Here is a 288,358-nt window from a genome sequence, read left to right as displayed (position 1 = left end):
GAGCCTCACAGTTAATCAAGCCTAACACCTTGTACCTCACCTCATGTGCTTGCTGCAAAGACAAACCTCCTGAAAGACTCAGCTCCGCAATGGATTAGAGCAGAGGTCTCCAACCTTTTCTGTAGAAGGAGGTACTTCTGATCAGTGAAAATCATTGTGAGCTACTGAAGGCCAAGCAACTCGTGCATTGTTACCAGATACCCCCACGCCCAGCTCCATTGGTTTTAAGCCTAATGTCCATTGAGCTAAATACTATGGTTTGAACAAAATACTTTGACAGGGGCACTGATACAGGACTGTCATGTGGGTCAGTGAGAATGTGGTCTTCTGAGATGTACGAACATGTGTGCATGTGAATGGAATATATGTGTATGGGTGTCACAAAATCTGTGCCATATGTACTTGTTACTCAGGACATACCTTTTGCCATATGTGGCATCGTAACATGTATACTCACAAGAAACGGACCCATCTTAGGTCCCGTCAAGCTGCACAGCCAAACCTCGTTTTGAATCCAATGAATCAAATTCATCTATTTTTTCTTATTTTCTCCTCTTTTTTCACCATTCTTTTTCATTCACTTTTAACTCATATTGTTCAATCCATTATATTCAATCTCTAAGTATCATCGCCGTTCAAAAAAGCGCAGGAGTCCTCAATCGGTTCCACATGCCATAGTTTTATTCCAACAACCCAATGCATTTCGGGAATGGGATCCCTTCGTCAGGGGTATCTATAATTACAAGTAAACATATCAATTTAAAATGTCTTCAATTGTATCATAAAACATTTTCTGAGTTTTGTCTCAATATAAAATCATTTCTAATCACTTGTACACAAAATTTGTATAACAAATAAACTATGCTTAAAGCGCTGCTAATTGTGCCTACAAGGTACACTCCAACTTGGTGCATTCTATTCTTATCCCCACTTCGTATTTCACACAAGCATTATGATGCATCAGTTTCAAACTGCAATATTCCTTCCCCGGTTTTTTAAGTGTAAAGAGGATAGTAATACTGACAAACTTTGAACACTGACGAACTTCTCTAGGCTTACCTTGGCATGCTCATCCCTCTAGTTTCTTAAAAACGTAGTATTAAACTGCCATATCCATTATTGCAATGCGTGTCAAGTCTCATATGGAAAAACATTGCAGCGCCGCCAGTAACCCGTGCTCAGTGCCGAGTATAATGTAAGAAACTTACTCCCGTGCGTTCCCGCCCTTATTCACCATCCCCCAGTAAATCAATTACACCTGAGTGTTCCTATTTTCAAAAACTAAACATAAACAGCGGACCATAATATCTCTGCTCTCCCCGTTGTTTCACTACATATCCCAAGCTGCAACGTGAACCATACCTTTCCCCATGATATTGTGCGTCTAAGCATCGTTATATCCTCACATGTTATATTGCGAATGAAGACCTATAAACCTGTCTGATCAAAACATTGCCACTTAACTCTGTTTACTTAGTATTCCCAATAAAAGTGTGTCCCCAGACATTAACGTTCAGCCGGTGAAACCCATCTCCTGCATCTTTCACGATATTTCACGTGATCGTTGATTTTATCTTCATTTATGATGATTTATTTGTGATGACTGAGCGTCTATTTTTTCTTTTTGCAATTTATCCTTGGGTGCAATCTCATGTGAGACGATATGTTCATGAAAATTGAAGAATGAGATGCACACCAGTCTTACTCCATAAGGCCATGTTTATACTCCATTCATTTTATAAGAACCTTCATTTTTTTAGAAGCGTGCAAAGCTTGCCCCGCGCTTCGTCTCGTTGCGCTGCAACATAACAACTCACAAGAAACGGACCCATCTTAGGTCCTGTCAAGCTGCACAGCCAAACCTCGTTTTGAATCCAATGAATCAAATTCATCTATTTTTTCTTATTTTCTCCTCTTTTTTCACCATTCTTTTTCATTCACTTTTAACTCATATTGTTCAATCCATTATATTCAATCTCTAAGTATCATCGCCGTTCAAAAAAGCGCAGGAGTCCTCAATCGGTTCCACATGCCATAGTTTTATTCCAACAACCCAATGCATTTCGGGAATGGGATCCCTTCGTCAGGGGTATCTATAATTACAAGTAAACATATCAATTTAAAATGTCTTCAATTGTATCATAAAACATTTTCTGAGTTTTGTCTCAATATAAAATCATTTCTAATCACTTGTACACAAAATTTGTATAACAAATAAACTATGCTTAAAGCGCTGCTAATTGTGCCTACAAGGTACACTCCAACTTGGTGCATTCTATTCTTATCCCCACTTCGTATTTCACACAAGCATTATGATGCATCAGTTGCAAACTGCAATATTCCTTCCCCGGTTTTTTAAGTGTAAAGAGGATAGTAATACTGACAAACTTTGAACACTGACGAACTTCTCTAGGCTTACCTTGGCATGCTCATCCCTCTAGTTTCTTAAAAACGTAGTATTAAACTGCCATATCCATTATTGCAATGCGTGTCAAGTCTCATATGGAAAAACATTTCAGCGCCGCCAGTAACCCGTGCTCAGTGCCGAGTATAATGTTAGAAACTTACTCCCGTGCGTTCCCGCCCTTATTCACCATCCCCCAGTAAATCAATTACACCTGAGTGTTCCTATTTTCAAAAACTAAACATAAACAGCGGACCATAACATCTCTGCTCTCCCCGTTGTTTCACTACATATCCCAAGCTGCAATGTGAACGTAACATGTATACCATAAACATACAACCATTTTTTTAAATGAGAGAAATTTAAAGTGCAAAAATTTTCATAATATGGAACATTTTTCTGCACTTTAAATTTTTCCTATTTAAAAAAATGACTGTCTTTTTCAGTTATAATTATGGCGGAGTGTTCTACTGGCCACCGGGAGAAGAGGCCTACTATTTGTAAATGCAACACTTTGAAAAACAAATTGAGAAAAGGAAAATGAAAAGTTAACTTTTTCATTAAGGTCAATTTTCATTCGATTTAAAAGCAGAAAAATCATGTTGTTCCCACCTCCAATGTTAAGTTGGCAAGATTTTAGTTAAATACCTTAATGCTTCAATTCTTCACCTCTGTGCCTCACAATGGGTCATAAATCTGACTCCAGCACTGCTCATTATTAGGCTTTGGATCTGCAGCCTGATGATAATGTAAAATAAACACAGTCTCCCCTTAACTTTCAAGTGAAAAATTTGAACCTATGCTTATTAAATATGAATTCACGGCTGTGAGCTACTGTGAAGGTGTCTCAGAGCTACTGGTAGCTCGCGATTGACTGGTTGGACCATAAGTAACTGGGGAGGTGTTGTGACTCAGCGCAGGTCTGCCACCGCTAGAATGGCATGCAACTGGTGAATACGGTTTGAGATGTACAAATTAGAGGTACAAGGCTGTCACAAGGGCCCAGCAGTCTACACCAAGAGCACACACACACACAAGAATCTGTGACTGCATCAAGCCATGAGCTGGAGCTGATGAAGTCATGCTTCATTTTTGATGGTTGCTCTTATTGTTTTGTAATTACACTTATATAGAGCTTAGTATTTCTGACAAGGCGTGGAAGCACTTTACAGGAAGTAGCACACTACTCCGAAACACAAGTTTAGTGGTTATTAAGTTTAGTTTTGTGCTCTCAAGGAAATCATTTCATTCATTTACTCAATCTGCTTTGTGGTAGATTGAATGAATAAGTTTTATGTGTAATCATTAGCGTGAGCGTATGCTAATGGTTGGCAGGTTAAATAGATAGACTAGGAAAGATTCAAAGAAGTAGAAGCTGTCATATATGAAATTCGGTGTTGGGCAATTTGCAGAAATACAGTAGTAGAAAAAAAGGCAGACAGATATGCCCCTGTGAGTTGACTACACTCAGAGACAGGAAGATAAGCAAGGGTCATTCGAAAGAAAGAGAGGGAACAATCGAACATTTTAAGCCAAGGTTAGTTTTTCATGCAGTTTTAGAAATATTGAGGGAGGAAGCTTTTTGAGATGGTCACCCAATACTTTTTGTTTTTTGCTGAACCTTATATTTTTGATGCCATTAGACCTTTGAGCACTCTTGCCCTTCTAACCAGTTGTAAAGTGCCTGTGCACCCCCCTTTTAACACGGTCAAATTGGCATGGTTTGGTGTACTTACCTCTAATACTCTAAAATATGGTACTAAATGTATCAGGGCCGGTAAGTTAAATGTTGTGCCAACCAATATAGTTACAGTGTAAAACATGGCTTCAGGTCTAGTATTGTAGGTTGACAGTGACAGTAAAAACACTGCAATTCAACCTTTTCAAAATAAACCCTTTTGAAAGGTCAAAACATACATTTTAAATAATAATAAGTCACCTCTCTGTAGGCCATGTAGATCTCAAGGCTGGGTGTGTGGTATTTAAAAGTACGACATGTCAAATTTAATGTTAACGTGTCCTTACTGTGACTATCCCCAAAAGCTATTTTTGACTGTGGTAGGCCTAGCTTTCCTATGTAGAAAACCGGAGTACATCTTAAACTCTTAATACTGCAGTTTGGAAATGGAACTTGCTAGAAAAATAATTAAACAACAATTTTTTAATAGTTATTAAAATCCAATTTCATGTTGAAATAGATTTTTTTATGTTACCTTTTCCCCTGCCTAGGGCTCCAGGTCACTAATTTGCTCTCAAACTTCTTCCAGCCAGCAATTAGAATGTGAGTAGGTGAGATAAAGATGTGAAATGCCTGCCAGGAGCAAAGAATATGCTGAGCTGAAGGGACAGAGATTACTTCTCTGAACTTGACAGAACATGCAGGGTAGGAACTGTGAGCATCCTTTTCGACATTACAGTGTCAAATCCTTTTTGAGTTTCAAATCCTACTTGATTTTGCATATAACACTTTAGGTGCACTTGAAAGGCAGAGAACAGGATGTAAGACAACTATTCTGTATTAGCTATCTGGTTGCTGAAGGACCTTGCTTTGTCCCTAGAGATTTTTGTCTCTAGGATTTATATATAACACTCAGACACACGTAAAAGGATGGGAACAGGATGACAATAAAATCCTTGTGTATTTACTGTCTGGTTGCTGATGAACCCTGTTTTTTTCTACCAAACATCTATTCTGGGTTTATTCAATTTACAGTGGATTTCCCCAAACTGAATTTTAGTGGTAGACACCGGAGAACAGTAGGATTACCATATTACACCCCCCACACAGATCGTAAGCCTTCAGAGAACCTGCTCTCTGTGCCACGAGTAAAGGATTAAATGAATGTACTTGCTCTCTCTTGTACTCAGGACCAAGAAGGTAACTCCAAGGGTCATAAAACTGATATCCTGTTCAAGGTACCGGGTTACAACAAGCTTCAGGAAGCCATTCCTGCAGCGGCCAAGCTGGCTAGTAGCAACTGGACCTGGATTGGATGCTGCTAGTGGCCTCTGCCTCACACCCAGTGAGTCTTTAAGCGTCTCCCCATAGGTCCCGGGGAGGTTAGAATTGCACTCCTGTGGTGGATTGGGACTTAAAGGACTGAGGTCAGGAGGTAAAATCTTTGACGCAGACAAACCTAGTTGGTGTATCGAACCTACGTTCCATCGCAGTCACTGTCAAATTGCGTTTCGGCCCTAGTCTACTGTGACCATTGATTATCATTAGCACATTCTGCGACTTGGTGCTATTCCTACTTAAAACGTTGAAAATTCCTATCACTGGTTTCCTTAGTGGAGGTTTGTTATTATGGTGGTTTTTTTGCATATAATGTTTACTCTATTTTTAGTTTGAGCCTAGGCAGCGCATGCGCTGTCTCTCGAGACATGCTATATTCACTTTCTGTTCTTGCAGCCCGCCACCAGCTTTGATTGGCTTTTATCAGTGTCCTTTAAAAAACGTTGCCTCTAAGTGGATAATAGATCCTGCTTGTCCCACCTTTTTCTCAATTGTTAACTCCCATAGAGTATTGCCACAGGACTTGTTCTCTTCCACTTGGGCCAATTTTATTGTTTGTCTTTGGAACTTTTTTTTTACATTCACCCGAACACTTCCGACTTAGCGTGGCAGCTGATTCACAGCCGCCATGCCTCAATGTACTCAAGCACTTCCCTCAAGTGTTTGTTGTGGCTGTTTCACGGACACAAGATTCATGCGATGTTCTTTTAAATTATGCTTTTTGTGGACTAAGCACTTAGCGCGGAACCTGATTCATTTTTATTATTTACATCAAGCACTTCTTAGAAGTGCCTGCCCCTTTAAATACTGGCGTTAGATCTCCACCTTGTTTCCATGCAGCCCCTTTAATTTACAGCCAAGTGATCTGACTAGAGTTGCGCTGAGCAGGGATGCTTCTTCTGTGAATGCCCTCACTGTTGGTGTTGACTTTAACAGTGCTTATTCTAAATATATATTAAGCCTAGCTTTTCACCTCTCCTCTTCTTCACAGCACAGAGACCCAGGGTAGAGGCAGAGGAGTGTGTAACCAGAGCCTTTAGACTGTGCTGTCAGTAACCCAGCTTCTCTCCCTATCTGAATTACAAACGCCTTCATTTAAAGCTTCCAAAATCTAATTTGAAGGAAAGTATGTCGAAGTCTCCCCATAACATCGTTAAATTAAGCAGGAGATTGAAAATGTCCGCCGTTACTGACAGCATGGGCATCTCAATGTAGCATTTCTTTTGCATAAAATGATTATTTTAACCCCTATACCTTTTTGTAAAATGTAATTTCTTAAGTTTCTGCCTTTTTGAGCGGAATGCTCCACGGCAGAGAAGTCCCATTGGCCTGCGTTTGTACTGAAGCGGTCCGCTCCACCATGTGGCCACCAACGGGCCTGCAGATGTTGCCCTGGACTGTCCAACCGTTGAGGGAAATCACTAGTTGACATATCCAGTACCGGAAGTGGAAACCACTCAAGGCGGCATCCCATACATCGAGGGTTTAGATGTTTCGGTAGAACAGTGGTGGAGTGAGGACAGGCAGGCCACAAGGGACTGTTCAGTGACAATCGTTCTGTGCATTACTTTACACAAACTCTCACTCCAAAGACCGAGTGGTGTTACTCATTGGATGGCAAGTAGAATTCATTTTAAGGTTCATGCGCAGGATGCAGTGATGTATTGCAGGTATGACACTGGTAACATGGCCAGGGTTGCTTGAAAGACCTGTGTGTAATCTTGGGCCACAGACTTGATTGAACAAATAGTTACTTTGGAGGATTTATGTGTCTGTTGCAGAGAATTACATACAATTTGTAGGTCACAGGTTTTTATTTAATGTAATAGAACTCAGTGGGGTGATGGTTTTGTTGTAGATGTCCTCATTTAGCCTCTATGTCCCAATTTTCACTCAGGGAAAATGGGTCAGTTACTTTATGTCCCAATAACACATTTCTGCATGTGCCCTCTCCTCCCCCTTCCCTCCAGACATAGATTATGATGCCTTTCAGGTGGCTTTAACTCCCTCTTTAGTCACTTAGGTTTATCAGTGAGTCAGTTGGATAGTCATAAACTCTGTCCAACATTTTAAATATCTTGTGTGCTATTTAAATAATTACAGATCAGCATACTTAATATTCTACAAAGCACACATTCTTACCAACAGAGCTCTTGGATCCAACTTCATCTATTGGAACTTCTGAAGTAACACACAGAGTCCCCAGGTATGTTCTTCAACTTAGAGACAAGGCTCCTGCTAGTCCCTTGACCTCCAACCACTCCCAACCAAACACTCAACTGGATCAAAAGGAATTGGTGATTTTCCTCAAAGGGAACCGTGTCGTATGGACTGCACCTCCCCTTGTATTTTCTCTGGACATTCCGCTCCCCTAGTGCACTAAGGCAGCAACATATGGCCGACTAAAACACTGCATTTAATCAAATGCTTCAAATGAAGTGTAATGCAGTGAGTCTCCTGTCAGGGCAGCTAAAGGGTGGTGTGACTTGTGCCACCGCACCTGGCACTTACTTCGGGAGGCGCCATATTTTCAAGTACATTATGATTTTAAAAGCACCTTCTGCCACGTTCCTCACTTCCAGCAATTTTCAGGCAGCAAGAATTTGAAAAATGGCAAGAAAGTTGCGCAGGTAGGGTTAATATGCCTGTTGCAAAGAATGTGTACCATGCAGATCACAAAGTGCATATAATGTAGCGAGTTCAGTGGGTTACTGACTTAGTCAGGGAGATCCTTTTCATACTTGCAGTTTATAGGTTAAAATCCTAATATAAATATTAACAGTCGTTAGAGAGCTGCAGCCACTGTGTTATGTTTTAAATTCTGAGTTTATGCTTCTCCAGACCAAGCACTTTAAAACTATACTGTCTACCAGTATGGATGATATGTGACCCCTACACCTTGTAGTCCTCTATCTTATGTAACATTTCCAATAGACTGATGTACACACATATGAATCATTGTCTCTGTATAATGTGTGTGTGTGATGTAAAGTGCTCTGACACCCTACACTGATATGAGTGGTGCTATAAAACAAAAGAAATGCATTTGAGAGAGAGTAATTATGGAGGCTTAGGGGGCACTTTTAAAGGGTAGTTGTAAAGGAAACCGCAGAGAAAGAGGTCATTGGAAGGTGCAAAAAACATTCTCACACTGGGCGCCACCAGCTATAAAACCTGTCGAGTGCTGTGAAACCAAGGCTGGGTAGACAACTAAATAATACTTTCTGCCAATGTATCCACTGCCTGAAAGGAATGCAAATGTGTGCAATTAGTTAATTTGCAAACGTTTAGAGTAATCTGCAAACGTAAAGGACGAGCCCCAAACTGGCTTTAATTGGTCGAATCACTTGAAGCTTTGTGATGACAAAGATTCATTATTTTTCAATTGTAGAAAAAGAGTTAACAACTGAGCTGTGAATTGCATGCTTTCAATTGAAATTGTATTTATATAGCACTTACCGTCCCTGACTAGGTGTTGAAGGGACAGTTTTGTAAAACAAAATAGCATTATGTACAGTCGGGGTATTTCTAAAATCTATATTTTGGAAGCACCATTTTATCTTTAAACTTTTTGTGCATTTTGTAACAGTATATATTATACAGTGTGTAAAGCAAGTTTTAAATAATAACATATATATTTCACAAAGGCTCTGACCTCGCAGCAATAAAAATACATGTCGCTATTCTCCACTACACCAACCAAGATGTAATTCTGTTTCCTGAGGCAAGCATATATTCCCGAGTCAAACTGCATGACCCAGTGTGTAGTAATTGTATAGCTCTTCAATCCCTGATGGCACAGCACCCAAGGTAATATGATGCATGGCTAAACACATATAAGGTTCCAAATGCAAGATCAATTGTCAATGCCAATGCTTGTTCTATTTCAGTTTGGGATTTTTAATATTTTGCATTTTTACTTTATTGTTGCTCTGGTATACTGCCTAAATACTGTACACATCAGCCTAAGTTATGCCTGTGAGCTCTGTGCCACTGCTACCAGTGCGATGAGCTCAGGTTAATTTGTGACTTTAACAGTTCACACTGACAAGGGTTGTGATTATTCCTTAAGATGGGTAGTCACCTACCCCAATTAATTATCAATTTCTTACAGCATGCAATCAGTAGAGGGAGATGTTATTTTTCTTTTGTTACTTCCTCTGTTGCAATGCACAACATCACTGCCTTCACAAAATAGAGGACCATTCTATGTTTATGAAGGTTCTTAAAATGAACCTGTTGTATTTTCGTCTGATATTGTAAGTCAGTTCACTGCCAGGACACCTTTACAACAACTCAATTCAACTCATATCTTGCATGTGTAGGATTTCAATATATTTAATGGGTGCCCTTAGGCTATAAGCACGGGGCGGGTGACCACTTTGGAAGAAATTGGGCAGAAAAGATGAGTTGTGGGTGTAATCCCTTGGTGATGCAGCACTATCGCCTGAGGTATATCAAAGGTGTCTTCCGCCTGAAATGTGGATAGACTCACAGATAGATCAACAATATAAAGCCTAACCATATAATTTCTATCTACCCAGAGGTATATCTAAGCAAATGACTTTATGATCAGTTGGTCATCGTGCATTTGAAGACAGATGTCAAATTTTCTTAAATGTATGTCTTATGTATTTTTGCACCAGGATGGTGTCTATAAAGAGGCAGTACACCAGCACTCCCCTTGTGTAGGCATTGCATTGCCGTGTTCCTGCCTCTTCAACAAGAATTGTTTGGCAACATATGTTCTTTGGAACCTTATTCTGTTTTCAAACTAAGCCTGTGTGTGTCAAAATCAGCATAACTCTGATTGTGTAAGATAGGTCACCAATGCAGAACAACTGCACAATGAGAACACTACTTTGTGCACAACTTGTTCCAGTGTTACAATGACAAACTGGTAACCATGTAATGTTATGTTATGACTATTTGTAGAGCTCACAGCTCACCTGGGTGGGTATCTTGATGCTGAAAATCAGGAGCAGTGTGTGCTGATCCTGGGTCGGGACTAGATAAAGATCCATATCTTTAGTCTCATGTAAAAATCAGGAACCAAGGAGGTGGACATAATGTGCAGAGGTAGGTTCCTCCAGGCTTAGGGAGCTAGGTAGGAGAAGGCATGGGCACTGTATTTAGTTCTGTTTATGCAGGGAATGCGTGTGATTAGGATTCTGGCTGAACGGAGATATTGGGTGGGTATGTGGAAGTTAATGCGATTGTTGAGGGAGGTGTGGCCTGTGTTGTGCAAGGCTTTGTGTGTGTGGATAAAATGTTTGAATAGTGCCCATTGTCAGATAGGGAGCCAGTGGACGTCTTTGAGTGGCAAGGTGATGTGAGTGCAGGCAGGGGATGTCTGGTGAGTATGGCAGCTGAGTTCTCTGTGGTCTTCTGATCTGTTGGCTTTAATTCCTAGAGTGTGTCTCCATGGTCCAACTTATTGGTGATGAGGGCCTGGGTCACAGTTCTGCAGGTGTTGAAGTGAAGCCACTTGAAAATAATCTTCTTGAACATCATGAGTGTGTGGAAACAGGTGGCGGAGACTGCGTTCACTTGGCCTGGTGAGCTAGTTGTCGACTACTATTCCGAGGATTTTTGCATGGGTGGTTGGATAGGGTACTGGTCCGAGATCAGCAGGCCACCGGGGGGAGTCCATAGTGAAATGTCTTTGCCAAAGATTACTACTTCCGTATTCTCTGTGTTGAGCTTGAGGCAGTTGGTTTTCATCCATCTAGTGACTTCAAACAACCAGGGGTAGAAGTTGATCTGGGTGTTCGATGTTTTGTCAGAGAGGGAGAGGATGAGCTGGGTGTCATCTCCATAGGATATAATGTTAATTCTGTGTTGTCTGCTTAGTGCATCATTCGTGCTCCTTCAGCATTGTTTGTGTCTATGCCCAGGCCAAGCTAATTGGTATAATTGGTATAGACATATGGGAACAACCATTATAAAGAATATGGTCATTCTTCTGAAACGAATTTTGGAGAATGTGTAACAAATATTGCATTTTATAATGCACCTTGCTTCTTAAGGATTTCAAAGAACATTGGTATTTTAGTGGGCTTGATACTTTATATGCTGGGGCCTTAGGCCAGAATTGAGAGCATAGTTGTTATTATTACATATGGTGTTTGGAGGCACTCTTTCTTTTCAAGACATATCCCATCAGCCACACATTCTTGAGGTTAAAGGAATACTTGGATTGTAAAACATCATTTTTTGCAACATTATTAAAAGGGAACTGCCTTTCTCTCCAGTTCCGTAGGCCTGGTGGCTTCCTGCATAGTTGTAGCTCGTCATCTAATATGAGAACTGTTCAATGTTGGGTGCTAAGAACAACCGTTTTATTTAGGATAGCACAAATCCGCGCAGAGTAATTAACAGGCGGTTATATTGTCAACTGATTGGCACTAACTATTCAATCTCAGGAGGAATGAAAGATGGATTAGTAATCAAACCCAAGACTTGCCAGTCACACATCCTGAAATCAAGTGTGTTAATGCACTAGAAACAATATTATGAGACGATTACAAGTGTGTGGCCTTAAACAAGGTTATGTTGCAACACCCAATAAGCAGACTGAATATGACCCTTAGGTCAACAGTCAGACAGGAGTGTGTTTCTGAAGATGAAATTAAAAATACTTCATGAGCTGGTTGTCATTTCACAGAAGAGATTTTCAGAGAATTGGCAAAGAGTCGTTGTCTTAAAATAACTTTGTGAAAACTGGTTTTAAATTGCTTTGTACTGTATTCAATAGAATTTTTTTTTCACTCAATCCCCTTTTTAAAGATTTCTGTTAGTAGCCTATAAACCTAGGCAAATCCACTAAAACATGTGTGTTGTAATTGTATCAGGTTTGACTAATGTTTAAACTGCACAATTTATCACTAGTTTATTGTATTGGCTCTAAGGAAAACCCTGATCCATTTCTGGAAGTACCATAGCTGTTTTACTATGGCGTGAATGCCTTTTTCCAATATTCAGACTGAAGATAAGCTAGCATGAAATGCTTTAGCTGAATGATAGAGCAAACAAGCCATCTTGACACAAAGGACGGCTGTGTACAGTGTGCCTAATAAACTGATTCTTATCACAATCTCCTTCCTGTGCAATGACTCATGCCCTAATAACAGGAAAGTAGCAGATGCAATCGTAAACCTACTAAGCCTCCAAGATGGACCTCATATGCACCACACCCCTTACCATAAAAATAATCTGGGGAAACAAACATTTCCTTAGAAGACTTATGACAGTTTTTGATTTTTCTTAAATGTTTGTAGATCCATTCACTATGGTTTTTCGCACATAAAGCCCTTTCGCTCCCAACTTTAAATGAGGTTGAATTTAATTTAAAAAGACAAATTTACTAGAGGTCCTGCTGCATAATGTTATCCTTTCTCCTGATCTCTCCTGACAGTGAGTTCCCTATGTTCCGTGGTGCAAAATCTCATTGTACAATTCAGAAGGTGAGGGTCCAGTTCAGAAAGCTTTTGCACTGAAAAGTCCAACATAAATGGGACAAATGGGCCTTTTCTGATTTTAAAACGACTTTTGTGATTCCCGAATACTTTCTCATGGAATACATCTTCTCCCAGGGGCAGGGAGTGGGCGTTCCACTGTGGTAATCCCCTTCCCGTAAAGTTTAAAAACACCATCGAAATTACTTGAGTGTCAATATTCGTGAACCTTTTTTTCGCCCATTCCCATCCTGGAGATGATTTGCTTCTCCCGCCTGCATGAGTAAACCTGTTTTCAGGGTGAGAATGATAAGGGAACGCTCCTAAAAATCCAGCGCGGTGGGGGGTAAAAGAGAGGTTTCTATACCAGGAAGAACTGTTTCCCCATGGCGAAAAAACAATTTGAAGTGCCTTTTCATTTGTGAGATGTGTGGCATGCCTACCAGTAAATTATGTACATTGCACACTTGTTAGTGATGTTAAATTATGCAAAATATACATTTTCAAAAGGTTTTCCAATAGTACTGCCTGGAAACTGCACATTTCTTGGAAACTTTGGCGCAATCCCAAACAGTTGGAAATTTTCTTCAGATTCAGGAAAAAATATATAATATAGAAAAAACCCAATACCTGAATCATGAGTATGGAAGTGGCTGAAGCGGCTAGAAAAAGGCTGATGACTTCTTTAATTGAAAGGAGAAACTCCAACAACTTCCAGCAGCCAGTCCACTCAGCAACTGTCTGACAGCTTCTCTTTAAGATTCTAACTGGGAGATGCCAACAAAGAGAATCTATGTTTTTAAGCACAGAGCACTACCACGTTCTCTTTAATAACTCACTAAGATTGAAAGTTACTTTTATATTTGTTTATATATAATATTCTGGCACAATTTCTCATGTTGCTTATTGTAATCAAAGGTTTGTATTTTATTTTTTTGTATTCTCACTTTTTTATATTGCCTATTTGCAATTGTTATCGCTCTGTTATAGTCTACATGTGTCAGGAACAAGTTATGATCTTACAGCCTGATTCATCAACGGACCGTTTTACGAGCCCCTAATAGCGATTCATAGCGAATCGCTATTAAGGACTCGCAAAACGGTATTCATGTAGGAATTGCTAAATAAATAGCGATTCCTACACATTCCTTATTTGCGAGTAGCAAATTGCTAATCGCAAATAAGGAATAACTCCCCATTAATTCCTATGGGCCAAAAGGCCCATAGGAATGAATGGGGAGTATTCCTTATTTGCGATTAGCAATTTGCTACTCGCAAATAAGATAGCGATTTAAAGGGTGCCAGGGGTGTCCAAAGGACACCCTGTAGCACCCCTTAAATGCAAATTGAAACTGGTGTTGCGCACACACATGTCCAAAGGACATGTGTGTGTGCAACATGCAACTTAGAAAAATGCTTTTAAAAGCATTTTTCTAAGTTTTTGCTATTTACCGAGAGGTCTGACCTCTCGGTAAATAGCGGCCCGAAATTGCGAATTAGCAATTTAAAAATGGTTGATGAATTGCATTTAAGGAATCTCAAATAGAGATTCCTTAAATGTAATTCCTCGCAATTTAGCGAATTTGCAATTACCGATTTTTACATTTGGGATGATGAATCCTAAATGCAAAAATTGCGCTCGCAATGGGCCAGATTCTCAGAATCTGGCCCTTTGCGAGCGCAATTCGGCTTGATGAATCAGGCTGAAAGTGTTTAAAAATGCTAATTATGAAGTAAGTTGATGTAGCACATGTACTAGCAATTTTCTTTGCTGTTTCAACTAAAATTGGAGGTCTTCTTTTTATTATGAGTGTCTATTTATATTTGTATTTGGTAAGCACAAAGCACTAGCACTTTTTTCTTATTTCATTTCAACTAAGGATTTAGGGTTTCTTTTCATGATTATTCAGCTGCCTAAATGCATTTTTAAGGTAAACGCACAATTTTCAACTGCTAGTATGAAAAGAAATATCTTTAGGAGGGGGATAAGAAATGGACACAGATTATGAGCTCTCTAATTTAGAATAAGCACTAAGCACATCCACTTATTTCATAGGCACTTTATTATCTTGATAAAGTGATGTGATCTGGATCATGCCAAAAATACAGTCACTCTATGGTATGTTATGAATCTTTTCTAAAAAAACATATTGGGCCACGTGCATCAAAGGAAAAACCGGTCGCACACGGGCACCCTTTGCGACCGGTATTTTTGCATTTGGAATGCATCATCCCAAATGCAAAAATCACAATGTAAGAAATCGCAAAATTTTGATTACTTAAATTGCGCTTGCATTTAAGGAATCACAATTTGCGATTCCTTAAATGCAATGCAATGAAGTAAAAAGAATTGTGATTTCGCAATTAAGAATCACAATTTACCATCAAAGGAAAGGTGATGGTAAATTGTGATTTCTTTGAAAAAAGCACCAAAGTGGACTATTTAAAGTCCCATGTTACACACACATGCCCCAAAGTGTGTGCGTAACATGGGTGCACATATCAATTACAGGGGTGCAACAGGGTGTCCTTTTGACACCCTTGCACCCTTGAAATTGCATGCGCAATATTCCATTCATTCCTATGGGCCTGTAGGCCCGTAGGAATGAATTGGAATACATTCCTTAGTTGCGACTCACAAATTGTGAGTCGCAGTTAAGGAATTTGTAGGCATCGCTATTTTTTTACCAATTCCTACATGCATAGGCTTTTGCGATTCCTTATTAGCGAATCCTTATTTTTCGCTAATAAGGAAACGCAAATTACATATTTGATGCATGTGCCTGAATCTATTATGCTGGTTATACCTGCTCAATAATACTAAAGAGTAAAACAACAGAAAAGGTTTGTTTTATAATGAAACCTATGGAACAGAGTCTCTAAAGAGAAACTAAAATAACACTTTACTACACACCTCCCCAAAAAAACAGAAAAAAAGATCCCCACACAAATGACAGGCACAACAAACCAATGCATGCATACACTCTAATAGGTCAATCTGAATTTTGGACCACTACTCTATTAATATTCCAAATCTGTCCATCATCCAATTTTATTGCAGTTTGAAACAATAAAATTACTTTATAAGGTCTACTCTACTTCAAGAACTAGCATGAATTTCTTGGCAATTTAACTCTCACAATATCTCCGACCTTGACAGTAAATGTTTTAACACCTTTAAACTGGTCATACCACTCATTTCTTGTAAACCATATTCTTTTGAACCTCCCTTCTTGACCAGATATCCCTGGCTATAGAATTCTTTACCATAAGTACCAACCCACGGTGAGCACAATATTGTACATGGCTTCCACTTCTTAAAAAAGTTTAAAGAGACTAACCCTGTGGTAGAGTGAGGAGTAAATCTGTATTCCTCCACTTTAATTATTACCATTGCCATCCATCCAACCCCCCTGTGATTGGCAATTTGTATGGTTTCCTTCAGAATTCTATTAAATCTTTCCACCATTCCATTTGTTTTGGGATGTATAAGGTGCAATTCCTATGGACCGTGCCCCTGTCTGCCAAACATCTTTCCATCTCATTAGAGGTTAACTGAACCCCATTGTCCATAAGCATACTCTTCAGAATCCCTTCACTCTCGAAAACATATAATGAAAATATAATGACTGAAGAAGTGGTGATATCACTTACTACTTTCACCTCAGGTCATCTGGAGAGCATGTCCATCAGCACCAACAAATAATTAGAAGAACTTCCTAAGTTCAAAGGTCCAACAATATCCAATACAATTTCATCACAAACCTCAGTGGTAATGTCACGACAAACCACCCTGGGCTTCTGCGCTTTGCGGCTTAATCTAAATTCACAAACATCTCTGACCAATCTTTCTACCTGGATATCCATTCCTGGCCACCAGTATATCACACTCATTCTCTCCTTGGTCTTGTTTATACTCTTGTGACCTTCAGGTGTAAGTCACATTAAAATATTCTTTACACCCTGAGGGGGGGCCAATCTGTTACCCCCTTGGTAAAAGAATGTTAACTATTGACAACTCTCCAACAACCTTCTCAATTCCTGGAACACATGCATCACAAAACAAAGATGAATTCTCTGACAAAACAAGATCACACACCTTCGACAAAGTATCATCTTTCTCAATCTCATCCAACCTCTTTTCTTCAGTGACACATCCATCAGTGATAACACAAACTTGAACTCCTCTTCCTTCCACCAACCATCTTCATCTTGTTGTCCACTACAAGTCTCATCAAGTAAACAAGACAAACAATGAGCTAGCTCATTCTCAATGCATGATAAGTACAAAACAACAAAGTGGTAGCTCTGCTAAACCTTCAACCACTTACATATTCTGGATAAAATGCAGTCTAAACCGTCCCTCCAAAAATCTCTTGAAGAGGCTTTTGATCAAACTGTGCTGCAAAATTTAAACCCCACAAGAACTATTTAAATGTACTTATTGCCCAGTACACAGCAAGAGACTCTTTCAATGGTGGAATACCTTATATCCGCACCATTCAAGGATCTAGTGGGAAATGCTATTGTGACGTCGACACCCTCTTGATTTTGCTATAACACTGTGCCTAGACCCTTATTACTGGCATCAGTCACTATCCAGATAGGCCGACTAGGTATAAAAGTCTTCAAAAATTGTGCAGAGGGCTGTGCTTGAATAAAAATGCTTTTTAACGAGTTCTCTATGCAGTGTATGACTTAAGTTAGCATTGGCTGCACCATTTTGAATTCAGACGTAATTTTGAGCCATGATCGAAATGAACTTCTTTCTTACTCTGTCTGCCTCAGCAGAAAGCAGCTGCAACATTTTCTTCTGTTTTTCGCCAGTGTTGAGCTTTGCTGTACTAATGAATAGACAGTTTTTTTCTTCCATTCCGTCATCACATACCTTTTTCACTAGATAGGCCTGTTCCCAACCTTAGAGCTGCGGGTGTAGGCAAAGTAACCTTGATGCTGAGATGGCATGAACCCGGTCCTGGGATTGCAACTCATCCTTCTGTATCCCCTTTGTTCACCAAGATACCAACTGGAAATTTCCAGTCTGGGCATGTCTTTAGTGGTCCTGAAGATGTACATTATCTGTTACCATGTTGGCAGAAGTCAGTCCCTCTGCAGCAATCTGATGAGTCTAGTCAGACCGGACTCCACTTAAGTGTACTTCTAATAAATATCTTTGGTTTGTATTCTCTACTGTCTGACCAACTCTTCATTTGTGAAGAAGGCTGAGAAGTGGTCGCGAGTGACCCAGGTGGCCCTAATAGGGTCACTTCCTTCGTTTGGCCCCTGAACAGGGACTCCATTGGGTGACCCAGCCTTGCCCACGGACGGGTGAGGAGGTCGGGCCACGTCTGGTCAGACGGGCGAACCGGGGATCCCTGCACAAGAGAGTCTTGAACTTGCAGCTTCCCCGTCTGTCTGACCAGGCAGTGCCTCGTCCAGTGATTATCCCAACTGGGGTCCTGATCGGCGAAACCTTTGGATCTGACCGTTTGGTCCGAAGAGTCGGTAGTGGAGAATAAACTTGTTTGACCTGTGTGCACCAGGTGAGTTTGCTTTGGTTCTTTGTGGATATGGCACCATTCTGATTTGCATTTGACATGGTCTGAGGACCGTCTTTGGACAAGCGTTTGAATTTGTTTGAGTTCTTTATGAACATGGTACCATTTTGGTTTGTATTTGATGGGGGTCTGAGGACCAACTTTGGTAAAGATATTTGCAAATATTTGCTCGGCATCAATAGTGAACTTGTTTTCTTTTCAACAAATGCTGTGTTTTAGTAAAATATTTTGCTTGGGCTGTCGTTGTGATGTTGATGCTCAATTGGAAAAAAGTTAACCAGCGCCTCCAGAAGGCACTCCAAATTTTGACATGTACGTAAAACAATGCCTTGGCCCTATTATGTTTAGTACGTTATGGCACAAATAAGCGAGGGACAATGCTGAGTAGCAGTTGCCATTGACGGGCACTTCAGATGAACAGAAAATTAATTTTCTACAGGAAAAATTGTTTGCGAAAAGGAGTAGGCAGTCGATGTTTGATTCCATCAGAACATGTAAAAAGGAGGCTAAACAGAGACGTATGAACGCAGAGAAAGAGGCCCGGAAGGGGAGAATGCAGACAGTGGCTCAGAGAGCTGTAGCGCATGATAGAGAGAAAATAGAAAAAAGAATAGTGTGCTGACAGGAGATTTCCATTACAATGTGAAAAGTCTAATGTTGCCCGAGAAGAAAATGACACACTTGTGGAAAAATTGTTAGATACTCGACCTCCACCTCCATATTCCTTGCAGAAAATATACCCTGCTATACCATAGCCTGTCATCCGTTTCTTCTGTCTCTGCTGCTTCTGTTTCTTCTACTATTTATCAAGCTATTTTGGCCACAGCGCCTCCTGCCCTTTCTTTGCCTTCTGCAGCTACTATGACTGCCATCCTCCCTGCTACGTCTGTTGTTTTGGCATCTCTCTCGCAAGCCCTCACACCTACGACACAATCACCAGCAACGTTGGTGCCTGTTACTTCTGTTGCTACTCCCACCTTGTTCTTCCATCCCTGACGTTATTAAGTGGTGGAACGCCTGTACTTGGATTAGGGGACTGAGACTGGGCAACAGCTAGGGAGCGATTGGGGCAGACATTGATACGATCAGATGTGGGAGATTAAGAGAAAAAGGTGGTAGCCAATCAGGCCACCCAGTGGGCCCGTAACCCCATTTACGGTGTAGATGTGTGGAGTGTAATGAAAGATTATGAGCCATTTGTGCAGCAGCATGCTCTTAAGCACATGTCGGCTACTTTGATTGGACTGTGGGAACAGTGTTTCAATGATGTAGCACCCCAGATTATTTATGATATTAGGGATCACGTATATGCTGCTAATATTGCACCTGGTGAGTGTGGTGCCCTAGCATGAGCTGAGCCCCTCTGCAGCTTTCGGAACCATCTCCTTATAGCTGTTCTATGATATAGCCATTTCGAAAAAAGTACACACCCAGGCAGACTTAGGCTACAAAGAACTGGCTAAATCCCAATATATTAGTGTAAAACACATTCTGATAAATACACAAAAAGAACAAATAAAACAATAGACTGTAATGATATCAAAAAATATACTTTTAATTTCAATATTTTTTTAAAACATTATAAAATAAAGGGTCAGTGAATATCCCTTGATTATATATAGTGCATATATTTATGAATCTGATACATTGATCATAAATGACAATTCCGTAATATACTGATAAAATTAGAACAGAATGGAAATAAATAAAACTCAATTTCAGGGTTATTTCGTCAGAATTTTTTGTGGTAGACTCGGGCTGTGTCAACGCGTTTCGACAATTTCTTGTCTTCGTCAGGACTTATTAGTATATGCAGCCACTTTTTTTCTTCTAAATAAAATAAAACAAATTTTTAGGTAAATATTTGGCCAGCACTTTCTAGATTACAATCAACAACTGTTAAAAAACTGTAAAAAGGCCATCAAATTACAAAAGTACATTACAGTCCATTGACAATTCAAAGATATCATACATCTGCTCTAAAAGAGTCAAGAATAAATTCATTTTCTTTAGCCAGACTTTTGTTTGCATAAACATGATGGTACTGAATCGTAGAAACCAGAAGAGCGTATTTAGTTTACCAATAAACAAGGGCATCCCTCTATCTCTTATATAGACTACAACGATCAACATTAACTTAAGATGAAAAAAACATGGGTTCATGGCATAGAGAGATTGTTTTTTATATAATAAAACGTTATCTGCATATGTTATCTAGCCGTTTGTTATCTAGCCGTTTAGGATTCATTTTTCTTATACAAGGTCAGTGATCCTTGGGGGAATTATTTCCCTAAACTCTCTTGAATTACATTCAGTAACCAAACAGAGCATGATATAATATGTATTCACCATGTTTTGTTGCAGCTATTCAGAACACAGGAGTTAGGAGTGAGGCACCTCCTCTATATAAGGTTTGGTAGGTATGTGATATCTGTTTGATAAAAAGATAAATCATATTCGAGTGTTAATTTCTTGATATACATTTTAATTATAGTAGTTAAAAAATATTTTCAGAATTTAGTCCCTGATGTTCTACTTATTAGAGGTGTTACCTGATAAATCAGTATTCACTGCAGACTTCTCACTCCCCCTCTGTTAACTTCTCATTAGCCTTCAGCCAAAGGAATTCCAAGAATCGATTTTTAAAAAAACGTGGGCAAAAGGACCGTCCACTTTTTCGTTACCAGTGGGGAAGTTCCTGTATAAATGCAACATGGATAGACTCAGACCTACTTATTCTGGAGACATATTCATTTACTTGTTTTAGATGGCGATAACTATTCATGGTTTACCTTGTTCTTTAGATATAATCCTTCTAACTCAGATAGTGTGTGTCTGAAGGATAAGTATCCATCAAAGGCTGTGATCTTAGGGGGCGAGGTTCAGCTCCGTATGATTAGTCGCGGTCAAAATTAAAACTGCTGTTCGCTATAATCTCCTTACGCCGTTCTAAACAAAAGAGGGCAAGAGCGACAGTAATTATTTCTCTATTCATAAGATCCGGTCGATGCTTAGTCTAATTAGGCACAGTCCTTTCAACCCGGTCCCTAGCTAGTATGTTTACCTGTCGGGTTCAATCCGATTGATAGAAAACGGAGACGGGGGCGTTTTTCTTCTTATCTGCTTTCCTGTATTTTATCACGGTGCAGAGTATCCGCCGTGATACCAAAAGCGCTTTGCCGGATGATCGTTACGTTCAGGCGTTTGCTCTAAACTTTTAGGGGAGATATAAAAAAGAAGAGAATACTATCCTTAGTGATCCGCTTATTCAGTCACTCAGCTAGGGATTTTACCAACGCGGCTTCCAATTCAGATGCCGCATGATAGTTTCCACCAGGTCAAAACTTGGCGCAGGGTTGAGTAGGCTCTTACCGTGTTTCAGGACAGCAGAGTTCAGCGCGTCTCCTTCCGTCAGGGCTTCAGCAAGTAAGTAAAAGGTTACAAGAAGTCCTTCCTCTGCTTCCTATTTATATAATCGCAAATGAGGAGGCGGGTTTAAAACTTAAAGGGCTACTGCCTAATTCACACAAAATGGGCTAATGCCTATACTGGAGGAGGGCGGATCTCAGTATTTAAACGCATATATCCCAATTAAGTGACCATCAGTCACATATTTCAGATAGTGGATTTTTAAAATTAAGTAAGGGGGGACGCGCTTCATAATAGTTAACTGTATTCTTATATTATTGCGTTCTCCCAGGGTAGATCTTGGTTCAGGCCCCGGTCAAACGTCCCAAGAGTGAAGATCCAAAAGACCTCACGTTTCTTTCGAATTTGATTGCCACCCTGGTTGTCTTGTAAATTTATTTTCTCCAAGACGCGCCATCTAATGTCCTCCGGTTTATGCTTGTACTCCACGAAGTGACTCACTAGTGGGGCTGTCAGTCGTCTTGTTTTCACTGCTGACCTATGTTCGGTGAGTCTTGTTTTGATCATGCGTGATGTTTCCCCGACATAGCCCAAGTTACAGGGGCATATGATCAGATATATCACATTTTTCGTGTTACAGTTACATAGTTCCTTCGCTCGAATGGTTACCCCATTAAATTGCAAACTGTCACCAGTTACAATACTCTCACATGAGGGGCAAGACCCACACCGTGAGGTACCTTTCACTGCGTTTTCTCCAGTAATTGATTTTTGGATAAACGTGGTACCTTGTGTCTTGTGCTTATGTCGAGAATGAACTATCTGATCCTTCAGATTCCGATTACGCCTGTGTGCATACATAGGTTTCTGTATTTTCTCTTGCTCATCTGAGGAATTTAATAGATGCCAATTAGAGTTGATTATTTGCCTTATTGTCGAATCCAATGTTGAGTGTTTCGTTATGCACACTAACTTTGGATCAGTTTTTTGTTTCTGGGAATTCAGTAAAGTGTCCCGGTCATAAAACCGGGCTCTTTTGTAGGCTGTCCTTACTAAACGGTGCGGGTATCCTCTCTGTATGAATTTTTCTTTCATTTTCACTGCTTGGGTATCGAAATCTTTGATATTCGTGCAGTTCCGTCTGACTCTCAAAAATTGAGAGAACGGTATACTGTCCCTCTGACACCGCGGATGGTAACTGCTAAAGTGTAAGAGTGAGTTTCGAGCAGTGGGCTTAGAGTATAAGTCTACCTCCAAGGAGCCCCCATTGTTTTGTATATAGATGTCCAAAAATTCGACTTTCGACTCATCTATATGTGCAGTGAAGTGCAGGTTATCATCAGTGAGGTTTAACCAGAGGAGGAACTCCCTCAGAGTCTGTTCCCCATCGGTCCACACAAAGAAGATGTCGTCTATGTAACGGGACCAATGGGAAACAGACTCGAAAAATGGTGCCATTTCATTATAAATGAATTTACTCTAAAAAAGAATCATGTATATATTTGCTATAGAGGGCGCCATAGAAGCACCCATGCTTACGCCCTTGGTTTGTAAGAATAGGTCACTGCCGAATTCAAAGAAATTTTCTTTTAGAACCATAGTAAGACATTCCTTAATGAATTCCTTACAGCAAGGGATCTGATGTAAATCTATAAACCATGAGGTAGCTTCAATGGCTTCTTTCTGAGGTATGTTGCTATACAATGACTCTATGTCTAGGGTCACAAGTAGATCTCTACCCTCATTGAATGGCAGATTCTCCACTTTTTTAATGATGTCGCCTGTATCTTTCACGTATGATGGTGACAAAGAGATATAAGGTCGTAGAACTTGGTCTAGATACTTGGAGATTGCTTCCAACGGAGTCCCAATTGTAGAAACAATTGGCCTGTAGGGTGGATTTTTTTGATCCTTGTGGATCTTGGGTAGTCCATATACGCAGGAAGTTTTCCTTTCAGACTTATTCAAGTATTCGAATTCCTTTTTATTAATGATCCCTTTAGTCAAAGCTTTTGTCGTTAGTTTGTCTATGGTTTTGACTATTCTTTCCGTCGGGTTTGAATAAATTTTTTTGTAGAAAGTTGTGTCATTAAGCATCTTCAGCATATTCTCCTCATATATGGTACAGTCCAAAAGGACTATCCCTCCACCCTTATCACTACTCTTTACTACAATCGTGTTGTCGTTTTTCAATCTCTCAAGGGAGTTGTGCTCATCCTTTGATATATTGTATTTAGGTTTAGGGATAAACTTGAGAGCCTGTTCTAATCTTTTAATGACAACCTTCTCAAACACAGCTACTTCGGGACCCAATTGTTGTAGGGTTGGGGTGAAGGTGGAAGGCAGAGATACAATATTGTTGCTTATATTGTCTAATTCCAAGGAGTCGTTCATCATGAAAAACTTTTTTAATCTAATTTTTCGTAAAAAGGAGTGAATATCGCGATAAAGCTCAAAAATGTTTACTTGGGCATGAGGGACAAAAGTTAAGCCTTTAGTGAGAAGAGACACGTCCGAAGGTTCAAGGACATGGGCGGATAAGTTGAAAATTGGGATTACATCCCGTTCCGCCAGTATTGTTTGTTCCGTGTCTCCAAGTATCTCTGAGGTTCCGGGGTGTATTGAGCTGACTGATAGTTGCCTCTCGAGTGGTTTTGGAACCTTACTCTTTGGCGATTCCCCCTCCCCCCTCGGTGACCTAAAAAAGGTCGGCGGTTATTTCTCTGTCCATTTCTGGGGTCAAATGGTCTGTCGTCCTGATAGCCCATAGTCCCTTCTTCCTCTGAGTCTATATCAGACCCTGATGAATTAGAGAAGTTTTGGACCTTGTGTTGGTAGGAATGTGTTTGGGCGCCTGATGTCGGATCACAATTAAAGAAACCTTCCACAATATAGGGGTAAGTTTTTTCAACTGAGTAAAATCTTTTATCCTTCACGAACTTGTCTTCCTTCCTTTTTTTTAAATAATCAGAAAAAGATAATATATCCTTTTTAATAGAGTCTAGCTGTTTATCTGCTTCATCCAGGGTAGTGGATTTTTTAAGTTTGTCTTCAAGGATCTCTATTTCCTTCCTAATATCAGCTGCTAGTTCTTTTGATGTGGAAATAATTAAAATCATCAGATCTCTTGAGCAGCGACTCGCTATCATACTCCACTTTATTAGGAAGGACTTGATGTCTACAAAAAGTCCTGGGATAATCCGAATCCTTAGACCCATGGGGATTACGCCGTTTTTAAGGTAGTTCAGCATAAACTCCCCATGGGCTTCTATCCTGACCAGCTTTTTCCGAAGATTCAAAAGATTACTATACTCACTATGGTTTTGTTGGTTACCTATTTGATTCTCTCCAAAATTGACATTGGTCCCTACTAGAGTTGCAAAGTCCTCGTCCGAGAACCCGAAGGTTTGTAGGTTCGCCATTCTATGATAGCTATTATTTAAGGTGTCTATTGATCAATTGGCAGGGAGGATTTGCTAGATCGTTATTTTTCCTAGTAAACGAGAGGGCAAAATAAGGTGTCGCAAGGATATATTCAGGTATAATTTTTAGCGTGCTCTCTGGAAGGTTTCTGCGATTCTATACACAAGGGAAGGGGATGAACAAGAAAGGAGACAGCCCCGCACGGATCAACCGTGGGTAAAATTAGGTAAATATCAGGGACCCCCTGTTAAGGATCGACTCCTGGGTCAGGGAAACAACAATTTCGAAAAAAGTACACACCCAGGCAGACTTAGGCTACAAAGAACTGGCTAAATCCCAATATATTAGTGTAAAACACATTCTGATAAATACACAAAAAGAACAAATAAAACAATAGACTGTAATGATATCAAAAAATATACTTTTAATTTCAATCTTTTTTTAAAACATTATAAAATAAAGGGTCAGTGAATATCCCTTGATTATATATAGTGCATATATTTATGAATCTGATACATTGATCATAAATGACAATTCCGTAATATACTGATAAAATTAGAACAGAATGGAAATAAATAAAACTCAGTTTCAGGGTTATTTCGTCAGAATTTTTTGTGGTAGACTCGGGCTGTGTCAACGCGTTTCGACAATTTCTTGTCTTCGTCAGGACTTATTAGTATATGCAGCCACTTTTTTTCTTCATGTTTTGTTGCAGCTATTCAGAACACAGGAGTTAGGAGTGAGGCACCTCCTCTATATAAGGTTTGGTAGGTATGTGATATCTGATAAATCAGTATTCACTGCAGACTTCTCACTCCCCCTCTGTTAACTTCTCATTAGCCTTCAGCCAAAGGAATTCCAAGAATCGATTTTTAAAAAAACGTGGGCAAAAGGACCGTCCACTTTTTCGTTACCAGTGGGGAAGTTCCTTGTTCTTTAGATATAATCCTTCTAACTCAGATAGTGTGTGTCTGAAGGATAAGTATCCATCAAAGGCTGTGATCTTAGGGGGCGAGGTTCAGCTCCGTATGATTAGTCGCGGTCAAAATTAAAACTGCTGTTCGCTATAATCTCCTTACGCTGTTCTGTCGGGTTCAATCCGATTGATAGAAAACGGAGACGGGGGCGTTTTTCTTCTTATCTGCTTTCCTGTATTTTATCACGGTGCAGAGTATCCGCCGTGATACCAAAAGCGCTTTGCCGGATGATCGTTACGTTCAGGCGTTTGCTCTAAACGTGTTTCAGGACAGCAGAGTTCAGCGCGTCTCCTTCCGTCAGGGCTTCAGCAAGTAAGTAAAAGGTTACTATAAGATATAGCCATACCATATACTCTTAAGTGCATTATAATCCTCGCGGTTAATGCTAACTTTGGTTTGGCTTTATCAAAACATGTCGTGTAAGGTGTCAAACACTTTGGAATACTACCCCCCCCCCGCCAATTCTGGCGGCGGGGGTAGCATTCCACCCTTCTAGAGGGAAAAGACATGTATGCTACTGCTTTACCCGGTTAAAGTTAAATAGAGCCTTAGCATCACAAAATGGATGACGTTCTATTCCGACTAGAAGACTGAAGACATCTCCCTTGTGGTCAAGGAGTGACCACCCTGTGCAAACAGGCACCACCAGTAACTTGTTGGTCTGCTTTGTTGATGCTCCCGCCGGAACCCAAAGACTCAGCGACACAGAAACTGGACTCTCAGACTTCTCTGACTCCAACCCACATCCACAGCAATGCTGAGACCCGTGGTGGACATGAGAGACCTGGGACTGGACACCCTGGACATTCTGCATTTTGCTAACTGCATCGACTCCTGAGATAACTCGCAGTTGTGCATTGGGGTACCAGAAGCCCCAGACCCAAGCGCCATTTGCACTGAAGCTCAACCCTCCACACTCCACGAGTGCTGTGTGGGGCCCACTCTTGCATTTCAGCTCAACACATCTTCCCTGTTGCTAGGCCGCTCACTAGTGAGCCCCCTGAAGACAAACCTTTGAAACCAAATTGCTTTCCTGGTTGCTCCAGGCTTGCTCCAGTTTCCCTGCAAAGGAGAAGCTCCCCAGACTTGCTGGTCTGACTCGAAGCCAATCTTCACTTCCTGCGTGGATTGCGTTTGCCAAGGCTTGTGGGCTCCAATCCGGATACCGACACCACAGTCAACTAGATTCTTTGTGGGACAGCTCGAATCCAGCTCCTGGTTGTCGTCAACACCTCCTGGACCTCGTGTCTGCAGAGACGAGCTTCCCCTCTTCACCTGAGATCATCGCGACATCGCCTGGTTCCTTCTGGTTACTTCCTGGTCACTGGCTAGTGACCCAGACTCTGTCCTCTCTGCTTTCAGGTTCTTCAGTTCTTTGATCCACCCTTGTATCCACCCGGACACTCTTCCTCTGGCCGCAGAGACAAGCTTCCCCTCTTCACCTGAGATCATCACGACATCGCCTGGTTCCTTGCTGGTTCCTTCCGGGTCACTGGCTAGTGACCCAGACTCTCTCCCCTCTGCTTTCAGGTTCTTCAGTTCTTCGATCCACCCTTGGATTCATCCGGACACTCTTCCTCTGGCCGTCTGCAGTACTTCTTTTGCAGATCTCCATTGAAAGCATCGACGAAACCCGACATCAAAGGACACCTATGCACCCGGCTTCCCTGGGTGAGGTAACTCGAGTACTCAGGTGCTCCCGTGGGTATTGACTCTCCAAGTGTCCTTGTCTGAAGGGGTATTGTCGTAGCCCATCCGGAAGTGCCCTTAAAAGTAACTTTGTAACTTCTTCGTTCTCCATTATAAGTCATTGGTAACTCATGACTGTGTTTAGACACTGCACGTGTCTCCTGTGGGTCTCCTACTCCCTAACCTTTGGTTGTTTAGTGTAGCCCCATCGATTCCCTAGGCCCTAGGCCTATTCACTATTTCTGAAGTGGTCCTTATACTACTTAGTTCGTATATGGTTTGTGAGGCCCTTAGGGCATAACTGTATTTGTGCAACTTATCTTATGCTAATTTAGTAGCTTGTGATGTACTCGATCTCTGACCTCATAAAGAGTGCAGAGGGGTTGTGTTAGAAATAAATACATATATATTTGATATATACCTTTTGTGGTGTCCTTGGTATTCAAGGGATTATAATTGGTAAAACAGCTTGCTTCACATGCTCTCTGAAGTCTTAGCCTATGACTGCTGGTCCATGCTACCACTAGGATAGCTTGTCTATAAGGTTGACTTTACAACCACCATCAATAAGGGTCGTTTAGACTGGTGCAAGGTTCCCACTAGAATGGTGGACATCATATGCCAGGCTAACTTCTCACATTGGTGTGCAGCAGCTGGGATAAGAGCTTGCTGTTGTTTTACCATATAATCTTAAAATATCATTTGAAAGATCACATTAAGGTACCTGTAGGTACATATAAATCACGTTCTTATTATACTTTAAGTTCTACTGAACTTAGCAATTGTAGAGGAAAGGGTTTAGCACACCCTGACTGCAACTCCTAGAGAGGTTCTAGTAGGAAACCATTTAGTGTAGGTAGGTGCTCACACCACACCTCACTAGAAAATGTCCTTGGAAGCAGGCCAGAGTGGACCTCTTCAAGAAGACACTGAGATGGTGCCATCTAAGTATGACTCATTTACTTTTAATGAACATAGAAGCCTGTGTGCAGTCAGAAAGTTGAGACAAGGACAGAGTCCCACTTTCACTCAGTTGGTATATCTCTTAATGGCTCATGATACAGAGAATGCATCAGACATAGATAACCAAGGTAGCAGAGAGGGGGGCCATCCATCCACAGAAGTGAATGTTGGGGAAGATCCAGCACTATCTGATGAGGAGGTGGATGCTGACCAGGGTGAGGTAATGAACCTATCCTGGGCAACACAGGACTATCTGGAGGTGGAGAGGGCCTTGGTGGACCCCCTCCTAACCTTCCAAGTAGGCCTAACAGGAGACACATAAGGCACAGGTCACTGTTCAGTGGCTCTGAGCCTTCTGATGACTCAGTAGGGTCTGATGCCTCTGCTCTAAGGAGGATGACTTTCCCAAAGAGGAGAGAGCACCAAGCTAGGATGAAGGAAGTAAATCTTAGGATCAAGAGGCAAGAAATTGCCCTTGCAAATGAGACCCTGGCTCTTGAAAGAGAGAACAAGTTAAGTGGGTTAGAAACCACTGGTGCAGCAATATTCCTAGAGATAGGGAAAGGTCTCATGACCATAGAAACCTAAATAAGATTGTCCGTCCTTACAAGAGTGGGGATGACATCCACAAGTGGATAACTGCTTTGGAGAGGGCCTGCAAAGTACAGCAGGTACCCCAGAGTCAGTAGGCCGCAATCTTATGGCTCTCCTTTTCAGATAAAGGAAGAGACAAGCTCCTCACAGTTAGTGATGAGGATGCTAACAACTACACTGTCCTGAAGAGTGCTCTGATAGATGGGTTTGGCTTAACCACTGAGCAGTATAGGTTGTTGTTCAGAGACATCCAGAAGACACAGACTCAGGACTGGAGTGACTTTGTAGATTGTGCTACTAAGACTCTGGAGGGCTGGTTACTGGGCAGTAAGGTAAATGACTATACAGGATTGTATAATTTGATTATGAGAGAACAGATTCTTAATAATTGTCAGAACCAGTTATTGCATCAACACCTGATTGACTCTGATCTGACCTCTCCCCAAGAATTTGGAAAGAAGGCAGACAAATGGGTCAGAACCAGGGTGACGCAGAAGGTACAGAACCAAGGTGGTGATCAGAAGAAACAAGACCAAGGCCTCGATTCTGATCCGGTAAAAAGCGCTCCGAATTGCCGTTCGGAGCGTTTTTCCCCGTACGAATCGTAGCCGTAAGCGTCCCTGTACGAATCAGCAAGTACGATCACGACCCAAAGCGTCACTCCGTACGCCTCGTAAACAACTCCATACAAATCGAAAGTCCATACGAATTGCTGTAGGCTGACGCTCCACGCTACGTCCGAACGTAAATAGACCCCGTCTTCCGAACCAGGAAGTACGATCCGTGTTGAACACACTCCGTACGGCTCTTTTTCTACAAGAGCTCAAAACTACCGTAAAACCACAGTCCGGCACGAACCTCACCCCGGTACGTGACAAGCAGAACATGAACGCCATCATCCGTCTCATCCCAATCCTGTACGGCCACCACCTCGTACTTAGAAACCGACGACGGCGCAGAAGGTGAGTACAACGAAGTCCAACATACCTGTACGTGGTGCCACACGCGCACATCTCCATTGCACGACTGTAATGTCTGGGTACGTTGCGCCACACACTCCCGCACAACACCAATGTAATACGATGACGTGCTGCACCTACGTCATCGCCCTCGGAGTACGGTACGTCACCGCACAACACCAGTGTAATACGGAGACGTGCCTCACCTACGTCATCGCCCTCGGGGTACGGTACGTCACCCCACAACACCAGTGTAATACGTAGACGTGCCGCACCTACGTCATCACCCTCGGGGTACGGTACGTCACCGCATAACACCAGTGTAATACGGAGACGTGCCGCACCTACGTCATCGCCCTCGGAGTACGGTACGTCACGGCACAACACCAGTGTAATACGAAGACGTGCCGCACCTACGTCATCGCCCTCGGGGTACGGTACGTCACCGCACAACACCAGTGTAATACGGAGACGTGCCGCACCTACGTCATCGCCCTCGGGGTACGGTACGTCACCGCACAACACCAGTGTAATAGGGAGACGTGCCGCACCTACGTCATCGCCCTCGAGGTACGGTACGTCACCGCACAACACCAGTGTAATACGGAGACGTGCCGCACCTACGTCATCGCCCTCGGAGTACGGTACGTCACCGCACAACACCAGTGTAATACGGAGACGTGCCGCACCTACGTCATACACCTCGGGGTACGGTACGTCACCGCACAACCCCAGTGGAATTCGATGTGTGGGACTTACGTCTGCTATGTCAGTGTAAGTGTAAGAGGTGTGTAGAAAACACACACAGCAGTGCCCAGCATTAGAGTTTGTGTGTGGCTAAGACCCCCACCACTGCCCAGCAGTGCCCAGCATTAGAGTGTGTGTGTGCCTATGACCCCCACCACTGCCCAGCAGTGCCCACCAGTGCCCAGCATCAGTGTTTGTGTGTAGCTAAGACCCCCACCACTGCCCAGCAGTGCACACCAGTGCCCAGCATCAGTGTGTGTGTGTGGCTAAGACCCCCACCACTGCCCACCAGTGCCCAGCATTAGAGTGTGTGTGTGGCTAAGACCCCCACCACTGCCCACCAGTGCCCACCAGTGCCCAGCATCAGTGTGTGTGTGTGTGTGGCTAAGACCCCCACCACTGCCCACCAGTGCCCAGCATCAGTGTGTGTGTGTGGCTAAGACCCCCACCACTGCCCACCAGTGCCCACCAGTGCCCAGCATCAGTGTGTGTGTGTGTGGCTAAGACCCCCACCACTGCACACCAGTGCCCAGCATTAGAGTGTGTGTGTGTGGCTAAGACCCCCACCACTGCCCACCAGTGCCCACCAGTGCCCAGCATCAGTGTGTGTGTGTGGCTAAGATCCCCACCACTGCCCACCAGTGCCCAGCATCAGTGTGTGTGTGTGGCTAAGACCCCCACCACTGCCCACCAGTGCCCAGCATCAGTGTGTGTGTGGCTAAGACCCCCACCACTGCCCACCAGTGCCCAGCATTAGAGTGTGTGTGTGGCTAAGACCCCCACCACTGCCCACCACTGCCCATCATTAGAGTGTGTGTGTGGCTAAGACCCCCATCACTGCCCACCAGTCCCCACCAGTGCCCAGCATCAGTGTGTGTGTGTGGCTAAGACCCCCACCACTGCCCACCAGTGCCCACCAGTGCCCAGCATCAGTGTGTGTGGCTAAGACCCCCACCACTGCCCACCAGTGCCCAGCATCAGTGTGTGTGTGTGTGTGTGGCTAAGACCCCCACCACTGCCCAGCAGTGCCCACCAGTGCCCAGCATCAGTGTGTGTGTGGCTAAGACCCCCACCACTGCCCACCAGTGCCCAGCATTAGAGTGTGTTTGTGGATAAGACCCCCACCACTGCCCACCACTGCCCAGCATCAGTGTGTGTGTGTGGCTAAGACCGCCACCACTGCCCACCAGTGCCCAGCATTAGAGTGTGTGTGTGGCTAAGACCCCCACCAGTGCCCGCCGGTGGCCAGCCGTTAAATCAGAAACATACCATTGTTAACCTCATTACCATCAGGAGATAGACACATGTTAACATTCCCAAATGTGAACATCACACCAGCTCCCAGGCCCACAGCAGTCACAGACATCACCACACAAACTAAAGTTCAGAAAAAGAAATAAATAGCTTTATTCAGCTTGTTCTAATTTGAAAAAGCAAATAAGAGTCCTTGCTCATAAAAGGCCAATGGCCAGTCCAAAAAAGTCTGATCAACAGTTTGTGCCTCCATGGGTGTGCTCACACCCAAACTTGCCTGCACATGGAGATTAATCCGCACTGGAAACTATGGGGGCACCATCTGTGGAATCCTCTGGCACCGCAGAGACAGTAGAGGGAATGACAGGTGGAGTGGGCTCAGGTGTAGTGGATCCATCCACACTGGTTGGTGCATCGCCGAAAGTTGCTTCAAATACCTGGCTGCACACCTCAGCCAGTGCGGAAAAACTACCACCTGAACCCGGGGACACATTGGGGGTGGAGGTAGAGGGCTGTGAGTCTGTTCTTCTGGGTGTGTGGATGCATGTGTGAGCTGTCTCCCTTCTCCCTGTGGGTGTGCCTACATCCCCTTGAGATTGTGTGCGTGGAGCTTTGACTTTTTTCTGGTGTGTGGGTGTGCCGGGTGTGTCTGACCTGTGGCGTCTGCGTGTATGTTGTGTAGGTATGTGAGAGGCAGAGTTGGATGGGTCTGAAGGATGTGGGGGGACAGATGCTGCTGGGTGTACAGAGCTGCCGTCAGTGTTGACTCTATGGCAGCCACACTCCGACGTAGATCAGACATGGCTGATGACATGCCCTCCATGAACGACACCAACTGTGTAATGAGTTGTTTATGTCCATGGAGGACTGTCAACATGGATGTCTGACCTACTGCAATCTGCCGGAGTAGGTCCACAGACTCAGCACCGAGGGCAGCAGGGGACACAGGGGCAGGGGCTGCGGTGCCGGGAACAAAGGAGACACAGGGGCTAGCACGGACCCTAGGGACACTAACGACTGGGAGGGTGGAGGTGGTACTGGAGGAGGGGAGGCCAGACAAAGATGAAGAAGTGACCATTGCTGCATATTCCCCCTCCTCCTGAGAGTCTGACTCTGAGTCGTCTGCATGGTAGGATGTGTCAGTCACATGTCGTCCGGCCTGCAGACTCTCCTCACCCTCCGTGCCACTGCCTCCCTCTGACTCCTCAAAGCATGTGGCACTGTCGATGTGTCCCTCTGCCTGGTCCGCGCCTGTGTCTCCTCCAGATTCGGATGATGATGCTGTTGGCAAGGAGATTAAGAAAAACATATCAGTCACCTGTACACATCAGACATATCATCTAGAAATCATTTGGGCACATTTCTAAACATGGCATGCATTATGAGTCACATGACACTGAACTCTGCACAATGCTAAGTCTAGTCTCGGCCAATTTTGAGAGACACAACGCTCAATGTATAGTAGGATACAAGCAACAGGCAAGGCTAAAACGTGTATGAGAGACACAATGATGATCCACTGCCTGACAACAGGATAGCTGATGATGCATCACAGTTCATTTTCCAACCCTGCCACCCAATCCCAGACCTGGTCATGTTTGATTTGCTTTAGCCTTGTGCCACATGGGAAAAGTCCTGTCTGAACTGCCATGTGATGCCATCCTGGGCCCTGAACCAAGTGTACCATCACCTCACACTGGCATCACAGCTGGCTACACCCAAAGCCACATTGTGTGGCTGCCCATCAATAATATTTCCAACCAACATGCAGCACATTAGGAGAATATGCACACACGCACTACCCAGTGTGAGTATGCATAAGCCCAAAAAATTGCACATGTACATTGTGCACCTGTAGCTAACACATGACAATTAGAAAATGTACCATGGACAAAGGCCACTGAGGCTGACTCGTGCAGAAAACACATGTTGAGACTCAAGATCATTGGCAAAATATGAAGAAGGGCTTACACAGTGCACATGTCGTGCTACATGTAAGGTATCAACAAGTGTCACAGACCCTCCTCCAACATGATGATGTGCAAAGGAAGATGCATACTGAGACATTGCACCCTAGGAGTACATGTGAAAAACAATCATCAGCCAAAGCGCAGGTCAAAAGTGGAGTCGGGCAAGGCATGTAAAGAAGCATCTGCAGAAACTGGGAGGTTCTAATGCCAATGCATAAAGTGCCTGTCTGACCACACCACTCAAACTATGGGAGTGTTAGCAAGCCTTGGAGCACTGCAGGTAGCATGTGACACACATGACAACAAACAGACATGTACCTACCCCCTACTTGCTGTTGTCCCTCCTGCAACTGCCTATGTGGAGAAGTGTGGCTCACTGGTTAGAAGCGGCAGACCCTGAAGCAGAGGTCGGCCCGGGACCAGGGTTCAATTCCCGACGCGGCAGGGTCTTGGGTCAATGTCCGGGGACTCGATAATTCTCGCTTAGGTGCCTACGCTAACCATGGGTCCCACTCTGCAACTCTGGGCAATAGCTTGCTTAATCTCCACAACGGCCCCAGCAACGCCGGGGATGCCTGGCTTCACCTTGGGGTGCCCTTTCACAGGGAAAGCCAGGACGGGTTCTCCAGCGGTATACAGCACCAGGACGCCACGTAACGAGGTAACAGTGCGCTTTACAAGTATACATACATTACATTACATTACACATTACATTATGGAGGTCTGGGAACACCACTTCCAGGACCCGGAGCATGTGGGGGGTGAGGTGGCGGGTACCGCCATGCCGGCGTGGAGCTTCCAGCTCCAGCTGTACTCTGGCGATGCGGCGGGTCCAGCACCGGAAGTCCTGCCATCTCTTCTTGATGTTTCTGAGCCTCCTGCGAGGGCCCCCCTCACTCCTGACAGCCCTGGGGATGTCCAGCCAGATTTCACCCTTCTCATAGGCAGATACCATGGCACTCACAGAGCAATATATGCTGCATCTGGGTGCACTGCAGCACGTGACATGCTGTCCCACACCCCACTACAACAAAGTACTCTCTTGAAACAACACTGTACATCCTGGCACTCACTCCCAACAACATAGCATCTATCCACTATACATACACAGTGGCTATAATGTCACACACACAACAGGTGCACACTCCAAGGTAGTGCACACATCACTCACCTGATCCTCTGGCCTCCCATACAGCTTGCTGTAGTTTGGCAGGAGGGCATCCAGCAGGGCCTTGTTCTCACCATCAGTTAATGCATGTGCCCTCTCCATGCTCAGCTAATCAGGGTCCAGAGGATACAGAGACAGCAGCTGTGGTTACCACTCCAATGTTGTGCAGGCAAGTGCCCTCCCACAGCCAAATGCTGCCTTATATCTGTGCTGCACAGGGTCTGTGAGTCCACCATAGTTAGCATCCTATGTTCCATCCAATCACATCACACAGAAGGCCATGACACACATATGCATGGTTTGAAAACTGAGCAAGAGCTGAACAACAACTTTTGCAACATTGTATACTTTTGCCCAACTGAATTTTCTAGAACACCTGTAGGAGGCTCAAAACTCTCTGTATCCATGACAACCTGGTTGCATTCTGATCATTCCACTGGTCCCCTAGATGTTCCCTATGTATTTATTTGAATACCCACACAAGTACTGTGCCATTGACATTGCAAATGCAACTCATTCAATGATTTAACGAGGCGTACACACGCACCTGAGTAATGTCTGCAACATATTGAGAGGCACATCAACACTGGAATGGCACACCATTCAGTACAGGGAACTGTCACATGATGACAGCAACATGCACACTGTCACAGAGGTCGAATTGACGCACAGCATGACCCTGTGTGACCACGTCATGTGTGTGCCACGTGCCACATTGTGCATGCTGTTTGCATATGAAATGAACTGGTCAGTATTATATTCCTCACCTTAGAATATCCTCAAGTGTCATCCTGGATATAGTATTTGCCGCTTAGCAGTACACTTGTGTGTCGGTAGGCATCTCCTGCGGCTCTGCGTGTGTCATTGGCGTTGTGTACGCCGTGATGACGTTGTCTGAGTACTCATACGTTGCCTCTGCGTGCTCATGTCAGGTCCTCTTTTTTTACACCACCCGCGCTGTTCCCGTATAAATGTAATCTTACTCTATTTGTAACCCAAATCATAGTATGATCACTCCAGACCATTTCACTTGGATTGTCTGACTCTGGACGGTGCCAATAGGGATGTCCATTTCATAGCCTGTGAGGATTGCGAACGACTCGTGTCGTTGACTGACCCTCACCGTCGGTGTCTCCACTGTTTTTGCGTCAAGCACGACAACAAGAGCTGCTCCGACTGCCGGGAGCAGACATATGAAGCCAGGTGTGAGTGGTCCCACAAGCCGCTCAGACTCCAGCAGTTGGCCCTGCACCACAATAGCTCATGGTCTGGACGTAGGACGAGTGCCTGGGCGTGGGTGTTGAGACATCAGAGCCCCGGGATTTGACATCAGTCCTCCAGGGCTAATTCGACAGGTAACCCCAAAAAGTCAAAGAGACGTCATCGCACTTAAAATTCACCACAATGCACGTGCAATGCTGCATGTGATTCGGGTGACACCGGCCACGCGGCTCCGTCAGATTAGCAGCCGTCGTAGCCTGCACCACGACCTCCGGTCCCTGCCCAGCATGCGACGCAGGAGGACTAAGTGCGCTTCCTCATGGCCATGATGTCCCTCACTCCACCAACGGCCTACGTGACAGCATCTGGCCCAGCGGACCCGTCTGGGGGCACTAGCGTGTCTGCTGCGTTGCCCCTGACACCATCACTCGCTTTGGGTCTGACGCAGGCGGCGCATTCGTCCCGGCACCGCTGGGACAGACAGGATCTGATTGTTGATCCTGGTCCTCGCTGGTCCACCTCACAACCTCACCGGCAACAGTCCCCCAGGTGTCAGCCTTGGCGCCGTCCTCGGGTGGTGCTGTCCCCGATACCACACACTATACGGCTCCGGTGTGGGAACTGCGCGGCAGAACACCGCTGTTAATGCTGAATGGGGAGTTAAACTTCAACGAGCCGGGCACAGATTATGACAACAATGATTATCTGGGAATGGGTGATAAGGAGTATTGGGAGGGTTATGAAGACCCAATGACACGTGAGTGTCCGTCCCAAGACGACAGGACAGGTGGACTGGGGGATGCGAGTGGTCTGGATACCTCGCCAGACACTGGTGATGTCTCTACTCCAAACGTGTCTTTGGATGAGCGGCCAACGTACAGTGTTGTGTTGACGCGGGCGGCCAAAGCCTTGCCCCTTCTTCTCCCCTTTGCGGACGTGAGGACCAACCCCCTCACTGAGGTCCTTAAACTGCAGTCAAGCTCCGCTGAGCCTCTGCAGCCGTTTAATTCGGAATTTACTGAATCCATATTGGCCAGCATGTACAGGCACGCAGCAGGTTTTGCTGTAGATAGGCACATTGCCAGACGCCCACACCCCTCCATGGACAAACCATGTTTCCTGTCCTCTCACCCTACCCCAGAGAGCATGGCCATCCAGGCCTCCAAATCACTGACCACATTCCCGTTTGCTCCCCTGGACAGGGTATCCAAGAGGTATGAGCAGTACGGAAATATGATATCATCCTCCCAGAGTCTGGGACTGAGGACTTCCAACATCACATGCCTCTTTGTCCGCTCCACACACTCTCTGTGGGACACGGTTGTGGAACTGCTGCCAGAGTGTGCGTTGTAGGTACGGGCAATACTTGGCCAAGCCCTTGTAGAATGCCTATCAGCGACACGGTATTTGATCCGGTGTGGGCTGGATAGCACCGACTCACTGTGCAGATCGATGGCATCCACCTATGTATTCAAAGTTAGGAATATGCTACAAACTACTGTACCTTACCGATGTTTAGTTACAAAAGGTAAGTAAATAGTTCATACTGTTCAGTATATCTGCTGTAGGAGCATCTATGTTGGGTCCTTGTCGTGATGACAGGGTTTGTAATGTACGCACACCATGCCACTTGTGCTTATGAACCGCTCATATGTGTGATGGCATCACAGACCATTTGTCTCAAATCAAACATTTATGCTGTATGATGATGTCCATGTAATAGTTTGTGAAATTTTACACCGCAATATGAATATGTCAGATCTGTGCAAATGATGGCACATGTGATGTGTGTGTGTGTATTGCTGTCAGCTGTCTGGATGTGCAGACAACCTCCTAATGCCATTCTTATGACGTGTGTCACTGGCATGATACATTGTCATGCTCACTCAGACCTTTCCATTAGATCCTTTGTATGCATGTCATATCCATACCACAGACCACAGGTCTTTTACTTTTCACGGAGGAGTGGCTGGCAGCTGGCACATGTTCCCTCAGTGTGTCTCCCAGGCCACACTCAAAATTGTCTACATTAGTTAAAGCAGTGTTACTTGTGCCATGTACATTGTTATTGTCTTAGTCAGACAGTTCAACAAATATACTCTAAATTTTGTTTTGCAGGGCACCCCCTCTGGAAAGGCCGTTGCCAGACTTGGAAGCCATGAGGGAACGTAATTGCATTCGGCGTTACCGCTTCACCAGACAATTGATCAAGGACCTGACGGACAGGCTGGAGGTGCACCTGCAACCCCGACATAGGTATCCAACTGCGCTGACACCCAAGGTAAAGGTGATGGCAGCCCTACATTTCTTTGCCACAGGTACGTTCCAATTTACCATAGCTGATGTGGGAGGGATGTCTCAGACAATGTTAAGCCGTGTATTGACGGATGTATTGGCAGCTATGTTGCTCCACCTTGATGAGTTCATTACATTCCCTACTCCAGAAGAGTTGACAGATGTCAAGGGGGAATTCTATGCCCTGGGACGCATGCCACATGTAATTGGTGCAATTGATGGTACACATGTTACTCTGGTGCCACCACAGGCTCAGGAGCAAGCGTATCGCAACAGGAAACACTACCACTCGATAAATGCCCTGATGGTGTGTCTTGCCAACATGATTATCTCACATGTTTCTGCACGTTTTCCAGGATCGTGCCACGATGCTTTCATCATGAGGCGTAGCAGGGTACCACAGATGATGCTGCAGCTGCACAACCACCGGGCATGTCTTGTTGGTGAGTAAACACTGTCAGCTATGTATGTCAGTATGTCACAACTTCATGAACTGCATCATATTACACACTCATTTCCATGATGTCAATTTGCAGGAGACACAGGATATCCAAACATGCCGTGGCTAATGACTCCGCTACGCAACCCCAGGACAGCTGCAGACCAGCGGTACAACAATGCTCATGGGAAGACCAGGCGGGTGATCGAGCGAACATTTGGACTCCTGAAGAGCCGGTTCAGGTGCCTGGACAAGACAGGCGGAGCCCTCCAATACAGCCCACGCAAGGTGTGTGACATCTTCACCGTGTGCTGCATGCTACACAACATGGCAGTGGAGAAGGCCGTGCCACTCTACCTTGATCCTGATGAGCTGGAACATCCGCCCATTGAGGATGAAGGCCTTGCCCAGGATGCCAGTGACGAGGAGGGTGAAGATGATATCCGAAGTCACCTCATCCACAACTTCTTTTCATAATGGTGAGTCACAGTTGCATTTTGGTAATAAATGTACTATAGAGTTGCATTGTTAGCATGCTGTGTATGCAACTGACTGTATGCAATGTCACTTGGATGTTTGTTGTGCTGTGTCACATAAGTGCAGATGTAATGAGACACACGTATGTGCTATGTGTGTACTTGGAATGTACAGGTGTACTAGTACATCAGGCTATTCAACAGGACAATGTCAGAATGACATCATACGGAATTTGACCCCTTGTGTGCCTCTCATCCCCAGCTCGCCCTGCCTGTTGTCGGTTGGTGTCATCGTGGTCAGCCTGCTATTGCTCATTATGATTGCAACGTCAGCCGAATCAACGGAGCCTGCATGGACATGTTGAAAATTCTATTTGGGTAAGGACTCATATGATGCTGTTTAGCATTGGTATGGTTTCTAATGTGTGGTACATGTTCATGCGCATGTTGTTAGACCATGCATACATGCAACAACATCATGTTTCTCATTACATGTAGGCCCACTCCCATGACAGGATAGTCACCCCATCTGACAGTCATCTGTTGTAGTTATAGGCTCTGGTGAATGCATCAATGTGTGTAGACATTGACACTGCAACATTGCATATACCATGGTTTGACATTGTGTTAGAGGTCACAACCACGGACTCTGTGGTGGATTGCAGCCTCACTGTGTGCATTAGAATGTGTCTGGTTCCTCTCATCCACCTTGTGGCACAGTCCAGTTAGTTTACCACAAAACCATGTCGTGTAGGTGTTGCCCAGTGTATGTTCCACATGTTAGGACAACTGTCCTGTGATTCTGTTCGCATGGATGCATTGCCCATTGTTGCAGTATGTCATGTCACTGTCATGTCGTTACCTCAGTGCAGGTTGAGAATACAGCTACGCCAGCCTTCACAGTGAGTAGCAGTTCTGTCTAAAATCACATGATGCCATGTATGTTTTGCTTTAGACATGAGAATGTTGTGATGATGCATATGTGAAATATTTTGTTGCACCAGTGCAGTGCGGTCATTCACATGATTCTCTTGTCCCGTGCAGCATTTCTGTGCGACGGTAGGGTATCATTATGTTGGTTGGATCAACATCACTTGCTATTGAGTCATTTTCAAACTGCTTGTCATGTTTAGCATAGTGATGCAAAGTTGATAGAGCAAAAGACAGCCTACAGAGTGCCTTCATTGCATGTAGGTCATTAGCTTCCTCATCATATGTGATTCTTACAGCTGTTGTGGGTGATGTCAAGTTAGCCTACATGGCCCTTACGAGTACACATTATCAAATACAGCTATTTCAATTTGCGTAAGTAGCATTGCCTTTTGTTTTAATTTGTTTGTTTTTGTCCACATCATCAGAGACAGTGAATTAGTATTTGTACACATAGAACTCATTGTATGGTAGATGACCTGTGAGCGTTGCACAAGACTCAAATAGATGACAGACTGACCTAGGTTGTATGTGTCCGTGTCACAGCATTGGATCTCATGTGTGCAGAATCAGTGAATTGGCTACAGCCGTTACACTTCACAAGTGTGACTGGTACAGTGTATCTCATGTGGTATTTTTAGTGTCAGTGACATGAGAAACTACTCCTAATGGGTCTTTGCCTCTGTTTCAGGTCTCCCTCCCTGCAGTTTCGATCCTCTCCTTCCCTCGCCTGATCACCCTTTTGTGTTTGTCATTTATACTCAGACCAAGGGGCTATTTATAGGTGGAACCCTTTGAGCATCACACCACTCTGATGAAGAAAGGTACGGCCATTCCCTGGCAGGGTTGTAGCGATTAGTTATGCTGCATTACAGGTGACATCATTCATTTACTTATTTATTTGTGTTCTTGCCAATGCCAATGACCATGTATGTTGGATAATGCTCCATGGCCTCACAAGGTAAATCATCATGTTGTGCATGACGTGTGATTTCTAAGGAATATTGTGCCTCCTTGATGTCAACGCATATGTCCTTCTATTGTGCATGTATACTATATGGCATGAAGTAAGCTTATGCTTATTATGTGTTTACGTGTACAGTGACTACATGCATGGTGTTGATTAAGGCTAAAATACTATACTGTGTGTGAGGTAGATGGCTGTGTAGCTGCTGGTTAGCTTGGAACACACTAGCTGTACTCTACACCTGCTGACGCTGTGTGTCATGTGCCCCACTTGTCCCTAAGGGGCCTCATCCCGTGACCGTGATCTTTGGTGATCACTGTGCCATATTATTTGCTGTGACCCTGAGGGAAGCAGACCCTCATGCATTCACATGCACATGTCACTTTGTGCCTTGCCAATGCCCTTGTGGTATGTGCTTGTTTTGTTAGTTGTCACATCCCTCATGCCGTCATGTCTTCACTCATTCCTGGTGCTGCATACACAGCCACAATGCAGCGCACACTATCCAGGACCACACACGCCTACTGGATACCACTCCTTCCATCCATTTGTAGAGCATGCTCCAGCCACCCTACACACAGAGAACACCAGACAATCATCCTCCTGGTATCACGATGCCTCAAACTCAGCCCTTACAGCTTCTATGCCTGTGTGTGTAACACATACTGGCAAGACTTTGCTGAGCCACATGACATTGTGTCTACGTACCACCAGGTCATGTGCCTTGTACAGCCCATACACACCTTCCATAGGCACCATATTGTACAGTGTTACCTTGTCAACACCACAGCAGGAAAAGTTGGCTTCCTTACAGTCACGTGGCAGTACACGACCTGGTCACACCACTAAAACATAGCCGTTACAGTCAGTCAAGTGGCCACAGGGGACACACACCATGACCACGTCTCTTGGGTGTGGGGTGATTTGGCCGTTCTGGTGTAGATAATTGTCAGACATGGGTAGTTGTTCTGGATGTGTTGCACCCATCACAGGAGTATAGTACTTGTAGCTCCATAGGGGGAGGTCACCTCATCAGGTGAGCTTGGGTAGAGTGCTACAGCACATTTTCCACAGTCTGTCCTGCCACCCTTGTCCTGTGCCCCATTCATCACATCCACAGTACAGCATCATGCTGATGATAGTTCACATACCTGACGACACAGATGTTGGTACTCCCTACGTGGACAACTAGTTTTGTCACACTGATCTATACACCTCAAAGTGACTCTCCTGCGCCTGGCTGTTATTGCAGTTTTGTGATCCATAAACCCCTTCAGCATTTACTATTCCTCACAGGTGTGTCTTTACATCCCTGTATCTAGTTGTTAGGAATTTGTGAACATTGTGTGTCCTCACCCGGACTCAGATCCAAGTGTGTGGATGGCTGCAGTTTGTTGGATAGCCTTGTATTTCATACATTTGCAGACACATATTATTTTATACTGTGGGTACAAGATAAGTCACCAAATGCGTATGATGTTTAGGATATTTATTGTGTGATCTTGTGCAGGAAACGTGAATAGGTGCTGTACAGAGAGGGGTGGAATCCAAAGTTCACTGCTGGAGATGAGATGCCTTACACTTTCAGTCAACAGAGTCCAGGCAACAGTGCTTGGCATCATTGGGCAGACTGTGACCAGCAAGTCTATGTGGGAGAGTCTCATAGGTGATGCTGTTGCACCCAAGGGCACTATGCCAGGTCCGGTGTCCTGGGAGTAGTGCATGGCCCACTGCCACTCAACGTCTTAGCCGTGGATGACCCACCTTCCTTGGGGGACCCTCAGGTGCAGGCCTGGACGATGCATGGGACGCTACGTCAGACAGTTCCTCCTCCTCCTCATCCCTCCCTGTGGCTGGTGTTGCACTTTGCCTAGATGTAGCTGGCCTGGTGACACAGGGAGGGTGCTGCATGTTGGCAGCAATCTGACGTAGCGATTGGCACATTTCCCGATGCACCATCAAGAGCTGAGCCAGACTTGCCTCCACCCGTCCATAATGTAGGTCTTGCCTGGCTATTTGCTCTGCCTGCTGCTGTTTCACCTGGTTGAGGGCCTCCGCAAGCTGGCTTACCTCCCTGGTGTCCCGCCGGTATGCCTCCAGGATGTTATGCAGTTCAGGCATACCGGGCCCTGCAGCTGACTGGCCAGAATCTCGCCTCCGCCTTGCGCCACTCCCACCACCCCGACTCACACGAGCACAGCCTGCGCTTGTGGGCACATCCGATCGACGGGCCCCCCGAGTGCTGGCAGGGTGGAGGTTGTCTGCCACCTCAGGGGTGTCCGACAAAGGGTGTCCCTCATTTTCAGACAGGCTCTCTGGTGGATCATGGGCAGGGCTCTGACCTGTCTGCTGGGATGTGGTGGGAATGGTTCCGGTGGTTGGCAGAGATGTAGCTGGTACAGTTGCAGCAGGGGTTTGGCATCCAGAGGAGCCAGGTTGGTTGGGGTCATCCACGGTGCGTTGAGTGGCGTCGCTGTCGGTGGGTTCTGGGTCCTGCTGAGCCTGGGCCTGGGATCCTTCTCCCCCCTGGTTGGGGGGGGCTCCACACGTTGCCCTGTGTGTGGGAGAGACAGACACTGTTAACGTGCTATCAAGTGACATCTTAATTAGTTATCCATTATCACCATCACAGTTCCACAAGCTTTACATTGATGTCATTGTTCAGTTGTGTATGTAGCGGTAGTACATTGACATGTACTCTGGAGTGATTTCCTTCTTCCATTCTCTTGACAATGACTGATACAGCCATTGCAGTGTCTTGTCTTGGCGACACAACACATATACAGCAGTGCTCAGGTTCACGCAACATCCAGGATACGGTGTTAATCCTTATGTCAGCGTCAAGCATGCACAGAGTTTAGATGCGGTAATTGCAAACACAACAGTGATGGACAGAATGTGGATCAATGTCACACATTCACCCCAGTCCAAACATCTGGGCCCAAATCCATCGTTTTTCCACTCCACACCACCCTGGGTTAGACAATGGCGATATGCAAATCAGCGCTGACCCTGTGCCCCATGGGAACAGTCCAGTCCGAACTACAAAAGCCATGTCCTTCCCAGAACGGAAACAAGCATCCGAGGACCGGCCCGGTTTCAAAGTAACACCTCTCATCAGCCCGGCTAGCTTGCCTCCAGTGGTGTGGAGTGCCTGGGACTCACGTCTGAGCATCCCCAGAACACTTAGAGCGGTAATTGCAAACACAACAGTGATGGACAGAATGTGGATCAATGTCACACATTCACCCCAGTCCAAAGATCTGGGCCCAAATCCATCGTTTTTCCACTCCACACCACCCTGGGTTAGACAATGGCGATATGCAAATCAGCGCTGACCCTGTGCCCCATGGGAACAGTCCAGTCCAAACTACAAAAGCCATGTCCTTCCCAGAACGGAAACAAGCATCCGAGGACCGGCCCGGTTTCGAGGTAACACCTCTCATCAGCCCGGCTAGCTTGCCTCCAGTGGTGTGGAGTGCCTGGGACTCACGTCTGAGCATCCCCAGTACACTTAGAGCGGTAATTGCAAACACAACAGTGATGGACAGAATGTGGATCAATGTCACACATTCACCCCAGTCCAAAGATCTGGGCCCAAATCCATCGTTTTTCCACTCCACACAACCCTGGGTTAGACAATGGCGATATGCAAATCAGCGCTGACCCTGTCCCCCATGGGAACAGTCCAGTCCGAACTACAAAAGCCATGTCCTTCCCAGAACGGAAACAAGCATCCGAGGACCGGCCCGGTTTCGAGGTAACACCTCTCATCAGCCCGGCTAGCTTGCCTCCAGTGGTGTGGAGTGCCTGGGACTCACGTCTGAGCATCCCCAGTACACTTAGAGCGGTAATTGCAAACACAACAGTGATGGACAGAATGTGGATCAATGTCACACATTCACCCCAGTCCAAAGATCTGGGCCCAAATCCATTGTTTTTCCACTCCACACCACCCTGGGTTAGACAATGGCGATATGCAAATCAGCGTTGACCCTATGCCCAATGGGAACAGTCCAGTCCGAACTACAAAAGCCATGTCCTTCCCAGAACGGAAACAAGCATCCGAGGACCGGCCCGGTTTCGAGGTAACACCTCTCATCAGCCCGGCTAGCTTGCCTCCAGTGGTGTGGAGTGCCTGGGACTCACGTCTGAGCATCCCCAGTACACTTAGAGCGGTAATTGCAAACACAACAGTGATGGACAGAATGTGGATCAATGTCACACATTCACCCCAGTCCAAAGATATGGGCCCAAATCCATCGTTTTTCCACTCCACACCACCCTGGGTTAGACAATGGCGATATGCAAATCAGCGCTGACCCTGTGCCCCATGGGAACAGTCCAGTCCGAACTACAAAAGCCATGTCCTTCCCAGAACGGAAACAAGCATCCGAGGACCGGCCCGGTTTTGAGGTAACACCTCTCATCAGCCCGGCTAGCTTGCCTCCAGTGGTGTGGAGTGCCTGGGACTCACGTCTGAGCATCCCCAGTACACTTAGAGCGGTAATTGCAAACACAACAGTGATGGACAGAATGTGGATCAATGTCACACATTCACCCCAGTCCAAAGATCTGGGCCCAAATCCATCGTTTTTCCACTCCACACCACCCTGGGTTAGACAATGGCGATAGGCAAATCAGCGCTGACCCTGTGCCCCACGGGAACAGTCCAGTCCGAACTACAAAAGCCATGTCCTTCCCAGAACGGAAACAAGCATGCGAGGACCGGCCCGGTTTCGAGGTAACACCTCTCATCAGCCCGGCTAGCTTGCCTCCAGTGGTGTGGAGTGCCTGGGACTCACGTCTGAGCATCCCCAGTACACTTAGAGCGGTAATTGCAAACACAACAGTGATGGACAGAATGTGGATCAATGTCACACATTCACCCCAGTCCAAAGATCTGGGCCCAAATCCATCGTTTTTCCACTCCACACCACCCTGGGTTAGACAATGGCGATATGCAAATCAGCGCTGACCCTGTGCCCCATGGGAACAGTCCAGTCCGAACTACAAAAGCCATGTCCTTCCCAGAACGGAAACAAGCATCCGAGGACCGGCCCGGTTTCGAGGTAACACCTCTCATCAGCCCGGCTAGCTTGCCTCCAGTGGTGTGGAGTGCCTGGGACTCACGTCTGAGCATCCCCAGTACACTTAGAGCGGTAATTGCAAACACAACAGTGATGGACAGAATGTGGATCAATGTCACACATTCACCCCAGTCCAAAGATCTGGGCCCAAATCCATCGTTTTTCCACTCCACACCACCCTGGGTTAGACAATGGCGATATGCAAATCGGCGCTGACCCTGTGTCCCATGGGAACAGTCCAGTCCGAACTACAAAAGCCATGTCCTTCCCAGAACGGAAACAAGCATCCGAGGACCGGCCCGGTTTCGAGGTAACACCTCTCATCAGCCCGGCTAGCTTGCCTCCAGTGGTGTGGAGTGCCTGGGACTCACGTCTGAGCATCCCCAGTACACTTAGAGCGGTAATTGCAAACACAACAGTGATGGACAGAATGTGGATCAATGTCACACATTCACCCCAGTCCAAAGATCTGGGCCCAAATCTATCGTTTTTTCACTCCACACCACTCTGGGTTAGACAATGGCGATATGCAAATCAGCGCTGATCCTGTGCCCCATGGGAACAGTCCAGTCCGAACTACAAAAGCCATGTCCTTCCCAGAACGGAAACAAGCATCCGAGGACCGGCCCGGTTTCGAGGTAACACCTCTCATCAGCCCGGCTAGCTTGCCTCCAGTGGTGTGGAGTGCCTGGGACTCACGTCTGAGCATCCCCAGTACACTTAGAGCGGTAATTGCAAACACAACAGTGATGGACAGAATGTGGATCAATGTCACACATTCACCCCAGTCCAAAGATCTGGGCCCAAATCCATCGTTTTTCCACTCCACACCACCCTGGGTTAGACAATGGCGATATGCAAATCAGCGCTGACCCTGTGCCCCATGGGAACAGTCCAGTCCGAACTACAAAAGCCATGTCCTTCCCAGAACGGAAACAAGCATCCGAGGACCGGCCCGGTTTCGAGGTAACACCTCTCATCAGCCCGGCTAGCTTGCCTCCAGTGGTGTGGAGTGCCTGGGACTCACGTCTGAGCATCCCCAGTACACTTAGAGCGGTAATTGCAAACACAACAGTGATGGACAGAATGTGGATCAATGTCACACATTCACCCCAGTCCAAAGATCTGGGCCCAAATCCATCGTTTTTCCACTCCACACCACCCTGGGTTAGACAATGGCGATATGCAAATCAGCGCTGACCCTGTGCCCCATGGGAACAGTCCAGTCCGAACTACAAAAGCCATGTCCTTCCCAGAACGGAAACAAGCATCCGAGGACCGGCCCGGTTTCGAGGTAACACCTCTCATCAGCCCGGCTAGCTTGCCTCCAGTGGTGTGGAGTGCCTGGGACTCACGTCTGAGCATCCCCAGTACACTTAGAGCGGTAATTGCAAACACAACAGTGATGGACAGAATGTGGATCAATGTCACACATTCACCCCAGTCCAAAGATCTGGGCCCAAATCCATCGTTTTTCCACTCCACACCACCCTGGGTTAGACAATGGCGATATGCAAATCAGCGCTGACCCTGTGCCCCATGGGAACAGTCCAGTCCGAACTACAAAAGCCATGTCCTTCCCAGAACGGAAACAAGCATCTGAGGACTGGCCCGTGTTTGCAGTTACCGCTCTAAGTGTACTGGGGATGCTCAGACGTGAGTCCCAGGCACTCCACACCACTGGAATCAAGCTAGCCGGGCTGAAGAGAGGTGTTACCTCGAAACCGGGCCAGTCCTCGGATGCTTGTTTCCGTTCTGGGAAGGACATGGCTTTTGTAGTTCGGACTGGACTGTTCCCATGGGGCACAGGGTCAGCGCTGATTTGCATATCGCCATTGTCTAACCCAGGGTGGTGTGGAGTGGAAAAACGATGGATTTGGGCCCAGATCTTTGGACTGGGGTGAATGTGTGACATTGATCCACATTCTGTCCATCATTGTTGTGTTTGCAGTTACCGCTCTAAGTGTACTGGGGATGCTCAGACGTGAGTCCCAGGCACTCCACACCACTGGAATCAAGCTAGCCGGGCTGAAGAGAGGTGTTACCTCGAAACCGGGCTGGTCCTCGGATGCTTGTTTCCGTTCTGGGAAGGACATGGCTTTTGTAGTTCGGACTGGACTGTTCCCATGGGGCACAGGGTCAGCGCTGATTTGCATATCGCCATTGTCTAACCCAGGGTGGTGTGGAGTGGAAAAACGATGGATTTGGGCCCAGATCTTTGGACTGGGGTGAATGTGTGACATTGATCCACATTCTGTCCATCATTGTTGTGTTTGCAGTTACCGCTCTAAGTGTACTGGGGATGCTCAGACGTGAGTACCAGGCACTCCACACCACTGGAATCAAGCTAGCCGGCTGAAGAGAGGTGTTACCTCGAAACCGGGCCGGTCCTCGGATGCTTGTTTCCGTTCTGGGAAGGACATGGCTTTTGTAGTTCGGACTGGACTGTTCCCATGGGGCACAGGGTCAGCGCTGATTTGCATATCGCCATTGTCTAACCCAGGGTGGTGTGGAGTGGAAAAACGATGGATTTGGGCCCAGATCTTTGGACTGGGGTGAATGTGTGACATTGATCCACATTCTGTCCATCATTGTTGTGTTTGCAGTTACCGCTCTAAGTGTACTGGGGATGCTCAGACGTGAGTCCCAGGCACTCCACACCACTGGAATCAAGCTAGCCGGGCTGAAGAGAGGTGTTACCTCGAAACCGGGCCGGTCCTCGGATGCTTGTTTCCGTTCTGGGAAGGACATGGCTTTTGTAGTTCGGACTGGACTGTTCCCATGGGGCACAGGGTCAGCGCTGATTTGCATATCGCCATTGTCTAACCCAGGGTGGTGTGGAGTGGAAAAATGATGGATTTGGGCCCAGATCTTTGGACTGGGGTGAATGTGTGACATTGATCCACATTCTGTCCATCATTGTTGTGTTTGCAGTTACCGCTCTAAGTGTACTGGGGATGCTCAGACGTGAGTCCCAGGCACTCCACACCACTGGAATCAAGCTAGCCGGGCTGAAGAGAGGTGTTACCTCGAAACCGGGCTGGTCCTCGGATGCTTGTTTCCGTTCTGGGAAGGACATGGCTTTTGTAGTTCGGACTGGACTGTTCCCATGGGGCACAGGGTCAGCGCTGATTTGCATATCGCCATTGTCTAACCCAGGGTGGTGTGGAGTGGAAAAACGATGGATTTGGGCCCAGATCTTTGGACTGGGGTGAATGTGTGACATTGATCCACATTCTGTCCATCATTGTTGTGTTTGCAGTTACCGCTCTAAGTGTACTGGGGATGCTCAGACGTGAGTCCCAGGCACTCCACACCACTGGAATCAAGCTAGCCGGGCTGAAGAGAGGTGTTACCTCGAAACCGGGCCGGTCCTCGGATGCTTGTTTCCGTTCTGGGAAGGACATGGCTTTTGTAGTTCGGACTGGACTGTTCCCATGGGGCACAGGGTCAGCGCTGATTTGCATATCGCCATTGTCTAACCCAGGGTGGTGTGGAGTGGAAAAACGATGGATTTGGGCCCAGATCTTTGGACTGGGGTGAATGTGTGACATTGATCCACATTCTGTCCATCATTGTTGTGTTTGCAGTTACCGCTCTAAGTGTACTGGGGATGCTCAGACGTGAGTCCCAGGCACTCCACACCACTGGAATCAAGCTAGCCAGGCTGAAGAGAGGTGTTACCTCGAAACCGGGCCGGTCCTCGGATGCTTGTTTCCGTTCTGGGAAGGACATGGCTTTTGTAGTTCGGACTGGACTGTTCCCATGGGGCACAGGGTCAGCGCTGATTTGCATATCGCCATTGTCTAACCCAGGGTGGTGTGGAGTGGAAAAACGATGGATTTGGGCCCAGATCTTTGGACTGGGGTGAATGTGTGACATTGATCCACATTCTGTCCATCATTGTTGTGTTTGCAGTTACCGCTCTAAGTGTACTGGGGATGCTCAGACGTGAGTCCCAGGCACTCCACACCACTGGAATCAAGCTAGCCGGGCTGAAGAGAGGTGTTACCTCGAAACCGGGCCGTTCCTCGGATGCTTGTTTCCGTTCTGGGAAGGACATGGCTTTTGTAGTTCGGACTGGACTGTTCCCATGGGGCACAGGGTCAGCGCTGATTTGCATATCGCCATTGTCTAACCCAGGGTGGTGTGGAGTGGAAAAACGATGGATTTGGGCCCAGATCTTTGGACTGGGGTGAATGTGTGACATTGATCCACATTCTGTCCATCATTGTTGTGTTTGCAGTTACCGCTCTAAGTGTACTGGGGATGCTCAGACGTGAGTCCCAGGCACTCCACACCACTGGAATCAAGCTAGCCGGGCTGAAGAGAGGTGTTACCTCGAAACCGGGCCGGTCCTCGGATGCTTGTTTCCGTTCTGGGAAGGACATGGCTTTTGTAGTTCGGACTGGACTGTTCCCATGGGGCACAGGGTCAGCGCTGATTTGCATATCGCCATTGTCTAACCCAGGGTGGTGTGGAGTGAAAAAACGATGGATTTGGGCCCAGATCTTTGGACTGGGGTGAATGTGTGACATTGATCCACATTCTGTCCATCATTGTTGTGTTTGCAGTTACCGCTCTAAGTGTACTGGGGATGCTCAGACGTGAGTCCCAGGCACTCCACACCACTGGAATCAAGCTAGCTGGGCTGAAGAGAGGTGTTACCTCGAAACCGGGCCGGTCCTCGGATGCTTGTTTCCGTTCTGGGAAGGACATGGCTTTTGTAGTTCGGACTGGACTGTTCCCATGGGGCACAGGGTCAGCGCTGATTTGCATATCGCCATTGTCTAACCCAGGGTGGTGTGGAGTGGAAAAACGATGGATTTGGGCCCAGATCTTTGGACTGGGGTGAATGTGTGACATTGATCCACATTCTGTCCATCATTGTTGTGTTTGCAGTTACCGCTCTAAGTGTACTGGGGATGCTCAGACGTGAGTCCCAGGCACTCCACACCACTGGAATCAAGCTAGCCGGGCTGAAGAGAGGTGTTACCTCGAAACCGGGCCGGTCCTCGGATGCTTGTTTCCGTTCTGGGAAGGACATGGCTTTTGTAGTTCGGACTGGACTGTTCCCATGGGGCACAGGGTCAGCGCTGATTTTCATATCGCCATTGTCTAACCCAGGGTGGTGTGGAGTGGAAAAACGATGGATTTGGGCCCAAATCTTTGGACTGGGGTGAATGTGTGATATTGATCCACATTCTGTCCATCATTGTTGTGTTTGCAGTTACCGCTCTAAGTGTACTGGGGATGCTCAGACATGAGTCCCAGGCACTCCACACCACTGGAATCAAGCTAGCCGGGCTGAAGAGAGGTGTTACCTCGAAACCGGGCCGGTCCTCGGATGCTTGTTTCCGTTCTGGGAAGGACATGGCTTTTGTAGTTCGGACTGGACTGTTCCCATGGGGCACAGGGTCAGCGCTGATTTGCATATCGCCATTGTCTAACCCAGGGTGGTGTGGAGTGGAAAAACGATGGATTTGGGCCCAGATCTTTGGACTGGGGTGAATGTGTGACATTGATCCACATTCTGTCCATCATTGTTGTGTTTGCAGTTACCGCTCTAAGTGTACTGGGGATGCTCAGACGTGAGTCCCAGGCACTCCACACCACTGGAATCAAGCTAGCCGGGCTGAAGAGAGGTGTTACCTCGAAACCGGGCCGGTCCTCGGATGCTTGTTTCCGTTCTGGGAAGGACATGGCTTTTGTAGTTCGGACTGGACTGTTCCCATGGGGCACAGGGTCAGCGCTGATTTGCATATCGCCATTGTCTAACCCAGGGTGGTGTGGAGTGGAAAAACGATGGATTTGGGCCCAGATCTTTGGACTGGGGTGAATGTGTGACATTGATCCACATTCTGTCCATCATTGTTGTGTTTGCAGTTACCGCTCTAAGTGTACTGGGGATGCTCAGACGTGAGTCCCAGGCACTCCACACCACTGGAATCAAGCTAGCCGGGCTGAAGAGAGGTGTTACCTCGAAACCGGGCCGGTCCTCGGATGCTTGTTTCCGTTCTGGGAAGGACATGGCTTTTGTAGTTCGGACTGGACTGTTCCCATGGGGCACAGGGTCAGCGCTGATTTGCATATCGCCATTGTCTAACCCAGGGTGGTGTGGAGTGGAAAAACGATGGATTTGGGCCCAGATCTTTGGACTGGGGTGAATGTGTGACATTGATCCACATTCTGTCCATCCTTGTTGTGTTTGCAGTTACCGCTCTAAGTGTACTGGGGATGCTCAGACGTGAGTCCCAGGCACTCCACACCACTGGAATCAAGCTAGCCGGGCTGAAGAGAAGTGTTACCTCGAAACCGGGCCGGTCCTCGGATGCTTGTTTCCGTTCTGGGAGGGACATGGCTTTTGTAGTTTGAACTGGACTGTTCCCATGGGGCACAGGGTCAGCGCTGATTTGCATATCGCCATTGTCTAACCCAGGGTGGTGTGGAGTGGAAAAACGATGGATTTGGGCCCAGATCTTTGGACTGGGGTGAATGTGTGACATTGATCCACATTCTGTCCATCATTGTTGTGTTTGCAGTTACCGCTCTAAGTGTACTGGGGATGCTCAGACGTGAGTCCCAGGCACTCCACACCACTGGAATCAAGCTAGCCGGGCTGAAGAGAGGTGTTACCTCGAAACCGGGCCGGTCCTCGGATGCTTGTTTCCGTTTTGGGAAGGACATGGCTTTTGTAGTTCGGACTGGACTGTTCCCATGGGGCACAGGGTCAGCGCTGATTTGCATATCGCCATTGTCTAACCCAGGGTGGTGTGGAGTGGAAAAACGTTGGATTTGGGCCCAGATCTTTGGACTGGGGTGAATGTGTGACATTGATCCACATTCTGTCCATCATTGTTGTGTTTGCAGAGTTTAGATGCAGCATGTTCATGTAAGAGACAGTGCATTGTCTGTTCTACTATTATGAAGTGAGAACTGTGTCCTTTGAGCCAGGTAAACTCGAAAAGTACACCACCAATCACAACACCCAATACAGCGTTGGAAAGGGGAGGTCCAGTAGATGGACATAGGCTATTTGAATTGACACCATATACACTCAAAAGGGGGGGCGCCATCAGTTGTAAAGTAGTCCCTTCTGGCCGTTAGATGTGGCCGTTAACTTTCAGAGAGGCAAGTTGTGGGCGTTAGATGGTGAGGAGAACATTGAGATGCGAGGAGATGTCACTGTGCAAAACCAAACACACCATTGGCACTCACAGTGCAGAGTATTTCAAACGCGCAATAATCACAGTGCAGCATGTTGCAAACATGAAATATTCACTCACACACAAATCTTTGGATAGGCAGAATCATTGAGCTGGCCATTACCGTTGTACGCTGACATCGGGACGGGGCGCGGCTTGCATTCACAGGCATCCAATCACGCCACATAACTCGCATAACACATGCAAGCATTGCAATGAATATTTTAGTAACGATTTCATCATTGGACACGCTCCTGTGTGTCACAGGGGGAAGACCTCAAGCAAAAGAGGTGCCGCTTACACGGCGTTTCAGGGCTTAGGCGAGTCTGCGTTCTGCCAGACTGAAGCTGCAATATTTATTGCACAGAGATATCATACATCAAAAAACAGGCTTTTGCATGGCCCCTAAGCAAGTCATCTTTCAACACAGTAATTGCATCCTAAACCGAAGAACAAAGCTACAGATTCACTAGCCGTATCTGTTTTACCACTGTGACACTCCCACTTATTGGGGCGCTAAGGAGAAAACTTGACTTCAGGGCTTAAAGAAATTTTTCACTCGGCAACATCAACATGTGAAATGAAATGAAATGAATGAAATGAAATGAAAATGTTTTTTATAAAGCGCAAATAGTTGCCCGTAGGCGTCCCAGCGCTGTGACTAAGAGGTGCTCTTATGTGCTACATAAAATATTGTCTTGTCAGAAGCATCAACATTCTCACGGGGGAGGGGGCGAGGACAAAGTAGGAAACACAAGTGTCATTAAGTAGAGTGACCTTTGGCCAACAAGATTACACAATTTAGTTTTCTAACCGGGACAAAGTTGGGACGGGCTGCTAGTTTTATTGCATGTACTCCTCTACATTGGATAGGTGTTGCTGTTCCATGATGGCCAAACAAAGCCAACACCCCTGGACCTGTACACCCACTTCTAGATCATGGCTTTGGAACGTGGCACTTCTCTAAGACGCATCACCTTGTCAATACCCATGTCCATGTTGATACTTAAGTGCATCCACAACGTTCATGAGGTGGGGCACGTGCGTTGTGTGAGAGGCACAATGGACTGGAACATCTGTTATGTGCATGTAAAAGTTGTATGCGTATTCATATGAGTGAGTGTTTAGTTGTGGTACATGACAATTGGGACAGTGTTGCACTCCATTGCCTGTCCCGAGGGGTTGAGTTTCTGTAAGGGGGGTGTATGACAGGCCATGCTAGTAGTTTGCGTGTGATTATCGGGCGTCCATCCTTCATTATTTTGCTGTCCCCTCATGTAGCATGCTGGCATAATCGTGGTTGTGTGTTCCTGCACAGGATGTGTGACCTTGTCCTGTTGTTTGTGTTTGCAATGTTCACAGGAGGGACTTGTGCTGCCTACACCTGTGCCCATTGTGTACTACAGAGCATTCCAAACTGTTTGTCCTGACACAGTACAGTGTCGCCTGCAAATGGTGGTTGTGTTGCAGGCACTTAGTAGATGACTGCTGATAATTAGGAGACATCTCTAAACATTCTGCTCTATGGTCTTTGTAAGGCCTGTGCAGTGCTTGGGGGCAACAGTGTGTGTGGCCAGGGAGCTGGGGTGAGGTGACAGAGGGAGGAACACTGAGGGATGGATAAAGAGGGAGGGACGGACACAGAGGGAGGGAGGGAGACAGAGGGAGGGAGACAGAGGGAGGGAGGGAGACAGGGGGAGAGGGCGACAGAGGGAGAGGGCGACAGAGGGAGGGAGGGCGACAGAGGGAGGGAGGGAGACAGAGGGAGGGAGGGAGACAGAGGGAGGGAGGGAGACAGAGGGAGGGAGGGGGAGACAGAGGGAGAGGGCAACAGAGGGAGCGAGGGAGACGGAGGGAGGGAGACAGGGAGGGAGGGAGAGGGAGGGAGGGAGGGAGAGGGAGACAGAGGGAGAGAGCAACAGAGGGAGCGAGGGAGACGGAGGGAGGGAGACAGGGAGGGAGGGAGACAGAGGGAGAGGGAGAGGGAGACAGAGGGATGGAGGGAGAGGGAGAGGGAGGGAGGGAGGGAGGGAGAAAGAGGGAGGGAGGGAGACAGAGGGAGGGAGTGAGGGGGATGGGGGGAGGGAGAGGGAGGGAGACAAAGGGAGAGGGCGACAGAGGGAGGGAGGGAGACAGAGGGAGGGAGACAGAGGGTGGGAGGGAGACAGAGGGAGGGAGAGGGAGGGAGGGAGGGAGGGAGAGGGAGACAGAGGGAGAGGGTGACAGAGGGAGGGAGGGAGAGGGAGACAGAGGGAGAGGGAGACAGAGGGATGGAGGGAGAGGGAGGGAGGGAGGGAGAAAGAGGGAGGGAGAAAGAGGGAGGGAGACAGAGGGAGAGGGCGACAGAGTGAGGAAGGGAGACAGAGGAAGGGAGACAGACAGAGGGAGGGAGGGAGAGGGAGGGAGAGGGAGACAGAGGGAGAGGGCGACAGAGGGAGGGAGGGAGAGGAGAGGGAGACAGAGGGAGAGGGAGACAGAGGGATGGAGGGAGAGGGAGAGAGGGAGGGAGGGAGAAAGAGGGAGGGAGAAAGAGGGAGGGAGACAGAGGGAGAGGTTGTTTGTGCTTGCTTGCTTGCTACACTGCCTTACTGTGTTACAAAATGATGCATCTCTGGAAGGTGTGTGTGCAAAATGAAATAGTTTATAAGCTGTGGTCTACTATCTTGTGTGATATTTCCCTATCCCTGTGCTTTGGGCATGGTACTTGGGTGTGTCCCTAGGACATATGGGATGAGAGCAGCCTCCTACGCTCCACCTTCCACCCTTTGTGCCTCCCCCTTGCAACTAACCCCATTCTGTTGTGTCCTGGTGGGACTCATGGCCACCCACCCCATGCTGCTGGGCACTGTTGTTGGTCTACCCATGTAACTTGTGTTTTTTTTACACTCACCAGACTCAACGGCTCCTTCGATTCCATGTACTCCCACCGTTGGCAGCAGGGCCATCACTTTCTCCTCCCAGGGATGGTATACAGGAGGTCTGCGGGGACCACCACCTCCAGTGTAGTGTGCATTGGCGTAGTCCTGGTCCATTTTCTTCTTGACCATCCTCCGCAGATCATACCACCGGCTCTGGCATTCCCCCTTGGTGCGCCGGATGGGTGCAACAGCATTGACCCGGTCTACGATCCTCTCCCACAGGCGTGTTTTTTCTACCATGCTGGTCTGTCTGACCAATGCGCCAAACAGCTGTGGCTCGACTCTGATGACTTCATCTGTAAGTATCTCATTCTCCGGGTTAGTGAACTTTGGATTCTTGGGTGTGCTCATGGTGTGGGGTGTATGTGATAGAGGGGGTGATGGTGTGTATGGATGAGGGTGTGTGGGTCTGATTGTGAAGGGGGTGGTGTGGGTGTAGATGAGATAGTGTGTATGTGTGAAGGTGTGTGGCTGCAATTGTTTGTGTGCTCTCTGTGTCTTCGCAATAATGGGTATGTTGCAAAGGATGATGGGTTGTATGTGTGGACCCTTTTATTGGTCAAATAGTGGGTGTGGCTTATTTTGAATTGGTGGGGTGTGTGTTATATGGGGTGGGTGTTAGTGTTGGCCTCTGTTTGCCAGTTTGGCTGTGACCAGGACATTGATTCTCAATGTTGTGTACACAGGAGACATGTTCAGTGTTGTCGTGTGACTCGTTTGCAAGGTCCTTGTGCTGGTTTGGGTGTTGGCGTTATGTGTGCGTGTCGTACTTGTGCGTGCGATCGAGTTGTACGGGCCGTTGGCGGGTGGGGGGCTTCGCGTAGGCTTGTTGGGGGGGTGTGCGTGACGTACTTGTGCGTGCGATCGAGTTGTACGGGCCGTTGGCGGGTGGGGGGGTTCGCGTAGGCTTGTTGGGGGGGTGTGCATGTCGTACTTGTGCGTGCGATCGGGTTGTACTGGCAGTTGGCGGGTGGGGGCTTCGCATATGGCTTGTTGGGGGGTGTGCATGGCGTACGTATGCGCGCGATCGAGTTGTACGGGCCGTTGGCGGGGTTGTTGTAGCCTTGTTGGGGGTGTGTGCGTGTCGTACTTGTGCGTGCGATCGACGTGTACGGACCGTTGGCTGGTGGGGGGGTTCGCGTAGGCTTGAGCGAGGGGTGTGCGTGTGGCATGTGTTGATGCCGCTTGATGTGAGGCGAATATTCCCATACGAATCATTCTTCATGCGCGAAAACTTTGGGCCGTACGAATCGCGGCCAGCCTTCCCGTTCAGGATCGTACTAGTGTGTTTGTACGGCCTGGTTACGAATCGTACGGTAGGATTCACGAGGCTTATTCGTACGGGTCAACGACTGTGGTTCGTACGGTTTGCTGATATTCGTACGGAAATCGACGGAAATGGATCGGAATTCGGAGGTCGGACGGTAGTTTCCCATTCGTACGGATTCGGCTACGAATACGAATCGTATGGCGGATTTTTTTACCGGATCGGAATCGGCCCCCAAAAGGGTGGGGAGAAAGCAAAAGACAAGAAGTCTTCGCCAGGTCCCCAAAAAGCTTCTAATGATGGGGGTTCTAAGAAATCCAAAAGGAAAGAAGGTCCAAAGAAACCATGGTGCAACTTTTGTAAGGTTAATACTCACTGGTTTAGTGATTGCACCAAAAAGGAGGCAGCTCCAGCCACCATTGCCCCTAAGGCAACTGTTCCCCCTAGTACAGCTAATAGTGGTGGTTCTCAACAGAAGGGTGTAGTAGGGTTGACCCTGGGAACTGAGGTGGATTCTGGCCTAGTCAGAATACCAACTCAAGCTGTTCTTGTCTGTGATGTAGACATGGCTATGTCCTCTACTGTGAGCCCCAGTAACTTGGGCAAGTACAGACAGACTCCTTTATTTAATAACAAAGTGGCTTAGGCCTACAGGGACACATGTGCCAGTATCACCATGGTGACGCCCAACTTTGTTGACCCTGGACAGTTCATACTAGGTGAAAATTACCTAGTGACCAATGCAAGCAATGTCACTACCGGAGCACTGACATAATATCGAGTAGCAAAAATATCGTTGACAAAATATCGACAGACAGAATATCGAGTTTGTATCTACAAACAGGTAAGTACAAAAATATCGAGTACAAAATATCCTTTACAAAAATATAGTTTATAAAAATATCGACTTTATTAAAAACAGTGTTAAATTAAATTAATATTAAAAATGAATTACTAAAATATACTTAAAAATACTTAAATTAACTTATAATAATTAAATAATTAATGAAAGTTATAAAAAAAAATTACAATCATATTTGTTAAAACATATATATATAGTAACATAATATAATTAAATAATATCCAATATTATTACCGTACGATAGCGGAAGTGTAAAAATTACTATTCCCACTCCAGTGGGTGCAACAGTAGGGAAAGCGTTGGATAGCGTAGGGGTAAAAATTACTATTTCAACTCCAAAGAGTGCAACAGTAGGGAAAGAGTTGGATAGCGTAGGGGTAAAAATTACTATTCCCACTCCAGTGGGTGCAACAGTAGGGAAAGCGTTGGATAGCGTAGGGGTAAAAATTACTATTCCCACTCCAGTGGGTGCAACAGTAGGGAAAGCGTTGGATAGCTTAGGGGTAAAAATTACTATTGCCACTCCAGAGAGTGCAACAGTAGAGAAAGTAAATACTTCATATATTATTTAAAAATATATAAATTAATATCTATAAAAAATGTATTAAAAGTAATTACCAATTTAATATAATATAATAATTAATCAATTAAAATTACAAATTAAAATTTATTATTACAATTAATTACCTATTAATACAAATTATTTACAAATTAACAATTATTAATTTAACATTTAAAAATTAATTAACAATTAATTCAAATTAAATACAATTAAATAAATCGATTTATTTAATTAATTATAAATAAATTACTTCCCACCCTATCCCCCTATAAACTCACAACCCACTACAGAAAATAAATTAGTAAAATAAACATAATTAGCAATTAATCAATTAAATAAAATTAATTGGCAATTCAAATTTAATTAATTACCCATAAAAAATTAATTAACAATTAATTCTAAATAAATACCTATAAATAATTTTACATATTTAATTCATTATAAATAAATTACTTCCCACCCAATTCCCCTATAAACCCACAATCCGCTACAGAAAAAAATTAGTAAAATTAACATAATGAGCAATTAATCAATTAATTAAAATGAATTGCCTATTAAAATTTAATTAATGACCAAATATAAATTAATTAACAATTAATTAAAAATGAATACCAATAAATACATTTACATATTTTATTAATTATAATTAAATTACTTCCCACCCTATTCCCCTATACACCCACAACCCGCTACAGAAAATAAATTAGAACAATTAACATAATTAGCAATTAATCAATTAATTAAAATTAATTGCCAATTAAATTTTAATTAATTACCAAATATAAATTAATTAACAATAAATTTATAATAAATACCAATAAATAAATTTACATATTTAATTAATTATAATTAAATTACTTCCCACCCTATTCCCCTATAAACCCACAACCCGCTACAGAATTAAATTACGCAAAAATTAAAAAAACACAATTCATTAACTAAAATTAATTATAACATAAATACACACTTTTCACACATATAATAACATAAAAAACACTATAAAAAATTCGATATTATTAAAAATTCGATAATTTTAATAACCTATATTATATACTTCGATATTTTAACTTTCTATATTTTTAACATTCGATATTACATTACTTACCTTAAAAACGATATTTTTGATGTCTATATTCTGTCCATTCGATATTTTGTCCATTCTATATTTTAAACTCATTATTATGTTCATTCGATATTTTGTAGTCGATATTTTGACTGTTTACCCTCACTACCACCCATAGTATGGCAATTGTTAATTTCTCCTGGGGAGGGGTAACTGGCCTCAAAAGAGTTGTTGTTAGTTCAGACCTCCCTGTAGAATGTTTGCTTGGCAATGACCTAGATTCTTCAGTCTGGTCTGAAGCGGAGTATAGGACTCATGCAGAGATGTTAGGTATATCAGCACATGTCCTTCCTGTGACCAGGTCACAGGCCAAAAAGTGCCACACTGAAAAGGCCCTAGATCCTGAAACTATGGATCAGTTGCCTACCAGGAGGAGAAGTAGTAGGGTTAAGGCAGTGCCTTCCCCCTTGCCTCAGAATGAGGATCAGCCTTCCAAGGAAGCTGATTGTGAGACCCAAGAAGGAACTGTCCTAGAAGAGCTTGAGCCTGATCAGGTTGAGTTTCTTGGGAAAGGGGGACCTTCAAGGGCAGATCTGATACAGGCGCAGTTGGACTGCCCTTCTCTTTAACCCCTCAGACAGCAAGCTGCTGCTGAGGCTGCTGGGAATACTAATGGAACCCATTGAGTGTATTGGGATGAAGGGCTCCTGTATCTCACCGCACTCAACACCGGCCGCATCCCAGGATGTCATCGAGCCGCCCCGAAGCACACTCACGGACCCTTCAGCTGCCACGCCTGCAAGTTCACCTGCATCCGGACCTTCCCTGCACCCGCCAAGCCGAACACCAGCAGCAACCACCTCAAGTGCATCCTGCTCAACACCCGCTCCGTCCACAGACACGCCGTAGAACTCTGGAACCTCCTCGACACCACCGCCCCTGACGTTGCCTTCCTCACCGAGACCTGGATGAACGCCTCCTCTGCCCCCGACATCGCCATCGCCATCCCAGAGGGCTACAAGATCATCCGGAGGGACCGCACCGCCAACCAGACGGGAGGAGGCATCGCCATCATCCACAGAGACACCATCCGCATCACGACCAACACCGACGACACCCTCACCACCGCTGAACACCTGCACTTCCAGATCCACACCAACCCGAAGACCACCCTCAGAGGCACCCTGATCTACCGACCCCCGGGTCCACGCACACGATTCAGCGAGGACATCGCCGACTTCGTCAGCCCGCATGCCCTCCCCTCCGCCGACTACATCCTCCTGGGGGACCTCAACTTCCACCTGGAGAACAACAGCGACCGCAACACCATCAGCCTGCTCGACAACCTCGCCAACCTCGGACTCAAGCAACTGGTGACCACCCCCACCCACCTCGCCAGACACACACTCGACGCCGTCTTCTCATCCAGCAAAGACGTCACCTTCAGCCACACAACAGGACTCCACTGGACGGACCACAGCTGCGTCCACTTCAGCTTCAAAAGAACGACGATCCACCAACACCAGCAACAGGCTGCCCGAAGAAGCTGGAACAAGATCACAGCCGACCAGCTCACCGCTTCCTTGAGCCAGCACCCCCCCGCCAGCTCAGCGAACCCCAGCCAGGCCGCCGACAACCTCACGAAGTGGATCAACAACAGCGCGGACGAACTCGCCCCTCTGAGAACCCCGCCCAGCAGACCCTGCAGCAGAAAAACACCATGGTTCACCGACGAACTCAAGAGCTCCAAGAAGAACTGTCGAGCCCTCGAGAAAGTCTGGAGAAGGGAACCAACGACGGACAACATGACCACCCTCAAGCTCGCCACCCGGAAACACCACCAACTGATCCGCGCCACCAAGAAAAATACATACAAGGACCGGCTGGACAACAACGCACACGACAGCAAGGAACTCTTCAACATCGTGAAAGAGCTCTCCAACCCCAACGCCGGAAACAATGACATCACCCCGTCGCAGGACCTCTGCAACTCCCTCGCATCCTACTTCCACAACAAGATCGCGGACATACACAACAGCTTCAGCAACCAACCAACGCAAGCCACAACCGCAACAACGCCGCCCACCACCACCCTCCGCACCTGGACTCCGATCAGCACCGAAGACACCATCCGCACAATGAACTCCATCCATTACGGATCTCCGACTGACCCCTGCCCTCACCACGTCTTCAACAAGGCCGACGCTGTCATCGCACCCCACCTGCGGGACATCATCAACACCTCCTTCGACACCGCCACCTTCCCTGAGAGCTGGAAGCACGCCGAACTCAGCGCTCTTCTCAAGAAACCCACAGCAGACCCCACCGACCTCAAGAACTACCGTCCCATCTCGCTCCTCCCGTTCCCGGCCAAAGTCATCGAGAAGACCGTCAACAAACAGCTGGCCGCCTTCCTCGAGACGAACGGATCCCTCGACCCCTCACAGTCTGGCTTCCGAGCGAACCACAGCACTGAGACCGCCCTCATCGCAGCCACCGATGACATACGAACCCTGATGGACGACGGAGAGACAGCGGCCCTCATCCTCCTGGACCTCTCCGCGGCTTTCGACACTGTCTGCCACCGCACTCTAATACAGCGCCTCGGCAACATCGGAATCCAGGACAAGGCACTGGAATGGATCGTCTCCTTTCTCGCCGGAAGAACACAAAGAGTCCGCCTACCACCGTACAAGTCAGAGGCCACCAAAGTCATCTGCGGCGTCCCTCAAGGATCCTCACTGAGCCCCACCCTCTTCAACGTCTACATGAGCCCCCTCGCGGCCATCGCACGCCAACACAACCTCAACATAATCTCCTACGCCGACGACACCCAGCTGATCCTCTCCCTGACCAACGACCCCGCCACCGCCAGAGCCAACCTACACGAAGGGATGAGAGAGGTAGCCGAATGGATGACGACCAGCCGCCTGAAACTGAACTCGGACAAGACGGAGGTCCTCATCCTGGGCTCCGCGCCCTCCGCCTGGGACGACTCCTGGTGGCCCCCCGCCCTGGGCACCGCACCCAAACCGACGGACCACGCACGCAACCTGGGCTTCATCCTGGACTCCTCCCTCTCCATGACCAGACAAGTAAACGCCGTCTCCTCGTCTTGCTTCAACATCCTGCGCATGCTACGCAAGATCTTCCGGTGGATCCCCACCGAGACGAGGAAGACGGTCACCCAGGCCCTCGTCACCAGCCGACTGGACTACGGCAACGCCCTCTACGCCGGAACCACCGCCAAGCTCCAGAAGAGACTCCAGCGGATCCAGAACGCCTCGGCCAGACTCATCCTCGACATCCCCCGACGCAGCCACATCTCCGGACACCTGAGAGATCTGCATTGGCTCCCGGTCAACAAGAGAATCACCTTCCGTCTCCTCACCCACGCACACAAAGCCCTACACAACCAAGGCCCGAGCTACCTCAACAACCGGATCAACTTCTACACCCCCAAGCGCCTCCTCAGATCAACCAGCCACGCCCTCGCCGCCGTCCCCCGCATCCGAAGAGCGACAACAGGAGGAAGGTCCTTCTCCTACCTGGCCGCCAAGACCTGGAACTCACTCCCAACCGACCTGCGCCTGACCCAAGACCACCTCTCCTTCAGGAAGAAGCTCAAGACCTGGCTGTTCGAGCAGTAACGGCACCCCCCCCCCATACCAGCGCCTTGAGACCCTACGGGTGAGTAGTGCGCTCTACAAATGACCTGATTGATTGATTGACTGTATTCAGAGGCTAGAGACCCCAAGCCTGTTGCTTCCAGGAGGTTGGTCATACCTTTGGCATTCAGGGGCTTCCTTCTAACATTAGCCCATGACATTCCCCTACCAGGACATCTTGGCCAGAACAAGACTTGGGACAGGCTTGTCCCTCACTTTCACTGGCCCCACATGTCAGAAGATACCAAGGAGTTTTGTCGCTCCTGTGTCACCTGCCAAGCCACTGGTAAATCAGGTGGCACCACAAATGCCCCCCTAATACCACTACCTGTGGTGGGGGTTCCCTTTGAAAGAGTTGGGATAGACATTGTTGGACCAATGGATCTCCAAACAGCATCTGGGCACAGGTTTATTCTGGTGGTAGTGGATCATGTCACCAGATACCCAAAAGCTATTTCCCTAAGGACCACAACAGCACCTGTTGTGGCAAGAGCCCTCCTGGGAGTTTTCTCAAGTGTGGGTTTTCCGAAGGAGGTTGTGTCAGACAGAGGTGCAAACTTTATGTCTGGATATTTGACTGCTATGTGGAAGGAGTGTGGAGTGAACTACAAGTTCACCACACCCTATCATCCACAGTGCAATGGTCTGGTGGAGAGATTCAACAAGACCTTAAAGGGCATGATTAAGGGTTTACCTGAAAAGCTTAGGCAAAGATGGGACATCCTACTGCCCTGCCTTTTGTTTACTTACAGAGAGGTCCCACAGAAGGGGGTTGGCTACATCCCTTTTGAACTTCTGTTTGGGCACCCTGTAAGAGAACCCCTTTGTCTGGTGAAGGGAGGATGGGAGTTACCTCTCGAAGCTCCAAAACAAGACATTGTAGATTATGTACTTGATCTCCGCTCCAGGATGGCTGAGTATATGAAAAAGGCAGCCAAAAACCTTGAGGCTAGCCAGGAACTCCAAAAAGCCTGGCATGACCGAAAGGCTGTGCTGACTGTTTACCAGCCAGGGCAGAAAGAGTGGGTGTTGGAGCCAGTGGCCCTAGAAGCACTCCAAGACAAATGGTCTGGACCCCACATGTGAGAAGTTGGCCTGATGTATGATGTTCACTATTCTAGTGAGCACCTTGTATCAGTCCAAACAATCCCTTATGGTGGTGGTTGTAAAGTCAACCTTCTAGACAAGCTATCCTAATGGTAGCATGGACTAAGCAGTCTTAGGCTTAACTCAAGAGGGCATGTGAAGCCAGCTGTTTTACCATATGCAGTCCTGTAATATCAAATGAAAGGACACCACACAAGTTATATATATTATAAAAATATATGTATTTATTACTAGAATAATCCTCTGTACTCTTTATGAGTCCAGAGGCACAAGCGTTTAAACAAAAACACAGTTAAACATACACAAGTTGCACAATTATGTATAGGGCCGGTGGCCACTCAAACCATATACTAAATAAGTGGTATAAGAACCACTTCTCGAACAATGGTAAGGCCTAGGGCCTTGGGAATCGCTGGGACTACACTGGACTAACAGCAGTTAGGACGGGAGTAGCCCACGGGATTTGGGTGCAGCGCTAAAAGCACACGCATGCACCAATGCAAAGTCAATGGTGCGTAAAAGTTACAAAGTTACTGTTTTGGAAGTCTTCCGACTGGAATAGAATTATGCCACTTTAAACTAGGACACTAGAGGTATAAACCACTACAGGAGCACCGGTGTTAGATCGTTACCTCACCCACAGGAAGCGGGTGCATAGGTGCCAAAGTGTGTCGGGTTTCGTCGTGGAGTTCTATGGAGCCTGGAGATGAAGATGCTGCAGGCGGCCAGGAGTAAGAGTCCGGTTGGATCCAAGGGTGGATCGAAGACGTAGAGTACCTGAAAGCAGAGGGGACAGAGTCTGGGTCACTAGCCAGTGACCAGGATGGAGCCAGGAAGGAACCAGGCGATGTCGGGCGCAATCAGGTGGTTGATGGGAAGCTTGACTCTGCTGCCACGTGGACTCTGGGGCATCGAGGATGACTAGGAGTGGGTCATGAGCTGTACCACAAAGGCTCTCGCTGTCAGCAGTGTCGGTTTCCGGATCAGAGTCAACAGGCCTTGGCAAAGGCAACCCAAGCAGCATTGGAAGATCGCTTCTTACTCGGACTAGCAAGGTCAGAGTGATGGCTCCTTTTCAGGGGAGCGAGGGCCAGTCTGGAGCAACCAGACTAGCAGAGTAGTTTTAAAGATTCGTCGTCGTAGAGGACACTAGCCAACGGGCAATTGACCGGACAGACGTGTCAAGCAGGAAAATGCAAAAGGGCCCCACGAAGCACTCGGTGAGTGTGGAGGGGTGGTCTTCGGTGCACGAGCTGCTCGGGGATGGGGCTTTTCAAACCCCAATGCACAGCTTCGAGGGTACCTCGGGGGCTGCACGGTCAGCACTTTGCAGTCTTTTCAAGATGGCCGGTTCAGCGTCTCACGTCGCATCCATGGGTCTCAGCTTTGCTGTGGCTGTGGATCGGGCTGTTGGATGTCTGGGAATCTGGATTTTGTTGATCTCTGTTGCTCGAGCTCCGGCAGGAGCTGCAACAAAGCAAACTGTTGGGTGCTGGATGGTGCCTGTTTGCACAGGGTGGTCACTCCTTGACCACAAGAGAGATTGTTCAGTCTTCCACGTCGAGTGGGATGTCGAAGGGTCCAGAGTTCTGTATCAAAGTTTCAGTCAGGATAAATCTAATGTCTTGGGACACAGCTCCTACTTTTATTCCAAATCAAGGGGCTGGATTACCTGCTAGGTCCCTCCTATGGGTGGGACCCAGGAAGGGGGTGGTTACACCCCTTTCCCTTTGTCCAGTTTCACGCCAGAGCTGGGGCTGGAGTGCCCCAGGACCGGTTTCAACTGGGCTATGCATGGGACACCTTGTGTGCCCCAGGCAGTGTCTAGTTTCACTCGCCCTGCCTGCCTCAATCCACTATCTCCTGTCTGGGGTCGTGTAGTACCTCCCTGTGACAGGAAACTCTTTGTCCAAGCCTCCCCTGGCAGGTTTCGGTCAGCAGCAGGAGGCCAGACTTGTGTCGGTGGCAGCAGCATCCATTTTGTGATGCTGGGGCTCTGGTTAGTTTTAACCGCGTTTACTGTTACCCACATGTCTCAGCCCTCTAGAAGGGTGGAATGCTACCCCCATCGCCAGAACTGGCGAGGGGGTAGTATTCCAAAGTGTATGACACCTTACACGACATGTTTTGATAAAGCCAAACCAAAGTTAGCAATAACCGCGAGGATTATAATGCACTTAAGAGTATATGGTATGGCAGTATCCCAGAACAGCTATAAGGAAATGGTTCCGAAAGCTGCAGACAGGCTCAGCTCATGCTAGAGCACCATCTCACATAAAACCAAGCACTCTGCCTCCAGGATTGTTAAGGCCTGCCATAGGAGTGACTTATAGGTATATATGTGTCCAGATATAGGTTTAGATATTGGTATACTATATCTAAGCAAGGGGTGATTACACGACCTTGCCCCAGCTGAGTGATCAGCCAGTTGTGTCAGTTTGGATGGCCAGCCAGGGGTGGCAAAAGATATGCTGCAGCCCCTGGTAGGCCTTGGATGCACCTATGCCCTGGGTACCTATAGTACACTGTACAGGGGCTCATAAGGTGACCCAATATCCAATTAGTTATGTACCTAGGGTACATGGAGTCCATTTTAAAGGGAGAGCAGATAGCCTGGGGCCCTGATTAGCAGGGTCGCAGGCCAACTAAGTCGAAAACCAGCTAAACACAAGGCAAAACATCTGGGGTAACCATAGTCAGGTATCCACCCTCCTACACCATACTATTGTTTAACAGAAGGGAGAGGTAACCTATCTGGTTGATCTTGGAACTCCCAGGAGCCCCCACAGGGTACTTCATGACAACAGATTGAAACCATATGTTGACATGGCAGACATGGGCTTGCTCATGGCTACAGATGAGGGACAGGAGGAGGAGAGTGACCCTTTCCCAGACCTGCTTTCTCAGAACCCTGATGATGGATCAGTTGATGGTGTAGCCTTGGCAGGCAGCCTCACTGATCAGCAGCAGAGGGTCTGCAGACAAGTTCTGCAGACCTACAGACATATGTTTTCACTGACTCCAAATCAGACTAGCTGGTGCACCCATGAGGTGGACACTGGTGACAGTCTGCTTGTAAAGAGTAAAATCTACAGACAACCTGATCATGTCAGGGACTGTATCAGGACAGAGGTCCAAAAGATGTTGGAGTTGATAGTCATTGAGCCCTCAGAGAGCCCTTGGGCCAGTCCTGTAGTCCTTGTGCCTAAACCTCATACCCAAGATGGTAAGAGAGAGAGATGAGGTTTTGCGTGGATTACAGAGGCCTCAATGCTGTCACTAGGACAGATGCCCACCCAATACCAAGAGCAGATGAGCTCATTGACAGATTGACTTCTGCCAAGTTTTTGAGTACATTTGACTTGACAGCTGGCTACTGGCAGATCAGACTAGCTGATGATGCAAAAGCCAAAACAGCATTTGCAACCCCTAGAGGTCATTATCAATTTGTGGTAATGCCCTTTGGTCTGAAGAATGCACCTGCCACATTCCAAAGGTTGGTGAACCAAGTCCTCTCAGGTCTGGATGACTACTGTGCAGCTTATCTTGATGATATTGCTGTCTTTGGCTCCACTTGGGAAGATCACCTGATCCACCTAAAGAATGTTTTGGAGGCCCTGCAAAAGCAGGCTGTTGTAATGTGCTTATTACTGATGCGGTCTCCCCACTGTGGTTCTCTGCCTTTCTGCTCAGCCTGTGATGAGGTCACATGGAATGTTGGGTTGGGGTGTATTTGGGAGAGTTTCAGTTGGTGTGATGGGCTGAGCAGAGAGGACCCTGCTCCTGGTGGGGCATTACCATGCATTCCTGTAATTGAGAACCTGTAAGATTACCACAAGAATAAATCTACTAATACCATCTACAAGACATGTCTGAGCTTCCATACTTCGTTTTAACACAGGCCTAACTATCAAGGCTACTAAGTGCCAGATAGGGCAGAGCAAGGTTGTGTACCTGGGCCACCTGGTAGGTGGAGGTCAGGTTCAACCATTGGAGTTCAAGATCCAGACCATAAAGGACTGGACTGCTCCCACCACCCAAATACATATATATTTGATATATTCCTGGTGTGGTGTCCTTTCATTTGGTATTCAAGGGATTATAATTGGTAAAACAGTTTGCTTCACATGCTCTCTGAAGTTTTAGCCTAAGACTGCTGGTCCATGCTACCACTAGGATAACTTGTCTATAAGGTTGACTTTACAACCACCATCAATAAAGGTCGTTTAGGCTGGTGCAAGGTGCCCACTAGAAAGTGTACACGATATGCCAGGCTAACTTCTCACACCTGTTTCCTACTTCAGTTTATCCCTCACTATTTAGCAAGAAATGTCACACACGTATCCCTATTTCAAACATGTTTTTTTGCGAAATGCTTTGTACTTCAAATTGGTGAAGATTACACATGAGTTGTTTCAGCATTTCCTCGAAACACCTCTGATGTGTGTTCTTCAAACTGACTTTTAAGGCAATGCCTCTGAGTAAATATTATGCATTTCCTTTATCTGTGTAATCTCAACAGCAGAATATTGATGAAATAACAAATGATGAAGTAACAGAAAAAAAAATCAAAATATATCACTAGCTGTTCAATTAAGGAATGTTCCTCTTTTTTCCTTCATTCTAGTTAGATATGCATATATCTGGTGTGTTTTTTATTTGTCATCCTTATTTACTGATAATATTATTGATTTCGGGATTTTAAACAACGTTGCTATCATTTCACAGTTACTACATAACACAAAGGATGTGATTACAGGCGAACTGTTAAATTGTCGTCCCAAGAGAGTAAAATTGTTAAACAAACCTGCTTGATTTTAACAAGGGAATAAAAGGCCTGGTATTTATAGCGTTGCATTAAGGTCCAGAATCTGCATGGTATTTTCCCAACAGTTGCAATAGGCAATAATTATATCACTCAATAAATTCCATACACCACCTTGGTTTTGGATTTTATCACCTAAGGCACTCATTATCAGGCCCATACCGTTTTGTCAGCCAGAATTCCAAACAAGTTTTACAGTGCAAAAATTGTAAATTATACGCTAATAAAGGATAATAAGGAAAAATCACCATTTAAACTTCAAAATTTAAAGTCAAAATGGCAGATCCCACATAATGTCAGCACTGGCTTGCCCATTTGCCATTAAAACACTAGCTGGTCAACCCAAACCACTGTATAAAAAAAAAGATGAACCAGAATGTAGCACAATTGTTACCTCTGGCTCAGATTAATTCAGCGTTCTACTTGTCATTTTTTAGGTCCAGGGCTGTCTCTTCTAGATATACCGTATTGAGTCTGTGGGCTTACACCCCGCCCTTTGCCTTTTTATTTGTCCCTTCGATTGTCATTCAAAAATGATTGCTTGCTAGTGGCTAATCCTTCCTCTTTGTCCCCCCTTGTAGTACTTTGTATCCTCCCCAAAGATCAGCACCTAATTACTGGTATCTTTCCACTTCTGTGCTCATCTGTTCATTTTGGGCACTACTTTTTCCTTTATTTCCTGCTCATGTTTGTGCAAGCATCACTTTTTTTTGGTTCCTTGTGCTTTACTGCTTTTCTGGACTTTGTATGGCAGCTTGTTTCCCTTTATGCTCTTGTGGCAGCAAATAGACATTGTGCTTCTTCTTTTTATTTCAATATTTATTAATGTTGGAAAATGGCAATATAGCATGTTAGCACGTTTAAAAGCTTTATCCCCACCTTCTCCCTCCTGTCTATGTTTGCTCCGTCTGCAAATCACTTCCTTCCTCGTCACTGCTTTATACCCCTATTGGACTTTGATGTCCTGCGATTCCTAGTTATCAGTGTTTAAAAATGGCCGGCCCCTGAGATCCACTCCAAGTCTCTATGCGGACACATTTACAGAGTTGGAGCCGTTTGATGTCAACCCCACTCGACACCCAGCTGTGGGCACCAGAACGGGCTTCATGTTGAAGATCCTAACAGTCATATTTCCAAGAGAAAGGGTAATGCTCCAAACTTCTCCCAGATGCATGTTCACAGTGCTGGCACAACTGCTTAATAACAACGTGCGCCTCTTACGGCAGATGGTGCCTTTTTGGAGCCGTGAATTCCAGTGGCATAGACCACAACAGTTCGTGACTGCATCCGATTCCCGGGGCATACCCTGGGATTTAGTGAATTACACATACTGGACTTTTGAGCATGGTATCAACATTTGTAGTTTCTTCGAAATCCTATTAAAAAAATTATTGTTTATGTGCACTGATAAGAAGTAGCTATAGTAGTCACTATAATAAGGAAACAATGGGAGACGGCTGGAAAAAGGGCTCTTGTCACATAAGTCTATATTAAATGTAGTAAAAAAGCTGAACCTACAGCTGCTGCTGTGGGTTTGCTGCACAGGAAGAAAACGTCAGCTGTTCTGCACAATATCACATGGTATCTTCAGCGAAATGAAGACACAGGATGATAGATGAGGATTGTATCTCGGATATCAACAAGCTTTGGGCAGAGGTACTGGAGGGTGGAAATCCTACGAAAGTTTAGCTTGACTCATTTTCAATCTCACGAGCTGTGGTGAAACCCACTGCATTGAATCGTAACCATCTTTTTATTACCTATTTTATACTATATTTTTACTACCTATAGTCTATTGATCTCCAGCCAAGTTGTCAAAAGCTACCGGAAATCAATATGTATACCCAAGATGTATGCTCTCTTCGGCTGATGACATTCACATGTTTATGATGTGTCCGAGGTTTGTATGTTACTGAACTGAGATATGTAACGTTCAGTGATTAAGCATTCTTCGAGGAAGTTACATGCTAGTGTTCAGTGCTGTGTGGGTGGTTGCAGGACTGTGCAAGTGTGAGAGACTGGGGTGTTGGGTGCTCTTGGTGCGATGAACATTGGGTGTGGGTAGGAGCATGAAAACGTACAAGAAACTCAGAAGAATGCTTCCTCTTCTCTTGTGTAGTGTGACGAGGCAGCTGCGTGTGGAGCAGCAGTCTGGGCTGAAGGCAAGGAGGGTCGCAGCATGGTAGCGATAGGAGGGTGGAGGACCAGGGTTCCAGGAGCTGGGCATAGTCCAGGCACGTATGGGGGCAGAAAGGCTTGGCTTTGGCGTGACTTCGACACTCCTTCTGCACGCATCAGCTGCGCACCCACTCTGTACCAGCCATTCATGGGAGAGGGTAGTGATGTCACTAACTGTGCAGATGGATAATATTGAATTCAGTCATATCACTTCCTTTTCAGATGGATGGTGGGAAATCCAGTGATGTCACTTCCCATGTAGATGATGGAGAACCCATTGACATTACTTGTGCACAAGGAGAGTGGAGAAAGCAGCTGCCTTCTTGAGTCACATCTCTGACTCCAGGCACAGAAAGAGCGCATGCAAATGAGTTTGAGTTTGAGTTTGAGTTTGAGTTTGAGTTTAAAATTATTTATTAAGCGCACGATCACCAGCGGTTTCATGGCGCTATAACTGGCAAAGTAACAGGGTAGGAACAGTAAGTACTAAACTGAAGGAATTGGAACTGCATAGGGACTAATTAAAGACTTTAGAAAACAAATGAGCTTTAAGCTGTTTCCTGAATTGCGGATAAAGAGTCGAGGCTCTATGTTCTGGAGGCAGGGAGTTCCAGAGAAGTGGAGCAAGGGTCGCAAATTTCGAACCTCCCCATTTCTTCCTCCGAAACCGCGGGACTGTAAGAAGGGATTTGGTGGATGAGCGTAGTTCCCTGGTAGGAACATAAGGTATAATCTCAGATGAGATGAAGATCGGAGCCGTGCCCAGTCGAGCTTGGAAGGTGAGGGAAGCGAGCTTGAACTGGACACGCTCACGGACTGGAAGCCAATGCAGAGATTTGAGGAGGGGGGTGACATGGTGAAACTTTGGCAATTTAAACACCAGGCGTGCCGCCTGGTTCTGGATCTGCTGCAACCGCCTTAGACTATATGCAGGTATACTAGCATATAGGGCGTTGCCGTAATCCAGGCGGGAGATGACCATTGCCAAAGTAATCAGTTTCAAAGCATCAAAAGAAAAGAAACGGGACACCTTGCGTATAGTGCGCAGTGACAGAAAAGAAGAGGACACCACAGAACTAACCTGGGAGTGAAGGGTGAGCTGGGGATTGAGTTTAATGCCTAATGTTTTTACTGAGGTGGAGGGAACAGGTGGGATACCTAAGGAATGGGGCCAAAACAAAGAGGACCAGGGACTGGATGAACCACCCATCAACACCAGCTCGGTCTTGTCTGGGTTGAGTTTAAGATGGTTGTGGTTCATCCAGTCTCGGATGTGGATCATAGTAGATTGAAAGTTAGAGACAGAAGCAGGGGAAGAAGACAGATTAAAGACAAGTTGGAGGTCATCCGCGTAATTATACACGGAGACCTCCATCTGTTGTAATGAAAAAATAAGAGGGGCAATGTAAAGGTTGAACAGAAGGGGTGAAAGGGAGGAACCTTGGGGGACCCCGCACTGAACTTTCCGGAAGTCCGCAGTAAAATCACCCAGGCGCACCGCCTGGGTGCGGTCCCTCAGGAAGGAGGATAACCATACCAGGGCAGTGCCCCCGATCCCCGCCGCCCTGACACGGGAAAGTAAGATGGTGTGATCAACCGTGTCAAAGGCGGCTGAGAGGTCGAGGAGGACTAGAGCCGGGGTCTGGTTGGTATCCATTCCCTCCCTGAGGTTGTCAAGGACCGAAAGTACTACGGACTCCGTAGAGTGTGCGGGGCGGAAACCGGCCTGACGGGGAGCTAAGACCCCATGCATCTCCACAAAAGAGCTCAGAGTGCAGGTGACATGGCGCTCGAGTACTTTTGCCAAGAATGGCAAGAGGGAGATGGGACGATAGTTGGCGGGGACCGAGGGATCCGCGCCCGGTTTCTTAAGGATAGGGACAATGATCGCTGTTTTCAATGGGGGGGGTACAACGCCCTGAGAGAGCGAGCTGTTGAGGAAATGAAGGGGGGGGTCAGGGCAGGAGGAGAAAATGTGGCGGAGAATATGGGAAGGACAAGGGTCTAGGGGGGAACCAGATTTAACTAAAGGGATAATTGAAGACAGGGATTCCTTGGTCAAAAGAGGAAGGGCACCAAGTTGTCCCTTAGGGGAGGGGCACTGGGGGTCCACAAAATTAGACGAAGGAGGAGGGATGTTGGCTTTGATAATAGCGATTTTTTGGATAAAGAAATTGTTAAGGGAATGACAAAGTTCCAGAGAGGGGGTGGGCTTCAAGGTGGTTCTATCGGAGAATGCCAGGTTGTGCACAATCGAGAAAATTTCCCTCGATTGGTTCTCCGCGGCGAGGACTTTTGAGGAGAAATAAGTTGTTTTTGCCGCCAAGATGGCCTGTTTGTACTGGGTCAAGATGTTAGTAAACTCCAATCGGAGTAGGGGGCAATAGTTTCTCCTCCAGGCACGCTCCGCTCTGGTACCGTTAATTTGAAGGTCTTAAGGTTCTCATTGAACCACAGGTTTGCATCCTTCTCCCGCTTAGAAGTGACCCGCTTCAGAGGAGCGATAGAATCGCAGCCTGAGGTGAGCCATTGGTCGATGGACGTGACCTGGGCGAGAGTGGACAGACCTTGGAGGGGGGGGTAGGATACAGTGAGTAGAGCTGATAAATAGTCGGAGTCTACTCGCCCCCAGGCCCGGACCCAGACATTTTTAGGAAGTGGGGGCTTAACCGTGGAATGGATGGGAAGGGTAAACGAGATCAGGTAATGGTCCGACCACGTACAGGGAGAGATGGATATGGACTTTACAGGGCAATTCAGAGACCAGATCTGGTCTAAGGTATGTCCTTTGACGTGGGTAGGGGCATGGATATGAGATGTGAAATTTAGAGATTGGAGGGTTTCTGAAAATTCCTTTGAGGAAGGGCATTCTGCAAGGTCAGAAGGCCAGAAATTAAAGTCACCCAAGAGCAGGATGGAAGAATTATTAATCGCAATTGTAGCTAATACTTCCAGAAAGCTAGGGAGAAACAGTAAGGGTGATTGGGGAGGGCGATAAATGAGTACGCAAGTGAGAGGAGGGGTAGTAGAGGTGGTACGGATGGCCAGGTACTCCGTGGTGGCAATATCCGGCAAAGAGAGGATTGAAAAGGGACGTCGGCTCGAGCGATGACCGCTACTCCTCCCCCTGCCTTACCATTAGAGCGATCTGAGCGTAAAGCATAGTATGGAGCTGGTAAGGTGGCTAAGAGAGCGGGGAAGGAGTCATCGCAGAACCAGGTTTCTGTAAGAAACAGAATATCTGGTGAGTGGAGGTCCAGTAGCACCGACAGTTCGTGCGAGTGGGCTACAGCGGACCGGGTGTTCAGATAATAAGCCGAAAGGGTTGTAGTGGGTCCGGATTAACAGCACCTCCGGAGGATTTAGGGGGAATGTGGTGAGGGACAGGAGAGGCGTGAGTGGGAGACAGACCAAGGAAAGAGATACGGGAATATGTGGCGGCAGCTAGCGGCCATGAGCCCTGGAGACTAAGCAATTTCGCCGGGGAATAGATGATAGTTTGGGCAGAATGGCATTCCCCTCGCCCCGGCTGGCCGCGGATGGGCGCAGACGGGCTTGACTTGTGCGCGACTTCGGCGCGAAGTCGGCGCTCCCGCTGCGCTCGTCCGCTGCGCTTGTTCCAGGTCGTCATTTATGTCTGGTTGCCGTGAACCACTAGACCGCTGACCTGCACGGTGGGGAGGCAGGGCGGAAGTGGTGCAGGACCAGGCAGGAAGTGTCGCTCATGGACTGACCCTCCGCTCAAACGGCACACAGCCGGGGCAGAACGGGTTCAAGAGCGAAGATAAGCAGGTAAGTTACCAATAATTGTAATCAAAATGCGGGCACGATACTTATAATCAGCATCAAACAATTTTTAAAAGCACACAGGGAGCGCGATGTTTGCAATGAACATAGCGCAATTATAAAACATACAGAGTGCACAACTCAACTATCAGTCAGCTGGGTTGTGCCGATTTTAAAAGTAAGTATCTTCAAATGTAAGAGCGCGCCAAAAGCCTGCCCTCCGCTGTAGTCAGCCGTAGTTATCTGATCGCGGGAGGGAACAGGAAGGAGATATACAGAAACAGATTCTGCAGCCACTAGACCGCTGACCTGCACGGTGGGGAGGCAGGGCGGAAGTGGTGCAGGACCTGGCAGGAAGTGTCGCTCATGGACTGACCCTCCGCTCAAACGGCACACAGCCGGGGCGGAACGGGGTCAAGAGCGAAGATAAGCAGGTAAGTTACCAATAATTTTAATCAAAATGCGGGCACGATACTTATAATCAGCATCAAACAATTTTTAAAAGAACACAGGGAGCGCGATGTTTGCAATCAACATAGCGCAATTATAAAACATACAGAGTGCACAACTCAACTATCAGTCAGCTGGGTTGTGCCGATTTTAAAAGTAAGTATCTTCAAATGTAAGAGCGCGCCAAAAGCCTGCCCTCCGCTGTAGTCAGCCGTAGTTATCTGATCGCGGGAGGGAACAGGAAGGAGATATACAGAAACAGATTCTGCAGCCACTAGACCGCTGACCTGCACGGTGGGGAGGCAGGGCGGAAGTGGTGCAGGACCAGGCAGGAAGTGTCGTTCATGGACTGACCCTCCGCTCAAACGGCACACAGCCGGGGCGGAACGGGGTCAAGAGCGAAGATAAGCAGGTAAGTTACCAATAATTTTAATCAAAATGCGGGCACGATACTTATAATCAGCATCAAACAATTTTTAAAAGCACACAGGGAGCGCGATGTTTGCAATCAACATAGCGCAATTATAAAACATACAGAGTGCACAACTCAACTATCAGTCAGCTGGGTTGTGCCGATTTTAAAAGTAAGTATCTTCAAATGTAAGAGCGCGCCAAAAGCCTGCCCTTCGCTGTAGTCAGCCGTAGTTATCAAATGGCCAAATGGTTATCGTAGGTAGCAAATGGCCTTGTGGTAGACAGTGAATGTTTTTCGCTTTTGTACATAGATTTTTTAGAACATGTATACTGAAGTACTTAAATTTCACAAACCCCCAAAGGATTATACTTACAATTACTAAATACCATTCATCAATAATCAGTCGATTGGCAGTGTAGAAAGTTCAAGCGATTATTAAACAAATAATACTCTGCCAGAGGAGCTCCCAACGACCTCACACCCCGAGGACCGCAGAGACTGCTGGCACATTGTCAGGTCTACACATATATACTATCACAATTTGCAACCCTTACCTAAGATGGAAAAGTACAAGTTGGTACAGGAGGTGGCAAGGGATATGCCCATATATGGCACACAAAGCGTCTATCTGAGCTCAGTATAGCAAGGTCACGCTGGTCGATTCCCTTCTGGTAGTTTCGGTGAGAGTCCGCACGAATGTGCTTATCTGGCCGCCCCCTCCTACAACCTTGACGGGGCCCAAAAGCAGAAGCAGCTGCTCGCTACATGTGTCTAGCTATTTCTCATGAGAACGGGGAGATGCGAAAATGCAGAGCCAAGGAGGTTTTTACAATCAGTGCTATGGGTTGACTAAACAAAGATGACGCCGGTCCTGTTGACTGACGCTAACCTATTTACAAGGAGAGCGGAGTAAAATGAATATAAAAGGGATGACAGAATGTAACGAAAAGTGTGTCTTATGCCATAGGGGCATTCTCAGCATGTTAATTAGTTGCATTACGCTGAACACTGACGGAGAAACTACAATCTATTTCCCCGTGCGAGGCCTAATCTAATTCTAGTTCCTCAAACCCTACTTTTAGCATGATGAAGCTAATAACAGAGGTCACTAATCGTTGAAGAGATCTTCGTCCAGTCTCATAAGTTCACGGACCTCCTGCTGGAGCATCTGGGCTTTGGTGGGGGTTGCTGAAGGGGTGACTGCCGCTGTTAATCTAGAGGCATAATATGAACAGCACGCAGGACCGCACTGCAGACAGAGACAGCAGACAAAAAGGATACCTGCCGCTCCACCCAAAATCAGTAATATCTTCCAACCCCAAGTACCCAGGAGACCCCAGAACCACCCAGACAGGGACCAAGACCCATTATCTACATGCATCTCTGCTGCTATGCGATGGAGCTTCTGAATGGCCAAATGAACAGTAGGGGCGGAGTCTGGAATGTAAACACAGCAAGAGCTGCCGATCACCCGGCATGCTCCGCCTCGATCGGCCAAGATAACGCCCAAAACCATACGGTTCTGAAGCGCCACGAGTCTGGTCGCCTGAAGCTCAACCGTTAGATTGGCCATGATATCAGTGGTGATGTTAATGACATTTTCTACTATTCTAGACAACCGTCTTATTTCTCTGCTGTTAAAGATCGGTCCCCAGAATGGGACCAAGCCTTTGCTGAAGTCTGTGAACTGCTCCAGGGAGGTGTCGGTCTGATCAACTTCAGTGGCTATGAGCTGCCTACGTGGCCTATTGGGCACCGCTCTCGTTGAGTGCAACTGGTGTGTTCTATGATAATCAGACGGTGCTATATATACAGGTGGGTACAGGAAGGACAGATAACAGTGCCCGGCCCAACCCCGGGGTAACCAAGTGTAAGCATTTTCCCCACCTACGAAATACACATTGGGTGGCATCAACAGAGGTAGACTGCTAAGTATATTCATCTGATAGGTATAATTACAAACGCTGTCACCAACTTGCACATGCCCCATTCCCTGCACACAGAAATCAGAGGAAGTATTCAGAATAGGAATGGGTACAATGCAGTCGCTTGTAACATTTCGATCAACAAAAAGCTGGAAATATTGGGTGGAATTAAATTGATTAAAATCATAGAGTTCATCCTGCAACCAAGTACTATTCCGAACCTCCATATACCTGTTCATACAAGCCTGAGGATCTAAAGATCCCCGTCCCCCATTGCCTTGTGGGTCAATTCCCTGATGTGCCGTAATGTACGCTAAAATCATATTATAGTCTATTTCAGTGTAAACAAACTGTTTGTAATTTTCTATATAATGGTTGTACATGGCGAAAAACAGTTTGAACCAAGCTTCACAACTCCCTAAATAGGAGAGAGGTAGCGAGAGGAACAGATCATGATTGTGTACAACAGAAGGCAGAAGGCCACAAACCCAGCAGTCAGTGGTGTTGGTGGTGCTGTGCGTTTGGTGCAGCATTTCTACAAATACATTTTTCGCATAGGTCTGGCGATGTCGTTTTTTGTGGGGTGCTAAAGTATACATAACATGCTCAGGGGTGCAACAGTCGACATCATCATTGATTGCATTGGGTGTTTATATTCTAAGTATATAAAATCCCCCATAAAGATGGCTAAAATTACTGCAATTGTAACTACAAAAGCTATTTTTACACACATGGTCCAACTGGAAAACATTGGTTCGTAAAAAGGCAAATACCTATGAGCAAAAGGCAATTCTTCCTCAAGTAAAAGAAGACCAAAAGGGTACATTCCTAGCTAAAAGTCCAAAGTAACTAAGTGGGGCCAGAACAACCTTCCTGCCAGAGGGTGCTTCTCCCTGTGTCCTTCAAAGCCTCACAGGCAGACTTGTAATCCGAGTACAAATCCAACGACGTCCCACGATACAGATCTTCTGAAAGGATTTTGCTCAAACAACCTGGCCGGGGACAAGAACAGAGTCTTTCTTTCTGAACAGAGCACAATATCAATGTTCCAGCTCTCAACTAGTTCAGTCCAGTGTCTCGCTCAGTACCCCAGATTAGGAACTAGCAAACCCTACTTTTATCCAAGTCTTTCCTTATCTCCTAACAGGGTCATCTGAGGTACTGTGATGTTTTCTGGGCCGCAGGTTGTAACGGACATGACCGGGCACTTCCTGATCAGGGAATAACAAAGGGGAAGGTGTAATACCTTCGGCAGAACTGCTACCAAGCAAATCAACATGGACAGGGCCAGGGGCAATTGCAGATTCTCCAGAGACTGCCCCGTCCGGCCCTATCTCTCCTTGAGCTCCGATTTCACGAGCGTCGGAGAATGGTACAAACGCAACAGCTCTCTCACCTTCCTGAGTCAGGATTCCTTCAGGATGTCGCTGATCATAAGGAAGTGGAAGAGGAACTCTTTTCAGGTGTGACACATGGATTCAGTGTCGTTTCCCATCCACTTTCACTGCCGTCCGTGTAGCCAGCAATATCTGATGTGGCTCAGACCATCTCGGAGCCAAGCTGGAGTCTCGATCGTATTTCTTGACCAACACCCACTGGCCGGGTTCCAGGCGATGTCCGGGGCCCTCTGGCAGGGGTTGCAGTACAGATGCTACCTGCTGATGAATAGAACGAAGGTCTTTAGTCAAAGTATACAGGTAATCGATCAACATAGGGTATTCAACATCAGTAAATGATCTCAGCCTAGGCATGCCCCACACACTAGCGGGTCGCCCAAAAACTATCTCGTAAGGAGATAAGCCAGAGCGTGAATGTGGGGTGACCCGCAGGGACATAAGAGCTAATGGGAGGGTGTCAGGCCATTTTAAACCAGTGCTCTCTTGAATTTTTGCCATCTTTAACTTCAAAATTCCATTATATTTTTCGACCAGCCCTGCTGACTGGGGGTGTCTAGCTGCATGGAATTTCTGTTTTATCTGGAGCCCATTGCATATACTCTGCACAAGGGCCCCATGGAAATGCCCGCCGTTATCAGACCAGATCAAGCGGGGCAATCCGAAGCGTGGGATGAACTCTTTTATAAGCGCCTTTGCGGTGGCTAGGGCAGTATTTTCTTTCGTAGGGTACGCCTCAACCCATTTGCTGAAGGCGCATACCACCACTAGTACATACTTTAAGTTATTGATGCGCTTCATATGGATGTAGTCCATCTGGAGCACCTCAAATGGCAATGTCGGGGGGGCAAAGTTCCCACTCAGAACTGGTTCTCCTTTCCCCGGGTTATGTTGCAAACAAACCATGCAATATTGGACCAGACGTGCAGCTGTTCTTTGTATACTGGAGTTATTCCAAACGGGATCCAACAAGGCACAAATGTCTTTAGCTCCAACATGAGCTGGTCCGTGGGCCATAGTGACAACAGCCTGTACCATTGCATTGGGCAGCAACCATCTCTGTTTATCTGTCAAATCTACCCAACAGTTATTCTCATCCATTCGTCCTACTTCCTGTTCCCACCTGTCTAACTCCGCTGTGGTTGCTTCTTTCTCAATTTCTTGCACACTCTTAATAGTATTATTAAACAAGTCGGACTCCCCTACCCATCTGGCAGAGGAGCTTACATACATTGAGGACACCATTGACTGGGCTGTTTGTTTAGCTACCTGATCTGCAAACGCATTGCCCTCTCCCACTTCATCCACCACTGTTTTATGTGCACTACATTTTACGATTGCTACTTTCTTGGGGAGAGTCAATGCTTCAAGTAATCGTAATACCAAGGGTCCATTCTGTATTTTTTGACCATGTGAGGTGAGAAACCCCCGCTCCCTCCATAACCTCCCAAAACTATGGGCCACGCCGAAGGCGTATTGGCTGTCCGTGAATATGTTGACCTCAAATCCCTCACTTAGCTCACAGGCCCGTAGTAAAGCCATCAACTCAGCAGCTTGGGCTGATCGATGGGGTATTCGGAATGTTTCAACTACTGTTTTTAGAGTGGTAATTGCATATGCAGCTGTCGTTGTGCCATCTGCTAATTTAAAACAAGAACCGTCCACATACAATTCCCCTTGGGGTTCAGATAAGGGAATGTCTGTGAGATCGATTCTTCCCTTAGTTTCCTCTTCTGTCCTGAAGATACAATCATGGACATCATTCGCCTGTTCCTCCGAAGGGAGAGGTAACAGTGTAGCCGGATTTAATGTGGCACAACGCTTAATGGTCACATGTGGAGCAAACAAAATCAATTCATAACCCGTGAGGCGCGCGCTTGTCAGATGCTGTGTTTTTGTTTTATTTAATAATGCATCCACAGCATGCGGCACCATCACGGTCAAATTAGAATTTAGAACAAGCCCTTCTGATTGCCTGATGGCCGCCGCCACAGCCGCCGTGGCCCTCAGGCAACTGGGAAGTGCTCTAGCCACATTATCCAATGTGGCTGAAAAATAGGCACACGGTCTGTGCTTACCACCAAAACCTTGTGTCAACACTGAAAGGGAGCAGCCGTCGACCTCGTGCACATATAGTACAAAAGGTTTACGGTAGTCAGGAGTACCAAGGACAGGAGCAGAACACAGAGCAGATTTCAGAGAAGCAAAGGCAGACTGACATTCATCAGTCCAAGGGAGGGGTTCATGCACATCTTTAGTGGTTAAGTGTAGCAGAGGTTTAGCAAGAAGGGAAAAATTAGGAATCCATTGACGACAATAAGAGGTAATGCCAAGAAAAGCACGGACTTCACGCTGAGTACAAGGCACAGGCATGTTAGAGATGGTAGTAATTCGTTCAGGTGATAGACGCTTACCCTCCTTCGATAGTAAGTGGCCTAGGTAGGTCACTTCCTGTCGACAATATTGGAACTTGGACAAGGAAACTTTATTACCTCTGTCCGCCAGATGGTGTAGTAATTTAACTGTGGCATCTTTACAACCCTCTTCAGTGTCAGACGCGATCAATAAATCATCAACGTATTGCAAGAGCACGCTACCATCAGGCAAGGACAGGTCAGCCAAGACCGCCTTAAGGGCTTGGCTATAGATGCTGGGGCTTTCGGTATAACCTTGAGGAGCGCGACAAAATCTGAAGCTTCGGCCAGATAATGAGAATCCGAAGATCTGTCTGCTATCCGGATCAATAGGAATGCTAAAGAAAGCGTTCTTTAAATCGATCATGGAGAAATACTTAGCAGTGGGAGGTATCATAGTAAGGATGGTAGTGATGTCAGACACCACTGGAAATTGGGGCACCACTATCTTGTTAACTTCCCTTAAATCAATCACGAAACGATATACATCAACATTCTCAGATGTCCCTGTCTCAGGAGCTTTTTTCAAAATAGGCAGAATAGGGCTATTACAAATGTTCGAAGCCGTTTCTTCCACCACCCCTTTATCAATTAAATCCTGTATGGTGGACAGCAATGCTCGCTCTCCCGCTGGGGAGATCTTACACTGGGGTATGCGAGGTAATCTAGCACCGGGTTTCAATGTAATCCGGACAGGAGGGATATCTAACTTCCCGACATCCGCATCTCCTGTCACCCATAAACTGGGCGATATGTCCGCAAATTCAGGTGGCAATGGGTCATTTTTAGCAAAACATTGTCTCGTACTTACATCGGGATTTTGAATAGTCAAATAAACACCATTGGGAGAGCAATGTATTTTAGCATTCAATCTTTTCAACATATCCAAACCCAAAAGATTCTCTCCGCAACTGGAAGTTAAAAGGAATGGAGAGTCCATAGTGAACGGGCCAATCGTGAAAGGGAGAGGCTGAGAGACGGGGCTGATTACAGGAACTCCTGCAAATCCCACTGAAACATTATTTTGCCTGGACAGAGCGGCCCCTGGGACCAACGAGCGAGCGACCGAACTATTCATTGCCCCTGTGTCAATCAAGAACTTATCGGTGGTCCCCATCAACTCCCCTGTCACATAGGGTCCCTGCTGATTGACCGGTATCGACACTTGGCCCCCACTCTGTCCTTGGCTGTCCTATACATCTCCGAATTTATCCTGATCCTCAACACCATAGTCTTCATTGTAGTATTGCCTACCTTGGGGTTTATCGAAATGATTTCGCCCGTGGTCTCCTTGCCCCGCTTCCTCTCTATGCATCTCACTACGGTCCGTGCCGCCGCGTCCTCTACCCCTTCCTCGGACAGCTCCGTTCTGTGCTAACAGCCACGGACACTGATCTTTCCAATGGCCTTTCGCTCTACAATATGCGCACTGATTGGGTCCCCATCGGGAGGGCTGACCTCCTCCTCCCCCTCTGGAGACCGGCCCGCTGGACCCGGGCCCTCTGGCGCCCCTCCCTGTGCCTCGACCCCTCTTAACCTGCTGCAACAACACTCGAGTTTTGAGATCCTTAGTCTTCTTTTCATCTTTATCCTTACTCTCATTTTCCCTGTGTTCGTAATACTGAGCCATGCTTAATATGATAGAAGGGGAGAACGTAGTCCAGATGCTTTCGGCAGCTTGCAGTCGGGTCGAAATCTCAGGTATAAGATTGGTCACAAATCTATTCACAAATAATCGTATTCCACCCTCGCTAGCGAGGTCCTGACCACTAAAATCGATGAAAGTTCCCTCCAATCTGGTAAAGAAATCGGAGACACTTTCATCTTTCTTTTGCCTACAAACAGTCAGTTTATCCCAATCCACCTTTCGTGGAGGGATCAAGTTGTGCATATAAGCTATAATCTTTGCTGGTAAGGCAATTATTTCAGCCTTCGGCTTATCTCCCGGCTTACGATCTTTATCCCACGCCTTAAGGTCATCCCAGGTACCCCCCAACTCGGCCGCGTGGGGAGTATCATGGACCTGCCGCCATATATCTACGGGAACCAATAATCTGAAAAACAACTCAATATCTGCTAGAGTCATGACAGCGGAAGACGCTGCCTCTGTTAATTCCTTATAGTAGGCAGTGGGATTCTTACGGGGGTCGGGAAGTTGTGCTTTTAAAGCCAACACTTCACTTCGTTTCCATGGGGTGTACACCCATTGTTTCTTGAAACCTGGCTTCTACTCGGTCTTGTGTTATTGCATTCTGATCATTGTGCAGTTCAGGAATTTCGGGATGATAAATGGGATGTACCTCCCTCATGGGGTGCTGGGAACCTAATTCAGGGAACCGTGAAAAAAGTCTACCTCGATAACCCTCTAGAGTGTCAACATTCTTATAAACTTCTTCTGGGCTTAACTCAAATCTATGGGCACGATCCTTAATGTCGTACAGAATTTGTGGGGCTAATCCTCTCTCCCCAAAACACTGTTCCCAGATTTCAATAAGGAATCAGGACATGTGTTGCAAGGCAGTCTGTTGCATCACCGGTTCAAAGTCTTTCATTATACTCCATATGTCGTTTAAGGTGTATATGTCTTTATACATCCATCTAACTGCTTGGTCAGCTATTGCTTCCTTTTCTCTGTAGCCTACACACCCTCTCGTAAATAACCGCCTAATACGCGAGCCCTCCTGATCCCCAAATCGAAGCCCTACCCCTGCACTCGGGTGTCGTGCTTGCTGACTGGGAAGTTCCCACAGGGCTAGGCATGGTTAATATCGTTGGGGAGACACCGCCGCCCCCAAGGGGTGGCGCGTGTCTGGGATCAGGGTGGCTAAATTCCTGGCAGAGGGAGCAACGGTACCCGGTACATCGGTGTGAGCCCGGAGCAGGGCTCCCTCTTGAGCCGACGCCACAGGGGCCGTGGGCGCCGGGAGAGGCACCGTTGGATATATTCACTGTGGCGCATATGGCGGAGGGGGGCGAACATCCAACAGATCCTCTATCTCGTCCTCCGCTTCCTTACGGACAACATAGCCCTTATCTACCTCCAACCGAAATTGCCTATCTAGGTACTCAATGTTCTGCTCGGTCTGGTTTTTGTCATGCACTATGGCTTTCTGAGTAATGGTCTGTCCTTGCTTCATTTTTACTAGTTTCTCGGCCCTAATTCTTCTGCGGGTGGCCTCTTTCTGCCAGGTCCTTAGGGTATCGAACATGGACTGTCTACTGCGTTTTGCGAACAGAGGTTCCTGCCAATAATTAATCTTTTTCTCATCGAAGGACCCGGTCAATGGCCACTGTAGCTCTACGTTATCCTTGGTGTACTTGTGCCATAGACGATTAAACACCAAGGGTCCAATCCCGTGCTTACAGTACAAGTCATGGCTTGGCGTACCTTCCGGAGGGGCTGGCTGACTTTCATCTAATCTGGTACTATTCGGGCTGGTACAGCCAAAACATAATTTACTGAAGCAAGGCATGGTTTGACTACGGTTCTAATTGTAGCTGTAGAGAAGGAAAAAGGGCAAGTTATTATTTTACAATACTCTCATACATTCATGGCCATGTTCAACTATTCACTCAATCACTCATTCATACCCTAAGAATCATACAATTAAACGAACACAGAACACAGATGGAAATACAGACAAAACAAACCAATATGAACCAATGCTAGCCCAAATCAAAAGACGGAGCCCGTCGACTCTCTTCTGTGGAGAACCGGTATGTTCCAAAGTCAAAAGAACCAAAGATCAAAACAGCCTCACCATAGGGGCTGCCTAGAGATAGCCACACAGGTTTTTCACAACCACAGACCGACCTACCGACCATCCAACGGCCTCCTTGGTTCACCTCCCGGACTATGCTGGCTTAGCCCGCTTTTTCAAGCACCGCTCCAGATCTGTCCGAGTGCTACCCAAGTCTGACCATTAGCATTTCAGAGGGCGGTCCGGCCAGGTGTGAACGTTTCACAATTCACACTTAGGCGTGTTAGTCACATCTCTATCAAATACAAAATAGAGGCGTCCGCCCGTGCAGTCTCACTACTGCTCCGTCAGACCCCCTTCCAAAATACCGCGATCTCCGTGGTCTATGACCACCCAATTCCAAAACCAAATGCAGAAGGATATCCGACATGGAACGAGACAAAACACTCACCTGGTGCACTCAGGTCCGATTGCAAATTTCTCCACTGCCAATCGATCTGTTCTTCCAGGTTTCACCAGTAGGACTCCGGCGTGGGGCCACTAGCAGCCAAGGCTCTTCCCTATCGGAAAAGCGGAGCAACCCTTTTTCTTTGGTCAGTCCACCCCCCCGACCGAGAATACCCCTCGTAATGTCCCGTTATTTTCCAGATACGGAGGGACGACCCCAACGCGGAGTCGCCAACTGAAGTACCTAAATTTCACAAACCCCCAAAGGATTATACTAACAATTACTAAATACCATTCATCAATAATCAGTCGATTGGCAGTGTAGAAAGTTCAAGCGTTTATTAAACAAATAATACTCTGCCAGAGAAGCTCCCAACGACCTCACAGCCCGAGGACCGCAGAGAGACTGCTGGCACTTTGTCAGGTCTACACATATATACTATCACAATTTGCAACCGTTACCTAAGATGGAAAAGTACAAGTTGGTACAGGAGGTGGCAAGGGATATGCCCATATATGGCACACAAAGCGTCTATCTGAGCTCAGTATAGCAAGGTCACACTGGTCGACTCCCTTCTGGTAGTTTCGGTGAGAGTCCGCACGGTGCTTGTAAGAATGTGCTTATCTGGCCGGCCCCCTCCTACAACCTTGACGGGGCCCAAAAGCAGAAGCAGCTGCTTGCTACATGTGTCTAGCTATTTCTCATGAGAACGAGGAGATGCGAAAATGCAGATGCAAAATGCAGAGCCAAGGAGGTTTTTACAATTAGTACTATGGGTTGACTACACAAAGATGGAGCCGGTCCTGTTGACCGACGCTAACCTATTTACAAGGAGAGCGGAGTAAAATGAATATAAAAGGGATGACAGAATGTAACGAAAAGGGTGTCTTATGCCATAGGGGCGTTCTCAGCATGTTAATTAGTTGCATCGCGCTGAACACTGACGGAGAAACTACAATCTATTTCCCCGTGCGAGGCCTAATCTAATTCTAGTTCCTCAATACTGATAGTGGCAAGCTTTAAAAACTAAAACCACTAAGTGGGCCTTTAAGTATATGAGGAATTCCTAAACAATTCCAATGTCGCATATCATAGGAAATAAGATATATAATGAGATTTACCTTGTGCCAAGTTTCCAATCAGGAGACTTATGGAGAGTATGACTATTCTCATGTTTACTTTAGAGAGGGTTGCTGTTTTAAAATGCACTTTTGTTCACAATAGCACAATAAAGTGACGATTAACAGAACAGTTAGAGGCAACATACAGGCGGCTAAATTCACCCACTTTTCAGGTTGCAGCCTACCAGGCAGCATAGCTGTTTGGTTTGCTAAAGACATCTTGGGGACTTTCAGAAAGTTGACCTAGGAATGTTATGTTATATGGTTACTTGTAACACGCACTGTTAGTCGAGACTGTCCTGTCGCGAGAGAGGATTCAGATGTCAGCTAAAAATAAAAAGCCGATGGTCTACAAGGTTTGCCTAAATAAATGAGTTTTCAGATGTTTTTTTAAATCTGTGAGGTTTGACGTATGCCTGAGAGCATCGGGAAGGTTGTTCCACATCTGAGCAGCTCTGACCATCAAAGATTGTCCCCCTAGACAAACTCTCTTAAATCTGGGGATGACCAAATGTCTCAAGGTGGCCGATCGCAGTTGGCGAGGAGGATGGTAGAAGGCAAATCTAACCCTTAGGTAGGCTGGACATGGGCCATTAGGGCTTTAAAAGCCAGAGTCAGGATCTTAAAGCGTACTCTGAGAGCGACAGGAAGCCAATGTAACTCTGAGAGCTGCTTATGTACGCTGAATCTCCTAGGAATGTTAAAAAGGAGCCTTACTGCCGCATTCTGGACCACCTGCAATTTGTGAAGCAAATAATCAGGCGCGCCTATGTAGAGGGCGTTGGCGTAGTCCAGACGCGAGAGAATAAGGGCTCTGGCCACTGTTTCTTTTGCCTCTTGGGGAAGAAGAGGAAAAAACCTCCGGAGAGTGGTTAGGGTTCCAAAGCACGTTCCCGCCAGACGCGTGATTTGTTCCCGGAAGCATAGGTCAGCTCCGAACCAGATCCCTAGGTTCTTTGCAACCCCACAGTCCCCAATGGGGCACGGCAGTCCCATCGGCCAGATGGATTCCTTAAAGTCCGTCGGAAAGTGGCCGTACAGAAGTATCTCTGACTTGTCCTCATTACATTTAAGACAGGCCTGGGCAAGCCAGGCAAATACTGAGGACAAGCACCGTCGGACACCATCTGTACAAAGGTTGTTCTTATCCCAAGTGAAGAGAAGTTGGGTGTCGTCGGCATAAGCCATTATTTTCGCACCCAAGCTCTCAGCCAAGCAGACAAGGGGGGTCAAGTAGACATTAAAAAGCAGGGGACTCAAAGTCGACCCTTGTGGAACTCCTGTGACTACCCTGCTGTTCGATGAATGGTAGGGGGGAAGCCATACTTGTTGGAACCTATCTGTTAGAAAAGATTTAACCCAGCTGAGGGCCGAGCCCGTGATGCCAATGTCCTCCAGCCTCGAAAGAACCTGGACGTGGGGAACCGTGTCTGCTGCCCCCGTCCAGACATTCCCTAATGGCTTCTGTGACCTCCACGAGCGCGGTCTCGGTGCTAAAAGAGGTGCGGAACCCGGACTGGGCAGGATGTAGAGCCCCCGAAGATTCCACAAACTTCTCCAGCTGTCGAAAAGCAGTCTTTTCACAGACCTTGGATAGAGCCGGGAGCAAGGAAATGGGCCTATAGTTGGAAATAATCAGAGGGTCCGCAGAAGGTTTTTTGATCAGTGGGAGGATTTTTGCTTGTTTCCAATGGGGCGGTACAATACCTGTTTCTAGGGACTTGTTAACCAAATCGGTTACTGTAGGAGCAATAACCTCCGCCACACCGCTCAAAACTCTGGCAGGGCAGGGGTCAACAGGCGACCCAGACTTCAGAGATTTAAGAATGGCCAGAACGTCCTTCTCTTCAGCTTTTCTAAAAGAGACCATCACGTCCTTTGATTTTATGCAGTTAGATAAGATAGAAAGTTGGAGAGAATCAGCTTGGTCTCGGGCCCCCTGAATAGATAGGGTGGATCCAGAATCCATAGGTTTAAGACTCTCTTGAATTTTTTTTATTTTTTCTATAAAATAAGTGGACAGTTTCTCACACCAGCCCTCCGATATAGGGGCCGACTGCGATTCTGCCACTGGAGACGTAAAGCTTTTAACAATAGAGAACATTTCTCTACTGTTGTTTTTAGCCTTGTGAATCCTGTCTGCAAAGTGATCTCCCTTAGCCTTCTTAATTGCAGCATAGTAACCTTTTTGCACTGCACGAAGTTCCGCCTTAGCTACAGGGCAGTATTCTCGCCTCCAGATTCTTTCCCGCTCCTTACAACCTATTTTTAAGATTTTGAGATGTTCCGTATACCAAGGAGAGGAAGGGGAGGCTTTAGGCCGCTTAGTACCTTTAGGCTGTGGTAGCAGGCTAACCGAGGATCTAATCCATGTCGAGAAGTTCTCAACCGCATCCTCCAGAGTGTCAGACTTTGCTGGAAGAGTATGGGTTAGAGATGCTGCTAGAGCTGGAATACAAATTTTTTGGGGAAAGGGGACCTGGGGCTCTTTGGCTAGGGCACGAGCCCGGTCCACCTCCCACGAAAAGCCTACCAAGGAATGGTCCGACCACGTAACTGGTTGAGGAGTATCAACTGTAATATTAAAATTGGAATAGACAAGATCAAGGCAATGTCCTCCAAGGTGAGTAATATCCTGACTCTGTGTCCTAAGATGAGCTAGGGAACATATTTCACCCAAATCCCTGACCCCTGGGGCTATGGGCACATCCATATGTATATTGAAATCCCCCAAGAGCAGGAACCTGGGGAACCTCAACGCTCTCTGGGCAACTAACTCCTCCAAAGATTTAATAAAGGAGCCCAGGGGACCCGGGGGGCGGTAAATCAACAGCCCACCCAAGGTGAAATGCGGAGAGAGAGCAATCGAAAATTCCAGTGCTTCCCCGTTTTCGATGACACCTGAGCATTCCTTTATCAGAGACCATTTGTCCCTATAAATTACAGCTAGTCCTCCCCCTTTGCCCAAACTAGGATCTAACCTAGTTATCTTGAAGCCCCTGGGTATAGTTAGTTCAATCATTGGAGCAGAAAAGGTGTGCAGCCATGTCTCTGTGACGAATAGGAGGTCAAGGGAGTTATCTATGATCAACTCGCGAACCTCCTCTGTATGCTTTACTAGAGAGCGTGCATTAATGAGAGCAGCGCGAATACTGGGGTCAAACGCACCGTTAGCCGGGAGGATGGGGGTGAAGGGAGATCTACTAAGGTGAAACTGACAACTAGGACACACTCTATCAATGGGATAAGAAACCTCCCATGCCATACAGTTGCCACACGAGTTTTTATTGAGGGCATAAAGTTGCTCTCGGCTGTATGTGATAGGGGAACCTAAGTGATGGAGCCCTAATCGAGTAGCACCTCTGGCCCTGTGAGCTGCCGGGGCGCGGACGGGCGCAGACGGGCTTACCTTAGGCGCACCATCGGCGCGCCAACGACGCGCCCGCTGCGCTCCCGGAAGCACATTTGCTTCCTCCCCAAAAGCGCTAGACCGCTAACTCCGGCCAGGCTTCAGGAACAACACAGCCCAAGATGGCGCCTCACCCTCCACTCAAACAGCACTGTCAGCTGCGGTGGAACGGGGCGAGGGAGGCCGCAGGAGGACCGAGAATGTGTAAAAGATGCAGTAAAAAATGCAAGTATTAAAACCAGTGCTCAGACAAAGTAAGTGACAATTTTTTAAAACGAGTTAGGCGCCAGCATCTAAATCATGCCTGCGCTCACTGAGTGACCTGACAAGCTTTAGATGAAAATTGCGAGCGCTTAGGTGAGAGATCAGCTCGCACTAACACAGAATCCCCCCAGCAAACCTCAGGCGCTGCCACCGACCTGAAAGTTCACCGAGAGCCCTGCGCTGCTTGTCTTCTTATGCCCTGCCTCCCCAAAAGCGCTAGACCGCTAACTCCGGCCAGGCTTCAGGAACAACACAGCCCAAGATGGCGCCTCGCCCTCCACTCAAACAGCACTGTCAGCTGCGGTGGAACGGGGCGAGGGAGGCCGCAGGAGGAGCGAGAATGTGTAAAAGATGCAGTAAAAAATGCAAGTATTAAAACCAGTGCTCAGACAAAGTAAGTGACAATTTTTTAAAACGAGTTAGGCGCCAGCATCTAAATTATGCCTGCGCTCACTGAGTGACCTGACAAGCTTTAGATGAAAATTGCGAGCGCTTAGGTGAGAGATCAGCTCGTACTAAGACAGAATCCCCCCAGCAAACCTCAGGCGCTGCCACCGACCTAAAAGTTCACCTGATTGAAAACATAAATATGTGGGAATGGTTACCATTGCCAGCAATTGTTTCATGACTTTAACCATGAATTTATCTCTGCGAACAATGACTCGCTTGCTTTTGAAAAGCAGCAAAGAAATCCTGCGGGGGACTTTTATTTCATCCTTTTTTGTGGTGTTTAAACACTGCAGGTTAAACGTTACGCAGCCCATCTACGGATAGTTTTCCTCCATTGTAATATCAAAGCTTCCTGCTGGAAACAATGGGCGGCATGAGTCTCAGTGTACGATCATATTAACGAAGCAGCGTGGTGGAACTGCGCTTCTAACAAAATTGTTTACATCGTGAAACAGTTTTTTATGAAGACAAACTCACATTTTATCCAAACATTTGAAGACAGATTTGTACCAGTTGCGAGGTAAAGGAGGTCATGTGACTTGTAAAACAATCTATATAAACAATAATACCTCAAATGCAGGCCGCCCGACACGGAGCCGCAGGTGACCCTCATAAGAGGGCGGGCACCGTAGTGCCACAGGAGGGCCGGCGCACCAGCCCTCAGGGGTCCAGCGGCCGCCGGAGGCCGCTGCCATGGACGCGACGTCATCGCGCTTTATTGGGGGGCGTGGGGGGACAAGGTATTTATGTCTCCTCCACGCCTCCGAGCAGTCTCTTTTGTTCGCGCTGCCCTCGATGTTGTGGGTGTGTCATGTACATCAACGGAACACGGTCGTATCTTGCAACACCAACATTATGTAGTCAATCTAGTTCGTTGTACAAGTGGAGTTGTTAGGCACGAAAACGTACCAATTTTATGGCCATGCCGCTATGTCTCGCGTTGCTGATTAGATTATAATGATGGTAGCGGGGCTGGGTTGCACAGTAGGTCTGTGGTGGGAGATCAGCAATGGTACGTGTTTTTCTCTTGTCCATAAAGGGGGTACCACTCCATTGTTTTGGACAATTTTGGGAAGCTAAACGATTATGTGTCCGCTTAGTGCGATTGGGCGGGACGTGCGGGGGGAGCTGGATGTGTGGAGATCTGTCAGCAGTCCAGGCACGTTGGGAGGGGGGGGCACTGGGCAGCTTCGGGGGCCGTAGGGTGTTCCCGAGGGGCCGTTCGGTGCCTTGCCAACTGGAGCTGGGGCTAACCAGCATTTTCTGCCATTCCCCGAGCCCTCCTATACCCTCCGACTGATGGCCATATGTGCAGGAGGCGGCTGCCTTTTATTACCGGGCACCTCGTTCAGCACAGCTGCTGCGAAGTGGGTCTGCATGGGCTGCCCCTAGTCCTCCAGGATCGGAGAGTGGCCAGCGGGTTGGGCAGCCATGTTGACCACGAGGGTCAGTTGAAAGGGCCTGCGGCCATTCACTTAGGTCAGAGAGTGGCCAGCGGTCTGGGCCGCCATTTTGACCACGAGGGTCGGTTGAAAGGGCCTGCGGCCATTCACTTAGGTCGGAGAATGGCCAGCGGTCTGGGCCGCCATTTTGACCACGAGGGTCAGTTGCCACGCCCTGCGGCCATTCGATTAGGGTCGTGTCCGGCCCGCCCAAGGGGAGGGGCGGTGAGAGCGGCCATTTTGGTCCTCGCCACTTCTGGCCGTTATTGGATGGGCGGGGGCGGCGGCTGTGTAGCTAGCAGTGTGGGTCGAAGTCTGCATATTGTAAAACTGATAGTGTAGGTCATGTATCAGTTCTGTTCCTATTGTGAAGCGCTGTGACACCTTCGGGTAAAGTCCGCGCTATATAAAAATGCATAAATAAATATCTATCGGAGCGGCTACTTATCCCCTGCAGCGTTAGTAGCACCGCGCAACACCGGGATTGACGCGCGGATCCTCAAAGTGCCGAGGTTTTCCTACCGCCGGGGCTCGGTTACCCCCATCTGCATCGGCGATCTGTTCGTTCTCTGGGGTAGGGCTTCCGCGAAGCCGCTGCGGTTGTTTGCTCGGCCGAACCAGAGGCCCCAGATTGTTCACCTCTGACCAGGCGAGGCACTTCCAGGATTCCAGGCTACCCCCTCCCGGGGCGCACGAGCCGCCCTGCAGCCTGCCCTGGATTTCCCCCTGCCGGTCTCCTCACGGTTCAGGAGTTTCGGGGCTGCAATTGTAATTGGCTCACTTTAACGATATTAGCCTCAATCTTTTGACGGCACTGAGCGCGGCAACGCAATGTTACGCTGTACATACCACCTAATAGAACGATGCAGCAACGTGAAATGGCGCAGGCAAAGAAAACTAAATATTATTTAATGCAATACCACACCGTGTACAATCATGATCATACATCACCTGTGTATTCGAAGTGAAGGATCAAGATTTCTACATTTGCACAAAAGCAGCGACACTTCAGTTACTATGATAAATCATAATATAATTACAAATATTTATTGGGATCGCGTTCCTGTGCGAGGGTGGCGGTTACGGGCACGGCACGGGGAAGCAGCTGAGCATGCACTGGCACGTGCCGAGCTAGGTTGAGCGTGCAAGGGGTGTTACATGCGTGTTCAGCCGGCAGTTAGAGGAGGCTGAGTCATTTCACGTTTGAGCCCTATCCCGCTGGCACTGGGCGCGCAGCGAGGAGTGCAGCGGTCAGCAAGGAGGTCTAGCGGGTCAGCTGCGACTTGCCAGGCATCGGTGTTGCTCCGCCCTCGCCCCCCCCCCACGGCTACTTCGGCGCCCGTACCATCAGGCACTGGGAACGGGTTTCCCCTGGGGCGCGTAGCCATGGGAAAGCTATGGAGGGTTTATGGCTTTTGAGGTATGCGAAGAAACTTACAAGGGGTGATATTGAATTCATGTATGTGGCACTAACATCCATATCTTGCAGGACGAAATGCACACGGCTGGGGAAGCCGGGAGTGGAAGGAGCAGAAACACGGCGTCAAGGCACTTAAAAGCTGGAATGCGCGCAACAAACCAAGGAGACCTAGAGTTGACAGGGAAGGGACGTTGTAACACTGTTGTTTATTTTTCAGACTGCAAGTAAAAAATCATCAGCGGACGATCAAATGAAAGGGGACAGGTGGATGCGTGTGGTCCAGTGACAGGTACACCGGTAGAACAAGCTGCTGGGGGTTGCCGGGGAGGCAATAGGGGAAAGGAGAGCTGGTCAGTTGTGGCCTATAGAAATTGTCTATTACAAGTACTCCTACTAACGTCCGCCTTTTCCCTCCATAGCCCCTTCTCACGCTCACTCTCCGAGTCCTCCGTGCCGCTCGAATCTTTCTTTCCGCTTGTTGCATCACTGGGATATTTCAAGTGGTTACAGTATGGCGCCATGTCAGTGGTAGTAATGCTTCGTAGGTATCGCAAGTGGCTTTTATAGGGGCATGAGGAGAACGCTAGGATGGCCTAACACGTAGCGGTGTGCACTCCCTTTTCTACCTTTTACTTATATTGTACAGTGTGGTTTTGCACTGGGAGGAGTAAGCCCCTTTCCTCGAGGGGGTTTCGGTATCACCGAAAGGCACTTTCCCATGGCTTGCGAACGTGTCATCCGCTTCCCATGCTGGAGCTTAGGGATCCTAGTGGGGCTAACCGCAGCAGGAGACTACGGGGTCGGGCGTGATCTGTGTAGCGCCCCCCTAGGTGCAGCGGCACTAGTGCACCCCCCCCCCCCCAGGTGCAGGCACATCATTTGGATGTACTGGGAGCAATTTTCTTAAGAACTTGTGCCCACTTGCCGGATGGCCACTCGCGTGTCATTTGCAGGTTCTCTCTCATGCAGTCATTAAGTTACTGGTTTTCCAGGCACTAGATAGTGCAGAACAGGTAGAGTAACAGGATATGGCGGGCGGGTCAGGTGCATGTGTGGGAGATCGGCGCAGTCGATTGGCTGGTGGGTGCTTTCCCCGGAAGTTGGGATACTCTGTACAAACATCAGCTTGGCCCGTTGTGGTGCCTAGGAGGGCATGTGTCGTAAACTAAGTGGTTCCGATCTATTGCATTGTGTGAAGACTTCCCTGGTTTCTAGTTGCATTAGAATTATGTGGCCTGCTGACGAAGCCGTTCCTAGCTACTTGGGCACGGAACAAACTGAATTGCACGCGTACATGTGTCAGGGCTGTAATTAGCAGTTGGGCATCAGTAGATTAGTATTGTGCCCGACCTTGTCCTGATTAATGGCTGTGACTCCCGATTGTATTTGGAGGCTATAGTCTTGCTTGCGGTAGCTGGAATAAGGCGTGTTGGTCACATACTGTATGCGATCTCTGAGGAGGATCTTGGTGATTTTGTTCTGGTCCAAAGCCGAAGTGAGCTGCGGGCGCAGGGCCAGACTCAGTAGGTGACTGCAGCGCGGCAAAGGGCTTCTAAGGGCACAGCTACAATATGGTGCAAGAGAAGGAGTCCATGAGGACCACCCCTCGCGAGGAGGGCTAGCAGGGGTCACTCAGGGTACCTAGCTATTAGCTTCCAGTGTTTTGAGCCTTTAACCAGCAGGCAAAGTTTGAGGGAAGCTGCTGAGTTGCCTGAGATTGTTGCTCGTCCCGGTGCTAGGATGGTGACGCTTAAGGGTAAGGTTCTAATTATTAGTGGCGTTTGGATACGTCGACAGGTTGCCCTTTCTCGTGTAACACAGCGATAAAGTTGCGAGTTGTGGAGTGTTGAACTTGATTGTTCGTGGAACAGCAGGAATGTGGCCCGATTGACCTAGTGAGTTTTGTCGTCCAGAGTAGTCCTTTATCCTAGTTTGGAGTCCCTCTAGGGTGCGGAGCCACTATACACATTTCGGTTCTTTGTAACATGCTATTTTGTTCCAGCTCCCTGGAAAGCAAAATACTTTATTGCTTTCGACAGGATGCACCAGGAAGCCTCGAAATGTGGCAGGGTAAATATTTCACCGTTAGTTTATGGGGCTTGCCTTTATAACAGGTAGGAAAGGTAGGTACATGTATTATTGGGACAAATTGTCTCATACACATGTTTCTAGCAGGTAACGTGCAGGCCTCCACTGGATAGGGATAGTAGGAGTGCTTATCGTAATTTGTTACGGTTACATCGGTAATATCGGTTTGTTTAATTTCCCATCCACAGATTAGTTTGACATTTATTGGCACGCGTCACCCAGTTGGGTTGTGTCTTAGCAGGTAGGCCTGCAATGGTTTTGGCGAGGTTTTACTTGTAGGGCCCAGAGGGGACAGGTATAACAGTCGTCATGCAAACTGCAGGGGAAGAACAAATGTCACTTTTGTGCTCTGTACCTTGGACAGGTCACACATAGCGGTTGATCCCGGGTAGCCTGATTAAGGGTGGCTAGTTCGTGCGGGACCATGCAAGGAAGTTCTATTGTGGCCGCTATTCTTGTTCAACCAAGCAGCATTGACTGGCACTTTGACTTCCAAAGTAGCGTATATACGGCATTGTTTCACACAGGCATACGTCTTGCACGGGAATTTCTGACATATGCAGCCTTATCCTTGACATTTTAGAGTCTTTTGTTAGTAATTTGGTGTATTTACTGATTTGGGTCGGACTCAGCTGCATGTTCCATTGCTGGCACGAAAGTGTTATTCTGGTCCTTTGATGTCACTCTTAGTACACGGTATTGATGGAAAGGTCACACATAGCAGTTGACACCTAGGTAGCTATGTAGGGGGGCGACTTTTCTTGTTTTGCTGCAAGAAAGCTGTTACTGTGGCTTAGTTTGACTCTACTATGAGACGGCCGGGTTTGTATGTTATCGCTCCATTTCCACGTAAGGATAGGGAGGCGTTGTCTTAGCGGCCTATCACCAAGCACTTCTCAGCACTTTGTGCCCGAGCAAGCTGGGTAGCCCAGGTAGGCGATTGCTTTAGCTGTCTGTTGGTGAAGGGTCCGCAAGGGACAGGAATTTCCTCAGTCTAAGTCCCTCATCAGGGGTTGACTCGCAGGGAGGGCCCATGGCTAGGTGCTTGGATAAGCTTTTAAATCAGACAGCATCAATTTAGTTGTTATTCTGGTAAGATAGTCGGGCTTCCGTTGGCAGTGTTCACTTACCAGGTAGTAAGAGGAGGAAGTTTTTAGTTCCCTGATTTCCACAGGATGCATATACTGTTGGATAGGATGCTGGCTAAGTCATAGGGTACAACTTAGGCCAGGCACAGGGGGACGCCTTGGCATGTGTCTACCACGAAGGGAGTCCCTACACAGTGTTATAAGGGATGTGGCCTGCCCGAATATCGCACTGGGCTCATACGCTTGATGGAGAGGCTTGCGTCCAGCGGGGGGCTGCTCAACTAAGGTATTATGTGAGGGGGGCAGGCAGGGACAAAGAATTGATCCTCGGGATCTGTCTTGTCAGTCTTTTGACTGAATGGCATTCCCACGGCCGAAGTCAGGGTCAGGTTGCATTCTGGTAGTTCCCCCTCCTACCGGGCTGGCACTCTGGGACACCCGTGCTCATGTCACTCTTCCCATGGCACGACAGTCACTACTAGGTGTGAACGGCCAGTTACAGGCCTTAACAGGACCGGACCAGCCACTCTCTTTTCTGGTCACCTTCAAGTAATGCAGGTAACATACTCTGACTGGGGGTGCGGGGCCCTATGCCATTAACATAAGCTGCGAGGGGGCATCGGGCTGTCAAATGTCCTCATGGGACGGAGAGGGGCATTAGGGGCCTAGTGCAGGACGCAGTATTGGCGGGGACATATATGGGTCCCGGCGGAGCCCCCAAAGGGATCTCAGTGAAGCAGGTGACACAAAACCGGATAGCCCGACACCGTTCTGGTGTATGCATCTAGAGTCACGCGGGTGGTTAACAGGGAACGGGATTCTGGGTCCGGTCATAGGGTAAGCTAGCAGGGTAGACTGCACTAGTTGGCCCTTCATGGAGGTTTTCATTACCTATCCACAGGCAACACAGCCTCTTTCCCTCCACCAGGCTGTGTCGCCGGGGAGCTTCGGACAAGTATAGGTAATTTGTCGGGGCTCTGGGGCTAGCAGGCACGTTAGAGGAAGAAGACAAGGGGAATTGGCCACGCGTTGGTGTCGGATGAGCTCGGTGGTCTGATTCTTATCCCGAGCTCCAGTGGCATGGATGACCTGTCTGGGACAGTGAGGCAGCTGGCTCGCACGAGGTTTGCTGCGCCATGGGTCAATATTTTGGGCAGAGATCGGGCTTTCTGCATGTGGGCCACAAGCCAAACTCCCTTGGTGTTGCTGGGTGGTAGCAGGCACCGGGTCTACTGTGTCCGGTCACTGGGTCAGCAAGCAGGAGGCCTGCACTTGTGGGCCCTTCATGGAAGTTGTCAGGACTCTTTCCCTCCACCTTGTTGTGACACCAGGCTGTGTCGCCGTGCAGCTTTGGAGAAGTATTGGTAATTTGTCTATGCTCTGGGGCTAGCAGGCACTTTCGAAGAACACTAGGGGAATTGCCCACACGTTAGTGACAGATGTGCTCGGGGGTCCGATTTCTTATCCCGAGCTCCAGTGGCATTTTGCCCTGATGGACCAGTAAGGCAGCTGGCTCGCAGGAGGGTTGCTGCGCCATGAGTGAATATCTTGGGCTGAGATTGGATTTGGTGTGTGTTTAATAAATAGTTACATACAAAACTTCTCTTTATGTACCAGGAACAACGGTCTGGGTGCTGGGACACGAGGGGGTTTCCAGGTTGGCCCAGTGGGCAGAAAGGAGAAAGAGGAAGCATGGGTTTAACAGAACTCGGTTTCCTTGGCATGGAGTCACTGGCTTACGCTGGAGCGGGGTGCTTGGTTTGCTAACACGTGAATTACAAGGGAACGCTCAGCCCACAGACGTGCTCATCCTGCACGTGGGAGGGAACGACCTACCTTGCCTGGGGAAAAGATTTCTCGTAAGGGACATGAAAGTAAACATCATCAAAATCAGCAATCTATTGGGTCCTTGTGATATTTGGTGGTCCGAAATCACACCACGCCGGTGTTGGTTAGGTGCTTGCTCTGGGCAAGCAGTGGAAGGGGCGCGGAGAAAAGTAAACTGCGCTAGGCGTAAATTCGCGGAGCTGATGGGCTTCGGTTTTATTCGCCATGGGGAACTCCATGCCAAAGCCCCTGGTTGCATTGCCGAAGAAGGCGTCCACCTGTCAAATCGAGGCATGGACTTATTTCTTCTGGACATTCAGGAGGCACTAAGCTCTTCAGGCTGCATATAGGAGGTAGATATGGTGGGGGGCCCTGCCTGTGACGGTCGCCACATACAGGGCTGTGGAGGAGTTACATGAGGATCCAGAGGCGAAAGATACTTAGGAGTACCCTATGCAGAAGCACAAAGGGTGCTGAGGCCTATTATCCCTGGGAGATCCGTGCGGTGGACCCTGGGGGTGCGACGGCGCCCCGTTATCCTACGGGCGGTTGGTTACCTGGACAACCGGGGGTTGCTTGAATGCTCCGCCCCTCGTAGGGGGGGGGCGTGAGCTAGAGGGTGGACCAATGGTTCACCGGACAGGTGAGGGGCTACCCTCTCACCATCAACCACTAAGCACCGTGTGGCCAAGGCCGCGGGCTACTTGGCCTATCAGGTGGCAAGCTGCGAGGGGCGGCTTGCCTTGGATCATCTGTAAGTTAACCCACCATGTCTTAGCAATGATATGCTAATAAACCTGCGACTACTTTTTCCCAACAACAAGTTGTCTTGTCCAATTATTTTGATGGGGTTCTTGTAGTTTGGGGGGATGGTGTGCGCGCCGATATTGGCACTATGCAGACCGCCCGACACGGAGCCGCAGGTGACCCTCATAAGAGGGCGGGCACCGTAGTGCTACAGGAGGGCCGGCGCACCAGCCCTCAGGGGTCCAGCGGCCGCCGGAGGCCGCTGCCATGGACGCGACGTCATCGCGCTTTATTGGGGGGCGTGGGGGGACAAGGTATTTATGTCTCCTCCACGCCTCCGAGCAGTCTCTTTTGTTCGCGCTGCCCTCGATGTTGCCCTCCCTGCCGCTTGCCCTACATCTCGGGTGGCGGGGGGGGTTGCTATGATTTAATGAATTGTTATTTGTGTTGCAGGAGGAGTTACATGATGATCCAGAGGCGAAAGATACTTAGGAGTACCCTATGCAGAAGCACAAAGGGTGCTGAGGCCTATTATCCCTGGGAGATCCGTGCGGTGGACCCTGGGGGTGCGACGGCGCCCCGTTATCCTAAGGGCGGTTGGTTACCTGGACAACCGGGGGTTGGTTGAACGCTCCGCCCCTCGTAGGGGGGGGGGCGTGAGCTAGAGGGTGGACCAATGGTTCACCGGACAGGTGAGGGGCTACCCTCTCACCATCAACCGCTAAGCACCGTGTGGCCAAGGCCGCGGGCTACTTGGCCTATCAGGTGGCAAGCTGCGAGGGGCGGCTTGCCTTGGATCATCTGTAAGTTTACCCACCATGTCTTAGCAATGATATGCTAATAAACCTGCGACTACTTTTTCCCAACAACAAGTTGTCTTGTCCAATTATTTTGATGGGGTTCTTGTAGTTTGGGGGGATGGTGTGCGCGCCGATATTGGCACTATGTCTCTCAAGCGGTTTTACGCAATTTTGTATCAAGCAAAAGGAAGGCCAGCTCAATGTGGGGCAATTCTATAAAGCACCTTACTTGTTCATAATCAACTCTGAAGAGATTCTTCGGTACGATCTCCGTGTATCATGGTGACCACGCCTTGCATTCCTCCCGTTCATTACCGCTGGTTGTGTGGTTTGTAACTCACATTTTCTTGCTTTCTAGTTGCTGGCTTTATTTGCTTTAAGCTCTCCAGGGTCAGTTTGTAACTCCCGTTGCTTAAACGGTGTTTACTGTATCCTTTCACGAACAAGCTTTCTGCAAACAGGCTTTTAAATCTTGTTCATATCTTGTCACGTTTGCTGTGCATTTAAAGACCTAGGTCATATGTCAGGTGATGTCTTCCGTGGGAACTTGTTAGCTTTTCTTTCTCTGACTTTAAAGTGAGAGGATTTATGTGACTATCTTGCTGGATACTAGGGGTAGAAAAAAAGTTTTTTAGTAGCACATGACAACCTATAAATGAACTGTGTAAGTATTTCAGCTGGTGTACAACATGTCTAAAACATATTGGCAAAGCCAATAGCTCTTTCATAGGGGAGACCTATTGGCTTTGACAATGCTTCTTTTTTATGAGGGGACAGCATGCCATTTTGCATATAGGGCTGCCAACTTTGGAAAGATGGAACCAGGTTTGAGTCCCAGTGCCCACTCAACATCCTGTAATTCTAGGCAAATTAAGTAATCTCCCCTTGTCTAGAATGAATGTGGCCTTGTGTAGTGTAAGAAACTAGTTACTTACCTGTACACTATAGCTCTCTAGTATTATCTTTCATAGATTCACATGCTTGTATCTTCCCCGTCGTCATGGTGGGAGTCTCACGGTAACAGAATGACCAAAGTAGTATCATAGAGATGAAAGAACTGCATAGAAAAAAAAACCATAGAGAATGAAATATTTGGTAACCAGACCTCCTTATTGTTTGGTCCAAAATTCAGCCAATCAGTAGCAAACCCTGACATCACACTCCCCAGCAGAAAACCCCTACCACAGATTTCTGGCCCCAAGTAAGAGACATGGATATACTCAGAGGAAAAAGGTTCTGCCTGAGAAACGGGGAGGTGGGCGGGCGCTTGTGAATCAATGAAAGATAATACTGGAGAACTATAGTGTACAGGTAAGTAACTAGTTTCTTCTCCAGTATTGAATCTTTCATAGATTGACATGCTTGTATCAGAGTAGCAAGTAGTACCCAAAAATCATAGCGTTTCCAGGATAGAACCTTAGCATTCTGGTTCTGCTCCTAAACATCGTGATGTCATAACCATTTGACACCATCCACCATCACTGGATAATCACGTATAACAGCATTTAAAGTTAGAGCATAAAACAAACATTGTTCATCAGTCTGTGTATTCTTTAAATTATTCTCTTGAAGACATATGAATATATACACATTTGTATACTCAGAAAATAGCTGAATAGAAAAAAAGGGTACCTTATTGAAATAGACGCCGAAGAACGGCTTGCCCCACCGCCGTATCCTCCTTCCACGCAGTATCTAGACAGTAATGTCTAGTAAAAGAGTGTACGCTCTTCCAGGTTGCTGCTCTGCAGATGTCTGGAAGCGACACTCCTGCAAATAAGGCCGTTGAAGTTGCCATCTTTCTAGTAGAATGCGCTTGTACTTTGGAGCGCAGTGGATTACCTGCTTTTTCATGACATTTGACAATAGCCGATGTAATCCATCTTGAAATACTTGATCTGGATAGAGGCAGTCCTTTTCTCTGTCCCTCAAAATGTATAAACAGTTGTTTAGACTTCCTGAATGGTTCTGTCCTGTTGATATAGAATTTTAAACATCTTTTAATGTCTAGTGAGTTAAGGGCCCTCTCTGCATCTGTTGAAGGATTTCCAAAGAAAATAGGTAATATTACCGGTTCATTGAGATGAAATATTGTGGGGACTTTAGGAATTAATTTAGGGTTTGTCCTTAAGACCACCCTGTCTGACGAAACTGAAGAAAGGGTTCTGCTATTGAGAAGGCCTGTATTTCGCTTACCCTTCTTGCAGATGTGAGGGCCTAGAGCAATGCTGTCTTCCAAGATATGAACTGCAGGTCTGCCTTATGTATTGGCTCGAAAGGAGGCTTCATAAGTTGCGATAGTACTGTATTAAGGTGCCAGGGGATCGGAGGGTGTTGGATCGGAGGGAACGCCCTGAAAAGACCTTTGATGAATTCCTTGATCACTCTATGCGACCAGAGAGAAGGTTGATTTGGGACTCTCCTATATCTCGAAATTGCCGCTAAGTGCACCTTCAATGACGCATGTGAAAGACCGGCTTTCGACTAGGAAAGAAGATATGGCAAGATTTGCTCTGGAGAAACCTTGAAAGGATGTAGCTCCTGAGATGCGCACCATTGACAGAACCTTTTCCATTTTGCCACATATGTTTTATTTGTAGAGACTGCTCGAGATTGAGATAATATGTCCCTGCAATCCTGGGGAATGTTTAGAGATTTGAACTCATACTCGTGTGGTTCCATGCTGAAAAGTGCAGCGATATCAAATTTGGGGGGAGAATTTGTCCTTTGTTCATGGAGATCAGGTCCTGCGTTATCGGAAACTGTATCCTGTTGCACACAGAAAGTTGGAGAAGCTCTGAAAACCAAGCTTTCCTCGGCCAAGCTGGAGCTATTAAAATCACATGGCATGGCTCCGATCTCATTTTGCAAAGTTTTTTGCAATCGGGGGAAATTGAGGAAACGCGTAGGCAAACATTCCCGTCCATTTCAGATGCAGCGCATTTCCTAAAGATCCCATCTGTGGATATCTGCTGGCAAACTGGTCGCACTTTGAGTTGTCCTGGGTTGCGAACAAATGTAATGTTGGCGTGCCCCACCCCTGAAAGACTCTTTGTAGCTGTGCATGATCTATTTCCCACTCGTGGGATACTCTGGCTGTTCTGCTCAGAACATCTGCCCTTGTGTTGTGTATTCCTTGGATGTGTTGAACCTGAATAGAGATGTTGTGACATATGAGCCATCTCCAGATTTTTTTAGCTTGGGACGAGAGTGGTTTCGATCTTGTCCCTCCCTGTTTTAGAAGGTAGAACATTGTTGTTGTACTGTCGGTTTTTATCAGCACCGTAGAGGAAAAGTAAATTTTGCCATGTTCTGTGTCCCTACGTGTCCTCCATCTTATGTTATGTGTGCATGATTAAATATGCATATGTATCCCCATGTTTGATTAAAGACGCAATTACAGTTGTGTCCATCACTAGTATTCCAGTCTCCAGTTCTCGTGAAAGCTACGAGTATCAGGCCTATGTAAAGTTACGTTGCCACGTTTCTCAGTGTGCACGTTATTTCATTGTAAAGTCCCCGTTTCTAGGCCTCAAAAGGGCCCGGACACCAGATTCAGCTCCTGTCTTCTGAGTCCTCGCTGAGGAGCGATACAGCCCCCACCTGTATCCTCAACCCTTCACTTACTTCCTGCCTCACAGTGCCCGGCTCAGCCTGGCTTTGCCTCTGAGTCTGCCAAGAGTATGTTATGATTCTAGTTATCAGTCCAGCCCTCCTTCTCTGCATTCCTAAGCTACTGAATCGCATCAATAGTTTCCGTCATTGTCTAGCCTTTACGTCTCCATGTAAGAGAAAATATTGCATTTAATGGTCATTTAATATTCTTCATCACGCACTACATGTAGAATAATGCATGCTCCAGTCTTAGAGTCCGTTAGCCTTTACCCCGACAACTTTTGGATTCTATCAACATGTTCTCTAAACATCAGATACTAGATTACTGTTTAGGTACATGTCGCCCTGACTCTCCAGACTTCAGTCTCTGCTCCTAGCACAGAGTTCATAGCCCCCAGCTTCTCCTAGTAACACGTCATTGTCAGTTTACGCGCACCATTAGGTTAGAGGTCCCGGCTCCTTAGGTAGTCCCCTCCATGTTTCCGCCCCATTTATGACATATTCTGTTACGTTTACATCACATGTCTATGTATACGCCCCTGTTACACCCATTTTCACCCTTATCTTTCGCGACTGCTATTGACCACACCCACTGCTCCGCCTACTGTAATTCATTGTAATGTAACTGTTTTAGTATATATATTTGTGCACTGTTATTAAATGTTACGCCGATTCTGATCCTGCCCCCGGCAGCGCTGCCATCCTGTTCCCGTGCAGGTTGTCCTGTTCCTGTCCTTTATGCTGTATTAAAACCTGCAAACTCCTACTACCTCGAATCTTGACTCTTATTTATTGAGCTATCTGTTATTGCTATGTCCAGTAAAACCTAGATCCGGTATTATTTATTTATATACCACATAATGGCGCCCGAATAGGGACTTGCCCTTTCCCCACGCGCCGGTGAAGCCACGCCAGCCCCCTGACCCTCTGCAGCCGTGACGGAACCATACCGTGCACGTGCAGATATTTCTGCTTCAAGTATCCCTCAGGCCCACGGAGGAGACGGAGGTGGCGGTCCAGCATCCAGACGAGGCGGTGGAGGAACGCGGCGAGTCCCGACCAGAGCCCAAGCCGAGAGTCCAAGGTCCGAGGTATCCGGAGGCCCACCCGTAACAGAAGTCCGAAGTTCGTCCGTCCGGCGTCGAAGCAGTCCAGTCCAGTCCGAGGCCTTCCGTTCTTGCTGCCCGGTGAGTACCATTGCTGGGGTAGTATCTAGACAGGGTCAGTCTAATTGACTCTGGTCCGTGGGTTGGTGGTACACAGACCCAAAACGAAGTGTCCACTTCGGTGGATGCGGGTCCTGACGTGTCTCTTTATGAGACCGGTAAGTTTCGTACTGTTTTAGCAGTGCATCTAGTTTCTGTTCTAGTCAGTTCTGTTCTCGAGAAAATTCATGTATTCTGTTTTCAGTATTCCAGGTAGTATTCTGTTCGAACTGTTATTTTAAATGTTCTTCATGTATTTTTAATGTCGTGGTATGAAAGTGGTGTAGTTATCGTGTTCGTTGTGTATTGTATTGTGTCTAGATTACAGTTCAGTCATGCCTTTATTTTCTAAATTACGTCAGTTAAAAACCAGAAAAGGTCTGCTAGAAGCAGCAGTTCCTGTCCCGCCTAGGGACAGTCCAGGTCATTTTATGTATCAGAAGCATGGCATAAGTGCCATATTATATCTAGATTTATGGGTAGAGTATACCAAAGAGTTAGAGGAAAAGTATAGATGGCCCGTATCAGGTACGTGGGATGCCGAGTGCATCATGAGAGTAGAAGAAGCATTATGGAAAAAGAAAGCCAGACAGTCACAGAAGGATGCCATCGAGTTATGGCGCAAGGAATCCCATAAAAGAACCGAAAAAGAAATCAGAAAGTCAGAACTAAGTAGAGAATCTTTGGAACGAGCCCAAGAAAGGGAACTAATCGAGATAGGTGAACGAGTTAAAACAGAACAGTCAGACAGACAGAGGAATGCCCTCATCAAGGGTATGTATCCTCTTCTTGCCGAGGGCTTGCCAAAAGCGACCCCGGAGGCATCCAGTAATTTTCCGCCACCACTAGTTCCGACTAAGCTACGTCACAAACCGACCGCAGCTGATATTTTCATCTCGTCCTATTTGGACGACACAGTCCCGGAATATGCAAATCCTGTTCCGCCAGTCCCTGTAAATCAGGCAATTCCTGCTCCCCCAGACACCGGGGCACCTCTTGCAGTACCTGCTACGGTACCCCCGGTCCAGCCTACATTACAATTTCCCGCCACGCTAGTACGAAGAGTATCAGTCGACGATTCCAGTTTAGGGGCCGCAGGAGGAGGTCCTCCTGGTACCCCGCCACCACACCAACGTAGAACGTTGGCCGAGTTACATGAATGTGCGTTACAGCGTACGCCCAAATTTAAGTCCGTTGCAGAAATCCGACGAGCTCTTACTGAATGCCGCTATGATCCAGTTGCAGGTGATGATAGTACAGTAATATATTCCATCCGTGTAAGACGGGTGACCGGGTATTTGGACACCCTACCAGATATGAAAGGAGATCTAGACAGAATATATCGTTTCATCCGTACAGGGGAGGATCCAGAAAGTATTGGCGAAGCCATGTCTCAAAGGAAAGCTGAGATCCAGCTCATGATATTAAAGTTTCTGATTAATTGTCTAATAAGAGAACAAGATTCCCCGACTAAAGATCCGGCCGAAATGAAAATCCTGACAAGGTGGAGTGATAATATAGCCGAGGGTAAACACAAGACTATCAGTAGTATAGAGAGTATGTACAAGAAAATTCGTAAGGAAATACTAAAGTTACACGAACAACGTAAAGCAGCACAAGTAAGCGAGAAAGAAAATGACTCTACTGAAGAGGTAGACGACGAGAATCCCACTAGAATAGCGTATGTAGGAAAATCTAGATTTCCAGATCGCCATTTGCGCCTAGAACACAAGTCAGTTTTACATCATCCAGCACCAGAACAAGGTTCTCTGGAACAAGTATTTCAAGCTACCGATCACATTCTGAAATCACGAATCGGTTACAGTGAGTTAAGTACTATGCATGAACAAGAACTAGCCCGATCAGCAGTCCGATGGATTACTGATTCTACCACTTTTCCAGACGAAATAGTGGCACAAATGTTTCTGAAATTGCCCCCAGCCGAGCAACGACTGGTGGGTATGTATATGATCCAGCACCTCATTACTCTGTATGAGGGTCAACATTCTGATCCAGGTCCGTTACACGATGTCCTGAACGAGTTACTCCAATATAGATGGAAAGGTTTAGGTACCGATTTAATTAGTGTCATTCTAGAACAGCGCCACAAATATAGAACGTTTTTAAACCCGCATTTCGTTCATGTCTCACCTCCAGAAAGTAAACCGTTTTACATAGACAGACAGAATCCGTTACGAGAAGTACACCCAGTTAGGACAACAGATGGTGAAATGCAACGAGTGTTTGTTTACACTCCGATTACAAAGATGGAACTCTTAGAGATGAAGAAATTAATTCCCTGTCATGACAAAGATCCAGCAGGGTTCCACCGAGAATTAAAAGACATGCTCCGTATGGGAGAATACACGTATCCAGATATTATTAAAATGTTAAAAGTCCTGTTGCCCGCAGGGGTATACGAGAAACTCAAGGAAAAAGATTGGGAGGTGGGAGAGAAAAAGATCGATTGGGCAGTTCTAGAAGCCGAAGACAAGATACGAGTACCAGGTACCGGTCTAGGAGAAAAATGTAAAGAATTACCAGAACTGTTAATACAAGTTTTGCCAAGATTATTAGCCACTAAAAAGGAAGACTGGGATGCAATCTCAGCCTGTAAACAGAAACAAGACGAAGACACTAGTGATTTTTATTCTAGATTCGAGAAATGCTTTAGTATCAACAGTGGCCTCAAGACAAGTAGCGAGTCATACCCTCATCTTTTTGTTACTAAATTAGTCGAGAATTCAAGTCCACAAGTTAAGAATCGAGTTTTGAAAGTCGAAAGTACCTGGCAAGCTAATACCCCGTCCCAGATGTTACAGATGCTTCAATACCACCAGAATAGAATCAGAGAAGAGCAAGATCACGAAAGGAAACGTATGAAAGACACGAAAATGAAAGTACTGGTTGCACAATCTATTCCACAAGACAGTCAGAAGAGGGGTACGAATCAAGCCAGTCATTCTGCAGTTCCCGTTAAAGGGACCTGCAATTATTGTAAACAGCCAGGTCATTTTATAAACGAGTGTGCAGTTCTGAAACACAACATAGCTACTGGTAAGACTAAAGAAAGACCACGTCCGCCTAGACAAGAACAAGTTTCACAGACTTCTCAGCCACAGAATGCACAACAGACAGTTCCAGCACCGCAGCCTATTGCTGCAACACAGCATGTTACACAGCAGATGTACCAGTATGCGCAGTCTGAGTATCCAGAGTATCAGCCATATTCATGAAACAGCCTAGAGAGGGAGGTAGGCTTGCCTCTCATCGAGATACCTGTAGATCAAGAGGGTCCCTATGTTCATAGTCAAGTATTAGGGAAAGACAGAAAGTTTTTGATTGATACAGGGGCAAGTAGGACCACCATCAGTCACGCCGAAGTTCCAGGGGCTCCGCTCTCAGGCTCAAGAAATGTTTCCCTTGGATTTTCAGGAAAGCCTATTGTAAATGAGATATCTCAGCCAGTTACTCTAGAAGTAGGTCCATTGTCCCGTACTACTGATCTGTTACTTACGAAGTCATGCCCAGAAAATTTATTAGGCATTAAAACACTGAAAGAATTAGGTGCAGTTATTTGCTGTTCCCCAGAGGGAATACGACTGTTCCTACGTGACTTCAAGGGTCACTATGTATTACGAGATTTTGATCCGAGATTGTCCAATGTTCCGCAGTATTTATGGGCACAAGGTCCAACTGATGTTGGTTATATGCAAATCACACCGCATCGTGTGACTCTCAAGCCAGGTGTAGTGTTACCACGAATCAGACAGTACAGATTGCCACCTGAGGCTGTAGCAGCCTTATCCAAAATTATTGACGAGCTCATGGCTCATGGAGTAGTTGTAGAAACTGACTCCAATGTATGTAATTCTCCGATCATTCCAGTCATGAAACGTACTGATCCAAATGCACCCCCGGTATATCGATTAGTGATTGACCTCCGAGAGCTTAACAAATGTATTATTCCCCAGTACCCAGTTGTCCCAGATATCTCTTCCCTATTGACAGCCATTGATTCTGAAGCCTCATTTTTTTCAGTCATAGACCTCAAGAACGCATTTTTTAGTGTCCCCATTCATCCAGACAGCCAGTTCCTTTTCGGTTTTTGTTTAAATGGAAGGAGCTATATGTTTACACGAGCTCCTCAAGGTTTCACAGAAAGTCCTAGTATTTACAGTCAAGCACTTAAGAGACAACTAGACAATATTCACATGCCAACTGACACTGCCCTGCTCCAGTATGTCGATGATCTACTGATCACAGCCCGTTCTGAACGTGCTTGCGAGCGAGCATCCCTTACAGTCTTGTATTTCCTTGCCGAGATGGGGCACAAGGTGTCCCCTTCTAAGCTTCAATTCTGTGTCCAGCAAGTGATCTACTTAGGCCACTTACTGTCCAAGAGGGGTAGGCAGTTGACACCCGACCGTATCCAGTTAATAGCGAGTCTTCCTCAGCCCAAGACACAGAAGGAGGTACGTGCTTTTATTGGCCTCACTTCTTACTGCAGACAATGGATTCCTCAGTATGCATTTCTAGCTAAGCCACTGATACAGTTAACGACACAGGAGGCAGCCGTATCGACTGTTCTCCCTTGGACATCTGAACATACACTTAGTTACAATGAATTAAAGAAAGCTCTATGCCAAGCTCCAGTTCTAGCTACACCGAACTACAGTAAGCCTTTTTCACTTTTCGTCACTGAACGTGAAGGTACAGCATTATCTGTTCTCACACAAGATCAAGCAGGACAATACAAGCCCTGTGCTTATTTTTCGAGCACATTAGATCCTGTAGCCCAGGCTCTGCCTGCGTGCCTCAAGTCAGTTGCAGCCACAGCACTAGCTATCAGACAAAGTGATTCCATAGTATTAGGACATTCCTTGACAGTACAAGTCCCACACTCCGTGGAAGTTCTTTTAAACCGAACACAGACTCAGCACTTGACAATTGCACGTTTAACAGGTTATGAATTGACACTGTTCCAGCCACACATAGAAATCAGACGCTGCAACGTTCTAAATCCTGCCATACTGTTACCGTCAGTTAATTCAAATTCTGCCACACACGACTGTGTGGAAGTAGTTAACACTATGACAAAGCCAAGACAAGACTTGACAGATATTCCATTACCAGATCCCGACCTGACACTTTATGTGGATGGTTCATGTATGAGAACAAGTACAGGAGAACTAGTAGCCGCGTATGCAGTGACTACTGACACTGAAGTTATTGAAACACACCGTATTGACACCCTGTCTGCTCAAGCAGCAGAGCTAGTTGCTCTGACACAAGCCTGCATACACGCCAAGAACCTGAAAGTTAATGTTTACACAGATTCACGTTATGCATTTGGAGTCGTACACGACTTTGGAGTGCTCTGGCAGGAGAGAGGTTTCATGACTTCTCATGGAACCAAGATTCAGCATGGTCTCCTTATTCAAGCTCTGTTAGATGCCATACACTTACCGACATCTATTGCTATCATGAAATGCAAAGCACATACGAAAGTTACTGACACTATTTCTCAAGGTAATGATCTAGCAGATCGCACAGCCAAGCTTACAGCACAGACGCCAGACATTCCAGTTAATAAGACACCGACATACACTCCAGATCTGACTACCTGTATGACAGTTAAGGACCCCACTCAAGATGTCATAGATATCCAGTTACATGCTACTCCCGAGGAAATCAAGAAATGGTCCGAACAAGGAGGGGTCCAGACAGATCAGGGATGGGTGACGAAGGGTAAAGCCACATGGTTTCTCCCCGACTCTATGGTTCAAGTCATTATCAATACCGCACATAGTCCAGCACATTTAGGAGAAAAAGCTATGTTAGATAGTATCCAGAACATTTGGTTCAACAAGCATTTACGAGCTGCAGCCAAGCAGAAAGTCCGTACCTGTATGATATGTTGTCAGTTTAATCCAGGTAAAAGTGTTCCGGTGGAACAAGGTGGATTCCAGCCTCCAGACCACCCTTTTGAGGTCCTCCAAATGGATTATATTCAGATGGAGCGATGTCGAGGTTTCAAGTATGTCCTTGTAGTTGTATGCGCTTTGTCCAGGTGGACAGAAGCATATCCAGTCCCAGATTACACAGCCGCGACCACTGCCAAGCAGCTGGTTCATGAATTCTTCCCCCGCTACGGACTCCCTAGGGTCGTATATTCTGACAACGGCCAACCATTCTCATCCGAGCTTATGAAACATATTTCCCTGTTGTTAGGGTACCAGTGGAAGTTCCATTGTGTACGCCATCCAGAAGCAGCCGGTCTCGTAGAGAGACATAATCAGACCCTGAAAATCCGAATTGCAAAAGTATGTAAAGAGAAAGGTGTGGACTGGCTGGTAGCTCTGCCAGTTGCCTTGTTTTATATGCGCATGGTCGCACATTCCAGATCAGGTCTGTCCCCTTATGAGGTCGTATTCGGCCGCCCCCCTAACATGTGGGGTACACCTAGACCTCGAAGTATTACCGATGTTTCAAGTAATATGCTGACAGATTACCTAGCTTCCTTGATGTCTGCCCTCAACTCTTGTCGTTCACAGGTTGCTGCCGCATTTCCAGACAATACCGAGGTGGCACCGCATGAAATCGTTCCCGGATCCATGGTTCTTGTCCGGAATTTTGATCGTTCAAGTCCGCTGGAGCCTCGCTGGAAGGAACCCCGACAGGTCCTCCTGGCCACCCGTACTGCCGTCAAGCTGGAAGGCAGGAAGGGCTGGGTCCACCTTTCACATGTGAAAAGATTTTTTGGACTACAGCCTGTTTCAAAGAACATTTCCGAGGATTCTAAAAACTGCCAAAGTACTATTCTTAAGGACTGTCCCGCAAAAGACATTGCTACGAACCCTTCCCTGTTAGAGAAAACTCCGCAACAGGAGTATAAGCTTAAACTAAGGTCTAGTAAAATAAGTCAGCCAGTTTGATTGTCTAAGTCCTCCCCTAGGTGAAACGGTTAGACCGGTTTCTGACATGTATATAATAGACCCCCACAGAGAGAGAGTTAGTGAGAACTCTAGAAGTTGCACTATTATTTTATGTTTTCTGCTATATTTTAGCATTATGATTTCCTGCACCAGTTATGCATTTTATTTGTGTTTTTCAGTTTCTCATGTAAATAAGTCTGCTAATGTTACAGTAGAGCACACGTTTAGTGATCTGCCTCCTCATGAACTTTCTTATCGTTTTGCTATGCGTAATAACTCCTTTATCCGCATGTTACATTATTCACACCAGACCAGCAATGCCACTAATTGTTGGGTGTGTGGTCGACTCCCCCCTTTCCAGACACCGAAGGGAGTTCTGCCACTCTTTCCTTATCCATTTTCACATAATGGTTCGTGTGGAGCATGGTCCACGTTAACGTCATCCTCAACAGATATGTCTTTACTGAACAGTACATGTTTCCCAGACAAGCAAGGTCTTCCCCACAGAACAGGGTTAGATCTAGAAAATGAAGTTTATAATCTAGGTAATTATTCTTCGAATTTCATGGTCCTGAATGTTCAGTCTGATTCTACTCCAGACTTACCTGCCATGTCAGTATTACCAGTCAAAGGTGAATTATGTGTCCGAAATAATGGTTCCGTACATGTAGGCCATAGTGATTGTACTACTATTATCAAGTATAGTGACAGTGGGAAATCTATTTTCAAAGCTTCACGTCATTCTTATTTTGTTTGTGGTCAGACCGCATATGTTCGTCTGCCCCTTGATTGGGATGGTACATGTTACATTGCCTTCCTACTGCCACCAGTTTTCCTAGCCCCACCTGACTATCATAGGAATTCCCACCTAGTACATACTAGACACAAGAGAAATTTCCCGATTGTCGATTATACTGAAACTGCTCTAGAACAATACATAGATATCAATAAAGGTGTCTTCCCCTACTTAGGTACTGTCGTGAATAGTAAACTGATACGTAGATTAACCAGAACACTTGAAGCAGTAGTGATTGAGACTACTTCTGCTCTAGGTAACTTAACCGAAGAACAATCCTTTATGAGAATTGTCGTGCTCCAGAATCGTCTCGTCCTTGACGTCATACTGGCCGATAGGGGCGGGGCATGTAGAGTCATCGGATCTAGTTGCTGCATTTTCATTCCTAATAACGCACCGTCTGTTTATTCAGCTATTACCAGACTCCATAAAATTGCCCATATGTTACACCAAGATCCAGGCACCTGGACATGGTCCGGTTGGTTCTGGAATATAATTTCCGCCTGGGGATGGAAAGTATTGTCATTTCTGGGTATTGCAGTAGCGATCATATTCAGTTGCTGCCTCTGTTTACAATGTGGCCCTGCGATTTGCGGCATTTGTGCTACATCTTGTATTCCTAGTCCCAAGTCCCGTCCTAAATCCCGTTCCAAGAAAATTCGAGACGAGCAAATGATACTGTATGAAATGATAGATGGTATCATGAATATTGATGTTTCCTGATGGAAACGTAGTGACAAGGAGGGAATGTGGAAAAGTAAATTTTGCCATGTTCTGTGTCCCTACGTGTCCTCCATCTTATGTTATGTGTGCATGATTAAATATGCATATGTATCCCCATGTTTGATTAAAGACGCAATTACAGTTGTGTCCATCACTAGTATGCCAGTCTCCAGTTCTCGTGAAAGCTACGAGTATCAGGCCTATGTAAAGTTACGTTGCCACGTTTCTCAGTGTGCACGTTATTTCATTGTAAAGTCCCCGTTTCTAGGCCTCAAAAGGGCCCGGACACCAGATTCAGCTCCTGTCTTCTGAGTCCTCGCTGAGGAGCGATACAGCCCCCACCTGTATCCTCAACCCTTCACTTACTTCCTGCCTCACAGTGCCCGGCTCAGCCTGGCTTTGCCTCTGAGTCTGCCAAGAGTATGTTATGATTCTAGTTATCAGTCCAGCCCTCCTTCTCTGCATTCCTAAGCTACTGAATCGCATCAATAGTTTCCGTCATTGTCTAGCCTTTACGTCTCCATGTAAGAGAAAATATTGCATTTAATGGTCATTTAATATTCTTCATCACGCATTACATGTAGAATAATGCATGCTCCAGTCTTAGAGTCCGTTAGCCTTTACCCCGATAACTTTTGGATTCTATCAACATGTTCTCTAAACATCAGATACTAGATTACTGCTTAGGTACATGTCGCCCTGACTCTCCAGACTTCAGTCTCTGCTCCTAGCACAGAGTTCATAGCCCCCAGCTTCTCCTAGTAACACGTCATTGTCAGTTTACGCGCACCATTAGGTTAGAGGTCCCGGCTCCTTAGGTAGCCCCCTCCATGTTTCCGCCCCATTTATGACATATTCTGTTACGTTTACATCACATGTCTATGTATACGCCCCTGTTACACCCATTTTCACCCTTATCTTTCGCGACTGCTATTGACCACACCCACTGCTCCGCCTACTGTAATTCATTGTAATGTAACTGTTTTAGTATATATATTTGTGCACTGTTATTAAATGTTACGCCGATTCTGATCCTGCCCCCGGCAGCGCTGCCATCCTGTTCCCGTGCAGGTTGTCCTGTTCCTGTCCTTTATGCTGTATTAAAACCTGCAAACTCCTACTACCTCGAATCTTGACTCTTATTTATTGAGCTATCTGTTATTGCTATGTCCAGTAAAACCTAGATCCGGTATTATTTATTTATATACCACACTAGGAAAGAAGATATGGCAAGATTTGCTCTGGAGAAACCTTGAAAGGATGTAGCTCCGGAGATGCGCACCATTGACAGAACCTTTTCCATTTTGCCACATATGTTTTATTTGTAGAGACTGCTCGAGATTGAGATAATATGTCCCTGCAATCCTGGGGAATGTTTAGAGATTTGAACTCATACTCGTGTGGTTCCATGCTGAAAAGTGCAGCGATATCAAATTTGGGGGGAGAATTTGTCCTTTGTTCATGGAGATCAGGTCCTGCGTTATCGGAAACTGTATCCTGTTGCACACAGAAAGTTGGAGAAGCTCTGAAAACCAAGCTTTCCTCGGCCAAGCTGGAGCTATTAAAATCACATGGCATGGCTCCGATCTCATTTTGCAAAGTTTTTTGCAATCGGGGGAAATTGAGGAAACGCGTAGGCAAACATTCCCGTCCATTTCAGATGCAGCGCATTTCCTAAAGATCCCATCTGTGGATATCTGCTGGCAAACTGGTCGCACTTTGAGTTGTCCTGGGTTGCGAACAAATGTAATGTTGGCGTGCCCCACCCCTGAAAGACTCTTTGTAGCTGTGCATGATCTATTTCCCACTCGTGGGATACTCTGGCTGTTCTGCTCAGAACATCTGCCCTTGTGTTGTGTATTCCTTGGATGTGTTGAACCTGAATAGAGATGTTGTGACATATGAGCCATCTCCAGATTTTTTTAGCTTGGGACGAGAGTGGTTTCGATCTTGTCCCTCCCTGTTTTAGAAGGTAGAACATTGTTGTTGTACTGTCGGTTTTTATCAGCACCGTAGAGCCGCCTATCCTGGGAAGAAAAGCCTTTAGACCCAGGAACACCGCTTTCAATTCCAGCATGTTGATGTGTAAACGTGCCTCCTGCTCGGACCAGTGACCTTGGATTTCTAGTTCCTGAAGATGCGCCCCCCAACCTTGCAGCGAAGCATCTGACGTCATTATATAACAGTGACGTTAGGGTTCGAAAGTTAAGCCTTGTACTAGGTTCTCTCATAGCTTCCACCATGGCAGAGCGTTCTTCATTTGAGGAGATATGGTGATCCGATCCTCGAATGACCCCTGAGACTGAATCCACTGATCGTCTAGTAGTCCCTGTAAAGGCCTCATCTGTAGGCGGCAATTTGGAACCAGTGGGATACAGGAAGACATCATTCCCAACAAGGATTTGTATATTCTTACTGAAGTGTACTTTTTTGACTGCAGGGTTGGGGCCAGATTTAATATTTTCCGAATCCGCTCCTTCGACGGATATGCTTTCGCTTCCTTTGTGCAAATTAAAGCCCCTATAAATTGAAGCGATTGAGAGGGCACTATTGATGATTTTTCCAGGTTGACCCGCAGACCCAGGCATTGAAAGAGATCCATGCAGCAGATTAATGAGATCTGAGCTTTCCTGTAAGATGGACCTTTTACGAGCCAGTCGTCCAGGTAGGGGAAAATTTGATGCCCCTGCAATCGTAGGTGAGCTGCGACTGGGGCCGTGCATTTTGTAAAGACCCGTGGTGCCGATTTTAGGCCGAAGGGCAACACCTTGAACAGAAAGTGGCACCCCTCCACTACAAAACACAGATACTTTGTGTGTTTCCGATTAATTGGAAGAGGGAAATATGCATCCATAAGATCCAGTGATGCCATGTAATCTTTTTGTTGTATGAGCAAGAGGATCTCCTGCAGTGACAGCATACGAAAGGGAATGTTCTTGATGTATTCGTTCAAATCCCTCAGATCCAATACCTGTCTCCATTTTGAAGTCTGTTTTTTCTTTATCAGAAAAAAGTGCGAGTAAAATCCTTTTCCTCTCTGTTGAAAAGGAACTTCCTCTATAGCCCCCTTCTGAATAAGCGATAGAACTTCCGCTCTTAGAGCTGAGAGGTGTTGTTCATGTTTGAACACTGGGGGATGTGTGTTGGAATTTGAACAAACTCTAGGGTATGGCCCTTGTGTATTACATCCAATACCCATTTGTCTGATGTTATTGTTATCCAAATCTTCGAGAAGAGAGACAGATAATGGTCGTTGTCGGGAATAAACCAGTTGGAGGGCGCCCTGGGTAAGCCATTGCCGTCTATTAGATTGTTGTCCTTTGCCTCTAGCCATTGTTTTACCTCTAGACTGTTGTTGAAAAGAGGTATTTGAGGATCGATATTGTTGGTTAGATGGATATTGCCAATAATGTTGCTGGTTGTAAGGCTGGTATCTGTTCGACTGATACGATGACCTTTGACCAAATTGCCCTCTAGCTCCTCTTCTCTGAAAGGATTGAAATCTTCCCTGCTGAAGGGACCCCAGCGCCCGCGCCGTGTCCATGTCTGCTTTAATGCCTTGGAGTGCGTCGTCTATGTGTTTCCCGAAAAGATTTTCCCCATCAAAGGGCATGTCAACTATTTTGGCCTGAACCTCAGGCCTACAATAGGTAGCTTTCAGCCAACCTTGCCGTCTAAGCGCCACTGCTCCAGCCATCTGGCGAAGAGTCATTGAAGATATATCCATGGCAGCATCAATAGATTCCGAGGCCGCTTTTGCTCCATCCTGCAGAATAGCCGCTGCTTCTTCTTTTTTATCATCTGGTAGATGGGCCAATAGTGGTGCTATATCTGACCACATCTGCCTGTTGTAACGGCTAAGGAGAGCCATAGCATTTGCCTCCTTGATGGTAGAGGCTGCCATCACTGCTAATCTCTTTCCCGCTCCGTCCATTCTTCTTCCTTCTTTATCCGGCGGAGCCATAGATGTGGAGACCGGGTTTTTAGAGTTTCTCTGCGCTGCCTGCATCACTACCGATTCTGGTCGTGGATGTCCTATCAAACACGCAGGCGAAGTTTCTAGTGCTCGATATTTCTTCTCAATCCTTGGAACCGACACTGCCACTGAAGCTGGAGTCTTCAAAATTTTAAGACCCTCATCCCATATATGCTGTATGATTGGGATCGATCTGATTGACCTTCTTGAGTCCTCCTTAAAGTCATATAAGAAACATTCTGTTTCTTGAACCGGCATTTCAAGTTCAAATCTTTTAGCAGCCTTTCCGATAATATCATGAAAACCTCCAATGTCTTGAGGAGGCGAGTTTGCTGGTGAAGGAGATTGGGAAGGGGTTGTTGGTAAAATGTACTCATCCTATTCTACTCCAGCCGGAGTGTCCTGAATAAGCTCACCCTCCTCCGGTTGATCGTCTCCATCGCTTTCGGCCAAGTCATCTCTTATTGTGACTATCGGCAGAGAACGCACTCTTTGTACTGCAGGAAAAGACTGTTTTACCGGTGCTTGAGGCTGAACTACTGGAGCCGGTGGATTAGGGGTATTAGCCCCAGGGAAGCGACGTAAGTAATCATTAATCATAAGACGTAAGTCCCTTACTAGCAATGCAGGAATTGATATAGATTCTTCCCTCCCTTCAGGTTGTTGTTCTTCCTCTTCCTCCTCGTAGTCACAATGTTCCTGAAAAGATTTGCATCTTATGGACTTGGTCTGAGAAGCATCTTCAAAGGAGTAAACTTCCTTCTTATCCGTGTCCTGACTCTTGATTTGCAACTGGGAGGGACTATACCGCACTCCTGAAGATTCCTCATCTGAAGATTCCTCATCTGAAGATTCCTCATCTGAAGATTCCTGCATTTCCAGTAAGTTTGATGGAGGAAGTGGAGATATCTTTGTCCATGTTATAAATTCAGAAGATTTCCTTATCAGCGACGGGCTCGTCTATGAGTGAAAAGATCTGATAGAGATCATGGTCCTTGACTTCGGAGATTTAAAAGCCTTCGTCGATGAAGTTTCTGTCGACGAGGCTCTCGGCGACGAGCTCGTCGTCGGGATTTGAATAATCGTCGATGATGTCGTCGACGGGATAGCCGTCGACGGGATAGCCATTGACGGGGTCGTCGTCGACGTCGTTGCTTGTCTCGTAGACAGAGATGTAGCCTTTCCTGTTGACGGAGTGTTCGTCGTTGACGAAACAGTCTTGGTACCTGTCGACCCTGCCGTCGTCGTCGAGATGGTTGTTGTCGACGATGTTGTCGTCGACGGTGTCGTCTTCGTTTTGACAGAAACCACAGACTGGGTCACCACAGCGCTGTATGAAGGAGCAGAAGACACTGCCCTATGTCCAGAGGACTTCTTCAGAGGAGTTTGAGGAAGAGAAGAAGCTTCTTTTCCCTTGGATTTTGGCTTTTTGGGATCCACAGAATCTTCTGAAGTGGAAGATTTCCTCTTTTTAGAAGCCTGGCTAGTGGATTCCTCCTCTGACTCAGAATCTGAGGTGGCCTTCTTCTTCTGAAGCCACAACAGAAGACGTGCCTCACGATCCCTTAATGTCTTCGCAGAAAAGGTTCTGCAGTGCTTGCAATCTTTTGCTATATGTTTGGGGTGAAGGCAGTATAAGCAGTCCTTGTGAGGATCTTCTGACACCTTTTTTTGAATGGAGTCCCCTGTTACAACTTAAAAAAAGATTTGATTTTTTGTCTGTTATGCACCTATACAATTAGAGATTGGGTTGATGTTCTAACCCCCTGGTGCTTTTCGTTTGGGACTACCACTTTGTTGTGCACTCCATTGCAAATTAAGAGGAGGCATTTACCTAAATTGGTGTATATATATTCTTATATATTCTTTGAATTCAGGGTACAGATAAATGTTTGTTGATATTGTAAATGTTTTGTATATTTGTATATGATGTTTATGTGATATTTTGTATATAGATTGTTGATTGTTGTGCCTCCCTAGATGTCTGCTCATATGTGTTCTTATGAATTAACCTACATATGTTTCCAATGTATATTTTGTAATTCACAAGATAATTAGATGTTTCTTGTTTGAAAATTAAAAAAGGATTGATCCCTTCAGTACCTTTTGTTGCTATTTTTTCATCCTTGGATGTCTCCTGCTCAGGTACGGGAGGGTTAAGTGGGCAGAACCCCTAACCATTTTTTTCTGATCTTCTGAAAAGAGCCTGGCTTTCCCACAGGATCTACAAGGCCTGAATAGCCTCTTCCTAGAGCTTTCAACCATTATAAGGTATAACATGGGTACTCATAAACTTTCTCTCGGGGGCCAAATTTACAGTGTGGTTTGTGTCCGAGGGCCGCACCGGTGGGGGCGGGGTCAGTAGGGGTGGGGGCGGGGCTAGAGTAACAAAAAAAACCTGGTACCATGAGGTTGATCACTGGTCCCTGCAGCGGACGCCTTAGTCCACTGAGCCACCAGACCCAGCATACACACTTCTCTCTCTGTTGTTCTTTTTCACCCTCTCTCCCTCCCTCTTCCTCCATCTCTCTACCTCTCTCTCCCTCTGCCTCTCTGTCTGCCTCTGTCTCACTCACTCTGACTGTCTCACTCCCTCTTACTCCCTCTCTCCCTCTGTCTCACTCACTCTGACTGCCTCACTCCCTCTCTCCCTCTGTCTCACTCACTCTGACTGTCTCACTCTCTGTCTCCCTCTCTCTCTGTTTCCCTCTCCCTATTACCCTCTCTCCCTCTATCTGTTTCCCTCTCCCTCACTCTATTTCCCTCTCCCTCTCTCTCCTTCCCTCTCTCTTTACTTCCCTCTCCCTCCTTCCCTCGGTCTCCCTCTCTCTCCTTCCCCCTCTCTCTCCTTCCCCCTCCCTCACTCTGACGTCTCCCTCCCTCACTCTGTCTCCCTCCCTCGCTCTGCCTCCCTCCCTCCCTTCCTCGCTCTGTCTCCCTCCCTCCCTCGCTCTGTCTCCCTCCCTCGATCTGTCTCCCTCCCTCACTCTGTCTCCTTCCCTCTACCTCGTTCCTCTATCGCCCTCCCCTCCATCACTCTCCCTTCCTCCTCTGTCTCCCTTCCTCTCCTTCGCTCTCCCTTGCTCTCCCTCTGTCTCCCTCCCTCGCTCTCCCTCGCTCTCCCTCGCTCTCCTTCTCTCTCCTCGCTCTGCCTCTGTCTGCCTCCCTTGCTCTCCCTTGCTCTCCCCCACTCTCCCTCTGTCTGCCTCTGTCTCCCTCCCTCGCTCTCCCTCTGTCTCCCTCGCACTTCCTCTGTCTGTTTCTGTCTCCCTTCTTCCCTCTCCCTCTGTCTGCCTCTGTCTGCCTCCCTTGCTCTCCCTCGCTCTCCCTTGCTCTCCCTCACTCTCCCTCTGTCTGCCTCTGTCTCCCTCCCTCGCTCTCCCTCTGTCTGCCTCTGTCTCCCTCCCTCGGCCTCTGTCTCCCTCCCTCGCTCTCCCTCCCTCTCCCTCTGTCTCCCTTCCTCGCTCTCCCTCTGTCTCCCTCCCTCGCTCTTCCTCCCTCGGCCTGTCTCCCTCCCCCGCTCTCCCTCGCTCTGCCGCGTACTCCCACGCTCTCCCACGCTCTCCCTCACTCTCCCTCTGTCTGCCTCCCCCTGGCTCTCTCTCTGTCTCCCTCCCTCGCTCTCCCTCTGTCTCCCTCCCTCGCTCTCCCTCTGTCTGCCTCTGTCTCTCCCCCCATCTACCTCCTCCCTCTCCCCCTGTCACCCTCTTCATCTCACCGTGCCTGTGTGTGCCCTGGCTGAGACAGCTTCCATACACACACACAACCGCACCCGAGCACTTCACAGGTCTTTAAAAGAGCATTCACATGTTAATGAGGCTTTGTTCACCTCTTAGGTCCCTGCAGCTCCACTCTGACTATGGCGGGAATCGTCCGCCTCCACAGAGCAGCAGAGTCTCTTGAGTCGCGCTGCCGCAGGGGTGTTTGCTGACACACTTTAAAATATATATATATTAAAACACGGGTACGAAGGCTTGCCGGGCCGCTGTTGGCCCGCGGGCCGTACTATGAGTACACGTGAGGTATAAGATGGATCACAATACCTTAATCTAGAAGAAATTCAGCAGTTGAAAAGGTCAAAAGTTCACACAGGAACAAACTGAGCAGAGCTCAGGGAGACTCCTTTCTCACACGAAGGCGGTTGGAAATCTGAGGAAGGAGTGTTCTGCTGGGGAGTGTGATGTCAGGGCTTGCTACTGATTGGCTGAGTTTTGGACCAAACAATAAGGAGGTCTGGTTACCAAATATTTCATTCTCCATGGGGTTTTCTATGCAGTTCTTTTATCTCTATGATACTGCTTTGGTCATTCTGTTACCGTGAGACTCCCACCATGACGATGGGGAAGATACAAGCATGTGAATCTATGAAAGATTCAATACTGGAGAACTGATTCTCATGTAAAGCGATCGATCCAATACCTTTGGGTCGAGTTTGCGCTATATAAAACTGGAAAGAAAAATATGCAGAATGAACACTTATTGGGAATTTCTTACATTGAGAGGTACAGTGTCAAAATTGTCCCATAGAGAGCCCAAAAAAATTTTGTACAGCAATTTCCGAACTGATATTTATAGAAAAACTAAAGGAATATGCAAATCCACTTTTAGCTGGTCTAATGTGTGAAATGTATTTTTAGGTTATATTCGAATAAAAAACATTTGTGAGAAAATCATTGTCTCTGTTTAAATTATCAGCCAAAAGCGTACATCTGACCGGCCTGCGTGTGGATCACCGTATTAATCCAATATCCACCTGTGTGTTACATTTTCAAAAAAGAGTTCTATTTTCGTATACTTTAGGAACATTGTAGTGGTGCATTCAGTAAGTTCAATGAAGTCCAGCTCCACACGTGTTACCCAATGTACAAAGACGGTGAAGACCTTCTGAAGTAATCATCTGTGTTATTGGTGCCTTGACAACTTTAGCCTCTGAAAGCACTACATATGCAATCATTTTTTCAATTGTTTACCATTACTTTCAAAAACAAAAAATGAAATATCAACTTCTAAGAGGATCAAAGGACATGAAGCAGTTTGAATTCAAGAGCATGCGATCAGCGCAAGCGTCAAGAAAGGCTGTGCATGTTCAGATATGTATTTATGTATATATGTGGTATTTACATCACTCAAATCTTGCTTGAAGGCAGCAGAACCATGTATAATTAATCTATGACTAGATGATGATGTTTATCATTAAGATAATTTGTCATACATCTGCAAACAAGGACTGTCCTGATAGGCTTGTTTTACGAACTAAAGAAATTGTATTTCCCTTTGCTGAACATGAGCATATATAGGAAAGTTAAATATTATTTAATTGAGACAAAAAAGTTGCATACATAACTCACATTCTAATTGCTGCTGCAGTTCAAATTTGTCTACGATTTTTGATCTGGGTGAGTGATTGAATGTAGCAGCTAGATCACTGGTGTGTTTGTTGTTATGTGGGGAGTGAGAGTAAACTGGGTGCATGTGGCCTTGTTGGGTTGGGGTAACTGACTGAGATGTGCACCCTATTATCAGGAGAGTGATCTAATCGTCAGCTAGGGCAGGGCCAGCTGCTCGCGTGCTTGATGTGAGCTAGTGCTTAATTTGTGCTGATGGTTGCAGGTGTGGTTCACTGGCTCTCGCTTTTGTTGACTGGCACTTACTTTTTACCCCATTAGACTTTGAGCCAGAGTAGGAGAGAGAAAAACATGAAAGCGGGAAAGGAGGAAGACTAAAAAGACAGAAAAACAGTACAAATGTAGAAAACGGGAATGAAAAAGAACATGCAACAGTGAAATGAAGAGGCAGGGAGTGTATGGTGGGGGTGAAAACGGTCTCTGGTGGAAAGAAGACTATCACCCCTGGTATTCAGCCACCCGGACATTCTCAGGGATGGCTATGGGCTTCTGAGAAAATATTTGGGCAATGGCACTTATAAATTTCCAAATTAACTGCTGGCGTGAGGCGATTGGCCACGTGGAGGGTTGGGTTTGGCTGAAGTTTGCCTAGGTTAAGAGTGCCAGGCTGGCATTTGGAGACTTCAAGTCGGAAGGCGCGCAAAGGATAACTCTGGGGTGATGTCTACCCAAACTACAAATTAAGAATGGGAGAGAAGTCCTCTACATGGGCACCCAACAAGACCCAAACTTTGGGAAGAAGCTAAGATTTTGAGTGGGTCTGGAAGAGCCATCTTCAAGCCTCAGTCACAATTACTCATGAGCTCTCCCTTCACTGTTGAGGGTTTTATTTTAAAAATACATACTCACAATTGCTTCAAAAACCTTCTTGGTTTCTCACTAAGCGGTTTATTAAAATTTGCTTTAAAATTTACCACTTTCCAATCTTCAGAATGTTCTCGGGTGGAGATTCCCCTTCCAACCTTCCTTATGACCTGTGCCTAAATTGAGCCAGTGGTTTCCGGTGCTCTACGGCACTGAATTGTCAACAATGGCACTTATGACAGTCTGACACTGTTTGTCTGGTTTAGAGATGAGCACAACTATTATTTATTAACTTAATATAGGTTAAAAATAACTAATACCTGCCCCCCACCCCTCAAACCTTTCTTATAATAGTTGGGGGGTTGGAATAGTCTGAATTGTCACAAGGAATGTGAGGGTTTGTAGTTGTGTTGGTACGGTCATTGGCATGCCGGCAGGAGCAATGTGTGGTGCAAGCAGCAGTGGCTTCCTGACGAGGGCCCTGTCGCATACTTTTTTTTTTTACAGATTAAGCAGTGATTATATCATTCGAGCTCGCTCGCTTTGCTCACTACGTAAAACTGTCTCTACCTTTTACGCCCCACCTCTTTGAAAATTCACCAGTTGCCACTGCTGTAGTGGGATAGTGAGCAAAAAACTATGGAGAATAAAGTGGTCTAAAGTCGTTACCAGTGGATGAAATTCGTTCTACTTGGTTGCATGTGTCACAAAATTATCCACACTCATTTAGAATAGTTACGGCTCCAAATAAAATCTGGTAATTTTTCTGTAGCAATAATAATTACATTTTACAGGTTTAGCCCCTCAAAACGGGTCCATTTTATGCAGATCTCAGTGCTTTTTTTTCCCACCAAAAACAACATGTTTGTATTTACTGAGCCTCTCCCATGGTATGAATTGACTGGATTGCTCAGGTTATGCACACAAGGTAAATTTCAGGAGTGCAGACTTTATTGCATCTAATAATTACCGACTGTAGTAAACTTTGTCCAACTCATTGTTTCCATCCCTTCTTTTTTTTTAGGTTAGAAAGCTTTATTAAATAAGAAATACAATGTAAAACATCAGTACATAAGAAAAATGGCAGCAAAAAGAATTAAGAACTGAGAAAATAGGACAATTTAAACAACAATCCCAAAGGGGGTAAATAGACTGTACTAAGGGAATAAGCTTTTAAATGAGATTTTGTTTTAAGAGAGAAAATAGAGGGGGGAGAGAGAAAAGGAAGAAAAAAAAGAAAAGAAAAGAAAAGAGGAAGAAAAAGGAAGAATCCATTCCTTCTTTAAAGGGGATTTTCACAGTGATTAGAATTACCTGACCCTATTCTAATCCAGATAAACCAAAACCGGTTTGGCATTGCGTCAGTTCCTGTTCAGTAGGGACTTGGGCTGCCAGTTCTGGCTGGTCTGTTCCTATTTTTGCAGGATCAGTCCTGATTTGCATACAGCTGGTTCTTATTTAAGGTGGTGCAATGCGCAAAAATAGACTGAAACGCAGCCTGAGTAATTAACGATATCCCAAAAAACATTGGTTCAGGCGGGGTGGGGGGGGGAGGCATTAGAAGCAGCAACAAGTTCTGAATTTCAACAAACAGATACATTGTCAATGTAATTTAAAATTGGTAAACCCACAATAGAAAAGAATTTGAGCCGAATAAAGACCACACAAATTCAAAATTATAAACACTTATGGTGTTTTACAGTCAGTCCAAAAGTAAAATATTATAATGGCGCGGTGTGGTTACTGTGACGGCGCTGTGACAACTGTGATAAATGAGGTGCTGGTCATTTTGTATACAAACAAAAGGAAGATATTTCAAAACACACAATAGGCTGGTCACATCGCCCACACTAATATATCCAATAACTCTGTGTGCAACACAAAACAGTACTGGTTGTGTACAATACTAAAGAACATTGTTGCCCATATTGCAGAAGATTGTCAATGTTTCGACCCCTATGGTGTATTTAAACAAGGCATCATCGGGACATTGTCAGAAGACACTTAAATAGGCAACCTAAAACCGACCATATGTAAAACTACAGGGTATAGAAGCCAAGAGGCATGTAGGGTGGGGTGTAAGTGATCCAGGGACACCTGAGCTAGAAAGATTTTCCATAAGGCATCAACCAGTCCCAAGCAACCCAATGGAATGATTGGAGAAAAACTGCAATCAGTTATCCAGAACAAAATCGGAAGCAGAAAAAAAAGATATATATCCAGAGCAGGGAGTTGTATCCTGCATGCAGCAAAAAACAATTATACACCTGGAAACCAAAACATAGAGCAGCGTGGTGAATTAATCCCACATCAGTCAGGGAAAGCAGTAACCAAGGGCCAGGGAAATAGTGAGTAGGAACAATTACGGGCCGTAGTAACTAAACTACACACACAAATAGATGGATTGCACAACCCCTTTCCTTAGCAGGCAGGCTAGCTATCATAAAATGACAATTATGCCTGACTCATTTATCTTTTTATGAATATACCGATTTGTCTGAAGCAGACATTCTTCAAAGCCTTGAAATCTGAACTCAGTAGACTGATTTGGGCTGAGGGGAACAAGTTCAGTTTCACTAGTTCCCACTAGCTAAAGGAGGCATGGCGGTACTGGAACTGGAACATTATGGGTTCCATTACGATGTTGGGCGGATCGCCACCGCCATGGTGGTGGTGGCGATCCGCCCGACATTAATGCCCACCCGCCACCCATTTCCCCCTCCCGCCATATTACTATGGCAGGGGGACCGCGGCAGACGTAAACACAGTCTGCCGCTTTTCCGCCCCAGTCGCCTTGCGGCCGGGGCGGAAAATGTTTAATATGGTGGCGGTGTCTAATAGACACCGCCTGCCATATTAGATGGGCCTGCAGACATGCCCACGGAAAGGCATGCGGAGACTCCCTGCGGGGGCCCGTTGCGGGCCCCCTAGGACTCCGGGCGGTGGGGGGTACCTATGGTATCCCCCCGCATTTCAAAGTGCAACATGACAGGCACCGCGCGGTGCCTGCCATGTTGTGCTTTGAAATGCACATCGTACATTTTTACCATTGCGGCGGGCGACGCTTTCTGCACCGCCCGCCGCACTGGGATGCACTGGTATGGCGGGCGGACTAAGTCCGCCCGCCATCCTAATGGACCCCTAAGTCTTATCCGCACAGGATTTCTTTGCTATCCATTGATACTTTCCCCAACCACTCACATCACATATGATTTCTGTATGGCACCAGGCAAACTAGTTTCTTGTTTGTTTACCTGACTACCTTATCCAGATTCTGTAGATACTGTGGTTACCACTAACAGGGCTTGGCATAGAGGGTGCTCTGTGTTGGGGTGTAGATACTATATCCACCAAATATACCACTTTTTGACCACCCAGATATCCCCATAACTTCAGAAAAGGCTGTTAAGGAATCCCTTATTAAACATGGTGTAACTACAATAGGACATATGTTTGTTGAAGGCACCTTTATAACTCGAGGTCAGTTTAGAAATAGAGGGAATACTACTATAAAGGCGATGTTCACATATATCAGATCCCACAACGCAATGCAAGCTTACTTTACAGGGTTTCCTCAGGAACCCAAATAGTTTCTCCCTCTCATTAAACTCCTGAATGTTGCATTCACAAGGGGCTGTGTATCACAAATCTACAAGTTGACAACTGGTGAATGTCCAATAGGTTACATTCCAGCTATGGCACTATTGGAAAAAGACTTTGGAGAGTTATGGGAGGCACGTAAATGGTCCTACTGTTGTTCCTAGCTTCAAACTATCTCCATGAAGTATGACCAGAAACTTCCACGCTTTAAATGTATCCATAGACTATACCTTAGGCCTGCCAAACTACACAAATTTGACAGTTCCAGACTTCACAAGTGCCCCCGCTGTCATGATCCCTAAGCTGATTCCTACATCTTGCAAAGATGTGCAGACATACTTTTTTGGCACACTATACTAAATATATATCCAGGGCTCTTGAATATGAGATAGCACACATGCCAGAAAGGACGGTATTGAAATTTGCTGCCAGAGTACCAAGGCCTATAAGACGCCTTGCTGCAATACTGGTATTACTTGCTAAGAGAGCGATAGCTTTGCATTGCATGTAAGGCCCCATACCTACATTAGATAGCCTTGTCAGTAGTGTTTCTGTCTGTAATATCAATGCTTAAACATTCATCAATTAACAGCTTGTAAAATCTAGCCTTATATATGGGCACCACTTTTGAAGTTCTTAGAATTTCAACATGGTGAGCACCTGAATACCCATCATCAGATGAATCTGTCTAATATACCTTCTGTCACTGTGAATGGAGTTGGAGAGGGCATCCAGCGGGATGCAACTCTAGACTATACATTCCTCACTAGGCCCAGTACATATATATATATTTGTTTATTTTTAGGTCGAGTCTGTCCCATTCCGCAGAAATGGATAGGGTCGAATTTTAGTGTTGCATCAGGAAAGCTAAACCAGCCGGCGGATTTCCACAAGTGCATGTGATTGTGAACGCGCATCCGCCTGCTGGTTTAGCTTTCCTGATGCAACTCTAGGGATCCGCTCCGCCCCCTGCTGCACATGCTTTCCAATCCGTCTGCCTCGAGCACGTCCACTTCAAAGCCATCTGTTGCTCGGCCTCACTTCCCCCTAATTACATCCCTTTTCACGGCGCGAGGCCGTGCTTCAAAGGGATCCGCAGTCCCGCCCCTAAAAGCTTCTTTCCTGACTCCACTCTCTTCCCCTCCTCTTTACTTTCCTGGTTTCTTTCCGTTCTCTCTTTGTCCCCCCTTACCCCCTCCTCTCTCTTTCTCTTTCTCTCTCTCTCGCTCTTTCTCCCTCATTTCTCTCCAACTCTAGTTTATCTCATGTTTCTTGTCAGGTTGTTTGTTCGGTATTTTTCTGATGTTTTCCTACCTCAGTATATCTGGATTGTAATTTCTCTCTTTTCACATTGCAATTTACTTTTTTTCTGCTTTCCTGATTTACTCCTAAGGGATTTCAATGTTCAGAAATACTCATCATTTTTGCTTTACGTGTGTGATCTTTTTGACTCCTTTGTCATAAACATTTCCCCAAATTAATCTTATGATGATGTAGTGAGTGAAAACAGAAAAAAAGTCATTCTGGGCACAGCGAGGCATACAAACTTCTCCAGCTGCCTGTTCTACCATTCGCAATGGCCCGATAGCGACACATGATTCACTCCCAGCAACCATGTGACCATTGTTTACAAGGTTGCAGGGAGCGATGCCGCCGGCATTGATTGAAAGCGTGGAGGGCTGCAGGGGGCATGAGCAGCTGCTAAGCATGCTGCTAGACGAGGGAGCCGCGGGGCAGGGATGGCACACGGACTCATCGGCAGCCAGGCCAGCTCCGGGGGGCCAGTAATCCACGTTTTTTCAACATGATTTACAATTGTTATACTTATTTTTTGTGCAGTTTCTATTCCTCAATTACCTTTCTTTATTACAATTGAAATGTAGCCTTTGTTGTTGGCCAGGACTTTTGTGACCTATTACTGCTTGCTGTAGCTGTTTTTAAACGCCTGCCTCTAAGCTGAAGTTTCTCCTCGTACAGTGAAGGCTTTGCACTGCCAATGCATCCTCTTCCCTTAGGCCAAAGAAGGGCAGCGGCTGCTCTGCGATGACTCACTCTTTTATGCACTACTAAGCCTCTCCAGCATGTGAAATTTCCTGCTGGTGCTACCCCCTAATTACATTTTCATTCTTGTTTGCTTTTCCTTAAACCTAGGTCTCTTACACACCACTGTCCCTAAGTGGATGTGCCCCTGGTCTCACTCCTTTGCCTTGTGATTCCAAATGTGTTTAACTCTCTTTCAAACTAGATTCAGCCTTTGCAGCAACCATTTATTCTTCTTATTGTTTTCTTATTGTTTTCCATTAATTGTTTCTTCAGGCCTTGCCAGTCAGTGATTTACTCCGATTTATTGCCTGAATCGGTAAACCATGGATATTCTGATATAATTGGAATTTATCTGTGTGTGTGTCTTCATTACCCTATCATTTTTGCTTACCCAGAAACCCCATTAGCTTCACAAATTGGCTATGGTATTCCTTTATTTCATACTTGAGGTACGTCTCCTTCATAACTGGACCCAACTCCAATAGTTCGCACACCCCCGAATACTTTCACTCATGCCTTCTTTCTCATTTTATAGGGTTGCTAATTTTAAAATGTTGTTGGCACCATCCTGATAATGACCCCCTATAAATCATAATGTTAGGATCAACACATCAACATCTTAATTTGGACTGGTTTAACTTCCACCTCTTTATTTCATCTGGAGGCATATAACTGAATTGGGAATCCATTATATGCCCTTGTAGTCACTTTGACTGCCACTGCTGTTTTAAATGAGCTGCACTTGTAGTACAATAGCACCATTTCTTGCATATTTGACTCACGCCATGACTGTGACTGAGTAACACTTTGTAGATCATATGGGCCAAACTTGTTTCACCCTGAATAATTAAACAGCTTGCTACTTGTTTTTAAATGCGTCCATGGTACAATTCTAACTAGTATTTTTGTAATACCTACGTTTAAACAGCATCATAATACCCCGTAACTATATCAGTTTTAAACTTCATGCAAACACCATAACTGTTAAAGCAGGAGAAAACATACAAACAGCACATTTGTTTCATTTTATTAGTAGCTCCTTCAGCCTCTTTCTTCCCCGTCCCACGTCTGACCATTCCCCAGTCTCTCTTCTCTCGACTCTTTCTTCCAGATTCTCCTCCCTTCCTGTGTATCCTCTGCCTGCATTCCACAGTCTCTCGCTAACCGTTTGCTTTCAAGATCTCAATTACCCTTCCTCATATCGCAGTCTGCCCTTTTTCCATAGGTCTTTCTTCTCTGTGTGCCCGCTCTGCCTCCTCAGTTACCTCCTCTGTTTCACTGTCAGTCTTTCTTTTGCGACCTTCTCTCCCTCCCTCTTTCCTTTCAGTCTACACACTATTTACTTCACCCTCATTTCTCTTTCGCTATGTGCCTCTCTTATCTCTCTCCCTTCCTATCTTTCCTATTACTCTGCCTTGAACCTCGCTCCATCCTGTCTCACTTCCTCTGCCTCTTTCTAATGTCACTCTCCATTTCATCCCCTTCGAATTCTGGAGTTTTGCGCTTCTTTCTCCAAGTCGCCTCCTCGTAACCTCTATTTAATTTTTTTTTCATTTTTTCTTTCTCTCTATTTCATCTCTCTTGGTCTCATTTTTAGGTCGAGCAGACTACTCTCAATGCGTGAGCATTGAGAGTCTGCTACAGACCTAATGTGGCCCGTATTCAGGAGAGTGGACAGCTACCAGACGCGCGCTTTGACGAGGTCAGATTTCACCTCGGGAGCGAGCGTCTGGTAGCTGCGCATGCGCGAATCAAATCCCTTGCTCACACACACACAGGCAGCCCCCACCCCTCTGCATGCACGCACACACACAGGCGCGCGCATGCACACGCAGGCATACGACACACATACAGTCACACATACAGGCACACTATCCCCTACCTCGCATTCTCTCTCAATCACACAGTCACGCATGCGCACACACATTCCCACACGCACACACGCGCGCACACACTCCCCCTCCCCCACCACTCCCAGGCATACACACAGGCACGCACGCACGCACTTCACTTCAGCCCTGGGCCCCACTCACCGACTGCGCTCTTCCGGCGGGCTCCTCTCGCGCTCCGCGCCTCACGGCGCGTCTCGTCTCCTCTTCACAATCGGGGCTCCCTCAGGTCCGAGGAGCCCCACAACAGACGCCACACTCCTCCTTCTCCCCGGCCCCCTCCTGGGGACCCGGGCTGATTCGGACAGGCAGGGCGCTCCATGCGCCGGCAGCTCGCGGACCTCGGGAGGCGGGACTTCCGGTCGGCCGCAACCGGATTGGCCGGCCGGCCAAGAGCTTCCGGGTCGCCGCGGGACTTGTTTGTTTAATGAGTTTCTCTCGCTGCAGGCACGACATGGGCTACTTCAGCTGGTTTCACTTTGTGCTGGCGAATCCATTGCTTCGCCTCCTGTTCTGGTGCGGATACCGGCCCGGTGCGTTGGTTAGGTCACAAGGACCGATCTAGGATGGTTTGGAGGGTGACGGCGCACACTTTCATCATTATTTTTAAATTACTGCAGGGGCGCCGTGCTTTGTATTAGCACTGCGCCTGCTTTTATAAAAAAAAATTCTCTCCTCGGAAACGTGCCTTTGTGCCGCCATTCACATGTTAAATTATATACACGGGTGCCGTACTTTTTATTTTAGCACAGCGTCCGCTTTCAGCATTATTTTTAAATTACTGCACAGGCGCCGTGCTTTGTATTAGCACAGCGCCCGCTTTTATATTTTTTACACATTGTGCTCACGAACCCATCGCCTCTCCTCGTTCCTGTTGCTATGCGGGCTCTGATCAGCTGTTTGATTGTCCTAAGCTACTCTTCGAATGCCCAGCTGCTCATCCCCAGGATCCACTCATTTGCTCCACACTTCAGCGCAGTTTGAAAAAGCCAATCAGGAGGGCACTGTGGGTGGAGCTGCCATGCTTTGCCTGGAGGCTCTTCACAGAGCAACGATTGAAACTACAGTCATCATCCCGCTGCAGCTTCAGTGTGGGTCTACCTGTAGGCCATTTCAGAGGGTGAATGTACAGGGTCCGAAGCTACAGAAGTCCTATATTGTGATATTAAAGTCCACAGCTGAATTTGGTAAACTGATTCAATAATGATATACTTTGATATACAAAAATGAAGTGCAGAAATCTTGTGCCACTGTTATAAAATAAATCATTTATTTTCCAGTACAAGCACATTTAATATTTCCCTTCAAAAACAAGAAAACATAAAAATAATACTTTGGTAAAAGGATTTGCTATTTTGTATAGGCACACTTGTGCTCTGTTTCCTATAACAGTTACATTTCATTGGAAAGATGTCCGCCAAATGTTAATATACATGTGTCATCCTAGTCCTCTTACTGTGTATATTATAACGCATGCTGTGCTGTCAATCGGAGTGCCGCTCACTGAAAAAAAGTCCCAGGAATGTATAGAATAACACTTCGCTTTAGTCTTTACTGGCCGAGGGTGGAACTTTCTAAACGTTTCTTTGACTGTGGAGACATTTTATTAGGAAGTGATTCATCAGTTCCTACTTGTTGGGTCTCGCTGGTAATGCATCCAAAGGATGCATGTGTCCAGCTGGCTGGGTCTCGCTGGTAATGCATCCAAAGGATGCATGTGTCCAGCTGGAGACGTATAGTTATCAGTCTGGGGGTAAGCAGGGACAAGAAAGTGGTCTGCGCTTTTTTCCTGGATTTGTGTGCGCGAACGCGCACGTTCCGTCCTGCGCCGCGCCGTGCACTTCCCTCCCATACTCCCAGCAAGCCAGCCTAACGCGCATGCATGCACACAGACACACACACGCGCGCACACGGACTTACACAGACACGCAGGCACCCAGACAGGCACCCAGACAGGCAACCCCCTCCTCCTCCCCCACAGTCACACACGCATACACACAGACTCCAAGACACACGCACGCACGCATACACAGCCCGCCGCCGCGCGCGCACACACATGCCCCCCCCGCCCTCGCAGGCCAGCAACAAAGCGAAGCCCCACTCACCGGCTTCCTTGGTGCAGCGGCTCTCACCGGCAGCAGGACTCTTCCTCCCTTCTTCGGCACCGGGGCGCAGAGTAGGCTCCTGCCTGCTCCGGTGCTCCAAACAATCGCGGCTCTTCCGTGGGAGGCGGGGTAGGCTCCCGCCCTCCTACTTCCTGTTTCCGGTTGTCCCGCCCGGCCTGCCTGACTTCCTGGTCGCAGGCCGGCGGCGCGAGCTCTGGACGGACTGCAGCACGCGAAGATTTCCCTGCCCTCGCAGTTGTTGTAAGGTAAGAGAATACTGCAACGAATGCTTAACTTGTTTAAATCGGGGGCTCTAACATGTGTATCCTTGTGTGTTTCAGTTGCCATTGCTTCTGCTTACAGGTTTCAGAAAATCATGAGTTACGTGCCAATGCCAAGCGCGCTTTTCCTGTTTGGTCATTTCTTCAGTAGGCTTATGGTGTTTATTTTGATTTTGATTTTACTGTGCAGTGTTGGAACCTTTTTTCGAAATTAAGATATAAAAAAAGACTATTATGGTGAGACGTTTCAGGAGGCTTGCGAATTCTCAGCAGTCATTGAAGAGAGTTTAGGAAAAGAATTGTGGCCTTTTAGAGTAATGAGAATTAGCTTCAAGGAAGAAGTTGATCCAACTAAGTGTTCGTCCTTCACGAAGTTTGGCATTCATTTTCACCCATTATGAAGTTTGGCATTAATTATTCATTCAATGTTGTCTCTGCTAATTAGCTCAGGGACCTCCGCTCCGTAACATTTTGTGAACCCACAGATTCGCAAGCAGAGGACGGGGAATAGCGATTCGATTGAAGTGCACCGGTTTTCATAAGCACTTTGTCCACCTTGCACGCCTGATGCCCATCTGCTGAAGTAGGAGTCCAAGCACAATCGGCCCTTTCTATGCCCCAGCACCACATGACTACTCTGGTTCAGCGCGTGAGTCTCGAGCCTTCGTCAAATCCACCAGTCAGAACGGAAGCGTATAACCCCCTCACTAATGGCCGCATTTCCTCATTCCGGGTAAAATGTGCTCACCACGCGCACATCTAATGAACGCATTCGAGCGTCTGGCAAATACTCTTACTGAAATCATCAATCAGCGATTTAAGCCGACGAGCTCATTTGGTACAGCAGAGACCCAGTTAAAGCTGTTACTTAAAGCAGTCATTTCAAAGCGCCTTCCCCCCCTGCCATATGCTCGCCCTCAATTTATGAATGGCGATAACATATCAAATGCAGTTAAGGAGCTTTTCCGTTTGCATGAATTCTGAGGGCTTGGTGTTTCGTATCTCCAGCGACCATGTAAATACAAAACATATTGCTTTACAAATGCTATAGGTATCATATTTGCGAAAGTTATAACTATTGGCATTGTAAATGACAAAGCTATTAATTTAGCTATTTAAAAAAAAAAACATAAATAAAAACTTTGCCATTTACAATACCAATAGCTCAAACTTTCCTAATGCGAGACCTATTGCATTGCAAATGCTTGTTATTTTACTCTTTCTGTTCCGGCCCACTTACGACTGACTCTTTAACATCCCGCCTCACACTGCTGCATGCCTCACACTGCTGCACGCCTCACACTGCTCCTCGCCTCACACTGCTGCACGCCACACACTGCTGCACGCCACACACTGCTGCACGCTACACACTGCTGCACGCCACACACTGCTGCATGCCTCACACTGCTGCACACCTCACACTGCTGCACACTGATGCATTACTCACACTGCTGCATGCTGCACACTTCCCCACGCCGCACACTGCTGCACGCCTCACACTGCTGCACACTGCTGCATTACTCACACTGCTGCACGCCACACACTGCTGCACTCCTCACACTGCTGCATGCCACACACTGCTGCACAATAATTTCAAAAGGGGGTGGTGATGGACAGAGTATCTGAGTCAATCAGAACACTCCTACCCAGTCAACAGATCAGGGCTTGATCCATCACCGTTTTTTAGCACACTGCTGCACGCCACACACTGCTGAATGCCACACACTGCTGCACGCCTCACAACACCACCACATCACTCAGGGACACCACCATATCACTCTAGGACACCACCACATCACTTTAGGACACCACCACATCACTCAGGGACACCACCACATCACTCAGGGACACCACCACATCACTCAGGGACACCACCAAATCACACAGGGACACCACCAAATCACACAGGGACACCACCACATCGCACAGGGGCACCACCACATCACTCAGGGGCACCACCACATCACTCAGGGGCACCACCACATCACTCGGGGACACCACCACATCACTCGGGGACACCACCACGTCACTCGGGGACACCACCACGTCACTCGGGGACACCACCATGTCACTCAGGGACACCACCACATCACTCGGGGCACCACTCGGGTGCACCACCATATCACTCGGGGACACCACCACATCACTCGGGGACACCACCGCATCACTCGGGGGCACCACATCACTCAGGCACACCACTCAGGGGCACCACCACATCACTCGGGGACACCACCACATCACTCAGGGACACCACCACATCACTCGGGGGCACCACCACATCACTCTGGGGCACCACTCAGGGGCACCACCACATCACTCGGGGACACCACCACATCACTCGGAGACACCACCACATCACTCGTGGACACCACCACATCACTCAGGGGCACCACTCAGGGGCACCACCACATCACTCGGGGACACCACCACATCACTCGGGGACACCACCACATCACTCGGGGACACCACCACATCACTCGGGGGCACCACCACATCACTCTGGGGCACCACTCAGGGGCACCACCACATCACTCGGGGACACCACCACATCACTCGGAGACACCACCACATCACTCATGGACACCACATCACTCAGGGGCACCACTCAGGGACACCACCACATCACTCGGGGACACCACAACATCACTCAGGGGCACCACCACATCGCTCAGGGTCACCACTCAGGGGCACCACCTCATCACTTAGGGACACCACCACATCACTCGGGAACACCACCCCATCACTCTGGGACACCACCACATCACTCTGGGACACCACCACTTCACTCAGGGGCACCACTCAGGGGCACCAACACTTCACTTGGGGACACCACCACATCACTCTGGGACACCACCACATCACTCTGGGACACCACCACATCACTCTGGGACACCACCACATCACTCAGGGACACCACCAAATCACACAGGGACACCACCACATCACACAGGGGCACCCCCACATCACACAGGGACACCACCAAATCACACAGGGACACCACCAAATCACACAGGGACACCACCACATCACACAGGGGCACCACCACATCACTCAGGGGCACCACTCAGGGGCACCACCACATCACTCAGGGGCACCACATCACTCAGGGGCACCACTCAGGGGCACCACCATATCACTCGGGGACACCACCACATCACTCGGGGACACCACCACATCACTCGGAGACACCACCACATCACTCGTGGACACCACCACATCACTCAGGGACACCACTCAGGGGCACCACCACATCACTCGGGGACACCACCACATCACTCGGAGACACCACCACATCACTCGTGGACACCACCACATCACTCAGGGACACCACTCAGGGGCACCACCACATCACTCAGGGACACCACCACATTACTCTGGGACACCACAACATCACTCAGGGGCACCACCACATCACTCAGGGTCACCACTCTGGGGCACCACCTCATCACTCAGGGACACCACCACATCACTCGGGGACACCACCACATCACTGGGGAACACCACCACATCACTCTGGGACACCACCACATCACTCTGGGACACCACCACATCACTCAGGGACACCACTCAGGGGCACCAACACTTCACTCGGGGACACCACCACATCCCTCTGGGACACCACCACATCACTCTGGGACACCACCACATCACTCTAATACACACCACATCACTCTAATACACCACCACATCACTCAGCCCAACCACAGCATCACTCAGCACCACAACAGCACTGTCCTTGCTTGCTACCAACAAACATTGCCGTAGCCAATAGGGCTTGCATTAGGAAAGTGTAAGCTATTGGCTTTGTGAATAACAATGCTATTAATTTATATATTTTCAAAGCCAACACATATTAAAAAAAAATGTCATTTACAATACCAATAGCTCACACTTTTCTAATGCGAGACCTATTGCATTGCAAATGCTTGTTATTTTTAGGGAGGATGGGCTCTGATTGCAATATTCGTACGCATACATGTTGCTATGTCACAAATATTGTTGCCATATGTTGTAGGGAAAGAAAATAATTTTAAATAATTATTACCCTCAGAATTGCAGTTATTCCGATCTTTCTCGGGGCTGTTTCTCCCTTCCGTGCTCCTTTCCCGTTACCTAGCAACCTTATGTTATGAACAGAAAATGGCCGCTCTCACGTAGGGAATGGACGTGAATACGTCAGAACGTGGCGGAATGAGTCATAAGTCAGAGCAGGGGTTTTTTCTCCTCATAGAGACAACAATGGCAGCGTTCTTCCCAGGAACAGCGTCTCGTGGAAAGCGTTTGGTCCTTTTTAAATGTAGCATGAACGTAGCTGTTGACTCGCGGTAAGCGTTACATTACAGTTTTAAAAGTCGCACCGGACTAGACCATGTGGATTTATTTAACAAATCATCCGTCCTTTGTCCGCATATAAGAGGATGGCAGTCTCGATTCACGAATGAGTATACAAGATAAAAAAATATAAACACTATTCACTCCGTGTTCGTTGCGTTCTTCAGCAATACACACCGGTTTCTCTCCGTGTGGATTGATTTAACAACTCGGCCGTCCTTTGTCCGCATATAGGAGGATAGCAGTCACGATTCACGAACGAGTGTACAAGATAAAAAAAAATGTTTTTTTTTAACACTACTCACTCCGTGATCGTTGCTTTCTTTAGCAATACACACCGGTTTTTCTCCTTTAGTTTTACGAAAACCAAGTATGCTGAACACAGTCCTCGACTAATTCCATTTGGGGAGTACAGCACAGTAATAGCACTAGGAAAGCAAACTCTTCTTTTCCATTAACCCTTACGAATTCACGCGTGGTTCTCCTCACCAGCTGGTCACAAAACCTTCGGTAGCTTCTTCCAGAAATGCTAGCCAGACATCGCCAAAATGTTGTAGGGAAAGAAGTTATAATGTCCATACAGGAATACCAATGGAAAGATATATTTATTATAAGCTACAGGCAACAGCTGGTGTCCCTCTCCAGGTTAGCAGGCAACTGACACACCAGGTAAAGAGAGAGAACACAAGAGTAAAGAAAGATCTAAAAAGAATGAACAGGTTAAAGGGACAGTGTCAAAACAATATGAATCATGAAGACAAGATACAACAGCATACTTTGCAAAAGTGATGGAACCTTGAATGTTTTACGTATATTGAAAGTACAAAGTGAAATGAGAACTTCTTTAAAAAGCCACCTGTTACAAATATATTTGCATATCTAACAACCGTCTGGTCTTCATTAAGAGATTGTTAGGCCACTTGAAATCATATCATGAATTTGATGGCTATTTTATATGTGATTGCCTCAAATTTAGAACGAAATGATGAATAAAATTAGAAATAGCTCTGAGGTGCACATGTTTTATATATTTATGGGTGCAAAGTTCACACCAGACAATTGCTGGCGCTAACTGGTGTTTTTTTCATGTAAAGGGAATTAATATTACTGCACTTTTTATGAAAAAATACCACTTTTCGATAGGTAGAAAAATTGGGTTTCATGCATGGAACCTAATTACTGTACATTTAGCATGGTTTTGTTTTTGTCATCATCATTAGCTTTATTTGTTTTTTCCAACCATGAAAGCACAAATGACAATACATAAAATACAATATAAATATATAAAAAATACACAAACATGCGCAAAACATATAAAATCCACCAAGTTAAAATAAATAAAATCATACACAATAAAACATTCTGATAGAATAAAACAGGAAGGATAAAATCATTTAATCCAATAAGTACATCCACCATAATTGCATCTAAATAACCCAGAGAGTTTAATTTACAGCTTGACTAAAAAAGAAGAAAGCAAACTTATGCCTCACTATTTTCAGACATCAAGCCAGAGGTGGTCATGGACTTAGCTCTTATGACTCAGCCCCACTGAAGATATTAGGCAACAGCACAAACTACCACTTGTCTCCGTGCGTAAAACTCTGAGCACCTGGAGAAAATGTCCACCGCCGAGCTGTGTACATAGCCCCAGATAATCCAGGAACGCCTAGGCCAGGGGCAAAAGTAAAGAAAATGTGAAGGGTCTCTTCTGCCAACCGGCATATCGGGCTGATGGTGCTACTAACAGCATTGTTTTTGGGTTTTTTCACCCCCCCCATCGATCTCGAAACGAGGACCTGGAGGTATATGACTGGCAATATACCTCAGGTGCTTAATGCTCTTGCTACAGATATGTGTGTAACCTGATAGTTACAGATTTGAACAACTTTAAAATATCTTTGAAAGTTAATGTGTGATATGCATGCATGTGCTTTGTATAGTTATATTAATAATGAATGTGCATATAATACCTAACAAAAACTGGAGTACATATATCATGTAATAATACATATAAAGTGCAACCCGTCACGATGGTGCAAATGAGCAGTAGATTTCAAATCAATGGGTGTTTAAGTTGCCACACCTTGTTGGTTCCATGCTTATATCTGCAGCAGGTGCATAACCCAGTAATTCATTTACCTGGGTAGGAACTTGGTGAGAAGCAAGCTACACATGTGTAAGCATAAAAAAAACAAAGTTTCATGATTATAACACACTGACGGCCCAAACAGCCAAAATTCATAATTGACAACGCTAAGTTGGAAGTAGTTGATAGCTACAAATTCTTGGGGATATACTTGGACCGAAGGTTTTCATTCGTCACACATTATGAAACAATCGAAAAGAAGGGAACCGCTTTACTGTTTGCATTCTGCAGCATACTAAAACAGTTAAAAGGCCCATCGTTTACTCCACTTTTGGCAGTTATCAAAGCAAAACTACTTCCGACTATTGCACATGGAAGTGTGGTCCATCATGGAAACAGTGCACTAATACTAGACAAAATACAAACAAGAGTGTACAAAAGAGTATTTTGTTTGCTATGTGATGCCTCACCAGCACAGGTATGCCTAGAGTTTGGATTACAACAACAACTACTCCACAAAAGGTATGAGACAATTACATTTTGGTACAAAATATGGCTTAATCGTGACCTAGTAATCAACTTGGCACTCTATGAAGCCCTGCAAAACGTTTCATTGAAAATAACCAAGATGGTAGATTACTGGCTACGGAAACTACCCTGGACATCATTCCAGTTGATTATGAAAAAAGCGGCAAAATCGCATTCACTAATCGAAGACTAAGCAATTTTAAGTCGACGTGCGCACCCATGGATGGTCTTACAAGCTTATATGAGGTCTGAGCCAGCAGCATACCTGGGCCTCACTTTCCCGCCTCATCTGAAAACTAAGTATTAGGAGTTGCGTATGGGGAAGCTGCCATCCAATGCTGATCAACCAATTTGGAGTCCCCCCGGCCCAAAAGATTGTAATCTATGCGGAGCATCAGTACAAGACTTTATACATTTGATATGTATCTGTCCGGTGTTAGAGTGCTGCTGCTGGGATTTGCTCAGGAGGAAGTTTAATGAAAGAGGTATCCGCACCTGCAGATCGGCAATATTAAAAATCCTGGACTCAAAGGACTCACAATTAATCTGTCAAATAATTAAATTGTTAACCTATTTTGAGAATTTAACGAAAGAATAATATAGGCTAAAACTGTAACTCAGCAATTCTTGCGGATTTTTCTTCATAAAAAAGCCTATCCTGTAAATTGAAATCAAATTTTAAATGAGGTATTAATCGTTTATATTTGTTTTTTCTATAATAGCATGTGAAGGTAATATATTTTATGCTTTGGAACATTGTAATGGTTTTAATTAACTACACAATAAAGAATTTCAATTTCAGCCTAGGACAGGCATAATCAGGGCAAGGGCAAAAGAAAAGAAAATGTGAAGGGTCTCTTCTCCCAACTGGCATATCGGTCTGATGGTGCTACTAACAGCATTGTTTTTGGTCCCCCCGCCCCTCAATCTCGAAACGAGGACCTGGAGGTATATTAGTGGCAATATACCTCATGTGCTTAATGCTCTTGCTACAGATATGTGTGTAACCTGATAGTTACAGATTTGAACAACTTTGAAATATCTTTGAAAGTTAATGTGTGATATGCATGCAGGTGCTTTGTATAATTATATTAATAATGAATGTGCATATAACGCCTAACAGAAACTGGATTCCATCTATCATGTAATAACACATTAATTGCAACCCGTCACGATGGTGCAAACGTGCAGTAGATTTCAAATCAATGGGTGTTTATGTTGCCACACCTTGTTGGTTCCATGCTTATATCTGCAGCAGGTACATAACCCAGTAATCAATTCACCTGGGTAGGAACTTGGTGAGAAGCAAGCTACACGTGTGTTTCTGTAAAAATGCTGCAGCACTGCACTACTCTGCTGCATTGATACATGACCTACTATTTACACGCAGAACTCTGCAGCGGGCATATTATATTACTTACAATGTGCTTTAAATAGCCATGTATTTATTCTTGTCCTCTGGATTTAAATCAGATGCATCATATATGTCCGGAAATAATAGTTTCAAATTCTGCTGTCTCCTATTATTCTTCAGATATCAAAACATGTATTTTGTTCAGAAATGAATGGGTTATCCGTTTTCGAGAGCATGTGAAGCTCAAAGCCTTGCATGTGTGTTTACATTTTGACAGTGTGCACATCTGCCTCTCTTCACTAACCCCAACAGGTAAGGTGGGTGAGTTTCCATCTCCCAGCTGTCTGACTTCTCAATAGTAGTACAGGGTGAAGAACGGCAAAATGCTTTCTAAATCAGGAAACATAAACATATAAAATACAGCCAACACTTATAAATATGTGTGGCCACAAACGTCCTCTTTTCTTGCTGCTTGGAAGTTAAGTTTCTATCGAAACGGTGTGCTTTGCATTTATAATTCTACTACTCTGTACTTAAATCGTATGCTTACTGTAGAGTTTGTCTGTGTTCTGTAGTGATTGGCATTTGTTTGGTTCGAATATTTTGTATTGTTTTAGCAGAGTAAGCAGTGTTGCCTTGGCACTGGTATTCTTTACTAGTTCAGGATACTTTGTTTCCCTGCTGGAGGCAGGAGGTTAAAAGATCATGTCTACCTTGAAGTTGCTTCTTTATATCCCTTTGTTCCAGAGACAATATAAACTGTTAATTCATTTACTTAGCACATGATGTGCTACCGAGGGAGCTTTTTCTGTAAAGGAATTTTTACACTGGTACATTTGTAGCATATCTCTCCTCAGAAAAGTGGGAGGAGTGCTGGGCCGGTATTTGTGGATATAAAGCATTCTTTTTCCTAACACAAATGTTTGAATGCTAACTCTTGACGTGAATAATTTGCTTGATATGTGCAATTGTTTATGTTTTTTGAGCAGAGAAATGTGGATTTTTTTTAATATTTGTATTATATTTGTGATTATCCTTAAACCACAAATATACTATATGTTGGTAAGGGTTCAACTCCTTGTGGGCTGATATAATTGACACCAGCAGTGATATGTCTCAAGCTGGAGAGCTGGAGGTTTTACAAGGAATACTGTGAGGTTTTTTTGGAGACATCCTTGTTAAATCAATATAGAAAATGACTTTTAAAAAAGTGGCCACTGATATTGGCAGCTCACTTACAACTGCCATATCAAAGTTTTGAACACCAGAACACCAACAGGATGGAGTAATTCCCTGCAGTCGCAGTGGAAAAAATACTCCCCTTTTTCCTCCACCAGGTACACCTTGCACAGAAACAGTGCAAGCTTCCCTTCCATCACTCACAGGACATATACAGTTAAGGCATCAGTGACATGTAAGTTAGGCAGATTTCTGATGCTTACCTCACTGGGCGGAACGCATAGGTGGATGAGTGAGTGAATAAGCAATTCTGACGCTGTTCTTAGGTGATGTTCCATGTCAGCATCATCAACACCTTGCTGTTACCAGACGTAGACCTGTTGATTATTTTCAATCCTTTTTTTTCAGTGCTTAATTTGATGCGGTGGTTGCCGGTGGGGGCAATCAGCACTCATTTTTGGGACCCGGCACATATTTTTCTTCTCATCTCACATTTCCCAAGAGGAAGAGAGGGGAACATATTCAAAGTGGAAAGACAAGGGAAGAGAGAGAGACGGAAAACTGTTACAAAGGCCCAAAGCAAACCCCGTCAAGAGTAAGATACATGGGTCCAGAAGGTTTAGTAGTGGGTTAAAGTGGCCTCGGTGCTTTTAGTACGACGCAACCTTCGAATTTGGCACTCCTATATTCAATTGCACCAGCAGCAGGCTTCTGAGCAGAGAACTGGGCAAAGGCACGCTTTCATTTACACTCACTGATTGTAATTTGGAGTAGCCCAGTCACATCCTAAGTAACTCCATATTAACTATCCACTCCAAAATGGGTTTCAAGAAGCCCAACGGGAAAGGGGGCATTTCCATACCCAAGGTCTGAGGTAAACCGAGGCTCTCAAATATGTAGTTCATCTTTTCCGAGATTTGTATAATAGTTTAGAAGTTTGTCATTTTTTAATCCACTCTTTAGAGTCAGGCCTACAAGTCCCAGACTGTAAACCTCAGCCTGTCATCTGGAGAATTCTGGGTAAACGAAGGTAGGGCTATTATTCCAAGCGTGTATAGTTTCTTGCGTAAAGCAGGGGAGTGTCTGTGTGTACACGAGGCTTTCCCACAAGCTCCTGCCCTGCCCCTGAGGGAGTGTAAGTGTGTATAGGGGGGGCTGCTGTGGGCGGGTCCCACGGCCTGCTGTAAGAGGCTCTGGCTGAGCAGGAAGTGCTGCACAGATCCGTCGGAGCAGGCAGGGCAGCAGGAGCGCAGCCCTCGGCCTCAGCAGCGGCCCCGCCCTCCTTCCGCCTCTCCCCGAGACTGCTCCTGCTGCCGCGTCGAGATTAGAAGGGATCCGAGAGAGCGGAGGACAGCTGCTGCCGAGACAGAAACACCCGCCGCCGAGGGTTCCCCAGAAAAGACTGAGGTACACCATCCGTCACTCAGCCTGCTAGACTCTCTCTGCGGGAGAGTCCATTTCTCAAAGTTGTGGGGGGCGGGGTAGTTAGGTGGAAGTTGTCATGTTTTGATTATTTTTTTTCGGATCTTCCTTCAGTGTCTTGCGTGTTATACTAATGCTGATGGTTATAGTCCGAGTCCCAGAGTTGGCTGCTTTCGGTTGTTGGCGAGGGTGGTGATAGGTTATTTAACACCCTCCCCTTTGGCCTTACCCCACCTGTCAGACCTCCGCGGCCAACTTCTCTCCGCTCCCCTGGCAGCGCCATGTTTGCAAAACAGGGTTTAGATTTAGACTGCTTGGTGCCAGAGTGAAAGTAATAGACTGTGTTCTTCATAATGTAAATCCTCTTCTTCTTTTTTTTTTTTTTGTGACCCAAGAACCCTTGAGCTGGGAGCAAACGTGTAACCCGTCCAACGTCCATTTCAGGAGGCTGCAGGACGAATTGATTCCCCTCCCCCACTCCGCCTTCCCCGCAGCTCTCAAGTTCACCCCCGACAAAAAGAATTCTTAAAGGCTCTCCCTTCAGAAGCTTAAAACTCCCGAGTCCATCGTAATAAAGACAGACTGACAAACAGATACCTTCCCTAGGGGCTGCTTAATTGCAACTTTCCTTCAAATCTGCCATCTTCAGGCCCCCGACTGGTATTTCCGACCCGCTCAGTGATTATCTTCATTATGTATTTTTACTGAAGCGCCTAAATGTTGTAGCGCTTAAAACCCCGTACATAATTGGACGAAACTAAGGCAGGTTAAAGTCTTCTACCTGCACAGGAGTCGAGTCGTTCGTTAGAAACTTTCCTCAGGGCTACAGAGGGAGCGCCGCTTGTGGAGCTGTTGGGTGTGACCTGGGCTGACCATCCGAGAGCAGCCACGCCCACTGTGTAAACACCTTAATGTCTTTCACAAGATCCGCTTAGTCGCAAGAGGGCTTTTCTACCTAATGATTAGGAAACTCGGTCATGGTGATTGCCACAGGCCTCGTTTCAAAATACTGTGTTTTTCAAGTGTAGTTTTAGTTCATGTGGGCAGCTGTAGGGAAGTGGCTCCTGTGAGGATAGGTCAAAGGTCATGAAAGAGGAGGCGACGCCAAGGAATTCTGGACTGACAGGCATTTCACTGGCACCTTAAGAAGGCTATTTCGGGCGCTTCCTTTGCAGGGAATTTTAGTTCCCTATTCTTTCCTGCTATTGGTATTGCATGTTTAACGAATAGAATGGTTTCAGTTCCCCTAACTTGAACATTGCGTGGCACTTTAATGTTTAAGGGCCTTTGCCTAATCTATTGTGAAAGGGAGTGGATTAACTGCATGTAGTATACATTGGGGACTGAGCCACTTCATTTAGTACGGGCAGCGCTTTAAATTGGCAGGACATTTACTTCTTTAAATTGAAAGGTATTGTAATTTCATTTATATAGTGCTTACTACCCCTGACGAGGTGTCGAAGTGCTTTTTCGGCGAGTAGCTTGCTACTCCGGAACACATAAAGAATTAGTGTTGAATACTGAAATATGAAAGTAATTTGAGTGGTGGATAGGTTAGTCAGTTATTTGGACTGAGAAGGATAGCCGAGGGATAAGAGGGAAACAGTTTGCATTTATATAGCGCTTGTTATTCCTGATGCTGTGTTGAAGCGCGAGATGTGTGTGTGTGTGTGTGTGTATGTATATATATATATATATATATATATATATATATATATATATATATATATATATATATATATATATATTCACTGAAAAAACCATAACGTTTCACACCAGTTATAGTTAGCTGAACATTTTACTCCTACAAAACCATTGAAATTCCCACGTTATAGTTAGTTGGACTCACTATAACTCGCGCGCCCGCAATCCACTGCTGATGATGTCACATATTACATCATTCATGACATGGTCAGTGACATCTCAAATGACATCACTGAAACACGTAGGGTATCTTTTTTGGCTCCTATGCTGATCTAATAAATCCTCTTTCAACTGGATTTGGGACTGGCGCACTCGTGCATTTCTGCGCTTGGCGAGTGTGTGTGTATATACATATATATGTGTTTTTTATTATGCGTTTATTTGGTATATAAAGAGATCTGAACAATCGTAAGTAGTGCTTTTAGAGACAGACTGCTCAGAAAGTACTCAAGAGCCAAGACCAGTGGTCGAAGTGCATTTAAAAAAAAGTATGAGAACTGTGATGTTGTGCGCAAAGTGGGTCTGGTGAATGCCTGTAGGGGCGGGGTCAAAGGTGAGGCTAAAAAAGCAAACTATTCTATAGACTTTTTTCGGTCTCAGATTGCACATAGTGTGTTTTGTACATTTGTAATTGTTCTTCAAAGGCATACACTAGAATGCTCAGCTGGTAACTCCCTTGCAATACTGCTCAGGATCATCAGTAAGCTTCAGGTGATTCCATCAATTAAAGCCAATACTGGCTTCCAAGCTCCCTTTACATTTGCAGATTAACCAGTTGTGTCCATTTACATTTCTTGCAGGCACCCTGGCAAGAAGGTTTGTTTTTGCTGTCTACCCCTCCCTTTGTTTCACAGCACAGGAAACTCCATGCCTAACATTTTAGCGGAAGCATTTCACCTCTCAAAATTAACCCTCCTGTGACAGTTGTATTTTTGCAAAAAGTTGGGGAACTTTGCGAAGTCATAAGGATTTTGGAGGGGGGCAAAACCTAATTTGGCCCTTCCTGCTCGCAACAAATCTGAATTTATTATACATTTTTAACTCTATCATTACGTTGTCAACCCGCTTCCTTGGCCAGCCTACCTCTGGTCACAGCCCTGCAACACAGTTTCCTTCTGGTTGACCAGCACCAGTGAAGCAGAAAGATGAGTGGTGTGGACAAACCTGCTGCAGATGTTGCAGTGGACTGGTGTCTCATCTTTTGGGTCTGTACATATGGAGGGTGCATTTTTGTTTAATGCAATCCAGTCCCTGCTGTGCAAGGAACAGGTATTCCCAAGTTGGCACCATTCTGTGACTGCACTGGCCTAGCAGCGGCGCCACATGGTTGGTGCAGTCAAGAATGGAGCATATAATGCTGCTATGCACTTTGACATCTGGCCTATACCTGTAGGCTACCCTGGGGCCCTACCTCAAGGAAAGCTGTCTTCCATTGGACTGCACCAAAAAAGAAGATAGACTAGTAGTTCGTCCAAACCTTCTACCCACAATGTGGTGTAGTTTGTCATTCATTCAAGCATACAGTGCTGATGGGAGATTTTGTTAACTGCAATCCCCCTTCTGTGTGGGGCTGGCACTCAGTCTGGTCGGTGGTATTAGGCGGTGATTGCACCTGTCTGTCAGTAGCTCTAAAAAGAATGAGGACACAATGCCAATCTGTACTACACCGTAAACATGTTGCATATGGTATAAAGACAAAGAGCAGTGCAATTGAGCTGGTCTTATACACTTTGAAATGTTAAACGCTTGCTGAATCTAACCAGAACCTAATGGGTACTTTGGTTTAACCAGCATCATTCCTCAGGAAGAGACTGAAATGTGTGGGCATCCTGGATTGGCCAATACAAACGAAAATAAGTAAACAAATAGCTTTTTATTAAACCTCTTTAAAGCCTAGGACTGTCACAGAAGCCTAACACTGGGGCCTCTGGGATGGTGGTGGCCCTGGGCCAGAGCCCACTTTGCCCATGCCTTAAAACGTCTCTGTCAGGGAACTGTTATTATTGAATGAAAAAAGTATGGGCATGTCGTGCCCCTCAGATCCCGCCGACTTTGACTACTATCCAAGAACATAAGAGCAGTGTAAAGAGTGTGTCATAGGACCACCAGTGATTTTCTTTTCCTGAAATGTCTGGTTCCTGTAAACTACACAGTATTTTCACTATTGTATGTCCAGGCTGGTTATAGGGGCTGACTCATTTTCAAAGTTATGCTGACTTCTAATGATTGAGGCCTCAAGCTATACTGCTTCGAAGTTTGACATTTTTTTTCTGTCTACGATTTCATACTTGTTCTGCTGCAAGCCTTCAATATAACCGTGGCAGATGCAGGAATGCAGTGTTCAGGCCAATTTTTTCCTCCAGGCGTATTTCCTTTTAGGTGAGGCCTTCTTCTCTTTTTTTTTTTTTTTTTTTTTTTTTTTTTTTTGTAGCATTTTTAATGCTTTCACCGAGGTTTGTAAACGCATGCTTATCTTCCTGGACTCTTCTGAATTTTGCAGCTCATCCCTAATGCCCACTATCAGTGCAGCTTGAAGAGGCAACCGGCTACTCAAGGCAGCCACCTAGAGTCTCTTGTTTTCCTTCGAACTGGCACAAACTAACTGTTGTAATCTTCTTTCCTATATTTATATTTGGGTGGTACATTCTGCCCCCCCCTGTACCCTTCCCCTCTTGGTATGCCCCACTAGAGTTTGACTTAGAATGTTGGCACCTCTACAGGCAGTCCTGGAGAGTAGGTGACAGAATAAAGATTACTCCTACCTTCTCATGCTTTTCAGTGATCTTCTTTGTAACACTAACCCATTAGGCACACTCCTAGTGCAACGACTCGGCCAAGACATTCGCACGACCCAGAGCCCTATACATGTTTGATGTTTGTGTATAAAGCAGTCCTAGGGATATTCACTGAGTGCCTCCCTGATATCCTGTTCCACCACACCCTCACCAGAACCAAAGATCAGAAAATGAAAACCTCCTAATCCCGCCCAAACCACCTTGAGCTGCATCTAGTGTTGGTTCTTCCACCGCTCAGGACCTCTGTTGCGGCATTCGCTCCCACCAGCCCTTGGGAGTAAGCCCTTCACTCAAGGAGGTCAAAAGTGCTTTAACAGGTCATCTGCTGTTGGAAAATAAAGTGTGATCAGATCACCGCTCAGCACATAATACTGTATATAAATATATATATTTATGTATATGCGTCTAATTAGACATAGATATGTTCTTATAGGATCGGCTGTCCTTTGAGTCAGTGGTTCAACAATGCCTTCTGCTAAGGCGCCGATCCTTGTGCATTTTCCATAACCTGGTGGACTCCATTTATCCTGACTGTGATGGTGGAAGACAAGAAAAAGAAGTACCTCTTGGAAATCTATACTTTTGCTGTCATGCTTACAAAGTTTTAAAAGGCTGATATAGGTTTATGCTTCTATCGAATTACCATCATGAAGACAGCTTGGTGGCAAATTGAAAGCCAGTACTTTGGGAGGACTGAGTGGTGGAAAATGAGAAGGTACTATTGTGAAAGGAATTAAGTGGAGTGTTCCTGGAAGCCTTGAAGGTGGAGCTAAATTTTCATAGAGGAAGCACTGACAGGGAGTGTACATAGGAAAATGTGTGTGACGGGCTGTACCTGAAACACATTGCTCTTACCATTTTTCTCCAGAATATGTTGGCGGCTACATGGTAATATCGCTTTATTTATTTGGCGATGTTGAACATCAAAAATCCCTTCAAAGCCATATTTACCAATGAAACAGGTGACATGGAGACCATATTTTGCAAATTCAAAGCCATGAAGAAAATAATAATTTCGTCTTATATGGAATGGCACAGAAAAAAGTTGCAAACAAGAAATTGTGGTGAAAATGTTGTTTCCTGTCATGGCAAACCTCATAATTGTGGTTTAATAAATCAATGTTATGTTGCCAAAGGGTCTAACCCACTGAGAGTATAATTTCAGATAAAGCTCATAAATGGAGATTAAAACTATTTTTATTTTATTTTTTTGTAAAGAGGACAACTAGTGAAACATAAAAAAATCGACATCCACACTTTCTCAACATTTTTCGCCACGGGTTGAACCCTTTATTAATTCGGTCTGTTTTTGTTACCGATACAGGCATAGCACAGTGGTTTCTTAGAACAGTATTTCTGCCCTGGGTGTTGGGTCCCTCCCTGCCTCAATCCCACCTCTTCTTTATTACCTTTTTTTAGGTGTACCTAAGTGGCATCTGGCCACTGTTGTCAAATAAAGATCCTATATTGATTAGTACTTTTTAAAGTTTCAGGTTTGTTCGGCAAGATGGGTGAATTCTAGGGAGCACTTACTGTCTCCCTCTGTTATTTGCAATCTTGAGCCCACATCTGATCTCGAAGTGATGCACTGAGTTCTATTGACAATCAACACCACTTCAATTCTACTTGCTACTTTAAATCTGCAGAAATTTGAGAGAATTATCGCTGCATATTGTCATTGTTTTCTATTTATTTGTAATTCGTAGTAAATCGTCAGGTGTCCAAGGTCCTAATCCAACTAGTGTTTAGTACTGGTGCTGATAGTTGTTGTTTCCACGTCAATAGTCCTTGCTGTCTGCACATTCTCTTGTTTTGAAAGTAGGGGACCCCTATATAATAATGAACTCGCTATACATAGGGAAGTACAATAAATTTGAAAAAAGTCTATAGCTAAGTTGAAGAATGACAATAATTAAAATAGGTGAAATGAACAATGAATAGTAAAGAAAGCCCACATAGAAGGGACTGATCACCAAATTGATCGAGAATTTCTTTAAATTTTATTGATTGGATATTTATTTTTTGTTTTTTGAATAGATTTTTAAATAAAGTCCATAGCCATTACCTTCTGTCATGTGTCTCGGTTGGGCATGTGCATGGCTCTGGTGCTGTACTGGCCCTTTTATTTTTTTTATTTTTTTATTTTTTTTTAAACAGTGTGACGTGCTTCATACTTTATTTATTATTTTTTTCTCGCTCTGTGCTGCTCACTCGTCTTGGAAAAACTTATTCCCGGGGCCCTGTCTCTTAGAACGTATTTCAAATGCTAACTGGTCGAATCTGCATCCCACATTTGGAAATTGGGTGTTTTGTATCAGTGAGAGATGTCTTATTTTGTGGAGAATTCTACAAATGAATTTGTGTTTTTGCAGCCTATGGCATTCTGCCGAAGATTTGCATTTTTCTGTACCATTCTCAAGTTGTGTACTCGCATGCTCATGTGTATTTCTCAAATTCGCGCACAAGTATTGTACTGCTGGACATATATTTCAAAGCTGCTTAGGTTCAATTGGCTCGTATCCTTTTAAAGTCAAATGTAACCTTCCTAACCCTTCGTGTGTGGCAATGCTTTGATGACTCATTGTCAACTGTGAGCTTTCGTAGGACTGTGACGTTGCACTCCTACATAAAGGCTTGTCACGAGTCTATACAATATCTGTCGAATTAGTGTTAAGTTGCACAAGATTTTCCATTTGTTTACTTCAAACCAAAAATTAGGTTTTTTTGTGGAAAATAAAACTCATCACAGATGTTGCTATAAATCTGACCCTCAAATTTGGACAGTTTCGGTGTCCGATTATGAGCTAGTTCATACATTTTTATAAGGTGGGTGACATGTTGGACCGAATTGAGGCAGTTATGCTGATGTCCCCTCAGATGAAGACCAGCTGAGATCAACATATTATGATCATAATTAAAATCATTCCTCCGAAAGCATGCTTATGGCTAGTTTAAGAGTAAGTTGAGCTGCACAGTCCATCTTACGACCACCATTCCAGCCCTGGGCCTGATTAGCAAATGTCGGAGAAGATATCCGAGTGCTGGAGTTGAGAAAGCGAGCGATTCTTCTAGAATTTACTCCCCCCCCCCCCGTTGATGACCTCCACGTAAAAACCTACTTTACAGTGGGTGGCAATTCAAGAATTCACCATGGTGTGCATCTTGTCGGCCCGACTAAGATAGTCCGTCAATCAGGCCCCTCCATATACCCGAGGAAAAGGGTACCTTGCAAGTGCAGCAACAACTATGCTTTTACTCTTGTTTTTTCTGTTGAATAATTTGACCATAGGCAATTCTGGCAAGAGCTCAGAAGCACCTACATCTAGTGCATGGCTTATCTACTGCGGAATGTTGAGAGTTACTGTTTTTTGTTTTTTTTAAATGAAAAAACATGAAAATTGTCTTGTTCAGTGATACCTGTGACTATCTCCGTAAACGATAACTGGTTCGGCTCCCCTAGACCGCAAACTGCTCATATACACATTGTTCCATAGAATGAGCTCCCCTTTCTTTCTTTTCTATATCTGTGACCTGCATACGCAAACACACATGCTTAAGTGTACCGGTTAAGCCTGTTTTAACGTTTGAACTAGATGCATTAAAGTAGCCTTATGACAAGCTCATTGTGCTATTAAAACTAAATGAAGAAATATGGCATTCTGTTAAAAAGGCATGTACAACTATAAACAAAATTTGATGAGTACTTTTTACTATAATTTTGTCTATAGGCAATCACTCAACCCCTTTTTCTTGCCGCTTTTTTTTTTTTTGTTGACAAAACATCCCCTTTGGGCCATACTCTTAGTACATTATGAAGCCGGTGTACAAGGGATTTGGTACAAGTGTCTTCTACTATGGCAGATTCATGAGGAAAAGCAACATGTTGTTGCTACCCTACAAGAGCTATATAAAACCGTGAAGTGAATCTTAAATGATATTGCTTATTTTAATAGCACTTTGCCTGCCTAAGATCGCCGGTGTGCTCACTGGGGGCTGAGGATGTGGAAGTGAGCGACCTTAAGAGGGGAGTAGTAGACTAGATGGGAGAAAAGGGTAGGGTAGGGTGGGTTTAGAGTGAGTGGGGTGGGTGCTGTGGTCTTTCCACAAACACCAGCATCTCATGGGACCGAGTGATCGGGTATCAGGAGGACCCAACCTTGGGTGCCTGCTGTGCAGGAAGGTTGGTGAGGCAGTGGCAGGAGAAGACTAGGGAAGAGGAGCATGTAGCAGTCCGCGGAACTGTGGCATATCGGAGTAAATTATGGTGCACTGTATACTTGTCTTTGTGTGACTAAAGCAATGATTTACTTTAAAAAAAAATATATTTTTAAGGTGTGGTAGTAGCCATATTGGAAGGTAACTCAGGCAATGCCTGTCAATAATTATGACTGTGAAACGTTTGTTCTGTGATGTATTCCTATAGGTTCTGAATCGATCCCCCTATTCCTGACCCTATTCTGGTTAACAAACCAACAAGTTAACTAACAGTCAGCCCATGAGGCAGCAAACCCCCATGATGCAGATACCGTTATCTGACGAAGCCACACTACGGCACAGGAATGTGTTATCTGATTAGGTCATAACGCTTGCGATCTAATTAGACAAGCGATATTCCTCCAGCCCCTGATAAGGCATACGGAGTTCTCAAAACAAATCAAACCTATGACAACCTGGAAAAACCCTACGGCCATTGTTTTGATTTCATCGAGAACTTCAGCAAAAGAATGTGCTAACGACCTGGTCGTATGACATCCTTATTGACGTATCTATGTCCATCCTTACGTCAATCTCGGCACCTTAAAGGTATAAATATTACCGATATTGCCCTATGCAAACACACGCGGTGGTGATGAGACGGAGCAGCCAGACTTGCCGAAGCCCAGAGCAGAGCAGACCCCGCTGGCGCAGCCCCGCCTTCCTGACGCGCTGAGAACGAGACGCGCTGCTTTCTCCTGCCGAGAAATCCAGCACCGGCGTTTCCGGGTAGCCCTCGCAGGCAGCCTGGAATATCGAGAGCAGAGAAGAGAGATACCATCCCTCATTCATCCTAACTTCCAGGTACAGAACTGAATAACCCCTCACAGAGAATTCTTTAGTCAGTCACTTGGCAAAAACAAACTTAACTTAAACTGTAACTTTCTATTCCCGCCCACGTATTAGACTTAGGTCAGGTACACGGGGTAGGCGTATTTAGAAACACCAGTTGAGTACGTTTAGTCAAATGTATATGTGTATGTAATATATTTTATTCATTTTAAACCTTCATATGGCTTAGAAACCATATCAATGTTTTTACAATATTATTTTATACTTCTGCTTCTAATGTATGCACTTTACTTAACTATAAGTATTGCAATAATATCGATCCATTTCTCTTGTACGAGAAAAGAGACTGATCAATAAATAACATCTTTTATTGAACACGCCCGTCTCTTCCTTTTCTCTACAATCTGATGAGACTAAGAATGCACGTACTGACTGAGTAAAATAAATTGCCTTTTGTTCACACGACTCTCGAGATACACTCTTGATTAGGGGAGAGCAAAGTTGTCATGTTCTATGGTTGTCAGAAACTAAATCCCTTCTTGTCTAATCAGGGAAGTTAATTCCTTCCTGAACATTCGAGAAAGTTTCTAGTGAACTCTGAGCTAGCTGGCAAACCCAAAACTTTAAGTCTAATATCGACAGTAGTAGACCTAGTTAACGTCTGGTCTAGGCCTATACTATTGAAGGTATTATTCCAATGCGCAGAGCCTATTGGGATAATAGGAACTACACTACATGGCGCCCAACGCGTTTGGAAAGGGCGATAAAACTAACGTAAGACATTTAGAGTAACTCAGTCGTGCTTTCTCACTCAGACCCCTTTTCCCATTATACTCCAAAGACGTCTGGAGTGGGTGAAAGGTTATATCCGCCAGACCTCGCAGGAGGAAACTCCTATGTATGGTTCTTGGTATTAGTCAACGTTGAAGGATACACCGTTCCGAAATATTGTGCATCTAATCTTTGTTTCCATAAGAAACCTGATCTGCAAACAAACAAAATAACCATCCTGTCAGTAAAATGGGAGACAGTGATGAAGAAAGAGAGGCAGTTAGATTAGCAGCTGACATAGCAGAAGCTGATACTGCACTACAAAATGCAGACCCGGAGATAATACTCATCCCGGTCATCAAAAGGAAATCTATAACCTTAAAACTTATAGAAAATGGACTGACACCTAGAGGTGGTACAGTCATATTCGTAATTGAGGCACACGAATATCGGCAGACCGAGGTATACTATTCATGGATACATTTTCCAGCAGCAAATGCTGTAACAAAGTACTTCCACTATTACAAAATAGAGGAACCTCCTGAAACGTACACTCCTTTCGAGGAGGTGGAAGTACCACTCAAATTTCAAGAGCACCTGCTCTTATTTGATGGCGCCCTAAAACATAATAATCACATCACCAGGCTCGGTCCTTTAGGTAGACCAGGAGCAACGTGGCCGGTCCTAGCCGGATACACACCACATCCAGACATCGATGGGATGTCTGCAGCAAACCTTTTACCACAGCTAAAACAACTAATAAAAATACATAGACAATTAGTCCAGTATGTGATGCGGACTTCAACAATTCAGCCAGCGATTAAAATTCCACAGCTGACCCCTCACCAGGGGAACACAAATAAAATTACACCACAGAACATACAGTCCTGCCTAGGTAAAGTACCGGCTACACGGGAACAAATACCATTCTGGTTGGCACAGAAAATCACCCAAATAGAGGCGGTGTTTCCTGACACCACCCCATTAGAAAAACACAGGATTCTGACTATCTGTCTTCCAATGGGAATCGCACCACACATTGAGGACTGTGACACTTGGGGTACAGTCTTTGCTTCCATCTACACAAAAACGCACGGTGTTCCATCCATTTCGGTAATACCAGATGTGCTAAAACAAATTCAAGACGAATATGGTCCAGAACCCGCTTTAACTCTTGGTATGAAATTACTGAAAGACTTCAAGCAGGTCTCGGCTATATTATTACCCAACATAAAAGGTGAAGCAGCAAACGTGGCGATCCGCCAGAGGTTAAAGGAGACAGATATAGCAGACCAACCAGCTGAAATTGCCAGAATCCTAGAAAAATCCTATGAGGAACTAGGTAGAGATAGTTTAGGTGGAATACCAGTAAAACCACAACTGATTGAAAGTCCTGAAAAAATATTTTTTTATAATAACTCAACATCACAGAAAAAGAGCTGGGATGGAAACAAACAATCCAATCCTAAAGAAATTCCAGTCCAGAGCTAGGTCTCCTAGGCGAAGAGAAAAATCTCCGAACCAAAGACACAGGTCACCTCAGAGTGACCCCTCTGGGAAAAGATATAACCTTAGAAATAGGGATAATATAAAAAAGCCTGATAGATATCAAGACATTGATACACGTCCCTCTCAATCTTTTCAGACTTCCTCGCAGAAATCGGAAAGAAGAGGACGATCAGAACAAAGAGAAGAGCACGCCAAGTCCAAAGACAAGGAACCTGCTCCGCTAAAAAAGAAATTACAATTTCCAAAAAAGAAGGTAGCCAGTATCAAGGTAGTTAACAATGCCGAGAATACTGAGGACACAACTGAAAAACGGAGAATGGGCTCAGACAATGCTAGACAGCGCAGCAGAAGTGAGCATAGCTCGCAAAGTCCTTATGAATCATCTGGAGACAGTGGACACGAATGAATATCTTCAAGTGGAAACTGCAGACACCAGAGTTAGCAAACCTCACAAAATATACGAAATAACATTACATATAGAGGGGGATAAGACTAGAAAAATAAGGGGACTATTTTGGGATAATCTCTCCAAGGGCTATGACATCCTTCTAGCTGAAAAAGACTGGCCACCAGAGTTTGTCAGGGAGTGCCCTCATGGCGAAGAAATAATTATGCCTGCCTTCTCAAATCACATCCCAATTCATAAAAAATATACACTTGCTAGAAAGTGGGCAGTAGCTCTAGCTCCTGCTTTATATAAAAATCACGTAGGATGGGATGAGGACTCTCCTCCTCACAAAATCCAGTTAAAATCACAACCTACTGCACAAAGGCAGTACCCAATTAAGCAAGAAGCTAAAAAACAGGTAAAAGAAATTCTAGATCAGCTAGAATACCAGGGGGTGATTGAAACTTGCACCTCACAAATGAACAACCCTTTGTTTCCGGTCTCCAAACCAGACAATTCATATCGTCTAGTTTTGGATTACCGACACCTTAACTCATGTTGCAAAACTTTTGCAGTGCAAAACTCACATAGTGCTGCACTAATGAATAACATAGTGCGCAAAAAATACAAAACAACCTTAGACATCTCTAATGGATTCTTTTGTCAAAACATAGCACCAGAGAGCAGATATTTGTCTGCATTCTCAATAAATGGCACTCCAAAACAATTCTGTCGGTTAGCCCAGGGGTACAAGAACAGCCCGGGAGTATTCTCAGCGAGAGTAACAGAATTACTACCAATATATGACGACGAAGCATTATCGTATGTCGACGACATATACTTAACAGATGATGACTTGGAGACTCACTTGAAGAGAGTGAACACCATAATACTTGGGTTCGCAGCAGAGGGTTACAAATTCAACTTTAAAAAATCCAGAATTGCCCATCTGACAGTCCTGTTCTTAGGATATGAATTATCAAGTGAAGGCAAAAGCCTGGCTGACAATTTTCTAGAAAAATGTGCCGTCCTCCAAGCACCTAGAACACTAAAAAAACGACAGTCAATTCTAGGCTTCCTAAATTTCGGAAGAACATACATTGCAAATTACGCAGAAAGGGTCAAACCCCTTTATGATCTGATAAAACCAGATTTTAAAAGAAACAATTGGACTCAAATACACACAGAAATTCTGAGATCCTTACAAACCGACATGTTAATTAAAACAAAATTAGAAACACGTGATAACACACGCAATCTTGTGATTCGAGTCATCCCAGGGAGATGCGGATTCACATACCTGACCTCTGAGTGAGAAAAGGTACCAATTGCATTCAAATCACACTTGTACACAGAAGCTGAACAGAAATTCAGCAACAAAGAATTTTTTCATGCAGTTCAAACCGCAATAGCTAGAGAAAAAGATCAAGCTGACGGTAGACATATCACAGTCAGAACAGCAGAATCAGCCTTTGAGGCACTAACAACACCGTGTAATTTACCAACAACAACATTGAATCCGGAATGGATACAATGGGTGAATTCAATCACAACGGACAAAGTATACTATTACTTTGATCCAGAACTAGAAGAAATGGAAAATTTAGAATATGAAAGAACATTCCCTCTGCCAATCGACATTCTGCCTTTAAGCCATTACGCCTGTGTAATTTATACAGACGGACATGCTCAACCCCCCGTTTGGGGAGAACAGGCATACAACCCCACATGTGGGATTACAAAAGAAGTGTGGCGCGGAGGTAAACTAAAACCTCTATTAACAAAAACACACTCAGTAGAAACTAATTCAGAACAACAGACTGAAATATTAGCATTGAAAATGGCGCTAGATAATGCGGATCGCGATTTCCCGACACTTATAGTGTCAGATTCATATTACTGCGTCAAATCATATAACAAGGATTTGCAGACATGGATTCAAAACGGTTACAAAGATGACACAGATGCACCAATAAAGCAGAAACTGCTCTGGGAACAAATAGCTCTTTTACAAAAAGAACTACCAAAGACTCACGTGACACACTCACTGAGTCATCAACGTGATGGCGTTCACGTTGCAGGGAATTCATTGGCTGAAACAGCCACAGCGGCAGCCACTAAATCGGCTCCCGTAGTTCGAAAAAAGCGTACATTAAAATACATTGGCGGTGAAACAGTGCTGGCGGTGAAAACGTCATCAAAAGGCGACTGCTCAGCGCTACCGATCAACTATCCACTCAATTATACATACATAATCGATGCAAACTCCGTCCCTTTTGCTCGAATCCCTGGAGTGGGGGATAGAGTGATTCCAAACATGGACAGGAGAAACTTGTTAATCGCAGACGCACATATGGGCGAGGGTCTCAGACACCTCAAACTAAAAGATTCTCTGGAAGAATTACAATCACGGTACTGGTGGCCAGGCATGAGCCTGCGTCACACCATGTTTGTAAAAAACTGCCCAAACTGCAACAGAGATCGCAGTGGGGAGAGAAACAGTTTAATACCTCGTCGTTTTACTCCAGGAAAAATCAAGAGTAAAAAGCAAGGCTTGCGATTAACATATACAGGCTAGTTTCCACTTATAATGTAGATCACCAGCACTCGGCTGACGTCTGGACTGTTACACAAGATTTGCGAGTCTAAATGGCATATACGCTAAGAGCATGCTACGTTTGACCATTGTTTTCACTCTAGCCCTCCAGCCTGAGGGGAAACATGGCCAAATGAGCATAGCACAGCGGGAATCTTCTCACTTCCTTCCTGAGGGATACGGGATGGTGTAAAGAAAAAACCAAGGCATAAAGCAATCTATAACGGAAAGGATATTAGGTTCGGGAGCTGGGTGGGTCAAACATCTAATAAGTGTCCAACATAGTCTAAATAACTTGCCAAGAAATTCTCTGAAGGGATTCAGTCCGTACGAATTATTATTTGGAACTAGGATGCTAATCTCTGATCTTGACAGTCAGACTTCAGTGGTGAAAGAAAAAAGCTTTGATATCAAAGACCGTTTGGCTATTTTGCAGGACTTAAACAAAACAAGAAAAGACCTGAGCAACATAAAGTTGAAACAACAGCCAACAACCACTGAAGAACCACCACCTGTCCCAGTAAGACCTGTCTGGATTCCAAAAGTCGGGGATCTAGTCAGAGAAAAGATCGCGGTAAAGAAGGAATTTGGGCCTTCTTACAGAAAAGCAGTTCCTGTCTTGTCTGTCAACGGGACAAGATCAGTTGTACTACCGCCACTTGCTGGTAAAAAGGAGAACCGAGTTGTATCCATCGACCTGGTAAAACCACAATCATGTGGCCGATAACAAATAGTAGGCCAAGTGGACTCCCAATAAGTAGCAGAACACCAAGGTTTGCTACCAGTACAGAGGTCCTAACTAAGAGGCTCATCACATTCGAAACGCCTACAGAAGAACAACAAGGACTATGCAACAATGCAATGGAACATAGACCTCTGAAAACCCAAATAAAAACATTTAGCAGAGACACACCAATCTATAATGAAGTACCAAATGATAATGCAAGAAACAGTAATCCTGAACCAATTGGAACAATTGACAGAACTGCATCCGGCTACTTCATAAACTTAGATGATTCCTCTGAAGGCTTCAGTGAATCAAAGACACAGCCATCATCAAAAACCTTTAAAGATAAAGCTAAAGAACTTTTGAAACAACTGAAAGAAACATATCTGATTTCTCCATGGCTTGAATTTTGGGTGGGTTTTGGTGCATTTATCCTCATACTTTGGCTCATCATGATACTAACATTGGGACGCTTCATTGAGGGAAAATATGCTAAAATGGACACAGCAAGTCAGAAAATCAACTTGATCCTCAAACCACACACATCTTCACACGTCGAGAAAAGAGAACTTTCTTCAGCCAACTTCACAGCCAATCCTATACCGGGTGGGGTAGCATGGGACAACACTGACTACGAAATATATGGTCCGGTTGAAATCCTGAAATATCCACACCAAATTAAGATCTCTTTGAGTGACTTTGTAAAACCAAGCTCATTTGCTGATGATTGGGACTTCGAAAGCATTAATAATATGATGTCTGACTTAGTAATGTCTGCTAAATTTACCAAACATGATTATTTGCAGGGTTCTACAAATTATGATAGTATGTACTGTTATAACCACTATGGCAACCATTTTTTTGCACAGATCTGCACAACCTAGAAATGTTTTAAATTATAATCAATGGGAACATTGTGCAACCCCTCCAAAAGGAAGCTCAAGAACCGTTTACGACAAATATTCATATTTTTCAGGTTTTAACATAAGTAATGCTGAAACTTTTTATTTCAAATTGTCAAATAAGACCGGGATGAAGACCATGATAACAAACACGAAATTGATATATTCAGACTCATTCTTTGAACAAATGAATACTTTTGGTTTTGATTATTGGGACAAAAATGTTGAATTGAAAATTGTTTGGGGCACAAAAGAATGGCAAGTACAGGGTATAGAATCTTTGTTTAGAGCCTGCATGATCCCAGAACAAATTATATTTTTAAATGACACTGTTCAACAAACCACCTGTCTTGGCCTAGCCAAAATTAAAGACTTAAATAAACCGTCTATTCCAAAGCCAACAATGTTCAGCAATAGCTCCACAGAAGAAGAGATAGACGTAAATTATGTATTAAACCAAAACAGAACACATCCAGATTGGAAACAGTGGTTGATCTGGCCCACAGATACTAATAACTGTCAAGACAGATTCCTGAACAAAACACAGGGGTTCAAAATGACAAGGCCAGACCCTAGATATCCTCAAAGACATCACCCAGGGATAATAACCACCTACAGTGTGGGCAAATTATGCCTTCAATGGCTACAAACTTCCACACTGGCAGAAATTAAGCAACACCTAACTTTACTTACTGATGGTGCTGACTTGCGTGATTTCACTATGGGACCACGCAAACAGCGTCAAAAGCGATTCATAGCAGCCTCTGTATATGCAGCATACAATGAGGCCTGGAAGGTTACTCAAATTGAAACAGCAGAGAGAATACGGGAAATTGACCGTATTAATTTGGAAAAATCACTTTCTGTAGTGGACAATGGGTTAATGACTCTGTCCTCCAGAATTTTTTCTTTGGACAGCATTGTGTCTTCAGCAATCGACATATTATCGCAAGACTTACTGTTATTACAACACGGTCAGTCCCAATTGCGTTCTATTGTACAGCTTGGCTGGACGTTACAAAATCTGCGTTCAGGCTATGTGCCTTGGCGTTTAATCAACACAACGTCACTATTCTATATCTTTAACCTTACTGATAGACAAATCAGTATGGCCCAAAAGGGAGCTGATTATACAATCCTGAGCATTGAGAAACTTGAGAGATTACCAGTGACAATGTCAGAACGACCTGTCAGTGAATGGATAATACAGGGGATAATAAATATTCCAATATCAACCTTCAGGTTTCAATACTGCCAAAAATATATACAGGCTGGCATGTACGAAAAATTGGGAAAAGGGTACATAAAAACAACATGGAACCTGCCCTATTCACATGCATGTGTCAGTAATAAAGGACAGAAAGTGTTTCTTAGTGGCAGTAATTGTGCAATGTCACTAAGCGGTACACTTCTGTGTAACGGAATTAGTTTGCATGGAGCCTGTGAAGGGAACTCAAATAACCTTTCATGTCACCAGCAAGGCGCACCTGCAACAGATTGAACCATTCTTTCAAAGACTCTATAATGGGAGTTACATTCTAATTGTAGATCGCAGATGTTGTAGTCTTATGCCCGGGACTCCTTATCTCGTAACTACGACTGCGAAGGTCAAGTGCTGTGGACACTCATTGTTCCCCAGCTCCTTTCCAGACAGGGAGGCAAGGGCATGGCCCAACTTGAAAATTACTTCTATTCGAATAGATACTTTAAGCAGAATGAAAACAGTGCTTCTTCAGACGCTGACCAGGCTCACGTCATCAAAAGAAACGTATGATCTACAAGTCGCAAGGACGACTGCAGAGATACATTCATTATCAACTAATTCCCCCATACATTTCGCAGAAATCCTGAATGAAATCTTAAATATTTCTGATACCAGTGGGGTCTCACAAGTATTTAAGACAGTATTTTCGATGGCATTAACACCATTCAAAGCCATACTGGGTATTTTTCCAGACTTCGTCCATTCGATTTTTGGCGGACTTCCCCTCATTTTAGGACTGATTGCAGGAATCCTATTCCTAGTCCTTATTTTTCGTTATGGCAAACCATGTCACAGAAAAAACACCTGCGACAAGGGAAGAAACAATCCTAGCCATTGGATACCGGGACCGGATATCAAAAATCCTGGGACTATCCCGGCTTAGAGACCTGAACATGACTTGGTTTCTATCATTTCGACCTATGTGGCAACGATGTGTTTTACCCGTATTAAGGTGTCTGCTATGCGGAGAAGAATGCGTGTTAGACACCTGTCTGACGCTACAATCGGATGCGCCTATGGATGCAGAAGCATTGTTGAGTCCAATCAAGGCTCACGCTTTGTGCTGCCCTCAAAGGCTACCAATCCTGATGACTGCATTCGTGGAAGCTTCACCACTACGATTAAGGGGTAGTGAAGTACAAGATGAAAGCAGCATCGATCAGGTACGACCTTCTGTCAGCAATCCAAATCAGAATGTCAATGGAGACAATCATGCGCATGAATGCATGGTTACACCTATTTCCGAGTTAGTGGAACTCTCCCAGGAAGCTGTTGACAACTTTTTCGAAAGCCTAAATGATATGATGTTCTCACCAGAACAGAAATAGCGACTTTTGAGCAAGCTCGTACACGGCGTTCCCTGAATTTGGCCTTCAACTTTAATAATAAAGTCACATGAACAATTTTCCCTCCAGTTCACGGACAGCAATTTTTTCAGCAGCCCCAAAATATTTTTGCATATTTTTCGGGACACTATCTTCTGCTTAAAGTAAAAACTATTCTTGGAGAACTAAGATTTCTAAACTTAAATAGCTTATAGACTTATAGCTTATAGACTTTAGCTGCCCGCTGGCATGTTCATGAATGTTTTATTCTGTGATGAAATGGTCTCGAACTTTTTTCTGTATTAAGAGCCATTTCATGTGTAAATTCTCATATACCGAATAGCAATAATGTATACCAATGCGTGATTACTTTAGCATTATTCTACAGCTTGAGTGCATACAATACATATGACTGCAATTTTTCCGTATATTTGTAAATTTCAAAATGCATTTATGTATTTTGGGGTGGTAAGGTATACACACTACTCTATAGTATGTTGTACTATGTTTTACTATGCATAGATTAGTAAATATGACCATAGTTAGCGTGGAGTGGGTGTGATGTATTCCTATAGGTTCTGAATCGATCCCCCTATTCCTGACCCTATTCTGGTTAACAAACCAACAAGTTAACTAACAGTCAGCCCATGAGGCAGCAAACCCCCATGATGCAGATACCGTTATCTGACGAAGCCACACTACGGCACAGGAACGTGTTATCTGATTAGGTCATAACGCTTGCGATCTAATTAGACAAGCGATATTCCTCCAGCCCCTGATAAGGCATACGGAGTTCTCAAAACAAATCAAACCTATGACAACCTGGAAAAACCCTACGGCCATTGTTTTGATTTCATCGAGAACTTCAGCAAAAGAATGTGCTAACGACCTGGTCGTATGACATCCTTATTGACGTATCTATGTCCATCCTTACGTCAATCTCGGCACCTTAAAGGTATAAATATTACCGATATTGCCCTATGCAAACACACGCGGTGGTGACGAGACGGAGCAGCCAGACTTGCCGAAGCCCAGAGCAGACCCCGCTGGCGCAGCCCCGCCTTCCTGACGCGCTGAGAACGAGACGCGCTGCTTTCTCCTGCCGAGAAATCCAGCACCGGCGTTTCCGGGTAGCCCTCGCAGGCAGCCTGGAATATCGAGAGCAGAGAAGAGAGATACCATCTCTCATTCATCCTAACTTCCAGGTACAGAACTGAATAACCCCTCACAGAGAATTCTTTAGTCAGTCACTTGGCAAAAACAAACTTAACTTAAACTGTAACTTTCTATTCCCGCCCACGTATTAGACTTAGGTCAGGTACACGGGGTAGGCGTATTTAGAAACACCAGTTGAGTACGTTTAGTCAAATGTATATGTGTATGTGATATATTTTATTCATTTTAAACCTTCATATGGCTTAGAAACCATATCAATGTTTTTACAGTATTATTTTATACTTCTGCTTCTAATGTATGCACTTTACTTAACTATAAGTATTGCAATAATATCGATCCATTTCTCTTGTACGAGAAAAGAGACTGATCAATAAATAACATCTTTTATTGAACACGCCCGTCTCTTCCTTTTCTCTACAATCTGATGAGACTGAGAATGCACGTACTGACTGAGTAAAATAAATTGCCTTTTGTTCACACGACTCTCGAGATACACTCTTGATTAGGGGAGAGCAAAGTTGTCATGTTCTATGGTTGTCAGAAACTAAATCCCTTCTTGTCTAATCAGGGAAGTTAATTCCTTCCTGAACATTCGAGAAAGTTTCTAGTGAACTCTGAGCTAGCTGGCAAACCCAAAACTTTAAGTCTAATATCGACAGTAGTAGACCTAGTTAACGTCTGGTCTAGGCCTATACTATTGAAGGTATTATTCCAATGCGCAGAGCCTATTGGGATAATAGGAACTACACTACAGTTCCATGTGACCAAACACATAATGGAAACCTTTCTTTGTGACTAACAATGGCTATTGACACATAGGAATTAGGTTTCCCTAGTCATTATTTCCATTAGTTTACTTCTTGTCGTCATCTGTTTGTTTTGTAGGGATTACCGTTTGCATTCCATTTTTTTTCTGTTTCTCTTGTTGCTGTTTTATTCTGGTTTTGTGTCATGTGAGTTGCTTTGCAGAGAGCATGACGCCCAGCCCAGTTCGCCCTCCGGTTGGGTGACTTGGCAGTGTAGTGGAAGTTAACTGGATTAATGCAGCCGTTAACATAAAACTGGAGTTTGGGAGGGGCTTGGAACACATGTGTAGGAAGTTTCCATGCGTCACTGGGGAATCCCAGTGAGTGGTGCGCTTTCCAATACGAACCTATTTCAAGAAGGGGTTTAATTTGTTTAGGAGCCGACAGTAGCTGTGCCCTGTGTATATATAAATCTTTTTCAATAAAAAATTACTGAAATAAGATCTCGATCACTGGGATGAATGACCTGATAGCGTTCAGTTCCTTGCGTTTTAGCATCACATGGCAGTCTGAAAATAGAATTCATAGTCAGTGTTGCAGAATTGTGCAATTTAATGTTTTTACGTCTTACCAACAGACAGCTGCAGTTATTCATCAGACCTGTCATTTTACCAGTACTAAACTGCACACAGTACAGAGTGTGTGCTTTTGTTCGGCCTCACACAGCCATTGACTGTTGACTTTTTTCTGTTAAAGTTTAGCCGGTGGTGAGATAGTCATGGCAATGTAAGGATGTGTTTGACATTATGTTCCGACGGGGTGTTGTGATAGGTTGGGGTTATAGGAGGATTCTCTTCCCTGTGCAACAGTTCATTCTGCTCCTCTTCACAGCTCGGTGCCCTGTTGTGCAGGATGTGGCCCAATCTCAGCCATTTTAGATTCTGAATTTGCCAGGGTTTGTTGAATTGTGTCGCAAGCAAGGTCGTGTGTAGTGTTTTTTAAAATTTTTATCATACAGTCAAAGGGACCTAGATATTGCTTCACACAGTACCACGGCCATTTCGCAAAAGTTCATCTCTTTTTCCGGAGTACACAACAGCCCGACACCGGTATCGGCCTTATGAACAAAATCTACAGGCATTGGCAAAACCAAAACTTTGCGCAGACAAGACTTGGCAAAGGTCTGTTGACTCTGCCAATGTTTCTTTCAGCTTTTTATGTCCTTTATTGTTATCTTACCTTGTCGGTCTAGAGTAGACTGTGGCCAAAAATAGCATGCACGGTTGGAGAACAGCACTGTGCCATTAACATCTCTGTACTTTAGTAGCCGTCGTTTTTACAGTTAAATGACTATTGACAGTTAGTTGTACCAGAGTTATTCTTGCCGTAAACAATATTGATGCCCTCATTGTGATCAGTTAATCAGTATATGTAGTGTCCCTTTCTGTCCAAGGCTGGAGATATTTTCTTACTCCGAGGTTGGAATTGGAGTAACAGCTAATTGCCTACCTCACAATATACATTTTTACACACGCGGGCATTACCTGGTGACATTTTTCACATGGCAAACCTCAGAAGTGCATTAGTACTGCACATCTCCCAATACTGGGATGAGGCACAAACCGTTTGGTCCTGGTCGCAATATTTCTTTACATATCAAAATTAGGGTCTATCCATATTATTGATTTAGAACAATAACACCACCAGCAGTCCGTGTCAAATTCTATCGTGGCTAAATCAGTTTTATATGTTCTTTTTATTAAAGTATGTGGTACCCTCAATTGTCTGTCTTTAGACAGATGGTAAAATGTTCAACAAACTGACTCTAGTCTCTAATGGGTGTGGGTTTTCTTTCTCACTTTCTTTCTCGCCATTAATGTAATTGTTGATGGTCTTAAATTCACATGCACCCTGGCTAGTCCTTTAAGTGGAAAAGGGTGATTGCTCTGTATTTTACCACTCTACATGCACTCCTAATGTTGTTTTCTGAAGTGGGTGTAGGCAAAATCTTTTTGCTGTTAGGCAACTTGTTTTGGTGAAGGACGGTTATCCGTGCTGTTTGCCTCGCAGGGGGGGGGGGGGGAATACATTAATCCTAACATTTGTATGCAGTAACCTACTTTTGTTCACTACGGCACAGAAAATGATTAAAAAAGGGAAAATCCGTGGTTGGGATGTAGCAGGCATCCTGAATTTTCGCAACAGATTTTAACGGAATAATTTGCTCTATATTGAAAATGCACCAGCTGTGATTGGGATCTGCACCAGACACTGCTGCACAGCCAATTAATAAGATCAGTGTTCTGCCACTGCGGTTAGTGTGGGTTTCCAAAACACACCATGGTTTTCCTTTGATCGACCCTCACAAACCTACCTTCACTGTCCTTGCTTTAACCACATCGACGCTGATGACGAGCTCAGCTCGTCATGAGGTACACCTCTCGTACGCTCATGACGAGCTGAGCTCGCCATGAACCGCGGGATTCTCAAATCTTCAGCGCACAGCGGGAAAATGCGCCGCACCGATGCGGTTAAGAGCGTCTTCTGTGGCTTTCAATGGTCTTTTAGCTTCAGGCCTAGATTTGTGAGGCACACCAGGTGTCTTGAATAGCCGAAGATCGGCTTGGTCACCACCCTCTAGTGTTCAAATGGCTTAGTTGACTTTGAAGCACCAACTGATGGGTGAGGGCCAAGAGCCCTACAAAGCGTGAAAGGGTTTTCAGCTTTCTAAAGCCATGGAGGTATGTCGGACTATAGACTACAGAAGTACCGTGCTACAAGATTATTTTAGCGGACATGTTGACAACCAAAATACTGGGGAAGGAAGTTTCGATTTATTATTCTTAACTCCACATCTAGCTATCGTGAAAATTGATTGATCATCAAGGTATTTGTAAAAGTGTAGGAAATCTATATACACCGGTTTCCTCTGTATTTTGATCGTTGAGATTTTTGCTATAATGGTCTTGTAGCACGATATTTAAAACTCTATATTCGGCATCATAACAATAGTGAGTAGAGGCTTGATCATTTTGAACATTGTGCAACTTGTTCTGTTGCTGACTTAAAGTGCTGATGGGGACAAGCAAGTCTGTGTGTATGTATATAATGTATAATATATATTTTGTGTGTACTGTGAGTGATGTAGCGGTGGTTAGTGAGGCATGGAAGAATATTATGTAGCATTCAAGTTGTTTAGCCTCTTTACATTGCGCGTTGGGTAAGTTACAAGATGCTCCTCATATATTTAATTTCAAGAAGGATTTTCATTTCAAGCTAAAGATATTTTCTTGTTAAAAATACAGTCTCAAACCCACTGCCTGCCCATTCTTATCTCATTTTATGAGGTGGTAAAAGACTAGCGGATTTGAAGATGTGTTTTTAAACCTGGAGCGAATTTTCTGGTTTAAAAAAATAAATAAATAAATCCTTGTTGAAATAGACTTTTTTGGGGTGTTTTTTGTAAGTGCCGTCTCTTGTCCTCCGGCATTTCCCTTCCCTTCAGAAGTGGCTAAAATGTATTTTAGTGACCGATTTCCCCCTTTAAATGTTCGATTGTGGACTAAAGAGACCTTTGGCATCTGCTCAGGAAATTTTGGAAACTGCTGTAGCTCTGGTAGTGGAGGCTTGCTAGGTAAGAAAATAGGTGTTTTGGTACTGCAAAGCCAACATGTTATGAAGGATTGATCTGGAAAACCCCTACATGATTCAGTATTTTTCACCTTGGAAGCCACTCTTCAGATAATGCACAAACTCTGATACAACACCATTTGTGCCACATTCTTTCGGATGTTGCTGATCTGGAGTAGCCATGGAAGTGGTGCATGATTGCAGTGAGTAGCCGATGGGGAAAGGGGCGGGTTGTTCTCGCTTGCAGTAGAGCCAATGGCACCATGCCACACCAGTACCGATGCGCTGTCGCCTTTGTGGATGTTCAGAATGGCTACTTCTCCCTCAGTTCTTTTATTAACCCGATGTATACACAGTCCCTTCTTGACTTTGGGCTCCTTTTCCTATTCTAAGCTTCTGTTCTATGTTAAATTGTGTGCAACACTATCTGTCTTTTACCAGGTTCTTGGTCTACTTGGCTGTCTCTGATTGCAGAGCTACATGGATGGACTGTGTGACCGCCAGGCATTGTTAAGACCCCGCTGCTGACTGCAGTTTTAATGTGAATCAGCTGACCTGAATTGAGTAATCTCAAACTCTGTGAAAGGAAGAGCTTGCTGCTGCTTCATTGTGCGCACTTCCTAGAAAACGATTCGGTTTTCTGGACCAACCCAGTATTTTTTCTCCAGGGAAATGTACAGTCATGAAAACTGGACTTCTTAAAGCTCTGGGGCATAGTCTCTGCATCCTATATCCCTGCGATCAACATGACTTTCTTGATTGGAAAAAACACTTGAACTGGGTATTGCCCGATGAGTCCCTAAGAACCGTAAATGTAGCCCGATCAGACTCTTCGGGCAAAATTTGTGATTGAGCCAATTTATAGAAACAAATATATAGTGCCTTCTAATAAGGAGCTATGAGTGTTAGAATCTTGTTGCTAGGCACATTTGTTTTATGTATGCCCTCTTTAACTATGTAAAAAAATAAAATTTTATATCTATTAATGTATTTACTGTGTCTGGATTTCTGATGCCCACCACCAAAAGTAAGCTTGACTATCTCCAACAGTTGGATAACCGAATGACTCCGAGGTAACTACTCCGCTATGGCGGAGGATCCTCGTCTACTCCCAAACCTCATGAATGGAAAAACAAAATTACACTTCATTTTCCTTTCCTGCGGAGTCTTGGGGTGCGCCTGGTGGTGATTGGCACTGAAGGGAGTAGTAGTAGTGCTCTCCCATCCCTGCACTTGATGGTTTAGCCGGCCGTCTCAGGCCGGCCAAACCATCAGGCGCAGTGAAAGCTCTAACCGAGCAACGCAGCTGGGTTGAACAGAGCAGGCACAGACTCAGTCTATCCTGGAGTGCAAATAGAGGGTGCTCAGGCCAATCCTGAAGCTACTCTCATGAGCGAGAGCAACCTCCAAATTAGCCGCAGGGCATTCTGGGAGCCTTGCCTTCCTGAAGAGGAGCAGAAGAGTGCAATGGGACGGCTGCAGGTAAGTTAAAAAAAAATGATCTCCTGCGACCCTAGTGCACCCGCCCCTCTGCTCCTCCAGCATACCTTCCACTCCTGAAATTACTCCCATTAGAGTGCAACAGTTTTGTGGCCTGGGGCTCCAGTGGTAAACTTTTGTACACACATAAGCTACTGCCCACTTACTGCTGACTGCCTCAGGGCCCAATAATTCACATCACTGTGGAACAGCCCTCATCCCCATCGTCAAGAATGATCATTATCTGCAGGGCAGAACTAAGCCTCCCCTTTTTTTTTTTTTTGTTGTTAATGCAAGGCACTTTAACTATTCGAAATAAGTTGCGTGCCTTTTTCCTCTGCCAGATGTTTAGTCCAGAATTGCAATAACCCCCTCAAATTCTGGGATATACGTTCCAATACTGATCGATTGGCCTTTGTCAGAACTGTCGGGGGAAGGGGTCCGTCACAGGACAAGAAGGGGTTAATGGTAGGGGTGGGCGGAATTTGCTTAACTGAAATCTCCGAACACGCAGAAATTCTGCGAACAGGCGAAATTGCTTGTTCGCGATGCTTTTTTTCTGTTCGCGATGGCTGTTTGCATGCTCGGGGGGGAAATATTTTGCGAACACGCATGTTGTTGAGAATGCGAACAAGCAGAAAATTTCGTGAAGTCACGGAACGCATAATTTTGGGCAATTTCGCATTCTCCGCAGCGCGAAATTACCCACATTCCGCGAGCGGAACAGAATTTACTGCCCAGGCCTAGTTAATGGACCACAACCGAGGTGGTTGAGACCATATACTGATGATGTTATGAGGCCTGACCTACTCTGATTACTGAAAACTAAGAATTCTCTTTCAGTACCCAAGTCTCAAAAAATTTGGTGAGCTGTCTTCGGCTTCTCGGAGGAAGTGTGCTTACTCGGAACTCAACATTCACTGAGTAGAACTCAGTGACTTTCCAGCATAGTATTTTACATTTATTTTCAAGCAAAACTATGTGATTGCTTCAACTATGTAAGACAACACAAATAGGTTATGCAAAAGAACACTGACTTCTGATGAGATGCTACAGGTAAAGCAATAGCAATCTTTGAAGGCAAATCACAGGTTCAGGTTGACGGTGGTTAGACTTGGAACTGTTTGAGGAAGTATCAGGCTTTCTTTTATAGTCCTTTCCCAGACCACTTAAGTTGAGACCATTTTCACTCTTCTAGAACCATTAAAAACGTTTGGTTTAGTTGATGTATCCTTGGTGTCCAGGGAACACACGACGAGGAGTGTCTCCATTGAGAACACAGAAAACAAGGGAACAATGAGGAGTTAAGTCCTTGCAACTTACAGCTTTCAGTCTGTCAGAGTGGCACGTCAGGGAGAGATTAAAGGCAGGCCCTGGCAAAATTGCCTCACCCTTCACTTACAAAGGAGTCCACCCTCCCACACCCCCCATGAACTCAATCAATTTTCTAAGAAACTTGCAACGCCCTACTTTGCTTACGTTTACATAAAACCTTAGTTCGTGCTTATTCAATCCTTCATATTTGTTTTTTTTTTTGGGGGGGGGGGGTTGTTATGCAGAGGATACCCAATGGGAGGCAGAATATAGCTGGTTCAGGAAAAATATAGAATCTACCTGTGTGGCATTGCCAAATTGGTGACACATATGGGTGACACATAATGAGTTTGTTATATTTTAAATAAAACATTTTCCAGTGGTAGGTGGCAAAATTGTTATTTAGTCTAATTAGATAATAGTGGTAGCGCAATATTAAGGGTTGCCACTTTCTTGGTGGATACAGTAACCCAAAATGTTTGCTTTCTTTTGGGCTCGAAGTTAACTTAAACTCGCATTAATAAAACCCTAACTATCTTGAAAGTGTCCTGGAAGATATTTCCAAGGCTCCCAATGGACTGCTGCGAATGTATTATCATATATATTAACAGCAGAAATGTCATAAAGTTTTTTGTCGGACTTTTGAGGTAGGATCGGCCAACTTCATTGAAGTTCTCAGGAGCCTGAAAAAGTCGAGCTCGCACAGCATTATCAGTCCTTACAGTGAAAGCCTTGACTTCCTTTGCAGATTGGAGCACATAGAAATGATTTTACATTTAGTAAGCTATTGAAAATGTGTTTATTCTGGTACACTGCCTGCATTCATGGATTGCTGTGACTTTAGTATTAGTTGTCCTACCTAGCTTGTCCCTCAGCGCGGAAATACCCCTTGTAATCACAGCCCACACTCTATAAATGTATAAAGTAACAAATCTCATTTAGATTTCACCTAGAGTCATAATGAACCACTAAACACTCTCCTTTTGTAATGATGCCACAATTCGTAATGTCTACCAATTCTTTGTTCCCAGACTTCTTTAAATCTGCTTTTAGTGCAATATCCAAAACGCACGGCTTCTTCTAAGTGTGAGACAGTTGTGACTTGCACTGCAGCCTCTGCATTGCCTGATTGGTATGTTGTACTGATGGCAGTTAATGCACTGTGAAGTACAACTAAATATAGCCACCGCGATTGGTGTTCTTTATATTGCATCATTCTACTTGTAGAGGGGTGCACAGGGCAGTGCGACTGGGCACTGACCTGGAAGGGGGTCACCGACCTTGGGCAGGAGGGCACTGCCTTTAGCAGTAAGGTACGATTTAAAGCACCTGCAACAGAGTTCTTTATGCCCAGCTTTTCAGACAGCAATAAAAATGTCAAAATAACTCTTGTGATTTATGTTCCTGCTAGGGAGAGAGGTCAGAGTTTTGTCTAGTGGCAGTCTTACACCTTATACTACCTTGAAAAGAAGCATTTTGCAAAAATAAGTCACTTATATTAGCACAGAGGGTTAATATGCCCACAGATCGTTATTTTATGTGGATATCCACCTTTACCTGCGCTTTAATAGAAATAAAAGGCATCTGAGAGAGGGGCTATGGAGAGATGAGGGGATTTTTTTGCAGGCTGGTAGGGAGGGAATCCGAGGAGGTGGTCATGGGGGGAGAGAGACAAAAGATTGTCGCACTCGTACTGGGCGCCACCCGCGCTAAAGACTGCCCTGGAGGCGCACGTGGTTAGCAGGTCCTTCTAGCACGCTACACTGTCCCCCATTACAAGGCCTAGTTGCACCCTCTGCAAGCCCCACATTAGCATTTTCGGTTCGCTTGTTGCCTCAACGGTTGGTTCATCCCTGTTGAAGTCTTTAATGAAGACTATGTATATGTGGTAGACCTTTTGTACTCTCTACCATTCCTATGTGACTCTTTGAGTACATCCATTTGGATCCCTTCCCTATGTATATAGAGAACTCTACTCACTAGTATATGCAGTAGACCTTTGTACTCTCTACCATTCCTATGTGACGCCTAGAGTATATCCATTCATATCCCTTCCCTATGTATATAGAAATAACTATAATCACTAGTCTCTTTTTTTGTGTGACTTTACATCTTGTACATTTGCAATTTGTTTCTGTGTGTATCTTTTATGTAACACATGTAATCCTAAATCCTTATGTTTTGCAACTGGCTCTGAGTGGTTCCTATGTAAAGCGCTCTGACACCTTCGGGTAAAGTTCGCGCTATATAAAATCGCATTAAATAAAAAAATTTAAAAAAACTGTCCTATTCTCAGACGCCAACTGTGTAGCAGGAGGGTTAAAGGTGAGTTTTCATCTGAAATGAGGGGGGGTAGGTTAAACATTTGAGTACGCGTTTTATTTTAGGACTTCCAAGCCATTCCGATCCTCCCCAGTCCCGACAACAGCTGAGTCTGTGTGCTTTTTGAGTGTCATCGATTCCCGAGTGAGTAACTGCAGGGTGTGCGGCTTACTACTGACTGTTTACCCGCCTTCACTCGTCGCAGCCTTTGCACTCCTGCCGTGTAACAGCTGCCGCCCGGGGGCCCGCGAGGCGGGGGGCGGGGCTCGCGCCGCGCCCGCTCCGGGAATTCCAGTCACGCGAGTTTCACTGCAACGGAAAACTCGTTGGCGCGAGGGAGGGAAAAGGCGCCCTTTTGCATCACGGGCTTCCACGTGGGGGTGGGAGCCGTTTCCTGAAATTCGTGTTGTGGCTGCGCCCTGCCCGCAGGTTAGGGTAAGCTGAATGAATTGCTTTCTGTGTCGGCGGGCGGCGGTGAAGCAAAGCAACAGTCGGCCCTTGTAGCAAGCGTGCCCACCTGACCCGCATGTTCCACAGTCTCACCAGGCCTTCGCGAAAGAGCCTTGCATTTTGGTGCGCTCATCTGTCCAAAAACGACAGTTTTTTTTTGTCAAAGTACATAACTTCTTCAAGAGAAGCAAAGTAGTGTGTGGTGCCTTAAGCTTTTTTTTTTTTTTTTAACCTCTGTCCAGTGGTTTTATGGACAAGTTCAGGTGTTGTATTGTTTTATTTTATATATTTATTTTATTTATATATTTTGTCTAATCGTGTCAACTCCAAACACCTTGGTATTGTTGGACTGTTACCGATGTTGTAGTAACAGTAGTGAGAGAGACCTGTTACAACAGCTTCAGAGCGCTGCACAAAGCGTTTGTAACGTAATGGGTACACGAAGGATGATGGGGCTTTATGCCTTTGACATGACCACAGTGCTTATACATTTGGTATATACCACTGGGCTTTATGTAAACACTGTGTAGGGAATTTGTGTTTATCATACTGAGGCATACCACGCGCTCCCACCAAAGCAAACACTCTGGTTGCAGCAGGCGGGAGATTTTTGGTGAGGCACATATGGGGGAGATGCTGCTTGGAATCTGCCAGAAAGATAAGAATCCATCCAGTCGAAAAGGACACCACTTACCCCTATCTCCATTAGTCTTATTAGGTAAGATTTGATGAATGACTGTGTCAAAGGCAGCTGAACCAGGACTGCTACCCGAACACAATTTATCATCATTCTTATCTCGTCTGTTGCTACCACAAGTGCTGTCTCCATGCCATGGGCTGGTCTGAAACCCATTTGCTCTGGTCCTAATAAATCCTTATATTACTTAATCAAACAGCCACTCACCCGTACTGCCACGTACAAAGCCAGTCACCCACCCACCCAGCTATATATATATATAATATACACACACACTCAACATATACAAAACTCTAAAGGAGCGCTGGTCTCTTAATATATTGTGCAGCGGCTCTGGGGCACAGTTCCCAAGTTCTTGTTGTGGTAAGCCTTTGGAATGCAAGTTGGTATTCTAAATATAGTATCATAGTGCACTAACTTGGCCCCTAGTCTATTCTGAGGCTGTGATTTTAAATTTAAGCTCAGCAAGCAGATGGTTGTCCAGAATTCTACTTTTATCAAACAGCCACTTTCCAAAACCATCTGTTTTAAATACTTTTATTGTTTGGTGAAGTTTCGGTGGAGAGCAGCGGAGTCCTGTATGTATGTATGAAGGAAGCAATCCAAACAATACCAGACAAATTAGGTGGTCACAGCCCCCTCTGTGAAATCTGTCATGGTTTAATCTCCTAAATTACTCTTCACAGTAGTATTTGTATTATATTTACCATCTTACACTACGTGAGCCATCCCTTCTTTTATCTTTCTCTGTCCTTTTGGCAAAACAAAACATTTATAATTGGCCTTTTATAGGCAGATGGCTTACCAGGATCCATTCAACACACAGATAAGCGATGTGAGCCACATTTAAGTGTTTTTTTGCGGTCCTAAGTCGCAACGCGTTTTTATGTTGGCGTTTTTAAATATCTTAATCATGTTCCTAAACTGGTACTTTAGTGTGCCCTATATAAATGCTGTAGATAAGCCAAATGAATCTGGTGGTCGCTTTTAGTTGTATTTTGTGTGCATGCTTGCATTGTCAAGTCAGTTTCTTTCTCATCTTCTGTACTTCTTGAGGGTTCCTCTCCTTTAAACCCAATTTCTTTTCAAGCTGAAGGACCAGGTATATCATAAGTGTTAAGCGTTGGTCCATCAGGACTAGATTTACTTTGAATTTGCGTGAAAATCACTAGCCACGTAAATGACGCGCTGTTTGTTTTGTTGAATATAGCTAGATCCAAAGTGAATATCTTGAAAATCGGGTACGTAACCACCCCTCGTGGTCTGGTGTTGGACCCACCTGGTGCAGATGAAGAAGCACGAGTGATGGAGACCTATGCACAAAAAAACACACCCTGCCATTTGAAGCATCATCCAAATTTACTTTCCGTAACATCACTGTCGCCACAGTAAGATTGCACCATATCTTCCATAGGTTTCATATACTGTATTTGTCAATAGGGAGGAGTATGTTCCCGTCACAGCCTGCTATACCTAATTCTGATGGGTCCAGCAGCAAGAGTTTTCATGCCGATTGAAATTGGGACGTCCACGGACACTCCGCCTATTTCTAGTCGTTCACTCAGATGTTTTGGCTGCTGAAAGCACTGTAAGAGACTTGGAGAAAGTCGGGGGGAAAAAAGAGAAATTGTCTGATCAAGTGTACTTAGGTTTGCCATTCCCCGGATGATTCTCATCTCGTTGTTAATCCTCAGGGTCAAACTTTTAAGGGGCTGCTTTTCCCTTTCCCTCCTTGACCAATTTCCCCTGAAACCTGTAACTCTCTGCAACTTGTAATGAGGGCCTAAGCCTCCTTCCTGAAGGGCTTGCTTGCTCGGGGGGAGGGGGGGGGGGGCTGTGTAAGTGTCAGAGTGTGAGCAAAAAAAAGCATATACCATTTTAGATAGTTTCTCCAGTTGTGCCCTACTGTCACAAAACATAAGTTAATCCCAAACCTGCTGTGCCGATGTTTGGGGAAAATGTTGTGGTTGGCATATGAAAACCAGACAACGAATAATATACCTGGAATTAAGGAGTCGCATGAAGACAAAGTGATCTAGGCAAACCCATTATATACACATGCAGTTCAATACACATGTATGGTTTTTAATGCGTACAAACTAACATTTGAGGGAAATGTACTCTGCTCCTTGCAGGAGTCCTAGGCATATCCGTGTTATTAAATAACCAGTTTTCAAAAAGATGATTATCTGGGGGAAAAACAACATTTCCTTAAAACGGCATAGACTGCCTTGATGGAGTTTGGTTGAGTTAAAAAATATGCGGCAGTGCTGCTGGGCTAAAATTAGTTATTTTGTTTTTGTTTTGTCGTTTAATTACTGCCCATGTTTGGGAGCATTAAGATGAAGCTACTGGATTGTTTAGTTGTGTGAATGTTACCGCAAATAGTTCTGTGTTCAGTTTGCATTTGAACTTCAGGTGTGTGTCAAAAATATGCTTAAAAAATACACATCACCTAACTGTACGCTCTAGTGACATTCTTTGTTCGAATGACATTTTATGGCTTCTTCTGGCATATTTGAGTGGGAAAAAAAACTGAACATAAATTCAGCATTTCGGAAAAAGCTGTTCTACCTTGTATTGGGTTTGAAAGCTTGGAATCCGGTTTCCTCCATCCACCACTCTGTTTTATTAGGTGTTGTACTGTACACAGCCCACAACAGTTTTTGTTTAGAGTAAACATCAACATGTCTTTACGAAAACGCAACTGCAACAAACATTGCTAAAGACTCTGCTGGTTTTTTCTGCTCTTGGCAAATTACTAATATTTACAGTGAACATGGGGTGGGTTGGTGTTGCTGCCTTACGTACTTGGCTCTTTTGAAGCACCTTCCTTCACATCTGTATCGCAATTGTACTGTTAAAGTATAGTGTTCTGCCTCCTCCAAAGATTACTATGCATTGTAACATTAATATAAATTCTACAATGCTCATATATTCCCAGACCTCCTCCGTCTGTTCCTTATCTAATGTATACACCAGCTGCCATTAAGCGACGACTGTCTTATATTCTTAGAGGTTTAGTTTCCCCAATTAACCCTCTAACAAAGAGTGAGTCCATTGATTATGGAACAATTTTTGTACTTGGATTACTCTCATAGAGTTTTTAGGTGTTCTTAAATATCTAGCTTCTCGATTGCAGAGACCACAGAATATGTTGGTATATCTAGCTACTCAATTGCAGAGACCACTGAATGTGTTGATAAGCCCACTTTTGGCTTTACTCCAAAGAGATCCTGGCTCTCTGAAGCGTACTACTGGCTGCAGAAGAGGTATTCTACCCCCTCCAGAATAAAACCCCTCTAGTTTACTGCCCATCTAAATATCTAATCCGACAATGTACTTTTAACGAAGATCCGCAAAGTTCCTAAATCTTGCTTTGGAGGGCGAGTATTTGCTACCCGGGCCACTGGGCTTTGGAATACTTTCTTTACTACCCCGCCCGGTTTGTGTGCAGCTAACAATACTTGCTTGATCAGGAAAGATCTCAAAAGTTGCTTGGGTCCAAATAGGATCCAGTAGATTGTAAAGGACTCGTTTTAGGCAGGAAGTGCCAATAGGCCATCTGTGGCATGTCTGCACTTTTTAAGTGGATATAAGCTAATATTTGTGCGGTTTTCCGATTGTGCATATATACCTGTGCGGAGGTACTGTGGGAAGTGGAGAAAACACCCACCCCTTTTTTCTCGTTTGGAAATTATAGGTGCTTGTAAAGGTGCAGCAGCTTGCCTTTGTTTTCAGTCTCGAGCCCCCTTATCAGCACTTTGGTGGTGCACGGGCAGCCCTTACATTGCAGTGAAAATGGATTGCACCAAGGTGTTTGGCATTATTTTACATTCAGAATAATGTGCACCTTTCTAAGATCACGTTGTTTTATGCCATCATGTAGAGGCTGGCGCAGCTTTTGTTACATTATGAGATAAGTATCAGTCCCAGTCATTCCCCTGTTTAGGCTGCCTTCTCGAATATCAGTGGCTCAGCAGATAATATGCAGACTTTATTTTCTTGTAGCAAGTTATGATAGGATACATTTCTAATGTGTTAGGAGACTTAAACCTCGTCGTCTCTCTGTGATGAAGATTCTCAGGCGACCAGATCTGACTTGTGAAACAGATTGTCTGTTTTTTTTTTTAGTTTAGCTTTATGTGGATCATATAGTTAAGTCAACTCCAAGGTCACTGCTTCAAATACTATGGGGGAGAAGGGTGGAGAGCATGCGCTTTGCTAGAATACTTATTTATATATGATGTACACCAACCTCGCCAGGGAGAAAAGATGTGAGGGACATGCATTCGGGGGAGGGAATAATTTGAGACCTACTATGCAAGTGAGAACGTGTTTGTGAAATTGAGATGTATTGGGAGGTCAAAAGAGCTGCGCAGCTGCTTATTGAAGTTGGATAAAGTGCTAGAGATCTTGACTACAGGCAGTGTTAAAAATATTTTAATATGTTGCAGAGCAACGTCTTACAATACATTTTTTTTAAAGTGCTATTAAGTGGTCAACACTGGTCGCACCATAGCGCTTTGATTTTATTTGCTTTGATTTTATTTACTTTGCTGTGCAACTTCTTTAAAAATGCATTAACAAAGACAATAGGTCTTACGTAGGTGAAACGCAAGCAACCCGTGAATGTTTTTTCCCCTGATTGGAGTTAGCTTAATTTCAGTGGCGCAGTGAGCTTTGGACCCATATCTGGGCTTAGCCATTGTACTTAAGGTGCTAAACCGAAATATAGAACAAGCATTTGCAATGCAATAGGTCTCGCATTAGGAAAGTTTGAGCTATTGGCATTGTAAATGACAATATTTTTGTATGTGTTGGTTTTGAAAATGGATACATTAATAGCATTGTTATTTACAATCCCAATAGCTTAAACTTTTGCAAATGTGACACCTATTGCATTTGTAATGCAATATGTGTTGTGTTGAGAGTGGGAGAGCGGGACAGTGGGAGAGTGGGTGGGAGAGTCAGTGAGTGGGTGGGTGGGAGAGTCAGTGAGTGGGTGGGAGAGTGAGTGGGTGGGTGGGAGGGAGAGTCAGTGAGTGGGTGGGAGAGTGAGTGGGAGAGTCAGTGAGTGGGTGGGAGAGTCAGTGAGTGGGTGGGAGAGTGAGTGGGTGGGAGAGTCAGTGAGTGGGTGGGAGAGTCAGTGAGTAGGTGGGAGAGTCAGTGAGTGAGTGGGAGAGTCAGTGAGTGGGTGGGAGAGTCAGTGAGTGGGTGGGAGAGTCAGTGAGTGGGTGGGAGAGTCAGTGAGTGGGTGGGAGAGTCAGTGAGTGGGAGGGAGAGTCAGTGAGTTGTAGGGCTGGATTACATTCCATGGCTTCCAATTAAAATTACCATCGGACAATGAATCCAGCAAATAAGGACTTTGGCTAAACAGCTCCCCCATTACCTGTTAAGACATTTTTCATCAAGTATCACTTGGACGCTCATGGACTGTGTGCTTGTGGCAGCTGTATGGGGCATTTGTTATTAGCATGCATAAGCTACTGCTGAAGGTCTTCGAGCAGTTTCCGGTTTTGCTTTATTATGCCTGAACATTAGTATGCAAACTACTAAAGATATTTCAATGTGATTCTCTCGAGGCTCGTTAGTCCCTTATCACATCCCCAAATTCTCCTACAGACTTTACAGACTTTAACTTAGAGATTACTCTCCAGGTTAAGAGGGAAAAAAAAACTAAACATACACGGCGTTCCTGGCGATCAGAATCACGGCAGTAATGGTAACTGCTTTTGCTACTCGAAATGCGAGCCTTAGCGATTTTATTTAGGAGTGGCTATAATTAAACATAATGCATTTTATTTTTCTTGACTGCTGTACTGACCTGTGAACAAAAGAAACTAATTCTGACTGCCAGAAGAGAGCATCATAGTTGCATCCCAGAATCATGCAAGGTCAATAGCCACTGCACAGTATGCCTTTTACAGTAAAATAACAAGGAAGTGTCAGCACAGAAAAGCGGGCGAATAAAATAAAACACAACTTTTACACATATCGAAGTCCTATGTGCTGACGCGGTGCCCAGGGTGATGTGTCTACAGACAGGAAAGGGTTAAAACGCAAACTCACCGCAGCAGCCCGGCTTCAACAGGAAGCCAGGCAACCTTTGTTGGGACGGGGGCGGGGCCGGACACGCGACCGGAGCTTCCCAGGAGGCAGGCTGCAGTGGCTGGCGCATGGCTCCGGTGCAGAGAGAGGAGAGCCCTGCGTGCAGCCGGCGTCCGCCCGGGAAGCCAAGGAGCGGAGTGCCGGTGTCCCTGTGCCCGTTGACGTCGGAAGAGTCCTGCGGAGTAGAAGTCCCGGTGAGTGGGGCTGCAGCGTGTGTATGTGTGTGTGTACGCGCGCGCGCCTGTGTGTGCGTGCGTGCATGCAGAGGGGTGGGGGCTGGATGTGTCCGGTGAGTGGGGCTCCGTGCTTGCGTGTCTGTGTGTATGCAGAGGGGTGGGTGGGGGGCGGCAGCGTGTGTGTGTGAGCGCCCGCCTGTGTGTATGCGTGCATGCAGAGGGGTGGGGGCTGGCTGTGAGTTACTCTGCGCAAGCGCGGCTCAGACGCGCGCTCCCGCGGTCAAAACTGAGACTGCAAAAGCGCGCGTCTGAGTCGTGTCCACTCTCCTGAATACGGGTCACATTAGGTCTGTAGCAGACACTCTCAATGCTCACGCATTGAGAGTACGTCTGCTCGACCTAAAAAAATGATGCATGGAATGCTTTAGTGCGACGTAAGCTGTTATACCAGGTTCAGGCAACCAAAATACCTCATATGCCTTACCTCTGCTTCTAAACTGAAACCCCCAAATTAGCAGCATTCAAAATCATGATTATTTAGCAAATTTTTAAAATATTGATAAGGTGTGTGTGTGTGTGTGTGTGTGTGTGTGTGTGTGTGTGTGTGTATGTATATGTGTGTGTATATATATATATATATATATATATATATATATATATATATATATATATATATATATATATAATTAGTGTGTATATCTATATAATCTCTCTCGCAGGACTGAGCGCTCTGATTTGGCTATCAGCAACATCAGAAAAATGTTGAACTACGTCCCTGTCTAGAACTTAAAAGAAAACAAGCATTGGCATTGCCAATAGGTCTCGCATTTGTGGGACCTTATAAGTATTTAGTTTTGCAGCACAATATCCTTGTTGCATAATCGGATATTGTGCTGCAAAACTAAATACTTATGGTCCCACAAGCGCGACCTATTGGCAATGCCAATGCTTGTTTTCTTATTTATCCTCTTTAGTTGCAGGCACAGACCTCGGGTCTGAGGGGAGGAAGGGGCTGCGTCTCCACGCGGGTGGTTCTTCTCGCCCTTTCCCCAGCCACCTGATGTTTGTAAACTCTAATGAAGTGGATTTGTGAGTCGCCCGCACTGTCCACGATCCTCTGATGCCGCAATCTTGCTGTTTATGGATTTGGAGTCATGCTGTGTTTTGATGGGATACACTGGGGCACAAGTTAGCGAGGGGAATCAACTGTTTAATTAAGGCGCGTGGTGAATGTTGGGTTTGTTCGAGATGCCTTCGGGCGGCGATACATATTCATGATGTCATCTCCAAATCAGACCTTACCTCGCTTTTTTTCTTCAGGCTGGCGCATGCCTTTTGCGTTCTATTTTAATTTCACACACATTTACTTTAACTGCATGCTCTGCGAACCAAGAGAACAGTGCAAAGGATTTATTGTTTTTTTATTAAATCGCGAGTCGCTTGATAACGATGTGATAAAGTTGGCTTTCCGAAAGTGGGTAAAAGAATGTACTTATAAAGTGCAAACCTGGCTGGGGGGAATGGAGGTCTGAAACAATCAGCTGAGACAGAATTAGATTACTACAAGAGGGTCTCTAGAGCAAGACTGTCAGTCAGCAGGGGTGCAGACCAAAAGACTTGATTGAGGGGAGTCTTCCGAGATTTCCTTTAATTTTATGAATGTATTCTCCGGTTCGGTTCCTTCGTTTTACAGCATATTGTATATGCGCTGGACAGTCTTCTGTATTATTTGCTCATTTTATGCATTGACTATTGCCATTAGTTTTTGCTTTATGCCGGTGATTGAAGTTGGTGCACACAGGCACTCATCTGTTGGGTCCTGAAATTATTTTTCAAAGTCAGACTTTGCGTAAGAGGGAGAGAGTCTGAAAAGGCAGAAAGAAGTAGGAAGAGAAAATGAAGGGAGAAATATGATGGCAGGTGAAAGCAGGGATTGAAAAATAACCTGCAAAAGTATGCTAAATCAAGAAGTGTAGTATGTTGAAAGAAGGTGACAAAAGGTAGAATAAAGAAAGGGTAGCCTTGGTAGTGGCGGGCCCCTAAGGAAAGAAAAACCTTGATCTCTAAAATACTAATGTAGCAAATTACAGTAAAAGCATGAAGCGCCAGCTGGCTTACCGACTGCTGAGGCAGGAAGCAAATGGTGGGGGCCTGAAGGAGGAGGGGGTGCGAGGGATGGGGGAAGCTGGCTGGGGAGAGAATGCAGAGCGCACATGAAGCGCCAGCTGGCTTACCGACTGCTGAGGCAGGAAGCAAATGGTGGGGGCCTGAAGGAGGAGGGGGTGCGAGGGATGGGGGAAGCTGGCTGGGGAGAGAATGCAGAGCGCACGCTGGGCGAAGCCCTTTGATGTGCTGTGAGCGGCCGGGAATGAATGATTAGGGGAGGAGAAGCGGGAAAGGGAAAGTACGGCCGGCCTGCGGCCGGCCATGAATAATTAGGGGAGGAGAAGCCCTGGCCGTGAATGCGCGTGCATGTTGCTCACGTGGTTCACATGAACGGCAAGAAAACGCCATGAAAACGCCAGCAAAAAGCTGGTGGTTTCATGATGTTTTCGCCGCTTGAATTCTCGCTCCGCTCGATGCGCATGCGCGCATCGATAGGTTGCGAGACCTAAAAAATTATGCAAGGGGGCAGGGTAGGGAAATCCTGCCTCACCAGACACCCTCCCACCCAGGCCAAAGTTGAAGAAAAAAAGCCTGCATTTTTTTGCCATGATCCCCAAGCTAAGCTGAATCGATAAACAAACGGTGGCCTTGGGCCACATTTTTTAAGGGGAGGTGGGCAGTAACTAAACTTCAAATGGAGGGGGGTTGCGCAGTCCCAGGGCTTTCAATGGCCCTGGGGACCCCGTACTTGGAATAATGGTTTCCCTACAGGCCCGGGCAGGGAAGCTTGTGTTTGCTCCCTTCTGGCTTCAGTATTTTTTTAATCTTTCACCAAATGGGAGCAAACACAAGACCAAGTCTGCTCCCAGCGGGCGGGAGCTTTCAAAATGCTACTGCCTTCGGGGAGCAGACTTGTGTTCTGTTTCCCTTTCTGCATTGATGCAGGTAGGGAATCTGAACAAGATATTGCTCTCGCCTAGAGGGAGCAGCATAAAAAGTTGCTCCCTTTGGGCAGGAGCAATGCTGGATTCCGCATCATAACCCCCTTCTCCGTTAAAAAATATAATACAGCCCAGTCGGGATGGAATCTCTAGGGCCTAATGAGGCTTGCAGAGGGGGCCCACTTGGCACCCATAACAAAGTGAGGGCTTCACACCTACTTTCCTTAATATATGCTTTGGCCTCAGAACATGGGTAACCCATGAAGCGCATGCCAAAGGCAGTGTGGGATTGGCAGCCTGCTAAGGGATTCACCACAGGGCCTGGCAGCAGGCCAAGCCCTGTAACCAACATGGGCAAAGGATGTGTGCTGCTTGGGATTGGCTGCCTGCCTGAAGTTGGAAGCAGGGCCTGGCTACAACACCAGCCCTGCAGCCAACCCTGCACCACGATCGAGCAAGGGCCGTGCATGGCATGGGGTTAGCTGCCTCCAGGAGGTTGTCTGCTGGGAGCCAACCCCATGCTTCATGGGTACCTGCATGGTTTTTGGCTGTGTCCGGCTGGCTTAGCCACTGGATGTGTCAGTAGGCCAGGCCTGGTTACCCCCACCCCCCCCCCCCCCCCCCCCCCCCCCCCCCCCCCCCCCCCCCCCCCTGCTATGCATGGGCAAATGCCATGCACAGTGTGGGGTTGGCTGCCTGCAGGGGGGTGAGGGAGTTTGTTGCGGGGCCTGGCTGCAGGCATGTGCGCACCAGGGGGTTGTCTTTACGTATGGTACTAAAATGTTACTTTACGTTAAAAAAAAACCATAGAAATTCACTGAAAAAAACAAAGGTTAGGGTAACACCCTAGTTAGGTTTATGTCCGTGACAACATTAACATTTTGAACTAAAAAAAAAACACCCTCAAATTCACCAGTTGCAGTTAGCTGAGCCAACTATAACGTGTAACCCCAGTCATACACTGCTTTTGACCTCCCATATTACATCACTTATGACATGTTCTATAACATCAGTGAGCTCACAAATTACATCATTGATAACATCACTGATGACTTCATCCAAGCTTCTTTTTACATATCACTCTATAAACTAGTGTGGCTTTAGAGGCCAGAACGTAAGTACAAAACCGCTCCGAATAATATGGAGCATCATTAATGCCATCACAGTTACAACTCACTAAGGTGTAGTAAGCATGTGCTATGTGCAACATTGTCCCTATACCATACACTTCACGGGTAGCCTGGTCCACATTAACCATCATCCACAAATCTATGGGAAATCCTCATTGCACAAAGTATTTAATATGTATATATCTGTGCAGGCAAAGCCAAGTTCCTCAAGATAGTCGTCGTCTATTCCAAAATGAATGCCCTACAGCGGACCGCTTTTATCTGTATGAAACCCCTCAGTCACCGAACCTAAGTTGAAAAATAAAGTTGATACGAGTAGATAAATGGATACTGTAAACAGTGTTTACCCTATGAAGAGAGTTTACTCTGGAGCACAACTTTCTTCATAAACAGTGCAACTTTCATGAGAAATGCACTATAGAGTATCAAAGTATCTACTAAGAACAGTCTACACTCTCAACACATGTGAAAATAAAGACACTATTAGCTTAAACTACAGTCTGAAAGTGCTAAACATTATACTACATAGAGCTATGATAAAGTGGTACATTTTACAGACGGCCTAATATTGGAAGAAATGGAAGCACATGTACATAGGTTAGTACCTGGTGCACACATTCTTCTATGTTGTGTAGAAATTGTCCTGCTGACACGATTCTAATAACTCAAGGCTGCTTACAATACTTTGTATCTACTACGTAAAATCTTTGCCCTATTGAAAACTTTTTGTGCAGTAACAAAAAAACTTGTGTGGAACATGCTGAACACAAATGGTCACCTGAACAGAGTTATTATTCGGTACAACAATGTATAATGTGTTCATTACCTCTACACACCTATGGTGCATAAGGAGCACAGGCATTTTGTAAACACTTACACCCCTTAGCTTAGCACCAGATGCACAACATTGGGCAGAAAAGTAATATAGTAGCTACTCGCCACTATGTACACTGTAAAACAAACTAGCACACTGATTGGATTATATCATTAGTTTTTTTGTGTAAAATACAAATATATATATATGTTTATTTTAGTGCAGATGCCCTATAACACCCTCCCTCTAAGAAAGCACCAGAGTTTTTTTTTTTTTCTGCAGCTTCATATCTTAAGCATTTGAACAGAAACCATGACCAGAGGTAATCTAATCAGCTGCAGTTCGGTCATGATGGATGCAACATTTCTAAATAATGCTGTCCAATGCGGACTTCTAATCTTGTCCATCAGGCTTTTTCTGCTCGTGAATCAGCTTAACGATGACAATCTACCAAAGGAAATCTACATCGATGGAGAAAATATTCTAGCAACTAATAAGTCTGGTGTACAAGACACTGCTGCCTCTAATCAAGGCGTGCCTCATTTATTATTGGAAGAGCAACTACTTAGTGTATTTGCCTCCACTTAATAAACACGCTCTTGGATCTGCACAGTGTTAATTCGAAATTTCGATGTGATGTAAAATGTTTGAAGCTTTAATGCAAATGCTGTTGGTCTCAAACCACCTGCTGATACATTTAAGGGGGGTGGGGTGGTGTCTAACGTGCTGATATTTATATATTTATCGGGAGGGGTGGATGGAAATGCCTTGTATAATTAAAGGAACATGTGGATATACGCTGGAAAGCAGTACAATCTGTATGTTATGCCCTGTTTTAGGAGATAAACCTGTAATAGGTTTTATTTATGTCACCCAATAAATATCTCATAGTATTGTTAATAACCAGCTGCAATAAACCTCGGACCTGACATCGGGCCACCCGTAATGAAATTGTGTGCCATGCTGTGTGGCAACTGAAGTAATTGGCTACCTCCCCCTAGTTCGATTGACACCCAACAAATGCATGTCCTTCTTGGGTCTGGCCTAGAGACACTTTTCACCAGCCTCATGCTTAACAAGAAAAATAAAAATGCAGATCTATTTGCATACAAGGAGGTGTTATTGGTTAGCCCTCTTCATCCATATTTCTGTTCACATGTTATACAAAGTTTGCTTCCACCCCGATTAGCACGGGTTCATGAATCAGCCCTCTTCCTCTATTAGGTGTCTTGCGCTGTGAGTGACAGCATTTAGACCGATCACATGTGCGCATCTATATTAAAAGGAATGCATCCCCTTGCAATGCTTGGGTTGTTAGGGTTGCCCGGACACTCCTTTATTTTTACATTTACATTTCTGTCCTTTTTTTTTTTTTACAAACTGCAGAGGTTTGTTAAATAAGAGCATAAAGTACACAATATTTCACGCTTGCTAAAGCGAGACCTCTTTTCTTTGCCAGTGCTTGTTTAACATGCTTCCCACTGTTCACATAAATGCTGTGTATATATAGTCCACTTGTAGAATATGATTGTAATTTGACAAAGGAATGCCAAAACAAACTTTGACCTGTTAAGCTGCAAAGCACTGTTCAGTTTACCTCCATTAACTGCAGTCTAAATAGGAGGTGGCTTTAGAACAAGTTATCTCAGGCTCTCCACTGTAGCTCAATGTAGATTAAATGCCTTTCAGAAGTCTGAGGCCTCCCTCTCTGCAGCCATCTAATCTGCAGCTAGAAGCAGTGCAAGTATTGCTTTGGGACTACTATTTTTCTCGCATATCAGTGTGGATTTCCTTTTTGCAAATCACCTGGTCATCAGTGGACTGGCTGTCTGGCTAGAGATGTGCATGCATGGTGCTGTTGGGTCAGGGTCCCCCTTTTGAGTTTGGGAATGCACACCAGTGCTAATGAGTTTGCAGCCTTCCCTCCTTAGTTAGATCAGTTCCGATGATCGACTTCCAGAGCATCATAATGTTTTGGAGGACAACAGCTTCAGGTGAAAATTACGAAAATTTAAGCTACACAACACAATATTTATATACATAGTAAAATAGATTAGTGCAAGAAAATTGCATTTTGCAAGTGACTTTAGTCTGGGATAAAATGCATTTTGCAAGTGACTTTAGTCTGGGATAAAATGGATACTAACATTACCAGCAACTCTTCCGAATATGCTGTAGAGCGGTCTTTGTTTTAATATTGTAGATTGGTCTGCTTAGTGCCATTTCTATGCCAGTAGGTCTCCCCTATAAGAGCTATTGGCTTTGGCAAAGTTTTGTAGCCGTGGTTACCATGGAACAAGGCTAAACCTAGTTTGTTTTATTTTTATAAAAACTAAAATGTGATCAGCGCTAATGCATTTTTCATTTTTTTTTTTTTTTTTTTTGCTGTGTGCTGCCAAGGCAACACGGCGGAAGAGTGGTAGAGGACAGGTGAGAGAGGCTGGGGATGCAGACAGACAATGGAAGGTCATGGGAGGGGCTGGGGGAGCAAAAACAGGGACAACGGAGGGTCAGGGGGATGAAAAAAGCATACACAAGAAGATGATGGATGGGGCGCTGAAACTTTTCAGACCCTCACCCCCAGTCACAGATCGGAGTTGAATCCATCATCGTTCTTTAGCTTACTTCGCCACCCCAGTTCAGACACAGCTATATGCAACTCAATCTTGGCCCTATGCCTCATGGGAACAGTCCAGCCAGAACTGCCAAGCCATGTCTTCCCTGGACCGGAAACAAGCATCCTGGGACCGGTTTCGGGCTAACAGCCCTCATCAGCAAGGCTAGCTTGAATCCAGTGGCAAAGTGAGCAAGGGACCCACATCTGGTCATACCCTGCCAACTTAGGGTGAACAAAGCAAACACAAGGCAATGCTCGATGGAGCGCAGAAACTCTTTAGACACTCCCCGCCAATCACAAGGGGGATGAGCCAGTGGGGGTAGAAGTACACAAGGGAGACAGCATAAAAACCACAAACACTGTCTTAGAGTTCTTAGAAAGAAAAAAGTAGCACATAAAAAGCGAGCAGTTGAAGGACTCCATAATGCATCCATGCTCCAGTGAATGGACAAACACACGAAGAGTAAGTAAACTGACAAATAAGCAAGCAAATGACAGTGACCATGATATTTGCACTGTCTTGCAGATAATTGTACATAATAAAAGATAAAGTGCGCAACTGCGGGATGGTGAGGTCCTCAAGAAAAGGTGAGCCAATTTGTCCCTAAAGATGAGATTAAAAACATTGCAAATTACCAATAATTCAATTGATAAGGGATGACACACAAATGTATCTTCATTCTAGTAATTTAGAAATACATTAAGCGATATTCACATATTAAAGAGCAATACACAAGGCAAAAATAGAAGTTTATCTCAGTAGTTCAGTCATAAGCCTCCGAAATCAATTGCCCTAAGGGCTCTTAGCAATTAAAATAGATGCAGCAATGAGCAGAGTCTGGGAAATAAACAAAGTCGAGAGTGTGCAGCAAATCAGTAGAAAATAGAACAGCATCCCTAGAGGCTTAGTAAAAGTAACTGACTCTCTCCCAAAATTAGGGTCTTTTCTAGAGAATTACACCATAGAAAGCAGTTGAAATTGCACATACCGCATGCTGTGAGCAATTTTAACAATACAACATCAAATCATAAAGTCTTTTAAAAAAAAAAAAAAAGTTATAATACCACAGTCCTATCACGGACTGCCCTGAATGAATAATATGAATCTTCTGACCTAATGTTATCGGAAACAGTACAAATCTGGTTACAAAAAGAAAGAAAATTCTCATAATGAATAACCTAGAGTGAGCGAGCAGGAAGAGACTTAACCCCTTCGGCGCTCATGACGAGCTGAGCTCGTCATGAGTTGTGCCGCTCGCACGCTGATGACGAGCTCAGCTCATCATGTAACGCGGCTTTTTGAAAAAAGCCGCGTAGCGCAAAAATAGCCGCCGCACGCATGCGGTTAAAAAGTATCTAACGGCTTCCTCTAGAGTTTTTAAGTATGTCCTCTCAAGCATCAGTGCATATTTTGCGATGTTAACGAAAAATATCATATGATGAATATTATGAATGATTCAGAAAACAAAATGTGATGACTAGTTTGGAATAGGCCAGGAAAACCTAGTTCTGTACATCTGTGTTTCAACTGCAAAAGACTCCTGTTAATGTGCACATATAATTCTAATCGGAGAATAGCTGTAACAAAGCCATCCAATGGTAAGCAATGTGGGATGCCTCTAAGCCCCCCTGTAAGGTATCACAAGGTCTAGGAAGAGAAACCGCATGCACTGTATTAGGTGAGACCTAAAAAGGGCAGCAAAGTTTCTTCTCTGCGAGATAAAGTATGTCAGAAGCTCTGGCTGTATCCACTAGACCAGCAGTGTCCAAGTCAATAACTCTGGTGTTGACTTCGAGACTTTTAATTTTGTCAGTCCTTGTTTTTAATTTTTTCATGGGCTTTACATATTATTATATTGGCGAGGGTGCCAGAGCCTCCTCATTAAAATGTATAGCTAAACGCAAAAAATGTTTTGGGGTCTAAAAAGTACATCTTGCAACAGTAGTCCCAGGCACTGAAGGGAACTTCTTTCCTTATGAATTAAATTGCTCACACTGAAGTTAAGCAATGGTTGAAGTGGGCTGACCCCATCCTGTGAGCTTTAGTGGGTGGATGCCAAATGTGAATAACCCAACAGGCCAATATATGAAAAGGGCTAAAAGGCCCTATAAGCAAATATTGTATATTTATACTTTTGTGAAATCAAAATGACTTTAGCAAACATCAAGCCTAAAAAGACCTAGGCAGTGGTGAACAAAGATTTCAGTTGTGGTGTTTTAAATCCATGGCCTAGAAGGACAAAATAAAATCTTTCTTTTTTTTTTTTAAACAATTGGATTCCATGTTTTTTTTTTATTTTGTTTTTTTTATTGCAGAAACACCAAAAAATTTCAGTATTCCAGCTAGTCATCATTATGGTACATAATAAAAGCAATAAGGTCTCACACTGCCGTTTGACCCACACCCCGAAGGTCGGGCGGCGAATAACACCATTGCGCTGGAAGTACAAACTCAAAAAGCAATCGTATGCATCTAAGGACCATGTAGGGTATCTGCTTTTACATTTTTTTTACCCTTCCCACCCCCCAACATTTCAGTGCAGCAAAAACTAAACAAAGCAGTCTAGAATCAACAGCATAAACACTCCCACGTCCCTCCCTACCCATTTCATAGCCAAAAAACAGTCTGTCGCAGTGTCGCACATTTCCGAGGGAGCCCCCCGACACATAATCGAGTAAATATTACACTATCCATCTGACGTTCCTCCATCAGCATTCCAGCAGTGTAATGGCCAGGTCCCAGAGATCCGGGCCCTCACAACCCCCCATCCAACCCATGGTAGTGCTGCCATTTGGTCCATACCTTTCTAAATTTTTTTCGGGCACCCCCTTGCTTTATACGTCACTCTCTCGGCTGCCATGTACAGGCCCAACCCTCTTCTCCACTCCTCCAATCCCGGCGGTTCCGGTGACCCCCAATATTTTACAATATCCCTTTTAGCCACCACTAGTGCCAATACTAAGAAAATAAGGAGTGGGCGTCAGATCTACCTCGGTCATGCCCAGCAGTGCTAGCTTGGGTTAACACTGGAGCAGGATCCCCAAAACCTCTCCTAGTTCTGTATCCCCAAAACCTCTCCTAGTTCTGTAAAGATGTGTGTCCAGTACGTCTGGATCTTGTCCATATAGTGAGAAAAAAATCCCCATCCCGTTGGCAACCCCTAAGGCAGTGTGCGTCTTCCACCTTCCCCATTCTATGAAGTCTCATTCTGTCATAATAGGTTCTATAGAGCATGTTGAATTGAATGAGGCGTAGTCTGGATTTAATTGCCACTTACCGGGGATGCATTAGCACGATCTCCCAGTCTAGGTCCTCCATGTCTCCCAGCTCCCCTTCCCATGTGCGTCGAAGCTTCAGCAGGTCATCTAGCATATGGTTGGTTAGGGTCTTGTAGCTGAGGGAAACCGCCTTCCCCGGGATCCGCTCCTGAAGGAGCCGTCCCTCCAAAGGCGCATATTCAGGGATATCAGTGAGTGGGACTTTTTGTGCACGGCAAGCATGTCGTAGCTGAGTGTATTTGAAGAGTTGGGAATGGTGAAGCCCAAATTCTGTCCTGAGGGCTTGAAAAGATTTCAGCTCTCCTTTGGCGATCACATCCCCTATTGTGGAAATGCCGATGTCGTCCCATCCCCGGAAGCCGCGTAGCTTGTGGAGTTCTGTCAGCCACTGGCAATGCCACAGCGGCGTCTGCCGAGTAGGCTTCTTTTCCCAACCCATGCGCCTCGTGGCCCTAGTCCACGCAGTAAGCGTGAGGGTAGTGGCTGGCAGTAGCGGTGCCCGTCTAGAGCCTCCGTATATATAGTACAATAAGTTTCTGGACGACAACTTCAGCCTTTTCAGGGCATAAGTCGGGTGATCTGCCGAGGCATGTAGCCAGTCATTGATCGGCGTCATGTGTTCCGCCCAATTATAAGCCTCCAGATTAGGGAGTGAAATCCCCCCACTATATTGATGCCTTTGGAGTGTAGTCAGCGCCACCCTAGGTTGCTTACCCAGCCACAGGAAGGTTCTCAGATCAGAGTGAATTTTGGTAAGTACCGAGGCGGAAGTGGGTAATATTCATTTTGTAGTGCGTAAAGAAATTTTGGTAGGATGATGATCTTTTACATCGCTGCTCGACCTAGGAGTGTGAGTGGGAGCTGCCTCCAGCGGTCCATGTCTGCCACAGAGCTCAGGATAATCCGTTCCAGATTCTTTCGGAACGATAGTGTTTTATCTAAAGTGATGTATATCCCGAGATACTGAAAGCCCTCAGTGGTCGTCAATAGTTGGTCAGGCAGCCCGACCCACCTGCCCTCTCCCCCCGGGTCATAGATCATCGATTTGTGCCAATTAATGGTGTGTCCTGCCCATCTACCATATTGCCCTAGCTCTCGGAATAGTTCCGGTACCGTAGTCTCAAGTTTCGTGATATACAGAAGGACATCGTCCGCATAGAGTGATATCTTCTCTTGTACGAGGTCCGTGTCGGTCCTTTTAAAACCTGAGATGCCCTCATTCTGACGTATCCTGGCTGCCAGGACCTCAATAGTAAGTGTGAAGAGGAGGGGTGACAGGGGGCAACCCTGGCGGGTCCCCCGTTTGATCGGGAATTCACGGGATAGCCTTCTATTGACCCGTACCCTAGCACTCGGAGCAGTGTAAAGGAGCTGGATCCACTTCTGGAAGTTAGGACCAAATCCAAATTTGTGGAGCACAGCATTAAGAAATGGCCAATGAACCGCATCAAAGACCTTTTCGGCGTGTAGGGAGAGAAACCAGTGCGGCTTGCCCCGTCCCCTCACTTCCTGAAGCCAATTGTGGGTTGTCGAAGATTCAATTTGGTGGCCCTGTCCGGCAAAACACCCGATTGGTCCAGGTGTACAAGGTTCGGGATAACGTGACCTCCGGTGTCGCGCGAGGATGGTCGCCAAAAGTTTAACCTCTTTATTAAGGAGGGAGATGGGGCGATAGGATGCACAGTCTCTTTTGGTTTACCCTCTTTGTGTATCGGTACAATCGTGGCCACGGAGAGGTCTGGGGGGAGCCGGCCTGCCTGGTAGGCCCCGGTGAAGAGCCCCTTAAGATGCCGTCCCAAAAGGTCTGCCGTACGTTTAAAAAACTCGGCTGGAAAACCATTCGGCCCCGGAGTTTTCCCCGGTCTCAGTTTGGCTATAGCTTCTGATATGTCGTCAGCTGTAATGTCAGCCTCCAAGACCCGGAGTTCCTCAGGAGACAGTGTGGGCAGGTCCGTCTGTGCCATGTAATGGCCAGCCTCCTCGCATGTTCCTAAATCCCTAGCTGCGTAGAAAAGTTCGTAGTGAGAGGCGAATGCGTCAGCAATTGCCGCATCAGAGGTAACAGGCACCCCATCCGTGTTCCTTATGGCCTCGACCCATCTAGCCGCCTGCTCCTTTCGACTGAGCCACGCCAGGAGTTTGCCCGACTTATCCCCCACGTCGTATAGACGATGAAGGGTGGCAAGGGATTGGGTCTTCGCCTCATTAGTGACCAGCTCTCTGTATTGTCTTTGGGCATCTAGTAATCTCCTAAGAGTCTCAGTATCCTTCCGGCACTGGTAGTCCTTTTCCAGTGCTAGGATATTCTGTTCCATGGCTGTGACCTCGGCTTGGAGCTTACGGCGTTCGTCCCCCCTTCTACTCTGCAGTCTGTCTCGCAGGACCGGCTTCATGGCCTCCGAGAAGGTGACCGTCGATTCCACTGTTCCCTCGTTTTCTGCCACATAGACCTTAATGTCCGCCCTTAAACCGCGCAAAATAGCTGCGTTTTGAAGGTCCCAGGCCGCAAGGCGCCAGGAGGCTCCCGATGGGCCTCGGATGTGACCCGTCTGCACCCATAATGGCGAATGGTCTGATATTCCTCTGGCCTTATATTCCGCCGTATCGTCCACCTTCAAATACTGTCTGGACATGAATACATAGTCTAGCCCCGAGAATACCTTGTGGGCCCCCGAGTAGTAGGAGTAAGCATACTGGGTAGGATGTAGCCACCTCCAAATGTGTGTGAGGCCCAAAGTGGCTAGCTGGTGAGCCATGGCGGTCTGTGTCCCTCCTCTATCTACCTCCCCTGAACGGTCCAGTCCTATATCCATCACGTCATTAAAATCACCTCCCATGACTTGGATAGTTTCAGCCGTGTCTAGGAGAATGCTAGCTAGAGCCTTGAGTGTACGTGCCTGCAGCTTAGGTGGTGCATAAACCGAAAGTATTGTGTATGTACTTCTATTCCATGTCCCTTTAACTCCAGTGTACGTCCCCAATGGATCTATCCAGGTGCGTAAGATGGAAAATTGGGAAGACTTTTTGATAATGACCGCCACCCCCCTGGAATCGGACGTGTAGCCCGCATGCGCCAGTACTCTGAAGCGTCCCCTGGCTATGAAGGCGCAGTGTGTGCCCTTAAGATGTGTTTCCTGGAGTAAGGTAATATCTGGATCTAATCTTTTAAGGTAGGAGTTCACGAGCCCTCTCTTGACTTTGGAGCCCAGTCCGTTCACGTTCCATGTCCGGATACTAATTCCCCTGTTGCCCACTTGCGGTGTCGTTAGTGCACTAGCCATTCGTGGATGTGATATGTCAATGAGGCTGAATTCCGTTGTGGAAATGTGGCTTAGAACATCAAAGTGTACAACTGCTTCTTCCCGACTGCTACCCCTGCCTCCCAACTCCCCCCGCCCTAATGAACGTGAGACCCCCCTTCCCCCCACCCCACCTCCCTCCCCATCCAGTCCCGTCCCATCGCAAGACCGAACTGTCTGTAGGAGAAGGCCTGTCACCCTCCCACACATCCCTCCCTTTAAGCTCTCCTAGCACCCCCCTCCACTACCGGGTCAGGAGAGTGATCAGAAACAAAACTTATACAAACAATGAACGTAAGTAACAAAAAGGGCGTGTCCACTTGCGTGCTTCCCATCACCGAGCTGCATACTCAATAGCCCGATCCACCATTGTTCATGATCTGGAATCCTGAGTCTCTGATTCAGGCGCACTGTGCTGTCCAGACATGTCCTGCTCCAACACTCGGATCGCATCAACCAGGGGGTGGACAGAGTGACCCTCCCCCTCCCCTTCCTCCCCTCCTGAGGTGCGGCTCTCAAGTTCATCCTCGTCTTCCCCCTCCGAGCGAGCAGTGGTTCGTAAACCGGTAAATCTCGAGCCCGCCTCTGCCGCTCCTCTCGGGGAGGCCGATCGTCCATTCCGCGTGTTTCCCGAACCGCGGCCCTGATTAGGCGTCGCCGGGGTTTGACTCTTCGACCTCCTGGACTTCATCCTCTGTGCCTTCGGCAGTTCCCATTGGGGTCCATTCCGCAAAGACCTGTCCACCACTTCCCGTCCGACGGTCTCTCTGCTGTTGAGAATTGGGCGTTCCTCCAACCACTGCCAGGCATCCTCCGGTGGGTGAAGAAGTGTGACTGTTCCTTGTAGAACAATTTGAGTTTCGCCGGAAAGAGTAGCATGTAACAGATCTTCAAGTCTCTAAGTTTCGCCTTCACGGCGTCAAAGGAGCGGCGTTGCTTTTGCACCTCCAGACTGTAATCCGGAAAGATCATGATGTGCGCGTTTTCTAAACGGATCTCACCCAGTTTCCTCGCCTCTCGCAGGATCAGGTCCCTGTCTGCGAAGTTAAGAAAACGCGCAATGACCGGCCGCGGTCTCGCTCCCTCCAGCGGCTTTGCCAGGAGGGCCCTGTGTGCTCTCTCAATAATGAAGCAAGACGAGAACTGCACCGCCGGGAAGGTTTCTATCCGCCAGGAGTGGAGGAAGGACACCTTATTTGCCTTCTCAATCCCTTCCCTGAATCCAACAAAGCGCAGGTTGTTGCGTCTCGCTCTGTTTTCGGCGTCATCAACCTTCCACAGTAGGTGGCGATGGGATGCCTTGAGCTCCGCCATGTCTTTTTTTCTCAGGGTAGTGATCGAATCCTCGGCTTCGCCCATCCGCGCCTCAGCAGAAGTCACCCTGTCGGATAAGTTTCGGATGTCTTGCCTCAGCAGTGTTACTTCGGAGCCCACTTCGCCTATCTTGACCTCCAGGGCCGCTCGAGACTCCTGGATATCGGCTCGGGAAGCCTGGATGGCCCCCATCAGCAGTTCGGTGTCAGAGCGCCCACTTGACACGGCCAGGAGGGTCTCCGTCATCTGTCTCGGCAAAATTGTCCATGGGCCCTTGTTTAGGCGCTTTGGGTAGTGGGTCCCTCTTCCCCATGGTGTGCAAGGTTGCTGCTTCAAGCACGCAGGGCAAGCAATGATTCACCCTACCTCCCGGGCACTAGTCGCGGCCTAATGGATAGGTTCACTCGGTGCGCTGGGGGTCCAGGAGCCGCACACCGGTGTTCTCGTGGGTCACTGTCTTCACCTTCTCGCACTCCGCTGTAATCTGATCGCTGGTGAGTGGCGCCAGGTAGGTCTTTCAGTCCACCTACCGCCGGCAGGCGCCTCCCAGGGTTGCTCAGCAACGTCACTGGAGCTTCCGACTCCGTGGGTCGGGGGTGCCCAGGCCCTGGCGTATCGCCACACAAAGAGCACCGTCCTCCGACCCCACTCCAGGGGCCCGCCGCCGGATCAGGAGGCCGAGTTTCAGCTCTTCTGGCGATGTTCGAGCACCGCGGCCGCCATCTTGCCTCTGGCCGGGCGCACAAAGCGGTAACAAAAAGTCAGCGTATCAGGCGTGTCATGCTGGTACACCGCTCGTTGCTCGCCTCTGCTGGGTCTCGCCGTGCCCCCGCTTCACCACTATTATTTTGGTGGCTTTTTGGGTGTCAAGAATGACGGATTGTGAAGCAGCTCGCCGGGAGCCCCGGAGCCACACGTCTTAGCACGCCATGGTGTTGGCCACGCCCCAATTGTATTCAATGTTGGGCATGGGGTAAGCGGAGCATGTAACTCCACATTGCCATAAAAAGTTGAAGAGAAAAGTAGACGCTTTAAGGTATATGGAACTACCAAGCACTACATTTGGTTCTTACATCTACTACCTCTGGTACTTAAAGTGGATCCATCCCTCCCGCAGGATTTAATCTTGTGCAATCCGAAAGCTTGCCTTTTAAAACGTCTGATAAGACTATTAGGAAAGATACACCAAAACAGGAAGAGCAGAAATTATACACTGACATCCTTACTCTGCTGCATGAACTTTCTGGGAAGACCCGAGATCTTGTGATACTTTACTACTGAGCCTTACCTACGTGTACGGCTGTTGGTGCGAGAGGGAAAGGTCTCTGCATGCTTGTTTTTGCTTCAGAACAGTCCCAGCCTGGAATCTGCTGTAATGTAGGATCATTTTCTGCATTCCAGCCCGTATCTGGTGCGCAGTGCATGCATTTCAGGAATTCTAGTTCTTTGCCAGCATTTCAACATTAAACTCGTCTTCCAAATGATTCAGCATTTCTTGATACGGTTTGCAATCTTCATTCTCCCCTTCACTCACATCAGATGCATACATCCCCAGACCTACCATAAGGAGATGCTTAAACGTACTTTCCTTATATTCCCCAACCTGTCAGTTGCTCAAGAAGATTTCAGATTTTTTTTAACATATATTCCAATAACTGGTTATTCGGCACACTATTTTATTTATATATCGTTTTTCAAAAGCACATGATTATTCACAGGTGTCCTGACCCTGAAGAGAGTACTAGTCATCCAAAGCATTTATCATGTTAATAACCAGGTTTTAAGGAGTTACCTATAACTAAATCGCTTTTTTCTTTTTTTTTTTTTTTTTTTTTTTTTTTACATTTGACGAATTCCAGAGGGTTGCATTATGGAAAAGAAAATATCTTCCCCTCCCTCTTGACAAACTGTCCTTGTGTTAAGGATTTGTTGTAAATTGGCAGATGATCATAATTGCGTGTTAGTGGGTTTACACCATGAGAGCTTGGTCAGGATTAAGACTGTCTGGTCGCACAAAAGCAGATCAGAGGGGTCAAAAACAGAAAATAATGAGCAGTCCTGATAAAAGTAAAAATGATGTAAAGTTGAGGGAACATGACGGATCCAAAACACTGATAAGATATGACTGTCTCAGAAAGGCTAAAATGCTTACGAGTCCGAATGGGAGATTTGGGCATGGAAGAAGGTGCTTTAAGGATGACTAAAGGTTTTGAAAACATTTTTGTTTTTAAAACATACATATTCATGTAAAAAAAAAAAAACAAAGGTTACCAGGACGTTCTGGTTAGATTTACGTTTTACCCATACAAAAGCATAGAAGTTCGGCAATTCTAGTTAGACTTATCGGAAGACACTATAGCTTGTGCCGATAAGTAACTTTAGGCCATGAGTTCTAGTTTCTTAACATAAGTAGAAGTATAACTATAACTGCTGAATTTCTATGGTTTTGTGTGTAAAACGTAAACCTAACTATAATGTGCCTGTGACCTTGGTTTTTTTTTTTCACTGAAAATCTACACTACGATGTGATCTTTATAAACCTTGCACAGTACAATAGAAGGGAACAAAAGGGAAAATCCAAAGCCATTAAAACCCGATAATGTGTCATAGGAGATCATGGTTTAGACTGAGCAAGAGGTATGGTCTATCCAATGTAGTACATGACAATTGATCGACCTGTGATATTGATTGCCTTTCTGCCATTTTCTGCCATTTATTGTTGAAGGTTATTAGCGATTGATTCTGTAATTGCTAATAAGGTTGGTGGGATCCACACTTGTATATACCTGCTTAACTTTCATTTTATTGAATCAAAGCAATTCTTGTGTGTGTCATATTATGGAATTTCTATAACCATTTTGCAGCCCTTAACAAGGCTGAAAATGCTGAACTGGGAAATAAAAGGTTAACAAATGACAGACCATTTTATAAAGTATAACTGTCCACCATCTCGAAGTAGGCCATCTAGCCTAACGTTTTGGAGATTGCATTTTAAGAAATGGGATCACAGCATAAAAATTGTTTCTTCACCACGTTTGTGGTGCCCTTGTTAAACCCCGCCCCCCAGTATCACTATGTTCTTAGCTTTGCCTAGACCTACCCCTGGTAGATCGTGCTAGTGATGGCACTGGACTGGAGTCCATTATTTCAGTCATGTGCTGTTTGCGCGCAGGCCATGCTTTTCATGACTGTGAGGAAGAGGAAGTAAGGCAGTGACCTTTAATGCACTCAGCATCACAGTCCTCCGAAACTATTACTCATATTGTGGAAGATAAAAATGGAGTTGTACATGAGAAAGTAAAGTTGCCCTATGCTGCTCTCGCTCTTCGTTGGAACTTCTTGCTCAGTTTGTGGACAGACAGACATTTTCTCCCTGTCCCAGTTTCCACATCTTTCAAAACTAGGGACACTTAGAAATTGGGACACACCAAGAACTAGCTCTACAAAAACAGTAATTTACAATACATTGGTCTTGCACATGGTATGAACCAGCTTTAGCACTAATAGGCATTTTGCATTGTAGTCTCCAGGGTGAGGATGGGGATCTATCTGTGCAAAGGAAGAGAAAGAAGTTCCTTTCATCAGCCAAGTGCAGTCCCACTGGCCAAGAAGCAGAACGCCATTTAACAAGGTGTCCATTCAACCTGGCGAACAGCTTCGGGCAACCTGTTGAACTATCATGAACAGTGTTTGGACTGGATGCTGAGCTTGTAAATTCAGTATTGCTCTCTTGGGTCATCCGTAATTGATCCCGAGTGATGTATGGCTTGATGGGGTATTGGGAACTGACAGGCTAATTAATTGGAAGCTTTTTTAAGAGTTTCTACTGGAGGCGTTTCTGCCAGCGACATCAATAATTTAATGCGGCTGACTACCCTACTTTCGTTTTTTGCCTAGTGCTCTTTGCAAATAATAAACACACATCGCAATATTCATTTTCTCAACTCTTCTGTAGAGATTGGGAGGTCTGCTCCTGGTCGTTAGATCCACGTATGTGTGTGTTTTTTGTTTAATGCAGTTTTTTTTGCTTTCACAAATGAGTTGCAATTTATCTCGTGTTCTTATGGAAATCGAAGGACATGTACATATTTCTTTACACAATGTTATTCCGTAGTAAAAAAAAAAGTGCAACCTTGAACCTGAAATATAAACCTTTCTAAAAGAGGCCATCTGTCAGCTTACCTACCAAGGTCTTGATAGTGGACTGGTGACAAATAAGAGTGCATCTTGGCTGTTGGTTTACAAAACCTTAAGGTTGAGTTATTGCCAATGGTTTGACCAGAGATGAGTTTTGATACTCTGACTTCAGTTAGGAGCATATTGGAGGGACAGACGTGGTTGTCAGGCAGGCACTTGGGTGGATGAACTCTAAAAGATCAAAAGTGTCAGTGGAAGCACTGGAGGTTCCGTGGCTGTTGCACCTTTCTCAATGCACTTGCCTACTTCAGACCATGAAAGGAACGGAAATAAACTTCAACCCAAGTGGGAATTGCTCAAACAGTTTAATAGGTAACTAAGTAGTGGATTAGAAGCCACGATTCGAAAGAGGTAGAACATAACCAGGATCGGATGGGCATATAGGGCAAACGGGCAGTACCCGAAGGGCAGTTCAGACTGATCCCTGTATGATGGACTAGCGGTGGGCTTGTTTTATGGTCTGTTCCGGTTTTTATTGTTGATTTCCTTGAGATTTACCACAAACACTGCCTGCAGCAAGCTCAAATCCTTGCAGTCATCCATACCTTACAAAACACGTGTACATCATGTCTTCACATGTTCAAAGTGCCCCTGGTTTGAAGAAATGGGTCACTTTTTTTTGCTATTGAATGCACTATTTGGTCCCCTTGTATCTTAATGACCGGGCACATTTTCTGTCTTAGTCTTACCCTGACCCTAATTGACACAGTATTGTTTTGCTTCACACATATGAGGGAGACTAAAACGCAGATTTTACCAAAACTTTTCCAATTAACTTGCTGCAAGTAATAAGCTAACCCAGTGACGTAGCTTCCACTGGTGCAGCAGGTGCAGTGCCACCGTGGCCCACTGAACTGAGACTTGATTATTGCTGTATTAGCAGCTGCCAGGAAGCCAATTCCTTCCTTGCACTAGGGCTACACTACTGAGCTAACCACTGTCTCTCTGTACATGAGCACAACCCCAGATTTTTCTCCTTCTGCCTCTGAGAATGGTAAAAGTTATTCCATGGCAAATTTGAACTAGACGTTAAAATAGACTGTGCAATTCTAATCTCTACTGTTTGAACGCCATAGAGAAGTACACTATATATTTTTTTATGGGAGCTTTAATAGATACTTTGAAAAAACGTAAATCTGCTACCTAGTCCCTCTGTGGTGGAGTGTGTGGTTTTCAGTCTTCTGCTGTCCTATTCGGCTGCTGCTATCAGCCGCCGCCTTAAATATTGATTTTCCTCTTCTGGATTCCTGTACTGAGACTATTGGGAGTTTGAGGTGAGGCAGTAGCAGATGCTGATTTGTGTGGGGTATACTGCAAGAAACCATGCGGCAATGTAACCTGTATGATAATTGTATTGCAACATTTGTGTAGCACTAAATGCCCCTATGTGGGTCACTGAAACGCTTGCTTACATGGGGAGCTTACTACACTGTGTGTGTGTGTGGTTGGAAGTGTTATCTGTTTTGATCCTATGTGGGAAGTGTTTGCACGTCATGTGTGATGACCACTGACATATGGTTATCTTGTTATAGGATGTAGCACTTAGCAGTGTGATGGATGACAAAAGTGTGAGAGGCACACCGTTTGTTTTCAAGTAAGCTGACAATATTGCTTGACCTATTAATCTATATGCTGTGCTCCAGAAGTTAACATGAGTTTACACTCGATTCTGTTCCAGTCCGGGCTCTTTGTGTAATGCATTGCCATGAAGGCTCATACAGGTTAATACCAAGTTTGGCTGAAAAGATTTCAAAAAGCCATGTAAACATGTAAAAGTGATTTGCACAAGTGCATGCTTCCTTCCTCGATAACTGCCCTCAAGCAATGACCAGGATATAATACCCCATTTTAAAATCGCTGACTAAATAGAAATAATATAGCTTAGTAGTTGCATTAGGGAAGGACTAGAGTTTGCCTTGATCCAGCGTCCCCCTAACTTCACTGTGGGAAATGGTATATCGCACTATCCAGTGGTACAAAGTCAAGGATTGCTTGATTTGATCGATCGATTTTTAGATTTTTATAAGGCATGCAGTACCCAGGGTGTCCTGGAACTAGATGAGAACCATCGCAAGAGAACAAAGCCAAACAAAGTAAACACGTGCGTTTTTAAAGATTCTCTTAAACTTAAGAAGGCACGTTTTGGTGTGAATAGCCTGAGGAAGATACTTTCATGCTTGGGCCATAACCACGGAAAAGGAATGCCCACCTATGCAGACTTTCTCGAAATTAGAAATATTGGCATAATGTAAAATCCTGCAGCGGAGAGCTCTCGCAGGAGTATATGCAGAGTAAAGAGAAACTTCTTGTTTCTATAAGGTCTGGTACAAAAGCACAAGGCCTTGAACAAACTGCTCTTGCACATGGGGAGCCAGTGAAGTGGAGAGCGACCTGGATCCTTTTGATAATTTGATCCCACTTATCTCCCTGATTGAATCATTCGCATACTCGTAACTTCGTATGCCGATGATACTCAACTCATTGTACCATTAGATGAACATTCCACTAAGGCCAAACAAAATCTTAAAAACTGTCTGAAGGCCGTTTTCCACTGGATGGATAAAAACCACCTGAAATGTAACGCCAGCAAGGCAGAAATCCTCCCAATGGGAAAAAATGTTAATTTCTGTCCCAGCCTATGGTGGCCAGAGGACTCCACTGCTCCCCCCCCCCCCCAGACCGTAGCGACAGCAAGAAATCTCGGAGTCCTGTTCCACACGGAATTATCCTTCGACCAACATGTCAGGAATGTGGCAGGTCACTGCTTTGGCATCATAAAATCTCTTAATTTTTTTTTGACTTTTTACCCACTGATTCAAGAAAGGCTGTAGCAATGGCTCTTATCCTTGCCCGCCTCGACTACTGCAATGGTCTGATGGCAGGTGCAAAAAAATCTACACTAAAAAAACTCCAAAGTGTACTACATTCGGCAGCCAGATTAGTTTTAAAACGACCCAGAAAATCCTCTATCAGCTGCCTTAAAGACTCTTCATTGGCTCCCTTTGCATAAAAGAATATTTTTTAAGATTCTAATCGTCACATTTCGGGCATTCAACAACACAGGCCCTAAATATCTCATCAGGCGTTATCCCCACTACAACCCTTCTAGAACTCTACGATCCTCTAATGACAATCAAATAAAGCTAGCTAGGTTTAACCTCAAAACCAAAGGTGGCAAAACCTTGACTTATCTGTCCTCTAAAGCCTGGAACTCCATACCCAAAAATCTCAGGTCCCAAGAAATACAGTTCAGGAAGCTACTAAAAACCTGGATTTTTAATCTCCCAGACGAATATATCATGGCCGCCATTTAATTTTTTGCTTATGTAACTGACTGCTTACCATCAAACAGCGCCAAGATGCTCCTTTCGGAGCGACCGTTGCGCTCTACAAATTACAAATCCTAGATTTCCTGCTAAGGCCCAGAATGAGATAGGTGACCGCATTCTGGATGGATTTCAGTTTCTTGAGGAGATAGCCAGCCGATCCTATGAGAGCAATGCAATAGTATCACCAGGAAATAATGGCCCGGACCAAGGTTTTTCTTGAGGAGCTATGCAACAGAAGAGCAATTTTCCTAAAGTCTTTCAGCATGAAGAACGTGGAAATAAGCTGGTAAATGTGTGCCTCAAAAGTAAGTTTATTATCAATATTTTACTGGATTCCATGCCATCAAAGTGGTACCGGGAGAGCGCCAAGAGAATCGGACCACCAGTTCGAAGTCCAGATGGAAGACTTTCCAAAAACCATGACCTCTGTTTTATTTGTGCTAAGCCAAATAGTTGTCATTTATCAGCTTGCAACCGTGTACAGACGCCCTTTAAATTGGTCATGGAAAAGATCCAGGTCTCTATGTCACAGAATGATTTGGGAGTTGTCCGCATAAGCGTTCAGTCTGAGGCCACAAGATATGAGTGCAACAAGTGGGGCCACACAATTGTTAAAAAAGGTAGGGCTCAAAGAGATGCCTTGAGGAGAAAGCACAATTGATGTACTTAAATACAGAGAGGCAGTGGCCCAGAATCGCTGCTTGTCAACTATTATGTATCGGAGAGAACCAGATGCAGACAGTGCTGTTAACACCAAGTGCATTGAGCCTGCCAAGAAGGGTGTCTTGAGAGACTGCTAGAAGCTGCACAGATGTCTAAAAGAAAGAGGGCTGCTGAGCCTCCGGCATCCTGGGTCATCCTGAAGTCAGTAGTAGCATCAGCTAATATAGTCCTGTGCTAATTGGGTGAAAACCAGACTGGCAGGCATTTTATAAGTAATGTTCAGTGTATATAGAGTTGACAGTTGTTGGTTCACACAGCTTTCCACAGTCTTGGCAGTCAGGTGCAACAAGGACGTAGTGATGGTTGGATAGGACAGATGGCCCTAATGCTTGTCTTTTCAGGAGAGGATTGATTAGATAGGTTGCCTAAAAAATGTAAGACCATGCATGAACTAACAAGCATTTACAATGCAATGGTTTTGCCTTTGTTAAAGTTAGAGCTATTGGCATTGCTCTTGACATTATTTTTATTTATGTTTTTTTTAACATAAATAAATGGCATTGTCATTTACAATGCCACTAGCTTTATCTCTCGCAAATGACACACACAAACACCCACAGAGAGCCCCCCAAACACACAGAGCCCCCACAGAGAGCCCCCCAAACACACAGAGCCCCCACAGAGAGCCCCCCAAACACACAGAGCCCCCACAGAGAGCCCCCCAAACACACAGAGCCCCCACACAGAGCCCCCCAAACACACAGAGCCCCCACACAGAGCCCCCCACAAACACAGCCACACAAAGCCCCCCACACACACCCACACAGAGCCCTCCACACACCCCCACCCCACACACCTTCTGGCCCATTATCTTTTCTCCTCATCAAAATAACTGCCACGCCCCTTTCTTTGTTCTGAAAATGGTAGGTAGCAAGCCATTTCAAATCTAGGGGCCTGTGGCCTAAAGAGAACTTTCTGAGGACATGGAAAGAACAGCCTCCTTTTTCATGGATGAGCATCCCCTAGCTCGGTTCTTATGCTCCACCTGTCTTTCTTTGATACTTCCTCCATTCTTTCCATAGTGTCAACAGTGGGTCAATATGCTTTGTCCTTTCTTTCCATAGCATCATGGCTGCTGTTGGATTCGATACCAAGTCCCCTCTTTCCATTGCTATCATAAACAGTCTGTCTCGATTCCTCCTCTTTTCGTTCAATAGCTTTCAAAGACTGTCTGGGAAAACGCGTGCTCTAAATGTAAGACTGGAGGCAAATAATATCTAGAGGCAAATAATATCTGGAGGCACTCGCATCATGCACACTCCAAGACTTGCTTGTGCGTGTTTTTTTTGTAAAACAGATGAACAAATGGCTTTGTCGTTGACTAGTAAATAGCTTTATAGTTACGAAATGTGAGACCTATTGCATTTGCACTTATACACACATATAGGTATATGTACACCGAGCTATACACACACACACAGAGCTCCTCCTCTACACACATTGACAGGCTTTGTATACACAGCTACATACACACACAGCTACAGACATGCACAGTTATACAGACAGACACAGTTCCACACACACACAGTATTGTACATACATAGCATCACACACACATAGCATTACACACAGACCGCATCACTCAGCTCCTGGACACATATCTGCACACATACACAGCTACAGACACACACAGCCACACATTGCTACACACATACACATAGCATAATACACACATAGCATCACACACACATACACAGCATCACTTAGCTCTTGTACACATAGCTGCACACATACACAGGTACAGAGGTGCACAGTTTGAACTTGTTATAGACACATACAGCATCACACACATAGTATCACACACACATAGCTCTACACATACACAGCCACTCACTGGCACTCTGGACTCGCACTCTGGACTCGCACTCTCAAGCAGGCGACAGGGTCACGAAAACGGAGGCTCAAGCAGGCGACAGGGTCACGAAAACGGAGGCTCAAGCAGGCGACAGGGTCACGAAAACGGAGGCACAAGCAGGCGACAGGGTCACGAAAACGGAGGCACAAGCAGGCGACAGGGTCACGAAAACGGAGGCACAAGCAGGCGACAGGGTCACGAAAACGGAGGCACAAGCAGGCGACAGGGTCACGAAAACGGAGGCACAAGCAGGCGACAGGGTCACGAAAACGGAGGCACAAGCAGGCGACAGGGTCACGAAAACGGAGGCACAAGCAGGCGACAGGGGCACGAAAATGGAGGCACAAGCAGGCGACAACAAGTTATTGTGGGCACAAACAGTGGACCAGTCCCACCCACTAGCCAAATTGACTGGTCAGGATTTTAGTTGACATGGTTTTCAGCCATACTGTAAAATTACATAGGCCAGGTCTCCTGTACAAGATTCCTACCATAAACACAATTTTCGTACAATAAAAGAGGTGGTTGAAAAACAAAAACACACGTGTAACTGGTAGCTGAATTTCGCACTAAAGGAGGGGTCAGTAGGGGTCATTGAAACAAACCAGCAAGTGAAACTGTGGGAGGACCCCTGCCAGCCGGAACAGGGAGGACCAGGGTACCCCGTGAGGAGGAGGCGTCGAAAACAGAGGAGGGAGGGGGCAGCGAGGACAAAGGGTAGCACTAGACATGAAACAGAAGAGAGAGGCCGAGGCACAGAGGTGTTTGAAGCCCTTTCGCCGCTACAACCTAGAGTACCTGTTTTCAAATGCCTAGCACCCCCTCTAGGACCAGTGCTCCTAATGAAGGCGGGGCGGCTACCTGTCATTGTGATGCGAGGCACATAAACATCGTTCAAGGGCAAACGGAGGGAGGGGGGCTATGTCTGATAGCAGTTTAGGGTCATGAAAAGAGATTTAACCCCCGAAAACATCCCTTGTGCCCAAGTAGACAATAGAACTATCACAGCACTGATACAATTGATCAAGTACACCGTCCTCAACAAAGTGCTACAAATAAAGGTACGTTTTGTCTCGCCGTTGCCTACGTTAAGCATCAAGCCTTTGTTGACCCCACAAGTCCGGGCAGCAGATAGATGGTTTAAATGTGAAGGGGGCTCTCCCGGTAACACCCTGTCTCCCAATAACGGACAGAGTGTATGCACGACGATATGTCACCGTTAAAAACAATTAAAACTTCCAAAACCACACCAGCGGTGTATTGAAACGAGTCACTACACAACGTTCAGCGTGGAAATAAAATACAAATTACAAGCAAATAAAAGTGAAAATCATGAATATACAAGAAACGTCTGTGTTTACTGGGGAGGAGGACCACGCAATGCCAGTGCCCCCCCAGCCTCTTTCTATTGCAAGTCGTGACCTACTGGTCACACTGGCAGCTGGGGACTTTTTTTTTTATCATGAATGTAATTCTTAAATGTTATGCGTTTTTATTTATTTATTTTATTTAGGCGATTTGTTAAGCGCTCAATTACCCGTGGGTGTCTCGGCGCTGAGTGAGAGGACTGGTCCATGAGGAGTTATTGCGTGAACAGCCAAGATTTTATCTGTCTGCGGAAAAAGAGAAGAGATGGGGAGGCTTTGATATGAGGTGGAAGACTGTTCCATAGTTTAGTAGTGGTAACTATGAAGGATCTGTCTCCCCAGGAGACTTTCTTAGTCCTGGGAACCTGCATGAGTCCAGCAGTTGAGGATCGTAGGGATCTAGCTGGTTTGTAAGGACAAAATGAATCTTTCAAATACGCTGGACCTTGATCGTGAGTTGCCTTGTAGGCAATGCAGAGAGCCTTAAACTTAGTTCTTTTCTTTACAGGTAGCCAATGGAGTTCTCGGAGTGTCCCAGAAATGGAGGCATACTTAGGACATCCGGTAATCAATCTGGCCGCAGCGTTCTGCACCAGTTGTAATTTCTTTAGGACACCTTCTTGAGCGTTGACTAGCAGACCATTGCAATAGTCAATGCGGGCCATGATGAGTGCGCTGATCAGAGTTTTTGTCATATTCATGGGAAGGTAGGGTAGAAGTTTTTTTATCATTCTTAAGGTATAGAATGAGGAGGATACTACTGCGTTGACATGGTGCATGAAGGTGAGTTTGGTGTCCAGTATAACTCCGAGATTTCTTGCCTTGGTCACAGGGGGAGGGGGTGGTCCTAAGGCATCTGGCCACCATGTGTGAGACCAAGCAGGGGAGAGATTGCCAAACAGCATCACCTCCGTTTTATCGGAGTTTAATTTCAGGCAGTTTCTGGCCATCCAATTACTTATTGCCAACATTCCCAGATTAAAGTTGGAGGCCACTTCATCTCCATTTTTGTTTATAGCTAAGACAATCTGGGTGTCGTCGGCGTAGGATGTAACCGCCAGGTGATGGATTTTTATGGTCCTCGCTAAGTCTGATACATAGATGTTGAATAATGTAGGACTTAGCGAGGATCCCTGGGGAACACCACAAGGAAGAGTGAATGGAGGGGAGTTGAACTTACCGAATGCAACGGATTGAACTCGATCAGTGAGGAATGAGGCGATGAGGTCCTTAGCTGCACCCGTGATGCCTGCCGTTTCGACACGGTCGATCAAGGTGTATGTGTGTGTATGTATTGGCATTTATATAGCGCACTACTTACCCGTAGGGTCCCAAGGCGCTTCGACCGCTGCGAAACCCTTCCTGGCTTCCCTGAGAGATGTTCCCTTAATGGGTATCTCCAGGGTGAGACCAGGCATCCCCGGCGGTCTGGTGGGGCCGTTAGTGAAGATGAGGCAAGCTAATGCCCAGAGTTGCCGAGTGTGATCGCTGATCAGAGTGGGCACCGAGGCGAGAGAATTATCGAGTCCGCTGACCCTGGTCCAGAAACCTGCCGCGCCGGGAATCGAACCCTGGTCCCGGGCCGTCCTCTGCTCTCGGGTCTGCCGCCTCTAACCTGTGAGCCACACTACTTCAAGGTGGAGTGATCGACCGTGTCGAAGGCTGCAGACAGATCCAGTAGGATAAGCACTGCTGATCCTCCATTATCTAGAGACTTCCTAATTTCCTCTGTGGCTTTAATAAGAGCAGTTTCCGTCCCGTGTCCCTTCCGGAAGCCAAATTGTGTTTCGTCCAGACAGTTGTTTTGATCTATGAAGTCTGAGATTTGTGTGTTCATTAATATATAGCGCGGACTTTACCCGAAGGTGTCAGAGCGCTTCACCAAAGGAACAGTACAGCCACTCTGAGAAGCAACCCCAGAGAATGTAGGGCTCCAACACGCCGCCCAGTGCCACTCTTACATCGCGACTGCTTCCCCCATGAGCCACACCAATGCCCTCAGAGTCACCGAAGCAAAACCTACGCCAGACCGCAGGCCCAAACTCCACTCTTTCCCCCCAACAAAACAGTGTCCACAACAGCCCGACATGCCCAAGCTTACTTGTCTTAAGTCACAAATGTATTAGGCAGTAGAGTCGGGCAACTACTATACAGCCGGGCACTCAGTTAACTCCCAATTAAACTACCCTGACCAGCATGCCCTTGAGGTACCTGCGCACTGAAGGGCCTCAGGATGCTTGCCACGTCTTGCTGTCAAACAAGAAAAGCAACGGATTCGAACTCGAGCATCTGAGTATCCAATAAATGCCACTGAGGTTCGGCAGGTTGCAGTATTCCGCAAATGAACTGGAACTCACTTTTCTCGCAATGTTATAGGAGGGTGTATGCTGGTTTGTAATAGCAAGTGCTCCCCGTTCCCTTTTGGAACAAGTCCCTCAAAAAGCAACGACAAATAATTTCTCATGCTGCCTCACCTTCAGCGCTGAAGTGCCGGACAGCAAAGTCTGCCCATTTGTTATCCCAGGTCATTGCACGGCTACAGGAGCCGGTATCAGGCATGTTCAGGACACTCCAGCAACACAACTTCCAGAAACCCGTAGGTACCCCGCCCACTCACTACTCCTGCTGGAGCGGGTGCGGTGGCTACCTCCCTGGGAACTCACAGCTCAACCGGCAAAGGCAAGCAAGTCTTGAACAGAAAGGCCGAGCCGAGCGCGTGCCGCTCACTCACACTCGGATTGCAGTTTTCTCTTACCTTACAACAACTGCAAGGGCTGGAAAATCTTCGGTGCTGAACCAGCTTCTGTGAACTCTGCAGCGCATGGTTAAGTACGGCCGTGACGGGTACTGTGAGGAGAGACGCTGACGATGGGCACACGGACAGTAGGAGGGGGTGGGGGGTGGGAAGGGAACGGCCAGCGGGAGGGGGGGGGGGGAGCGGGAAAGGAACGGCCAGCGGGAGGGGGGGGGGCGGGAAAGAAACGGCCAGCGGGAGGGGGGGGGGGAGCGGGAAAGGAACGGCCAGCGGGAGGGGGGGGGGCGGGAAAGGAACCGACAGCGGGAGGGGGGACAGGAAAGGAAAGGAACCACTCACCTGGACTTCCTCGGCCGGCGGTCGGCCGCCAAATGGCCCAAACAAACCTCGACGAGCACAAAAAAAGCCCCGCCCACCGCTGCATGACGTGGCCAAAAGAGAAAAATTCTCGGGAATGCCCCCGAATCTGGTCCGGCCTTGATCCGGCTCCCAATGGCTAGCCTCCATTTATGGAGCTAGCCAATGGGAGGAGGGGGCGGATACCCGACCCCACAGAGAAACATAAGATTTTGCAAGCGCATGCGTACTTCGTACGCATTGGCTAGGCAAAACCTAAAAAGGGCTTTGCAGAGCGAGGTCCTGAAGGATGCAAGCGAGGGAGCAACTGCTTTGGCAATGGAAAAATTATCCCAACTAACTTTCATTTGCAGTTCAGGTTTAGACCTCTCTGTGACTGAAATTGTCTCAACTCACTAATGTTTCTTGAAATTTACTTTCTCTCCATCTGTTGTGAGAACGTGTTACAAGGAGGAATGTAGAGGGCAGATTAAGTCCCATTGTCAATGGCAGGCCAGCCAATTATAATTATTGGCTGCAACGAGATTTTGAGGCATCTTTGGAAGTGGTGGTGGATTTCTGCTAGCACGAGGGGAGTTGTAAAGAGAGAACCTTAATACTGTGAGGGAAAGGTCTCTGTCTCAACCTTTTGGAACCTTAAAAACACGAGAGATGGAAAATACTTTTAGGGAATATAGGGGTTAATTTAGTAGGGGAGTGTGCTGCAGATGAAAGGAAACCTCCAACCGTAATATGCATAATGGGTGATGCAGATTTTCATGAACTGGATTGTCTTGAGCTTTGGATGCTAGTGCCCTCCTTGAGAGCTAGGGAGGGGCAATTCTGATGCTTGGCGCTGGTGCGAAGAGGAGATGCTGCATTCTGAGCCTGATGCAGGTGGATGAAGTGACCAGTTGGGAGGTTAGGAAAAAGTTGTTGCAGTAGTGTATGTAGTTGGGGTTATGAGGCATCGACACATAGTAAGATGCTGTTTTTGGAAACCTTGTGCCTCACAGCTTTGTTGGCCAGTTTTGTAGAGAACCATTGTTTTGGAGATTTTTGAGCCACTTAAAAGTGGATTCGGACTTACCTTTGTAGCTCTTGTTACCCCTCCGAACATTGAAGCTGGCAGTGCTATAATGCCTTTGTCGAGGCTCTTCGCTGGAATTCTAACAGCAAGCTTCCCTAATTTTTCTCTTGTAACTTATGCCACCGTAAAGCGCTCTTGCACCCCTGGCCAATGTCCGCGCTATAAAAAAATTGTATGAATAATGCAAGTTAACAGTAAGACAACAGCATAAACTTCAATTATTTAAGCAGAGACTCTGAGTTTCCTTGAGCCTGATGATAAAAAGAGTGTCGAGCAAACATTATACCATCCATTATTCCTGGTTTAAGTATGGTATGAGGCCAGAAAACAATAGTGGGGATTAGTGGATGAAAAGCTTTTCCAAAGATGGTTTTCACTAAGGAGTTATTTGATTCTTGTTCCCAAATCCATGAAGCAGCCCCAGATTATGCACATCCTTCTGCCGTGATCGAACTGTCCTATGCATCCAAGTGCAGTCCTGCATGTTCAAGCCTCTCCTTTTCTTTCCCAGTAGTTTGAGGTTGCTGTAGTTATACAACAATCGTTTAATAAGCAACACTCTTAGAAATGTAGGGTCCAATGTAGCAATTGTTGGGTCAGAGAGGTGTCTGTTTTTGCAAAGTGACTGCTTTGTGAGCCGACTTTCATTTTGTACTGTGACAGATGTACAAATGAGTTACAGAGCAAAATGGTAATTCATTAGGGTTACAGAGCCCTGCTCCAATTAAATGGATCAGGCTGGATTGTGTTTGTCCTGTTCACCCAGTGGGATGTGAATGCTGGAATGGAGGCCTGTAAGAAGAAGCTGCAGACCGCCATTCCTGCATTCAATTCACAGAAAGCTATCCTTTCCCTCCCCCAAAGTTGTCCGGGTCCCTTAGTGGGCTAGGGAAGTTCATATTCTGTGAATGGTGGTGTTGTAGCATGCAGTGGTCATTGAATTGGGGCCTCTTCCTCCGTGCCAGCAGCCCACAATTGGACCCAGATGCCATTGAAACATGGCATTGCACTTCAGAAGGAAAGGGGAGATGCCCCTCGATCTTCCGATTCACGAGGAGTTCCAAAGCTTACATTGTGAGTTGAATAGACATTTTTAACTCCCAAAGTACCCTCTGTATATTGTGGCTTGGTGTTTTGTGATTGTGCTGCGACTGTCACCAGCCCTACCTCCATCCACACCACCATATGTGCCCCTGAGATTAAAGTGGGAGGATCTCCATGTGGTAGCCACTCTTACAGAGGGGCAGGGGTATACAACGGACATTTCCGCTTCCCCCAGACACCACACCACCTGCTCAGGAGCACCAACTCTCCCATCCCCCGCGGCATTCATTGCTAAAGTCTGGCCAAGCATGCTCTCTGGTTAGCCACCAATCCCAGGCCTCCCAGTTCAGTCAGTTTGCACCAACCAGTCCGAGCATAGTCCATTTCAGCTGAGCTGCCAAATAAGTTTGGTACCACTAGGATACATCGCCAAACTGTGTCCAGGGACACCCTCTGTCGTTCCCCATACCAGATAAGCTCTCATCAATGAGTCCAATTGGCATAACCATGATACTGGCACCCAAGTAGGGAGGTTATTGAAATGGTAGCGTATCCACAGCAACATGGTCATTTTAGTCAAGGCAATCCTGGCTGTAATGGGTAACCTTAATGTATGCCAGAAGGCCACACTACCCTTCGGGGTGTGCACCACCATTCCTTGGCTGACCTCCCATTGATCTTCTATAGCATGACAGACATGTATCGCTAAGTAACAAAACGTCCAGAGGGCTCACCTAATTTCTGACCACAGGTTCCGCAATCTGACCGCCTGAGGGATCACTTGAAAAACGCATGTCTTCTCCCCAATAACCTGTAGTCCGGACACCCCACCAAACCAGCGTAAAAGCTGCAACATGAAAGGAAGATCTGCATCCATGTTGGTGACATACAGAAGCAGACCATCAGCATACAGTGAAATCAGATGTTCAGTTCCCGCCACCTGGATACTACGGCCCAGCATCCTACATAGCTTTGCCAACGTTAATAGCCAAAACGAACAGAATCGGTGACAGCGGGCACCCTTGTCTGGTTCCTGGGCACTCATCAAGAGTCCCACACTGTGCTGACCAGCCCAGTGGGTCTTGTGTACAGCAGTCGCATCCATGCCGCCCTAGAGTTTCCCATCTGCATCCGGTCCATACCAGCCACCAGGCAGGCCCAGCTAACGGTATCAGATGCCTTTTCCAGTTCTACACCTATGAGGCCTGCTCTCAGTATCTCCATCTTCTGTGGGTGCGAAGAGCACAGAGTACAGATGCCACCTACAGAGGGAAGGGTTCAACTGTTGAATTGATGAACATTGGTCCAGATAGATCAATGTATGCATGTGTGGGCGCACGCTCTTGGCCAGCCCCTTACTAAGGATTTTAAAATCCATGTTCAACGTGGCCAACAGCTGAAACGCCGAAGTGGGCACTTCCTGTGTAGTTGTCTTCGGATGGGGAACAACCAGTGCATCTCTTATTGTAGCTGGCTGTAGCCGTTGTTCCAGAGTTTACTGTACATATCTTCCAAGTGTGGTGCTAGCATACTTTGAGTAAAACTCAGCCGGTAGGCCTTCGGGGCCTGGCATCTCCCACAGGCCATGTTCTTAATAGCACCCTTAATTTCTTTGGATGTGATGGGCCATCCTATCTCCTCGGCAGCAATTGGAGGCAGTCACCTCAATGTCAGGGGAGAAGGGAAAGCATCCAGCTGTCTCCTACACAGTCCAGTGTAATACTCCCGAAAGGCTTCGTTAATACCCATTTGGGAGTATAGCTGCTGCCCATCTAACCTGGTCAGGGCTGTAATAGGGGCCCCACACGTCTATGGGCAAATGAGCCATGCCAGTAGTCGGCCCGTCTTATCTTCACTGTCATGCACCCTGCTGACAAAATCTCTGTAGTTGACATCTGAGCCTTTCTAACAGGGTGTTATAGCATTCCCGCCAGACGCCATCCCAGAGCAGGGTCTGGGATGGCATGTATTTTCAAATCCTGAATGGTCCCATCTAGTGCCACTAATTCCTGAGTAAGTTCTCTTCGGACCTTCTTCAGCCGCTCCTATTCAGTGGCCTTTAATAAGCCTCTTAAAGGCTTCCCACTTAATAAGGCAGTCGGAGGCTGTACCCGCATTGTAGGCAAAGTAGTTCAAGATGGTTCCTCACAGGCCTTCCTGATAATGTATCCTCCTCCAGGGCACAAGGAAATTGGCGGCAAAGGGTGTCGCCGGTTGAGATACCATCAGTCGAAAACCCATCAGATGCAGACTATGATCAGAGAGGGTGCTCCCAAGATATTCAGTGTGGGTAACACACTGCCAAAAGTTGCAGTACATAAGAACGTGGCCAATATGACATGCAGGGCATATAGGCCAGAGTAAAAGGAGTATCCTCAAGCCCCCATGTGTCTTGAACACCTTCTTGAACCCCTTTGGAGGCCAATGTGAAAGAGCCCCTGGCAGCAGCAGATTCGAGCGATCAAGAATGGTATCCGGCACACAATTTAAGTCACCCCCAAGTATCTCACCCAGCTGCGCTGACAAGCGAGCCAAAAATTGTAGCTGGTCTTGGTTAGGGACATACACAGATCATATTATCAAAGGTCTACCATACAACCTCCCTTCTACTAAAACATACCTGCTCTCATTGCCCACTCCTACCCGCATGGATTCAAAGTGGACACTTGCCAAAAACCCAAATCAGGGCACATCTTGCACGGCAGAGTGTGCCCTGTGGCATACACTTGTCCCTGTCAATGCCTCTGGAGGAGCTGTGCCTCCGCAGTAGTAAGGCGTGTCTCCTGAAAAAGAGTGATATGCACTGCCCTGTGCTCTAGAATCGTATGCCACCAGGCGGCTGTCTCATGTTCCGGGTCCACGGTTTAAACTCTGTGGGTGTTGTGGCCATTAACTTGCAGTGTAACCAAGGCCAACGCCCCCAACACACCTAACCACCCCCGAATAGCCCACAATTCATGAAAGGTAATTGCACCACTGCTGGAACCCACTCTGCAAACAAACTCCTAACCCCAGAGCAGCGTGCCAACGGCCGGCTGACTGCCCGAACTTAGGCATGATATAAACCTTATATATATCTTTAAAGTGCTATGCACTAACCTGAGGAAATGGCTTTGTGTGTGTTCCAGACATAGAGCACCAACTTCGGCACCGGCCCAACAATATTGCCGACAAAAGGTGGAAGACAAGGTCATCTGCTCCCACAGTCTTGCAGGGCCCACCATCCTGGTCACTTTGACAGCAAAGGGAGTAACAACAAATATATATATTCGAAAACTACAGCCCACATTCAGGAAGAACGCACCCCATAGACCGTATAGGGGCACAGGGTACAGTCATCACAGGTATCTCTGCACACCCTCATCCCACCTGTGCCCCCACCATACTATCTCGCAGTTTAAAGTTAAAAGCAAGTCCTCTTCTGTCCGAGGAGTCACAAGTGTCCGGCTCTGCTCTCTAACGACCATATGGTCCGAGCCAGAGTCCACAAACGTCCATCGGTATGGGTCCCAGTGTCTGAGTCAGTCTGCCTGCCATGGGTGAGGACATTTACTGCCAGCAAGGCCACTGCTTTATCCTGGTCCGCCTGGGGTTTCCTCGGTGCCAGTGCACAGCCTACGTCTGCTCAGCTCCCACACCCCTGCTGTCTGATGTGTGGGCGAGAAATCCTTTCACATGCACCCCGAGTCATCACTCCCTCCCTGAACTTATCCAGCTATTCCCAAGCATACGCTGGAGTTGGGAAGATGTGTAGTCCGCTCTTATAACTCAAAGCTTGTCAAAGAAAAAAGGGAATATCTGAGGTCTGCCTCTCTCAGTGCATGTTTGAGCTCCAGTTGTAGGGCAGGGGTGACCTGTTCCGCTCTAGATCCAAGCTGCATCCCTTCAGAAGCAGGCACATCCTGCGATGGGCCAGGGCCCCTCATCTGACATTTGCCTATTGTTGAGCCTCTCAGTTATGGTCCCATAGTACAATTTGTCAGGTGGGTCCACCCCTGGCAAGTAGGTCAGGCCGTCAGAGCCGGGGGGGGCGGGGTCTGGGGGGGAGGGGGAATCCACTCAGTCGCCTCAACTAGCCAAATGCCTGGGTCCTCTGCCCCCGTTGTAGACCAGCTCACCTGGCATCTGCCAGGTAGAACGGCCCCACCCTCCCCCAAGCTAGCCGGCGCCAGGTGCTAGTCTGTTTTGGATCTCCTCCGTAGCCCCAGCCACATGTTTCCAGACGCGGCAGGGGCAGGTAGTTACTTGCTCACTCTGCAGCAAAACAATGTCCGTTCCAGCTATGGGTCACAGGTGTTGCCGTCCTAGTGCCAGGGTCCCCCAGTGCCACGCATCGGCCCAGATGTGATGTCTAGTACTTAGTTGTCCCCCTAGAAGCAGGGGACCAAAGGCCACCAAACTGTCCTAACGCAGGATACTCCAATCTGGTCCAACATGGTCTCCCAGGCCATAAAGTTCTGTCTGACTCTGTCAAGTCTGTCCTCACGCTGCAGGTACTCACTGCCTCGCCCGAGGTAGTACAATAACATTCCAGGAGGTTACCTCTGGACACTGCAGGGTCAAAGGGCCCCCCTAGTGTGGCTATCGGGCGCTCCACCTCACCAATGGATCAGACCCCTGTCTCCGTTGCAATGACTTGGCCTGCTTGCAGGGCAAAGTGGCGTCACAGATGCATCTTGGGTATTCCTCGCTTTGTGACGAGGTTAGCTCTCGTATGTCTTCAGGCGTGGGCCATGATCCGATGGCCATGCATGAAGCGGCCCGTGCCTTCCGGGCCAACCGCTGCAGGGACAGCAACTCTTCCGTCACACCTTCAGCTGCCTTCTCCTCCCAGCTACCCCTGCCCCATAATGCTTCCGGTTCACGGATGGCGCTGATGAGCTGTCCGTGTGTCCGGGGTAGGCAGATGAATTGTAGGAAATGTCAGGCTGGCGTGAAGCCCCAGGCTCATTAATCCGCTATCTTCAAGCTACACACCCCCAAGCTAGGGGCCAGTATGCTGGCAATAAGAAAGGACCTATCCGAAAACATAATGTCCTCCAATTATTCTAAGGGTATTTGTCCTATTGATTACATAGAATGTTTTCATTTTGTTTTAAATTTTTCGATTTGGAATGTAGTGACTTTTGATTATTCTCACATTAGTTTCTCTTTTTATTTTGAATACATGTAATTCTAAATTGAATTGGTTTTTATATGATTGCACATTTTTATCCGAAGTTATATATTTATAGATGCATTCTTCATTTGATACAATTTTTAACTCCGAATTTCTCTTTTCTCTTTTAGACATGAGTTATCCAGGCTATCCACAAGCAGGTGGATACCCGCCCCCGCAAGGAGGTGAGTTTCTTGAATCTCTGCTTCGGTGGGGTGGGATAGGTTGGGGTGTATCTGATTTGGTGCAAAGGTATAACTCTTAATTCCCACGGCTCTTCTGGCAAAACCTACGCCATTCACGTAAATGTGATGCAGAATTAAACAATCATAATAAGATTTGAAGGGTTAATTTTTCATGTCAGATGGTGACTGTCGGTCCAACCTACCTCTCCCTACCCTACCTATCCTTCAGCATAGCCAACATGCTTTGTTCTCCAGCCTTGCATTAAACTTTCATGGGGCTGTCTCTTGGATTTGACTTGGAAAGTTTGTTCAATATTTTTCTCTGACCATGGTTTGTGCATGAATATCATCTGCCTTCCCAACCCTTTCTGTGGGAAAAATGACATCTTTTTTCTACGGCGATATCCCCAGCACATGTATTGTGCCTCACTCACTGCTTTACATGAGCTTTGAATTGTAGTCCGGCCACATATCCTATCTAGTCTACAGAGAGGTCTCCACTCCAAATCTGTTAAAGGTATCTCGGTGCTACATTACACACCCAACAAAAGCACATCTGAAATCACTGTACAAGGTTGTGGAATTGTATAAAATGTTCCCTTTAACAAGGGACAGGATGTTTCAAAAATCTTTTTGTCCTATCAAAAAAACAAACAGAAATTGGCCCTTTTGGTGCCATACAGAGCGGTGACACATTATGGCTGCATAATCATTATATTAAAGCTCTGATAATAGTGTCTCTGATTATGCTAGGGCTCCTGTTATATCATGATTTGGTTCCCAGCAAGGTTCTGATTTCGCAACCTTTCTTTAATTCTATAAAGGCCTCAATTATGAGTTGCATTATAATCAATGGGGTTACCCTTGATTCATCAGAACCCAGGCATATTACAGTACAAACAAAGATTTGGTTCTGTTGGATTATATTTAAATCCATGCATCCTAAATCTGAGTCTGTCAAACAGTCCACAATACTATAACCTTTTTAAACCAGTACAAATAAGTTCCACAAAGGATTCTTTAAAGGGTGTCTATTGTCCTTATAACACTTTCTTAAACAATATATCATAATGCAGTTTTCTCCAAAGTCTGTCGTGGAGGGCCAGATTTGTAGCATATCCCCATTTAGATAATATTTATCTTAAAAATCTGGTATGGATCCGTCCGTCCAGGACCACCTTTGGTGAACCCTGTCTTAATGCAAGGTGCTCCGTGCACTGTCGCAAGACAAAGTGCTTGTGCAGTCTGTGACGGTGTGTACAGAAGATGTTTTCTCATTTCCTTGTATTCATTTGCATTATCCTGGCTACTAAATCTCCCAATACAGTTTGCATGGGTAGATAAGAGCATTTCTTGACTACTTTCCCATAATCTAGTAGTACAGGTTGTATTTAATTTTCAGTTGACGTTCTGACCCATTAGAGCAAGAATAATACATCTGGTAGGGTCTTCATCGCGACCATTTTAGCGGAGATACCCTGCATAATAGAAATTACAATGCATCATCTTTTCGTGTGTGTTGTAAGAAGATGCCTAATTAACGAATCTGTTATCTGAGTCTCACCTAATCTTCGTCAGTAACACCTATATCAGCCACACTCATTACAGGCGCAAAGAGGTCGCTCATACTGCAAAAAACTGATAATGTGAGAGGCGCTACCTATCATCTCCTCTACATCAAATGTACATCAAAATGAATAAGTTTTTTTTTTTTATAAAAATAATGGCCTTAATTTAAAAGTTGCAAAGGCACTCTTCTTTGATACATGTGGTCTACTAAAAAATAGAAACATAATCTAGTCTCAAAGACAGTACATTTCTACTAATACTATATTAGGAGCACATCGACATCCCATTACTCACACAGTTTACTTTTCATTAATTACTGCCACATGTGCCGCCAATGGCCTCCACATGCAGCTAAAATAAAAAAATTCACAAAATATTCAATCTGGTTATTTTTTTCTTATTTTTTGTGACTTCTTGGGTGCTCTGGTTAAAAAGGAAAATAACCTGTACTAGCCCTTTGGTCTGCTAGTCAGTGCATCCCGGTGCCTTTTGCAGCGTGCCGCCAAAGGCATGCACAAATACTAAACAAGCGGCCCCGCATATTGGTGTGCATGCTGGCAATAAAAGATACAATATTTCTTCCTATCCAAGATGGCAGTGTGAGTATCAATCCTGCGTGGAGAAGATACATTGCACCTCTCTCCCTGAGTAATCCACAATGTGTCTAAATGCCAGTGTAACCTGTCCCGCTAATCTTGGGTATAGATTTATGAAGTGCAAATGCATTGCCAAAGACATGAATGTCTGAGTATAGAATTACCAAACCAATATTTGCACGCTGATAGGATAAGATGCATACTATTTTCCTACCCAAGATGGCCTTCATCGTTTCATGCTCTAGTGTCTGTCACCGGTTGAGATGATGTACTATATCCATCTCCGGGGAAGCTATAAAGTGTCTTACCATCGGGCAACCTATCCAGCTGGGATTGTGTATTTCTAATCTACAATACTACTTAACAGTCGGAATACCATTTTTTCCACTTGTCTGTTCATTTTTCAGCTAAGGGAACACAGCCTTTATTGATTTTACATATGTAGTGGTCTTACTGTAATTATCAATATGTAAATAAACTAAATTACAAATAGCATATATAAATAACACATTTTTGCCTTTTTACAAAAAGTAGGGCTTAACAATATATCGCGCATGGAACTTAGTACATGTTAACAATAATTCTCAGGGTGGGAATATAAATGGCAGAAAAACAAATGGAATGTCATATGTTTCTGTGGACCCCCACAAATTGCATGTTAAATTGAAGGGTATTCTCCAACTCCTCTGCAATATCTTTTCACATACCATCTTTAGCATTTACAGGCGAGTCCATAACCCATTTCATAGCACTTTACACCCAGTCAACCCAGTGTATTATCACAACATACTTCAATCCCCTACATGGAAAACCATTTGAGATCTGCAATGTTCTGTGTGTCCTTGCCTTTTATGTTTATTGATCTAATTTCAGGTAATCCGTGGGGTGGTGCTGGGTATCCCACTGGCAATCAAGCTCCAATTGGTTTGGATAACATGTCAAATTTCCCCCAGCAGCAGTACAACCCACAGTTCCCAGGTGGGATGGTAAGTGGGCATATATTTCAAATTTTTGTACGGTCTGATGTGTTTTTTTGTTTTAACAAGATCTTAGCTTTACGTTAGTCAGTGAGTATAGAACTGTGATCATACCACTCTTTCCCCAGTCCCTCCTAGTTTGGTGCAGTGTTGCACATCTTGTCCACCTCAGGCCATCGTGACCACAATTCACCCATTGTAGCAGTTCCTGTGAAGTCAACAGGTGGGTTGTACCTGCTTTGCAGTCTTGACGCGCTTTTGGGACAGACTCACCTGTTGCCACTTGCCTTTGCCGTGAGGGGAACGGCCATCATGGACTCTCTTGCCGCCACTGCTACTACCTTTGCCGTGAGGGGAATGGCCATCGTGGACTCTCTTGCCGCCACTGCTACTACCTTTGCCGTCACTGCTACTACCTTTGCCGTGAGGGTAACGGCCATCGAGCACCTGCGCCCTCAGCCCATGTGCCTACAACTCCCGGGGGCTGTGCGAGGCGCTCACTAAACGTCATCAGGAGGGCGCCGGAGGCCTTCAAAGCTGGCCCGGCCCTCACGCAGCGTGGGACGCGCGGGCGGAGCCCGGGCAAAGGGCGGGCCGTCTGTGGCCGATTGAGGCTGGGCTGGGCCGGGCCACCCCCCTTGGCTCACGCGGCAACAGGACCTCTACAGCCTGTTGAAGTGACGATACCATACAAAGTAAGACAAACGGGCGTAAGAGAAACTTTGGACTGGGACACTGGGTCTTCTAAGCTCAAACTAACAGCGAAGGCTGGAGGGGGGGTGGGGGGAACTGTGTTTTATGGCCTGCGTCCAGTAGTTGGAGGCATTGGCTTGATTTGGGCATATTTAACCGGGGAAATTAGGGTAGCCTTGGTACACTAGACAGATCATTTTCAGTATGGCCAGTAAAGTGAAAACTCGTTCAACAAAGGTTAAACCTCATAATACTCTCACTCCCCGGGTAACAGTTCTTCTTGAGCCCAATTTATCGCTTCCCCCATCTCCCCCCCCCCCCCCCCCCCCCCAGTACAGCCCACCGCTATTGACCTCATGTTGCGGAAAGCCATTGGGGCAGTCTCTAGTGAGATACAGCGGACGGAGAGGCGCCTATCCCTAACCCCAATAACTGACTTATCAACCCCCCCCCCCCCCCCATCGAAAGAAGAAAATGACAATGAGATCATGGTTGTCTCCCCACATGTCACCATGGAGTCACCTGTTAACGATATTCCTTGTGCACAAATCGCCGTTGTAGTAGAGAAGGCGATACCTTTGCCTGATAAGAAAGCTTCTACTAGCAGAAGAAGAGCAGGCCCAAAGAAGTCTTGCTCTAAGAAAACAAAATTGAGTCCTACCATCCCCCCCAACCAGAATCACAGAGGTAGAGGTAACGGAGGTAAAAGTACCACAGCAGCTAGTGCCGCCGAGTTGGATGGCCCAAGTAGTTATAGATTTACAAAACCACCTACAAATGCTTATTGTTAGCCAGATTAAACCACTAGTGAGTAGGTTAGATAACATTATTATAAATGAATTAAACAAGCGGGGAAGGACACAGGGCATCGCCCCGAACACCAGAGCATTAGATAACATTGCCATGACGGATATTAGCTCCGACCCCCGACCCCCAACCCCCCACACACATTAAAAGTGTCAGCAGCAAGCAACATACTGTTATACAGGCACCAATCTCTTTAAGTGCGTCAATGCAGCTGGTTGCTGATAACGGTTTAGGAGCAGGAATTATGGGCTCAGACAGTGGGCAGAGTCAGCCAATATCACAACCACAAAACAATAAGCTCCCAACTCTTAAACCAGTAGAGACACACCACACAAGGCGGGAGACTAATGGAAGAATTATTAGTCCTGTGCCAACCATAAATTTACCCCTATGTAGTTGTACTTGTGGGGGTACCGGAATTGAAGCCTTAACAGAAAGAGACACACATGGAACTAAAAAACAAGATAATAAACTGGCTAAATCAGAACAGGCCACTACCAGACAACAAAAGTGGGGCGATCCTGCATGTTAGAAGGGTGAACTGGCTAGGTAGTAGAAGTAAAGACACGGTGGGCAACTGTATAATTGTGAATTTTAGGGACACTAGTTTAGTGGAGTACATATTAAACAGTGGCAATATGTCAGATAAGCACCATAAGACCTCGGCCATTGGGTTATTTTTACCCTATGCAACGTGTCATCCATGACCCAAGGTACACTTTTGGTAAAGTGGGGATGGGTTTAAATGTCACCAGGGCTAGTAACTACACTCGAGAGGGCTTGGTGCAAAAAGAACAGGGTCTAGCTGACTGTACAAACAGATTTAGCCCTTTAATGTCCCTTGATGCGAATGATTGACTGTCCAGGTCATTGGACCAGTCAGTCAAATTAGCTGGGAGGTAGGGTGGAAAAATTAACTCGCAGGAAATACCAGGATTAGTGTTGTGGGTGACTGATAATGTTGACCCACTACAATTCTTTGATAGAAACGTGTCTCATAGGCCAGCATGTCGAAACAGGGCGACATCCCCTGAGTATGGAAAATGTCGCAGTACATCAGGTTCTATCCAAGAAGAGGAGCAGAGGGTGGCTGTAGCACTCTAATCTATGCAGGGACTGGGGGTACAATTTGTGCCTTTAAGGTCTGAGGATGGGCTAAATAGCGAGACTCTGAGAGTAATAGACTCACATAGGGAACAACCTGGAGAGGGGGGTCTTAAAATATTATCCTAGAATATAGCGGGTCTGGCAGGGAAGTTTGACAACAAAGAGGGGCGACAGTACATTAGTGGGTTCCAGATAATTGGTTTGCAGGAGACGGGCGGTCGACAGCACCCCTTTCCATATAGCAGGTTATAAATGTTTTTTTGTGCCAGCACAAAAAGCCAGATCAGGAAGAGCAATCGGAGGATTAGTATTATACGTAGATCTAAATCTGGAAGGAGTCTGGACAATGCCATCCTGGTCATTGCACACTCTCCAGGGGGCAGGATTTACTGGTAGCAGGCTGAGGTGATCCTGTTCAACATTTTATAACACTGGGATTGCGAAAGGAAATAACTTTGCTCTCCAGGAACTAGATCACAGACTTAGCCAGGAATTAGCCAATAGGAAAGGAGTTGTAGAACCCACTCTACTAGTGATGGTTGACCTAAATTGCCACCTATGTCCAAATCTATTTCCCCTGAACAGAGATTGGTCCTGTTCTTCAATTGAGAAGGGTCCACACTTTGAACACACCATAGAGGGAATAGCCCTTAGCAAGCTCCTAAAAACTCATGTACTGGAACACACCATTGATTTGGCCAGCCTAGAGAAAGATGGGTCTCTCACTCCAACCTTTAAAGGAAGAGGATGCTCTTCCTATATAGATTATATCTTAGTGTCCAGGCTTTTAAAAAACTGGATTAGCTCGGTAAGGATTGACTGGAGTATATTCAGTGATCATAACCCTTTAGTCTTAGAACTTATATGTCGAGATCGACCTAAGAAGAGTTTACAATCTGACACTGAGCTGAGGGCCACTGATCAGGGAAGAGAGCTCAGGTGGTCGAAAATTGACGGTGAGGCTTTTTACAAATCTTTAATGGCTAAGGGGAAAAAACTGATAGACGATTGCCTAGATCTGAAGATAGAGGAGAGTTCCCTGGTTGGGGCGTTTGGGTCAGTAACTAGCCTGGTAGAGGGTCTACTGAAGGCAAAGGGCCACAGGGAAACACCTTCCACCCGAGATGGTTTGATAACAAGTGCTCACGAGCTTTGAGAGACTTAAAATCTAGCTTGAAATCCAACCCTAGGGATAAACTAAGAATAGTCCACTGCAGACAGACATATAAAAGTGTTCTTAAGCAGAGAAAGATTTCTCTTCAGGCAGAAGTGTGGGCGGACTTAAGGGAGGCTGGTGAAAGAAGTGACCTGACAGAATTTTGGAGGATAATTAACAGGCCATGTTTTCAGGACAGTAGTACCCCTGGAATTGGGACAAACATCTTACCCGAACAGTGGGTGACACACTTTGAGGGACTTTACAATCACAACCAGGATATCGACCAGGAGGGGGGGGGAGGAGAGGGGTGGAAAGCGTAGTTCAGATGTAGAATTCTCCCTAGAAGAAATAACCAAGGGGATCCAAGGCCTTACCCGTAACAAAGCTCCAGGCCCCAACTGCACCCCACCCGATCTGTACTTGAGCAATGTAGACTTATGGTCCCCCCATCCTCACGAGGGTGTTGAATGCGGCCATTAAGTCTGGATTGCCCCGCTCCTGGTCTACCGCAATAATTGTCCCTATCTTTAAGAAGGGTAACCGGGACAACCCACAATGTTACAGACCAATATCCCTGATCGATGTCTCAGCCAAAATTCTGGGCCGCGTAATTTTGAAACGGCTCATGGATTGGACGGAAGAGCATCGTATCATCGCGGACACACAGTATGGTTTCAGATCTGGGAGGTCCACTAGTGATCAATGTCTTAACCTCTATATGCTGGTAGCAAAATACACTAAAGCCAGCAATGAAGCCATCTACATGGGGTTTATGGACCTAGCAGCCGTGTTTGACCACGTGAACCGGAATACGCTATGGGTCATGATGAGTAAAATGGGAAATGATCCAGGTCTGATTGAGAGTTACACTGGGACACTACTGCCAAAGTCCGCTATAACATGGAGGGGGGGGGAATACAGAACCCTTTCCGTGTACCAGTGGAGTGAGACAAGGCTGTATTCTTGCCCCTTTTTATTCTCGCTCTACATCAACAACTTGGAGAGAACCTTGATTGCCTTGAACACAGATTGCCCAAAAGCAGGAACGCGCCATATACCGGTACTTTTGTACACGGTTGGCGCGGTCCTGCTCTCCCGTACCCCAAGGGGCTTGCAGTGTCTAATTGACGGATTTGCTAACTTTATGGACACTCTAGACCTGTCCGTGAATTTAAGTAAGCCCTTCGTGATGCTGGCAGGCACAAACCCCTGCAGGAAGTTTTCATACAAAATAGGGACTCACACCCTAGAGAAGGTGCAGTCCTTTTCTTATCTCTCTGACTGCTATTTGATGGGGCATTAAAATGTAAATCTTTGGTAGAAGAGAGGTGCACAAAACTGATATCATCAAATGGTGCTATAACAAACTTTGCCCGAAGGTTGGGTCGTTGGTCCCCAGAGCAGGTCATGAACCTATATGGCTCTATAAGTAGCACAAAAGCTATGTACGGATCAGAAGTGTGGGGCTTTGTGGATACCAAGCAATTATAGCTGGAGGAAGATAAATATCTGTGAGGGATTTTTAAAATCCTTCGGAGTACACCAGCAGTAATTGCGCATAGAGAGTGAAGTCAAAGCTTGACCTGGTCCTCAATGAATGGACTACCTATCATGGCATGGTTAAGAATCTGGGCAAATCCTGAGGCAGACCGAAGTAGACAAATTATGAGAGATTGTCTGCAGAGGGACAAAGGTCTACAGATCCCGTGGCTAAAATCAGATGGATCTTTTCAGTAATCCAAGTGCAATATCAAATATTGACAAACTGAAGATTAAAAAAATGTTGCTTTAACAGTTGGCCATACGTAGAGCAGGAGTAGAACAGTCTAAACGCTCAGTAAGCGCCCACTGTCTCATCAAGAATAGCGAGAGCATGGAACCCTATCTGTATTTGATGCACAACTCCCAGGACAGGTTTTTAATGTCTCGTTTTAAACTTAATTTATTACCAAATATTCTGGCTGACCCACCAGGTTTTACTTTAACAATCGAGCAGACGGGTGCCTGCGGCTGCGACAATCTGTCTCCGCAGGACACCCTTCACTTTGTACTCTTGTGCCCTTTTTACAAGATGCCTAGACGTACATTTCTGGTAGACCTCTTTAAAACAGGCGAAGTTCCGTCATGCTAAAGTTGCCTTGCTCTTTTTACAAAAAGCAAATGACATGCGCACATTATGCTGCATCATGAATTTTATTAAGGTCTCGTTAAGTCTAAGAAACACGAGAGGACAGAGTTAATTAATGGTTCCAGATAAAATGCTTTTCTATCTTTTTAATCTGTATCGGCGAATTTTAGATGAAGTTCAGATATGTTATTTAATTGTATTTTTAATTGTATATATGTACTTTTATGATTTTTTAATCCTCGAATAAAAATTTACTGAACTGAATTGAACAATTTGATGATCCAGTATAATCCTACAGACCAACACCTCAAACCAAGTTTTATCCAGTCCCATCACAACCACATGCTCAAAACCAATGCATCATCCTGGCTGTTCCCCCCACTTGCCAAGAATTTGGCACTGATCTATTGACAAAATTGATAATAGTTAATGAAGATGAGACTATTGACATGATACTGTAATGGTTGGCAATGTTCTGACCTTTGTCTGTTGCCCACTTGTGACTATCAGGAAAGCACAGCTAAGTTGGTAATTATGTAAAAATTAACATTAGTACTTATATTAAGTAAAAACATGCACATCACTGGTTTCCTTCAAGTATCTCATTTTAATAAGTTTATAGATTATGTTGCTTTCCACCTCTGCCATGTACCTCTGTGCAGTTTTATAAACCAAGGAAGACCATATGGCCGTTCTCACACATTTGAACACTGCAAAAGCAGTACCTGAGCCCTGCATCAGATGAATTGAAGTCTTGGCCATTGTGCTGTTTCATAAGTAATGGCGGCACTTACAGTTTTTTTTTCTTTCTCCGGCCGAATTAGAAGATCCAGTCTGCTCCTAAAGTTAGATTTTTCCTCTATTTATAGTTTTATTTTAGTTCCTGTTATAGGTTTGGCGTTAGCCAACACCTTTTGGTTTGACTAAAACTATATGTATAAAATACTTACTTGCTGTTAGTTCTTTCAACCAGACCTCTTCACCATTGATCTGTTATTGTCTCATTCACATTTTACTACAGAATCATGGGCAGTTGGTCAGTCCATTTCAGCCATCGGCCAACTTCCCAGTGATGGCATGCTGCCTTTCCAAGCAGCCCATCCACAAACTATTTCCTAAAGTGCCAGGAACTACTATGACCATGTTTATTTTAGGTAAAAATGTAAATGAGTGCCTGGCAGCTGACTCAACCATAAAGTAAAAAAAAAAACATGTCAAAACAAGAATTTGCAAGTAAAAAGGCTGACTGCTAACTCCAGACCTTTTGGCTTTGCCTATGCTCGTCATAGTTGCTATCCATTATATGAAACGGTGAGCTACAAATGGCATCTGTTTTTGCATTGGTAGTAAGCTGAATTTATCATTATTTTAACTTGCTCTTCTTTCTTGTAATTTTTATTTTAGCCTGGATTTGGTGGAATGAATCCGGCAGGAGGAATGTACCCATCGGGGGCCCCAGGAGGCTTTGGTCCGCCACCAGCAGGCAGCTTTGGGCCACAACCAGGACAGCCACAAGTCCCTCCCTATGGTGGTATGTACCCAGCTGCAGGGGGGAGTCAACAGCCAGGAATGCCAGGGTATCCAGGGGGGAGCGTGCCCTATCCTGGACAGCAGCCGTACCCCGGGCAGCAACCTGGGCAGCAGCCGTACCCTGGGCAGCAACCAGCACCCGGGCAGCAGCCGTACCCTGGGCAGCAACCAGCACCCGGGCAGCAGCCGTACCCTGGGCAGCAACCAGCACCAGGGCAGCAGCCGTACCCTGGTCAGCAGCCAGGGCAGCAGCCATACCCTGGTCAGCAGCCAGGGCAGCAGCCATACCCTGGTCAGCAGCCAGGGCAGCAGCCATACCCTGGTCAGCAGCCAGGGCAGCAGCCATACCCTGGTCAGCAGCCAATGCCAATCCCTGGACAGCAGCCTGCGCCAAGCTATCCTTCAGGGCCAGCTATGACTCCATCCATGCCATTGAATCCTTCGCAAATTGTGACCATCATTCTCCCAGGACAGGTATGTACACCTTTATACTTCCATGGTTCTAATAGATTTAATTTTTCGATAAGAGCACAGTTTTGGAAACACTTTTACAGGTAGTTTAAAAAGGCAAAGCTCTATAATGTTTATTTTGCTAGTGAAAGTGTGTTCCTAGACATGTATTCTTTATCCTTTATTTATCCAGTATTGGGGTATCTTTCATAGAGTAACATACTTGAATCATTCCCCGTCGTGAAAGTGAGAGTCCCACGGTAATATAAATAAAGCAGTAAATAACCCTCATAGGCTATCATGGAGGCAACCATGCATTTAATAGCCTATCTACCTCCTTTTCTAAATAAGGACCAAACGTAAACACAACCAATCCGTAACCAGTACCCTCTAGAACCTTCCCAAGAGAGGCTGAGTCCCTCAGATTTTTGCAACAGATCGTGTTAAGTGAGACTCCCTGAGCTTTGCTCAGTTTTTCAACAATTTTCTCAGATAAGTCCCACTTCTTGCTTTACCGACAATATCTGAGAAGAAGGGACTATTTAGACCCTGTAAGTCCTGTGGAAAGAAGAGTCTGCATATTGATGACACCCTCAAGGATTGTATATATTGCCTTTATCCCCATCATGAGGCAAAACAATGTAAAAGCTGCTGCACCTTTTCAAATAAAACTCTCTGAGACAGATTCAGACTTTTACTGTGGCTGAAGAAGAAAGGAGCGTCATCAGGTGAGGAGAGCGGCACTTCCTCTAAATCCCATAAGAAGCCCAGGTTTCCTGAGGGCAGGAAACACCCTAAAACCAGAGAATCTCAAAAGGAGAAAGAGCCTAAGGTCTCCCCAGAGAAGTTTATCTTATGGGAATCCTCAGGGCAATCCAGATGCAAATCTGGCAACAAATCCTCATTGGCGTCAGTCTCAACGTCGACGATGACTACTCTCTCGTCGTCAAGACCATCAACGACAACTTAGAATATAAAAAGCCCAATACCGTCGGCATTACCATTGTCACAGACTTCAATGACAAAGTTGCCATCATCGACAACATCGTCGACAAACTCCTCTGTTGACTAAGACTTCACCGTCGACTCAGACTTCACCGTTTACGACCACTCCACCGTCGACTGCCTCGATGACTAGATCATGGACGATTTTGCCAGTGAAACAGTTTTGGGGTCGTCTACGGGCCCATGACTCTGAAAATAAGGCTGCAGGGACGGTCTGGTATTTGTTAAAGGAAGCAAACACCAAAGATTTCACCTTTGCTTACTAGTCATCTGCTAGACGTAGAGGAATCAAATTACGATGGTCCCTTTGGGTCTGCTCATGGTCCCTCTGAGCTAAATGTCAAGTGTCAGGAGAAGGATGAGTACTATTTTGACGAGGAACAATACGATCGGCATTATCCAGTTCCTCCAACACAGAATCGTCATTTTAGATATTATGAACAGCCAAGGTAGGAATCTGCTCAACTGCCTTCATCTCTAATTCAAGACCTACAGGCCATGCTAGCGGACTACAAAAAGATTTCCTCCTCAAGAGGAGCATGTTATCCTCCCACTATGTCTATGATAACGGCATGTCCTATAATCCCTATGCCGCCTAGAGAGGACCCAACCACTTCTGAAGAAGAGGGAGAAATTAATGATCCACCTCCACCAGCGGATAAATGGGATGATTATGTGGTACCAACGCCGTCCCCTCCTCCTCCTCCTCGTCCTTCGTATTCTCCTCCAGAGGATATTGGAGGTTTTCATAACCTAATGGGCAGGGCTACATCCAGATTTCATTTGCCCACTATTGTCAAGCAATCGAATTGCTTTCTTTATGATTTTAAAGAACAATCAAGAAAATCAATAAGATCGATACCCATGATTGATTTTATCTGGCAGGAAGGAATTAAGGTGATCGTCATCAGCTTCTGTAGTGCCGGTACTGCCAGGACTTGACAAAAAATACAGGGCACCCGAGGATTCCCCTGCCTGACTTACAGGTCATCCCAAACCTGACTCTGATTTCCCAAGCGGCCCAAAGGAGATTAAAAAATCCATCCACTCCCATCTCGACTCCACCGGATAAAGAGGGTTGCAGCTTGGACTCCATTGGAAAAAGATTCTCTTCAATGTCCGCAACTGTTTATTATTATTTGGTATTCCTTTGCATTTTTATGTGATTTTTAGGTTTCGCCTGGCTGTCCGCAGCAGCGTTCGCGCAGGCGAAAACTTTTGTTTACAAGTATGGGGCTTTGTCCCGCCTTTCTGTTCCATTGGCTAGCTCCATAAACGGAGGCTAGCCATTGGAACAGAGATATGTCTGTCATTGTCCGAGGCGATTCATGGGCGTTCCGGCGTTTTTTTTTTATTTTCTTTTATTCAACCCCCACCCCTTTTTAAAACGGCATGCGGCGGTGGGCGTTTTTTTTTTTTTTCCGTATCGGCATGGTTGTTTCATTTCCAACGTGTGCTTTGCAGGGGTGGGCTGCGCGATTTCACTTTCCTTGAGTTGCTAGCAGGTAACGGCATATTTTACTACTTTTTTTTATCCCGTTCCCGCCCCCCCCCTCCCGCTGTCCGTGGGCCCGTTCCCGCCCCCCTCCCGCTGTCCGTGTCTTTGTGTATCCCACTGTCCGTGAGCCCGTTCCCGCCCCCCCTCCCGCTGTCCGTCTCTTTGTGTATCCCGCTGTCCATCCCCCCTCCCGCTGTCCGTGTCTTTGGGTAATGTGTTTGAGCTAGCAATGGCAATTTTAAAACATCCCTGTAATAAAGTTTGTTAACCTTCCTCCCGCTAAAGACATAGAGTGCATATAATATAAAGAAAATATATGGGTAGAAATATTTATTCTACATTTTCAGAACATGGCTGCAGGGAGCCATGAATGATGCGCACGTTCATATTTAATGCTGCAGCAGCTCCAGACTTAAAAGGGCCTCTGTGTGCTTTTGAGCTTTCTGTTAATGGCAAAGCCAACGAGCAGCCTTGGCATTACAAATGCATTCAAACAGCGCATGGAGGTAACGCAAACACTCTCATCACTGTTGATTTTAACAAATTGTAACTAAGGATAGAAAAAGACTTAAATGTGTCCCCTCCCGCTGTCCGTGTCTCTGTTTAGACACACCCAGGCGCTCCTGGCTGTTTCCAGCCCATGTTACAAAATCCCCGGGAGTCGAGCTGGGCATTCAGCTTTGCCTCTGCAGAGACCGAGAGCACGTGTCATTGTGACTTTGCACTGGCAGCGGTCTCCCAGCTGGGGTCAGATCCTGTAAAACAAAACTTTGTTTTACGATGTAAAAAAGATTGAACTGTGAGACTGAAGGGCTCTTCGTCACCCTGGCACTCTTTTTTTTTAGGTTTCGCCATTTATTTATCTGTTTTCAAAACCAACACATAAATACAAATTTTGTCATTTACAATGCCAATAGCTCTAACTTTTCCAAAGGCGAAACCATTTCATTGTAAATGCTTGTTAAAACTGCACAGACTTAGCCCTCCTTACTCGTCTCCCGTATATTTCCCCCACAGCCGAATAGGCGCTGGGATGGGGAAAAAAGACGCCACCATATTGGGGGTAGACCCGGTTGCCGCACTAGTTGTTCGGACCTCCTGACCCCTACCAGCAGTACTTGAATCGCGTACACAATCTCGCGCGCTGACAGAATAAGGTGTTATCTCCTGAGGCGGAAAGCCGGGAGAATTAGCTGTTGCTATATTTTAAAACTGTTTATTATTTGGCATTCCTTTGCATTTTGGTGTGACTTTAAAAACTGCACAGACTTAGCCCTCCTTACTCGTCTCCCGCATATTTCCCCCACAGCCGAAGAGGCGCTGGGACGGGGAAAAAGACGCCGCCATATTGGGGGTAGACACGGTTGCCGCACTAGTTGTTCGGCCCCTCCCTTTCTTCGTATATTATGATTACCCTACGTCGGCCGCGCAGCGGGCACGCCAAAGGCGCGCCTAAGGCAAGCCCGTCTACGCCCATCCGCGGCCGGCTGGGGCCAGGGGCCACGTTTCCTGCACCTTTTTTTGGACAAAAGAGGTACTATAGTTCTAACCTCCTTTTCAGACTGAGGCCTACAGTGGAAACTAGATGCGCACACTCCTACTATCCTTTGGACCTGCCCGCGGTTTGTCCCCACTGTAAATTCAAGCTGAAAAGCACACCGCACAAGGATGAAAAGTTTGTCATTAACATGTTGCTCTTAAATTGTAGGTCCCTGCCCAGACATAGTCTTGAAATTGCACTCCTGCTGGATGAATACACCCCAGATGCAGTTTTTTTGACAGAAACCTGGCTAACGCCAGATTCCGAACCTGATGTAGTACAAGCACCACCGTTAGGTTATCAGATTATACCGAAAGATCGTGCCCATGGAAAAGGAGGGGGCTTGGCAATCATTTATAAGGATCAGTACTCATGTCGATGTACTTTTGACTCCATCGTAGACTGTGAAAGCCTGTCTTTTTGCATTGACTTCTCCCCGAATAACTGCTTTTCGGGCACTCTTATGTATCGCCCCCCAGGCTCTCCAAAGCAGTTCCATATGGCTCTCCCATCCATTATTGCTGATTTGGTTACTACCCCCGCCAACTTTACGTTGCTTGGCGATCTTAACATCCATTTTGATATCATCTCTGATCGCACAGCAGCAGAGCTGGCGGATAGCTTAGTCGCATTACAACTGGAACAACTGGTTGTATGCCCCACTCACATTAAGGGCCATCTTCTGGATCCCGTTTTCAGTAATTGTGCTGACCTTAAGGTAGGCCCCACTATTCGCCTCCCATGGACTGACCACTCGCTGATTCCTCTTGCTTGGTCCATATATAAACAATCGAACTCCATCCCCACTCCGCGAAAAACCAGAAATTGGTCCAGACTTCCAGTTGAACAGTGGACCAATACTCTCATGGCCTCCAGACCTCCACTCAGTGAGGAGCCCCTCTTACCCAACAAGGAGTACAATGAGTGGATTTTGAACTCGCTTGACGCCACACTTCCCTCTTGTAAACCCACTCTAAAACGGTCACCGAAAACCGCCCCCTGGTACTCAGCGGAGCTTAGGGAAAAGAAACGACAATGCAAAAAACTAGAAAGGAGGTGGCGCCTGGAATATGCTGTTTCAGATAAAATGTTATGCAGAGGCAATAAGAGCATATAAACAAGAGAGAAAAAATACACAATCTGCCTACTTTACAGGAAAAATCACGTCGGCTAAATCAAAGCCGAAAAATCTATCATAGTAAAAAGTCTTACCACGGTCTCGCTCCCCCCTGCTTCTAATCATAACATATCGTCCCGCTGCAACGACTTAGCAGAATTTGTCTATCAAAAAATACATCAAATTTATTTATCATTTACAGATGCCGATCCAGACACCTCTGCTCATGAATGGTCTTGGCCTTTAGAAGCTATCCATCCGTCTTCAGATACCCTGGATCAGTTCCCTCTATTAGACTCGGATACTCTTGAATCGATAATGCGTCAAGTCAGGCTCTCCCAGTGACCCAGCCCCTCCGTGCACATTGGTTGCGGCTATTCATGCTATTCTTCCCACTATTATGAGTCTACTTAATGCCTCCCTGTCTGGTATAGTTCCGCCTACCTGGACACAAGCTATGGTGCGCGCACTCTAAAAATAAAAAAAAATAAAAGAACTCCGATCCTTGCAACTTTAACAACTATCGCCCTATCTCTATGCTTCCCTGGGTGAGCAAAATCCTTGAGAAACATATTAATATACATCTAACAAAGTTTCTCGAGAGCAATTACCTGTTGGATGCCACCCAGACGGGCTTCCGCCCCAGACATGGACGGAGACCGCTCTGCTTGCAGTAACCGAGGAAACCAGAGGGATTCTGGATCGAGGAGGATCAGTGGCAGTGGTCCTCCTCGATCTGAGTGCAGCGTTTGACACGATGAACCATAATATGCTATTGCATCGCCTTCTTAGCTTGGGAATATCAGGGATTGCACTAATCTGGCTCAAATCTTTTCTGAGCAACAGAACCTTTCAGGTCTTTGAGGGAGATACTGTTTCCTCCAGTAAGCCTTTGGGCTGCGGGGTCCCGCAGGGTTCATCATTGAGCCCAACGTTATTCAACGTTTACATGAGACCACTGGCTGAGGTCGTCCGTCCATATGGCATTAAGATCATCACAAATGCGGACGATACTCAGTGGTCTCTCTTGCGCAGGAAAACAGCCAGCCAGCACCAATGGGCTTGATGAACTGCCTGGAGGAAGTAAAAAGCTGGATGACTGCATCCTGTCTCAAGCTTAACGGAGAAAAAACTGAGCTGATGCTCCTTGGTCCTCCTGCCCTGCCTACTATTGACTCCCTATGGCCCCTTATCCTGGGCACGCCACCTACACCTAAAGATAATATAAAAAGTCTGGGTGTTTGGCTGGATAAGTCTTTGACTTGTAATACCCAGGCAACCAAGCTATCTGCCATTTGTTTTGGTCTTCTTAGGCTTCTGAAGAAAGTTTTTCCACTCTTACCTTTTGAAGCCAAACAGTCATTTAGGGCTGATCCACTCTCGATTGGACTTTAGCAATGCCCTGTACTTAGGTGCACCTGACTACACGCTGCGGAAACTGCAGCTTATTCAGAACTGCGCTGCACGAACGCTGCTTCAGCTGCCCGGCAGGACGTCCGTAAAACCTGGGCTTAGGAGCCTACATTGGCTCCCGGTGAGGAAAAGGATCACTTTTAAATCTATGTGTATCTCCCACCAAGCCTACTGGCGCACAGGCCTGGTGATTAGCCACGCCTTGATTACGCCGTACCACCCTAGTAAACAACTTCGCTTAAGCCATGCCTTTTTGGCCACAGTTCCCCAAATCAGGAGAACTAGAGCAGATGGCAGGCGGTTTTCCTATAACGCGGCCAAGTTGTGGAACTCGCTTCCTCTCCAACTTAGATCCAACCCCAATTAGTTTTCTTTTCGCAAGCAACTTAAAACTTTTCTCTTCAATATACATAATTAATTCCTTCGGATGACTGCGTTTGGTAGGTAGCACCACCTCTTCGTAGCGCTTGGACGCCCCCGGGCAGCAACCGCGCTCTACAAATCCCCATTTCATTTTAAAAAAATCCCCTTTTCATCTCTAACTAAGCATCTAATGCACTATCCATTCTGGGCCATTACGATCGGCAAATGTAGCCGTGAGTGAGTTTGTTCCAGAGGAAAACAAAGAGGAATTTAATAAGATCTTGGCAGAAGGAGAGCGCACAGGGGCCGCATTTATAGACTGTCCTATGGATAGAGCTACTACAAGCTTTCGTCAACCGGCTGGTGCAGCTGTTTTAAGACCCCAAGGATGGCTTAGAGCAACGTCCTGTTGCCCTGAAGTGCAGTCAAAAATGCTTCAGATGGCGTATGATGGCGATAGGCTATTCGGAAAACACATGGGCAAAGCTCTCCTGGCAATAAAAACCGATACAGATACTGCTAAAGCGTTAGGTACCCTATAATAACGTCAAGTGCCCTTTCGAGGCGTTCGAGGCTTATCTGGTTTTTGAGAATTTCCAATCCTTCCAGCCACAATTTTGCCAGGGGTACCAAAAACATCAATCCTATCGATAGCCAACAACAGCTGGTTTCTCCAGGCAGGACTCTTGCAGAAAACCAGCATCGCAAGCACGTGGCTCGGGTCGCAAACTGTGATCTCTACAAGGCACCAGCTACGTTTCATTCTCTTCTTTACCCCCCCCCCCTCCCCCCCCGCCCATCGGTGCGAACATTTCCAACCATATCAGTCAGTGGCGCAATATTACAACAGACAAGTGCGTATTGGACCTCATATCTTATGACCACACTCTAGAATTTACCCAGCGCCCACCAAACACTCCACCCTGGGCATCGCACCCCCCTCGTCTTACTCAAACAGGAAGTGAAGATTATGCTAGAAAAAGGAGTAATAGAAAGGGTGCCTGTACTTCAGAGAAGGAAAGGCTTCTACTCCTGCTTCTTCCTTACACGCAAAAAATCGGGACAGTGGAGACCTATCTTGGACCTCAGAAGACTAACCAAATTCCTCAAAAATCAAACTTTCAGAATGGCCACGCTCTGATTTTATGACCTCATTGGCTATGGAGGATTCTTGTTTTTATGTTCCTATTTACCCCAAACACAGAAAATTGCTCCAATTCAAAATGGCTGGTACCCACTATCGGTTTCAAGTCTTCCTTTTAGCCTCAAATCGACTCCACTGATTTTTGCACGGGCAGTCTCTACTTCCATTGCCATGTTTGCTGATGTGCCACTGGAAAAAATATGCAGAGCTGCAACATGGAAAACAACGCATACATTCATGCAGCATTACTGCCTGGAGTCAATGCAGCGGGCTGACACAGCCGTGGGACAGGCAGTACTACGTAACTTATTTCAGTAAGGTGAGCCTCTTTTAAGTAGAGGATTTCTGTTCTATTGTCAATAGCAATAGTTTTAAAAATTGTGTTCAGTGAATTTGTATACTTGTTTTTCGAAGGCAATAGAGATTTATTGCACATGTTAATGCCTTTTATATGCGCTTACTTTGCACCAACACTTTCAAACAGCATACCTTTTGTGAATACATTTGGAAGTATTATTGGCACTACCCGCCAGCCACTAAAAGTGGTTACTAAATATATAGAACTACTTACTATTCTGATTCAAGTATGTGAATCTATGAAAGATACCCCAATACTGGATAAGAAATTAGTTACTTACCTGTAACTGCAGTTCTCCGGTATTGGTTTCTTTCATAGTCACATACAACCCACCCTCCTCCCGGAGAGACTGCTCTAGCACTACAGTATTATTGTTCTCACTTGTGCTAGAAATACTGAGGGGCTAAAGGGTGCTGGTTACTGATTGGTTGTGTTTAAGTTTAGTCCTTTTAAAGAAAAGGACGTAGATAGGCTATTAAGAGTGTGGTTGCCTCCGTGATAGCCTTTGAGAGTAATTATTTAATGCTTTATTTATATTATTGTGGTACTCTCACTTCGCCCGGGAATGATTCAAGCATGTGACGCTATGAAAGATACCAATACTGGATAACTGCAGTTACAAGTAAATAACTATTTTCTTATGCTCTGCGCCATGTTTACTGACAACAATGGCAGTGGTGGCCGGCACTGCTCGCGGGTGGTGGGGTGGTCACGGGTGGTTAGGGGGACGCGCGGGTCACAATAGGAACAGGAAGCACTCCACACACAGGCTCCGTTATGCAGCGTTGTGATTGGTCTGATCACCATGGCACGGCGCTCGGCAAGGAGATGGGCATGTTCTCCACAGTGGCTGTAATGCAGCCTGCATGGTGGACAGGGACAGTGTGCATGTCTGTTTTGTCATTGCGCAATTAAGGAGGGTTCTACAACTAACCCCCCTCCCCTCCCGCTCTCCAGCCCCACCCCCCTCACACAAGCTGCCGCAGCAGGAGGATAAAATAAAATGATGACGACATTACGTTATTTTATTTTTTCCTTTTTTCATGCTAGAAGGCAGTGGTGAGACACTCTTCCACCTTAGCGGAGGAGCCACCACTGTTTAATGGTGTGTCTGAACAGGGCGCCCTCCCATTTGAGCGCTTCAGAAAATGCCACACAAGTGCCCCCACAGCAACACAATTTTTACTGGAGAAATACTTGATTTCAGGCGGTAAGTGTGGAAAAAATGTATGGAAGTACAAGCAAGACCTATAGTTCACCAGTTTATTACAGCAAGCATGACTAAGCACTACAAGTAATACAATCAAACCATCCAGATTAGAGAAGCAGGAAAAGAACATGAATGTTTTGCATATTTGCTGGAAGTAGATGAGCTACAGGTGAGAGGGGAAGAGTGTTTGAGGTTTAGTTTAGTGTCAGTTAGGTAGCACTACCTTGCAGCATCTACTTTGCTCCTGCTCATTTGAGACACAAGATAATGAAAATAACTTTGATTTCTTTTAGCAATACCACTGACTACTTTTGATTTTAGGTTTTTAAGTAACTGAAAATAAGACTTGACTTGATTTATGGCTCAGATACCAGACATCTTTGGCTGGACAGGAAGCCACAAGGCTTGGTGAAACAAATTGTCTTCAGTTGAAATTGCCCAAATCTTTGAAATTGTGTTTTTGTTATGGTTGTGGTATTGACTGTTTGATTGAAATCTCTCCTTTTCATGGACTCTTGCAGATTTAGATGTCTTGGCATCACTAATTTAGTATTGTGATGCATTGCTATTGACCCAACCCATTCTTATGGGAGAAGCTTACATCAGAAATATTTATTTTCCACAGAACTGCCAATTTCCATGAATCAAAATGCCTGCTATATGTATAGAAGACCTCGACACATATTTTTTTTCGTAGCCCAGGTGGGCGTCGACGTCACACCTTTTGGTGTACCTTCGGTGACGTCGGCATGCTTGCGGCGGAAGCTACCACCCTTGGGCGCCTTCTTAAGATTCTTTTTTCCGCCGTTGGGTCTGGATTGTCACGTGAAGCTCCAGAAGTTTTGGAGGAGAAAAGGAGGAAATACATAAACTCTTCGACTGTAAAGACCTGAAGATTGGGAGAAGAAGACCATCGGAGAAGAGACAACGAAGAAAGGGAAGAACCTCGAGATCTTCGACGTCCTTGGAGGAATGCGCACACAGGGGGCCCCCTGAGCGCAGGGATGTACAAGACCCCCTTTAAATTCTGCAAAAACTGCCACCACAAGTTCGCGCAGAGGGACCAGCACCCGATCTGCAACCTCTGCCTGCCAGTCGACCACGAGAGCAGAGACTGCAACGCCTGCTCCGTCTTCAAGCCGAAGACACTCCGAGTTAGAGAGAGACAGAGGACAGCTCACCACACGATGCAGGGCAAGGGCCAGGCCCGACGCTTTACGAACTGGGCCTCTCCACCGACGACTAGGACAACATCGCCGAAGGTCCAGATGACTTCACGGTCGCAGAGACCGATAAGAAAACGCCTGACAAGGTAGGAGAGTCTACGACCCCGAAAACCCCCACAGGACCTCGAAAGCCAGAGGCAGACTCTCGAAAGTCAGAGCCCAGCGCCTCGAAAGGAGCACCGGCGCCGAAAACCCTGTGCATTACAACCACTAGATCCTCCCAACTTCCTGTAGCTTGTGACCATTGCTGTTGCAGCCACTCTTGGAGTGGTCTCATTTGTAGGCGTACATTGGGGACCAGGTGTATGCATGACGCCATCTTCCCTAAGATCTTGCTCACAGTCCTCCCTGTCGGAGCTCGCCCCTTCTGGTAGTGACGTTTCTCCCTCAGTAGGCTGAGTTCTCTTTTTTCGCTGGGTAACACCCTGCATTGGACGGTGTCGATTTGAGCCCCCAGGAAGATCTTCACTTGCTCTGGTTCCATCGAGCATTTTCCCCAGTGTATTGAGAATCCCAGGCATATGTCCTGAATTGGTTTGTTGGCCAAAAAGGCAATTGTTGCTCCTTTCTTCCTGGTCAAGTGGGCCTGTGCCCCTCCTGTTAGCTCCTGGCCCGCTTGCTTGTGGCAGAATTATATTGTCTGTGCGATCCATCGAGCTATGGTGTTTTTAGTCCCTGGTTTACCCATGTAACTGTTTGCGAAGGATACGAAGAACTGTTTTGTCTTCCTGTGTCCCTTCGTCCTTTCAATGTAGTGCATCACAGCACTTCTTGCATCCAGAGTGTGGAGCGCCCTCTCAGCGCTTGTAGTGGGGTTTTGGAAGAAGCTAGGAATCTGAATACTCTGATTCATGTGGAACCTTGACACCACCTTAGGCCTGAAGTGTGGGTCTGTTCTCATCACGACCCTGTCACTGTATCTGGATGTAGGGTTCCTGCAGTGTGAGTGCCTGCATTTCACTCACCCTTCGTAGCGAGGTGATTGCTACCAGAAAAGCTGTTTTCATTGTTGGCATTTGCAGTGATGCTTTGTGGACGGGTTCGAAAGGTGCTTTCATGAGTCCGTCAGTACCACATTCAGGTTCCAAGCCGGTGGCGGCATTCTCTTTGGTGGCACTATTCTTTTAGCCCCTTCCAGGAATCTTTTTACGACTTGAGATGTGAAGAAGCTTCTCCCTGTTTCTCCTCTTGTGTACGCCACAATCGCTGCCAGGTGTACCCTCAGCGAGGATGAGCTTAGCTTAGCTTTTATTAGGTGCGTGAGGTACCTTAGCACCGTAGATTCCCTGGTCAGTTTTCTATGGAGTTTTTTCTTGCAACACCATTGAGTGAATCTTTTCCATTTTTCCCCATAGCACTTGCGTGTGCTGGGCCTTCTTGCCTCTCGCAGCACCCGCAGGGTGCTCTCTGGTAGTTTTAGATGTGCGAACTCTTAAGTCCTCAGGAGCCAGGCTAAGAGGTTGAGGCTCTCCGGCTCTGGGTGTAGAACTTTTCCGTTTTCCATGGAGAGTAGGTCTCTTCTTTTCGAGAACTTGGTGGGCGGGGGGGGCCTGCGCCATCTCCATCTCCATCTCCATTATCTGTGAGTACCAGGTCTGCCTGGCCCATTAGGGTACCACCAGGATGAGCGTCATGTTGCTCGTCATGCATTTGTTGAGAACCCTGGGGATCAGTGGTATTGGGGGGGGGGGGGGGGAAAGCGTAGGCAAATGTTTTTGACCAGCTTATCCATAGGGCATTCCCCTGTGATAGTGCCTCTGGTTGCCTGGATGCAAAGTATTGGCATTTTGCATTCCGGCGTGTTGCAAACAGGTCTATTGTTGGAGTACCCCACCTCCTGAATAGTCTATCCGTTTCCTGAATATTGAGTTCCCACTCGTGGGACGCTGAAGTCTGCCTGCTGAGCCAATCCGCTTCTACATTGTCCTTCCCTGGCAGGTGTATGGCTAGCAGGTCTATTTTTAGTGGTATAGCCCATCTCCAGATTTCCTGTGCGAAGCTTGACAGAGGGAATGATTGAGTTCCCCCCTGTTTGTTTATGTAAAACATCGTTTTGGTGTTGTCTGTTTGTATCAGCACCTTCTGGCTGTACCGGTGTTTCTGAAAGGCCTTGAGGGCTAGCAACACTGTTTTCAATTCCAGGTAATTGATGTGTCTGACTGCATCTGTAGGGCTTCACAGATCCCTCACTTTGAGCCTGTTCATGTGTGCGCCCCATCCCTTCTGGGATGCGTCTGTGGTGATGGTCACTATTGGGTCCGGTGGTGTTAGAGGTTTCCCTACTGTTATCCTTTCCTTGGTCCTCCACCTTATTTCTTCCTGCACCCTGTGCGTTACAACCACTAGATCCTCCCAACGTCCTGTAGCTTGTGACCATTGCTGTTGCAGCCACTCTTGGAGTGGTCTCATTTGTAGGCGTACATTGGGGACCAGATGTATGCATGACACCATCATCCCCAAGATCTTGCTCACAGTCCTCGCTGTCAGAGCTCGCCCCTTCTGGTAGTGACGTTTCTCCCTCAGTAGGCTGAGTGTTCTCTTTTCACTGGGTAACACCCTGCATTGGACGGTGTCTATTTGAGCCCCCAGGAAGATCTTCACTTGCTCTGGTTCCATCGAGCATTTTCCCCTTGTATTGAGAATCCCAGGCTTGCTAGCGTTCTTGTGACCTGTTCTGCATGTCCTGTAAGAGCTTGCCTTTACAAGCCAGTCGTCGAGGTAGGGGTACACGTGTATCCCCTTCCTTCGCAGATGTGCGGCCACTGCCGCGAGGCATTTGGTGAACACCCTTGGTGCGGACTTTAGACCGAATGCCAGGGTTGTGAATTGGTAGTGATCCTTGTTCACTGTGAATCTTCGCATGTGCTTGTGCTGCCTGTTCATGGGGATGTGCAGGTACGCATCTTTGAGGTCTATGGTGGACAAGAAGTCCCCGGCCTTTATCTGCGGGATGACTTCTTGCAGGGACGTCATCTTGAATTTTTGGGTCTTTACGTATTTGTTTAGGAACCACCGTAGGTCCAGGATGGGTCTTAGGCTTTCGTCCACTTTTGGCACCAGGAAGTAGTTTGAGTACACTCCCCTGTTCCGTTCTTTGAATGGGACCCGTTTGATGGCCTCTTTGAGGAGGAGTTCTTGAGCTTTCTCTTGGAGCAATTGCAGCTCTCTTCCAGAGTGCTCTCTTTTCTTTGGCTTTCTGTTTGGTGGTCTCCTTTCCAACTCTATGCAGTATCCGAACTGCATGATGTTGAGTATCCACTTGTCTGTGGTTATTTTTCTCCACTCCTGGAGAAAAAATCTCAGCCTGCCTCCTACTGGTGTTACATGTTCCTTTGTGTCTTGTCCCTGTAGCCCTCTCCTCTTTTTTTTCTTCCGTGCTCCTCCCTCGGAGGGTTCGAGTGGGTGGGCACCTTTTCCTGTGAGCAGTCACTTAGAGGGGGTTTGTTCACCGCCTCTCCTTCTCTGGCCCCGTCCGTTTCCTCTTGATCGAAAGGACTGGCCCCTGTTCTGATAGTTCCAGTTTTGCCTCTGCCTGCCCTGGTGACTTTGGTTGTCACTCTGTTGCCCCTGGTGGAATGCCTGGTGTGATTGCCCTCGCTGGTTTCCATCCCTGCCGTTCGGCCTCCGTGTAGGAGTGCCCCTTCTCATCCCCCTGAATTGCAAGGCCCCCATGGACCTTGCCGTCTCGTTGTCCTTCTTCAGTTGGGTGAGCTTCTCATCAACTGGGGCTCCGAACAGTGTTTCACCATTGAAGGGTGTGTTCAGGATGTTGTTCTGAACCTCAGCTTTGAAGCCTGAGATCCTGAGCCAGGCTTGCCTTCCCTCTGTGATGCCTATAGCCATCAGTCTGCTGGATGTTTCAGCCCCATCCAAGGCTATCTTCAGGCACGAGTTAGCAATGCTTTTTCCCTCTTCCACAAGGTGTGATGCCCTCTCACGGTATTGTTCTGGGAGGTGCTTGAGCAATTGGCCTATTTCATCCCAATGCTGGTATTGATGTCTATTCAGGAGGGCGTTGGAGTTCGCCATCCGTCAGTGCGTTGCGGCGTTCCTCTCTATTTTCCTGCCCGTTAGGTCCATCCTCCTGCTTTCCTTATCAGGTGAAGGTCCAGATGTTGTTGGGACGTTTGCCCTTCTTCTGGCCGTTGCAGCGATTATTGATTCTGCTGTGACGGACCCCTTAATGTAAGCCGGGTCCTGGGAGGAGAATGTGTATTTCTGCTCCATCCTCGGCGTTACTGATCTGCATGTAGCCGGGTCCTTGAAAGCTTCCTTCCCCTGGTCTGTGATACTTTTCAGCATGGGCAAGAATTGGCTTCTTGTCTGCGTGGGGAGCAATGTTTCCAGCAGGAAATCTGCTTTTGGCTTCTCCTCTTCCAGCTTAACCCCATAAGCTGCTGCTGCCTTCCTGACCACCTCATTGTATGCCCCAATGTCATCCGGTCTCCACAGCCTCCTCCGGGTTTTCGGCCTCTTATGTCCTGCCATTCCAGGTCTTGGGCCGTCGAGGAACCTGAGCCGTAGCTTGACTGCTGCTCCCCGTAATCCCCCCTCTGTGTAATAGAGGTCCTCTTCCTCTTCGTGCTCCGAGGGCTCCGGAGTTTTCGGCGGCTCTTCGACATCGAACTCCTCGTGCTCCTGCACCTCAGCGACGGCTGTTGCCGGCTTCGATGGGATCCTTTAACTTCTCATCTTTTCATCGAAGTCCTCCTTTCTCTGAAGGATGTTCTCCATTTCGGCCTCGAGCCTTCTTTTCTTTCTCTGCATCTCTGCGGCCTGCTCGTCGTCGAGCGTTTCGGCTGCTCTCTTCGACGGTGTAGTCTACGTCAAAGCTTTCTTCGGCTCCTTTTCCTTCGAAGTCGAAGACCCTTTTTCGGGGGCTTGCTTCGACAACCTTTGCTTTTCGCCGGTCTTCGGCCTCCGGGAGTCCTTCTCGAAGGATTTGCTAGGCTCTTTTTCGGAGGATGCTCCTTTCGAGGCTCTGGGCTCTGACTTTCGAGAGTCTGCCTCTGGCTTTTGAGGCAATGTAGGGGTTTTCGGGGTCGTAGACTCTCCTACCTTGTCAGGCATTTTCTTATCGATCTCTGCGACCGTGAAGTCATCTGGGCCTTCGGCGATGTTGTCCTCGTCGTCGGTGGAGAGGCCCAGTCCGTAAAGCATCGGGGCCTGGCCCTTGCCCTGCATCGTGTGGTGAGCTGTCCTCTGTCTCTCTCGAACTCGGAGTGTCTTCGGCTTGAAGACGGAGCAGGCGTTGCAGTCTCTGCTCTCGTGGTCAACTGGCAGGCAGAGGTTGCAGACCGGGTGCTGGTCCTTCTGTGCGAACTTGTGGTGGCAGTTTTTGCAGAATTTAAAGGGTGTCTTGTACATCCCTGCGCTCGGGGGGCCCCCTGTGTGCGCATTCCTCCAAGGACTTCGAAGATCTCGAGGTTCTTCCCTTTCTTCGTCGTCTCTTCTCTGATGGTCTTCTTCTCACAATCTTCTCAGGTCTTTACCGTCGAAGAGTTGCTGTATTTCCTCCTTTTCTCCTCCAAAACGTCTGGAGCTTCACGCGACGATCCAGACCCAACGGCGGAAAAAGAATCTGAAGATGGCGCCCAAGGGTGGTAGCTTCCGCCGGAAGCATGCCGACGTCACCAAAGGTACACCAAATGGTGGGACGTCGACGCCCACCTGGGCTCCGAAAAAAAAAAAAAAGTGAAAAAAAACTACGGTTCCGGACCCAACCACCAGATTGCAGAATATGCACAGCATAGTGAATCCAGAAAGATTCACGCTGCAAAACTAATAGTTTCTTACCTGTCGGTGTAGTTTTGCAGCTTGAAGATCTTGAAGCACATTCATAGAAAATTCCCCACCAGAGCAGTGGGAATCTGCATAGCACTGTGGGCAAGTGGGCTCTGCCATCCCAGCAGCCTGGCACCCGACTGCTCCACTGTGAATAACCCCCCCCCCCCTTCATATAATTTGATATAAGGTATTTAAAAAAAAAACATTTTGAGTTTATGGAGCCTATCAAATATTGTTGAAAGAATGAGCAAATTCTGTGAATAAACCAACAGGATCCAGCCCAGGACTAGAGCCTTCTTTAGTCATATGTTTTTAACCTAAAATATTAAAATTTTAAAGGGGCACCAACATTCCTTTTAAACTTGATTAAAGTAGATTTGAAAATCACCAAGGTGGAGTTCAGTCCATAGATGGTCCTCTTGGGAAAGAAGATGTTTCAGAGAAAAGTACATCCTCTGTTCGTTATGGAATTCGCTTCAGCCTTTCCTGGTAGTAAAGGCAGTGAGAAGTGGCAGTGCTAGCGAAACTGAGGGAGGTGTGCGGCACAATGGGGTGTGGACCACATCAATCTACATTTTTTTGGAGTACTCACCTACGTCTCACCCCATACCTCTAAAAACAGGACTTAATGGGCAGTGTAGAAGGAGAGGCGGACTAAGGGTGTTCTGAGCCAAAACTTCAGGAGCCTAAACGTCATGCGGGTAGATCTTTGAATGTAAACTCGCTGAGCATCTGGAAGTCTTCTGGTAGTATAGGCTGCTCCAGCTGTTCTCTTACCATGTAGAAATCAGTGACTCTTAATTTATTTTAGATTCGTTAAAAAAATGATTTCACATTTTTCAAAATTCACCTGCCTCAGAACTTTTCCTTAGGAGACCGAATTCCAGCTTTTCTGTTCTTTAATGCATGGAAACATTTATTATGGCATCAGTTCTATTGTGCGTATGTTCTTTCTGGAGAGGTTACTTGCAAGTAGGTGGTAGTCTGAACTTTATTTGTGTTTTTTTAACCTTCCTCTGTCTACAGCCAGGGCACCGTGGCACAATTCAGGATTTCCCAGGCTTCAACGCACTCAATGATGCAGAGGTTCTGCGAAAGGCCATGAAAGGATTTGGTAAGCTTTTTCAGTCGCTTAAATCTTGTGGTTATTTTAAATATTTTTTAATTTAAAAAAATTAATACAGAAATTTCAAAGGAAAGCTGTGATGCTTAGCATTTTTTTAAGGCTATGTTATGTGAATGGCTGCCACAGCAACAGAGCTTCCCAGTAGACCGGCATAAAGCAACAAGAAAGGGGGGAGGTGCTACTGGGAGGCCTACGTAGCAAACAGCCATGTTTTAAGTTTTTTTTCTGAAGCTAAGATGACAGTATTCTTAAATCAGGAGGCACACTGTTCTAGATGACAGGCACCAGCACCCGGAAGAAGCTACCTCCCAGTTTCTTTTCTATTGAATCGAGGGATCACTGCCAGATTAAGTTCTGCAGCACGAAATGCTCTGGTAGGAAGATAGGGCAGCATGAGTTCTTAGACAATGGGGGCTCCAGAAGAATGCATAATCGTGTGGACAGTACTAAGAATTTTAAGCTGAATGCACTTCTCAGTGGGCAAGTAGTGGAGCTTCTGAAGGAGCCCAGAGGAGAGGCAGAATTTAGGAAGGAAAAACTAATCTGACTGCAGCATTTTGGACTGATTACAGCCTCTTTAAAATTGATTTCTTTCAAACGAGATCCAAGATGTTACAATAGTCGAGGGGTCACCAGATGAGAAATTGAATAGTCACCTGTTGAATGTGGGGTTGGAAACAGCTGATGATTAAGTATGAGGCCTCTCAGGAGACTGAAACATTACCATGCTAGAATTCTCACTTGAGTCTGAAAGGAGCGTATATCATAAAGCCAAATTACTGGTTTTTGTTTATGGATGATTGGGTGATGGAGGCCCCACAGCCTCCGGCTGCCAGTGATCACCACACACCTGCGTGTGCTTGCCGAACAGGATCTCAGTTTTTTTAAGTTAAGTTTAAGACAGTTCTCATCCATCCAGGTGGCCACTACCAGCATACATTCCTCAAACTTAACGATGTCATGAGGCATCAGCAGAGGAGACAATAAGTTGAGCATCATCTGCATATAATACTATGGATATCCCAATGGACTTCACACTCTCCACCATGGTATGACGTAAATGTTAAAAAGTGTATGGCTTAACGAGGAGCCCTACAGGACCCCTTGCTCCAGTGGTCTAAGCGAGGATGAGACAGGAGGAGAAATGACCTCAATGGAACGGTTATAGAGGAAAGAGATGAACCAGGATAGAGCCTTACCGCCGACACCTATATCGCAGAAGTGCTGGAGGAGCACCTTATGTGATACGGTGTTGAAGGTGGCACTCTGGTCCAAAAGTATATCGGCCGAGGAGTCTCCTTCATCTGATGCTCTTCGAGGGCCACAGCCAATTCGGAACTGTTATTGGACCTGAAGCCATTTTGGGACATCTCCATAGTGTGATTGACTTCTAAAAACTCAGTTACGAGTTTGTTGACCTGTTTTTTTCCACAATTTTACCTAGGAAAGGGAGCAGAGAAATGGGATAGTAGTTTTCGGGTTTAGTAGTCAAGAGACACTTTCTTCAGCAGAGGTTTCACCTTCACGCCTGTGGGCGAGGGCAGAGTTTGGCAACCTCAAGAAATGTGGGAAGGATGATCTTGGGAGTTAAATAACAAAGTCTTGTTAAAATATTTTGTAATGTGTGGAAGAAATGGATATGCTTGTCCCTCAATCCACTATCTCTGACTAATTCGGAGGAATTCATGGGCTATTGATAGATGCTTCTACTAAAGGTGTCCTTAGGTTAGTCTATATTGTCCAATTTGTAGCGGCTGCAGCTGATAAAGCCTTTGCACTTTTGTCTGAATAAAGTGACCACATTGCAAACTGTGCTCTGAAAGAAAGGGGTGTCTGTACAGTTAACTAATGTACTGGGGCACATGTTGCCACAGTGTACCATACAATATCCGCTACGGTCACATGGTATCCCATTAAAGGTATGACATCACACACCAGTGAGCGGACAACCTCTGCAGACAGCAGGTTTCGAACTTGTGTTTGACTCTGAGCTGTTGACATCCATCAGCTATTATACAACCTTCCCAGAGCTCCGGCGTCTGCATCAGAAGCCTTTTGTTATGTTTGTTTTTGTGGGGGGCGTGGGTGGCTCGAGCAGTGTGGGCTCTAAGTCGTGCCCTCTTCATGGTTGACCAGGTGGTGATTGGCTGAATCCCCCACTGCCACTCCAGATCTCCCCGCTGCACCGTCCACACAGTAAAATAATGTTTGAAGTTGGCAGGTATAAATTCCGGTTGGAACATTAGAAAAATTACTATTCTTCTACCTTAAAATACCCCTATGAAAAATGTTTTATATGTTGGTATAGATTTGCAGAGCTATCCAGAGTAAGTCACAGATGAAGAGGGTCGTGGACCAGGGTCAGCGGACTCGATAATTCTCGCCTCGGTGCCTACTCTAACCTGGGATCACACTCGGCAACTCTGGGCATTAGCGTGCCTCCTCTCTACAACGGCCCCCCACATTCGCCGGGGATGCCTGGTTTCACCTTGGAGATACCCAGTAGGGACCATCTCACAGGGATAGCCAGGATGGGTTCCCCAGCGGTCTACAGCGCCACGACTCCTCAGGGCAGCAGTGCGCTTTACAAGACACATACATTTACATTTATGCTGGAGGTTGATTATAATGGGTTCAAGTTTGATGTTGAGACTTGTATGCATTAAACTATTGTTTGTTTATATAAACCTAACTAAAGGCAAAAGAGTTGTATTCAAGAGAAATAGACTGAAGATGGTTAGGGTAGTTGGATAGGGCCTCGCTGCTATCTGCCTTAAAGGCGCCTAAATATGTTTTGTTTATTGATTTACGAAGAGTTATTTGAATTAACTTGTGGCACAACACAATACATATACATCAACCATTTCATTTCATCATCATTCTGTGTTCTATGGCGTAGGGACCCAATAAGGATGCACAGCATCATGCATATACTATCTTAATACATAGCAGTGTACTATTTAGAGTTGAGCATTGTCGTAGATTTTGTACTGAAAGGGGACTCTTCTAATACAATAAAAACGCGTTCACATTTATCCAACTTTGTATGTGTGCAGTAAATGCAGCACACATGCAAAGTTGATGTGTGCAGAAATTAAAGCGTTTTGTCTTGTTCTGCTTGCTTTCAGGAGGTGTAATATTTTAGGTCAAATCCCTGTGTGTACATGTACTTGCATGTAAATTTGCATCAAAATCATGGTGTCCATTGAAAACGAAATCCCTGCACAACTTTCCATTGTTTGTTCAGTAACCAACACAAACCACGTAGAAAATGTTAGTTGATACGAGTGTGAGATTCAGACTTAATAACTTTGTGTCCATTTTGCGTCACAGAAGTGATGCCAACTGGTGAAAAATGCTTGTTTTTGGATTTATTTTCCTTCTCAAAACTCCGCAGTCAACTTTCTGGGAGCCGCCAAACCTTGTTGTGCTCTGCCTTCAGCCATGCACTGTGTGTATTGGCTGCAGGGCCTAAGCTGTTGCCAGGCCCTGTGTCCAACTGGCTGCAAGGTGGTCAATCTGCGTTGCACACTGCATTTTTAAAAATTATTATTTGAAAGAAGGCAGGAATATTGCATTACCCTACTGTGTCTGCGCTGAGTCCAACAGTAGTATTGCAGTAGTTCAGGGGGAAAAGTTGGGTAAATAATTTTTCTAATTACTAGTAGGGTATGGTTCATGTGGACACTTGGTGAGCTCTCACTGCCCCCTTCTGTGCCCTTTTTGGTTCAAATTTAGGCCCCTGGGAAAGAATCCTTGAGTTCTGCAATGGCGGGTGCAACATTTTGTTCAATGTTGCACTCAGCCAACAAGATTGTTTCAGTATCACGGAGCAGGGACTGGTCATGTGCTATTGATATGGCTAACGGGAGAAGTAGCTCCCCAGCGCGACAAGAGGCCATTTTTTATTTTTTTTATTTATTAACATTTTTGGTACTCCAACTGGCCCAATATACCGAACTTTTTTTGAGGGTTAACCGTTTGTATGCCCAACAAGAGCCCCCTCTTTAAGCGTAAATTTCACAAACTGCTGAATGGATTTGCACTAAATTACTAAAGCACACGCTATTAGTAAAGTTCGAAATTTAGTGTTATCCTGTTTAGCCAAATTTCTTGTATCGGAGAGCTACATTTCCTATATGAATTAACATTTCTCGACTTTGCCCTACTGGATAGCTCAGTGCGAAACTGTCCTGAAACAACCAAAGTGTGTGTGTGTGGGGGGGGGGGGGTTGGGGTAGAGTTGTCAATGGAGGCAGAGTTGTTGAGAAAAGAAAATAATTGCTTTCTATTGAAATTCTGACCTAACTAGAACTACACAGTTGCCACGTTGTTGTGGATATACAACTCACATGGGTTCTATTATTGTTGTTCTGCTTGGGTCTGGCACCAATGAGCTTCTTCACGCTCTTTAAATTACTATGTTGTTGTTGACCTGAGAACACTTTTGTTCCCTCTGGTGTGAAAATAATGAATCCCTGGGAGTATTTGTGAGCTACCGGGCGTAAAAGAAGCTGCTGAGGTTGCTCCTATAAAACTAAATGAAGCAGCACAGCAATTTCATAGTGCTTGGTAGAAAAAAGGTGGAATGTATGACAATAGAAATCAAATCCATTCACTACAGGTTTAAACTAGTAGTCTGCGTTTGCTTGAATGTTTTCAAAGAACAGCAAAATCTTGCTCCATTTTTGAAGACTCTATCCTCATAACATTTGCACTTGCAACACATTCAGCCCAGCAGCACCTGCTACCCATCTGCACTGCAGGAAAAAGCCCCTCTAATAAGGTTTACATGCAAATAGCCAGAGGCACGATGCAGTACTTCCCTTGGGGGGGGGGGGGGGGGGGTCGTTTACCCCCTGGAGGGCCTCCAACTCAACGTGTATATGTGGCTGAATGATGTGATGTGAGATTTGCACCCGAGGTCAAGTGGGAGAGATTGGATGTATTTTTATGGGACAGCGAGGCCTTGTCCATGCTGAATGGTGAAATATTGACTGTTTAGCCACGAGGAGGGTGGCTTGTGAAGAATGGGGGTGGCTTGGGAAGAATGGTGTAGACTATGAATATTGATTCCCAGATGTTTCCCTGCTTTCAATTCCCAGGAACTGATGAAAACGCCATTATTGAATGTCTTGGAAATCGCTCCAACAAGCAAAGGCTGCAGATCGCTCTCGCCTTTAAAACAGCATACGGAAAGGTACATGTTGGGAGGGGAGTGGTGGTCCGCTTCCGGCAAGCGTATAACTGTGCACCCATTATACTTGTTTAGTATTTTTATGTATGTGTATATATAGTTTGCACTCATTGGTTGTCAAACCAGTGTTTTGTAATGTGCATTCATTAGGTGTATATTGGATGTTCCTGGCAATTGAGATTTTAGCACAACAAGATCAGGATAAGTCTAACTCTAGTGTGGCATGCCTTTGAGTTTCTTATTTGATTTTTAAAAATATTTATTCATATTTGAAGTTGTACAATCCAAATGCAGTGCTAATATAGCACTCCAGATATGACCTATTATATTCGAACATCTGAAATGACTGCAATACTTTGTCGCCCATTGTATACTTTTCAAATCTGCTTGCTTTTAGATTAATAAAGAAAACTGTAAAACCTTGGTGCTGGGCCCCAAAAAACATATGAAAGCAATGCTGTAATGGGAAGACATTTAACATGAGAGCATGGGTGTCTATGGAGTCTTTTAATCCTAGTTAATGGATGACTGCATTAGACAGCCTTTACAGTGGTTGACGTGCCCTTTTATTCTAAGCCTACAAAACCCTGCGGTGGGAAACTGAACCGTAGGGCAGTACAGGACCTTAACTGGCTAAATGTCCTGTACATGTCTGCATGAGTCGAGTGCCCGTCTCCTTTGAAGATACCCTGGTTGCAGCATGGCTAGACCCCAGTTGCAACACTGCACTTTCAATACATATGCTTCTTCATCTGGTTCTCTTCAGGCAGCATTATTTAGGTCGGTGCTGCAAAGACTGATTTTGTGTTTTCATTTTTCCCCCATGTGCTCTCATGCTTGAGTGTATGTTTTGCTAAGCATTTGTACGAGTTCTGATATGTGTTTTCTGTGAGATCAAGCATTAGGTCACTTGCTTCTGTGTTAGAATTCATACATGATTAGCCCTTAACCAACACTAGATGATTGTTCATTAGCACTGGAAAAGCACTAGTCCATTTATACTCCTAAGCAGCTTGAATCCACTTTTTTAAATATCCCTTTGCGCGTTTGGTTTCCCATTCAGACAACCGAGGTGTCATTGAAATGTGCAGCAAGAGGCAAATATGGTGCACGCATATTTGTGTTGTAAGTGTCTTGTGCCGTCACCCAATAACTTTTTCTCTGTCCCCTCAATTCCTCAATTTGGCTGTTTTTCCATATATTAACTTTTTCTTTTATATCTTGGAATGTTCCCCATCTGCTTGGTAAGCAGCTAGTGAAACCAAAAAGCTCTGGTGGGACAGGCACTGCCTTTAGTGCATGTGTCTATTGGTCATGCTTTTCATTCTTTTTCACTACAGGATCTGATCAAGGATTTGAAGTCTGAGATCTCTGGCAACTTCGAGAAGGCAATCCTAGCAATGTTGAAGTCTCCTTCCATTTACGACGTTACTGAAATTAAAGAAGCCATGAAGGTGTGTTTTGGCAGTGCATTTCCCGTTTTTTCTATATCATAATGGGAATTGATGCATTCGTGTTTCGAAAAAAATAAAAACAAAGGTGGGCTCAAGGCCTATTTGTGTGCACTCTGTGCATTTTATCAATTGCATTCTAGACTAATTCTGACTTCCAGCAGCAACCCTTTTTACAGTTTGCTATTCAGAATCCAATTGCCTCAGCATGACTGGGTCTTCAGTTCATTGGCTTTGGGCCCATGCCCACTGATGCTGAAGTGATTATCTTCATTGTCCAACCCTTATCCAGCTGGATTTTCTGCTTAAGCCATGTTGATCGCCCTTGTGTTTAACCACTTTCAGCTCCATCTCCACTAACAGCAGGCCAATCTCCCGTCTCATCTGCAGTTTGTCAGTCATTGGAGGGGGCCTCAACTATCATAACTTCACTAGTCATTTAAGTAAACCATGTTTGAAAATAATGTGATCAGAAGTTCATTACTAACAGTCAGTCGGGTAGTTAATCTGTTGAAGCACCATCGGCCTAAAGCTTTATGGAACCTGTAGTTAATATGCTCAAACTTCAACCAAGCATAATTGTGATAAAATGAGTATCCTCTCTGTTGCATGGAGGTAGTTCTGTTTATTGCTTTGAAGCAGATGACTTGATTATGAGCACTACTTAAAATTACTTACATCTTTGGCGTGGTTATACTGCACACCCACTGTCCATCTATCCTTTTCAGGGCGCCGGCACAGATGAAGCTTGCATCATTGAGATCCTCTCCTCTCGCAGCAACGGAGAAATTCATGAAATCAACAGACTCTTCAAACAAGGTGACCACCGCACCGACTGGGGGACTTGGTGCCTGCAACTGGCACATGACTATGAGTGGTACTTCTAAACTTAGACAGGAGGGAATGGGTTTTTTATTGTCTTATGCATTCTTTAGTTTTCTTTAAGTGGGCCAGATCACTCATTACGATATAGCCACATATAATTTTAATTGAAAGATATGTAAGAATTGACAAGAAATTGTCGATTTAAGGGAAGGCAAGCTACCACTACTGGGCCTGTAGAGAAATTTCATTAACAGTAATTGCCATGATAAGCTTGATGCATAGAAGGGCAGACATGACACTCCTTTCTCGTTTCTGTGCATAATCGAGCTATTGACTTGTTCAAAAGAGTGTAAATCTGTTTCTAGATGCACCAAAATGTAATACTTCTACTAGTTGTCCTTCATTTGAAGCGAGGAAATGCTGCACACAAGAAACGTTGCACTGTGCAGTGTCTCTCTTTACCAGGAAGACGGTCACCCAGGCCCTCGTCACCAGCCGTCTGGACTACGGCAACTCCCTCTACGCCGGAACCACCGCCAAACTCCAGAAGAGACTCCAGCGGATCCAGAACACCTCAGCACGACTCATCCTGGACATCCCCCGCCGCAGCCACATCTCCAGACACCTGAGAGACCTGCACTGGCTCCCGGTCAACAAGAGAATCACCTTCCGGCTCCTCACCCACGCACACAAAGCCCTACACAACCAAGGCCCAGGATACCTCAACAGCCGCCACAACTTCTACGTTCCCAAACGCCAGCTTCGATCGACCAACCACGCCCTCGCCGCCGTCCCCCGCATCCGAAGAGCCACCACAGGAGGAAGGTCCTTCTCCCACCTGGCTGCCAAGACTTGGAACTCCCTTCCGACCCACCTCCGACTGACCCAGGACCACCTCGCCTTCAGGAAGCAGCTCAAGACCTGGCTGTTCGAGCAGTAGCGGACCCCCTCCCCCCAGCGCCTTGAGACCCTCCGGGTGAGCAGTGCGCTATATAAATGCTTTGATTGATTGGTTGCAGTACGATCACACCCAATCCAGTGCACTCGCAGTGAGGCTTTTAAAGTAAAACGTGTGAAATGGATAATTTGTGTCATTGACATCAATAAAAGGGTGTGTGTGTGTGTGTGTGGGGGGGGGGGGGGAAGATCAAGCAGTGAAGCAAGCGCTGGAGCAGATGTTATGATTGTTAAGTAGTCATGGCTCGGTGTGTGTCCCTGTTTTTTTTTTAACGACTTTCAGAGAACTGGAACCCAATTTTTTTTATTTGAAGACATTTCTTCCAGATTGCTTTGTAGCATCAGCACTGGCTAATCTGCGTGGATTCTTTAAAGTTTGTATCACAATTTCTGATGTTTGCTTTGAAAAGATAGAATATCCACAAAAAATATCGGCAGCCATAAACTCCTCATCTTTCCCTCTCCTCTCTAATTAGCATCGCTGTTTCCTCTTTCCTGTTCATCCTTTCCCTCTCCCTGTAACATTCCCCTCCGCTACACTCATCCCTATATCTGGCTTTCGTGATATTTGCGTTTTTTACCTGTTCCTTTTGTCATACAGCATTTGTAGCAGCAGGTTTTCTTTTTTGCAACTCTCGAGCATCTTGCAGTTGGTGTAGGACAGCTGTGTAACTAAACTGTGGTGTTTGTCTGACTTGCAGAATATAAGAAGACTCTTGAGCAGTCCATCAAAAGCGAAACTTCAGGACATTTCCAGCGGCTTCTCATCTCACTCTCTCAGGTAGGGAGGGAGAGGCATGTGGATATTGGATTGTCTGTTAACCTGTGGTGAAATGTACAACATCTGTTAGTACTGATGTGGAACACTTGAAGCCTAACTTCCTTAACATCAGAAGGACCTCTAGAGGTTTTGGATGGTGCTACTTTTTTTTAAAAAAACACCGCCTGGGTATGATAGCTTGATAGAAGAGTACTGGGTGGCTCAACCTAAAGGATTTTAGGGTGCGCAGGAAACTTTAACTGGAAAACCCTAAGTTGTGCTTCCAGTGTATAAGTTATTGACTTAGTCATGTCTGCTGTATTGTCCTGTTTCAGAGTTCGACTCCGGAGTATCACATGCACTGTTCAAACCCAGATCTCCAGAAAAATTAAATTCGAGATAGTCCACTGGCGAAGGTCTGCACTAGAAATCCTGGTGCAAATAAGTAAAACTAAATCTGCACAGTTTGATAGTGGTGAAGTGAAGGAAGCATTTGGATGAATCAGAAGAAGAAAACTAGTGAAGGGGGTTTTGTCATTTAAAAAAGTTAAATAAAATTCATTTGCCGTTACAAGATGGACTTTAATGGCGAGACTGATGAAAGGGCAGACGGCCCAAGAATAAACTAAACTCTATCAAAATACCTCTGTGATCAGGCACATTTTCGAAAAATTCAAAAGAAACTTTTCCATGCAAAGACAATCCTCTGTTACGGGCAGTACAGTGCATTTTGCATTTTTTCCAATTTTTATTTGTTGCCTGCCCAACTTTCTATGGCCTTTTTACAGTAGATAATTGGGGCTAGTCTTCTGGTTGGAATATTTTTCTTCTTCATAAAGAAACATTCTGGACGAATTAATGACAGCAAATTAGTTAATGAAGGCCTTGTACAAATGTGAAAAGTAATTGTCATCTTATAGGAAAGAGGCAGCTGGAGACTGAACTGGTTCTTGTATGTTAAAGTAGGCAGCACCATGGACACACATGCATCACGTGACTATGTTTGTAACCTCATCTGTATCATGAAGGCAGGCCTCACCTCTGCTCAAACCTTTCACTAGAAGTCGCCCTAGTAAAAATAATGCAACACGTTAATTGCGTGAACGCCTGCAACACAGTTGTGAAAAGGAAATCTACCAGGTGCAGATTTTCGAATCCTTCTGTCCTTGGAATAAAAAAAACCCTCTCTGGTTTTCTAAACACTGTTGTATTTTGTAAGAGGAGTGCATTAGTACCAAGTACTATCTGGAGATTTGCAGCTTTGTACATTTTTTCATTTCCACTAATTGCATAGGCTGAAAAGCTGCAACTTGTTACTTCAGTGGTTTGTCTGTGTGGGTGTGTTATTTCGTTCGTATTGTTGGGTAGATGCAGTTGAAAATTAATGTTTGTAATTTGTTGCATTTATGTATTTACATTCTTTTAGGGCAACCGTGATGAAAGCACAACCGTTGATATGTCATTGGTGAAACAAGATGTCCAGGTTAGTGCGACCAGACTGTAGTTGCGGATGTGAATATGGAAGTTATAGATCAGTATCAACACTATATCTTTTTTTAAACCGTGTTAATGATTGACCGCCCCTGAACCACCTCGGGATACTATGTTCAAAAGATGGTTGCTGACAGTAGGTCCGCTGCTATAACATTCTGTGATGCCCTAGGCCTTTTTAGATTAAGGTTTGCTACATTTTATGGGCATGACTGAATTTATTAGATGAGTAAAATGTAAGCAATCAGGAGTTACTTTGATGGTCTTTTCCATTTTCATCCTCCTCTTCTCTGACCTGCTCCACAGTAAATCCATTATTTAGTCCTCGCCACTTCCATGAACTAATGGTCTGAATCTGTTGTCTCTTGCGACCTTGACATCAATAAGCCAACTTGGACCCCGTGTCCTCGACTAGTATGAAGACCTACTTTGAAGCATTCTAGTCCTAAGATCCTATTCTGTTTTCCTAAAGCTCACATTGGTTCCGAGCCGACAACAACCAGGGAATTCTTTTTCTGGTTTACCACCAAAGACTAATTTATCCTATCCTAATGAAGCTACACACAATCTGAGTTTTCTCAGGGCTCTCAAGTACTGCTGGAACAAATGACTACCATTAGGAAGTCCGATGATTAGTTATTTGCTTGAAGCCTTGTCTTGCTGAACTCCATACTTGCTCCCCACATCACCTCCTGCATCTTTGGAACTTCGAAATCTAGTCTCCAGTCTGTTTGCAAAGTGCAACACTAGGACTGCAGTAGTTAAAAGCACTTTCAGTCCTTGCTCTCTACTCAGTCATAACACTCTCTACTCCTCTCCCCGGGTAGCTTAGGCCATGCAAGGCAGGAAAAAGCTTATGGAAACAGGGTTTAGATGTTTGGTTGTACATAAGTGTGTGACTGTGCCTGGGTACATATAAGATACACTCTAGGGAAGTACAAACACAACATTTAAAGGATTAGAATTTTTGCAGGCTTTGCAGTCCTGCCCAGGTTCCAGGCTTCCAAACTGTTAGCGAAGAAAGCAGGCCTATTTCTCTAAACTTTTAGAGAAGGGGTAGGTGGGCAGAGGGGTTGGGCTGTTCGTGTGAATATCTGTACTCCGCAATTTCTATTGCTCTGAAGCACCTGGCGGAATATATATTTATTATCACCTCAATTGTGTTTTCAATGGCAGTATCTTTATGATTTCTGGTAATGTTTGTGTTTTTTGTATTGCATTTCATCTATGAATGTTTTTTCATTGCTTTTCACGATGTTAGGAAAAGTTGTGGGTTAAGAAATGGTGTGGTATGTTGGTTACAAACACACTTATTTGAAAGCTCGCTGATTGAGGAAAAGATAATTGCTTCTCTCGGGAGCCTGGAAGATGTTCCCTCATTTTCCGGAATACCGGATGAGTTCAGCAGCAGAAGGTGATTGAGTGGAAAGGGCAGGTTACAACCAGCCACTCTGAGCAGGGAAGAACTCCTTCTACCAAGCCGGTTTGACTTGTTTTTCCTGTACATATTTGCATAGTTGGTACTCTTTTCTCAAACTGGCATCTGAATTTCTCATACCGGGGTAAAAAAAAAAGTGTCACCTTTAAGCAGCATGCCCAGACAATACGAATCGCTTTGACTTTTGGATCTAGATTTATATATTTTTTGATTTGTGGAGGGGGCAGATTCAAAATATTGTTTTGTGTGGAATCCAAGGCATACCCATCCTGTTCGTCTCCTTTGAGACAAATGCACATAAAGTTTAGAAGTTGTGGTTGCAGTAGCTTTAATTTTATAATCTCAAATACCCTACCCCGACTGGTACATTCACTGCAACTGTGAGCATCAGAGGTCTCTCTGAAAAGTTCACAGTTTTGTAAAGAAAGACAAAGACCGAAAAGTGGAGGGAGTAGTATTGTAGTGAAGTTGAGCGACAGGAGAGGGACAGAGAATGCAGTTCAACTGCTTCTGTGTCAAGTCTGCCAATCCATACAAACTGGTTGTATCTATGATCCTTGCTCTTAAATCACCCATTTGGTTCCAAACCATAAGTGTCAGTGTGTCTCCACGCTTATTCAGAATATGGGCTATAATGTAACCTTGTTCCTCACAGGGAATTTGATTGTAGTAGTACAGGGAGAGTCAACCATGGGCTATTGCATGCTCTGCAATGCTGTACTAATTGTCGAATTTCCACTTTGTAATTACCAAATACCAATAGCAAATATGCCAGGGTCATGTTTGGGCAGGAAAGTACTTCATTTGCATATGCTTTAGTCTCTTTACATCCTTTGGGGGTCACCCCACAGCTTAAGATTGGCTATGTGGTGACTCAAGCAATCTTAAACTCGGGTAAGGTAGCCAGTTTGACCCCTTTCTTCCTAAAGTGGGGAATGAATGCCTTCTCCATGAGGGCAACATGAAAGACCTCAGCAGTCGCAAATGTTAACCGCATGCGTGCGGGCGGAATTCCGCCCGTACGCTGAGATTTTGTAAAGCGCATGTTAAGTGACGAGCTGGGCTCGTCATGAGCGTGCGAGGAGGCTACCTCATGACGAGCCCAGCTCGTCATCAGCGTCGAAGGGGTTAAAGCATTAATGGAAATTTCAGATGTCAAAATCTTCTTCCTCCAGAGGCAAGCTTTGCATTCCTGGCGGAGGTTATCGATGTATCTCAGCTGAGTATCTTTCAGTTTAGTGTGGTAACTCATCATGTAGGCTTGCTAGCTGGATCAATGGCACGTGGAGCTTCTATCCAGAGGCAAGCCGGTCTTCCTTTTTATTGTGAGTACTACCTCTGTAGGGTAGGGACAAACAGATTGTTAGGTTGTCACCCCATTTGGTTTTCCAGTTACTGTGGATGTTTTATAGCCAGGGGTTCTTTTACAGTACAGGATTATCTCGTATTTTCTACTTTAGTCCTTTGGATGGTCTCGGAAAGCTGATTAAGTCCGTTATGTGCCTTCGGTCACCTCTTTCTCCCGAATATTAGATTCTCCTTCTTGTGTTTCTGGCTGATTCAAAGAGACTTTTTTTTCTGAGAATAAGAATTATTTTCTTTATCTTGTAATCCTGTCCTCTAGCTTCTGAGAAGCTTTGGTTTGCTTAATTACCACCAGGCCCACTTTTGTCTGTTGGCTCAAGTTTTTTTTAGTTTGAACTAGTCCATATTCTTCCTAGCAGGGACCGAGAAGTTGTTTCTCCTTTCCTTTGAGGACTGCATATTGAATGCAATGATTGTCACCCTGATGTTTCAATGTGGGCTTCCATATACTTTGCTGGTAATTCCCACTCTGACAACTTGCTTTGAAGTTGAAGAGTTGTAGTTGTCCTTTTCAATTCTTCAGCTTTCCTTCAATTCTCTTGTTTGGTTTTCGTGCTTTGTTACACCTCTAGACCTACATGTTGATCTTTGCAAGAGCTCTTTCTGAGGTTTCCCCTTTCGATTTGTGTTAGTAGTTAGTCTGCATACCTACTGTTGCTTGTTGGTTTTTTCCTGTTACACTTCAGCTCAAGGACAGAAGGTGTCTTTGTTTCTCTTCTTTCAGGCTAGACTGATCTCACTGTGAATATTTCACTTCTTTGCTGCGAGGCTCAAGTGACTATTCCTTAGTACTTTTTCCACTAATAAAGTTTAGATTTACACATGTTTACCCGATGTACCTTTTGGCCCACCGGTTCTATGGTGCAGCATTCTTGTGGTCCTTTCAGTTTCGATATGCATAATTGTTGAACAGCATAAGCTACTTGTATCCTTTTTTTTATTCATGGTCCTCACCCATCCTTGCATCACTGTATTATGTTTATTTATAGTTCCTCTAAGCTTTCAGTTGCCCACCTGGATTTCTAAGGATTTTTCACATACTTTAGGAATGGAAGCTGCTTAGTCCTATTTGGATAATCTCTGAGAGTCTCTAGAATCGGGCAGATGTCTATCTCTTGACATGGCTTTTCAATAGTTTTTCTAGTTGCAAGCCTGCTTTAGCGGTATCTCATGAGTACTGAAAGAAAAAGCTATGCTGTTTGTCCCTCTTATAGTGTAAATTTTGGTTTGACCATGGTGTTTGGTCTTACCTGCCAGATTTGGATAATTATATGCCTCCCCACGAGTCCTTAAGAATAGTTGCTATAGGAGTATGAACTTAATTACTACTAGTTGTTACTGTACTGGTTTTAATTAGCAGCCCCCTCATTCCTACCTATGACCAACCCACTTTTGGGGGTATGTTCTAGGCATAACTGAGCCAGTTTTACACCCAAGCTTCAAGTTTCACCCTATTTTATGCTGGACAAATGGCTATCTGATGTGTTCGGCCTTCCTGCAGAGCCATATCTCGTGTCTGGAGGTGGTATGCACTACCAGTAACTGTTGTCACTATGGTGAGGAACGTGTTCTGTGTTGGTGACCTAACCCCCACAAAATGAGGTCCAGAGCAAGTGTGATGAGAGTTTACCACATTGGGTATCACTTTGAATTGTGATAACTGCTTGGGGATGCAGAAGGGGGAGAAAAACACTGAAATTTGGCTCCACATGTTGGTCTTCTACCAGTTGTCCTGTGCATAACTTATAAGAGTTGAAAAGTCTGATGTCCTTCAGAGTAGCGTATGGTCCCACACAGTAAACAAAAGCTAGAGGGTTCAGAAAAATGTCTCTTTGCTAGACTTGCTTTGAACCCTACCATACCACATGCTAAAGGAATTGGTTATAAGTAGTTGAGCATTAGTTTAGTTCTTTTATTTGTTTCCTTTCCCCATCAATCCCTCCTTCTTTGACTTGGGTGTTGGGTCCCATACAAAGCAATACTTTCCTACATCAACCAGTTCAATGGCGTAAGTGATTCCCATTTATTATTGTAGAGTAGGCTACTCTCAGTTCACACTGGGCAGGTAGAATTGGGTCATATGGAACGTATTTGGGCTTGGAATATAACGGATGCTTTTGTGTGTTGATGGGGTTCGGTCATTGGGGTGGTAGCTGCTTCAAGAATAAATGTCCTGACATTTCTCTCCTTGGCTGCTCTCATTCCTTGTAGAGTATGCAGCATTTATCCTTCCTGTCCATCACATTTCTTATCGATTTAATTTTTTATGTTTATTTAGCAACTGTATGCAGCAGGAGAGAACCGCGTTGGGACAGATGAATCAAAGTTTAATGCAATCCTGTGTGCCCGAAGCAGGACCCATCTCAGAGCAGGTGAGCGAAATATGAATCTTCCATATGTGTGGATGTTAGCAGATTCCACATTTTTATATGCCTCTGGCAAAAACCTTCCAAAACTGGGCCACCATGGCTGCGTGACCACTGGGCATTTGACCAGAGATGGGTACAGTGGCACAGACAGGCAGAGTGTTTACTGCCTGTTGGGTGCAGATGTATAAGGGGCAGATCTTCCTACTGCAGTCGGAGCCCTCGTTTTTTTTTTTTTTTATTTGTTGCACCACACACAGGAAAGCAAAATGCTCACGTAGTTGCAATAAATGTAAGAAATGACACACCCTTTGCCTCGTGCTTCTGATTTAGCTGGTGAAGTAGATTTAGATCCCCCCCCCCCAGCCGAGGACTTATTTAGATTTGGGAATCTGTGAGATGCCATTGATGAGCAGCAGACCTGCCCATCATGGATAAGACTTTAGGTCCCTGCTTCCTTCACTTCATCGCAAATTAGCAAATGCCAATGAGGCCTCTTGGTTTTCCTTAGCAGTTTCGAGAGGCAGATGCAACCACAGGGCTGTCTTGGCATGCATATTTAGGTGGGGATTGCTGTTTCAGTTCTAAATCTCAATTTAGGATTTATAGTTTAAAGACTTTATGGTGAGAAATGCCCCCTCAGTGGAACCCCAGCCTGGCATATTTTCACCTGCTGGCTTAGTTCCACCTCAACAGTCTGCTCTTTCTACACTGGACTACTTAGTTCTTGTTTCACCTCTGACTATTCCAGTACAGGTTCCATAGTTTCAATACTCAAACTTGTCACATCCTTGTTAGATCTTCCTGCTCGCCACTAGAGGCAGGTACCGTAGCAACTAATCTGCTAAATAAATGCATTAATAAATCCTATATTTCTAAAGCGCAAACTAATCACCCCTAAGGATCTCAAGGCTCTGTCAGGGGAGATTAAGTGAGCTACTGCCCAGAGTCCCATGATGTGGAGCTGAGCTGTTACTTGGGATTGAACCGTGAGACGCGAGCCGGAGTTAGCCACTCTGGCTGCTGTACTATACCTCTGCCACTCCCAGAACAGACATGCAGTCCTACAAAAGACAATTGGCATGTGCAGGAAAGACATTGAGGAACTGGTTATCAAACTCTTTAGGAACAGAAGTCGCACACAGGGCAACAAATTGTTGTGCTCGTATGGAACAGTCACAAACTGCACCATGACAATTGCAGAACATTTGCGCAACACTTACTTCACTCTGTTAAAACAAGCACACCATCTACGACTCGTGTCACAATCAAGAACAATAAACCATTAATAATTTGCAATGGCTTTTGCCAGCAAATGTTCCGTAATGAACAAAAAATGCTAAATCTGACTACCGCTTTTCAGTGAACAGGAATTTGCATGTTTGTAGCTTTCATGCCACACATGACTTTGGCACTATTCTAGAACAGACATGCAGTCATACACATCTCTTGACGTTTAGCGAAGAAGCATACCGTCACAATCGCAGCAATAGACTGTCGCACACACAGTACAAATATTCAATCCTACACAGCACTCCAATGATTGTCACACATTTGCCACTTTCATGGAACAGAGTTGCGCATAATAACTGCCAGTTTGAGTCTCCGAACAGGTATGCAGTTACAGGTTCCACCTGACCGTCGGGGTCACATAGGTCTTTCACGGTCACTAAAACAAGAGATTATCCTACTTAAAAAAAAAAAATAAAGAATTACACACACCATTGCTTGCCTGTCATCTACAGAATAAGACCAGTATAGGACAAGCACCTAACTTGACAACCTCACAGAAATACAGTTTCACACTAGTTCTGATTTTTGCACACTTGTTGCAAAATCCCAATATGAAATCTGACTGGTGCAAAACGACTCTTGCTGTTTCTTTTCTATTATACAGTTGTGGTTGCTGACTCTTGCTGTTTCTTTTCTATTATACAGTTCTGGTTGCTGACTACCAGGGTCGGACTGCCCATAGCGGGCACCAGGCATTTTCCCGGTTGGCTGCCAGGGTGGGGGCCGGTTACGGACCCCTTGGGAGGCTGTTTTTGTTACCAGTGGCCGGTTTTGCAGCATGGTTGCAATATCGGTCCACTGTAACAAAATCTGCAGTGGTGAGACTGCATTGGTTGTTCCAACTAGCACCCTCCCTTCCCCAGGTGCCAGCCGAGCGGTTTGCCAGACCAGTTACGGATTCCAGTCCGGCCGTGCTGACTACACATGAATGTTGCGTTCACAGTGGAGACACAGTTATGCATAGAACAGTTTACTTTCACAGCTTGACCGAACAGTCTCTCTCGCACACACATCCACTCACTACAAATCACTACCTCTCTCTGAAAGAACTATTAGTCATGTGCAAGACATCTAAATGTTGCATAATCGACCAAGTCAAACCACAACAACCTAGCATAACAAACATGCAGACTAGATGCCGTCCTTCATAAAAACTGAACACCATCCCAAATGACACTCATCCGAGAACAGACAAACAGCCACAAACTAGACAACCAAGTGTTGGGCACTTGCAGAAGAGAGATGGTCATACTTGAGACTGCATCACATATTTGAAGAACACACATTTGTTCATGACTTTGTAAAGTGCTTAGATACCCTCTTGGGTCATGTTTTGGTGCATAAAACTTTAAATAAAGGCTACCTGATAGTAACACTCCCACAGCTCAGACATGCAGTCTTTCCCAAAACCTGACCTCCATAAAAGCTGATGCATGTCTTTTCTAGCATTGTAACACTATCACAAAACCGAACCATCACAAATGACAGACAACTGTGTGCCACAGTCGTCTCATTTGTGATGGTTCTGTTTTGTGAAAGTCTGGGGACACATGATTGTACAGTTGGACTGCCCTTTCCTTTTAAGTTCGATTCAGTCCAAGTTGGTTACGCGCCGGTGTACCTCTACCATGCTCACTTCAGACCTCAAGCGCTTCATTGTGCACCATCTACCGGTTTGACTTGCCTTAAGTGTTTCATAATCACCACAGGGGAATACGTTGGGTGTATTAAGCGATTCTATTCCATGTATGTTCCAACAATTAAAAAAACAAAAACATTTTTCCACAGTTTTCGATGACTATCAGCGGACGGTCAACCGAGATATTGAGAAGAGCATCTGCCGTGAGATGTCTGGAGACCTGGAGAGTGGCATGCTGGCAGTGGGTGAGTGTGGACCTGGCGGGGAACAGGGAAAGGGTGACACTGACTGAAGGAGAACTTGGGTGAGGGGAGCTCAGAGAGTGGAATTTAGCCAGTGTGTAAAACCTGGAGAGTCATGCTGGCAGTGGATGAGTGAGGGCAGTGCTTCATTTGCAATAGAATGAGTGCCAGTGCCCTAAGCTCTGCTCAGAAACCCACAGCCAGTGCTTTCAAACTCTTAGCACTGAATCCCAAGGCTGCCTAGTCTTGATTCAAGCACCTTGCTCTTCCCTCCCCACCAGACCCTCGCCCCTTTATCTCACTCATACAGGTTCCTGCTTTCTAACTTTGTGACAGGTCTTCTGCATTTCCCATTCTTTCCCTTTTGTCTATTTTTCCTTCTCTAGCTAGATGTCAATGTGTGATAAGTGCCAGTCCCCAATAATGAGTGCTGGTGGGTCCCACTGACAACCACCAGCTCAAATTTAGCACTGAGTGAGAGCCTCAAGAATGTCATACAGGGACTTGATGAATGTGGATCTGGGAGAGGCATTCAGGTGAATAGGGACCTGGGAAGGGAGTGCGGGCAGTAAATGAGTGACGCATTGAGAGTAGCATGATGACAAGAGGGGAGTAGAATACTTAAAAGGGTTATTCTTAAAGTGAGAGGGGACTTTGGTAGTGTTATGTTGAAAAGTGTGGCAGTGGAGTGGCCATGCTGGAGTGGTGCAGATGAGTGGGGAGCCTGAAAAAACCTTTGTATAATGAGTGAGTGGGCAGTCGGTGAAGTGTGCGGTAGAGTGGGCATACTGTCCGCGGCTAGTGTTTGACTTGGCATGCTGGCAGTCGGTATGTAACGTTGCATCCGGATACTCGATGCTCCGCCTGGGAAGAATCATTTGCTCTGCACTTTGGCCTCAGGACTTGGCTGAAACACCTGGCACTTGCTGACAAGGCTGCCTTTCCTTCATTTATGACTCCATTGTCGCGCTGGCACTTCCATTGTCTGCATCAGTAATCTGCGCAATGTGCTTCTAACCTGGTTACCGTAGTCCCTGCTTTCTAGGGCCCTCCCAGTGATAGGTCCCCCACCCTAATATTCCTTGCGCGCTACTTACGCCTTCCTTGGAGCTGGTCTCCAGGAATTAAAAACATTCTCCTTCAGAGCATCTGCTTTGAATATTAAAAGCAGAGTCCTGTGCGGAATCCTGCAATGCCTTTTATAAAATGTATTTGCTTTTCTTTGGAAAAGCCAGTTCATAAAAAATAGTTTGAGCATGAATGGAAGGCATCTGGAGTCCGGTTAGCCCCATGGCCATACAATAGTAGCATCTAGGCTATACAAATAATGCAAACCAAAACCTAGGCTTTCTATTGATTCCTATGTATGTAGAAGAAAGACTGATCATTTAAACACCTTACCGCTCTGGACTGTGGAAAGGCTTTCTATTTCCATTCTTCTTCATCTGAAGGACTAAAGAGTGACCATTTTTTGCTCCAAAATATTTACCATTTTAATGGTAGAACGATACGTTGTGATTAATTCTAAGGGCCAACAAATTAGGCGGTATTTTAAGAGCTTACACAATTATATCTCAAACAATTTACAGTAGCACTGGCGAAAAAAATAACAATATAAATAGGTGAGCAGTTAACATGAGAATTTTAAACGCATCTAACAGGTTAATCTTTTGGATTGTTTCCGCACTGTGTAAATGGCAAAAGAGCAGATCTATGCTAGCATTTTTAATTGCTTTAATATTTCCACAATAATGTGTCAATATTGTATAATTTCAAATTGAGTTGAACAACCGAATTCAAAAAGATGTCTTGCACAGGCTTTTAACCAAATTTGCCAAATGCAAAATAATTTGTGTTCTCTGTTTATTTAGTAACTTTCAAAAGAGCTAAATGCCACCTTTTGGTCGTTTCATATTACTGATAAAACCCAGATCTTTTATAACATATTTTTTACTTCATACCTAGAGTTGCGATATAAAGTCTCCATTCCTGTTCGGTAACCTAGCAAAATGGATCCAGGTCAGCAAGTACGAACTGATAGCTTATTTCTTAGCATTGTTACGGACTATGCATTTCACCATGTTATCACAAGACCCACCTCTTAAGCTTCCCAATATACCACCCTGTGATCACGGCCTATGCATCTTACAAATTGCAGCTTCCTTTCGGTCATCTCAGTCTTGGGTGCTGGAAACGGTGACTGTGGGACATGAGAGGCTTGCTGAAAGTGGGGAATGATGCTCTCCTGTGTCCGTTAACAAATGGTTTTCCCTTTGATCATCTGGTTGGCAGTAACAGTTTTTGTTTTGGTCTGTTCCTTGAAAGCTTTCTGGAGTACACAAGTCCGGTAATAACCTCCTCAACAATTCATGGGGTTCTGTGTTCCCATTTCGAAGCCCCACTGGGGGGTCACACCACCCACTGAGTGCAGTGTTTGTGTGCTGTGCTGTGCTGCTACTTTTTGCCATTTGTTCTACACCTGTCGTTTGTCATGCATGCTTAACTGACCAGTGTGCATCTCTCATAATTTCTTCTTACAGTACGTCTCCCCCAATCTGTTTTAATGTTTTCATGGACAGGTTTGTGAAATTTTGTTGTATCTCGCACCTGCACAAGATGTGACATCAAAATGCATTGCGCTTTTTTTCCTTTACATTGGTCCTGTCGAGTTTAGTTTTTTGTTTTGTTACTCCCCGAGGCTTGGTGTCAACCTCTTTAGAATGGTTTGGGGGGGTAGAGCCTTTTGGGATGTCATTCACACTCTATATAGCAAAGCCACCCCCTAGGCAGGAAGGCTCCTAAGATGCGAGACCAGGGGTGAAAGTTGCTGTCCGAGGCAAATCTTGCTTTTGGAACCACATTCAAGATATGCGAATAGGAGCGTGCAAATCCAAATGGTAGAATTTCACTTTATAAATTAATAGAATTACTATGTGTGTATGTATGTATATATGTGTGTGTGTGTGTGTGTGTGCACGTGCATTTGAATGTTTGGTTCTCAGTATTTGTGTACCTTTGAGACTAGTGCGTCTTTTATCTTTGCCATCCTGTCCAATTTCTGTGCATAATACTTTTCTGGTAGCTGGGAACTGGACAGCGAAGGACACGTGCAGTAATTCCCTTTTGAGGCACAACTCTTTGCGGTAGGCATTCCTCAGTCTGCTTTGCACCAAGTTCTGTATTATGCAGTGCTAAGTAAGTGGTCTTCATAAGCACGAGTAATTCTGTGGAAAGTCTGCTGCAAAGCAACAACCACTTTGGACAGGACTTCAGCCAACATGTGTTTTTCTCTTCTTGGGCAGAGTTCCACCCTTGGCGAAGCAGTATCATGACTTGAGATTAGTGGTTTAAGTGATGACCCTTTAGCCCAACCTACATATACCCTGCCTCACGATTTCATTTGTTTCCAACTAGTGTTAGCTTAAATTAGTACATCCCTGATTTATCTTGGCGGAATAGTTTGTTGGGCTTCACACAAGCTGAGACCTCCAAGGCATGCAAACCTTAAAAAAATGTGTAATTTTTCAAACATGTGCCTTTAAGGTGCCTTTGAATGTAGCACTACCCCCAGGGACTTTAGTGGCACCTCCAAATACTAAACCAAGTCCTTGGGAGACCAACATCAAAGATGACTCGCTAAGTTGATGCTCGCTCCTTCATCTTGACCACGATGGGCAGCAGTGACTAAGGTTACATCGTGCAGCATGTAGGAGATCAAAAACCATGTGTACCTAAAAACTATTTGCAATATTGCACCACTTGTCCACTTACTGTATCGCAAATCCTTTTTAGAGACTGGCTGATTAAAGATTGAGGGTTTGGTCTGGAGTGTTTCTGCGGCTGAGAGGTCATAAATGGTGGGTTTTCCAGTGATAGAATGGTAGTAGAAACAACATAAGGGATTAACAGTGGGTTTGGGGCTTGAGACATCTTGTCCCCTGCTCCATTAACTTAACTATGTTTTATATAGTGAAAGCTGCCCATGTAGAGCCATCCAGGGTATAAGCAAGACCCTAAGAGCCTGATGTTTGTATCTCGGGCTGATTAACTAGAAATTGGAATCCCTACCAAAGTCGTTCTGATCATTTGCTGATCACGTTTGGCAAAATGATACCAGGTACAATTTTCTGTTATTGTCCATTCAGAAATAGCTAATGCCTTTAATTTCTCTCTACAGTTAAATGTTTGAAGAACACACCAGCTTACTTTGCAGAAAGGCTTAACAAAGCAATGAGGGTAGGTGTACTGTTATTTCATTTAATTGTGTAGTATTCTATACGCATTTCCAGTGGCCTTCAGCAGTGCATAGCCCTTATCAAATGTATTGTATGTAGTGCATTTTGTGACTCCAGCAATGAATTAGGGGGTTTAAAAGTGTGCTACTCAACCGTGAGGGTCTCAAGGGGTGGGGTTTACAGCTCCGGTTCAACCGAAGAGCCAGGTCTTGAGGCTCTTCCAGAAGGTGTGTAGAGAGGTCTGCAGCCTACAACACAACCAAGCAGATTTACTTCAGGCTGCTAAATTGATATTGGGAGTTGTTGATCATAGTACAAGCTTGGCTCACATGCACCCTAATTTGTGCCAATTACTACACCAAATCCTGTGTTGGATAATTTGTTGCGAACAGAGCAAGCATATGTAGTCTGCCCTCCAATGACTGAGATTCTTATACATACTTGGATGCAAGGAATGAAAGGAGCTGACTTAAAGTTTCAGAATCTACACTGCAAAATTTTAATCAGTTTCCACTTGCTATCAGGAAAGCCCGACAAGCACGCCACTTCACCTATTCTTCTAAGTCAAGATCTGTGGGCACCTCACCCTCTTTTGTGCTTAGCCTCTAAACATGGGTTAGCTCTTAGTCGGTGCCACACATTACCTCAAGCGGTTTTGTCAATCACGGCAATGCTGATCTTAACTTTTTTAAATTTCCACCTTTTCTCCCAGGGAGCAGGAACTAAGGACAAGACCCTCATCCGGGTCATGGTCTCGCGTAGCGAGGTGGATCTGCTGGATATCCGTAAAGAGTACAAGAGGATGTATGGCAAGTCCCTGTACACTGACATCACTGTAAGTATTACCACCCGATTCTGCAGCCACTTGAATGGTACATTCGCACTAAATGGAAGTGGGGAGATTTGTATAGTGCGACAAAGCACTGAGTATATCTTTGTACTTTTGAAACACCCAAGCATGGCCTCCAAACTAACATGGTGCTAGCTAGATAAACCATGAAATGAAGTGTCTTGTTGTGGAAAAGTGTGTCAACGTAAGGGCTTCTTCAGAAGTGGCCAAATAGTTACCAGGGAGGTGCCCACATGATTACAGCCGGTGGTACACAAAGGTTTACAGAATATTTTCTAGACATTGCATTGGCACTAAACTGGCTGATTGAAAGATAGAGAGTTGATTTTCAAATTATTCATGTCGTTTTCAGTCTATACCATGAACACTATCCTCTTGTCATGATGTAGTGAAAATCTCTGGTATAGATCGATTCCTTCGGCCTTGCTCAGCAGGGCTTAGCCACAGGACGTGGTATTGCATCACGTCTGCAGTAGGTGCCCCCCTCCCCCCCACTGTGCGTGTTCTAAGAAACAAATCAAAGAGTGATTAAACCTTGTTTTTTTATATCAAAATGGGTGGCTATAACAAAACCTCTTTTGGATTATTTTTTTTTTTAGTTAGAAACTTGAGTGACAAATGGCCATGTCAACAGGAAATACTTTTCGAGATTCCACATGCAGTTTGTTCTAATGTTCTCACATTCTTTTCTTTGCCAGTATTGGGATTCTGCTCTCCACACCAGATAGTTTTTGACTCTATGTAGTAGAGTGTTTAGAAATGAAGATGACTGTGGTTGTCCTCTTGCTTCTCATTCAGGAGCAGCTTTAGTCTCCTGCACATCCTTTCTGGTGGCACTCCGGTTCTTCTGCTTCCTAGTATGGTCACGCTAAGTCTTGCAAGTATAACTGCATACAGCGCTTTCAGGTGCATTCTTCTTGTCGGTGGAACAAAGGAATATACCTGTGCGTCCTTTACTAAATTTAATGAGACCGAGTTTGCAAGTGGCCTCCCATGCATTAAGTTTTCGTTCACCTGAGCTGTGTGAAGAATTTCTCACACAAATTAATTTTTTTCCTGAGCATATATCTTCCCACTGCAGATGATTTCATTATCTTCCTCTAATGTACTCTTAAAAGGCCCAGCGCTCTGGTCCACATTACTACTCTGACCCTCCAAAAGCCCAGGTTTGGGGCAGCATTTACTATTTTTTTCAGGCTGATGACAACAGGAATGCCTCCTTGACTCCCTCTATGAATTGTGTAGAGGTTTGGGGGAGGTGTCTGTGTGTTTTGTGGCATTTGCAAAGCTGCATCATTTGTGCTGTAATGGTTGTGATCATTTGTACTCTGGCGCCTGTAAATGCTGGTGGTGTACCTGTTATTTTATTGATAAAAATGGTGCTGGAAAGCTGGAAACTGGATGCTGCTAACTGAGGGCAAGTAAGTATCCCAACTCCAGCTTCTTCCTTTCCAGTACTTTGTTTCCATGACTGTCAGGTGGGAACTTCCAAGTTTACCCTCGATGATGTAGCTGGTCATCTGCATGTAGGTGTTGGCCACACTAGTGCATTCTGGGTGGAGAGCAAGAGAAACCCTTCGCAGAACCCCCTACCCCCCCCCCCTCCCTGTCCAGATCCCCCCCCCCCCCCCCCCCTCGGCCGGACTCTTGAGGCGCATCTGCATCCATCAAAAAAAGTGTTAGATAAGGTATTGTGACGTTTTAGGTACAGACACTCAAAAGCTGGTTTTGTCTACTGGCTATAGTAATTAAATTTCCCGAGCTGCAAGGCACTGTGCTTTTGCTGTGCAGGATTCTGATTAAATGTATTGTTTGTCGCCACGATTCCTTTGTTTCAGGCCTGTTTTCGGAGTGACATGTTTGCAAAAGGTTTGGTGGGCGGCTTCAGAACTTTTATTTTACCCTGTTGTGATCACCTTCTGTTAACAATCTGAATTAGTATACGTTTGCAACGATTGTTGAACTGTTTCGTACATCTAATAACTCGATTGCGAATGTATTGTGTTTTCAGTATCCGCATAGAATGCTTGGTTGTTCCTGCTACTGCATAGACTGGGGAAAAATCCTGACATGCTTGATCTTGCCTTTCTCTGAGCACCAGTAACACATTAAGATAATATCTGTCTGTTATCTGCACCCACTAGAGGGATTCTTCTCAGGAGCTTCAGTGTTTGTAGAATGATAAATTAATATACCCCCAACAGTTTGAAGAAGGAAAACTGGAGCGTTTGACCCACATAGTGAACTCAGTCAGGGCCTAATCACTGGTCCCACAAATCGAAAAGCAGAGATCTAACCGGCTTTTAGCGCGACAATATTCACCAAAACACTATTTAGTTAGTTCTTTCTGGTGTACTAGTTATTTTCAGAAAAGCATGCATGACCATAGAGTTCTTACGCAAACTATCAACCCTTAGCAGAGGCAGCTAAGCCAGTTGGCTCACGCTTCATGAGGAAGTGTTAGTCGAAGAACCAGCCTCCTTATCCAAGAGCCCATTATTCTAGGTGTCGGGGTGGCTTGAATATATAATCGGAAAAAGTATTTGCTCTTTACTGATGTGAACCTGATCCTTTTGCAACTAACGTGATTCTTCATTTTCATCTTTTTCTGTTTGTTCTTGTTACCAGAGCGACACTTCGGGAGATTATCGGAAGACACTGCTGAAACTCTGTGGTGGAAATGACTAAAAGCAGCATTTATTTTCTACTCGTCTCTAGTGCGAACAGTAAATGTATTTTTACTTGTAAAATGTATAGGTGCACCCCCCTGTAATCACGTCTTTTTCTGAAACCTGTAAAGTAAACTGTTTTTCTCTTAGTTTTGTTCTTGGCAGTCTGGTCCATGACCTTTACTGACCTTTTTCTTTTATTTTCCAAATCTTTCAGCTCTGACCCAAGGACAACTGTTGTGCCATGCTTTTGCTGGTTTGTCTTGTGGTTGTTTTAGCTGGGGTAACCACCCTTCCTAGAAGAGAACACAGACATCTAGGCAGTTTATTGGGGCAAAGGCTCGTAGGAGCTTCATTTGCTACCCCTTACACTTCAGAATATCCTTGGCTCAATCTAAACCCAGAGCCTAGTCCTTCTACACATCAGAGAGTTGTTGCTTGCACACAAGTGCCTAGGGCCATTTGGTTCTCATTGTGCACTATCAATACTATTTGCTCCATCATAATTGTTTTCAATGTTGCTGGCGAAAATATATCTCCACCTTTGCTGGATACACCTTTTCCAATGTAGACCTTAACCACCACACCATCGGTGCTGAAATATGTATAAAGTGTTGTGACTGGATGGACACATTAAAAAGGTTGCTGGAATGCTTTTAGTACCCTGGAATGTGCAACATTCCCAAGTGCCTCTCTTTGTAACCACCCTTGCTCACCATTATTTTCCGGTTTTTATTGTTAAATAGCATTTGTACACATCTTCTCTTTGTTGCAATCCCACTGCGGGGTACTCTTCACTTTCCTTATTTTTTCTTGAGAATTGCGAAATCCCTGTTCTCTGAGTTGGCTGTGATGGAAACCAGGCATATTTCCTACCTGCATCTCCGTCAAGAGCTAGCCACCCGTATGCAGCTTGGAACAGTTTTTGAGGAGGTTGAGATCTGAGAGCCTTTCGTAAGTCTCGGATGTTTTTGGAGGCAATTGTCTCTCACAAACCTTTCCACTTAAAAGTAATGATCAAACAATTTAAAGTACTTTTTTTCTTAACATCTTTGGAAAGTTGTGTGCTTTGTTTGTACAGTAGATTCTGGATTCTCAGCCTGGTTTCCATCCAAGCTCCTGTTTTGATTCTGATACGAGGCTGCGCCACCATTCCAACTCGCCTTTTCGTGCCATTGAGGATGGAGACAATGAAAATCGTAAGCTGTTTGTGAGTGCAGAATATTTGCCGTCCCCTACATCTTTTGGAACTGGTGCTTATACAATGTGGACATTACTTTCCAAAAATATGTTGAGTATGGCTATGCATTTTTAGCAGAATGTTTTTAAATGGAATGAGCACAACTTGGTGCAAAACAACATTTGCTGGATCTGTCGTCTCATCATAGGTGTTGTGCCTTTCACCAGATGTATTCACGATGTTAAAATTAAAGCCATGTATCACCTTCACACACTTGTGCCCTTACTGTGATTCTTTGTCTCGGTTTTATTCTGTTTTGAGCATGAGAGAAAGGTAAGAGTGGGAAAGCTGATGCTTACCAGTTATTTTTTTATTTTAACTCACCTGTTCAATTACACCTCCACGCGCAAAACCTTTTGCAGTAATGTCGTGTGTACAACACAAATAATTGCTTAAACTATTTTTATATTCACTGTCATCGGACTATACCTAGAGATTGTTAGTCACACAGATTTAGTCACATTTGTCATGCCCCCCAATTTCACCACCAGGAGGCAGTTCTACTGTGTTGTGTGCATATTTGTTGGCTGGCCTGAAAGAAGCAAAGTCAAGAAAACAGTACGAGAAAAATGACGTGGCACTAATACGTTGATGCACGTTCCGATTGTATCATTCGTTCCTGCCGCAGGCCAGCACACCTGGTTCCAGTGCCTCTTAGGTCAACCCACACAAAACGCTGGACCTCCAGTGAGACAACGAAGGAGAGGCTATTCAGCATATGCTGCTGTCAAATTGTGATTAGCTTGGCTATGCTATCAGAGTCTTGCTGCAGCTATGGCACCCACTCGCAATCCACCCCTAGCCACTAGTAGAGACTATTGACGTTTACGACCACCTAACCATGGCCTAGGCCCTGACCTATTTTGCCCATCTTTCCCTCTAGTAACCTCCTCCTCTCCAGTAACCTCCTCCTCTCCAGTATCCCCCACTCCTCAAACATCCACTGTTTTTCCGCTACCAGGCCCTTTATTGCAGTACACAATTGGATGCAAATGATTTAACCCTTACATCTTAACCAGTAGGATTCTATCTGTAAAATCTATGCTTTGTGGTGTTTTTTAAAGCTTCTTTGCATTGCTGCTGAGACGTAGAAGGCAGGTACACCTAGCGCGGCGTACCTGCCTTCTACGTCTCCGAGCCCTGTAGATCGGCTGGGCTGTAATCGATCGACTGGAACTCTGTGAGGCCTCCAGATGGGATTTCTTGTAATATATTTCTGTGTCACACAACGAAATGACCGTCTAAAACTACAGTTAGACAATGCTGTAACTGTGATCAATATTTTGGAACTCCTACTTAGGGGTTTGTCAGTAGTGATTGAACTAATAGCCCTCCGCGACTTGAATTCGATAGGACCACTGCTAATTACCAATATTGCCCTGAAGAAGTTCTTTTGTAAAGAACGAAACACGTTTGGCAGATGTCTGACTAAATGCTTTATTATAAAGAATAAAAGAAACCTAAAGGACTTCCTTATTAAAGTTTGGACTCCTTTTCCCGGTGCACCTTCCATTTTCGTAAAATAGGGTATAATGCTGTGGATCCACATGCATTGCATACTCCTGTTATCGAGCGCTAGGCTTGGACTTATGCAAGGAGTTTTTGCTCAAAGAAGTCTTTCAAGATGAGGTGTAACTCCTGATGGTGTACATTGGAAGTGGGCACCAACTCTATTCTAGTTTGTTTTTCGCACTGTGGTGAGGGTATATATGGAATGTGTTAGCAAGGTATATGATCATAATCAAGAGTGAAAATACATATGTCAACATATGTCTGCAAAAGACAGTGGCTTCCGGGTAGAAGGGCAAGCACATGTGGATCTACAAACTGCGAACAGAAAACTACAACGTTAGCAGATTTTTCCGTCCGTTGCAAGTGTGGCTGTAGATAAACATGCTTAGCATAGACTATAAAGCAATGCCCTCCACAAGTGGTGGCTAGCGTCTAAATTATGCAGGCGTCTAGAATAAGGCCTTTAATGTAGTTTGGCCTGATGGGGTTTGCTGACTGGCCAAGGTATCCACAAAGGAGTCCCTTCCCAGCCACTCGAGTTACAATCAACACAATTTTTCGCCTACTCCCTCAGGTCCATCCTCCACATTTGACCATGCCCTCATCCACTTGTCCATCACTTCGGCTGTCCATAGGCCAAGGCACCCAAAATACATCCAAAATGCCCTTCCAGCAGTTTTTGCCATACTTAAACACTCTTAAAACGTTGGTCTACTCATCAGTTAAAAATGCCTTCCATTGTGCCTTCAAAGCCTTACACCCCTTCTCAATCCTCTTCCTATCCCAGCTCTTGCAGTCAGAATAGCAAAGAGATGTTAATACAGTAGTTGCATCACCAAAACGTTTCCCACACAAATCCATAATATCCCCCAATGACCATTAGACAGCTCTGTTATCTCTTGGAATTCAATGGAGTAATAACAAGTTGCTCTTTCCCCTGCTCTATGAACGCCAGTTCTGCTAATGTCAAACGAGTGGCTGACTTACACAGTTCATCTTGCGCTCTTCTGTTCCACTGACATGCCTATCCCCGGAGCAATCCTCTGGCTCTCACACTACGACAATTTTTCACACACAACAGTCACAAAAAACTAGTCTTCCAATCATGAATGTTAGCTTGGCTGGCAGCAAGTGAACAAGAACTGTGCAATGATGGTGGTATCACTGTCACACTGCGGGTAGCCATGTACTAAATACATTCTAAATACAATGCTATAGCCTTGATCCCACTGCCAGTGATTTCTTCATTTTGAGTTCTCCACACCTCTGAAGCTGGCAAAATATAAGCTATCTGTTGACGCCATCATCTACTCCTGTGTGATCTTGCCTTCCACCCCCCCATTCCATTATTGCTATTTAGAATACTCTATTCTTTAGCGCCCTACATATCTTTTGAAACCTTCTCAAGGAGGCAGCCTATCTATGCATCTCCCATCTCTGCACTTACTGTACCCTCCCTGTTCGATCTTATGCCTGTTAACAAATACAGCATATAACTGCTCCCATGCTTTGCAGTACACCCTTGCTGTCTGCTCAATCCAGCCATCAAGCATTCAAGCCCATGTACAGGCTCATGCTTCGCCACCTACTTTGTCTCTAGAGCTATTACTGGCTGGCATCTACCCTTCCTGCTTCAAGACTGGCATTGCTATTCTGTACTTCTAAGTGAACTTTGCAATCGTCTCAATTTACTACCCTCTCTGTTTGCACACACTGTGCCTTCTTCACTGTTTTTTATACCAGCCGCTCTCTCTATACACATCACATGACTTCTGTTAATCACCGTAGGTTTCAGACTCCGCTTATTCTGTTAAGGCACATCTCTACATCTAACAGCTATGTGCAACTATCTCCCTAGGGCTCTGTTCTTTGGTCCTCTCCTCTTAAGTCTTTTCACCACCTTGCTAAACTGTTTCTTCCTTTCAAGCACATTTTTCTCATAACCAAGCAGGGTAGCTCTGGAGTTTATGGAGCGACTCCAAAGGGATGTCACTGGGCAGCCCTGCATGCAGTTGATGTGAGCTGTGTCGAATTGCTCCAGAGTCTAGCCTGTGTTTACATGATAAGTGCTAGAAGAGCTACAGTGAAGGTGTACTGCATAATACAACTAAAGTAAGACTTTTCCTAACCTTCGTGGGTACCACTATGGAAGAATTGTAATATCTTATAGAAGCAGCTCGAAATTTGAAGAAAACCAGGCCTAAAGCCTTTAAGACTGAACTGGCTGCTCTAGGGGACTGTTTTTTTTTTCTTTTGTTGCTTTTTACCAGAATATGCTTCTGTGACCTAACCATACCCTCATGGGCCCATTGCTTAATTTGCGCCAGCGTTTGCTGTTACTTTGATCCTGTACTGGCACTTACTACTTAACATACTAACCACCAGATGGCGCTGTTACCTTTTTTTTAAAAGAGGACAGGGCAGAGTATTTAACTATCTGATATAACATTAAAAATATCAGTTAGCCCAGTCCATTCTAATAGCTTTAGATCACCTTGTGCAGTTACAGTTGTCACATATGAAGGCGTGTAGGTGGTGTTAATACTGGTCTTTAGTAGGGCCTGTGGGTGGTGCAAGTTGCAGTTGCAACCTGAGGAATATCTTGGGCCCTGTCACTTATTTAAATAAGATGGGGGGGGGGGGGGTTGGGAGCAGATAAGGGGTGGTAGCGAATGTGGGACAAGGGAAGAAGCGAGGTTGAGAGCTTAGAGGGAGGAGCTGAGAGTGAAGGGAATATCGAAGACCTACATATTTAGAGGGGTTTAGGAAAGGAAAGTCAAGTGAGAAGTATTTAAATAGGGCAAAGAGCTGATATATATCCACTGAGTAGGTGAGCCACTGCTTTAAAGATCTAGGTGGAAACCTCAGGCTCAAATTTTGTTGGTGCAAATGCCTGTCATTACTGTATGGTTTATAAGAATAGTAATGATGGTAATATCCAAGCACCCCATTACCGCGTCAAGACCCAATAAGTTAGCAATATGTGCTACACAACTGCTCAATAGTAATACTATATAAGCTAGGAGAGCAGATGCTGCAGAAACCAGGCCATAATAAAAAAGAAGTGAAGCAGAATTGAGAGAGAGTAGCTAGAGCAGGCTAGAGTGAGGGACGAAATGAGAAGTGCAGAATGAAATGAGGTAAAGGGGAGAGAGGAGATAACCCGGGGGAGGGATAGCCAAAATGGAGAACATGAGTTGAGGGGAAATATGAGAGATGGAGAAGACATAATCATGAAGTGACTGAGCTCACTGGGTACAGAACAACAACTTGGGGAAACCGAGCACCCCCACAGCCTTACTGGATGTAGGTATGCAAGGAGTGGGCCATGTAGAACAGGATGTTCCTTCTGGTCACCCACTTTGCAGCACTCAATGACTCCTGATTGGACAGTCTGTGTAGATGTTTTTCATTCTTACATAAGCTGGACATTCTCCTGGAAAACCTGTGTCCCGTGTTCAAGGCCTGAGGTCGTCCACTCTCCTGAACACCAGACTGCTTTCCGGATGGCTAGGGACCCTGCTTCCCCAAGGAATGGTTTAATGTTGGAATGGACGTGGTGTTCTAGAAGTCTTTTATCTGGAATCTCTAACCCAGATAATCCTTCAGAAGATCAGGAACACCATGTATGCTCAGTCATTCTAGTAGTTTCGGAATGACCACGCATGCCTGGTTTTCAAACCTACTCCCTCTGCATCAGAAGGGGCACAGCTGCCTTTCCCAGAGAAGGACAACCTATTGGTGGAAGGAGGGTGGGTCTTGCAACATTTCCTAACATCATTTATTTTAATGCCACAATTCTTGATGTGCTAACATTGCACACATTGAGCCTATAGTAGTATTCCCATCACAAACCGGGGATGTGCAATTGGCACACAGACAGATACATGTGAATGGGGACTGCAACCTGTGTACCAGTAGATCACGTTGCAAACTAGAAGTTTACAGGGAGTGTCAAAGTGACCAGCATAATTGATATTAATGAGGAAGTCCTCAATTTGCAACCCCTTTCTCATTGGCTTACGCAAAGATCTGAAAGTAATACCACATGCATAATAGAACAAGGTTTGCTCTAGTAACCGTAGTGGCAGGTGTTCCACACATAAATAAACATAGTAAACCTCATTACAGGTAGATACAATCCATTTTTGGACAGTTAAACCTAAATAAGGGCAAGTACAGTTGCATCACTGTTTTTGTTTGTTTGCTCGATGGTTATTGTACATTGTTCTCTTCCCTTTCATTTAAACTGCTCTATTACCCGTTGTTGGTACAGGATCCAGCTATATCAAATTTAAAAAAAAGCTCACTTTGTCATCGCATCCACCAATAGATGACTGACATGCCTTTGCTTTTCTCCTACATTAAGTAGGTGTAATACTATACTCAAGGGATTAAATGAATATGAGGAAATTGCCCGTCAAGCAGCCAATCTGCGAATTGGCTAAATACGAATGCACCATATTTAGCCTTCTGGAGACATAGTGTGGCCTATGTGCGCACACAACCTTGGATATAGGGTGATGGTCCCCACCTCCATACACGAAGACCCTTTAGCTATGCATATGGACACGTGACCCTTCAGCTAGCATAGGGTCACTTTAGCTACACTTTTGGACCCTTCAGCCATGTATATAGGACCCTTTAGCCAGCATAGGGTTGCTTCAATACTTGTTTTAATTGTGTAAATCATTGTGTATGTATTTAATTCCACCAGTGTAATTACCATGTATATATTAATCACCACTGTATTGCATGTCACTGGATTCATATTGTTTTAAATTGTACATACCATGCCGCTTACTTGCACAATATTATCTTACGTGGTGCAGTAATTGTATATATTGCATCAATAAGGTGTCCATACACTCACTTCCAATTGTATTACACGGACCTCTAACATTAGGGATTAGTTTCATTTTCTGTTATCCCTTCCCTCCGCCTGGGAACCGATTGACAATCTAAGCCTCTGGGCTCTACTGTCAATCCATGAACGGCAGCGTGCACGTTGCGTACGTGACACCGCCCGGCTTAATTACCGGCGCCGCTTCTCCATCACTCCTTGTCCGCAACTCCATGGAGCGGGATGGATTGACCGGAGGCCCTTTGATTAAGGTAATTGAATACTCTGGTGTACCGCAGTAGGTCCTATACCGCGGATCGCTTCCCAGTCACCCCCTTAGCGCCTCAACCCCTGCGCATCTGTGTAGTCTCTGTGTCTCCCCATTAGATGGCACAATGCTGGGGCTGCCGGTTACTATTATTCAGTAATTCAAGCAACGTACTTGGGTATATTGTTGGCACTTGGCGACCTGTAATGGGTATTCTAGACCTGTTCAGACCCTAGTGTAAGCTATGGCCTTCGAGGTGCTGCCTGAATTGAACTATATACTCCTTATTTAGAACAACGGGGAGTCTGGTCTACGCTCGTCTATGAACTATATACTCCTTATTCAGAACAACGGGGAGTCTGGTCTACGCTTGTCGAAGTAGTATTGGGTGACACCTTTCACAAACCCGGTTATTAGCATTGGCCCCCTACTAACCTTCTGACACTGGTTTTACATATCTTATAAGAAGTGGGTCGAAATCTTACATAATTCACGGATGGTTTAGACATACGGTGACGAAAGTCTCAAAACACTGCAACAGTCGTACCCTTGGCGACATTGGACCCTGGGATCACTTGTGGATCATACACCTGACTAGCCAGGCTTGGCACCAGGTTTAGGTCAGTAAGAATTGTGTCACTTGACCTGTTAGACTTGACCACACACACACACACACAGCGCCTCATCTAACCTAGCATTCTCAATCCTAGGTTGCAACATTCAGTCCTGATGAAGATTTGCAGCTGAGGCCCTAAAGTTCCCTCCTTACATCAGCCAAGTAGAAATGTTGACGCTCTCCCTCTGAACAAGACCGGTACTTACGTCCTATCCGTTGTATCATGGAAAATGCATTAAGTGCACATTGTAATTTACAGAATACATGTAAATGAAATTCATAACTTGGACAGGTCTGCAATTTCTGGATTTGTTTACCAGTGATCCTTAAATATCTAATCTCTATGATTTGCACTTTCACTACCCACCACCACTACCTTTTCACTATTTTTCACGCGCAACCTATGACTATTGAAAAATATTCCTGATTAATTCTAAATAAATGTTATTTGGGAATCAACTTTACAGTGTGGCGCTCCTTCATGTGTGGTCTCTTGGCATACGTATGCATAAAAAGGGATTAAAGCATGCATAAGAAATTTTGGTTTGGTTATCAAATAAGTGTTGTAGTGCTCTACGCAACACCAACTGTTCAGAATTGAATTTAACTCATTTAAACATATGGTCACGGACCAGTTTTTCATTCCCGTATTGTGCCCAGGTCCGTCTTGATTTTTTGGGTTACCCCATTATTCTATTATGATTGTTATAGAGCAGCCACAATTTTTAGCTTGGAGTTTGCTATTCTGTTGGTTCTGCAAGGTGTCTAGACTGGTCTGACACCTTGTGTCCCTGTCCCCCCCCCCCCCCCCCCTGTCCCCCCACCTCTCCCCCCCCTCCCCCTTGTGCCACGCAATGGGGGCAAGAGCAACGTAACTCTTAAGTTATATTTCTGTAGTAGGGGATCTCTGTGTATAGTCCTAATCTAGTGAATAGTCCCGCCCATGTGCGTGGACCCCGGAGCAATCAAAAATAATCTCTTACGGTGTCGAAAAATGCAGAACTGCACAGACACTTAAGAGAGAATTAAAGACCGACAATGCAGCCTATATCCACAGGCTACACTGTCCAGAACTTCAACTAGAAATTCCACCAAAAATCCACAAACAGCAAAGCCTGTCCAGATTTCCCTTGCTTTAACAGCAAAATCCCTCTAGAATGATAGAGAGGAGGGCATGGACAGACAAGCCCCATAGGCTGTCATTCTGTGGCTCAGAACAGGATACTGTGCCTTTAAGAGAACTTTCCAGAACTTCACAGTATCCCAGAATGCACTGCAGGTCCCTTTTACTTGCAGTTCTTTTTTCCGGCTCCTGCAAGCAGGGCCCTGGAGCATTGAGCGCTCCCTTTTCAAGGGTTTTATTGGTGATTTTTTCACTTTTTTGTCAAGTTGAGTGCTATCTAAGTACTTTGGTGCCTTTCTTCTTGTTTTTGCACTCTTTTGATGTCGAATATGCCTGCATTAATTGACAAATGCCCGGAGTGCTCCAGGAAGAAGGCCAAATCAGATCCCCATGAGGTGTGTATCCTCTGCCTTCCCTCTTCCCATGTCCCAGAGGAGTGTGGGATTTGTCAGGGCTTCTCTGGCAGGACCCTGAAGGACAGAAAGAAGATCAGGATTCAGGGCCTTGAGGAAAGAAGGCTGAAGGCGCAAGGTGGGTCTGGAGGGGCTTCCTCTGCCCGTGCTGAGGCCTCTGGGGGGGGCTCCCCAGGGGCAGGAAGACCAGCAAGCGTCACCATTCTCCGTCTGGATCGAATGCACCGACTACGATGTCGAGAGGGATGACTATGGTCTGTTCCCCGTCTCCCCAGGGCTCTGGGTCAAAGCGCCGTCGACGCTCGACGTTGAATGAACTGAACAGACCGCCGTCGAGGTCTCCTGTGACGATTTCGTCGCCGTCCTCCTCGGAGTCGACGTCAAGTGATCGACGTCGGCACTCGCCGTCGGCGAAAAGGAGAAGATCGTCGTCGAGGGGGATCCTCGTTGTCGAAGAGAAGTTCGCCGTCGAGGCGCAGGAGGTCGCCGTCGAGGCGAAGGCATTCGCCGTCGAGGCGGTCGAAGTTGGGGAAAGGACGCTCGCCGTCGAGGGACTGACGCTCGCCGTCCGGTCGCCGTTCTCTTCGATGCCGAAGAGACGGGGAAGGAGTATTGGCGCCATGGGGGGTTCGCCTACGTCCCAGGCTGGGAAGGAAGGCGGATCACCGGGTTCGGTGTACTTCGTCACAGAGGCCGGTTACACCCCCGCCTCCATTACCGAGGGGACTCCCTCCGAGGGACCCTACTCCTCCTCCTCTACCACCACTGCCTCACACTATGCCTCGATCTCAGCTGCCAGCAGACAATCTGCCTCCGGTTCCTCCGAGGTCGGTCTTGCTGCCCAGGCTTCCGACCCCTCCCAAAGGGGACCCCTAAGCCGGGGACCCCTAAGCCGAAGGCCCCGGCCAAGCTGAAGTCGCCCGCCCCGGTGGAACCGGCGGATCGACCAAAGCCGAATAAGTCACGATCACGCTCCGGACGGAGAGGAAGATCGAGGAGTCGACGTAGATCCTCCACCAGGTCAAGACGTCGCCATAGGAGGCGTGGATCGAGGTCCCGCACGGACTCGTCCAGGACCAGGACCTATTCTCCGACCTTGTCGGAATCCCCGGGGACAAGGGTGTCTCCGGTGGACGACATCAGCACGTTCCAGGATGTGCTCCTGAGGGGGGCTGCAAAATTGGGAATCACGGTGACGGCTCCAAAACCCATGACGTCCGTGATATTTGAGACGCTTCACAAGAAGCATTTGTCTTGCCCTCTACTGCCATTAGTGCCTGGTTTGGTAGAGCCTGCGGAGGAGCTGTTCCTCACGCCAGCGGTGGGGGAAGGCCGCTCCCTCCCGACTTCTGAAGAAGTATAGGGCCCCGGATTTGGACCCGGCTTTCCTGCGGATAGACCCGGTACCTGACTCTGTGATAGTGACGGCGGCCAGGAAGTTACATTCTACCTCCCCGTCCTCCACTGTACCGCCCGATAAGGAAAGCCGATGGATTGACTCAGCTGGTAGGAAGGCTTGTGGGACTGCATCCACGGCCATGAAGGTGTCCAGTGATGCGGCGTTACTAGGGCGATATGACCGTACCCTCTGGGAATCCCTGCAACAGTTTACGGAACTCCTGCCACGAGACAAGAGGGAGGACTTCCAGGAGATACTCAAAGAGGGGATGCTGGTTTCAAACCAGGTCATCAGCACGGCTGCGGATGTCTCTCTTTTGGCTGCCCATGGGTACTGTCATGGGATCAACCAGCGGCGCCATGCTTGGCTCCGGCTCACATCACTCAAGCCGGAGGCCCAGCAGCGGGTGGCCAATCTGCCCTTCTCGGGGGAAACCCTGTTCGGTAAGCATGCCGATGATGAGATGGCCCGCATGAAGGCGGAGGCAGAGACCCTGACGGCTGTGGGCTTGAAGAAGCCCAAAGAAAAGCAGGCCTACCGCCCGTTCCAGAGACGGTTCGGGGCACAGGGAAGAGGACGAGGGCAGTGTTCGGGACAGCAGC

General features: G+C 45.7%; 1 protein-coding gene across 2 annotated transcripts; it reads left to right on the top strand.

The window, feature by feature from the left end:
- The first annotated feature begins 145,728 nt into the window (after window positions 1-145,728).
- On the top strand, window positions 145,729-277,791 carry ANXA11 (annexin A11). Of its 2 annotated transcripts, none has more exons than XM_078642949.1 (15): window positions 145,729-146,079; window positions 220,708-220,761; window positions 223,800-223,912; window positions 231,202-231,801; window positions 249,465-249,552; window positions 254,670-254,764; window positions 256,102-256,215; window positions 256,941-257,031; window positions 258,696-258,775; window positions 260,181-260,237; window positions 265,327-265,420; window positions 268,496-268,591; window positions 272,766-272,824; window positions 273,536-273,658; window positions 276,302-277,791. In XM_078642949.1, exons 2-15 carry the CDS (start codon window positions 220,710-220,712, stop codon window positions 276,359-276,361), a joined length of 1,722 nt encoding a protein of 573 aa, XP_078499075.1. In that variant the 5' UTR covers window positions 145,729-146,079; window positions 220,708-220,709; the 3' UTR covers window positions 276,362-277,791. The 2 variants fall into 2 exon arrangements, with proteins under 2 accessions (XP_078499075.1, XP_078499076.1); XM_078642950.1 differs by lacking the exon at window positions 145,729-146,079 and adding an exon at window positions 176,097-176,223.
- Window positions 277,792-288,358: the final 10,567 nt, after the last annotated feature.

This window comes from Lissotriton helveticus, chromosome 5_1, assembly GCF_964261635.1.
Source record: "Lissotriton helveticus chromosome 5_1, aLisHel1.1, whole genome shotgun sequence".
In the NCBI taxonomy this organism is placed as follows: domain Eukaryota; kingdom Metazoa; phylum Chordata; class Amphibia; order Caudata; family Salamandridae; genus Lissotriton; species Lissotriton helveticus.
This window is presented reverse-complemented; position numbering and strand designations above follow the sequence as displayed.

Excerpts from the sequence above, each read along its gene's own strand:
- ANXA11 (XM_078642949.1), top strand. The coding sequence starts at position 220,710 with ATGAGTTATCCAGGCTATCCACAAGCAGGTGGATACCCGCCCCCGCAA. Across the intron at positions 272,825-273,535 it reads GGCTTAACAAAGCAATGAGG|GGAGCAGGAACTAAGGACAA; the intron begins GTAGGTGTACTG and ends CTTTTCTCCCAG. Across the intron at positions 273,659-276,301 it reads CCCTGTACACTGACATCACT|AGCGACACTTCGGGAGATTA; the intron begins GTAAGTATTACC and ends TCTTGTTACCAG.